The sequence below is a fragment of the Anomaloglossus baeobatrachus genome, chromosome 5, assembly GCF_048569485.1.
Source record: "Anomaloglossus baeobatrachus isolate aAnoBae1 chromosome 5, aAnoBae1.hap1, whole genome shotgun sequence".
NCBI classification, from domain to species: Eukaryota; Metazoa; Chordata; class Amphibia; order Anura; family Aromobatidae; genus Anomaloglossus; species Anomaloglossus baeobatrachus.
This window is the reverse complement of record NC_134357.1, coordinates 253,825,709-254,114,066: the sequence shown is the minus strand read 5'-3', so window position 1 is coordinate 254,114,066 and position 288,358 is coordinate 253,825,709. Positions and strand designations below refer to the sequence as shown.

At 48.0% G+C, this 288,358-nt stretch overlaps 2 protein-coding genes across 2 annotated transcripts; both read left to right on the top strand.

Annotated features, from left to right (window-relative positions):
* The first annotated feature begins 80,325 nt into the window (after positions 1-80,325).
* On the top strand, positions 80,326-103,271 carry LOC142309923 (glutathione S-transferase P 1-like). The gene is made up of 7 exons (XM_075347390.1): positions 80,326-80,404; positions 89,062-89,097; positions 92,079-92,191; positions 95,622-95,709; positions 95,810-95,913; positions 101,378-101,485; positions 103,025-103,271. Coding segments are annotated over exons 1-7 (636 nt in total). The 5' UTR covers positions 80,326-80,403; the 3' UTR covers positions 103,211-103,271.
* Positions 103,272-105,882: 2,611 nt separating this feature from the next.
* LOC142312723 (glutathione S-transferase P 1-like) lies at positions 105,883-222,250 on the top strand. Its single transcript, XM_075351712.1, has 6 exons — positions 105,883-106,081; positions 194,385-194,497; positions 201,903-201,990; positions 202,092-202,195; positions 210,429-210,536; positions 222,065-222,250. Exons 1-6 carry the CDS (start codon positions 105,883-105,885, stop codon positions 222,248-222,250), a joined length of 798 nt encoding a protein of 265 aa, XP_075207827.1.
* Positions 222,251-288,358: the final 66,108 nt, after the last annotated feature.

Genomic DNA, 288,358 nt, shown 5'->3' with positions numbered 1-288,358 from the left:
ATGCAGGACGTGGCAGATGGGAGAGCTTCCCCTTAGGCTTGTCCAGGCATGCACTGTGCAGGCAGACTAGTGCACAAGGCTTTTTGCTAGGCAGATTACATGGGAAGTTACAGGGTTCTTAGGGATCTGTAGCCGGGGTATTGAGCTCTTAAGCAGTCTTCTGACTGTTCTGTCCCCACGTAAAGGCGATGGAAAGTGCGTAGTTGTGAGAGGTTGTGAGAATCTTACCTTCGTTTTTCCTATAGGTGGGGCAGACAGGACCAGAGCGCTCCAGAGTGAAACATGCACATGCTGAGATGAAACAATGGTGGTTTATTTTCTCCAAAGGTTAGGACATGCAGAGTGCAGTAATCCAAGTACTTGGCATTGTAATTCTCCAGTGATGCTTGCCTCTGTAGCTACTACGTGGTCAGAAGACTTTGCTCCTAGTAGCTCCAATCCAATAAGGGATGTTGTTCTGACAAACTCTGGTTTGGAATGAACATGCCAGGATGTGATGCAAGAGGGTCATCAGACACTCCCATGGGCTGGACAAAAGAAACAGAGGAGCCGAAAGGTCTGACCAGTAGATGGCAGCAGAGACAAGCATGAAAAACATTAAATAACAGTGTTAACTAAAACAAATAGAAACAGCACAACGGTTGCATGGAGTCCCGGCAAATATAGTCTCTGATAGTCTCTCACCACGGAACACAGTTTGTTTCAAAATTGTGGAGGGCTTTTTGCAAAAAGATCAATATAGTTATCTTTTTCATCTCCCTATCACCCAGAGACCAATGGCAGACTGAACATTCTAATCAAACACTAGAACAATATCTCTGGTGTTAGTGTCCAACAATCAGTCTGACTAGGTGGAATATCTGCCACTAGCTGAGTTGACTATAAATTATTATAAATCCATTCAGACACCTTTTATCTGTAATTTTGGATTGCATCCACGTTTTGGTTCTTTATCTTCCACTGCGGTGGATGCTGCTGAGGCTGAAAGATCAGTAGACAAATTGAAAGCTACCTGGTTTGAGGTTAAAGAGAATTTGAAGAGTGCGCAGGGTGGTCAAGCCTCAGCTGCTAATAAGAGATGTTCCAAAGGGTCAAGCCTTGGAGTTGGGGATTGCCCACAAGGCATATCAAACTTAAGGTCTCTTCTGCCAAGCTGGTTCCCAGATTTATCGGACCTTATGAGAAAGTCGAGATCATTAACACCACAGCTTTCCACCTCAAACTTCCCCGATCCTTTAAGATTTCTAATGTGTTCCACAAGTCCCACCTCAAATTATATCGAGCCCCCATTCACCCAAACAGGGTACCTCCTCCTCCCGTTTTAGTTAAGGGTAACTTTGAGTATGAAGTGCAGAGAATCCTTTATTTTCGTATTGTTAGAGGGGCAGTACATTATCTTGTACATTTGGAGGGGTTAGGTCCCAGTGGAGAGATCATGGGTCCCAGCAAGTGATGTTCATGCTAAGGCCTTATCAAGCGATTTTTACCACCAATACCCTAACAAGCCAGGTCTTGAGGGTACTGTCACATGTCCACCAGAGTCCGCTTCTTCGAGTTCTGCTTCGATCACCAGACACCGCCGTATTCCTACCATGGGCAGTGCTGGTGATGGGGGAGGAGCCAGTAGTTTGGGTGGTCACAGGCTCTGCTCATCCATTAAGCTGGGTTTCACTAGGACCTGCAGTACCACTGGCTGACTGTGGTGGTGTGTGCCTTCCAGCTGAAGTCACCACCTTTCAGCCAAGGCCAATGGAAAGGCATCATACCCTTCATATTCCTCCTACAGGCTGCTGGTAGCTGCCAGATATAGTCTTGTAGTTTACTGTTGCTACCTGGTTCACATCCTGCTTTTGTACAATTTATTTGCATGTTTTGACCTCTGCCTGTTCTCTGACCACTCTCCTGCCTGCCATTTTTGTACTTCATTGCCATCTCCGTTTTGACCTCAGCCTGTTACCTGACCACTCTCTTGCTTGCCGATGTTGTTCCTTTTGTATTTCCTGGTTTTGATTCTGTCTGGCGACCACTCTCCTCTAGATTGCAGCCTTACATAGGCAGCGAACTCCTGGGCCCTTTAGTAATTACAGATCCCTGTACAGGGGATAAAGGGTTTTAGGGCTCTTGGCATCCTGCTGAGTGGGCGGGTAGCCTCTAGTCTGTCCATGACAGCCATCCTGAGTCAGTGTTCCCGGGTAGACATCTCATCTATTAATGCTTGATTTGCCCTGTGGTGGCGCTGTAATTACAGCTGATCTCCTGACAGTCCAGCAAAAAGACACTGTGAACAGTTTACTGTCATAGACTCTTTTAACGGAATGGGATTGTGAAGAGTGGAGAACGTGTTGTTCATATAATACTGCTCAACTAATGGTTATAAGTAGGAGTGAAAAGTTATCATTTTATTCTTTGTTTTTCTCCAGGAAGAGCTGAGTCTATCAGACTCTTGCTAGCTGATCAGGGGGCTTCATGGACTGATAATGAAGTACAGTTGGGAGACTGGTTCTCTGGAAAAAGTGATATAAAGGAGAAAGCGGTGAGATTCTTTCTATGACCTGTAAACTGCATCTTTTCTGTGTTGTAATTTAAATGTACTCTACCAGCACAGGATGACTGATCATACCAAATACAGGTGCTCCTGCATCATCTCGGGGTTAATCATTTAAATACTCCTTCCCACCTGCTTGTTTTCCCTAAATCTCCATCCCCCTTCTTTGACAGTTGTGGCTCCATAGCGCCAGAGAAGGGAGGAGATAGATGGAAAACAAGCAGGAGGGAAGGTGTGTACTGTGTGTGTGTGTGTGTGTGTAATTAATTAATATATATATATATATATATATATATATATATATATATAATTATTATATTGTTAGCCCTGCCATGATGCACCGAGCAATTACTATTTTTTTTTTTTAATTAAATTGAAATAAAATAAGCAAACAGATTAGACCTGGCTTTAGATATTTTGGGTTACAGGCACTTTTGGCCGCTATTTCTATTGCAGCTGTTGTTACTTAATTTGTTTTAGTTTATCTATAAATACAAATGTTCTATTCAGGTTTTTGGAAAACTACCTCAATTTCAACATGGAGACTTTGTTCTGTATCAAAGCAACGCCATCCTGAGATACCTGGGCCGCATATATGGTGAGAATTCAATGCCCGCTGCACATTGTATTCTAGAGTGTTATATCTGTTATATATATAGTTAGGTGCAAAAATATTTGGACAATGACACACATTTTGGCATTCTAACTGTTTACCAAAAGATATTAAAGATACTTTACATAATAAATCTGGGCTTAAAGTCCAGACTCTCGGGTTTTATTTGTGGGTATCCACATCCTCATTGGAGTAATGGTTTAGGAATTCCACCTCTTTAGCTCTGTAGCTGCCTCTTTTTCAAGAGAACAAAAGTAATCAGACAGTTATCTTAAAAGCTCTTTAATGGGCAGCATTGCCTATTCACTCATTAAGCCATAATAAATTAAGTAGGTAAAAGGTCTGGAGCTGATTCTAGATGTGCCATTTGCATTTGGAAGGTGTTGCTGTGAACCCACAACATTTTATCAAATAAGTCCTCAATCGAAGAGAAACAGACCAGCATTAAGGTACCGTCACACATAACGAGATCGCTAGCGAGATTGCAGCTTAGTCACGGTTTCTGTGACGCAGTAGCGATCCCGTTAGCGATCTTGTTGTGTGACACCTACCAGCGATCAGGCCCCTGCTGTGAGATCTTTAGTCGTTGCAAAATGGTCCAGGCCATTTTCTTCAAAGGCGATGTCCTGCTGGGCAGGACCCATCGCTGTGTTTGACACTGTGTGACAGGGTCACAGTGACTGCTGAGATCGTTATACAGGTCGCTACTGCGACCTGTATTGTTCCTGCATCGCTGGTAAGATCTGACTGTGTGACATCTCACCTGCGACTTCCCAGCGACTTACCTGCGATCCATATCAGGTCGCATCGTTTTCGGGATCGCTGGTAAGTCGTTGTGTGTGACTGGGCCTTTAGTCTAAAAAATAATAGCAAATTCATCAGAGAGCAGAAATGTTTGGATTGACCAAATCAATTACTTGGTACATTCTGCAAAAAAGAGCGCACTGGTGAGCTTGGAAATGCAAAAAAAGCCTGGATGTCCCCAGAAGACAACAGTTATGTATGATCGCAGAATCCTTTACATGCAAAAGGAAACCCCCTTCAACATCGCCTCAAGTTAAGAACACTCTCCAGGAAGTAGGTGGTTCAGTATCTACATCTACCATAAAGAGAAGACTTTATGAGAGCAAATACAGAGGGTTCACCACAAGATGCAAACCATTAATCAGCCCAAAATGGGAAAAACCAGATTAGACTTTGCAAAATGGCAATGGGTCACTAGTGTTTATTGATGATGTGACTGAAGACAGAAGCAGCTGAAGAAACTCTGAAGTGTACAGGGCTTTACTTTTTCCTCCTATTCTACCAAATGCAGCAAGGTTGGTTGGACGGCACTTCGTGGCACAGATGGACGAGGCCCCAAACCATATCACGAAAGGAACCCAGGAAGTTTTTTTAAGGCAAATAAGTGGAATACTCTGCAATGGCTGAGTCAATCACCAGACATCAACTCTTTCGAGCATGCATTTCACAGGCTTAAAACAAACCTTAATGGAAAAAGACCCAGAAAAAAGCAACTACAGTAAAGGCCTGGCAAAGCATCACAAAGGAGTATACCAAGTGTTTGGTGACGTCCATGGCTTCCAGAAGTCAGGCAGTCATTGCCTGCAAAGGTTTCTCTACAAAGTATTAAAAATGAACACTTTATTTATGGTAAAGTTAATTTGTCCAGTTACTTTTGAGCCCCTGAAATGAGGAGGCTTTGTAAAAAAATGGTTGCAATTCCTAAACGTTTCACATGATATGGTTGTTCAATCCTTTTAATTAAACCTGAAAGTCTCCACTTCAATCACACCTCAGTATTTTAAGTTTAAATATAAATAGTGGCGTGCAGAGGCCAAATCAGAAAGATTCGGTCACTGTCCACATATTTCTGAACCTAACTGTACCTGCATGTACATTATCTAACATGTTCTTATTATCCCCAAAGGTCTCAGCGGCAGCAGCAATCAGGAGACTGCGCTTATTGACATGGTGAATGATGGTGTGAAGGACTTGAGACGGAAATACTTCCGTCTGATATTCTTTAAATATGTGCGTGAAATATGGGATTTTTGTAAAATGAAATGCCTGTCCTAACAGTACTACCACTTCTAGCGATTGGAAAGTTTCAGCAGCCAGGTCTTTTCCCATCTGACATTGCTTATTACCCCAACAATATGTCATCAATGTCTATCCTGAGACAACATCTGAAAAAACTAGAGGGCTAAAAAAATTATCTCAGTGGCTACTAAAGCCTCCATAAGAGGCTGATACTTGTTTAGTTGGAGAATTTACACTCAGGATTATCATACTGATAAAAACACAAGGGAGATTACTTACACAGTGAATTCTGTATTCTTCTACCATTGTCATGTTCTGCTACTGCTCTTGGGGCTGTATCTATGGGACTCCCAATAGTTAAAACATAGCTTTAATAATGTTTTTTAAAACAAGATTAAAAGCGTATGTAGACAAAAGGACCCGTCTACAAGCAAACAGACTTGCTCTTAATCATGACTTAAGCTGGTGTCACACATAACGACGACGACAACGACGTCGCTGCTACGTCACCATTTTCTGTGACGTTGCAGCGACGTCCCGTCGCTGTCGCTGTGTGTGACATCCAGCAACGACCTGGCCCCTGCTGTGAGGTCGCCGGTCGTTGCTGAATGTCCAGCTTCATTTTTTGGTCGTCACTCTCCCGCTGTGACACACACATCGCTGTGTGTGACAGCGAGAGAGCGACGAAATGAAGCGATCAGGAGCCGGCACTGGCAGCTGCGGTAAGCTGTAACCAGCGTAAACATCGGGTAACCAAGGGAAGACCTTTCCCTGGTTACCCGATGTTTACGCTGGTTACCAGCCTCCGCTCTTGCTGCCAGCGCCGGCTCCTGCACTGTGACATGTGGCTGCAGTATGCATCGGGTAATTAACCCGATGCATACTGTAGCAAGGAGAGCAAGGAGCCAGCGCTAAGCAGTGAGCGCGGCTCCCTGCTCTCTGCACTGTGACATGTAGCTGCAGCACACATCGGGTTAATTAACCCGATGTGTGCTGCAGGAGAGCAAGGAGCCAGCGCTAAGCGCGGCTCCCTGCTCTCTGAACTGTGACATGTAGCTGCAGCACACATCGGGTTAATTAACCCGATGTGTGCTGCAGGAGAGCAAGGAGCCAGCGCTAAGCGCGGCTCCCTGCTCTCTGAACTGTGACATGTAGCTGCAGCACACATCGGGTTAATTAACCCGATGTGTGCTACAGGAGAGCAAGGAGCCAGCGCTAAGCGCGGCTCCCTGCTCTCTGAACATGTAGCACAGCGACCTTATGATCGCTGCTTCTGCTGTGTTTGACAGCTAAGCAGCGATCATAACAGCGACTTACAAGGTCGCTGTTACGTCACCGAAAATGGTGACGTAACAGCGACGTCGTTGTCGCTGTCGTTTAGTGTGACACCAGCTTAAGAGCAAGTCTGTATTTGCTTGAAATGCGTCGACAGGTCCTTTTGTCTACATATGCCTTCAATCTTGTTTTAATGGACATTATTAAAGCTATGTGTTAACTTTACTAAATATTGCGGTTGCTGGAATTTTTTTTTTTTGCTTCATTTCACCTGGTTACTAGTCTGGGATTTCCTTGCACCGCACCCTCAATCCATGCTGGACTGGTGAGCTGTTCATTCCTTTTTACTCCCGATTATATCCTGCAAAATACGTGTTTCATATGCACAAAAGCCACTGATCTTTATTTTACAGGAGACATGTAAGGAGAAATACATATGTGATCTGCCCAATCATCTGTCAGCATTCGAAAGGATACTTTCTGACAATTCCAATGGAACCAAATTTCTGGTTGGAGATAAGGTAAATATATTTAAAGGAGGCGATGAATTGGGATAGTCTCAACAAGCTGCTGTGTTTACTGGGGTGCAAGGATTTATTGAAGGGAAAAGGAAGTGGATAAGCAGTAAAATATTGTCGGTCACAAGGATAGCGATGCTGGACAGTCGGAAGAGGGATTTTTTAAGTAGCAATAGTAGGGTATTGGTGACATAATTAGCCACAGTGATTTTCAGTGTCTAGGGTCAGTCTGAAACAAGATTCCTCAAATTCCAATTGATTTGCTGAGTGCTAGAGTTGAGGGAACCTTTCAAAGTTCGGTTCGCGGAGCCTAACCGAACAAATGCTACGTTCGCCAAACCGAACTCCGTATCTTTTCGAATCTTTTCAAACCCCTTTTGATTCAATGGCAGGCCAAACGTAGGGCAGACAAAATACTTTTAGGGGGGGGGTCAAAAAGGTTCCAAATCAGCAAGAATACATTTTACAGTATAGCACCACTGATTCGGCATAGCCATTAGTTTCCTAGACTATCGACATAAGAAATATAGAAGTGAATGAGAGACAGGTGTAGGGCTGGTGCTCCCATTTCCCTGCCAGTACAGACAGAACACAACTCGGAGACCCACCTTTTGAGTTTTGATATTTAAAAACATCGCAGGCAAACAGCAGGACAGCAGCAACAATTCCACCCTCCTTCCCCATGGTGTGTTTTCACAACAGGGAAGTATAGTCCATGCAAAACACAGGATGTGGACTGGCATTTCCCTTTTTAAAAGTGAGCTCACAGCGACCATGTCTTCTACAGCAGCACAACCAGGCTGGAATTGGGCCCTAGAAATTTCTGTACAACCAGGTTGATACATCCAGTACGCATGTAATGTTGCCCAGGCATACTGCCACCACTAGGTTTGTACCGTTATTGCATACGGCCTTCCCTGGCCTCCGGTTCCCTGAAGACAGCCGTTGATCAAACTGGACCTGGATAGTGGTCCACAACTCTGCAGCTGTGTGACTGCGTTCTCCATTACATATTAATTTAAGCACTGCCTGACTGCGTTGATTTACACACAGGATGTGGTCTGGCATTCTCATTTTAAAAAATCTAGAGATGCATAAGTGACAAGATTAGGCCTCTTGCTTCAAGAACCCTAGCACTACAGACAACAGCAGAGTACAAGTGGAATAAGCTTACTTTAAGAGATAGCAGTCAAGTGTGGAAGGTATTTAAGAAGCTGGAGGTCTCAGCTTGTGTGAGAGGTATTGATTATAATTAATGTTATCACTCATTTTTATTACAGATCTCGTACACTGACTACCACCTGTTGGACACCCTTCACGTTCATCTTGACCTTGATCCAAAATGTTTAGCCTCATTCCCTCTGCTTTCTGCCTATGCAGAGCGTATTGCCTCCCAGCCAAAACTCAGCCAGTACTTGAAATATGAGAAGCGTAATAAGCGACCCATCACCCCGAAACATAAATAATCCTCACTTATTAAAACTGTAAAATACACATTCCTGTAGAAGATGGCTGTAAAGTCTTTGTATTGCTAAAACTAAATGTTTTATGTTTTCAAGTTGAAAAAAGTGTTTCCTATTCTTTCTTTATAATGAAATATTAACCAATCAGCTGAAGGTATTCTTTTCCTATTATGTAAAATGCAATACCATAATGAACTGGTAAAGAGCATTGATGAAGCAATGCATTAAGCTTTTTTGTATATTCATTAATTAAAGAACAGACATGATTGTAGAACAAGGGTAAAAGTGGGAAATCAGGAAAGACAGTGGCTACACGGACTCTGATTCCAGATCAATGTTCTAAATAGTAAAGGCTATAGTATGCTATTTATAGATTTAAACACAACCTGGACATCAGTAGATGGCCAATTAAAGGAGTGACAAGGATAATAGTAAAATACCAATCTTTATTTATTTTCATTAAAACACTAAAATATAGCATAAAGGTACCGACAGTAAATAGAGAGACACAGACAGTTAATATATTAAGTCCCAATAAATAATCAAAAGAATTTTTTTGTGAATCTGGGATATATATATCAAAGACACCAGGTGAATATATATTAACCCTGAGCCAAAAAAACATTCACTGAAGACAAGTGCGATTCCGTGGTTCCATCTGCGTTACTAATAATGCATCAGAAATAATTAATTTTTACTGATTAGTACCCCATCCAGGAAAAAAGGCATAAATGCCTAGTAAATGCATAAGAAGCGCAGAAGGAAAGCACAGAGAGGCACAAGTCATTAACCATTCACAGTATGGAAAAGGCAAACAGGACAGTATAATAGTCATTCAAATTACATCACCTGGGGACTGATGAACTGCTGCGACCCTCACACTCCGACACGTGTTTCGCAATAGCTTTTTCGAGGAGCAGGAGTCATTTAAGACCATGTATACAGGTATAGCAAATCAGATATTATAGTAAACTGCATCTAGATATAATTTTCTGTTTTCTTCAGTATATTAGGCTACCTTTGCTTGGTCTATTACCTTCTATGGAGTGGGTCATCTTTACATCTACGAGGATATCCATCTAGGACGTTTTTCGTGACGGCCATAAAGAAAAAAGAATTGTTGTTCTTACTGTGTTATTCTATTCATGATGCATTATATAATTTCCATGTACATTCTTAATGATAATGTAGGGTGTGCATGCAAATATACAAGTGGCAGATCAAAAAAGAATCTAAAATGGATGTTTCTAGATCTGCATCCAATCAATCCCTCAACTCTGTATCTGAAAGCATGGTGTCCACCAGTGGCTCGGAGGGTCCTAGAGATCCCTCATATAACGGATATAAAGGAAAGCGTAAAGGATATGATATTTTCAATTCCAGAGATAAACGCAGGGATGGGCCACAGGTAATAAATCTTTCGCAACACAAGCTTTCAGATATTCAGATTTGCTTATTGGAGAAGGGATTAACCTTTTCCCCTTCTAATCCTTTAGACGCGTTCACGGTGGTGAAGGATGTTCACCTTTTTTCAAGAAAAATACTTCTTTAAAAATTACATCATAAGACACAGGCTCCTGATATTTTCACCACAAGGGAGGAGCAGGAGGCACTTTCGATTTTACAGTCATTTGAGGAGGAGAGCTCAGTACATGAGGTTGGTAATTTCCCGTTGCAGCTTATGAACAAATCTAAAAAATTTCCAAGCCTGAATATCTGTCCGGCCTTGGAAGTCTTTACCAAACTTGTCTCAGAAGAGATTGAGGATTTAGCCGCCTTACCCTCACCTGCCCGTAATCTCAGCAGAGCTGAGTGGGCTGGTTTGAAGGAGTTACAATCTTGGCATGACATCTTAATCAAACCTGCTGATAAAGGCGGCAACCTCGTTATTTGGCCTTGTGACAAATATGAAGAACAGGCTAACAAATTATTGGGAGATGTGAAATGCTACCGGAAATTGCCATATAATCCTACCTCATCATTCTATACTTCCTTAATTTTGATCCTTGAACAAGCCTATGAAAAAGGTATTATACCGAAAAAAATTCTTGACACTGTTAAGAAACTCCACCCACGCCTCCTGGCATTATATCTGATTCCCAAAATTCACAAAGATCCGACTAACCCCCCTGGCAGGCCCATAATATCAGGAAATGGTAGCCTCATTGAACTGGTGTGTCAGGTTATTGATTATTATTTGAAACCGTTGGTACGGGAGTTGCCGTCATATATCCAGGATACCACGGCCGCTCTGAGACGTCTTGATTGGATCCATCTGGAGGATAACATGGTGATGGTGTCTGCTGACATCGAATCCCTGTATACCTCCATCAGACATCCGGATGGTCTGAGAGCGGTTTCGTGGTACCTGGAATCGAGCAACATTGCACGACCAACGGCTGATTTAATTTTAATCTTATTAGAGTATATCCTGACACACAATGTTTTTACATTCAATGGGAAGGTCTACTTACAAACCCAGGGTACTGCCATGGGGGCGTGTTGCGCACCTTCCTATGCCAATCTTTTTTTGGGGGCATAGGAACGGCAGATCTTTGTGAGTGATAACAACTTGTGCACACATCAGGTCTTAAATTGGATCAGGTATATAGATGATGTGTGGTTTATCTGGGAGGGTGAGGTTGGAGGTCTACAGGAATTCATGCAGTGCTTGAATTGTAATGATCTTAACATTAAGCTCACCTTCGAATATGGCCATAGAATCAACTTTTTGGATCTTAAAATTGTTGCATTACCGGATGGCCTCCTCTCTACACAAATTTTCCGTAAGCCTACGGCCACAAACTCTCTTCTTCTTGCCTCATCCGCACACCCCAAGAGTACTATCAAAGGGATTCCTGTGGGTCAGTTCCTCAGGGTCAGGAGAATTTGCTCTGATGATAACAGTTTTGTGGCTCACTCGGAGGATCTGGCCGACAGGTTTGAATCCAGGGGTTACAGTCGGCGAATAATAAAAAATGGCTTTAAAAGAGCGGCAAGGTCTACTAGGAATTCCCTCCTCTTCTCTAACACAATAAAACCAAAAAGTGATCAAGTGGTGCGCCTTATTACCACGTATAACAACAAGTGGGACAAAATGAGAGCAATTATCCAAAAACATTGGAACATCCTGTTGACGGATTCTGTTTTGAAGAAAATTCTTCCATCTCGGCCATATATGGTAGCTAAAGATGCCAAAAATTTAAAAGATGTACTGGTACACAGCCATTATGAACCGGCTCGGGCTGGCATTTCTAGCCAGGTGTTACCAGTTGGCTTTTTCCCTTGTGGCCTATGCAAGGCGTGCACCAATCTTGTTAATGCCAAGAAATTCCATAATTTTGATGGATCACGTGAGTTTAACATCAGACATCGTATCACATGCTCCTCAAAAGGGGTTATTTACAGGATTGAGTGCCCCTGTAAAAAAGTGTACATAGGTCTAACAACGAGGGAGTTAAAAATCAGAATCCGTGAACATTGTTTGGATATAGAAAAGGCGAAAAGTGTTACTGATGAGGGTTTGTTAAAAACTATTCGCAGACACTTTAAAAAGTATCATGGCTGCAATGCCACCCTTTTGAAGGGAAAGGGTATCGATTTGGTGTCTATGGGATCTAGAGGGGGTGATCTTGGTAGGCTTCTTGCCCAAGTCGAGAGCAAGTGGATATATAGGCTGGGCACTCTGACTCCTAATGGTCTTAATGAAAACATGGGGTTTTCAGCTTTTTTATGACATCATTGTTTTCTGTTCCGGCGGGGCCTGTTGTCCTGGATCCATATTGATATTGGTTTTTGATATATCTCTCTATATGCATCCCTACATTGACATGTCTGGTTTTAGTTTGGTGTTTGTGGTGGGTTGTGTTTTATATGTTTTTAATTTTCTGTTTTCTTCAGTATATTAGGCTACCTTTGCTTGGTCTATTACCATCTATGGAGTGGGTCATCTTTACATCTAGGAGGATATCCATCTAGGACGTTTTTCGTGACGGCCACAAAGAAAAAATAATTGTTTTTCTTACTGTGTTATTCTATTCATGATGCATTATGTAATTTCCATGTACATTTTTTAATGACAATGTAGGGTGTGCATGCAGTCTCTAATCATATTTAGGTGCAGTTTACTATAATATCTGATTTGCTATACCTGTATACATGGTCTTAAATCACTGATATAATGGTCCCAATACTTGTCCATTTGGAAATATTTGTGTCAGGCATGAAACAGTTAAAAATACTTTTGTTTATTGGCCGAAGGGAGAACCTAATATTTGAGACATCCGGTTTACTGTATTTTCATATTATGATTTACTGGTATCTCCCTAGACGTCACTATAGGACTGTGTGTAGCGTTATGTTATATAAAGTGCAGATTACGTTTACTATAATATCTGACTGTATTCATGTATATGTATGGCTTTAAGTAAACTGTCACAATGGCTGTAGTGCCCATGTATTTGGAATTATTTATACTAGGCATGTAACAGTTAAAGCAATTCTTTGTACTACTTATATCGCTGTTTTCTAAGTGCAGCCAAGAATCCAGTGCGCATGACTGCAATGCCAAGTGCTGGCTTCCTCTCGTCGCGTCAGGTGGCGTCCCGTGGTTGCCATGACTCACTAACATGTGGGTTGTGACATCACGGTCACGTGATCGCGGCGTTCTGGAGGCTCCTTTCATTCAGTGGTGGTGGTGATTGTTGCTATGCGCCGCTAATTAGATTAACGCCGCTTCCTGCTCCGATCGGAACATGTGATCGGGGTTTGTCCTCACATTGGTCACTCTGCCCTTTTTAAAAAAGCCCGCCCCTCACCTCTGACACGCTCCTCGAAAAAGCTATTGCGAAACACGTGTCGGAGTGTGAGGGTCACAGCAGTTCATCAGTCCCCAGGTGATGTAATTTGAATGACTATTATACTGTCCTGTTTGCCTTCTCCATACTGTGAATGGTTAATGACTTGTGCCTCTCTGTGCTTTCTTTCTGCCCTTCTTATGCATTTACTAGGCACTTATGCCTTTTTTCCTGGATGGGGTACTAATCAGTAAAAATTAATTATTTCTGATGCATTATTAGTAACGCAGATGGAACCACGGAATCGCACCTGTCTTCAGTGAATGGTTGGCTCAGGGTTAATATATATTCACCTGGTGTCTTTGATGTGTATATCCCAGATTCACAAAAAAAATCTTTTGATTATTTATTGGGACTTAATATATTAACAGTCTGTGTCTCTCTATTTACTGACGGTACCTTTATGCTATATTTTAGTGCTTTAATGAAAATAAATAAAGATTGATATTTTACTATTATCCTTGTCACTCCTTTAATTGGCCATCTACTGATGTCCAGGTTGTGTTTAAATTATGCTGGTTGGAGTGCTATGTGCTAATATATTTGGATATGTGGTTGCTAGCTATTTATAGATTGTCAGAATGTAGTGATATAAATGTAAAGATGACAATACCTGATATGTAAACAACATGATCAATATTACTGAATAGCAATGTGAGTGCACAAAGTCATAAACACCTCACCTGTGTTTCGCATATATGCTTTGTCTGAGGGTAGCTGCAAAGTGATACAAACTCCCTGTTATATTTTCAATACATTCCAATGAAGAGAAATTTAAAATGTTGCCTCCTAGTTCCATTATGCTACTGCACCAAGACAACTGCCTCTCATGGTGACCCAATAACGTTCTTTTCCCAAGTAATGCCAAAAACTAATTGTGGTGCTAAGTGAGGCATACATGAGTATAAGCTCTCCATTTATATTGATATCACAGCTTTGCCAGGAGGAACGTGAATGCACATAGTACGACCAAAAATACAAGGAAACTCACAATGAATGTGCGCATACGTATATTACACCTATTCATAGAAATGAAATTCTACACTAATTATATCTATTGCTTAATATCAAGTACAGTTCAGACCAAAAGTTTGGACACACCTTCTCATTCAAAGAGTTTTCTTTATTTTCATGACTCTAAAAATTGTATATTCCCATTGAAGGCATCAAAACTATGAATTAAAACATGTGGAATGAAATACTTAAAGTGTGAAACAACTGAAAATATGTCTTATATTCTATGTTCTCCAAAGTAGCCACCTTTTGCTTTGCTAACTGCTTTGCACACTCTTGGCATTCTCTTGATGAGCTTCAAGAGGTAGTCACTGGAAATGGTCTTCCAACAGTCTTGAAGGAGTTCCCAGAGACGCTTAGCACTTGTTGGCCCTTTTGCCTTCACTCTGCAGTCCAGCTCACCCCAAACCATCTTGATTCGGTTCAGGTTTGCTGACTGTGGAGGCCAGGTCATCTGGCGAAGCACCCCATCACTCTCCTTTGTCAAATAGCCCTTACACAGCCTGGAGGTGTGTTTGGGGCATTCTCCTGTTGAAAAATAAATGATGGTCCAACTAAACGCAAACCGGATGGAATAGCATGCCGCTGCAAGATGCTGTGGTAGGCATGCTGGTTCTGTATGCCTTTAATTTTGAATAAATCCCCAACAGTGTCACCAGCAAAGCACCCCCACACCATCACACCTCCTCCTCCATGGTTCACGGTGGGAACCAGGCATGTAGAGTCCATCCATTCACCTTTTCTACAAAGACACAGTGGTTGGATCCAAAGAGCTCAAATTTGGACTCATCAGACCAAAGCACAGATTTCCACTGCTCTAATGTCCATTCCTTGTGTTTTTTAGCCCAAACAAGTCTCTTCTGCTTGTTGCCTGTACTTAGCAGTGGTTTCCTAGCAGCTATTTTACCATGAAGGCCTGCTGCACAAAGTCTCCTCTTAACCCCTTCAGCCCCGGGGCACTTTCTGTTTTTGCATTTTTGTTTTTTGCTCCCCTTCTTCCGAGAGCCGTAACTTTTTTATTTTTCCGTCAATCTTGCCATATGAGGGCTTGTTTTTTGCGGGACAAGTTGTACTTTTAAATTAAACCATAAGTTTTACCATATGGTGTACTGGAAAACAGCAAAAAAATTCCAAGTGGGGAAAAACTGCAAAAAAAGTGTATTAGCACAATAGTTTTTGGGATGTTTTATTCACCGTGTTCACTATATGGTAAAACTGATGTGTGGGTATGATGCCTGAGGTCGGTGCGAGTTTGTAGACACCAAAAGACACCTAACATGTATAGGTTTACTTGTATCTAAGGGGTTAAAAAAAATTCAGAAGTTTGTCCAATAAAAGTGGCGCACGTTTTGCGCCATTTTCCGAAACACATAGCGTTCTCATTTTTTGGGATCTATCTCTCAGTGACAACTTATTTTTTGCGTCTCGAGCTGATGTTTCTAATGGTACTATTTTTGCGCAGATGCTACATTTTGATCGCCTGTTATTGCATTTTGTGTAAAACTTGCGGCGACTAAAAAACGTAATTTTGGCGTTTGGAATTTTTTTGCCACTACGCCGTTTACCAATCAGATTTATTGATTTTATATTTTGATAGATCGGGCATTTATGAACGCGGCGATACCAAATATGTGTATATTTATTTATTTTTAACCCTTTAATTTTCAATGGGGGGAAAGGGGGTGATTTGAACTTTTAGGTTTTGTTTTTTTGGGGTTTTTTTTTAAACTTTTTTTTTTTACTTTTTTTTTTTATTTTACTAGTCCCCCTAGGGGGCTATAGTGATCAGCAATCCGATCGCTATTATCTGTCTGCTGATCACAGCTATACAGCTGTAAACAGCAGATTCAGTCACTTTTGTTTTCACCCTGCTCCCGGCCGGGTGAAAACAAAAGTAAAACGTCATAGCTGCAGGCGTCATCATATGACCCTGTGCTACAATGGCAACACCCGAAAGTCACGTGATCACTCACGTGACTTCCGGTGGGGGCGGCGGTAAGTAAAAAACATGCCCGCGTGCATATACATCTCGCTGCCAGACTTTGGCAGCGAGATGTAAGGGGTTAATGTTCTGGGTGGAATGCGATTCCACTCAGAACATGTAGGCACACATGTCAGCTGCTGATAACAGCTGATATGTGCGCCGATCCCCGCCGCACGGGACACGCTCCATGACGGATATATCCGTCCATGGTCGTGAAGGGGTTAATAGTTGTTCTAGAGATGAGAAGGCGTGTCCAAACTTTTGGTCTGCACTGTATATTTTTTTATTGTAAGATTAACCCCTTTACCTTCCAGCCTGTTTTCACCTTAATGACCAGTCCATTTTTTCAATTCTGACCTGTGTAACTCTGGAATGCTTCAACGGATCACAGTGGTTTTGAGGAAGTTTTTTCATGAAATTTTTGTATTTAATGTTAGTTGTAAATTTAGGACAATATTTCTTGCCTTTATTTGTTACAAAATTTTCACCAAATTTCCAATATTTTAATTTTCCCAATTTTTTTTATGCTTTTAAACCAGAGTTATGTCATAGAAAATAGTTAATAAATAACATTTCCCACATGTCTACTTTACAAAAGCACCATTTTTTTTAACAAATATTGTTTTCATTAAAACTTTATCAGCAATTTCTCATTTTTACAAGATTTGCAAAACCATTTTTTTAAAGACCACATTACCTTTGAAGTGACTTTGAGCAGCCTATGTGACAGAAAATACCCAAAAGTGACACCATTCTAAAAACTGTAGCTGTCAAACAGCTAAAAACCACATCCAAGAAGTTTATTAACCCTTCAAGTGCTTCACATTAATTAAAGCAAAATGGAAGAAAAAAATGAACATTTTACTTACAAAAATGTTATTTTAGCCCCAAAGTTTGCATTTTTACAAGGGTAACAGGATAAAATGCACTACAGAATTGGTTGTGCATTTTCTCCTAATTACACTAATACCCCATACATGGTGGAAAACTACTGTTTGAGTGAATGGCAGGGCTTGGAAGGGAAGAAGCGCCATTTGACTTTTGGAATGCAAAATTGGCTGGAATCATTAATGGTTGCCATATTATATTTGGAGAGCCCCTGATGTGTCTAACAGTGGAGCTCCCCTATAAGTGACCCCATTTTGGAAACTAGCCCACTCAAGAAATTTATCTAGATGTGTGGTGAGCAGTTTGAGCCCCCAGGTGCTTCATAGAATGTTATAACAATGAGCCGTGAAAATAAAAAAAAAAAAAATCACATTTTCCCCACAAAAAGGCTCTTTAAGCTCCAATTTTTTTATTTTCTCAAGAGTAGCAGGAAAAATTGCACCATACGATTTGTTGTGCAATTTCTGCTGAGTACACTGATACCCCATATGTGGTAAAAAAGTACTCTTTGGGGCAGGGCAAGGCTCAAAAATGAATGAGTGCCATTTGACTTTTAGAAAGCAAAATTGGCTGTAATCATTAGTGGACACCATGTTGCATTTGGAAAGCCCCTGTTGTGCCTAAACAGTGTAAACCCCACACAAGTAACTCCATTTTGGAAACCAGAACCCCTCAAGGAATATAGGTGAGCCGTGAAAAAAAAAAAATCTAATTTTTCCCATAAAATATTTTTTAGCTCAATTTTTTATTTTACAAGGGTAACTGGAAAAATTGCTCTGCAAAAGAAATGTAGTGTTTGGGCACATGGAAGGGCTCAAAAGAGAAGAAGCTTCGTTTGACTTTAAAATGAGAACTTATTCACACAATAAACCAACTCAAAAGATATAAAATATCTAAGAATATTTTTTTATTATTATTATTATTATTATTATTATTAATAATAATATTTATTTTTATATAGCACTAACATATTCTGCAGCAATTTACCTACATCAGCAACACTGTCCCCACTAGGGCTGTGAGAAAATACAATCCGTTTTGTTCTTATAGAAACCACCTTGTCTTATAAATGAGTGATGTTATAGAGCTCACCTAACACTGATGAAGGGGAAGTTTCACATTTCTACACACACCCCTGCAGCTCGTATTGGTGCATAGTTCTGAGAAGTTATTTCTTTGTTTGGGATACTATATAACCTGGTCCCATGATGTACTAAAGCAGAAACCTTCTGTACACCAGAAAGCGTGTGTGCTGCAATGATTTCCCAAGCACTTGTAAAACAAATCTTATTAATTTGGAGTTTCAATTGCATAGAAGTAGTGTATTTCGCTCAGAAACATGGCATCACAAACAGGGACCCAGATCAACATTATACCATCCAGATCTAAAGTGAAAAAGCATGCTGTAGCAGAAAGGAAGCCCCTATAGTGCCACATTTCAGACATTAAATTTGATGAATTTCGTCTGACCAAATGGTCAGGCATGGAAAAAGACAGAACAAGCGTCATAGCTAAAGGTAAGAGTCCCCGAAGGTTATATTTCTCTAAATCTTTTTGGTGTATCTGTTGAAATAGACAGAAGATTGGTGATCTGTAGAGGGAGTTACAGATTGACTAGTGCTCGGTCTGCCGTTCAAAGAGTTGTAGATAAAATGTTGTATAAATGTTTTGATAAATGGACCAGTACGGTAGACGTGTGTAGTATGTATCATACAGAATCTTTGAAGGAGATTGTGAAGTGATCAAAACCTAAAAAGCTTTTATCATTGATTATAGCCACAGCAGAGAAAAACAGGCACCACTGCCCCCATATCTGTAGGGTGTGGGCTAAGCAGCTCCTGGGCAGTTGCAGAAGGAAAAAAAACCAAAAACCTGATTGAGTGTTAAATGCAGGGCTGTATTTTGCCTTCGTGCTGCCCTAGGCACTTTAAGTGGTCGCGCCCCTTAGTGACAACGTAAAACTGAGTTTTCGCACACGACATCTGTTTAAGGCAGATCTACTCTGTAAAACACTTTAAAAAGTATCAATGAGAAACGAAGGGCACTAACCCCCCCCCCCCCAATGGGGATCACCACAGGCACATCAAAACATAGCATGGGTATAAAATATTCCCACCACACCGTCCCCACTTATATACTGTGACTGTCACACTGCCCCTAATAAACTACACACTGCCCTCCCTTATAAATTATACCCACCACACAGTCCTCAATTATGAAATATGATCTGCACATTGATCTCACATCATGCTGCCCCCTCCTCACAATGTCCCATGCATGCTGCCCCCTCCTCACAATGTCCCATGCATGCTGCCCCCTCCTCACCATCTCCCATGCATGCTGCCCCCTCCTCACAATGTCCCATGCATGCTGCCCCTCCTCACAATGTCCCATGCATGCTGCCCCTTCCTCACAGTGTCCCATGCATGCTTCCCCCTCCTCAGTGTCCCATGCATGCTGCCCCCTCCTCACAGTGTCCCATGCATGCTGCCCCCTCCTCACAGTGTCCCATGCATGCTGCCCCCTCCTCACAATGTCCCATGCATGCTGCCCCCTCCTCACAATGTCCCATGCATGCTGCCCCCTCCTCACAATGTCCCATGCATGCTGCCCCCTCCTCACAATGTCCCATGCATGCTGCCCCCTCCTCACAATGTCCCATGCATACTGCCCCCTCCTCACAATGTCCCATGCATGCTGCCCCTCCTGACAGTGTCCCATGCATGCTGCCCCCTCCTCACAGTGTCCCATGCATGCTGCCCCCTCCTGACAGTGTCCCATGCATGCTGCCCCCTCCTGACAGTGTCCCATGCATGCTGCCCCCTCCTGACAGTGTCCCATGCATGCTGCCCCCTCCTGACAGTGTCCCATGCATGCTGCCCCCTCCTCACAATGTCCCATGCATGCTGCCCCCTCCTCACAATGTCCCATGCATGCTGCCCCTCTCCATGAGCTCCTAATGCTGCCTTCCTCTTTTCCATAATGACATCTCCATGCTGCCCCACTCATCATACTAAGACCACCACACTAGCGCTTATGCTGAGACACACACACACACACACACTACCCCACTCTTGATATTGACTCCCCTACATTGTTCCACTCCATACTGAGCCCACACATGCTGCCCCTTCTCCATAATGAGCTCCCAATGCTGCCCCCTCTTATTCTGAGTCCTTACACTCCCCCCCCATCGATATTGTCATTGCTCTATCCCTCAACCTTTGTCCTCTGTCTCTAGCATTGGCCCCTCTCTTCCATTCCCCCAGCAGCAGCCTCTCTCCCCCCGCCTCCAGCAGCAGCCTCTCCCCCAGCATCAGCCTCTCTCCCCCCAGCCTCCCCCAGCATCAGCCTCTCTCCCCCCAGCCTCCCTCAGCATCAGCCTCCCTGCTCCCAACTTACCCCAGCATCAGCCTCTCTCCTCCCATCCTCCCCAGCATGAGACTCCTCCAGCATCAGCCTCTCTCCTCCCAGCCTCCCCCCGCATGAGCCTCCTCCAGCATCAGCCTCTCTCCTCCCAGCCTCCCCCAGCATCAGCCTCCCTGCTCCCAGCTTCCCCCCAGCATCAGCCTCCCTCCTCCCAGCCTCCCCCAGCATCAGCCTCCCTCCTCCCAGCCTCCCCCAGCATCAGCCTCCCTCCTCCCAGCCTCCCCCAGCATCAGCCTCCCTCCTACCAGCCTCCCCCAGCATCAGCCTCCCTCCTCCCAGCCCCCCTCCTCCAAGCCTCCCCCAGCATCAGCCTCCCAGAGCATCAGCCTCCCTCCTCCCCCTCCCAGCCTCCCCCAGCATCAGCCTCTCTCCTCCCAGCCTCCCCCAGCATCAGCCTCCCTGCTCCCAGCTTCCCCCAGTATCAGCCTCCCTGCTCCCAGCTTCCCCCAGTATCAGCCTCCCTCCTCCCAGCCTCCCCCAGCATCAGCCTCCCTCTTCCCAGCCTCCCCCAGCATCAGCCTCCCTCTTCCCAGCCTCCCCCAGCATCAGCCACCCTCTTCCCAGCCTCCCCCAGCATCAGCTACCCTCCTCCTAGCCTCCCCCAGCATCAACCACCATCCTCCCAGCCTCCCCCAGCATCAGCCTCCCAGCCTCCCCCAGCATCAGCCTCTCTCCTCCCAGCCTCCCCCAGCATTAGCCTCTCTCCTCCCAGCCTCCCACAGCATCAGCCTCTCTCCTCCCAGCCTCCCACAGTATCAGCCTCCCTCCTCCCAGCCTCCCACAGCATCAGCCTCCCTCCTCCCAGGTTCCCTCAGCATCAGCCTCCCTCCTCCCAGCCTCCCCCAGCACCAGCCTCCCTTCTCCCAGCCTCCCTCCTCATCAGCCTCCCTCCTCATCAGTTTCCCTCCTCATCAGCCTCCCCCTCCCAGCCTCCCCCAGCATCAGCCTCTCTCCTCCCAGCCTCAGCCTCCCTCCTCCCAGCCTCCCCCAGCCTCAGCCTCCCTACTCCCAGCCTCCCTCCTCCCAGGCTCCCCCAGCATCAGCCTCCCTCCTCCCAGCCTCCCCCAGCATCAGCCTCCCTCAGCATCAGCTTCCCTCCTCCAAGCCTCATCTTCCCCCTCCCAGCCTCCCCAGCATCAGCCTCTCTCTTCCCAGCCTTCCCCAGCATCAGCTACCCTCCTCCTAGCCTCCCCCAGCATCAACCACCATCCTCCCAGCCTCCCCCAGCATCAGCCTCCAAGCCTCCCCCAGCATCAGCCTCCCCCAACATCAGCCTCTCTCCTCCCAGCCTCCCCCAGCATCAGCCTCTCTCCTCCCAGCCTCCCACAGCATCAGCCTCTCTCCTCCCAGCCTCCCACAGCATCAGCCTCCCTCCTCCCAGCCTCCCACAGCATCAGCCTCCCTCCTCCCAGCTTCCCCCAGCACCAGCCTCCCTTCTCCCAGCCTCCCTCCTCATCAGCCTCCCTCCTCATCAGTTTCCCTCCTCATCAGCCTCCCCCTCCCAGCCTCCCCCAGCATCAGCCTCTCTCCTCCCAGCCTCAGCCTCCCACCTCCCAGCCTCCCCCAGCCTCAGCCTCCCTACTCCCAGCCTCCCTCCTCCCAGGCTCCCCCAGCATCAGCCTCCCTCCTCCCAGCCTCCCCCAGCATCAGCCTCCCTCAGCATCAGCTTCCCTCCTCGAAGCCTCACCCTCCCAGCTTCCCCCAGCATCAGCTTCCCTCCTCCCATCCTCCCTCAGCATCAGCCTCCCTCTTCCAAGCCTCATCTTCCCCCTCCCAGCCTCCCCCAGCATCAGCCTCTCTCTTTCCAGCCTCCCCCAGCATCAGCCTCCCCCAGCCTCAGCCTCCCTACTCCCAGCCTCCCCCAGCCTCAGCCTTCCTCCTCCCAGCTTCCCCCAGCATCAGCCTCCCTCCTCTCAGGCTCCCCCAGCATCAGCCTCTCTCCTCCCAGCCTCCCCCAGCATCAGCCTCCCTCAGCATCAGCCTCCCTCAGCATCAGCCTCCCTCCTCCCAGCCTCCCCCAGCATCAGCCTCCCTCCTCCCAGCATCAGCCTCCCTCCTCCTAGCCTCCCCCAGCATCAGCCTCCCTCCTCCCAGCATCAGCATCCCTCCTTCCTCAGCCTCCCTCCTCCAAGTCTCCCTCAGCATCAGCTTCCCTCCTCCAAGCCTCACCCTCCCCCTCCCAGCCTCCCCCAGCATCAGCCTCCCTCAGTATCAGCCTCCCCCAGAATCAGCCTCCCTCCTCCCAGCCTCCCCCAGCATCAGCCTCCCTCCTCCCAGCATCAGCCTCCCTCCTCCTAGCCTCCCCCAGCATCATCCTCCCTCCTCCCAGCATCAGCCTCCCTCCTCCCAGCATTAGCCTCCCTTTTCCCAGCATCAGCCTCCCTCCTCCAAGTCTCCCTCAGCATCAACTTCCCTCCTCCAAGCCTCATCCTCCCCCTCCCAGCCTCCCCCAGCATCAGCCTCCCCCAGCATCAGCCTCCCTCAGCATCAGCCTCCCTCCTCCCAGGCTACCCCAGCATCAGCCTCCTTCCTCCCAGGCTCCTCCAGCATCAGCCTCCTTCCTCCCAGCCTCCCCCAGCATCAGCCTCCCTCAGCATCAGCCTCCCTCAGCATCAGCCTCCCTCCTCCAAGCCTCACCCTCCCAGCTTCCCCCAGCATCAGCCTCCCTCCTCCCAGCCTCCCTCAGCATCAGCCTCCCTCCTCCAAGCCTCACCTTCCCCCTCCCAGCCTCCCCCAGCATCAGCCTCTCTCCTCCCAGCCTCCCCCAGCATCAGCCTCCCCCAGCCTCAGCCTCCCTCCTCCCAGCCTCCCCCAGTCTCAGCCTCCCTCCTCCCAGCCTCCCCCAGCATCAGCCTCCCTCCTCCCAACCTCCCTCAGCATCAGCCTCCCTCCTCCCAACCTCCCTCAGCATCAGCCTCCCTCCTCCCAACCTCCCCCAGCATCAGCCTCCCTCCTCCCAGCCTCCCCCAGCATCAGCCTCCCTCCTCCCAGCCTCCCCCAGCATCAGCCTCCCTCCTCCTAGCCTCCCCCAGCATTAGCCTCCCTCCTCCCAGCCTCCCCCAGCATCAGCCTCCCTCCTCCCTCAGCCTCCCTCCTCCAAGTCTCCCTCAGCATCAGCTTCCCTCCTCCAACCCTCCCCCTCCCAGCCTCCACCAGCATCAGCCTCCCTCAGCATCAGCCTCTCTCCTCCCAGCCTCCCCCAGCATCTGCCTCTCTCCTCCCAGCCTCAGCCTCTCTCTCTCCCCCCCAGCCTCAGCCTCTCTCTCTCCCCAGCCTCCCCCCCCAGCCTCAGCCTCTCTCTCTCCCCCCAGCCTCCCCCAGCATTAGCCTCTCTCCTCTCAGCCTCTCTCTCCCCCCAGCCTCCCCCCCAGCTTCAGCCTCTCTCTTCTCCCAGCCTCAGCCTCTCTCCCCCCAGCCTCCCCCCCAGCTTCAGCCTCTCTCTCCTCCCAGCCTCAGCCTCTCTCCCCCCAGCCTCTCTCCCCCCAGCCTTAGCCTCTCTCTCCCCCCAGCCTCCCCCCCAGCCTCAGCCTCTCTCCCCCCAGCCTCAGCCTCTCTCTCCCCCCAGCCTCAGCGTCTCTTTCCCCCCAGCCTCCCTCTCCCCCAGCCTCAGCCTCTCTCCCCCAGCCTCAGCCTCTCTTCCCAGCCTCCCCCCAGCCTCAGCCTCTCTCTCTTCCCAGCCTCCCCCCAGCCTAAGCCTCTCTCTCTTCCCAGCCTCAGCCTCTCTCTCTCTTCCCAGCCTCCCCCCAGCCTCAGCCTCTTTCTCTTCCCAGCCTCTCTCTCTTCCCAGCCTCCCCCAGCCTCAGCCTCTCTCCCTCCAGCCTCCCCTTGCATGAATATAGTGGACAAAAAGAGGCATCGCCGCGATCATCAACTAACCTGTAAGGAACCCATACATTCTAGGCTCTGCCTCTGCCTTACCTGCTCCGGTGCCCGCCGCCCTGCTCTGGCTGGCTCCTCTTCTGGCTGGCTCCAGCTTCAGATGCGTCCTCCTCCGCGGCGTGTGTCGTCTGCAGCATTGGACGCTGCAGCACGGGGCAGTCAGCTGATTGTCGCGCCCGCGCGCCTCTGACCCCGGAAGTGCAGACGATGGAACTTCCGGGGTTAATCAGCTCACTATGCCTGGCGCCTGCCATGTATTTAATTTAAATAGACAGAAGTGCGCCTCTCCTCCCTCTCAAACCCCCCCCCCCCCCCGAACACAGCCGAGTGTAACGGAGGGAGGGACGGGGGGCGGGGATTGTAAAAAAAAAAAAAAAAAAAATTATATATATTTTTTTTTTTTTTGCTGCCAGAAAGTGCCGCCCCCCGCAACGTGCCGCCCTAGGCACGGGACCACGGGTGCCTAGTGGCAAATACGGCCCTGGTTAAGTGAACAAGTAACAATGCTGGGTTTACTATGTTAAAGCACTTTTTGATAACCAGAGATTTTTGGGATTCGTTCAGCTTGGTAAGACTATAGAAAGTTTATAAATGCAATATCACTTAGTGATTTTGAATCCCTGAAGGGTGGATTCTTTGTTGTATGTTACATACGAATAATGCATAAATGTAGGCATTCATAAAAAAGTAGCAAATAGCAAAACACATAACTACATAGTAATGCAGACACTCCCAATATACAGCCAGCTTAGCCAGGCCCCTCTCAATAGTTAATTTTTTCAAAGCTGAAATCCCACCCCCTATAAACTTTTTTTTGGCTTTTCCTTGCATTAACAACTGAAACATTTAAATAAAATATTCGCTTAATCAGACATCCAATAAATGCAAGTCAGATATAAATAGGTGAAAAACTTGAAGAATTGGTGAATACAAAATAGAAATACGTAATTGCCCATATAAAATAATCAGTATTTTAAAGTCCTGCAGCATTATATCTGACAGAATACAGGAGGTAAATATATATATCTTTGTACCATGTTAGCCAATCCAAAAATCGTAAAGGACTTACCCCAAAGAGATGATAGAAGGTATGTTATCAATTTGTAAAAGAATTACATAAATCCAACAGAGATGTGTTTTGAAGAGAAATGATAGAAAAATCCCTTTGGTATTTGGCAGAGGGGAGAAGCAGAAGCTGGATGAAACTTTTTACTCTGCTCAAAAAGGGAGGAGGGAAGAGGAGCAGTAGTTTTTTCAAACTTTAAATAAAGGAAGATTAGTTTTTTCTTCTACTTTCAGTTTGGAAAACATCCCCTCTAGAAGAGAATATTGGAATGCAACCTCTCCCAACTTGTAGAGCAAGGTCTTATTGTAACAAAGCTGATATTAGGAAGCAACATTTTCTTATTGGCTGAGGCCCCGCCCCTTTTGGTCACATGGGTATGACTTCACCACAGGTCCTGGAAGTGAAAAGTTACATTGATTGTATAATATTTATGCTAATTCTAACAGGGGGTGGGGATAACTACGAATCCCCCCAGATATTATCTGCTCCTCAGCTGCTGTCACTCAAGAAGATGTCGATTTTATAAACTTTACTTTTTTGGATTTTAAAACCTAAACATCCGAGGTGACCACTACAGGAATGTATAGAATCAGCCTGATAGTGCCAGTATAGCACTGGCTTTAAGTTACATACGAAAATCCTGGTGATTGGTTCCCTTTAAATAACTACAGGAACAAGCAATTCAACAGGGAATGGAGTGTGAGATGCAGGGAGCCCACCTGACTGAGGAAGGTCTGTGGATAAAGGGTGGTAAGCTTTCTCCACCATGAGTTCTCATCTCATTGATGGTCCAGGTAACCCATGGACTAACACATCTGTGAAAGGCAGAGTGTGCTTTGGTAGACAAGGTATATGTGTCATCAGGATTCAGTACCCAGGTGGCCAGAGATACCCAGTCTTGTAAGACATGTGTCTAAAACAATATAAGAAAAACTTTAACGAACCCACAGAGACACACCCCTCATTCGCTTTACCCATTCTAGAGACTGGATATCAGATTGATTATATACGTATATCATGAGTAGGTTTATGAAAGTTTGTGCTAGTTGTATAGATTTCTTTCCAGGTTTGATCTGAGGTATATCCAGGGCAGAAAATGATGTTACTGCTGAAAAGCACAAGATGGAGGTGGTATGTAAATATGGAGTTCCGAAATTGGTAAAAGTGCATATTTTATAGGAATGTGGTATAACGCTCGCCGCATCACGGCGAGCGTGGATATGTGAACCCACAAAAACGCAGCGGAGCTGCGCTAGCTGACCATAAGCAGGACACGGGAGAGCGTAGATGGTGAGAAACAGACAAGGTTTATTGATAATCCTTTAACAGGAAAGGAGTGCGAGAGTGACTGGGAGAGTCTCCACCGGACCATGCACCGGACTCCTCTGGAGGAGCAACCAGCCCAACCCCAGGAGGCCTAAATGCACGAACTCCAAGGCAGTGGTTACAACTCACCGCGTCACAGGGAATGAGCAACGTCTCTGGTTAGTGCACCCAGACAGTGGCACAGCACAACGTGAAGGTTCAGTGGAAGTGGAAGTGGCTCCTCCAGATACGGCACCGCTGTTACAGGAAGGCTCTGTGGACATGGAACCGCAAGTGGAGCTTGACACTAAGGCAGAGGCACAGCTTACGGGTCCTTTTGGCAACACAGAAGCAGCGGTTCCGGAAGCACAGCAAACACGAATAAATCTAAGGATCGGAAATGACACATTAGTAAGAGGCACCGGAAGAGGTAGGAAGAGCAACCCCTACACTGACAACATACCTAAGGAGAGGAAACGTTGCCCAAGCACTTCCCATAAGGGGAGGGTGCTTTATGTATACAGGGCTGCTCAGCAATAGGCTAGGAGGGAAATGCACTCAGAACAGCTCTGTATAACAGGACCTGCGATGATGTCAGAGGGAGGGGAGGAATCAGAGATCACATAATCCTTAGTGCATGCTGGATTCTGCGGTGTTACTATGAGTGCAGTAGAGCAGGGAGCACACGTGGGCTGCGTCAGTTCGCTGGAAACAGTAAGACCAGAGATGTACAAGTTTTATATACAGTGCCTACAAGTAGTATTCAACCCCCTGCAGATTTAGCAGGTTTGATAAGATGCAAATAAGTTAGAGCCTGCAAACTTCAAACAAGAGCAGGATTTATTAACAGATGCATAAATCTTACAAACCAACAAGTTATGTTGCTCAGTTAAATTTTAATACATTTTCAACATAAAAGTGTTTCTAGCCGGTGGCGGTGGCTATATATCCTCATGGTGTGAGCGGTTGCCTTCAATCGGGACTTGGTTATTAGGGAACCCCAGGGGTTCCTGTCACATTCGGATTTGACTATTGATGGCGGCTCCAAGCCTGGTCGGGGTCCGATGGCCCTGCCTGTGTGCTTAGCTTCACTCCGTTCCCGGGTCCGGTACCGGTGGGCCACCACGCAGCCCCGGTCCTTATGGCTCTGCGGAGTTCCACCAACTCCTGTAGACGGCCACCACCGTCTGCCAACCTTGCTCTCAGTGCCTGGGCTCCGACCCAGACACTTGCAGTTTCGTGACCTCTCACTTTCACCTCCTGAACTGATCTACTGCTTTTCCTGCCTCCAGGCCTGTGAACTCCTCGATGGGCAAGGCCAACTGCCTGACTCCACCCCACCTGGTGTGGACATCAGACCCTGGAGGGAGGCAACAAGGGTTTTTGTCTGACTAATGTAACTGTCTGGGGGGTGGGTGTGTCGCAGGCGGAGGAGGGGACGCTGCGCTCTCCAACTGCTCGGGTCCGGCTGCCGCTGCGGCTGCCGCGGCCTGCTGCTGCCGCTGCTCGGTGGCTCGAGCGATGGGCCGGATCCTGGGGACTCGAGCGGCGCTCCTCGCCCGTGAGTGAAAGGGGATTGGGATTTGGGATAGTTTATTGTCCGTGACGCCACCCACAGTTGTGGTGATTAAGTGGACACCACCGCTGCTCTGTATGGGGATCCCGGGAGTGATGGCATGGAGCAGCCAGTTGTTGATTTGCCCCTCCGTGGGTAGGGGTGTTGGTGCTCCCAGGGCCTAGTGATGGGGTTGGTATGGTGGACAGGCGGGTATGGGGCCTGTGGAGGTGCAGGGGCGCAGGGGCAGCGCTGTGCCGCACGGCACGGAGGTACTCACTCAGCCAGTAAACACGACACAGTTCTCGGTAAACAAACGGCTGGTTGGACGGGTCCCTCGGACGGTTCATGGTGCTGATGTTCCCTGCAGTTAGCGGTAACGGTCTCTTCCCTGCACCTATGAAAGTCTCTTTGGTAGCGATGGGTCCCCACCGGTTACCCACTGCTCGGCTTCAATCTGGGCCGAAGGAGCCCTACTTTGCCCGCAGGCGCTGGCCCTGGGAAACTGGTGCCCTGGCGGTGGCGGTGTCTCCCCTTCACGGTCGGGCTGTTGCCTTCAATCGGGACTTGGTTGTTAAGAGACAGACGTCCCTTTCACTGACGGATTTGGCAAATTATGGCGACTCCTAGCCTTGCCGGGATCCGAAAGGCCCCTGCCCTGGTGCTGACTGTTTTTCGTATACTGCTCCGGTACCGCCGGGTCACCACCCGTCCGCGGTCCTTCCAGCAACCTCCGAGCAGTCCCCCTGCATACTATCACCGCCGTCTGCTGACCTTGCTGTCTCAGTCCGGGGCACACACACGGACCAGCTTCAGGCTTGCTTAACTGTCACTTAGTTTTCCACTTTTACTCCTCTTACAAGCTCCTCTACTACTTCCTTCTACTTCACTCCCCTAGCTTGAACTGCCTGGTTCTCCCGCTTCCAGGGCTGTGAACTCCTTGGTGGGCGGAGCCAACCGCCTGGCCCACCCCCTGGTGTGGACATCAGCCCCTGGAGGAAGGCAACAAGGATTTTAGGTTAGCTTGGATGTACCTGCAGGGAATGTGGGGTGCATGTGATGTTGTGACCTGTGACCCCTGGCTTGCCCAGGGCGTCACATTCCCCCTTAGCAAAACGCAGACCGTCCTCGGGCTGCCCGTCCAACACCGGTTTTATTTTCCTTTTGTTTTTCTGAAAAATATAAAAAACGGTAACATATATACAGTTTATGGCATCATCCCACAGCGGGAGGTTCAGTTCTTAAACGGTTTCAAACAGTGTACGGTTACGGTTTCCGCTCTCTTCCACCCAAGCAACCTGGCCCTGATGCTGCCCCTAAAGCCCAGGCAGCACCCCTTGACCCCAGTCCAGCACAAGTTACCCGAGCGGGATCTGTCCTTCCCCTCCAGAGGGTAGCCACCGGTTCCTGTGGTGGCTGGGCCCCAGCCTGCTCTGCTGTGGGACCTCCCTCCAACCTGCCTCTCCGGAGGCGGCAAATGCGGAAACGGTAACGGTAACACAACTTATTTACAAGCCACTTAACATTTGTGGTTGCCCTGCAAGTTCACGGGCTTGTCCATGAGCAGTTCCTCATGCAAATTTTTCAAACGGTCCCCACGGGGACAACGGTGCCGGCAGCGGCCGGTTTCAAATCACAGAAGAATCAGGTGAACTTCACGGTTTCATTTTACTTATCATTATCAGCAGAACTTTCAAAACACACTGGTGGTCCCAACGGGGACGGTGCAACGGTGCTCCGCTGTTTTTACTGTGCACTTTCGTCCTCCTCACCCGGCTCTGGGTGGAAGAACACGGGCACCAGCCCCTCCAAAGCATAGCAAGCACGGTGAGGAAGGGCCGCCCGATACCCATTATTTCCACTCCGGGGAATATAGGTGGCTTCCGTGCCATGCAGAGCGACGACTCCTTCATCCTCTTCCGATACGGGCTCGGTGTCAGGCCCGGAATCACTATCGTTGGTCTCTGCACCAGACGGGTGGCTACCAGCTGCCGTAGCCTCTAGGCTGGCTACTCTCTCGGCCACGGTCACGGAGGGGTGTACGCCCGACGGGCCAGGCGCAGTACGGTGTACGGGTAAGGAGGACGGAGGTGGCGTGGGGGCGAGGGGCAGACCGGGTCCCTCAGCCGCAGCGGCCGGTCCCTCGGGGACACAGGGGCGTGGGTCACTCACCAGCTCCTCCATCATGGCCTCCATTCCATATACTCGTGCAACCGCAGCTACATTCTCCACCTCCGCGATCCACTGTTCCATCAGCCTGCAGATCTGGCTCCGGTAGTGTCGGCAGATCCCTGCCGTCCGGGCCCTCAGCCATGCCGCTGTCCCGGGCACCGGCTCAGTAGCCTCCGCGTAGCTGGGCGGAACAGACATTTCTTTGCAAGGCTCGGCAAATCACAGGGTCCCAGCGTCCTAGCTCGTACAGCCGCGCGCTACATACATCCAGTCGCCATTTCGTCCCCCTTAGCCTCTTTCCGGCCCCTCCTCTATCGGGGCGGGGTTTTGGCCTTCGCGCCTCTGCTACTCGAGAAGACGCTCGAGCGGGAACTTTTCGCGCCAAAGATGGCGACTTCTGAAATTTTCCGGCCGGATACCTCCGGCGGTCACAAGGCGCACCTCTACCTAACGGCAGAGCGGTAAGATCCTGTTCGTGACGCCAAGTTGTCGCGGGCGGAGGAGTGGACGCAGCGCTCTCCCACTGCTCGGGTCCGGCTGCCGCTGCGGCTGCCGCGGCCTGCTGCTGCCGCTGCTCGGTGGCTCGAGCGATGGGCCGGATCCCGGGGACTCGAGCGGCGCTCCTCGCCCGTGAGTGAAAGGGGATTGGGATTTGGGATAGTTTATTGTCCGTGACGCCACCCACGGTTGTGGTGATTAAGTATACACCACCGCTGCTCTGTATGGGGATCCCGGGAGTGATGGTACGGAGCAGCCAGTTGTTGATTTGCCCCTCCGTGGGTAGGGGTGTTGGTGCTCCCGGGGCCCAGTGATGGGGTTGGTATGGTGGACAGGCGGGTATGGGGCCTGTGGAGGTGCAGGGGCGCAGGGGCAGTGCTGTGCCGCACGGCACGGAGGTACTCACTCAGCCAGTAAACACGACACAGTTCTCGGTAAACAAACGGCTGGTTGGACGGGTCCCTCGGACGGTTCACGGTGCTGATGTTCCCTGCAGTTAGCGGTGACGGTCTCTTCCCTGCACCTATGAAAGTCTCTTTGGTAGCGATGGGTCCCCACCGGTTACCCACTCCTCGGCTTCAATCTGGGCCGAAGGAGCCCTACTTTGCCCGCAGGCGCTGGCCCTGGGAAACTGGTGCCCTGGTGGTGGCGGTGTCTCCCCTTCACGGTCGGGCTGTTGCCTTCAATCGGGACTTGGTTGTTAGGAGACAGACGTCCCCTTCACTGACGGATTTGGCAAATTATGGCGACTCCTAGCCTTGCCGGGATCCGAAAGGCCCCTGCCCTGGTGCTGACTGTTCTTCGTATACTGCTCCGGTACCGCCGGGTCACCACCCGTCCGTGGTCCTTCCAGCAACCTCCGAGCAGTCCCCCTGCAGACTATCACCGCCGTCTGCTGACCTTGCTGTCTCAGTCCGGGGCACACACCCGGACCAGCTTCAGGCTTGCTTAACTGTCACTTAGTTTTCCACTTTAACTCCTCTTACAAGCTCCTCTACTACTTCCTTCTACTTCACTCCCCTAGCTTGAACTGCCTGGTTCTCCCGCCTCCAGGGCTGTGAACTCCTCGGTGGGCGGAGCCAACCGCCTGGCCCACCCCCTGGTGTGGACATCAGCCCCTGGAGGAAGGCAACAAGGATTTTAGGTTAGCTTGGATGTACCTGCAGGGAATGTGGGGTGCATGTGATGTTGTGACATGTGACCCCTGGCTTGCCCAGGGCGTCACAGGTGTGTGTGTTTTGTCTGTGGCTACCTGGCTAGTCCAGGGCGCCACATTCCCCCTTGGTAAAATGCAGACCGTCCGTGGGCTGCCCGTCCATCACCCGTTTTATTTTTCAAACTGTAAAAAGATAAATAACATGGGAAAAACGGTAAAACATGAAAAATAAGCATACTTCAGGTCCTCTTAAACGTTACAACACATATACATTTTTAATAACGGACGGACGGATGTCTTCCGCTCTCCCACCCAAGCAACCTAGCCTTGATGCTGCCCCTAAGAAGTGGGCAGCACCCCTTTACCCCAGTCCAGGTTTAGGCTGCCCGAGCGGGAACGGGTACGGTAACTCGCACCCGACTGTCGCTTCAGGGGACCCCACATCCAAGGGGGAACCCCTGACCCCCAGAGGATCGCCACCGGTTATGGTTGTGGCGGGCCTGGGCCATCACTTTTTTCCAGGCCCATCCTCCAAATCAGCCTCTCCGGAGACGGCAACGGTATCCATCCCACAACATTATTTACAAGCCCACAAGTTCGTGGGTGGCCTGCAAGTTCTCGGCCATGTCCATGAGCAGTTCCTCATGTGGGTATGGGGAGTCAACTTAACAAAAGGGGCAACTCCAGTCCCAATGGGGACGGTTCTCTTCTCGGACGGTAATCTGGTGATTTTTCGGTTTGATTAGTTTTCATTCACTCACATCTGTACACAATCAACAGGTTGCACCCCTAAATGTCGGTTTCCCTATACCTAAGCGGGGGCCTACCTAGGTTGGAGCGTGTGGACCTTCGGAGCCCAATGTCAGTAGTAACAGGCGAGGGGACAGAGGAGACAACTGGTTCCTCTTCCCGTATATCGTGTGGGGCAGGCGGAGACCCAGGGGGACTAGGTACAGGTGCAGCCCTGGGCATTGGCTCACTGGCGGTTGCTTCCGTCTCCTTTTCCTCCACGAGTTGTGGGAACATTATTACCGGAATAAATCACCGTGCCGTTCTGCGTAGGCCAGTCCGCTGGGAAATCACCCATCACTGTGTGGATCACCTCTTTTTCTTTCTCCCCGGTTGGTCTGGGGGCCGGAACTTCAGCTGCCACCCTCAATGGAGGTGGGCACCTCTTCAGGTGGTCCCTGGAAACTGTGGCCGAAGTCTTCCCCTGGTCATGACTAATCTGGAAGGCCTTCTCATTCTCCCATTCAGTGGGTTGTACGACATATGGGTTTTCTCCCACTGGTCATCAAGCTTATGGGTTCTCCTTTTCCGTTTTAGCACTACATCCCCAGGCTTAAAGGGACCAGCTGGAGCTCGCCTGTTGAAGCACTGTTCTTGCTGTTCCCGGCTCCGACACAGGTTCCTTTCCATGTACTCCTGGACCTGTCGGTACTGCACTCTTCGCCGGGTATCCCAGTCAACAGTCGAAGGAAGGGCCTCTGGAGCTTCCAAGTCCATTTCCAGGTCCACCGGCAACAGGCCCGGTCGGGCTCTCATCAGATACGCTGGTGGGCATTTGGTAGAGCTACAGGGAATGTTATTGTACATGTCTACCAGGTCAGACAGCTTTTCTAGCCACAGGTTCTGCTCTTCCAACGGTAGCGTCTTAAGGAGATCCAGGACCAAATGGTTCATCTTTTCACACATGCCATTAGTCTGGGCATGGTATGGCGTGGTCCGAATCTTCTTGCAGTCGTATAACTGGCAGAATTCTTGAAACACCTCCGCTTTTAAAGCCGGGCCCTGATCGGTAAGCACCCTCTCCGGATACCCGTGTGGTCGGCAAAAGTAGGCCTGGAAGGCTCTAGCTGCGGTATGGCCGCTCAGATCTTTGACTGAGACAACAACCATGAATCTTGAATAGTGATCTACGATAGTCAGGGCGTACGTGTACCCACTTCGGCTAGGGTTGAGCTTGACGTTGTCCAGGGCGACCAACTCCAGCGGTTGATGGGGAATGATTGGTCGTAGAGGGGCCTTCTGGCTGGCTTTGTCCCTTCTTCTCAATGCACAGGGACCACACTCTCGGCACCAGGCCTCTACAGACTCCCGCATCCCACTCCAATAGAACCGCTCTCTCAACAGCATCTCTAGCTTCTTCCACCCAAAGTGCCCGGCACCGTCATGGTAAGCTTGTAGAATGGTGGGCACGTTAGCCTGGGGAACCACCAGCTGGCGAACCTTCACATGAGTCTTCGGGTTGATCAGTTCCCGATACAGTTTCCCCTGACACAGGTGCAGCCGGGCTCGTTCTTTCCACAGACGTTGGGCCTCGGGAGGAGCGGCAGGGTCCATTCCAGCAGAGCCTTGTTCAATCATGGTCTTGACCAATTGGACGGCAGGCGCTTGGTCTTGGGCTTCTCGCCATCCCTGACTGGGTAGCGGGTCCAAGCTCACCTGTTGCTGCTTGACATGCAATTTCTCGACTGGTGGCTGGTGGAACGCGGGCAACTCGATTTCTTCGAGGTCATCGTCTTTCGACTCCTCATCCGGCAGGTGGGGCATCTGGGATAATGCGTCCGCTTTGGTGTTCTTGCGGCCGGCTCTGTACTTAATAGTGAAGTCATAGTTAGACAGCCTGGCCACCCACCGCTGCTCCAACGCGCCTAGCTTGGCCGTGTCCAGATGGGTTAACGGATTATTGTCCGTATAGGCGGTGAACCTTGCTGCTGCGAGGTAATTGCGGAACCGCTCGGTAATGGCCCACACCAGCGCTAGGAACTCAAGCTTGAAGGAGCTGTAATTCTCAGGGTTCCTTTCCGTGGGCCAGAGCTTTTTGCTGGCATAGGCGATCACCTTCTCTCGCCCGTCCTGGACCTGGGACAGGACTGCTCCCAAGCCCACATTGCTGGCGTCAGTGTAGAGGACGAACGGGAGGCTGTAGTCGGGGTATGCCAGGATCTCTTCTCCCGTCAAGGCCGTCTTCAGCTGGTGAAAGGACTCCTCATGCTTCTTTTCCCACACAAACAGAGTTCCAGGGGACCTGCCACCCTTGGTCTGTCCCACGAGGAGGTCTTGCATGTGGGCGTCCATCTTCGTGTACCCCTTGATGAAGCGACGGTAGTAGCCCACCAGGCCCAGGAACTGTCTCAACTCTCTCACTGTGGTCGGTCTCGGCCAGTCCTGGATAGCAGTGATCTTTTTGGGATCTGGGGCGACACCCTCTGCACTCACCACGTGTCCGAGGTACTGTACCCTAGGCTTCAGTAGGTGGCACTTGGAGGGCTTCAGCTTCATCCCATACTTGGCTAGGGACGCGAACACTTCAGCCAGATGTTCCAGGTGGGCCTCGTACGTCTGGGAGTATACGATCACATCGTCCAGGTACAGTAGGACCGTTTCGAAACTGAGATGTCCCAGGCAACACTCCATAAGCCGTTGGAAGGTTCCAGGGGCATTGCACAGCCCGAACGGCATGCTGTTAAACTCGCAGAGTCCCATGGGAGTGGCGAATACAGTCTTCTCACGGTCCTCTGGTGCAACCGCTACCTGCCAGTACCCGCTAGTAAGGTCAAGGGTAGAGAAGAAGTTAGCAGTTCTCAGCGCAGCCAGTGACTCTTCGATACGGGGGAGATGATAGGCATCATTATGCGTGATCTGGTTGATCTTCCGGTAATCCACACACATTCTCATGGTGCCGTCCTTCTTCTTAACCAGCACCAGTGGAGCTGCCTAGGGACTACAACTATCCCGAATGACCCCTGCCTCCTTCATGTTCCTCAACATGTCTTTGGCGCATTGATAGTGTGCTGGCGGGATGGGCCTGTACCTTTCTTTGATGGGTGGATGTAGGTCTGTAGGGATATGATGTTGGACCCCTTTAATCCTTCCGAAATCTAATGGGTGCTTGCTGAAAACCTGTTCATACTCTTGCACTACCCTGTATACCCCTTCTTTATGATGCGTGGGTGTGGTTTCAGTGCCTACGTGTAGTTCCTGGCACCACTCTCCTAACTGTTCAGGGGGTGTATGGTTACTGGCAGGGGATGCTGAGGTAGAAGGGGCGGCTTCGTGAATGGTGTGAGGGTCTAGGGTAAGCAACTTGGCAAGGGTAGCATAACGGGGAAGCCTAACTTGTTCCTCTCCACAAGTCAGCACTCTTACAGGCACTCTCCCCTTTTTGTTGTCAACCACAATTCTGGCCACCATCACCGTGGGCCAGTGCTCGGAAGGCGTGGGTTCCACCATCGCCGGGTAGTCGCGCCCCTGGGGGCCTACTGCTGCCCTGCACGAGATCATCATCTCGCTTCGGGGTGGCACTACCAAGGGGGCCACATCCATCACCCTCACTCCACCAATCTCTCCACCAGTTGAATTCACTTGTTGCCGATATAGGAGGGCCCGGATCTCACGCTGCACAGCCCTCTGTCGGCCTCCTCCTGCTGTGGCAGCCAACTGCTGCAACAGACTCAGCACCTCACTCATACAATGCTCCATCACATTGGTCCCTAGGATTACATTTGGGTTATGGTCACTGGGTTCATTCATCACCACAATCATCCCTTGGTTCTTTAACTCCGCACGTCCCACGGTCAGGGTCACTTGTTTGTATCCCACTTGGGTTAAAGGGAGTCCATTGGCTGCAACAAGGGTCAGGCTATCATCAGAGAGGAAAAAAAAACCAAAAAACACCAAAAAACTGAGCTGTGACAAATGTTCAATAAACATGCAACATTACAAGCATGTGAATTGCAGCCTCAAGACTAGAAAAAAACCAAGGAGAAAATTGTAGAAAAAATACCCTGACTATAAATAAATAAATTGCAAGTGCTTAGTAAACAGGGTACTTAGTATATACATTTTTGCAAAAAGGTAAGAAGCTGTCTCACTTCGTCACGGTGTACCCATCTGAGACAGTCCCTAACCTACTAAAGTTAAAAACATATTCTGTACCTGACTTGTGTCATGTCAAAACTTCAATATGGATGGTAAAGTGGTTAGCTGGGTCCCAGATTAAATACACAGCAAAAAGTGAGAAGCAGGTAATTGTTCAGCCTCAGTATCAGGAGGGCTGCACTCCCAACTTGCATTAAAGCAAGATAACAGACAAAAAACACCAAAAAACTGAGCTGTGACAAATGTTCAATAAACATGCAACATTACAAGCATGTGAATTGTCTCAGATGGGTACACCGTGACGAGGTGAGACAGCTTCTTACCTTTTTGCAAAAATGTATATACTAAGTACCCTGTTTATTAAGCACTTGCAATTTATTTATTTATAGTCAGGGTATTTTTTCTACAATTTTCTCCTTGGTTTTTTTCTAGTCTTGAGGCTGCAATTCACATGCTTGTAATGTTGCATGTTTATTGAACATTTGTCACAGCTCAGTTTTTTGGTGTTTTTTGTCTGTTATCTTGCTTTAATGCAAGTTGGGGGTGCAGCCCTCCTGATACTGAGGCTGAACAATTACCTGCTTCTCACTTTTTGCTGTGTATTTAATCTGGGACCCAGCTAACCACTTTACCATCCATATTGAAGTTTTGACATGACACAAGTCAGGTACAGAATATGTTTTTAACTTTAGTAGGTTAGGGACTGTCTCAGATGGGTACACCGTGACGAGGTGAGACAGCTTCTTACCTTTTTGCAAAAATGTATATACTAAGTACCCTGTTTATTAAGCACTTGCAATTTATTTATTTATAGTCAGGGTATTTTTTCTACAATTTTCTCCTTGGTTTTTTTCTATCATTAGAGGGGGCAAGTTCGTCAGTACCCCAATACTGCTGGTACAGTGTATACGGTATAGTGGTTACCTGTGATCCTGTGTCCAAGAAGGCAATGAGCGGGATGCCGTCCACTGCCAGGCGGATGATGGGGCGAGCTCCGACGTACCGGTCTCGCCAATCGGGGGGGCCGTTGGTGTCTACTCGAGGATTGGCCCTTGGCCCCAGGGGTTGATCGTTTAACGGGCACCGCCTAGAGTAGTGGCCAGGCTTGCTGCACCTGTAACAAATAGGCCCATACCGTGAGTCATTGGTCCTTCTCCGCTGCATCCAGGGGACGTCCTCCGGGCTGTCAGCGAGCTGGATCCTCCCTGGGGGCTTGACTCTCGTCGGAAGCTGGAGTGCGGCGAGGGTCTTGGATAGGTCTCCATCCATGCGGCGGACCTGGGCAGCTAACTCCTCCATCATCCCGACGGGCACTGCAGGGGCCGGTAGAGCCAGGAGAGGAGGTGCAACCATGATGGGAGCGGTTTCAGCCGGCCATGGGGCCGCCTCAGGAGCGTCTGGCGTTGAGGCCTGCAGGGCCTTGATGGCCCGCTCCTTCAACACTGCAAAGTCCAGATTGGGGTGTTCTAGGGCCCACAGCCGTAGCTGCTTGCGGTCTTCCGTGGACCCCTTCCCTTGCAGGAATTGTTCCACTAGCATCTTATTGCTGTCCGCATCATTAATAGTGTCCACCAACTTCAGCGTACAGAGGGCTGTTTGCAGGCGCAGGGCATAGTCTCTTATATTATCCGCAGGCCGCTGTCAACACTGATAGAACTGCATCCGCAATTCCGATTCCGTGCGGGTCTCAAAAGCGATTTGGAGTTTCTCAAAAATGGTAGTCACTGAGGCCCGGTCCACGTCGGTCCAGGTCTCCGTCTCCTGCTCAGCCGCGCCGGTTAGCTGCCCTAGCACTACCGCTGCCCATTGCCTGTCAGTCAAGGGATATAAGTCGAGGACCGGACTAATCTTTTTCCGGAACACCTGCAAAGCATCAGGCTTCCCATCGTACTGCGGCAGCCAGGTAGCACCGGGCACATAGGGCAGGGAGAACGGCATTACCTGGGCGACCGCTGGGCCCGCGGCCTCCCCCGCTCGCACGGCTGGAGCACGGGCTACCCCGTTTCCATCTACGGGTGCTGCTGCGGCTGTGACCGCCACTCCTCCAACGGCTCCGTCGGGCGCAGACATCTTTTTCCCATCCCCCTTGGTTCTTTCTAGCACTTCCGCTTGTTGGGGGGTGGGGCTTCACCTTCACGCCTTCCCTGCTCGGGGGGAAGACGCCTGAGCGGGAAATCTTCACGCCAAAGATGGCGGCGCTTCAAATCTTTCGGCCAGACGCCGCCGGCGGGGACTGCAAGGCGCACTTCTACTGGTAAGTAGATCGATCCGATCCTGTTCGTGACGCCAAGTTGTCGCGGGCGGCGGGACACTGCGCTTGCTAACGCTCGGGTCCGGCGCTGCGGCTCCTGCTCGGTGGCTCTAGCGGTGGGCTGGATCAGGGGACTCGAGTGGCGCTCCTCGCCCGTGAGTGAAAAGGGGGTGGTTTGTTTGGGGATTTAGTCCGTGATGCCACCCATGGGTTGTGGTGAAGATGGGCACCACCGCTGCTGGTGACGGGGATCGCAGGAGCGATGGAAGGGAGCAGCTGGGATGTTGTTTTCCCCCTCTGTGGGTAGGGGTTGGTGGTCCCGGGGCCCGGTGGTGTGACGGGGGAGGCAGGGTTGGTGAGGTGCAGGGTGGCAGGGTGGCAGGGACAGCGCGGCGTGGTGCCGGATGGCACGGGTGTACTCACTCAGCAATAGATGCACAAAGTCTCCGGTAAACCAAACGGCTGGATGGACGGGTCCCACAGCCGGCTGCAGTGTCTCTCCCCGGACAGGTGATGGTGGCTGTCTTTCCCTGCACCTTTGTGTACTGTGTTGACTCCAATGGCTTCCCAACGGTAGTCCGCTCCCCAGTGTATAGATACCGGAGGAGCCCGTCCTGCCCGCAGGCGCTAGCCCTCGGATTTCTAGCCGGTGGCGGTGGCTATATATCCTCATGGTGTGAGCGGTTGCCTTCAATCGGGACTTGGTTGTTAGGGAACCCCGGGGGTTCCTGTCACATTCAGATTTGACTATTGACGGCGGCTCCAAGCCTGGTCCGGGTCCGATGGCCCTGCCTGTGTGCTTAGCTTCACTCCGTTCCCCAGTCCGGTACCGGTGGGCCACCGCCCAGCCCCAGTCTTTACGGCTCTGCGGAGTTCCACCAACTCCTGCAGACGGCCACCACCATCTGCCAACCTTGCTCTCAGTGCCTGGGCTCCGACCCAGACACTTGCAGTTTTGTGACCTCTCACTTTCACCTCCTGAACTGATCTACTGCTTTTCCCGCCTCCAGGCCTGTGAACTCCTTGGTGGGCGGGGCCAACCGCCTGGCTCCGCCCCACCTGGGGTGGACATCAGACCCTGGAGGGAGGCAACAAGGGTTTTTGTCTGACTAATGTAACTGTCTGGGGGGTGGGTGTGTGTGTGTGTGTTTTCTCTGTGACTACCTGGCTAGTCCAGGGTGCCACACTATCTCATATAGGACCTTATGAGATATCTTCAGATTGGGGCTGATATACAAGAAATAGCGAAAATAAGGGAACAATAGTTACAGGAACATGATGGAGAAACATTGTCTCTCCTGAACTAACCAATTAGTTTAAGAGTTTAAGTGGGCGAGATATCCTCCAGCGCCCGGCTATAAGCCTGCTCCTCTCCCGCTCCGAGGCTCCGAATCCGGCCGGCTGTGACGGTCGGGCCCAGCTGCGGACACCGGACACCCAGGCGCCCCCCTCCATTGCCCCCCCGCGTGGCTCAGCAGCCGCCATCGCTGCTGAGTGTGGAGTCACAGGGGGAGTAGGGGCCAGTGCTGAGGGGAAGACGTCAGATAAAGTCCCCCTACACTAGGACTCTGCCAGGTGGAAGGTGAACGGACTCGGTCCGGGGGCACCCCCTCTCAAGGTACCCAGGGACATTGGGAGCCGTGAGGGGTTGCTCTGTGCCCCTTCACATTATAGGGTGCTCTGTCAGCTCGGTTTTGGGGCCTCCACAGCCTAGCAACCTGGCCAGCGGCAGGAAAACTTCCTCAAGATACAGCTCCATACACTATTGCAAGCACCGAGGCTGCAAGAGAGGCCCAGAGACGGAGATGATAGAGAGAGGGGCCATACAGAAGTACCTCAAGCATAGAGACACTTTCTTCTTGCCTCCTTACCCCTCTTGGAGGGAGTGTAATGTACTAAGATCTGTGCTACCTGGAGGGAGCGGAGTGGCCTAACCCCTACCATCCACTCACTTAAGCATAAAACCACGTATGTCTGACTTCAACATGGTCAAAATCGGCAACGCACGTGCTAGTTCTCTGCCCAGACCAGTTAAGTCCACTACCCAGGCTGATGTGGATAAGTTTCTCAAAAAACACCTGCATGCAGTTGATGCTAAAACAGACAGCCCCCAAAGCATGTCCACTAATGATATGCAAGATATGGATGATGATGACAGTGACACTGAAGGTGTTGAAAATAGCAAGAGTCTCCCCATTTCAAGATCCTTTATAAAACGGATCCTCAAAAATGCGCTGGAACCGGTGGCAAGGGAGCTGTCAGATATCAAACAAGAAATCGGCCAAATTGGACACAGAGTGGAAACCCTGGAAGCGGCCCAAGCAACAATAACCTCCACTTCCAACACTGTCATCTCCTGCCTTCGTCAACAGGAGGACAATATCAATCAAATCCATGCCATTCTGGAAGATCACGAAAACAGAGAAAGGCGAAACAATCTCAGAATAAAGGGACTTCCAGAATCGGTAGCAAATGAAGCTTTGACACCGACCCTACAGGGCATTTTCTCTGACCTGGTGGACTCTGACCCTGCTCTGACAATGGAACTGATACGAGCTCACAGATCTTTGAGACCCGACCCAGACTAGGGGAACCACTAAGGGATGTCATATGCCGCTTCCTGGACTACAGAATTAAGGAACTTATTCTCAAAAGAGCCAGAGAAGCAGAGTCTATAAGCCATGAAGGCTCAAAAATTTTGATTTTCCAGGACCTTGCTTCCACCACTCTGACCAAACGGAGATTGCTACAACCCTTCACAACAGTGTTACGCCAACGCCAGTTTCCGTACCGCTGGTTATATCCATTTGGCATTGCTATATCTGCTAATGGAAAACACTACCAAGCCAAAACTTCTGCGGAGATAAGGCGGATTTGTGAAGACTTGGGGATCACGCTGGAGAAATACCCAGAGCTGGAAATCCATCGATCGGCTTCTACACTACAGATGCTTCCGGATCCGGCACCATGGCATAGTCTCACCCCAAAGACCCACAGATCCAGACGCAAAGCGACGAAGAAACTCCAAATGAACTTTGAGGGCGAGCCCCCCTGAAGGGGCCTTTGAATGGGTCTGTTGTTGCTCACAACTGATAATGCTAGTTATAACATGAAGTTATTACAGGGGTTTTGCACCTGTTGCTCCCTCTTGATGCACACTTTTACTTGTTTGAATTGCAAATAGTTGAAAATGTTGATACTAATACCCTGTCCTCTTTGGAATCTCTCTCTACCCCTTGCTCTTTCTATCTCTTCCTCTCTTCTTTTGGTCATAGGTCTGGTCCATTCATCCCGATGGAAAAAGAACAGATTGTCCTCCTGTCTGTACTACCATGGCATTACATCATAAGGTATTTACGGCGATAAGCCTCAATGCACATGGGTTAAATTCCCCCATACAGAGGTCACAGACTCTACATAGCCTAAAAAAAAAACACGCAGACATGATATTTTTCCAAGAAACGCATTTCCGCGAAGGCAAAATCCCAAGTTTTAACAAAGCATACTACAACACCTGGTTCCATGCCCCATCCCCACATAAAGGTTCTAGGGGGGTCTCCATAGCCCTGGCTAAAGATATACCCTTCCTAGCTCAAGATGTCGCTATCGACCCAGAGGGTCGGTTCATTTTCGTCAAGGGTATTCTAGCCGGTTCTATGGTAACCCTAGGGAATGTGTATGCCCCAAATGTCAAACAGATTCGTTGGTTGATGTCCACACTCAAAAAATTTCGCATTTTTTCAGAAGGTACTCCAATATTGTGCGGTGATTTTAATGTGGCTTTGGAACCTAAACTGGACTCCACTGCAAAAAAAAGTCACCTTTCTTTAAGGGACCTATCTCGGATTAAATGCTCTCTCCTTGCCCTTTCTTTGATAGATGTATGGCGTTATCAACACCCCACAACTAAAGATTTTACATTCTTCTCTAATCCTCATAAATCATACCACAGACTAGACTATATTTTTCTACCCCGGCATCTACTACCTAATGTCAAGGACTCAGAGATACAATCCTCCCCTTACTCCGATCATGCTTATGTCTCAGTCAGTTTCTCACTCCTGAGGCCGTACTGGCTTCATCGTACGTGGAGATTGAATGAATCAATTCTCTCCTCGGAAGAAAATAAGAAACGCATATCTGAATGTCTCCGTAACTATTTTGCAGAGAACAAGACTCAAGATATGGCGGCCCCAATGTTGTGGGAAGCACATAAGACGGTCATTAGGGGAGAGTTGATCTCCATTTCCTCATATCTCAACAAGAAGAGGAAATCGTTCTTGCAGAATCTGTACACTGAGATTGCCACGCTGGAGGCCCAGCATAAAAAGTCCCTTTCCCAACAGACGTTAGAACAACTGACTGCGAAACGTGTGGAACTTAGGGATATGCTCAATAAACAGTCGGCTAAATTTTATCTCGGTTGGAGGAATCGTATGTTCCTTCATGGGGATAAAGCCTCTAAACTTATGATGTCCCTGATAAAAAAAAGACAGGCCCGCACTTTTATACATGCCATTAAAACTCCACAGGGTCATCGTACGCAAGACTATTCCCAAATCTCAGACAAATTCCTTCGTTTTTATAAAAATTTATATCAAATTCGACCAGGGGAGTCGGCTACGGAAAGGGACAGGAGGAAATGTGGTATACAAAACTACCTGGCTAAGTTAAACCTCCCGAAACTTTCTAAAATGCAGCAGGCGTCCTTAGGAAAACCGTTTTCTCGAGCGGAGGTTCAGTCCATCCTATCCAGGAGCCCCGTGGGGAAGGCTCCAGGTCCAGATGGCCTTCCCATTATCTATTATAAAAAATGTTTTGACATTCTGGGGGAACATCTCTTAGCATCATGCAACGCTTTACTACACAGCGATCCCATACCCAAGCAAGCACTTGAGGCACATATCACATTAATACACAAAGACGGGAAAGATCCGGAGTGCTGTGGAAACTATAGGCCCATCTCACTCCTGAATGTGGACCTAAAGATATATGCTAGCTTAATTGCTAACCGAGTGGCGGATGTCCTTCCAGATCTCATTTCCCCTGAGCAAACGGGGTTTATTAGGGGTAGAGAGGGGAAGGACAACGCGCTAAGAGTAATAAACTTAATGCAACACGCCAGGACCCATAAGCTGCCTCTGGTGCTGCTGGGAACGGACGCTGAGAAAGCGTTTGATAGGGTGGACTGGACCTTTTTGCAGGGGACACTGGAGGCCTTCAATTTCCCTCCAGATCTCCTGCACGCAATCCTGCAGATGTACACATTTCCCACGGCCAGGATTAAGATAAATAATACTCTCACCGACCCCCTTGACATTAAAAATGGCACGAGACAGGGATGCCCCTTATCCCCCCTACTCTTTGTCATGGCCATGGAGCCACTGCTAACTTCCATCCAGCAGGATCGGGAGATTGAGGGGTTCAGCCTGCAGGGAGTTCACCACAAGTCTGCCGCCTTTGCCGACGACTTGTTGGTGGTAATGTCCAGGCCGGAAAGGGGCTTCCCTGCCTTCATGAAAGTATTGGAGGAATACGGCCACTGGTCTAACTTCAAAATTAACCTATCTAAATCAGAAGCATTAAGCATTAATATCGCCAGTAAAGTTATAAAGTCTCTTCAAAACACGTTTCCTTTTCGGTGGCCAACTAGCCACATAACATACCTAGGCATTAAATTAGGGAAAACCTTCAAGTCCTTGTTTGACCTCAACTACAAACCCCTTCTTCCTAATCTTACCGCACACTTAGCCTCGTGGAAGGCTCCCTTCCTTTCGTGGATGGGCCGGAAAAACTTAATTAAAAGCATTATACTCCCAAAGTTTATCTACCTCTTTCAAATGTTACCCATACCAATTCCCACAGCCTTTCTTTCTCAATGCAACTCTTTAATCTCCAATTACGTCTGGAATAAACATAAACCAAGAATCAATTTTCAAACATTGAATCTGCCAAAAGACAAAGGGGGCATGGGTTTACCTAATGTATCGTTATATTACCAAGCCGCAGTCCTCTCCAGAACGGTAGACTGGATCAGACGCCCACCGAGTAAATTGGGGATATCTATAGAAGAATACTTAGCCCCCGCCCCTCTACGAGCTATGTTACTCTCCCCTACTAATCAGAAAGATAAAAGAACCATTACAAATGAACTAACGAGAACCCTTATGCATAAATGGAGGGAAAATAGAGAGCTATTGGCCCCACCTCTTTCCCCTCTAACCCAAGTTTCAGACATACTAGACGCCGATGTCAATCAACCTGTGTCCACGAAGGCCACATTCCTGACCAATGTGAAGGTTCCGTTGGCTGATCTTTTGGTGAATGGCTCTTTGATATCTAAACAGGAGATGGGTATGAATCCTCTCCTCGCTAGGCTCACATTTCTCCATCACACGAAATTAAAACATGTGATACACCCACTATTACCCCACGCCCATCTCGACAGACCTTTAACCACGTTTGAATCTTTCTGCATGCAAACCCGGGCTCCCAGGAAAGTTCTTTCTAATCTGTACCATACCCTGCTTACAAAAAAACTGGTGGTGAAGAGAGCGTATATACTAAGATGGGAAAGGGACCTGAATACCACATTCACCGATCTTCAGACGAGCCAAATCTATAATGCTTCACACGGCCCGTCGTGTTGTGTGAGAGTTCAAGAGAATTCTTTCAAAGTGATTGCGAGATGGTACATTGTCCCTACCTCGTCTAGTACGTGGAGCTCTTCCACCTCGGACCAATGCTGGCGATGCGAGAGGGACAAGGGAACATATTTACATGTGTGGTGGGAGTGTCCAATTATCCAGACCTTCTGGCGGACAGCAGCACAGTTAATATTTGACCTCACAGGCAAAAAGGGGGTCTTGGACCCTAGATAAATGCTTCTGAACTTCCCAATGTGGCCTAAAGACAAAGATACTTCGAAACTAGCGTCATTTGTAGGCTCAGCTTGTAAACTTCTCATTGCCCAAATGTGGCGCACAACGAAAATTCCCACCCTTACGCAGCTCTTGCTGAAGTTAGATCAATTATATCATGTCGAAGAACTTTCAGCCCTTTCACGTCAGAATGCGCTCTCTTTCCACCAGATCTGGAAGGCTTGGCAGGCCTATAAGTCAAAGCCCCAATTTTCAGTAGTTACCTCGCAGACGGCAACATAGGGACATGTGAGTCTCCCTACCCCCCTCCAATGAGATGACGGACAGAAGTCAGACTATTCCAACCACGAGATGAGTGGACCCAAGACCAACATTCTCTCCTCTCTTCTTTCTTTCCTATTTCTTCCCCTCCTTTTCGTCTCTTGAACCTATTACCTCTAATCCCTTAATTGAATTCCATGCGATATAACTTCGCTCTTCTAGATCCTAGCTTCCCCCCTTATACCTTATACCTAATTCTTATGGTATTTACTGTTAAAAATTATTTCATGTTAACCCAGAAACCAGGCTCTCTCTCTCTCTCTCTCTCTCTCTCTCTCTCTCCTCTCTCTCCTCTCTCTCCTCTCTCTCCTCTCTCTCCTCTCTCTCCTCTCTCTCCTCTCTCTCCTCTCTCTCTTCCCCCCCCCCCCCCAGCCCGGTCCTATCTCCCCCGTGCAGCCAGCCCGGTCCTAGCAGCTGCAGACACTCGTAACCAACATAAATATCGGGTATCCAAGGCCGATGTTTACCTTGGTTACCAGCGTCTGCAGCTGTCACAAGCCTCCTCTCAGTCTACTGCCCCTCACTCCCGATCACATGACTACAATGCCCGCCCCTAAACATCCAGTGCAGGATCCTCCAAAATAACATATGCGTTTGCATACGTTATGTGCTGTAAAAGCAGGATCCGTACTTCCGCTAAAAAAACGTTTTCAGCGGATGTTAAAAAGACGTAGTGTGAAACCAGCCTAACTGGTATTGTCTTGTGTGTTGGTATATGTAGATGTAAAAATGCTACTCTGTGTTATACAAAAAGGTAATCAGGTCCACATGTAAGGGAAATCCTGTCAAAGATCTCCCAGTCGTGGAATACGCAAACAAGACAAGAAGAGATCCATTAGTGTTGTGATATACGTATGGTTATCCAGGTAGGGAACTGTGGTGAAGCAGATAGAAAAGTCCCGAGGATGCAGGTAACATGATATACTAAAGCAGAAACTTTCAGTACACCACAAAGCGTGTGTGCTACAATGATTTCCCAAGAACTTGCAAAACAAATCTTATTAACTTGGAGTACAATGGCAAAGAGGGAGTGTATTTCACTCACAGGGTTTACCATCTAAATTCTATATCTGAATGTCTTTGGAGTGTGGGTGAAAACTGGAGAACCCAGAGGAAACCCACGCAAACACTGGGAGAACATGCTAATTTCTTGCAGATGTTGTCCTTAGTGGGATTTGAGCCTAAGACCCCAGCAGTGCAGTGCTAACCACTTTATTATAATCATTATAAATAAGGATGAAGGACTCAGAATGCACACTAGATGGCACACACCCACAGGAAGAGATGAAACAGATCACATAGGTAAGTATATTATAACATTCACTGTTAGGCCTAAGCCACACGGCAAGAAAAACAGTGCGAGTGGAGTGCGATAAAATATCGCATTCCCCTCGGACCAATTCTAGCCTGTGTGTCAGCACACATGAGCGATTATTTTCGCAGCCCTAATCGGACCGAGAAAACAATCGCAGCATGCTGCGACTGTAATGCGAGACTCTTTCTCTCGCACCCATTCAAGTGAATGGGGCGAGAGAAAAATCGCACTGCACTCGCAGTACACCGGTGTACTTCTAGTGCAGTGCGAGAATGGCAATAGCCGGCTACGGAGGAGAGAGGGAGAGAAATCCCTCCCTCCCCTCCTGAGTGCCGGCCCGCCCCCCCCACAGCTGAGGTCCGCTCGCACGAACGGAGCTCAGTTGCAAGGACACACGCATGACACTCGGCTCTGCTGTACTGCCAGCACGAGCCGAGTGTCATGCTAGGGGATTGCAGTAGTCCCCCTGTGGCCCCAGCTTTATACTATATAACTATAAAGTGTCCAGATATAAATACAATTATTTGCACTCTGCCTATAACAATCTGAACACCACTTATAAGATGTACAGTCATATGAAAAAGTTTGGGCACCCCTATTAATGTTAACCTTTTTTCTTTACAACAATTTGGGTTTTTGCAACAGCTATTTCAGTTTCATATATCTAATAACTGATGGACTGAATAATATTTCTGGATTGAAATGAGGTTTATTGTACTAACAGAAAATGTGCAATCCGCATTAAAACAAAATTTGACCGGTGCAAAAGTATGGGCACCCTTATCAGTTTCTTGATTTTAACACTCCTAACTACTTTTTACTAACTTACTAAAGCACTAAATTGGTTTTGTAACCTCATTGAGCTTTGAACTTCATAGGCAGGTGTATCCAATCATGAGAAAAGGTGTTTAAGGTGGCCACTTGCAAGTTGTTCTCCTATTTGAATCTCCTATGAAGAGTGGCATCATGGGCTCCTCAAAACAACTCTCAAATGATCTGAAAACAAAGATTATTCAACATAGTTGTTCAGGGGAAGGATACAAAAAGTTGTCTCAGAGATTTAAACTGTCAGTTTCCACTGTGAGGAACATAGTAAGGAAATGGAAGAACAGGTACAGTTCTTGTTAAGCCCAGAAGTGGCAGGCCAAGAAAAATATCAGAAAGGCAGAGAAGAAGAATGGTGAGAACAGTCAAGGACAATCCACAGACCACCTCCAAAGACCTGCAGCATCATCTTTTTGCAGATGGTGTCAATGTGCATCGGTCAATATTACAATGCACGTTGCACAAGGAGAAGCTGTATGGAAGAGTGATGCGACAGAAGCCGTTTCTGCAAGCACGCCACAAACAGAGTCGCCTGAGGTATGCAAAAGCACATTTGGACAAGCCAGTTACATTTTGGAAGAAGGTCCTGTGGACTGATGAAACAAAGATTGAGTTGTTTGGTCATACAAAAAGGCGTTATGCATGGAGGCAAAAAAACACGGCATTCCAAGAAAAGCACTTGCTACCCACAGTAAAATTTGGTGGAGTTCCATCATGCTTTGGGGCTGTGTGGCCAATGCCGACACCAGGAATCTTGTTAAAGTTGAGGGTCGCATGGATTCAACTCAGTATCAGCAGATTCTTAACAATAATGTGCAAGAATCAGTGATGAAGTTGAAGTTACGCAGGGGATGGATATTTCAGCAAGACAATGATCCAAAACACCGCTCCAAATCTACACAGCCATTCATGCAGAGGAACAATTACAATGTTCTGGAATGGCCATCCCAGTCCCCAGACCTGAATATCATTAAACATCTGTGGGATGATTTGAAGCGGGCTGTCCATGCTCGGCGACCATCAAACTTAACTGAACTGGAATTGTTTTGTAAACAGGAATGGTCAAATATACCTTCATCCAGGATCCAGGAGCTCATTAAAAGCTACAGGAAGCGACTAGAGGCTGTGATTCTTGCAAAAGGAGGATCTACAAAATATTAATGTCACTTTTATGTTGAGGTGCCCATACTTTTGAACCGGTCAAATTGTGTTTAAATGCGGATTGCACATTTTCTGTTAGTACAAAAAACCTCATTTCAATCTAGAAATATTACTCAGTCCATCAGTTATTAGATATATGAAACTGAAATAGCTGTTGCAAAAACCCAAATTGTTATAAAGAAAAAAGGTTAACATTAATAGGGGTGCCCAAACGTTTTCATATGACTGTATATAACATATAATAACAGTGCAGATAAAAGTGAAATGATGACTAGGGATCCAACTGTGGGGATTTGCTCCTGCTGGGATGGCGCCAGGTCCCGACGCACATTTCAGCTCTTAGCCTTTGTAAGGAGGTGTGGCATTATACCAGCAGAAGGTGTCCTTCAGTATCGCAAAAGCCAATTAAAGTTTGGGGGCATCATAGCCTGGTGACATCTGGCGCATGCGTTGATCAGTGCTGCCAGGAGCACAGGATCAATACGGCGTGTCATCCCGCCGGCGGAAGCTGCGCACACCCCCGGAGTGAGTCATAGGGCCACATGACAAAACATCATATGATGCTGTGACGTAGTCAGGGAGAGCGCCCGGCAAGCGCCAGAGGGATAGAGATGCGCTTCTCAATACCGCTGCCGCATAGAAACAGCGCATGCGCATCAGCTAGGCTGCCAAACTTAGAAAAGTAACAGGCTGATGTCCAGATACAATCCAAAAAAGAGACCCCATATAAAATTAAAAAAACAATTTCCTTTATTAGGCCTCTTTCACACGTACATGTTTGGCAGTTTTCTCACGTACCGGAGACACGTACACATGTGGACCTATGTATTCCTAATGTTTTGGACACAAGTAAGTATTTTCGAACGGAACGTGTGTCCGTTCCGTACTTCCGTGTGTCCATGTGTTTCTCACGCCGACATGTCCGTTTTTCTACGACATCACGGGTGTCACATGGAACGCAAACGTGTCACACGTAATGCATACGGACCACATGGATGTGTAGCGTGTGACATGCACCGGAGAAAAGCCACGTGTCTGTGAGAAAAAAGCAAACCTTTACTCGCCTTCTCCTGCCCTGCAGACTCTGCCGCTGCTGTCACTTGCTGCCGACCGCCGCTCATTATGCTCATTGAATATTCACTTCACTGCGGCCGGAAGCAGCAGCAGCGGGGAGTCGGCAGCACCGGAGACCGAAGATCAGCACCACGGACAGCGACGCCAGGGACAGATGAGTAGAAAGTTCCCGAACACACATGTGCCATGCACACAGCACACCGAAGGCAATACGCACCTTTGACACGTCTGTGAAACATGTGCGTGATTTTCTCGGACGTGTAAAAGAGGCCTTAAACAACATATAAACAAATTAACAACAATAAAATTACACGGAGAAAAGGATGAAGATACACAATAGCCAGGCAGACCGTAAAGTTATCCACAGGCTGTTATGAATAATATGGCATTGGCATAAATATAAGGCAATACATGTGGTACGTATTCCTACATGGGATTTCTACATCAATTTAATAATCATTACTATGCATAGCATGATCAAATTCTGATAGAAAATATTTCTCTTAATGTTGGGTTCAATTCAACAATATTCCTGTATATGTAAAGAATCTATACAAAATACACAAATCAGTATTAATCCATTAAAGTACAAATTACTCTACATACCTATTATAAAAGCAAATCAGGGTTATTTATGCAATTTCAAAAAAGAAATTCATTTAAACCACATAAAATTGAAGAGAAGTGCGCCTTTGTTTGCTCCTAAATTCCCAAATTTCAAAAATTCAGTTCACTTTAAAATTATAAAGCAATCCTAGATAAAAATGGGATTGCTACAAAAATCTGCAAAATAATGTACTTAAATGTAAAGTACACTCCGCATTGATGACCTAAGGTGCTCACGCTGACTGAAACAAGATAGTATGCCCATTCTGAATGCCAGCTGTGTAGTCACAGTTAAAAAATATATACCCCCTGTTCTCATGGCCAATTATACTGTATTTATAACCAAACTACTGTAGTAGTGAGGACAAAGTAATCATAGGCAAGTATTGTATACCCTGTTACATCATGCTGCTGCTATGAGAGACCAGGCAAAATTTAAAGGCCAAACATATACATGTTACCATACTTTGCCACAGGACCCCCGATTCAAATCACCCCTTTTTTCCCAAATGAAAATAAACAATAAAAAACCACATATTTAGTATTGCTGCATTCAGAAATGTCCGATCTATCAAAATATTAAATATATTAATCAGATCGGTAAAGAGCATAACGGAAATAACATTAAAAATGACAGAATGATGGTTTTTTTTGCAGCCGCAACATTGTAATAAAAGGCAATAATATCTACCCAACAATGATATCAGTAAAACCGTCAGCTTAGGGTGCAAAAACGAATCCATCACACAGCTCCAGATACCAAACATGAAAACGTTCATGTCTATGAAAAAAGCGCCAAAAGCAAGAAAACAAAATGAAAACGTTTGCATTTTTTTCACTAATTAAAAAACAACTACACATTTTTGGTATCTACGATTTCATACTGACCTGGAGAATTATATTGCCAGGTCAGTTTCACCATAGTGTGAACATGATTAAAAAAAAACAACAATTATGGAGTTGCTCTTCTTTTGCAATTTCTCTTCATTAGATTTTTTTTCCCCCGATTTTCTAATACACTACACTGGAGATCAAAATTAGAAAACAATGTAGGATCACTTGCTTTTTTCAGAAATAATGTAATCTACATTGATCAGCATTTGAAGGTTTTCTGTAAGGGGTGCACCATGCCACTAAAACAGGGTTTCACAAAAGATCAAAGTTTATCAACATAAAACCTTTATTTTGCTCAAAACGTGATGATCATAATTAGAGAACAACAATGACTATGAATGATGAATGCAAGTAAGGAACCACGTGTTGTTGAAGAAGGTTCTGATACCCACTTACATTCCCTCTGCCATGTAGCTGCATGAGAGGTCCAACTCCTGCTGCAGAAAACATTCCCCCAACCATGACACTTCCTCCATCACCTTTCACTGACTTCTTAACACACTTTGGGTTTAGTCTTTCCCCTGTTTGTTGACAAACATAATGTTCCACATCAGATCCAAATAAATTAACCTTGCTTTAATCACTAAAATGAACTGTGGACCACTTCTCCTCTCTCCACACAACATGCTCCTCACCAAAGGTAAGTCTAGCCTCTTGATTCTTTCTGCTAATAAGAGGTTTGGTCACGGCAGAGTGGGCTTTCAGTCCAAATGCTCTTAAACATTGTGACACTATATGACGAGGCAGACCCTACCTACCCTGTTCAGTGCTGAACTGGTGAGCAATTTCAGCTGCAGTGTTGAAACGATTATCCATGGAAATTCTCCGCATTATCCTGTCCTCTCTTGCTGTCTTTTGAGGGTGATCAGCCTTCTTGGGGGACTTGAAAGAGACCAACTCTCTTACTATGGCTGATAGGGTCACCCCTTTAGCATTCATCTGGACAACCTGCTGCCAGAGGTTTTCAGTCACTTTGGAATAGCACACCATTTTTGCTAAGTCAGTGGAAACTGGAAAGTTAGGCTGCTAGTTTGACTTTGTCAGATAATTAAGGGAATTAGCACCTGGTGCCAGATTAACACCAATAACTTGCAGGCATCTGAAAGTGTTCTCTAATATTGATCAGTGATCTTTTTCATTTATCTCATTTACATTTTTATTATGTGTGTTTCAAAAAACTAAATTTATGAAATAAGCTTAACCCCTTCAGCCCCAAGCCTATTTTGACCCTAAAGACCAGGACATTTTTTGCAATTTTGACCAGTGTCACTTTATGAGGTTATAACTCTGGAACGCTTCAACGGATCCCGGTGATTTTGAGATTGTTTTTTCGTGATATATTGGGCTTCATGTTAGTGGTAAATTTAGGCCGATATTTTTTGCGTCTCTTTGTGAGAAAAACGGAAATTTCGCGAAAATTTTGAAAATGTTGTAATTTTTAAACTTTTAATTTTTATGCTCTAAAACCAACGAGACATATGACACAAAATAATTAATAAATAACATTTCCCACATGTCTACTTTACATCAGAATAATTTTGCGAAAAAAAAATAAAAATTTAAGGAAGTTATAGGGGTTCAAAGTTTATGAGCATTTCTCATTTTTACAACAAAATTTACAAAGCCACTTTTTTTAGGGACCACATCACATTTGAAGCGATTTTGAAAGATCTACATGACACAAAACACCCAAAAGTGACACCATTCCAAAAACGGCACCCCTCAGGCTACTCAAAACCACATTCAAGAAGGTTATTAACCCTTCTGGTGCTTCACAGTAACTAAAGCAATGTGGAAGGAAAAAATGAACATTTTACTTTTTGCAACAAAAATGTTAATTTAGCCTCAAATATTGCATATTCACAAGGGTAGCAGGATTAAATGAACCCCCAAAATTTGTTGGGCAATTTCTTCTGAGCATGCAAATACCTCATATGTGGCAAAAAAACACTGTTTGGGCGCACGGCAGGACTCGGAAGGGAAGGAGCGCCATTTGACTTTTTGAACAGAAAATTAGCTGGACTCGTTAGCCACACCATGTTGCGTTTGGAGTGCCCCTGAGGTGCTGAAACAGTGCGGCTCCCCCACATGTGACCCCATTTTGGAAACTAGACCCCTCATGGAATTTATCTAGATGTTTATTGAGCACTTTGAACCTCTGGGGGCTTCACAAAAGTTAATAGAGTTGAGCCGTGAAAATAAAAAAAAAATTTTTTACCACAAAATTGTTACTTCAACCAGGTAGCATTTTTTTTTCACAAGGGTATCAGGAAAAATTGCACCATAAAATGTATGGTGCAATTTCTCCTGAGTACACAGATACCTCATATGTGGTGGAAATCAAATGTTTGGGCGCACAGCAGGGCTCGGAATGCAAGGAGCGTCATTTGACTTTTCAAACGCAAAATTGTCTGGGATAATTAGCGTATTCCATGCTGTGTTTGGAGACCCCCTGAGGTGCCAAAACAGTGGAGCTCCCCCACATGTGACCCCATTTTGGAAACTAGACCCCTCATGGAATTTATCTAGATGTTTATTGAGCACTTTGAACCTTTGGGGGCTTCACAAACGTTAATAAAGTTGAGCCGTGAAAATAAAAACATTTTTTTTACCACGAAATTGTTACTTCAACCAGGTAGCTTTTTTTTTCACAAGGGTATCAGGAAAAATTGCACCATAAAATGTATTGTGCAATTTCTCCTGAGTACACAGATACCTCATATGTGGCGGAAATCAAATGTTTGGGCGCACAGCAGGGCTCAGAATGCAAGGAGCGTCATTTGACTTTTCAAACGCAAAATTGTCTGGGATAATTATTCCATGCTGTGTTTGGAGACCCCCTGAGGTGCCGAAACAGTGGAGCTTCCCCACATGTGACCCCATTTTGGAAACTAGACCCCCATGGCATGGAAAGAAAAACAGGGCACACGCACGAATGTTCTGCAAAAAAGGGGGGGAGACTAGGTGGGATGGAAAAAAGAAGTCCTGTCCAAAGTCGAGTACGACTGCAGGACGATTGCTGATCAGGTACCTAATTGTTCAAGTTTTGTTTTGTTTTTTTTTATTTGGGGTGCACAAAAAAAGCAAAAACTAGAGCAACTACGTACCTGATTAGCCAATCACGTAGCTGATCAGCACTTGGCGGCAAGCAGGTGGGGGAGGAGGGAGTGGGAGATCGATTGGGGATAGTTAGAAAAGAGCCACGAACAATACTTTCAGGATGGATCAGAACAGCGGCTGATGGGAGGCGGAAGATGGGGGGCAGCGGCATAAAAAGGGAGCATCTGTGAATGTGAGACGGCGGCGGCTGGGATAGGGTGGGGGTGGATGGGAGAGGGCGCAGTGGATGCAGGAGCGGCAGAGGATGGAGGAAGGGGGATGGGGGTGGAAGGGGGAATGAGGGGGATGGGAGGGAAGGGGAGTCGGAAGTGACATTGGGGATAGTTACCTTACAGGATGGATCTAGGCAGCAGGATCACAGGAGATGAAGAAGGCAGCAGATCGGGGAGGGTGAGAGGTGGGAGAAGGAGTGCAGCGCAGATCACGGGGGAGACAGGTGAGCAGAGCACACATCACGGGGGTGAGAGGTGAGGGAGCGCAGATCACGGGGGAGACAGGTGAGTAGAGCACAGATCACGGGGGTGAGAGTTGGCGGGAGAGCGAACAGCAGATCACGGGGGTGACAGGTGAAGGAGCACAGATCACGGGGGTTACAGGTGAGGGAGTACAGATCACGGGGGTTACAGGGGAGAGAGCACACATCACGGGGGTGACAGGGGAGGGAGCACACATCACGGGGGTGACAGGGGAGGGAGCACACATCACGGGGGTGACAGGGGAGGGAGCACACATCACGGGGGTGACAGGGGAGGGGGCGGGTAGTCGATCACGGGGGTGAGAGGTGGGGGGGAACAGGCAGCACATAACGGAGGGGAGGGGGCGAGCAGCACATAACGGAGGGGAGGGGGCGCACAGCACATAACGGAGGGGAGGGGGCGCACAGCACATAACGGAGGAGAGGGGCGCACAGCACATAACGGAGGAGAGGGGACGCGCAGCACATAACGGAGGAGAGGGGGCGCGCAGCACATAACGGAGGAGAGGGGGCGGGCTGTACATAACGGAGGAGAAGGGGCGCGCTGCACATAACGGAGGAGAGGGGGCGGACAGCACATAACGGAGGAGAGGGGGCGGACAGCACATAACGGAGGAGAGGGGGCGGGCAGCCAATCACGAGGGGGAGGGGCTGGGCAGCACATAGTGGAGGAGAGGGGGCGCGCAGCACATAACGGAGGAGAGGGGGAGGGCAGACGATCACAAGGGGGAGGGGCCGGGCAGCACATAACGGAGGAGAGGGGGCGCACAGCACATAACGGAGGAGAGGGGGCGGGCAGCCGATCACGAGGAGGAGGGGCCGGGCAGCACATAACGGAGGAGAGGGGGCGTGCAGCACATAACGAAGGAGAGGGGGCGGGCAGCACATAAGGGAGGAGAGGGGGCGGGCAGCCAATCACGAGGGGGAGGGGCCGGGCAGCACATAACGGAGGAGAGGGGGCGCGCAGCCAATCACGAGGGGGGAGGGGCCGGGCAGCAGATCGGGGAGAGCAGTTGCACTGTGGCAGATGGTGGAGGGCAGCGGTGGCGAATAGGTAGCCTTTTCGCCGGTTTCATACAGTGCAATGGCAGCACGGCAACTTCCGGGTCCCATGCTCCCATCACATAACAGCATGGGACTGGAGCTTGTCGCCCTGCCATTGCACTGTATACACTCACTGTGTGTGCTGGCGTGCTCAGGACCGACAAGTGAAGGTGACGGGGGCGGTCACCGGCAACAGGTCCATAGTGATTGGAGAGATCGGTTACAAGGCCGATCGCTCCAATCAGAGCTGCTGGAACTGGGGGAGGGTGATCAAGTGAGGTCACCCAGTTCCAGCCAATGGCCAGTGCTACAGCTGCACTGGTCAGGGCTGGATTTTAATGTTTCAGTCACTTTAAATGGCTGGAACATTACAGTGGCTGTGATTGATTGAGCGGCATTTGACAGCCAATCACAGCCTCCGTAGGTCCGGGAAGGAAGCACCACCCCTCCTGAGGTCAGGTACAGGTCCCCTCCTTCCCGAATCTGCGGTTTGTATTAACCGATCGCAGTCACCGGGGGCTCCGGTGCCGCGATTCCGCCATGACGGAAAGATCCGTCCTTGGTCTTTAAGGCCCAGGGCACCATGACGGATCTTTCCGCCCATGGTCGTGAAGGGGTTAAAATACTGCTAGATTACTCCTGTTAAGATATAATCACATAGGACTACACAATGACCTTAACATTTAGGAAATTATGTGTTGTTCTCTAATTTTGGTCTCCAGTAAACATGCACACACACACATATGCATGTATTCAAACATACACACAAAAACACACACATACACACTTATGACGCCCTGGCCTTTTTAAGAAAAAAAGAAAAGAAACCTCTGGTGTCCTGTAGCTCGGGGACGACCTACGTTTAACCAAGGGGGAATGTGACGCCCTGGCCTATCAGGTCGTCACAGGATATTGTGCAATCTGCCCTTCTGCATGATATCCATCTCCTCCTTGGTTACGGGTCCCTGGCCTTTGGCTATTGCTAAGAACAAGCTAATTAAAATCCTAGAAACACTCTGCACCACACCCACCAGACACACCAATGGGTAGCCTGAAGGGAATAGGGCCGCTCACTTGGGGGGTTGGTTGGGAGGGTCAGGAGTGTCAGGAGTAGGTCAGTCATGTGGTGACTCTCAAGTGGAGAGGTCAGGAGCTGGGCTCCCTGTTAATACTAGGTGGCAGACGTTGGTCTGGGCCTGGTAGGAGCTGGAACCTCGGTCACAGGGGATCGTGTCAAGGGGCACGGAACTGCCGAGGAGGGCAGCCGGCGGCCTTGAGCCATCTCCGGGCAGGAGCCAGGGCACGACGGGGTACGTTGACCCTAGACCAGGAAGTAGCTTCAAGCGTCATGGTAATTTACCCGATGAGGGTGAAGTCTTCAAGATTCGTTCTCCACCCGCTCCAAAATCGGGGTACTAGCGCAACGAGGGGGATAGGACTTTCCCAATACATAGTCCAAAAAATCCCAAGCATGAACCCTGAGAGCAAGCTCACTCCGTTAGCCATACGGGTCAGCGGGACCCGATTAGTTCTATACTACAGGGGCCAACCAGTAAAGAAGGTGCCCAGGGAAAGGTCACAGGCTAACAAGCAACACCATCGGGCATGGGATCCAGGCGTGCTCCCTCCTTGCTGCAGCGGTGCTCAGAATTTCGGTTTACAAGTTGTCGGTGTCTGCGTTATTGGACTGAGTGAGTACGCAGTGACCCTTTCCTCTCCAACGGCATCCCGCTCGCACCATCTCTGAGCCCCAGGGCATTATCCCCCTACCCGAGGAGGGGTTAAACACCTAGCTGCCTTTCCACCGCCACCGGGCGCTCCAAACAGCAGCGGTGGTATTCCACCTTACCACGCACCGTGAGTGGCATCACGAACTCTAAACACAAAAATCCCCTGTAAATACCCCCTTTTATTTCGAGTGGCCGCACAACCCCTCCCGGGTCCGGAGACCCCTCAAGCCACCGCGGATCCGGATCTGAGCAGTCTTAGCTGCTGACGCTGGAGCGGTACACACTCATACACTAATCTTCTAAATATTATTCAGTGGTTTTATCCTGCAGATCCTATACGTAGCTCCATCCCCCATCCCAGGCTAAACATAGAGGAGGTCGGCCACATAGTTCAGAGATCAGCTGAAAAAAATCTGCAGAAACCATTGTGGGGGAGGGTGACACAGCACAGACAAGAGGCATAAAAGGTTACTGGTCCTGCCATACTGTGAGCTCTCCTTCGCCATCCTCTACTTTTTGACGTGATGCTACTAAGATTCATAAGGGGGCTTTACACGCTAGCGATATCGGTACCGATATCTCTACCGTGCGTACCCGCCCCCATCATTTGTGCGACACGGGCATATCGCTGCCCGTCGTGCACAAAATCGCGCTCCCCGTCACACGGCTTACCTGCCCTGCGACGTCGCTCTGGCCGGCGATCTGCCTCCTTTCTAAGGGGGCTAGTCATTCGGCATCACTGCGATGTCACATGGCAGGCGTCCAATAGAAGCGGAGGAGCGGAGATGAGCGGGACGTAACATCCTGCCCACTTCCTTCCTTCCGCATTGGCGGTGGAGGCAGGTAAAGAGATGATGTTCGTCGCTCCTGCGGTGTCACACACAGCGATGTGTCCTGCCGCAGGAATGAGGAACAACATCGCTAATGAGAGGTAAAGTTTTTTTGTTTTAGGACGACCTCTGTGCGGCAAACAATTTTGGCCGCTTTTGCGATCGTTTTAGGTCGCACATAAGTGTCACACGCTGGGATATCGTTAATGACGCCGGATGTGCGTCACTAACGACGTAACCCCGACAATAAAACATTAACGATATCGTAGCGTGTAAAGCCCCCTTTAGAGTTGGAAGGAAACAGTGCAGGAAGCAGAGGACACGTACAGTCAGGGCCAGAAATATTTGGACAGTGACACAAGTTTTGTTATTTTAGCTGTTTACAAAAACATGTTCAGAAATACAATTATATATATAATATGGGCTGAAAGTGCACACTCCCAGCTGCAATATGAGAGTTTTCACATCCAAATTGGAGAAAGGGTTTAGGAATCATAGCTCTGTAATGCATAGCCTCCTCTTTTTCAAGCGACCAAAAGTAATTGGACAAGGGACTCTAAGGGCTGCAATTAACTCTGAAGGCGTCTCCCTCATTAACCTGTAATCAATGAAGTAGTTAAAAGGTCTGGGGTTGATTACAGGTGTGTGGTTTTGCATTTGGAAGCTGTTGCTGTGACCAGACAACATGCGGTCTAAGGAACTCTCAATTGAGGTGAAGCAGAACATCCTGAGGCTGAAAAAAAAGAAAAAATCCATCAGAGAGATAGCAGACATGCTTGGAGTAGCAAAATCAACAGTCGGGTACATTCTGAGAAAAAAGGAATTGACTGGTGAGCTTGGGAACTCAAAAAGGCCTGGGCGTCCACGGATGACAACAGTGGTGGATGATCGCCGCATACTTTCTTTGTTGAAGAAGAACCCGTTCACAACATCAACTGAAGTCCAGAACACTCTCAGTGAAGTAGGTGTATCTGTCTCTAAGTCAACAGTAAAGAGAAGACTCCATGAAAGTAAATACAAAGGGTTCACATCTAGATGCAAACCATTCATCAATTCCAAAAATAGACAGGCCAGAGTTAAATTTGCTGAAAAACACCTCATGAAGCCAGCTCAGTTCTGGAAAAGTATTCTATGGACAGATGAGACAAAGATCAACCTGTACCAGAATGATGGGAAGAAAAAAGTTTGGAGAAGAAAGGGAACGGCACATGATCCAAGGCACACCACATCCTCTGTAAAACATGGTGGAGGCAACGTGATGGCATGGGCATGCATGGCTTTCAATGGCACTGGGTCACTTGTGTTTATTGATGACATAACAGCAGACAAGAGTAGCCGGATGAATTCTGAAGTGTACCGGGATATACTTTCAGCCCAGATTCAGCCAAATGCCGCAAAGTTGATCGGACGGCGCTTCATAGTACAGATGGACAATGACCTCAAGCATACAGCCAAAGCTACCCAGGAGTTAATGAGTGCAAAAAAGTGGAACATTCTGCAATGGCCAAGTCAATCACCAGATCTTAACCCAATTGAGCATGCATTTCACTTGCTCAAATCCAGACTTAAGACGGAAAGACCCACAAACAAGCAAGACCTGAAGGCTGCGGCTGTAAAGGCCTGGCAAAGCATTAAGAAGGAGGAAACCCAGCGTTTGGTGATGTCCATGGGTTCCAGACTTAAGGCAGTGATTGCCTCCAAAGGATTCGCAACAAAATATTGAAAATAAAAATATTTTGTTTGGGTTTGGTTTATTTGTCCAATTACTTTTGACCTCCTAAAATGTGGAGTGTTTGTAAAGAAATGTGTACAATTCCTACAATTTCTATCAGATATTTTTGTTCAAACCTTCAAATTAAACGTTACAATCTGCACTTGAATTCTGTTGTAGAGGTTTCATTTCAAATCCAATGTGGTCGCATGCAGAGCCCAACTCGCGAAAATTGTCTCACTGTCCAAATATTTCTGGACCTAACTGTAAGTCAATCTGTGCTTCCTCCACTATTGTCCCTTGTGTGCCCTGCTGTTGAGCCCCTCAATATTACAGATGAACACTCACCATTGGGGCACGCCGTACAGGAGAACATAAATCTCATTCAATTTTCTGGTGCAGTAAAACGCAACATTTTTGCCACAGTAGAAAAGTTTTCAAGTAGAAAATGCAATATGTCAAAAAACCCTAGGAATGTTTGTCCAGAATGGATAGGAAACTATTGGACTAATAATAGGAGTGTGTCCCATTCACTGCTGATGGCTGCTGAACTGGTTACACTGGATATTAACGCTCCATCATTCCCCCTCAGACCTTTACTCTCGAGCTTAGCATCTGCTGAACTCATCATGATTTAGCTAAAATCACAAGAATGAGTTAAACGCCAGATTATGTTTTCCTAGGAGAAAAAAAAAATAGTGAGGGGTGTAGAATCCTTTTCTAGAAATACAGGACTAGCAACTGTAAAGAGTCATAGTCAGAAACTCGATCTGCTAAGGCAAATCATTTCTGTACGTCCAATTGTATAGCTTTAGTCAACAAATGGCTAGTAATAAACATTGTAAACCTCAACATGTTACCCACAATGACCTATACGAGTACATTACATTACTTTTTTTCGATGGGCACATTGTACTGTAGGGAAGTGAACACCGGCCATCAAATTAATTTAGAAATAAATAAGAGAAATAAAAGATTCTGTACAAAAAAATGCTGCAAAGTAAGAATGCATTCAACATATAGAAGTGTTTATTGAATAAAATGCAAAGTCAATAAACAAAATGAAATTCAAAATCAAATCAATATATGATGTGACTCCCTCTCATATGGAGTTCAGGGGAGGTCATATCCGGGCTCCACCACTGCTCTCAGTGAAAGTACTACTGAGCAGAGCTAAGGATCATCATGGGACTTTGTATGGCTTATGTAGGATCTACAAGAGTGTTTTGGGAGTTAATAAAGAGGTGGAAGAGGATGTGTTTATTTTATTTCCGATAAAGGATTGTTTCGGTGTTTTTGTTTTATTTCTTTTCACTTACAGTATTAGTAATGGGGAGGTCTCATAGATGCCTCCCATTACTAATCTAGGACTTGATGGCAGCTGTCATTTGTTGACAAATCACAGCTGTCATTAACCCCTTATATTACCCTGATTGCCACCGCACCAGGGCAATCATGATGAGTCGGGTATACCACTAAGATTGGCATATCTACTGTGATGTACCAATTCTGAGCAACTGCAAGCTGGTATTTTTAGGCTGGGGGTGCCAATATGGCTCCTCCAATTCTTATAATATCAGCCCCCACCTCTCTGCTTTATCGTGGCTGGATATCAAAAATGGGGGGGGGGATCCTACATCTTTTGTTTTTCTCTTTATTTTGATAGCCAGCTACCTTAAAGATCACAGGTGGTGACTGCAGCCTGCAGCTGTTGTTTTACCCCCACTGGCTTTCAAAATATCAAGGGGGTCTAGTTAATTTCTTTAAAGTGATTTATTTATTACTTTTTTCACTACTATACAGCAAACTGACTGCAACCAATCACAGACACAGGCACAGAGTGGGGGCCGTGTATAGTAGTCTGTAACCAATGAAAAACAACGGCACAGAAGATGTGTTGGGGAATCAGTGAGTATTGATGAACCTTAACTAGCTTGGCCTTGGAGACTTCTGCATGATCCTCCGTCAAATACGGTATTTATAACTACCTCCACTCAAAAATATTATGTATTGCAAAGTGTGCACAGTACCAACATTCCAAGCTGTATTATTGAAAAAATGAGATTTTTGGCAAAAAATTGCAATTTTTCGAGCCACCCCGCCAACGTCACGGCAAATCTCCTGGGGCAGTCCTAACACTAAAATATTTTTATTTAAAGTGTGCCATGTGGCCTCACATATGCAAAATTAGGACTGCACAGCACGTACCTTGTGCTTTTCAGTCACCGTCTCCATGACTGATTCATGGTTGTGGGCGGGACAGGCCCGAGCACATGCTGCTTAGAATAAATAGCCAGTGGACGGGGTATTTATAACTATCCTGCTCTTACTACTATTGAACTTCCATTTGTAGACCACATTTTTTTTTTCACAGTGATTTCCCTGGCCAATCATAGCCATGCCAATACTTGGCATGGCTGCGATGACTCCATAAGTGCCCAGAGCCTAAGAGCTTGCTGATTGTCTGCGCTGCAACCTTTTATCCATCTTTATTCTGGTGTTCAGTACAAGGTGTTTGGTATGGAGCCCAAACTTTATAGTTTGGGTTCTCTCATCCCTAGTCCTCTCTTTCCTGTAGTGAGGCACAGTGTGTGGGAATTGTGGTCTCACTCCTGAGTGGGGAGTCATAGGCATGGGCTTTATCCTTGCCCCCTGAGTCACCTGTGTTTTTGTTGGTGGACAGGTTTATCTCTGCACTTGGGATAAGTCTAAAATCTATTCCGTACATCAGGGGACTCAGTCGGGAGAGGATTATTGTGCCAAATTCCAGTTCTGCTCCATGAGCAGTCAGTGGAACGACCCTGTGCTCAAAATCCAGTTTTTTTAGGGTGTATTCAAGAGGGCAAAAGAGGCATTGTTAATGTATGAAACTCCTACTTCTCTTGAGTGTGTCATGTCTCTTGTAATTCGTATTAATCGGCATTTCCGACAAAGGTCTCATAATACCAAGACTCTCTCGGAGAGGATTACTTTACAGACATTACCTCTGCGCTTATCACTGCCAAGTATTGCGGGTGCTCAGTTGTGTCGTTGGGGATACATGGAACAGAAAGTACAGGTTTGCATCACTGAATGATGCGAGCAGGCACACCAGTGGGTGCCACTTGTAGTCTCTGAATGGCTCTCACTAGGGATAAAAACAACATTTTCACATGTAGCATGTACAAAAACAACCGCGGCCCTCCCTCCCCTGGATATGGTCTGGTTTTGGCTGGCTGTAGAAAACTGAACTTGCCAAACATTGACTTCTATACTACTCGTTACTTGAATTGAGCCTGTCCGAACATCTGACCTACTTGACTCAAGTAAACCGCACTCGAGCATTGTAGTGTTCACTCATCCTTTTGACTACCAAGCACTGAGCATTGTACTGCTCACCTATCACTAATCAGCACAATCTTTGAAACATCATTTTTTTTGTTCAACAATTTCTCATTTTGCCAACAAAATTTACAAAACCATTATTTTTAAGAGCCACATCCCATTTGAAGTGACTTTCAGGGGCTAATGTGAAAGAAAATTCCCCAAAGTGTCATAATTCTAAAATATGAACCTCTCAAACTGCAGAAAACCCCAGAAGACCCCACCAACCAAAGCAATGAAGAAGGAAAAAAATGAAAATTTTACTTTTTCCCCACAAAAATGTTACTTTATCCCCAAATTTTGCCTTTTCACAAGGGTAAAAAGAGAAAATGCACCATACAATTTGTTGCGCAATTTTTTCTGAGTATGCCAATATCTCATTTGTGGTGGAAAACTACTGTTTGGGAGCACAGCATGGCTCAGAAGGTAAGACTTACCATTCAACCTTTGGAATGCAAACTTGGTTGGAATAGATAGTTGACTGCATGTCGCATGTAGAGAGCCTTTTAAGTGCCTAAAGAGTGGAAACCTCCCATAAGTGATCACATTTTGAAAATTTGACCCCTCATGAAATGTATCTAGATTTGTGGTGAGCACCTTGAACCCTCAGGTGCTTCTTAGAATTTGATAATGCTGAGCTGGAAAAATAAAAACATACAATTTTTCCCACAAAAAGGCTGTTGTAGCTCCAAATTTAGGGTAACAGGAAAAAAAAAATCAAATAATTTGTTGTGTAATTTCTCCTGAGTATGCCAAAACCCCATATGTGGTGGAAAATGTTTCTTTGGGTGCATGGCAAGGCTCAGAAGGGAAGGAGCACTATTCGACTTTTGGATTTCAAAATTGGTTGGAATCATTATCTGACGCCATGTCGCGCTTGGAGGGCCTCTGATATGCCTAAACAGTGTAAACTCCTCAGCGTTTCCTAGAATTGTTTGTGGACTCCATATACAGAGCCCCGAGGTGCCAGAAGAGCAGAAACCTCCTTCACGTGACCCTAATTTAGAAATTACACCCCTCTGGGAATTCATCTACTGGTGTAGTGATTTTGACTCCAAGGATGTTTTACAGATGCAAGCTGCAATGAATGTTGCAGAGTGAAAATGGAATTCTGTCATTGTAGAGCCCACTACATTGCAGTGACCGTAAATTGTGGTCAGCTTGAGCTTCAGGAAACCTGCTCCCCAAAAATTTAGCGGGCTGTTCTCACTGTAGAAATGCCAATCATGTGAACACCAACTTTAGTTTAGATACACTATAGGGCTCAGAAGGGAGGGGGCATTTGAATTTAGAAGCACAGATTTTGCTGGATTTCTTTAGGAGGAGCCATAGCACTTTCACAGAGCCTTTGTGCTACCAGTAATGTGGAAGCTTCCCATATTTCTATTAACAGATGATGATCCTGAGTTATTTTTTGTGAGTTGAGTAAGGCTTTTATTGGTAGCATTTTGGGGTAGAGAACATTTTGGATCAAATTTTTTCTGTGCTCTAAGCTGAGCGCTTACATCTGGGTTTCCATCCAAATCTATAAAATACATGATTCAGATAAAACCCTAGGCAGATCCATTCATAATGAGGCAACAGAGTTACTCTGGACACTCTGTGTCTTCTGTTCGTCAGTGTTCGACTTTTAAGATATGCACAAAAGAGGTGGTCAACCGCACTTTTATGCATGCCTAAAAAGACGGGCACCTCCAGGTCATAGAACAGAGAGAGTCAATGTGACTCTATCTGCCTCATTATAGGGAATGTTCTGTCAGGGATTCTATCTGAAACACATATTTCAGAGATTTAAACGAAAACCCTGATGTAAGCGCTCAGGGTAGAGCACAGAATAAATGTGAGCTGAGCCTTATTGTGATCTTTGAGACAAAGAATGAACAAATCAACAGCAGGTCAGGAATTTCTTTTATTTATTTTTTGTAATGTTTACAATAGTGATAAGGTGGCTTTAGGGTACCGTCACACTTTAGTGACGCTCCAACGATCCCACCAGCGATCTGACCTGGTCAGGATCGCTGCTGCGTCGCTACATGGTCGCTGGTGAGCTGTTAATCAGGCAGATCTCACCAGCGACCAGTGACCAGCCCCCAGCCAGCAGCGATGCGTGGAAGCGATGCTGCACTTGGTAACTAAGGTAAATATCGGGTAACCAAGGGCTTGGTTACCCGATATTTACCTTTGTTACCAGCGCACACCGCTTAGCGCTGGCTCCAGGGCCGTATTTGCCACTAGGCACCCGTGGTCCCGTGCCTAGGGCGGCACGTTGCGGGGGGCGGCACTTTCTGGCAGCAAAAAAAAAAAAAAAAAAAAATTATATAAAATTTTTTTTTTTTTTTTTTTTACATCCCCGCCCCCCGTCCCTCCCTCCGTTACACTCGGCTGTGTTCAGGGGGGGGGTTTAGAGGGAGGAGAGGCGCACTTCTGTCTATTTAAATAGGCATAGTGATTAACCCCGGAAGTTCCATCGCCTGCTCTTCCGGGGTCAGAGGCGCGCGGGCGCGACAATCAGCTGACTGCCCCGTGCTGCAGCGTCCAATGCTGCAGACGACACACGCCGCGGAGGAGGACGCGTCTGAAGCTGGAGCCAGACAGAGCAGGGCGGCGGGCACCGGAGCAGGTAAGGCAGAGCCTAGAATGTATGGGCTCCTTACAGGTTAGTTGATGATCGTTGCGATCAGGGCCGGATTATAGGCGGGGCAGGCGGGGCTTCAGCCCCGGGGCCCCCACCATCAGAGCTTCCAAGGGGGGCCCCCACCACCAGGGCCATACTTGCCACCCGTCAGCAATATTTTTTTTTTTTCTTCACACCCTCTCCCCCTCCGTAAAGACAGTCTAATAAATCAGCTGTGTTTTCGGGGGGGAGAGGTGCGCGCACCTACATTTATTTGTATCTGCGTCTCTAAGACGCAAAAACAAACTGCGGGCGCAGGACGCTGATTGACCCCGGAAGTAGTTTGTACTTCCGGGATCAGAGGTATGCCTGCTCCCTGCTCTGCTGTGGGGTCCAATGCCGCGGCCGTCACAGCAGGACGCCGCCGCAGCCGTCACAGCAGGACGCCGCCGCGGCCGTCACAGCAGGACGCCGCCGCGGCCGTCACAGCAGGACGCCGCCGCGGCCGTCACAGCAGGACGCCGCCGCGGCCGCACATGAGAAGACCGGCGCCGCGGCCGCATATGAGAAGACCGGCGCCGCGGCCGCATATGAGAAGACCGGCGCCGCGCCCGCATGAGAAGACCGGCGCCGCGCCCGCATATGAGAAGACCGGCGCCGCGCCCGCATATGAGAAGACCGGCGCCGCGCCCGCATATGAGAAGACCGGCGCCGTGGCCAGGAGAGGAGACTCACCGGAGCAGGAGGATGGCCGCGGCACCGGAACAGCAGCAGGAGGACGGCGGCCTATACCGGAGCAGCAGGAGGATGGCATCAGAGCAGGTAAGGGCAGAGCTGAAGAAAGATGTGTGGTGTGTGAAGCAGAGCTGTGTGTGAAGCAGAGCTGTGTGTGAAGCAGAGCTGTGTGTGTGTGAAGCAGAGCTGTGTGTGTGTGTGAAGCAGAGCTGTGTGTGTGTGTGAAGCAGAGCTGTGTGTGTGTGAAGCAGAGCTGTGTGTGTGTGTGAAGCAGAGCTGTGTGTGTGTGAAGCAGAGCTGTGTGTGAAGCAGCTGTGTATTTGTGTGTGAAGCAGCTGTGTATTTGTGTGTGTGTGTGAAGCAGCTGTGTATTTGTGTGTGTGAAGCAAAGCTGTGTGTGTGTGTGAAGCAAAGCTGTGTGTGTGTGTGAAGCAGAGCTGTGTGTGTGTGTGTGTGAAGCAGAGCTGTGTGTGTGAAGCAGAGCTGTGTGTGTGAAGCAGAGCTGTGTGTGTGTGAAGCAGAGCTGTGTGTGTGTGTGAAGCAGAGCTGTGTGTGTGAAGCAGAGCTGTGTGAAACAGCTGTGTATTTGTGTGTGTGTGAAGCAGCTGTGTATTTGTGTGTGTGTGAAGCAGAGCTGTGTGTGTGAAGCAGAGCTGTGTGTGTGAAGCAGAGCTGTGTGTGTGTGTGAAGCAGAGCTGTGTGTGTGTGTGAAGCAGTGCTGTGTGTGTGTGTGAAGCAGAGCTGTGTGTGTGTGTGTGAAGCAGAGCTGTGTGTGTGTGTGTGAAGCAGAGCTGTGTGTGTGTGTGAAGCAGAGCTGTGTGTGTGTGTGAAGCAGAGCTGTGTGTGTGTGTGAAGCAGAGCTGTGTGTGTGTGTGTGAAGCAGAGCTGTGTGTGTGTGTGAAGCAGAGCTGTGTGTGTGTGTGAAGCAGAGCTGTGTGTGTGTGTGAAGCAGAGCTGTGTGTGTGTGTGAAGCAGAGCTGTGTGTGTGTGAAGCAGAGCTGTGTGTGTGTGAAGCAGAGCTGTGTGTGTGAAGCAGAGCTGTGTGTGTGTGTGAAGCAGAGCTGTGTGTGAAGCAGCTGTGTATTTGTGTGTGTGTGAAGCAGAGCTGTGTGTGTGTGTGAAGCAGAGCTGTGTGTGTGAAGCAGAGCTGTGTGTGAAGCAGCTGTGTATTTGTGTGTGTGTGTGAAGCAGAGCTGTGTGTGTGAAGCAACTGTGTGAGTGAAGCAGCTGTGTGTGTGTGTGTGTGTAGCAGAGCTGTGTGTGTGTGTGTGTGAAGCAGAGCTGTGTGTGTGTATATATGAATCAGAGCAGTCTGTGCGGCACCCCAGAGCGCTAAGCCACCCATCCCAGTAATGTGTACGCTACCAGAGCTGTTTGCCACTCCAGCAACATCTATGCCCCCTGCCCCTCCTGTAATGTATATATTGTAGGCCCTAGCCCCTCCTGTGATGTATATACAGAAGTGCTGTGTCAGTGTGCATGGTGTGCAGTCATGTCTGTTAGTGATGGCCATCATGCAACACAGCCACATCTGTATCTGTATTGTACTGTGTATAAGTGACGGCTGTGAGTGATCCTGGACTGTATCTGTATTGTAGTCCTGTAAATCTGAATGTGGCAGAACAGGAGAAGATAAATGTTCATTAAATTTATATCTAAATGCTACAGTTCGCGCTCTACTGTTATGGCTAAAATGTTAACGTTTATGGGGCCCCCACCAGATTTTCTGCCCAGGGGCCCCCACCAACCTTAATCCGGCCCTGGTTGCGATGCCTCTTTTTGTCCACTATAATCATGCAAGGGGAGGTTGGGGAGAGAGAGAGGCTGAGGCTGGGGAGAGAGAGAGGCTGAGGCTGGGGAGAGAGAGAGAGGCTGAGGCTGGGGGAGAGAGAGGCTGGGGGGGAGGCTGGGGAGAGAGAGAGAGGCTGGGGGGGAGGCTGGGGAGAGAGAGAGAGAGGCTGGGGGGGAGGCTGGGGAGAAAGAGAGAGAGGCTGGGGGGGAGGCTGGGGAGAGAGAGAGGCTGGGGAGAGAGAGAGAGGCTGGGGGGGAGGCTGGGGAGAGAGAGAGAGGCTGGGGGGGAGGCTGGGGAGAGAGAGAGGCTGGGGGGGAGGCTGGGGAGAGAGAGAGGCTGGGGGGGAGGCTGGGGAGAGAGAGAGGCTGGGGGGAGGCTGGGGAGAGAGAGAGAGAGGCTGGGGGGGAGGCTGGGGAGAGAGAGAGAGAGGCTGGGGGGGAGGCTGGGGAGAGAGAGAGAGGCTGGGGGGTAGGCTGGGGAGAGAGAGAGGCTGAGAGGCTGGGGGGGAGGCTGGGGAGAGAGAGAGAGGCTGAGAGGCTGGGGGGGAGGCTGGGGAGAGAGAGAGAGAGGCTGGGGGGGAGGCTGGGGAGAGAGGGAGGCTGGGGAGAGAGAGAGAGAGGCTGAGAGGCTGGGGGGGAGGCTGGGGAGAGAGAGAGAGGCTGAGAGGCTGGGGGGGAGGCTGGGGAGAGAGAGAGAGAGGCTGGGGGGAGGCTGGGGAGAGAGAGAGAGGCTGGGGGGGAGGCTGGGGAGAGAGAGAGAGAGGCTGGGGAGAGAGAGAGAGGCTGAGAGGCTGGGGGGGAGGCTGGGGAGAGGCTGAGAGGCTGGGGGGGAGGCTGGGGAGAGAGAGAGAGAGGCTGGGGGGGAGGCTGGGGAGAGAGAGAGAGGCTGGGGGGAGGCTGGGGAGAGAGAGAGAGGCTGAGAGGCTGGGGGGGAGGCTGGGGAGAGAGAGAGAGAGAGAGAGGCTGAGAGGCTGGGGGGGAGGCTGGGGAGAGAGAGAGAGAGGCTGAGGGGGAGGCTGGGGAGAGAGTGAGAGGCTGGGGGGGAGGCTGGGGAGAGAGAGAGAGGCTGAGAGGCTGGGGGGGAGGCTGGGGAGAGAGAGAGAGGCTGAGAGGCTGGGGGGGAGGCTGGGGAGAGAGAGAGAGGCTGAGGCTGGGAGGAGAGAGGCTGATGCTGAGGGAGGCTGATGCTGGGGGAGGCTGGGAGGGGGGGGAGGGGGAGGGAAGATGATGCTGAGGGAGACTTGGAGGAGGGAGGCTGAGGGAGGAGGGAGGCTGATGCTGGGAGGAGGGAGGCTGATGCTGGGGGAGGCTAGGAGGAGGGAGGCTGATGCTGAGGGAGGCTGATGCTGGGGGAGGCTGATGCTGGGGGAGGCTGATGCTGGGGGAGGCTGATGCTGAGAGAGGCTGATGCTGGGGGAGGCTGGGAGGGGGAGGGGGACGCTTGGAGGAGGGAAGCTGAGGGAGACTTGGAGGAGGGAGGCTGAGGGAGGAGGGAGGCTGATGCTGGGAGGAGGGAGGCTGATGCTGGGGGAGGCTAGGAGGGAGGCTGATGCTGGGAGGAGGGAGGCTGATGCTGAGGGAGGCTGATGCTGGGGGAGCCTGGGAGGAGGGAGGCTGATGCTGGGGGAGCCTGGGAGGAGGGAGGCTGATGCTGGGGGAGCCTGGGAGGAGGGAGGCTGATGCTGGGGGAGGCTGGGAGGAGGGAGGCTGATGCTGGGGGAGGCTGGGAGGAGAGAGGCTGATGCTGGAGGAGGCTCATGCTGGGGGAGGATGGGAGGAGAGAGGCTGATGCTGGGGTAAGCTGGGAGCAGGGAGGCTGATGCTGAGGGAGGCTGGGGGGAGAGAGGCTGATGCTGGGGGAGAGGCTGCTGCTGGAGGCGGGGGGAGAGAGGCTGCTGCTGGGGGAATGGAAGAGAGGGGCCAATGCTAGAGACAGAGGACAAGGGTTGAGGGATAGAGCAATGACAATATCGATGGGGGGCAGTGTAAGAATAAGAGGGGGGCAGCATTGGGAGCTCATTATGGAGAAGGGGCAGCATGTGTGGGCTCAGTATGGAGTGGAGCAATGTAGGGGAGTCAATATCAAGAGTGGGGTAGTGTGTGTGTGTGTGTGTGTGTGTGTGTGTCTCTCAGCATAAGTGCTAGTGTGGTGGTCTTAGTATGATGAGTGGGGCAGCATGGAGATGTCATTATGGAAAAGCGGAAGGCAGCATTAGGAGCTCATGGAGAGGGGCAGCATGCACGGGACACTGTGAGGAGGGGGCAGCATGCATGGGACACTGTGAGGAGGGGGCAGCATGCATGGGACACTGTGAGGAGGGGGCAGCATGCATGGGACACTGTGAGGAGGGGGAAGCAAGCATGAGACATTGTGAGGAGGGGGCAGCATGCATGGGACACTGTGAGGAGGGGGCAGCATGCATGGGACACTGTGAGGAGGGGACAGCATGCATGGGACATTGTGAGGAGGGGGCAGCATGCATGGGACACTGTGAGGAGGGGACAGCATGCATGGGACATTGTGAGGAGGGGGCAGCATGCATGGGACATTGTGAGGAGGGGGCAGCATGCATGGGACATTGTGAGGAGGGGGCAGCATGCATGGGACACTGTGAGGAGGGGGCAGCATGCATGGGACACTGTGAGGAGGGGGAAGCATGCATGGGACACTGTGAGGAGGGGGCAGCATGCATGGGACATTGTGAGGAGGGGGCAGCATGCATGGGACACTGTGAGGAGGGGGAAGCATGCATGGGACACTGTGAGGAGGGGGAAGCATGCATGGGACATTGTGAGGAGGGGGCAGCATGCATGGGACATTGTGAGGAGGGGGCAGCATGCATGGGACATTGTGAGGAGGGGGCAGCATGCATGGGACACTGTGAGGAGGGGGAAGCATGCATGGGACATTGTGAGGAGGGGGCAGCATGCATGGGACATTGTGAGGAGGGGGCAGCATGCATGGGACACTGTGAGGAGGGGGCAGCATGCATGGGACACTGTGAGGAGGGGGCAGCATGTATGGGACATTGTGAGGAGGGGGCAGCATGCATGGGACACTGTGAGGAGGGGGCAGCATGCATGGGACACTGTGAGGAGGGGGCAGCATGCATGGGACATTGTGAGGAGGGGGCAGCATGCATGGGACATTGTGAGGAGGGGGCAGCATGCATGGGACACTGTGAGGAGGGGGAAGCATGCATGGGACATTGTGAGGAGGGGGCAGCATGCATGGGACATTGTGAGGAGGGGGCAGCATGATGTGAGGACAATGTGCAGATCATATTTCATAATTGAGGAAGGTGTGGTGGGTATAATTTATAAGGGAGGGCAGTGTGTAGTTTATTAGGGGCAGTGTGACAGTCACAGTATATAAGGGGGGACGGTGTGGTGGGAATATTTTATACTCATGCTATGTTTTGATGTGCCTGTGGTGATCCCCATTGGGAGGGGTTAGTGCCCTTCGTTTCTCATTGATACTTTTTCAAGTGTTTTACAAAGTAGATCTGCCTTAAACAGATGTCGTGTGCGAAAACTCAGTGTTACGTTGTCACTAAGGGGCGCGACCACTTAAAGTGCCTAGGGCAGCATGAAGGCAAAATACAGCCCTGGCTGGCTCCTTGCACTCCTAGCCACAGTACACATCGGGTTAATAAGCAAACCGCTGTGCTTATTTACCCGATCTGTACTCCAGCTACATGTGCAGGGAGCAGGGAACAGGCACTGACAGCGTGAGAGCGGCGGTGCTAGTAACTAATGTAAATATCGCGTAACCAAGGAAAGGGCTTCCCTTGGTTACCCGATATTTACCTTAGTTACAGCTTACCGCAGGCTGCCAGAAGCCGTCTCCGTGCTCCCTGCACATTCAGATCGTTGCTCTCTCGCTGTCACACACAGCGATGTGCGCTTCACAGCAGGAGAGCAATGTAAAAAAAATGAACCAGCACTGTGTGTAACGAGCAGCGATCTCACAGCAGGGGCCAGGTTGCTGCTCAGTGCGACACACAGCGAGATCACTAATGAGGTCACTGCTGCGTCACAAAAACCGTGACTCAGCAGCGATCTTGCTAGCGATCTATGTGTGAAGCACCCCTTATTCTTCGGGTCGGCGAGATTGCAGCAATACTAGATTTATATCTTTTTTTATGTCTCCCTACTATCAAATACTAAAAAACAACTTTTATTTTTTACAAAAAAAAGTTTTTAAATCACCATATTTTGAGAGCTATCATTTTTCCATATTTCTGCAGACAGTATCATGTGAATGCTTATTTTTGGTGGGAGGAGTTGACATTTTTATTGGTAAAATATTTGGGCACATAATGTTTTTTGAACACTTTTTATTCCAATTTTTGTATTGCAGAATGAACAAAAAACAGCAATTCAGAAATGGTTAATTTGGAGGTTTTTTTCACCATGTGGTAAAAATAATAAGACACTTTTATTCTTCAGGTAAGGATGGTTAATTGCATTTTTACACAATAAAAACAATTTTATAGGAAAAAGTATTGTTTTTGCATTACTACATTCTTACAGCTGTAGTTTTTTTTATTTTCCCACTGATGGAGCTATGTGGTGGCTTTTTTTTGAGGGACAGGCTGTAGTTTCCAGCAATGCCAGTTTTATTTACATTTGTCTTTTTGATCGCGTTTTATTCCACTTTTATTTTGGCGTTATGATGAAAAGCATTGTTTCTTGCTACATTGTTTTTTTTTTTTTTACGGTTTTAACTGTAGGGGTTTAACAGTGAGAGTTGTTCTGGACGCGGCCATACCAAGTACTGTATGTGCCACTTTTATGATTCTGATCACTTGTGTCTTGTATTGCAGTAGACATGTATTGCAATGCATGAGACCTGTCAGATTACACTGACAGAACAACCATTGACCCTGGCTGTTACTGCAGACGTTTGGCTGTCAGATGATCCCAGCTCAGGTGGTAATCGTGCAGAGAGTTGCTGATATTTAGCTCTTCTCTGCACGATCATGCTGTGATTGGTTGGTCAGATTGACTGACTGATCACAGCGATGACTGCGGGGACCACCAACATGGGTCCCAACACCTCTTCCCGTGACAGTCAGCTGTGACAGCTTTCAGTACAGAACTGTCACTGTGTGTTTACATACAGTGACAGTTCAAAGCCAAGACGGACATAGCATGTCATGGTGTGGGAACTGAAGCTGTGGAGAGATAAGGCGCAATTAGGGTCTTACCCGGTATAACACGTTTATGGTGAATGTCAGCAGAAACACTCACCTGGTAGGGTTGTGCCAGTCACAACACCTTTGAAGGCATGTAGGTAGTGTGGGAGGCAGCGGTCCCGCAGCAAGGAGATAATTCAGAAGGCAGGAGAAAAGCAGGTTTCAATATAGCGCCAAACCACATGAGTCCAGATGATGTTAGTAAATCCCTTTTCTTTGTTTTCACAGGTCTATGCATTTCAGGGACATATCTGTCTCCTTCCTCAGGAAAATGTACAGAGAATACTATAGCTATATTATTCTCTGTACATTGTCCTGAGGAAGGGGACGGATATGTCCCTGAAACGCGTTATCCTGTGAAAATAAAGAAAAGGGATTTACTAACATCATCTGGACTCCTGTGGTTTGGCGCTATATTGAAACCTGCTTTTCTCCTGCCTTCTGAATTATGGTGCGGGAACTGACACCCGCTCATGACACGATATGTACGTCATTGAATGTTAAGGGGTTAAAGATATCTGTCAGTGTAATCAACTTTCCCAAGCCCTCTTTATAGGCATGTAGGTCATAGAAAGTTGAGTAAATTGATACCTTGATATCTTGGATTCGATCTTGTATTCCAGAGAAATCCACGTTTTTTCTATGTACATAAGCTATTAAAGGGAACCTGTCAACAGAAATTTTGCAATAAACCTAAAAGATTCCCCCTCTGCAGCTCCTGAGCTGCATTCTAGCAAGATTCCTGTTGTTATTGTGACCCCTTTGAAAGGAAAATAAATACTTTATAAAGTCTTACCTTTTCCTATGCAAATCTTTTTTTATGGACACGGGGGCGGGCTCTCTTGCGTCCATTGATCGCCCTCCTGCCGCTTTTGCCATCCCCCATTGTTCATTTCCATAACTGAGGACGCCTCCCAGTGCTCCCAAGGTCTTGCGCATGCGCCGTGCCACTCTCGCGGGACTAAGCACTGTACACAGTGTGACCGCTGATGACATGATTGCGCAGGCGTGAGATTATGGGCGGCGCTGGGATTGTCATCAGCAAGTACCCGCCCATAATCTCGTGCCCGCGCTTTTCCCTCTGCCTCCACCATTCTGTGCAAGCGCTGGCCAGATGAACCCACGTCACCTCTTATCCATCTTTCCCTGGAGCAGGAAATAGATGGGAGGAGCGGAGCAGCATAACGGTGGAGGCAGAGGGAAAAGCGCGGGCACAAGATTATGGGCGGGTACTTGCTGATGACAATCACAGCGCCGCCCATAATCTCACACCTGCGCAATCACGTCACCTGCGGTCACACTGTGCACAGTGCTCACTCCCGCGAGAGTGGCACTGGGCATACGCGAGACCTCGGGAGCACTGGGCGGCGTCCTCAGTTATGGAAATGAGCGATGGGGGAGGGCGTAAAGTGGCAGGAGGGCGACTAACGGACGCAAGAGAGCCCGCCCCGTGTCCATAAAAAAAGATTTGCATAGGAAAAGGTAAGATTTTATAAAGTATTTATTTCGGTCTCAAAGGGGGCACAATAACAACAGGAAACTTGATAGAATGCAGCCCAGGAGCTGCAGAGGGGGAATCTCTTAGGTTTATTGCAAAATTTCTGCTGACAGGTTCCCTTTAAGATCAATGGGCCGCACATTGATCTCCCTGAGAATCTGCCTCCAGAGATTATTGTAAATGAATGAGTGAGTTACCAGTGTGAGACATGTAATGACTAAAGGTACCGTCACACTAAGGCTACTTTCACACATCCGGTTTGAGCCCTGCGGCTCAATCCGGCTGTGAAAACTATGCAACGGATGCGGTGAAAACACCGCATCCTTTGCATAAGTTTTTACATGCGGCCGGTCCGGTTTTTTCCGGTTGCGGCATGCTACTGAGCATGCGCAGTGGAAAATACCGCATGCGGCGACCGGATGCGTTTTTTTCCGCATCGCGCCGCATCCGCCCTCCATAGGGATGCATTGAAAAATGCGCCGCAGCGGCCGGATGCGGCGCGATGCGGTGTTTTTTGCCGGAGCAAAAAACGTTGCAGGGAACGTTCGATCCGGCCGCCGCATCGGCTACATCTGCCGCATGCGGCAAAAACCGGACCGAACGCAAGCCCCTGCGGCACAATGTGGCACTAATGTAAGTCAATGCAAAAAAAAAACGCAATCGCCGTTACAAAAGCCGGTTGCGGTTTTTCTGCAGAACGCCGTATTGTGCCGCAGAGCAAAAATCCGGATGTGTGAAAGTACCCTAAGCGACGCTCCAGCGATCCCACAAGCAACTTGACCTGGCAGGGATCGCTGGAGCGTCGCTACACGGGTTGCTGGTGAGCTGTCACACAGGCAGATATCACCAGCAACCAGTGACCAGCCCCCAGCCAGCAGCGACGCGTGGAAGCAATGCTGCGCTTGGTAACTAAGGTAAATATCGGGTAACCAACCCGATATTTACCTTGGTTACCTGTGCACACCGCTTAGCGCTGGCTCCCTGCACACCTAGCCACAGTACACATCGGGTTAATTACCCGATGTGTACTCTGCTACGTGTGCAGGCAGCAGGGAGCCGGCTTCTGCGGACGCTGGTAACCACGGTAAACATCGAGTAACCAAGAAGCCCTTCCCTTGGTTACCCGATATTTACATTCGTTACCAGCGTCCGTCGCTCTCACACTGCCAGTGCCGGCTCCCTGTTCCCTGCACTCCTAGCCACAGTACACATCGGGTTAATTACCCGATGTGTACTCCAGCTACGTGTGCAGAGAGCAGGGAGCCGGCACTGGCAGCGTGAGAGCGGCGGACGCTGGTAACGAAGGTAAATATCGGGTAACCAAGGGAAGGGCTTCTTGGTTACCCGATGTTTACCGTGGTTACCAGCATTCACAGAAGCCGGCTCCTGCTCACTGCACATTCAGATCGTTGCTCTCTCGCTGTCACACACAGTGATGTGTGCTTCACAGCGGGACAGCAACAACTAAAAAATGGTCCAGGACATTCAGCAACAACCAGCGACCTCACAGCAGGGGCCAGGTTGTTGCTGGATGTCACACACAGCGACATTACTAGCAACATCGCTGCTACGTCACAAAAGTCATGCCTCAGCAGCGATGTTGCTAGCGATGTTGCTTAGTGTGACGTGGCCTTTAAAGTCTACTCTCCTGATCTACATATCTCACACTGCTCTCTCTTTCATTTACATTAAGCTCTGGAAGAAGATTCTCAGGGAGATCTGTGTCTGTCCCATAGATCTTAATACCTCATATATATATATTAACCCTTTTGCCACCTTGGACATACTGGTATGTCCAAGGTGGGGTCCCTACTTTTGATGCGGACTCGCACGCCAAGCCAGCCTTTTTCTCTGCACATGTTGGTTGATCTGATCAGCCGAGATGTCCCTCTAACAGGCGCGGGTGAACTGGAGGTCCGCCCACAGCTATTAACCAGTTAAATCCCACTGTCAATCTCTGACAGTAGAATTTAACACGCGTCGGCAATAGAGCACCATTTCACAATTCCATTGGCAGCCCTGTGATCGTGGGTCACCGATGGGTTGTCATGACAGCCAGGGGTCAGTTGATGACTCCTGTGTCTGAAATGACAAACGTCTTGTGAATGCCAGCTGTGAGCCAGCAGTCATAGGAGATGATGATTTCTGCTGTACAGAGCAGTGCAATCCAAAAATAAGTGAAAAAAAGGTATTAAAAATATGAAAAAAATAAAAAAAACATAAAAGTTCAAATCACCCCCTTTTTTTGACCAATTTAAAATAAACAATAAAAAATACACATATTTAGTATTGCTGCATTCAGAAATGTCCGCTCTATCAAAATATTAAATAAATTAATCAGATTGGTATACAGCGCAATGGTAAAAAAACCCAAAACAACAGCATTATGTTTTTTTGGCCTCTGCAACATTACAATAAAATGCAATAAGAGGCGATCAAAACATCACATGTACCCAAGAATAATTTCAGTAAAACCATCAGCTTAAGGCTAAAAAAATAAGTAATCACAGAACCCAAGATGCCAAAAAATGTTAACGCTACGGGTCTCAGAAAATGGCACCAAAAAGAAAACATTAAAAAAACCTTCAGAATTTTTTTCCCACTAATTAAAAGAAAAATTACACAATTTTGGTTTCTACAATTTCGTACTGACCTAGAGAATTATGTTGCCAGGTCAGTTTCCCCATACAGTGGAACCTTGGTTTAAGAGTAACTTGGTTTGAGAGCATTTTGCAAGACAAGCAAAGCTTTTTACAAATTTGTAACTTGGTTTGAGAGCAATGCTTTGCAATAAGAGCAAATGCTCACAGTATACACCTCCGGTTCTGTCCTTTCACCACGCCATGACCCACTCTGGAGGTAAATGTCTGTACATATGTACTGTATACTGTACACAGTATACCATTGTACAGTACAGTGTATACTATATAGCATGTCTATCAATTTGGATTTATGGATACAGCATCGTACTTTCTTTCTGCTAATTAGTACAGCACCTTGCTTATACTGGACCTCCCGCACCCCAACAATTGTAATATAAAGTGCAGTTTAATCTGTTTTATATGTGTTTTTTACTGTACAGTATTTTGTATTAGTGTACTGTAATAATTTTATATGAATACAGCACATTATTTTGTATTACTGTAATAAGTTTGTATAAATACAGTAAATATTTTTGGGTGGTGGAACGAATTGTCCGTGTTTCAATTATTTCCTATGGGAAAATTTGCTTTGATATAAGAGTAACTTGGTTTAAGAGCACAATCCTGGAGCGAATTATGCTCGTAATCCAAGGTTCCATTGTATAGTGAACAAGATAAACAAAATACAAAAAACAAATAGGGAATGTTTCTTTTTTTTGCAATTTCCCTTCATTTTAATTTTTTTTTCACATTTTCTAGTACACTATATAGTAAAAAGTATGGTTTCATTGAAAAGAAGAACTCGTCCCACAAATAAAAAGCCCTCATATGGCTATGTTGACGAAAAATACAAAAGTTGTAACACTTCTAATTAATTAATTACTGTCTGAATGTATCCATAAAAAAATATTGTCTGTGATTTTTTGAGATGTCGCAGATAAAGTAAAAACCTCATTTCTTTCTAGACACATGATCTATATGGACTATAACAAATGGTTATATAGGACAATAGGACCTGTATACATAGAGCAGGAATGCCCCCTCCCTAAATGCTGTGTTACTATCATGGTGACTCAGCACACATCCCTTCCTATATAAATAAGTGTCTCAGAGGCACAAAGCAGTCACTTCAGTGATTCAAGAAAGATCTGTGAGAAGAAGATACCTTCACCATAACAAGTAAGAGAAGAAATGGTCTTTATGTTGTCAATTACTTTTTGATTTCTAGCATTACTAAGGGCAGGTTCAGAAGAATGGCAACGTTCAGGATCTGAAAAAGGGCTGAATTTTCCCCGGAACAGTGCCACTTACCTTTAATGGCTGTGTCTGGAATCACACTTCAGTCCTATTTACTGTAGCTGCAATGCAATTTACAATGCATAGACAAGAGTGGCACTGTTTTTGGAAAAACTAATATCTGTTGCTGTGCTCATTATCAAGATAGCTTCTATCATATGGTTCCCATTTTTTAATATCTTCTTCCACGCCCAGTTTGCCACTGGCATCCTAGTCAATGAATCGGTGCTAATACTACTATAAATTGAATGAAGCTAGGAAGTTGACTCAGTTATAGTTCACACAGAGACCAAGAAGCTCTTCCATTGCTATTTGTTGTTTTTTTGTATTTGTATGTTGTTGTTTTTTGTTTAGTGATGAGTGAGCATGCTCAGCACTGCTCGTTACTCAATCGAGCATTGGGGTGCTAATGTTCTCGTGGAGCTCAGACGAGTATCACGGTGCTCAGATGTTTCGTCCGTGAAACCACAACCACAAAGCACAGGCTTGCTTCACTCCATGATGTGTGCAGATCCCCCAAAAAGAGCCATTCGCAGTCTGTGTATGGTTCTCCTGGGGGTTAAAGTGCACCAATCACCAGGATTTTCGTATGTAACCTAAAGCCAGTGCTATACTGGCACTATCAGGCTGATTCTATACATATTTTTAGTGGTCAGCTCGGATGTTTTAGGTTTTGAAATACAAGAAAGTAAAGTTTATAAAATCATCAGCTTCTTGAGTGACAGCAGCTGAGGATCAGATAATATCTGGGGGGGTATTCATACTTATCCCCTCTACCTGTTAGAATTAGCAGAAGTATTATACAATCAATGTAACTTTTCTCTTCCAGGACCTGTGGTGAGGTCATACCCATGTGATCAGAAGGGGCGGGGCCTCAGCCAACAAAGCAGATATTAGGAAGCAACACTTTCCCCTTCTGGTCACAGGGGTATGACCTCACCACAAGTCCTGGAAGAGAAAAGTTACATCAATTGTATAGTACTTATGCTAATTCTAACAGGGGAAGGGGATAACTCTGAAGACCCCCCAGATATTATTTGATCCTCAGCTGCTGTCACTCAAGCAGCTGCCAATTTTATAAACTTTACTTTATTGGCTTTCAAAATCTAAACATCCGAGCTGACAACTACAGGTATGTATAGAATCAGCCTGATAGTACCAGTATAGCACTGGATTTAAGTTATATACAAAAATCCTGGTGATTGGTTCCCTTTAACACAATGCTCTTGGATGTAGTGTGACAAAAATAAAAATACAAAATAATACCCCTGTACTGCCTTCAGTTGAAAATGCTTTGTTTATAGCTGGGTGTGGGTGAAGACCAGAGCAGGCCAAACATTGACTTTCCATAATGCATGTTACTATAACAGGGAGATACAGAGGGATAGGATGGTACAGGGCTCCAAGTCTGACCCTACAACCAGGGACCCTGAGCTGTCCCTTAGCCTAACAATAGACTTAGTGGTAGTCAGGGTCAAGCCTCCAAAGTGACCCTGTCTTCTTTCCATGCCCTAACAACTGTGTCCCCACCACCCAGGGATAGACCCGGACGGAGTCCAAATAACCACCAACACAGTACAACAGACGGGGGTAACAAATAACCTCATATACAATAAAAACTTATACTAGGAACAATCAAGGAAATATGGGTGAGAAATAATAAGGGAAAGGAGGTAGAACAAAAACACTCAACTTTCACAAACTACAGCAGAACAGAAACCATCACACCTTCTGCTTCCTGGGTATTGTGCTGGTTATTCTATCCAGTTAGGATCTAGCCTGGGAGCAGAGACGACATGGTGGTTGCTGCTGTGCTGTCTGCTGCGGTTTGTGCAAGTTAAAGGGAACCAATCACCAGGATTTTCGTATATAAGCTAAAGCCAGTGCTATACTGGCACTGTCAGGCTGATTCTATACATACCATTAGTGGTCAGCTCGGGTGTTTAGGTTTTCAAATCCAAGAAAGTGAAGTTTATAAAATCAGCAGCTTCTTGAGTGACAGCAGCTGATGATCAGATAATAACTGGGTGGGTATTCATATGGATTCCTGCCCCTCTGCCTGGTGTTCCTCCCGCTCTCTGTTCTCTATGGTAAGTATTATACAAACTATTCACTTTTTGAAGGACCTGTGTGAGGTCATACCCATGTGACCTGGTATCTAGCTTTGTTGGCTGAGGCCAGCTCCTTCTGGTCACATGGGTATGACCTCACCTCAGGTCCTTCAAAAAAGGGAATCGTTTGTATAATACTTACCATAGAGAACAGTGAGAGGGATGAACAACAGGCAGAGGGGCGGGAATCCATATGAATACCCACCCAGTTATTATCTGATCATCAGCTGCTGTCACTCAAGAAGCTGCTGAATTTATAAACTTCACTTTCTTGGATTTGAAAACCTAAACACCCGAGCTGACCACTAATGGTATGTATAGAATCAGCCTGATAGTGCCAGCATAGCACTGGCTTTAGCTTATATACGAAAATCCTGGTGATTGGTTCCAGGGTCTGACTGGGGTGACTGGGGCCCACCAGGGGAAATAACTCTAGGGGCCCACCCTACAGCTACATGCAAATATCAAATATATATTAGCTGCTATGCCTGTTATAGTGGAGCGCTGACTGTAAAGCACAGGCGGCCCCTGCACATCTCCTGTGCACACACAATAACTAATGTACAATTACAGTAGTAAGGGGGGATCTTTGGTGATAAGTGATCACCGATCCACAGGTTCGGTAGGTGATAACTTATTGATCGGTGGAACCAGACCAGTGGAATCCACGCCGATCAAAGAATGAGGAACTTTTATCCCTGACAGGACACTTATATGCCCTTTATACAATGCAGCGGCAGGTGGGATGTGTGACCGCAGCTCCATTCATCCTCTGTGGGGTGGGGTGTGGTGTGTGACCGCAGCTCCATTCATCCTCTGTGGGGTGGGGTGTGGTGTGTGACCGCAGCTCCATTCATCCTCTGTGGGGTGGGGTGTGGTGTGTGACCGCAGCTCCATTCATCCTCTGTGGGGTGGGGTGTGTGACCGCAGCTCCTTTCATCCTCTTTGTGGCGGTCAGATAAAACCAAGCCCAGCGCTCACAGACACTGAGGGAATGAATGGATCAGGGGTCGAGTCGGACACGAGCTCCAGTGTAATGGGGATAAAAGTTGCACAATTTGCAGATCAGTTCGGGTCCCAGCAATCAGACCCCACTAATGAATAAGTTATCACATGCTTAGGCCATGTTCACACTGTCAGTATTTTGTCAGTATCTTACATCAGTATTTGTAGCCAAAATCAGTAGTGGGTGAAAAATGCTGAAGCGGTGTCCATCTTTCTATTATACTTTTCCTCTGATTTTACTGCTCCTGGTTTTGGCTTTAAATACTGAGGTAAAAAACTCCCCAAATACTGTGTGCATGTGGCCTTAGTAAAGGAGATTACTTGTTTTCACTGGAGAACCTCTGTAAGTGCATATTTGCTGCAGTGCAATAGTCACAGGACAGCGAGGGGTTAAACGTTTAAATATTTAAACTATTGGACATAAAGAATCTTCCCCATAATGATATCAGAGCGAAAAATTGACCTCCATACACAACACAATCCACTATACCAAGACCAATAATATCACATACAAGGGGGAAATACCGCCACACCGTGACCAGACAACATATTACCTCCACATACTGTAGTGACCGAATACAATCACATACAAGAGAGAAATACCTCCACACCATGAACAGATAACATATTACCAATACATAGTGATCAAACACAACCACATACAAGGGATAAATACCGTAACACCGTGACCAGACAACATATTACCACCACACAGTGACCGAATACAATCACATACAAGAGAGAAATACCACCACACCGTGACTAGACCACATATTACCACCAAACAGTGACCAAATACAACCACATACAAGAGAGAAATACCGCCACACCATGAGCAGATAACCTATTACCAATACATAGTGATCAAACACAACCACATACAAGGGATAAATACCGTCACACCGTGACCAGACAATATATTACCATCACATAGTGACCGAATACAATCACATACAAGAGAGAAATACCACCACACCATGACCAGATAACATATTAACCATACATAGTGATCAAACACAACCACATACAAGAGAGTAATACTGCCACACCACAATTGGACCACATAGTAAACAAATATTACCACATACATGGGAGAAATACCACAACACTATGACCAGACTACCAAATAATACTACATACAAGAGACAAATACCATCAAACCATGACAAGACCACATATTACTAGTACACAGTGACAAATACTGCAATAAATGATCATGAATAAAAACCACAATACTAATAACATTAATATTACCATCAGTGCCATTATACACAGGAGCTCTGTATATAGTGTCAGAGTACAGGTAATACAGTGATCACCGGTGACTTTATATACAGGAGATCTATATATAGGTAATGAAGTGATCACCAGTGACATTATACACAGGAGCTCAGTATACAGTGTATATTGTGTGTACATGTAACACACTGACTTATCAGTGATGTCTCTAGCTGAGGTTATTCATCTTCGCTTTTCCTCTTCATCCGGTGCTGACCGCCATCACTTCTTCCTGCCCTGACACAACTCTGCAGAAAATAACATGGTCACTGTGACGACATGGACTCTCATTGGTTAAAGTTTCTTAACATTCAGCCAGACGTATTGTTCTTTTGTGTATTACCTCATGTTTGCTTAGCTATTGTTTCTCCAGACCCTTCCAGTAATCATTGTAATGTAGTTGTGTATTGCTAATGTGATTACCTTAGTAGCCATTTTCTGTCGGTGACTTGCAGATTCCATGTAGATATCCTCAGTCTTCCTACCCACATCATTTAAATGAACATTGTCCATGCAGCTTGAAATTCCTCCAATGGGAAAAGCAATCTTGTCCAACCAATCCGATGAGGACGCAGTGTATCCAAGTGGAAGGCTGTGGCTATAAAAGGGATTTCTTTAAGTCACCAGGTTGTTGATGGATGTGCATGATCCAGTCTAAGCTCCTAGGAGCTGGCTAGAGGATCAGGATACCTTGTGGCTTGAATCTAGGGACTTCGGTTCCGATTGGAGACCATATCCATAGTCTAGGGATTTCGACTCTGGCTGCCAGGATTATATCATCATACCAGAGACTACTTAAGGAGGAAACCCAGGTTGGCACAAATCGGTCACCTGGTACAGACTTTGCAGACCTCAGCTAGCTTCCGAAATCTGGCGTTATTCCAGTCATGGTGGGTGCCTGCTGAAAGCGGGGTGCTGCTGGATTGGAGTAATTAGCCCTGAAACATCTGAGGCATGGACATTCTAAATCCCTGGTGAGCCAGCTGAAGGGTGAGACTCTGTTGCCTGTTACATTTGTGTGTTTTGCTGGTTATGTGTTATGTGCCGTTAATATTTTGGGGACCCAATAAAGTCTAATTATTGTGGTTCCCTCACCCTGTGTTGTCTGAGTAGTGTTCCGCCCATGGTTAAGGAGGTCGTGCGTTCATTTGGGATGAGCCCTGAGCCACGCTGTCTTTCTAAAGGCGGCGGAGTCAGCGGATGAGAGCACCCACTGAGCCCCGTGTCTCCACAGTCACCTATAGCTGATCACTGTCTCACAGGGCACATTCAACACATTTTCCCCGATTTCTACACTACATCAGACTTTTGTTCCCCCCATGGAAGACAATATCCTCAAAATTAACATATTACAGCACTAATAATCTCCCCTAATTTGCCCCTACTGTAATTATGCCCCACGTGCCACCATAAACTAATAATGTATGTCCCTCATCCTGGCCCCTTTTATTTAATAATATCTGGGGGAACAAGTGGAATCAGAAGGGTTGTTAATTGCTTCCTGCACAAAATATCCCCCCACACTGCTCCTCTCCAAAATAGGGCCACAGAGTGCCCTTTCCATAATGTACCCCCAAAACTTGCCCTTTCTATAATATCTCTCTGCATAAATTCCCCCACTCCTTATTATACTATGCTGCCTGTCACAATCACCTTTTTAATTGCCTCATATTGATCCTCATTTCCCCATAAAGTCCCCACTGCCCCATAATGTCACTTGTAAAGTAATACCGCTCCTCCCCCACCAAGGCCCCCTCATCTCAAATTACCATATATACTCGAGTATAAGCCGACCCGAGTATAAACCAAGGCCTCTAATATAACCACAAAAAACTGAAACTTATTGGCTCAAGTATAAGCCTAGGGTGGGAAATGCAGCAGCTACTGGTAAATTTCAGAAATAAAAATAGACCCTAATAAAATGTAATGTGCTCCCTTGTAGTAATGTGCCCATCCTTGTGCAGTGTATAAATGGGCCCCCCCATCCTTATGCAGTGTAGCAATGGTCCCCCCATCCTTGTCCCGTGTAGCAATGCTCCCCCCATCCTTGTGCCGTGTAGGAACGGGTCCCTCATCCTTGTGCCGTATAGGAACGGATCCCCCATCCTTGTGCCGTGTAGGAACGGGTCCCCCATCCTTGTGCCGTGTAGGAACGGGTCCTCATCTTTGTGCCATGTAGGAACGGGTCCCCCATCCTTGTGCAGTGTAGCAATGGTCCCCCCCATCCTTGTGCCGTGTATGAATGGGCACCTGTCCTTGTGCACTGTATTAATGGGCCCCCATCCTTGTGCACTGTATGAATGAGCCCTCCATCCTTGTGCACTGTATGAATGGGCCCCCCATCCTTGTGCACTGTATGAATGGGCCCCCCATCCTTGTGCACTGTATGAATGGGCCTCCCATGCTTGTGCACTGTAGCAATGTGCCCCCCATCCTTGTGCAGTGTATGAATGGGCCCCGCTATCCTTGTGCCGTGTATGAATGGGCCCCCCTCATCCTTGTGCACTGTATAAATGGGCCCCCCATCCTTGTGCCGTGTACGAATGGGCCCCCCATCCTTGTGCAGTGTATGAATGAGCCCCCATCCTTGTGCAGTGTATGAATGGGCCCCCTTATCCTTGTGCAGTGTATGAATGGGCCCCCTATCCTTGTGCCGTGTATGAATGGGCTCCCATCCTTGTGCAGTGTATGAATGGGCCCCCCTATCCTTTGGTAATGTCCTCCCTCATTCCAGTCCCCTTCCTGTCCCCTATTATGCCGTTGTACACACACACACACACACACACACACGTTATTCTCACCTGTCCTGCGTTCCTGCGGTGTCCTTACTTTATCAGTCCACAGGCTCATAGACCCCTCCATGATCTCGTCCGATGCATGGAACCACTGCCGCAGGAAGCCATCATGGCTTTACTGCAGTTAAATGCTTTGCGGCACCGTAAAGTATTTAACTGCCGTAAAGCCATGAAGTCACCTGCAGTGGTGGCTCCGTGCATCGGACAGGATCACCGAGGGGGTCTGTGTTTTGTGGTCTGGAAAAAGCAGCTGGAGGCACCGCGGGGAACGAGGAGGAGAGGTGAGAATATATAAAAAAAAATTTCTTCGGCTCCTCCTGAGCGCTTACCTGCAGCCCTGTGCATCCTCTTCTCTGCTGCATCGGTGGCAATGTGATGACGGCCGCTGTGTTGGTGCGGGGCTGAGCAGCTTCTCCGCCTCAGTCCTGACACCGGCCGCACTGTTCAGATGTACGCGCGTCTGAAAGATGCACGTACATTTGAATAGCGGCGCGGTCTCCAGGACAGGTCTGGGACTTCCGCAGTGCAGGACCTACGGTGATATCACATGACTGTTATGTCACCACAGGTCCTTCTGCAGCCGCGGAAACTGCAGCGATAGTACGGAACTTGTGCTATCACTGCAGTTTGTGATTGAAAGGCTGTTGGGACCTCAGAGCGTGGGAGGAGGCCCATCAGAGTGTGGGGGCCCTGCCCAGTCTGCCGCACATAATGCCGGCCCCGAGAAACTGGTGGTCCCGAGGTGCTATACACTGCCCCACACTATATAAGGCACACGGGCCCACTGAGGGCCAGACCGACCCTGATTGGTTCCCTTTAAGTGTTTTTGTTCTACCTCCTGTCCCTTATTATTCCTCACCTGTATTTCCTTGATTGTCCCTAGTGTAGGTTTGTAGTGTGTATGAGGTTTTTTGTTACCCCCGTCTGTTATTCTGTGTTGGTGGTTTGTTGGGCTCCATCCGGGTCAATCGACTGGGTGGTGGGGACACAGTGTTTAGGGCCTGAACAGTAGACAGGGTCATATTGGTGGCTCGACCCTAACTACCACTAAGTCTACCATCGGGATAAGGGACAGCTCAGCCTATTAGCTATCCCCCCCGTATTCCATTGTTACAGTTACTCATGTTGAGCTCAGCGTCTGACCAGCTCAAATCAAGTAACAAGCATTTGAGCATTTTACTGCTCACTCATCATCATGTAAGATTAATCTCTATAGTTTGGTCATCTAAGATATGAAGGAATCTGCACATGGGCAGTGTTTGGTATTTGCCTCTTCACAAATCCTGCGTAATACCGGTCATGCTATGATAACAAAATCATTTCTTTTCTTTTTTCCTTCTCTTCTCTGTAGTGGCTGGATACACACTGACCTATTTCCCCGTTAGAGGTGAGGAATAATTTATATGATTTAAAAAAACAAAAGAGAAAGTTTCTCACGGCAACGATCTATGGGGATCAATGCCGTTCTATGATCCGCAGATGAATGCTGTAGATGCAGGGAATACGGTCACACCAGCAGAGTTCTGAATATGACCAGATTCCTCGTTTCTTACAGGAAGTTATTGCATTTTATACAGTCATCATTTCGGGTGTAGCAAAGAGATAATATAAAAATTTGAGCATCTTATTGGTTGTATTAGCATTTTACTACTGGTTGTATTTCAATCTTCTATATACTTGGATATTAATTTCAGCTAACATGCTTCTAGGTCACATCTCATACCTTGATTACCATAGTGTGGGCATACTGCTATGGAGGGGTGTATATGTATATGTATTTTATCTATGAAAAATGAGCATTGTATTCCTTCTCAGTGGAAACTTAGACAGAGTATTTGCTCGAAGGTCAAGGCGTGGAGAAAAAGTCTTCTTAGATATTTGAATGTACACCCATTCATTGTATTCAAAATATCAACAGAAACCCATTGTGTTTAAAAGCACCATGCCCAAGACAAGATTAATGCCGGTGTTGTGTTATATTCAAAAATGAATGCCACATCACAAGTTTTATAAACTTCTAATAGGAAAATTTTCCTTCATATTACATTCTATTTAGGTTTTCCACAGGGGCTTTTTCTATCATAGAAAGTAATGCGGGCGTCACACGACACGATAAATCGTGCGATATTTCGGCGGGGTCACGTCGTAAGTGACGCACATCCGGCATCGCTTGATATATCGTGACATCTATGAACGAGCAGAAATACTCACCTTCTTGTTCATCACTGACACGTCGTTCGTTTTCTAAAAACCGCACGTCTTGTTGTTCATCGTTCCCGGGGCAGCACACTTCGCTCCGTGTGACACCCCGGGAACGATGAACTGCAGCTTACCTGCGTCCCGCCGGCAATGCTGAAGGAAGGAGGTGGGCGGGATGTTTATAATACCGCTCCACTAATGGTTGTAATAAGCAGGAGCAGGGCCGCCACTAGGAATTTCAAGGCCTCATACTGGCAAAAGTTTCGGGCCCTTTGGAGACTCCACCAAGACTCCACCTCAGCATCACCTCCACCTCTCAAACCTTCCATAATCTCACCGCCACTCTTGGAAAAACACACACAGTCAAGCTATAGAAAATTAATAATACACCCCAGGGGCGTACATAGAAATCATGGGGCATGGCAGAATTTCTAATTCCCCCCCCCCCCAAAAAAAAAAAAATAAATAAAAATAAATAATAATATTCGGCTGGGTTACAGTAGAGCATACTTCACAACTTTACAGCCCTTACCAAGTAATTTTCCTCCTACTGAAGCACCTAGATTCCCCTTTCATTGCAGCAATAAAGTGTGATGGCAACAAAAGTGCCCCACAAATACTGTATGATACCCCTCAGTAAATTCTACCACAGTACCCTCCACACATACAGTATGATGACCCTACTATAATCCCCTTCAAGTACCCCAACAATGAATGGTGACTCCAACACAGTAAGATCCCCAACTGTGACACCCACACAGCCATCCATGCAGTATAATGGGCCTTCATATAGTATAATGGCCCCTAGTATCCCTCCAAATAGCATAATGGCCCCCACACAACCCTCCGCACAGTATGACGGACAACACAAACCTTCACACTTTATAATTGTTTGCACACAGTATAATGGCCCTCATATAACTCTAGATAAAGTATAAAGGCTCCCTCATAGCCCTACAAATGTTATGATGGCCTCACAAAGCCTTCCATATAGTATAAAAAGCCTCACATTGTCATCCATATAGTAATGGGCCTCACATAGTCTTCCATATAGTAAAATGCTTCCCGATAGTCCTCCATACAAAATGGGCCCCTCATAATCCTCCATATCATCTAATGCACCCCATAGTCCTCCATATACTATAATACACTCCTCATATTCCTCCATATAGTATTATACTGCCCTGTCTAGTATTATGCAGCCATCACATAGCATTATGCAGCACCACATAGCATTATGCAACCCCACATAGCATTATACAGCCCCACATAGTATTATACACAACCACATAGTACTATGTGACCCACATAGCATTATACACTCCCACATAGTATTATACACCCCCATATAGAATTATACACTCCCACATAGTATTATGCACCCCCACATAGTATTTTGCACCCCCACATAGTATTATACACCCCCACATAGTATTATGCACCCACCACATAGTATTATGCACCCACCACATAGTAGTATGCACCCCCCACATAGCATTATGCGCCCTCACATAGCATTATGCAATCCCAAATAGTATTATACACCCCCCACATAGTATTATACACTCCCCACATAGTATTATATACCCCGACATAGCATTATGCGTTCCCTTTGCGTACTGAATAAATACATATACATACTCGCCTCTCCTTGTTCCCTCGCCGCTGATCCTCATTCGCTCGCTGTGTCTGTGCTCTGCACATCTCAACATATGGTGCGCAGTGGTGACGTCACCGATGTGCTGAGTCGTCAGAGCACAAACACAGTGGGACAATGATGAGAGGGAACGCTGCGCTCTGTCTCATCATTGCTTTCAACTGTGATGCCGATATATTTGAAAGTGTGATCCTGGGCAGTGTGTCCAATGCCGGTGCTGACACCACGGGCAGCCGCCGCCGGGCCCCCCCCAGCTCACGGTCGCTATAGCCGTAGCTGAAGCGACACTGCCGGGGCCCTCTGCTGTGGCTGTGATTGGGGCCTGGTGAAGAGGGAAGCCTGGCCAAGGCTAGGGGCTTAACAAAGCTTAGTAATTACCCTGGACCTGGCCGGGCCCCCCTCTTCACCGGGCACCATACACCGGTCACCATACACCGGTCATGGTTGTAATGCCCTGATGGTGGCCCTGAGTAGGAGTGAAAAGTTATCATTTTATACTTTGCTTTTTTCAGGAAGAGCTGAGTCTATCAGACTCTTGCTAGCTGATCAGGGGGCTTCATGGACTGATAATGAAGTACAGATGGGAGACTGGTTCTCTGGGAAAAGTGACATAAAGAAGCAAGCGGTGAGATTCTTTCTATGACCTGTAAACTGCATCTTTCCTGTGTTAAAATTTAAAAGGACAGTGCAGAATAAATGTTCAAACCAAGTACAGGTGCTCCTGCATCATCTCGGGGCTAATCATTTAAATACTCCTTCCCACCTGCTTGTTTCCCCTAATCTCAACACCCCCTTCTTTGTCAGTTTTGGCTTCATAGCAGCAGAGAAGGGCGGAGATAGATGGAAAACAAGCAGGAGGGAAGGTTTATGTATATTATTAGCTTCGCCATGATCCACCGAGTGCTTTTACTTGTTTGAACACTCATCCTGTGCTGACAGTCCCTTTATTTCTTGGGACTGAATTAAAATTTTCATTTGTTTATAAGAGTTAAAATTTGAAATACACAAAACACATGCATATATGTGACGCCCTGGACTAGCCAGGTAGTCACAGGTAGACCCCCGCACTACATCTGTCCCCTAAAAAGGAGTCATCAGCCAACCACAAAAACCCTAGTCACCTCCCTCAGTGCTTCATGGACACATCAGGGGGGCGGAGCCAGGCAGTTGGCACGCCCACCAAGGAGTTCAGAGGGTCTGAGGAAGGAAACACAGCAGTTCGGTTGTCAGTTCAGTTCTGAGAGGAGTTTGAGTGTTGAGGAGTGGAGGAAGTCAGGCCTGTGGGACAAGTCTGCAACTAACTGACAGGTGTGAGGGTCGTAGCCCAAACACCTTGGCTAGGAGGCAAGCAGTGGCCTCAGCCTGCAGGAGCCAGGAAGACGGCTCGGTGGAACCGTGGTGGACCGGGACAGGGTAGTGGCCCGCTGGTACCGACCCAGGAAACCAACTCGGAAACCGGAGCCCACAGGGGGGTACTCAGACCCTGAAACTGAGTTAATTCACTGATTGCGGTCTGGACTATAGGTCTTTTCTCACCCAAGTCCCGACTGAAGATAACAGCCCACTGAGGGGGATAGAAAGCCACCGCACAGGCAGAGAGATCCCACGGGCCAGCGTCTGCGGGCAAACGGGCTCTCCCGAAATATACACAGCCGGGGAGCGGACTCCTGTCGCTGAAGTGCAGTCAGTCTACATCTACACAACACGGTGCAGGAGAAAGTCAGAGACCACCATCCGGGTGGGGGACCCGACCACAGCCGGCTGCGGGCACCGACCACCATCAACTTGGTTTACCAGTGACTTGTGTGTGTCAATAACAGTGAGTACAACAGTGCCCTCTGGCCGCACACATTGCCCTGCACCGCCCAGCTATCCCCAATGGGTCCCGGGGCCACCACCCCTGCCCACGGAGGGGTTAACACCTTGCTGCATCACCATCTGCCCCGGGTGCCCAGTAACCGCAGCGGTGGTGCCCACCTTCACCACAACCCGTGGATGGCGTCACGAACTCAAACACGGCTCCGGCCGTACACCTACCTACCACCCCCCTAAGTAGTGGCAGCACCCTTTCAGAGCGAAGTGACCCCGGGTCCGGAGATGTTTGAACCACTGCCCTCACCCACCCACGGCAGTGACCGTGATACACAGTCATATACACTGACACACAGACACATTAAAGGTATTTGTAACATAGAGAAGCTGGCAGCAAGCCTCGCTCACCTCTCTACAGCAGGCATGTGGCTGTGCAGGGCACCCTTCGTGACAGCCATCACTTTAGTAGACATAGCCGAGCAGAGTGCACTGTGGGTCCATGTCTGCTAGTAGAGATGGCACTGCACCTTTAGTTTTACTTGTGTGCCAGCCCAGTCGCGCCACTGCTAGCAGACATGGCCGCACAGTGCATTATGCACAGCCATGTCTACTAAATTGATGGCCATCAAGTGTGCCGCTCCAGCAGCGAATCAAACCGCTCGAATCTGTGGGCAATGTCCGTTTGTGGCTCGAAGGTCTCCGGACCCGGGGGCTTGGGGCCACACTCTAAAGTAAAAGGGCATATTTACAAGGAGATGATAGTTCGTGACGCCACCCGTGGAGTGCGGTAATTGGGAGTACCGCCGCTGCCGTTATTGGGGTACCCGGTGTGAGGGAATGGGGCAGCAAGGGGTCATTACCCTCCACGGGTAGGTGTATGCCCCAGGGCTCTGGAAGGTGATACTGGGTGCCGTGACAGGGAGATCACTCATGTACTCACTCATCCAATAAGCAGACGCTGACAACCAGGTAAACCAAGTCTCTAGGTGCCGCTGCCTCTCAAGGGGAGCTTGTCCATGTCCCGTCCCCTGCAGTGTTGCCTGGTGATCCGTGACCTGCCTCCTGGCACAAAGTTTAAATTCACTGTAGTGGCCCGGTAGTCTGGAACTTGCCGGGCCCCGCTCCCCACTGTGGCTAAGTGTGGGAGCCTGCTCTCAGGGCTGACGCTTGGGATTTCAGTGGGCTGCGTATGTGGAAGGCCCTATCCCCCTCGTTGCGCTGGTGCCCCAATTCTGGAGCTAGTGGGAACAGTCCATAAAGGCTCCGCTCTCCGCAGGTTAATTGCCGGGTTGCCTGAAGCTTCTCCCCAACCTAGGGTCCGTGTACCCCGCCGTGCCTTCGGTCCCAGACTGGTGATAGGACCAGGCTGCTGACCATTCACTCAACAGGTCCAGGCACCTTGCCTCAATCCCCTGCAACCGGGGGTCCGACTCCTCTAGATCCAGACCACCACCTGCAACTTAGACATCTACTCTGGGGAGCCACTGCTCCCTGCTTCCTCCACTTCACTTCTCTTTACTTCAATTCACTCTCCTGACCCTCCCTTCCTGACCCCTAGGTGGGCAACCCTATTCCTCTTACGCCGCCCACTGGTGTGTCTGGTGGGTGTGGTGCAGGGTGTTCCTATAATTTGATTTGCTGTTGGAGGCAGCACTGCAAGATTGGGACCCAGAACCATGAGGGATTTGAATACTGCACTAAGGGAAAAGAGCATGCAGTACCCTGTGACGACTTGATAGTCCAAGGTTGTCACACAAGCAGCGCACAGAAGAAGAAACAAGTGGTCCTGTACTGTTGCTGGGGAAGCGGCCGGGGGGGGCATTTGCCCCTCTGCCGTTAGGCCCCGCACACGCCTGGTGTTCACTACCAAAAGTATAACACTTTTCTACAGATCCTGCTGATCATAGTAAATTTATGTTCCGTGAACTCATAAGCTCCCCCTATTGGACACTGTAGGGAAATAGACCTTTATCATTTCAATCCATTGCTCTGTGAAGGGAGGCAGACGATTTTCTCTATCAGAAAACATAGCTCTGACCCTATTGACAATGTTATATAAAATGCATCATCACACAATTAAAATTATTTTTTTTTTAATTATTGAATGGAAATAAAATAAACAAACAGATTAGACCTGGCTTTGGATATTTTGGGTTACGGGCACGTCAGGTGGCTATTTCTTTTGCCGCTGTTGTTACTTACCCTGTTTAGTTTCATTTATAAATACTTAATGTTCTGTTCAGGTTTTTGGACAACTACCTCAACTTCAGCATGGAGACTTTGTTCTGTATCAGAGCAACGCCATCCTGAGATACCTGGGCCGCATATATGGTGAGAATTCAGTGTCCACTGCACATTGTATTCTAGAGCTTGATATCTGTTATATATACCTGCATGTACATTATCTATCATGTTCTTATTATTCACAAAGGTCTCAGCGGCAGCAGCAATCAGGAGACTGCGCTTATCGACATGGTGAATGATGGCGTGGAGGACTTGAGACTGAAATATGGTCGTCTGATATTCACTGAATATGTAAGTGTAACACAGGTTTTCAGTAGCCAGGTCTTCACCCATCTGACATTGCTTATTATCAGGGACGTAATGATAGCAATCATAGAGATCGTAGCCGGCTCCTCCCTGTCACAGAGGAGCTGTGCTGTTCAGTGGCAGACTACGAGGCCGCTATGGGACCCATGAGTCAGAGGGGCTCGCTGCCAGCGGAGGCACTGGGCCCCCTCGTCCGCAGGACATCGCCTGTCATCACACAAAGTTAATGATGAAGGATGGAGCGGAGCGCTCTGCTCCATCCTTCATCATTATACCCCTGTGCCTGCGCTCGACGTCTCAGTGCAGCAGAGCGTGGTGACGTCATTACTGCATACCTGCTGTGCTCATACTTCAGAGCACGGGACACTGAACAGAGCAGCAGGGGAACGAGGAGAGGTGAGGAATTGTTTACTTTTTTTTAAATAAGTGAGTACATGGTGGCCAGAAGCCTATGGGAGTGCATTAAATGGTATGGGAGCTGCATAATACAATATGAAGGACACCTTATACATGAACTATGGGGGTGCATTATAATACGTGGAGGTCTGTGGGGTGCATTAAATGGTATGAGGGGTGCATAATATAATATGGAGTACTATGGGACTACATTACAAAACATGGAGGACTATGGGGCTGCATTAAATGATATGGGGGCACAATAATATAATATGGAGGGCTATGGGGCTGCATGATAAAACATGGAGGACTATGGGGCTGCATTAAATGGTAAGGGGACTGGATAATATAATATGGAGGACTATGGGGCTGCATTAAATGGTATGGGGTTGGCATAATATAATATGGAGGATTATGGTGCTGCATTAAATGGTATGGGGCTGCATTATAATATATGGAGGACTAGGGGGTGCATTATAACATATGGAAAGCTATGGGGTGAATTATAATACATGGACTATGGGAGGTGCATTATAATAATTGGAGGACTATGGGGGTGCATTATTCTACATGGAGGACTATGGGGGTGCATACTAATATATGAAGGCTTATGTGGGACCCATTATACTACATGTAAGGGCGCCATTATAGTATTTGGAAACCTATATACAAGGGGTATAAAGATAAAAGCATGGCATGTGAAAGTTTTGTGCTGGGAGAAAAAGGCTCTTTCCCTCAGTACCCAGCTTTCCCATGCTCTTCTATACATCTTTCCCTTAGCGCCCAGCTTTCCCATGCTCTGATATCAGAGAGAAAGATGTATATCAGAGCCTGGGAAAGCTGCATGCTGAGGGAAAGATGTATAGAAGAGCATGGGGAAGGTGCATGCTGAGGACAAGATGGATATCAGAACATAGGAAAGCTAAGTGGTGATAGAAAGAGGGATTTCAGATCATGGGAAACATGAGTTCTGAGGGAAAGAGCCAAGTGTCAGTGACACTATCCCATGCCCTAAGTGTCAGCGTAATTATCCCATACCCTGAGTGTCAGTGTATGATTGGGGGGAGGTCCAGGTTCAAACTCTGCATCGGGGCCCATCAAACTCTAGTTTCGCCACTGCTTATCACTAGTGATAGACAAGTGTGCTCTGCACTGCTAGGTACTCTATGGACTTTTACTGTGCTCGAGATGCTCGATACTTGGTCGAGTATTCTGCTGTTCAGATGCCATGTTTGAGTCTCCACCCTGCCTTTTTCCAAGCTTATTATCAGCCTGTAAACATGCAGGGGTTGCCTGCCAATCATGGTACTGCCATATGTATTCACAGGCCCTCTTCTACATCTCTTGCTGCATGTACAATCTCTCCTTGGAATTCTAGATAGTCCTTGCAATAAGTGTATAGGCTGTACCTGGGTAGGATGTTGAATCTTTTTACAGTTGAAAAAAAATGTATTCACAGGCCCTCCTCTGCGTCTCTTGCTGACTATATACTAGTCCCTTCTACTTTTTGGCAACCCTTGCACTTAAGCCCGCTTTACACGGTACAATATATCTTACGATGTATCGGCGGGGTCACGTCGTAAGTGACGCACATCCGGCATCGTAAGGTACATTGTACTGTGTGACAGGTACGTGCGATTGCGATTGAATGTTAAAACGTTCATCGCATGCACATCGTTCATTTCTCTAGAATTGAACGTCAGATTGTTCATCGTACCCGGGGTAGCACACATAGCAGTGTGTGACACCCCGGGAATGATGAACAGATCTTACCTGCCTCCTGCGGCTCCCGGCCAGCTATGCGGAAGGAGGAGGTGGGCGGGATGTTTACGTCCTGCTCAGCTCCGCCCCTCCGCTTCGATTGGCCGGCTGCTGCGTGACGTCGATGTGACTCCGAACGTCCCTCCCACTCCAGGAAGTGGACGTTCGCCGCCCACAGCGAGGTCGTATGGAAGGTAAGTATGTGTGACGGGGGTTAATCGTTTGTGCGGCACGTTCAACAAATTGAACGTGCCGCACATACGATGGGGGCAGTTACGATCGCATACAACATCGTATGCGAAATTGCAACGTGTAAAGCAGGCTTTAGTGCATATGCTTTACCAGTCTAGAAGTCCCACTCCTTAAAAATGGGAAAAAATAATGTCGGAGGCCCTCTTCTATGTGTGTTCCAGGGGTATTGCAGTTCCTCCTTCTAATTTTTGGCAGCCCTTGCACTTAGTGCATAGCCTTTAGGAGTGTAGCAGTCCCAATAGTGTAGCAGTCCCTCCTTTATGTCTAATACAGGGTGTACCAGAGTCCCTCTTCCTTCTAATTTTGACAGTTCTTGCATTGTCCGCCCATGCTTTGTGAGCCTCAAATCCCTCCTTCATTAATTAAACAGGATGTGTCCGACCATGTTACACACAATGCATGGCCAGATAAGATAGTCAAATGTTAAAATTACATTTACCAGTGACTAACGGCAGGTGTAGTTTTATTTCCTCCTATACAACATATGTCACACTCTGGCCTGTGGGTGAAATGTGGCCCGCAGGCTGATTTTATTTGGTGCATGATGCTATTCTCTATGGATGACTATCTGGAGGCCCATTATTCTGTGTGGAGGCACTTTTTTTTTTTTTTGTGTGTATTTGAGTTTGACATCCCTGCCCTATACTATGTCATCTACTGTAGTCAAAGGCGAAGTGGAAATACAGTCAGTGATGTCTCGGCTATTAAGGCTACATGGTTGCATTTTTGCAGCTTTTACGGCAAGATTTTGATGAATTTGTTGCAAATTCAAATCTGATTTTACAGTCCCAGAAAAAGCGATGAAATTTCATAAAGCTAAGGAACACAATTGTTTGTTTTGCCTGACTGAAATGGGAAACTGTTGCATTTTTGAAAGAGCGCTAAGTGTAAATATAGCCAAAGGGGTGGAGAAGGCAGTTTTTTTCTCTAGTTAAATTTGTCTGAGAAACATGGCATTATACAGGAAAAAATGTTTCCTAATATTTTGTTGGATAAAATCTATTTCATTGTTGGTTTTGTATGTTTCATTGCCAGTTCGTTAAAGTGAAGTAATGCTAACATGGGTGTCAGAGATGCGTCCTGGCATCATCATCCCCATGCTTTTCCAACTCAATTGCATCCATTTCAGTGATTTCCAGGCCCTCATCAGACCTACTGGGGGTCTGCCTGAAAAATGCTTGAGTTTCCATTATGCTCATTACTCAAGAGGAGCACCTGAGCATTACACATTGTGTGTTCGCCCATCACTACTTATTACCATATCAATATGTCATCTACTGTATGTCTATCCTGAGACAACATCTGAAAAAACTAGAGGGCTAAAAAAATCTCAAGAGCCTCCATAACAGGATACCTCCCAACCATTCCAGATTCAGCGGGACTGTCCTGATTTGAGGGCTCTCTCCCACAGTCCCGCTGTTCACAACTCTTGTCCCGACTCCTCCTCTCAGTGCAGTGAATAAATTAACTTAAGATTATCAGTGCATAAATTAAATTCTCATCTGCCCTGGTTTACCAGAGGTTGGCTAGAGTTCATAAACTTGTGAGCACTTTATCCATAGGCAGCAGCTCTACCATTGAGACACTTCCTGCACTGAGAGGGATAGGAGGATTTGGTAATATTGACCTGTATTGCAGGCACAGAATCCAGAAGCAAATTATTCAGCTACAGGGAGATATTGATAGATATACACTACATCTCCATGTAGCTGAAGGAAGAAGTCAGATTCTTTTGTTCCCATAAAACTACTATAAAGAAATAAGAAAAAAATGGCAAAAATATGAATTTATTTTATGCCACCCCCTTGGAATCAAAGCAGCAACTATCAAACACAAAACAGCAGCTTTAGCTGTTGAGCCACCTGGTTTGATGTTGTCAGAGGAAGGATTTTACAAAGATGAACCTGCAATGCAGCCTCTGATTACACAGGACATAGAGTTGTACAGAGCAGCATCTCTGTGTCCTGTATTATAGCAGGGGAGGGAAAAAATCAGTTTCTTTTAATAAAATTGCTAAAAATAATTAAAAAAAATTAGAATAATATAATTTTTATTGCACTATTTTATAAAATATTAAACATCACAAATCAGCAAATAACATGAACATATTTGGTGTTCCTGTAAACGTAATGCCCTGAACAAAACAGCAATCAGACTATTTAAAGGGTTCGGTAAATGGTGAAAAAAATGGCACAATTGATTATTTTTCTCTGTTAAAACCCATAAAAAATGTAATAAAAATATCACTGAGGCCGAGTTCACACGTAGCGTAAATACTGCATTTTTTTCTGCAGGTATTAGCACCACACAACGCAATAACGATCCTCTCTGATTATTGTGTGTTTGCTGCTTTTATTATGCACTTTCCCCGATATTTAATTCATGTTTGGTGCAGATGTGGATCTAGGTTTTTAATGATTTTTTTTAATACTACAGAAAAGCTTTGAATCTGCATTTAAAAATAAAACGGCCCTTTTTTTGCTTGCGTTTTTGTCAGGTTCCACAAAGAAACCTATAGAGAAAAAAAACACCAAAACTGCACAGTTCTGAGGAGTCTTTAGACGCACCAACAGCGGAGATTTCATAACATCACATCCACTTTTCTTGGACATTTAGTCCGTGTTCACATGTAGTGTAAATGCCGGGTTTTCTGTTGCTTTTTTGCACATAAATTCTGCTGCGTGTAATTGTCCAAGCAAAGTGGATGTGATTTCATGGCTAGGGGCATGACCAACATTTGCCGCATGCCTATTCCCTCTTTCTGTTCTTCAAACGTTGGGAGGTATGATAGTAGACTGATACTTGTTTAGTCGTAGGAGACTTTATATTCAGGATTTCCACACTGACAAAAACACCAGGGAGATTGCTTACACACTCAGTTCTGTATTCTTCTACCGTTGTCATGTTCTGCTACTTCTCCTGGGACTGTATCTATGGGACTCCCAATAGTGCATGTTCTACAGCTGCTATACTGTAAAGTACATGTATCCTGCGGAATACATGTTTCATATGCACAAAAACACTGATCTTTATTTTGCAGGAGACGGGTAAGGAGAAATACATAAAGGATCTGCCCAATCATCTGTCAGCATTCGAAAGGATACTTTCTAACAATTCCAATGGAACCAAGTTTCTGGTTGGAGATAAGGTAAATATATTTAAAGGAGGTGATGAACTGGGCTATTCCCAATAAGTTGCTGTGTTTATTGTCGGTCACAAGGATAGCAATGCTGGACAGTCGGAGGAGGGATTTTTAAGGAGCAATAGTGAGTACTGGAGACATAATTAGGCTCAGTGATTTCCAGTGTCAAGAGTCTTTGTGTAACTAAATTCTTACCTAACCATTTATTGATTGCTATGTTTATAAGACAAGATCACTTTACATGCACAAAGACAGCGGTAATGGAGACAGGGGGGAGCAGCAGGGTCGACTAAGCTTACCTGAAGGCCCCTTTCACACATCCGTGTCTCCGGTACGTGTGACGTCTGTTTTCACAGTACCAGGGACACGGGCACACGTAGACCCTTTAAAATGAATGGATTTGTGCACATCTGTGTGTTTTCCTATGGACTCTGTGTCCTTGTGGGGCATATGTGTGTCCATGTGCTCCACACATAGACATGTCCATTTTTCTCCAGCAGCACAGGTGTTACAGGGACCGCACGGACTGCGCACTGATGTGATCCGTGTGACATCAGTGTGACACATACCGGAGAAAACCACATGTCTGTGAAGTAAATTGAATATCTATACTCACTTTCTCCAGCCCTAGTGTCTCTGCCGCTGCTGTCGCTTGCATCCAACCCCCATTCATTATATTCTGCTCATTGCATATTCACTGCACCTCGGACCGGAAGCAGCAGCAGTGGGGAGCCAGCAGGGCCGGAGACCGCAGAGCAGAAGACATCAGCACCACGGACAGCAGCGCCAGGTACCGGTGAGCATAAAGTTCCTGTTCCCCATGTGTTATCATGGATAGTACACGGGGAACACTCATGTTCCAAAATCACGACACGCGGAGGGCTATACGCACCTTTTACACGTCCGTGCAAAACGTGTGTGGTTTTTCACATATGTGTGAAAGAGGCCTAAGAGATAGCAATCAAGGCGGGAAGGCAATGGAGACAAGGGGGGCAGTAGGGTACAGGAGGAATAAGCTTACCTTAAAGAGATTGGCCACTACTTTTACATCGATGGCCTATCCTTATGGTATGTCATCAATGTCTGATTTGCCTGGGTCCTGCACCCCGATACCCCCGCAGGTCAGCTGTTCTCGTTCCTGGAAGCCGCAACAGGCAGGTAGAAATGCTCCATTCTGGAGATGCTAGTCAACTGATAGCGGCCGGGTAATGCACCGCCGCCTCCCATTCAAATCAGTAGGAGTTAGATATGCAGTACCCAACCGTGACCACTAACAGAAAATGCGGCAGCTCTGGAACAGAGCATTTCTGGCTGCCTGCTGCTACCGTCGGGACCAAAAACAGCAGCGAGGGTGCAGGACCTCGGACTCTGGCCAATCAGACATTGATGAGCTATTCTAATGATAGACCATCAATTTTAAAGTAGTGGACAACCTCTTTAAGAGATAACAGTAAAGGTGGGAAGGTAATTGTATTTAAGAAGCTGGAGGTCTCAGCTTGTGTGAGGTGTATTGATAATTAATGTTATCTCTCATTTTTATTACAGATCTTGTTCGCTGACTACAACCTGTTGGACACCCTTCATGTTCATCTTGACCTAGATCCAAAATGTTTAGCCTCATTCCCTCTGCTTTCTGCCTATGCAGAGCGTATTGCCTCCCGGCCAAAACTCAGCCAGTACTTGAAATCTGAGAAGCGTAATAAGAGACCCATCACCCCGAAACACAAATAATCCTCACATTAAAACTGTAAAATACACATTCCTGTAGAAGATGGCTGTAAAGTCTTTGTATTGCTAAATCTAAATTAAAATGTTTTATGCTTTCAAGTTGAAACAAGTGTTTACTATTCTTTCTTTATAATTCTTTTCCTATTATGTAAAACCATAGTAAACTGGTGCACGACAAAGAGTATTGATGAAACATTGCATCAATTTAATTGTTAGTGTAGAACCCCATGGGGCAGGTGTTTCAACCTACTCGTTGCCGGGCCGGGGGTGCAGGTCCTCTGCGTTATTACTAGGTGGCTTGGCCCGGTTCCATTGCCCTGATGCATACAGGGTGGAAGATAGGAGGGTGGCAGGGAGGATGGAGATAGTAGTTGGAGGTTTAGGAAAGTCTTTTAAAGTGATCGTGATGCCACCTGTGGTACGCGGACACGGATGGGGCCGCTGCTGCAGGGTCTCTCTACAGGGCAGATGTTAAGTGCAGCAGGATGGTGTCGCTCCCCACAGGCGGAGCGAGATTACCCCAGGGAGGATGGCGGAGGACGAGGGTGGTGGTAGTCCTCGCTGGCCCTGCAGTGCTGGGCGTCGGCGCCGGTTAAAGGAGGGGTGTACCGCCCCCTTGCGATCAGCCGAGCTGCTTCAGCTCAAATCCGGATCCGTGGTGGCTCGAGGGGTCTCCGGACCCAGGGGTCGCGTGGCCACTGAATTACAAGAAGGGGGGAGATATGTACAGGGTGTTTTTGGAAAGTTCGTGACGCCACCCACGGTGCGTGGTAATGTGAGGGACCACCGCTGCCGTTGGGGAGCCCAGTGACGATGGTGTGGCAACCTGATGTTTAACTCCTCCGTGGGTAGGGGGTTTGTGTCCCGGGGCCCGTTGATGGTTGGGATGGTATTTGGGTGCCGTGGGGGATAGGAACAGGGGCCTTCAATGTACTCACTCAGTCCTGGAATAACTACACCGACAGCTTGTAAACCAGAATTCTGGGCACCACTGCAGCCTGCGGGGAGCATGCTTGGATCCATGCCCTTGGTGTTGCTGTTAGCCTGTGGCCCTGTCCTTGGCACCTTCATCTCTGTTGGACCCGTGGGTAAAAAAGTCTTCGGGTCCCGCTCACCCGTATGGCTAACGAAGTGAGCTTGCTCTCAGGGCTCACAAGTAGGATTTCTTTGGACTGTAGTGGGAAAGTCCTATCCCATCGATGCGCTAGTACCCCGATTTTGGAGCGGGTTGAAGTCTTCACTCCGGTCGGATAAATTACCGGAACGCATGAAGCTAGTTTCCAGCCTGGGGTCCACGTACCCCATCATGCCCTGGCCCCAGCCCGGTGATAGCTCAAGGCCGCCGGCTGCCCTCCTCAGCAGTCCTTGCCCCTTGACACTGTCCCCTGTGACCGGGGTCCAGCTCCTACCAGGCCCAGACCAACAATCTGCCACCTAGTACTCAGGAGCCCTGCTCTGAGACCTCTCCCTCCCAGAAAGTCACTTCACCTCCTTCACTCTCCACTGTCTGAACTCAACTGCTCAACTGTCACTTTCCTCACTCTCCCCTCACCAACCCCCCATGTGGGCGGCCCTATTCCCTTCAGGCCCCCCAATGGTGTGTCTGGTAGGTTAAAGTGGTAAGTGTTCCTAGGATTTTGATTGGCTAAGCTGTTAGCAACACCAAAGGACCAGGATCCGTAACCAAGGAGGGTGGATACTGTGCAGAAGGGCAGATTGCACAATACTCTGTGACGACCTGATAGGCCAGGGCGTCACAGAGGCAGGGTCTGTGGTTCCAAGTGTTTTTACTCACAGGTTGTTTAAGCACTGCCCAGAAGTGCCGTTCTCTGCCACGATGGGCTCCAGCCAAACCCGGATCCGTTGGCGGTCACCGCCGATGCCCATGAAAGTCTGAAAGTCGCTATCCAGAACCTGGGCCGATCCTCCTGCTCCAAGCCACAGGCCCACGAAGAGAGAGAAACACTAACTCCAGTTGTCAGTGCTAATTGTTCTCCCAAGCTGTGCCCAGAAAGGTTCTGTCTAAAGTTTTATGGTTGCACCTACTTCTACCCCATTTGGTGCCCGCCCTCGATGGTTGTCCTAGCGACTTCGTGATGGCTGGCTCCTCTGTCTTCCCTAGCCCAACCCCCTGTGAGTAAGCACCTGCTGTTGTTTGTATGTATGTTTTGTGAAGGCACCGGCAGGTTAACCCCCTCCTGACCCGGAATAGATATTACGCCATAAAAGTGGTGTAATACCCTGTGGCGCCTTAAGCTTAAGGGTGCCACATTAGCATGCTCGAGGCAGCAGTCGTGGGCGCTGGGCTTGGAATCTTCAACTCGGCATGCTACAGACAAGGGGGTTTGAGTGTGTATGTAAGTTTTACCTTGTCACACCGGTACTTCTTGACCACAGGCTGGCTTCTCATCGCCTGGTGCACACTGTGCAGTACCGAGATCAAAGTTATTAAGGATGAGTCCATAATGGTTAAAAAGTGCATGCACTTTAATTGCAACACATTTCAAAGACCGTTCCACTTTGCTTGCAACAGGTTTCAAACTTGGTTTCTCAAAAGGTATTAATATTTTAGTACAGACCAGCTCTGTCCAATTAGCCATTTTCCCTTCTTGGTATCATGGGACTCATTTTGTTTTATCGCTAACACACTCTTATACTGGCCACTGGAGTTCAACATGGCTCCACATGGCAAAGCATTCTGTGAGGATCTGAAAAAAAAATTGTTTCTTAGCTCTGCATACATTGATGCTCAGCCTTTCAGTGCTCCGACAATATGCTACACATTGCATCAAATTGGTCTACATGGCTGTCATCTCAGTAAGAAGCCTCTTCTGAGGATGATGCCCAAAAAAGTCCACAAACAGTTTGCTAAAGGCAAGTAGACTAAAGGCCCCGTCACACTAAACGACATCGCTAACAACATCGCTGATGAGTCACACTTTTCGTGACGTAACAGCGATCCCCTTAGCGACGTTGCTGTGTGTGACATCTAGCAACAACCTGGCCCCTGCTGTGAAGTTGTTGGTTGTTGCTGAATGACCTGGGCCATTTTTTGGTTGTTGGTGTCCCGCTGGGAACATGTCTGACACCGTATCAACAACCAGCAACTAGTTGGCGATTCAGAATTAGACGACGCAGGCGTGGTTTAGGCCTCCTCCCTCTTCAACTCCGATTGGTGGTCGCAACTAAGGACATGGATTACTGTAATCATGTCCTATTGTCTGATGCAACCAAGATAAACGTATTTGGTTCAGATGGTGTCAAGAGTGTGTGGCGGCAACCAGGTGTACAAAGACAAGTGTGTATTGCCTACAGTCAAGTATGGTGATGGGAGTGTCATGATTTGGGGCTGCATGATTGCTGCTGGCTGTGGGGACTAAAGTTCTTTGAGGTAACTATGAATGTCAACATGTACTGTGACATACTGAAGCAGAGCATGATCCTCTCCCTTCGAAAACTGGGTTACAGTTCAGTATTCCAACATGATAACGACCCCAAACACATCTTCAAGACAAAAGAAACTGAGGGTAAAGGTGCTGGACTGGCCAAGCATGTTTCCAGACCAATAACCTATTTAAAATCTGGGGGGGCATCCTCAAATGGAAGGTGGAGGAGCACAAGGTCTCTAATATCCACCAACTCTGTGATGTCCTTATGAAGCGGAAGAGGATACCAGTGGCTCCTGTAAAACTCTAATGAACTCGATGCCCAAACGAGTTAAAGCAGTGCTTAAAAATAATGGTGGCCACACAAAATATTGACACTTTGGGTACAATTTGCCAATTTTCACTTAGGGATGTACTCACTTTTGTTACCAGCAGTTTTGACATTATTAGCTGTGTTGAGATATTTAGAGGGCACACCAAATTTACATTGTTATACAAGGTTTATACTCACTTTTGTGATATGCTATACATAAATTAAAAAACAGACATGATTGTAGAACAAGGGTAAAAATGGGAAATCAGGAAAGACAGTGGCTACATTGTCTCTGATTTAACTTCAATGTTCTAAATAGTAAAGGCTATAGTATGCTATTTATAGAATGTCAGAATGTAGTGATATAAATGTAAAGATGACAATACCTGAAATGTAAACAACAATATCAATATTACTGATAGCAATGTGAGTGCAGGAAGTCACCAACACCTGATCTGTGTTTCACATATATGCTTCGTCTGAGGGTAGCTGCAAAGTGATACAAACTCCCTTTTATATTTTTAATAACAAATGAAGAGAAATTGATCATGTTTGTGAGGACTCAGCATCTGGCCACTTTTGTAGGCAGTTAACTTTTCTTAATTAGGCCAGACATATGGTTCCTTTGTTTGTTAAGGATTTTCATATATAAAGTATAGCCAGTGCTATACTGGCTCTAGGATGCTGAATGTAAGCACACCTTTTGTTCTGAGATTGGAGGTTTATTTCAGAAATATGTGCAAGTAAAGTTCCAACAATGCACTGCTATTTGATTGATAACAACTACAGAATATCTAATAGGTGGGTCGGGTTTTGCTATCTATTGCTGCCCTGTCAGCCTTCCTGGCCTTGGTAGATGCTAGACTGTATGGGCTCCTTCCAGGTATGCGTCATTTCTCTCATGTGATAAGGTCGTGTTCGAAATGCAGCCCATACAGTCTAATATATACAGAGGCCAGACATGCAGACAGGGCGAGAATAGATAGCAAAATCCGACCCACCTATTAGATATTCTGTAGTTGTTATCAATAAAATAGCAAAAAAAATACCAAAAGGTATGCTTAGATTCAGCATCCTAATGCCAGTATTGCACTGGCTTTACTTTATATATGAAAATCTTGCTGATTGTTTCTCTTTAAATCGAGAGAAGTCAGCCATTGTCTCATGTCAGACTGATCAGAGCCCTATTATCTATTAAATGCGGATAGTCTGTTATAAGTGTATTGCTTTAGCTTCTTTGAGTACATTATTCAGAGAAAAATATGCACTATTGAACTAATGACCAATGAGAGAGCAGTCAACTCCAAGCAATCCTGTAAGACCCAATACCCTGAATTGAGAACTGAGTAGTATAAAAGGGCCTTGCTTCTGTCACCAAGGGGATATTGTACATGACCTCTGCTAAGGAGCCTTGGTTCCAGAAGGGGAATCACAGAACTGCTTCACTTTTGATATTCTACATGGCTGCATCTTAGGAGGTACAGTTCCAGCTGGAGAATCACAGAGCTACTTCATTTCTCAACGCTTTGAGAACACAAGTTGGGACTGGCTACATATCTTGCTGTACTTCCTAAGCTTTTTGTTATCTTCTCACAGTGTGTGCCAGTCAAGAGCATGGTGCTGCTGGCTGGGATAGCTGGCCCTGGATGCCCCAAAGTCAATAAAATTCTAATCTTTGGTGGGCCAGCAGAAGGGTGAGACTATGTAGCTTGTATCATCTTGTGTTCTTGCTGGGTATATACGATATCTTTTTACCTGTTGGTGAACAGATAAACTCTTACCAATGTGTGGTTCCCTCATTCAATGTTGTCTGAGTAGTGTTCTGCACACAGGAAAGGAGTGCGGGCATTCAGTGGGATGAGCCTAAGTCCATCTGGTCTTTCTGAAGACAGCCAGGCCAGTGGACGAGAGCCCCCATTGACCCTCATGTCTACACATTGTTGCTCTTCATAGTTCCGTTATGTTATCACACCAAGACAACTGCCTCCAGTGGTGTAGATGTGACCCAATAACGTTCTTTTCCCAAGTAATGCTACAAACTAATTCTTGTGCAAACTCAGGCAAACATGAGTATGGGCACTCCATTTGTACGTTGTTCATAGTGCAATTGAAATCACAGCTTGGCCACCAGGAATGCGTATGCACATAGTACAAACAAAAATCCAAGGAAACTCACAATGAATGTGCGCATACGTATTATACACCTATTCATAGAAATGAAATTATACACTAATTATATATAATTATATCTATTGCCTAATATCAAATATCTTTTTTAATGTTATGTCAAATTAACAGATTAATTGAATAAATATAGATAATTTAAGACAAAATGCATATATATATTAGTTTGTGATAAAATATACAAACAAACATAAGGCTATGTGCCCACGCTGCGGAAAATGCGCGGATTTTGCTGCGGATTTCTCGCGTAAAAGCCGCGGATTTTCCAGAAATATGCAGCACAGCTACTCCCCAGCCATTTCTATGGCATTTGGGAAATGCTGTGCCTACGCTGCGGATTTTTCCGCAGCGGAAATCGTGCGGATTTCCGTGCGGAAAAATCTGCAGCATGTCAATTATTGTTGCGGATTTCTCCGCAGGGTCCCATATACTTACTTGCCTCACCGGAGTCACTTTCTCCGTCCGGTGTACAGGAGCGAGGTGAATCCAGGTACAGGAAGGAAGAGGTGGGCGGAGCCTGCACGAGCTCCGGTCATGTGACAGCCGGAGCTAGTTCAGGCCCGCCCACCTTCTCCTGCAGACGCTGAGAGAGTGACCCGGCTGCCGGAAAGCGAGGTGCTGCATGATGGAGGTAAGTATTAACTCCCCCGATCACTGCAGCACTTGTTCTACATTGAGGATGCAGTGCCGAAGCCATGGTACTGTATCCTCAATGTAGAATAACCGCAGCATATCCGCAGCAAATCCGCAGCATGAAAACAGACAAAGTTGTGCTGCAGATTTCTGGGAGCTCCTGCGGAATGTCCTGCAGATATATCCACAGGACACTGTCCCCGTGGGCACATAGCCTTAGAAATTCAGATATGGTAGTAAAAAAATGAATGAAGGAAAGTAGAATATATGTGACACACATGTTTATTATTCTATTTATTTTAATTGCTTATGTGACGCCCTGGCCTATCAGGTCGTCACAGGGTATTGTGCAACCTGCTCTTCTGCACAGTATCCACCCTCCTTGGTTAACGGATCCCAGTCCTCTGGTGTTGTTGACGGCTAGACCAATAAAAATCCTAGGAACACTTCCCACTTGAACCTACCAGACGCACCATTGGGGGGCCTGAAGGGAATAGGGCCGCCCACATGGGAGGTTGGTAAGGAGAAAGTGAGGACAGTGACAGTTGAGAGTTGAGGGTTGATAATGAAGGAGAGAGGAGGTGAAGTGACTCTCGTGAGGAGAGGCCATGTAGGAGAGCTCCTGTGTACTAGGTGGCAGACGTTGGTCTGGGCCTGGTAGGAGCTGGAACCCCGGTCGCAGGGGACAGTGTCAAGGGGCACGGACAGCCGAGGAGGGCAGCCGGCGGCCTTGAGCTATCACCGGGCAGGGGCCAGGGCACGACTGGGTACGTGGACCCTAGGCAGGAAAGTAGCTTCACGTGTTCCGGTAATTTACCCGATGGGGGTGAAGACTTCAAGTGTTATCCCCAACCCGCTCCAAAATCGGGGTGCTAGCGCACCGATGGGATATGACTTTCCCACTACAGTCCAAAGAAATCCTACACGTGAACCCTGAGATCAAGCTCACTCCGTTAGCCATACGGGCGAGCGGGACCCAAAGAGTTCTATACTGACTGGTCCAATTGAAAGTAAGGTGCCAGGAATTGGGCCACAGACCAACAAGAACACCGAGGGCACGGATCCAGGCGTGCTCCCCGCAGACTACGATGGTGCTCGGAACTTTGGTTTACAAGTTGTCGTGTGGTTATTCTGGGACTGAGTGAGTACGTTGAAAATCCCCTGCACCTATCCCTCAACGGCACCTGAACATCTCCAATCACCAACGGGCCCCCGGGACACAAACCCCCTACCCAGGAGGGGTTGAACATCAGGCTGCCACACCATCATCACCGGGCTCCCCATCGGCAGCGGTGGTCCCTCACATTACCACGCACGTGGGTGGCGTCACGAACTTTCTAAAAATCCCCCTGTACATAGCCCCCCGCTTTTTAACTCGAGTATCCGCGCGGACCCCCCGGGATCCGGAGACCCCTCGAGCCACCACGGCTCTGGACCCGAGCGGCTCGGCCGCTGACGTGGGGGCAGTACACTTATATAACACTATTATATTCCACAGCACTTTACAGACATTATTTGTATCACTCCCCATTGAGGCTCACAATCTAAATTCCCTATCAGTATGTCTTTGTGGGATGATACCAGGGCTGGACTGGTCAACGGTCAAATCTGGCTGGCCTAGTCGTGTGACACATTGAATGTTACACTGTTTTGGTGTTTCCCTTGTCTGTTTTTTTTCTGTGGTTTCAACATACTCCTGTCCCATCCCTCCCTGGGGGAGTGGGAGGGTCCATGCTCCTGAACTGGTCAGGAGCATGGCTAGCAAACTTAGGACTCTCCACCATTAGGAGTATCCCTGAGAATAGGGATAGCATAGCACCCTCTTGCTTGAGAGACAGCTTAGGAACCCGGGTTCTAAGCTATCCCAAAGTTATCATGACATTATAGCTGGCACGACTTTATATTCTAGCATGGACCCAGGCAAATGTAGACTTTGGCTCTCCAGGTGGTGTACCACCCCACTCTCAGCAGCCGACGCTGCTCGGATCCGGACCTTCTGTGGGTGGCTCGAGGGTCTCCGGACCCGGGGGTCTCGCGGTCACTTCAATTGAAAAGGGGGTTATGGTGTATGGGATTTTGGAAAATTTGTACGTGACGCTACCCACGGTATGTGGTAAATGGTGTACCACCGCTGCCGTTGAGGGGACTCCCGGGGGCGTTGGGCTGGGAGCTGGATATTATTAACCCTCCGTGGGTAGGGATGGATGCCCCGGGGCCCAGTGGGAGTTGTGGTGGTGGCAGGGATTACAGGGAGCAGGAAACTCACAGTTCGGTTGTCCTGGTGTTGGATGAGGCTGCTTTCATGTGTAGGGTCAGGAAACACAGAGTCCAGTACTTAACCAGAAATTGCCGGTGTCCGTAGGCCTTTGGTACGGGGGTGTTCGGATTCCACACCCGGTACAAGAAGCAGGTCCCTCTCTCTTTCCTGCACTCCAGCTAAGAGTCACCTTCTCTGTTTCGGACGGGGGAAGTCCTCTCTTTGCACAAGTCCAGGGTCCCTTGCACACTACTGGCGGGCCACTACCCTGTCCCGGTCCACTACAGGTTCCCTTTGAGCCTACTCTCCACTTCAGCTCCAAGACTTCTGCTTTCTCTTGGCTTCACTTCCCCTGCAGCACAGGAGCCACAACCCTGTCTGCACTCCTCTCCCTCCTTCCACTGACTGACTCAACTCCTCCCCTCCTGCTCCTTTTGTTACACTGGGGGGGTGGGGAGGGTGCGGCTGCTTCACTCTATCAGTGTGGGATCAGGTGGTACCAAGGAGGTTTAACTCTTTCTGTGACTACCTGGTTTTGCCACCAGGGCGTCCCAGTAGCCTAATTAATAGGGGCAGTACAGCAACAAGTGCAGTCCACCACACTGGCGCAATCTGTTCTAGTCGCTGGATCATCGGAACCCAAATTTTCCTTCCTGGAAAGATTTTCAGGGGAACACAGTCGGTTTGTTGCTTTTAAAGAAGCATGTAAGTTGTACTTTCGTTTACATCCCCACTTCTCTGGTAGTGAGGAACAGCGGGTGGGCACCCACAAGCATGGGCGTTTTCTTTGTCCCCTGAGTCACCGGTTCTTTTGTAGGTGTATGGGTTTTTCTGTGCACTCGGGCTCATATATAATTGTCGCAGGCGGCGGGGCGCTGCGCTCGCTAACGCTCGGGTCCGGCGCTGCTGCTGCTGCTCGGTGGCTCGAGCGGTGGGCCGGATCCGGGGACTCGAGCGGCGCTCCTTGCCCGTGAGTGAAAGGGGGTGGTTTGGTTTGGGGATTTTGTCCGTGACGCCACCCACAGTTGTGGTGAAGTTGGGACACCACCGCTGCTCTGGACGGGGATCCCGGGAGCGATGACAGAGAGCAGCCGAGATGTTTCTCTCCCCTCCGTGGGTAGGAGGTTTTGGGGGTCCCGGGGCCCGGTGAAGATGACTGTAAGGTGGATGGCGGGGTTTTGTGAGGTGCAGGGTCACGGGGGCAGCGCAGTGCCAGGCGGCACGGTAGTACTCACTCAGCCAATGACGCAGACGGAGTCTCTGATAAAACAAACGGCTGGATGGACGGGTCCCGCAGCCGGCTGCGATGGTCACTCCCGGTAGGTTGGCGGTGACTGTCTCTCCCTGCACCTGTAATGTGTCTTCGGCTCTGATGGCTTCCCACCGATAACCCGCTCCCCAGCGGTGTATATGCCAGAGGAGCCCCTTTTTGCCCGCAGGCTCTGGCCCTGGGAACTCTAGCTGTGGCGGTAGCTGTATTTCCCTTCACAGTTGAGCGGTTGCCTTCAGTCGGGTCTTTGCTGCTGGGAAACCCCGGACGTTCCCGTCGCTGACGGATTTGACCGGTTTAACGGCGACTCCAAGCCTGGTCGGGGTCCATAGGCCCTGCCGAATGGTGCTGGCTTCTCTTCGCTCCCCGGTCCGGTACCGGCGGGCCACCGCCCGTCCCTGGTCCTTACGGTTGTGCGTCAGTTGGCCTCGCCTGCAGACGGTCACCACCGTCTGCCAACCTTGCTCTTAGGTGCCCGGGCCACATACCCGGACACGGTCAGTCTGCTCCACTACCACTTCACTCCTCTCCTCTCACTTTCCCTCACCGTTCTCCACTGCCTTCTTCCTGCCTCCAGGACTGTGAACTCCTCAGTGGGGGGGCCAACCGCCTGGCTCCACCCCACCTGGTGTGGACATGAGCCCCTGGAGGGAGGCAACAAGGATTTGTGTGTGACTGATGTGCCTAACCGGGGTGTGGGGTGTGTTGTTGCAGTACCTGTGACGTCCTGGATTGTCCAGGGCACCACATGATGACCCAGACAAATTATCTTTAGCTAAGTCTAAAATCTGTTGACTGCAACAGGGGAAATGTCCTGCAGAGGACTATTGCACCAAGTTCCGTCCTTGTCCATGGACACTCAGGGGAACGACCCTGAGCTCAAAAGTCCCTTTTTTCCAGGGTATGTCCGACAGGATTATGGAGGCATTGGTAATGTATAAAACTCCTCTTTCTATTGATTTTGCCATGTCTTTAGTAATACGTATTGATAGCTGTTTTCGGCAGAGGTCTCTTAATACTAAGGTGTCGCACCTGTTTCTTTTTGTTCCTTTTTACTTTTTTCTTCTATCCTGGGTCTAGTGGTTCTAAATCCATTCTTTTGTTTATCTCTTTAGTCATCCATACCAATCTATATTAAATGGATTCTCTTTCCTGATCATGTACCACTCCATACTCTGCATGATACTGCTATTCTATACTGCTATTGATAATAATGATGTAATTTTTCAGTCCAGTATTTAGAACTTTGGTTCATTTGTTTCGTTCACTTACTGGTTTATGTACCTATTTCCAGCTGCACCTTTTGTACAATGTTTTTCATATCTTATACATAATACTAAAATTCAGGAATCCGACACAGCATCTTCATAAAAAACTAATTTTATTATTCCACTAAAACCCAATTAAATGGACAAGACACGTTTCGGGGACTCCCTTGTTCACAAGGGATTATGAACAAGGGTGTCTTCGAAATGCGTCTTGTCCATTTTATTGGATTTTAATGGAATAATAAAATTAGTTTTTTAAGAAGATGCTGTGCCGGATTCCTAAATTTTTGTGCTAACCTCTTGGCTGGAGATTTTCCATGCACCGTCTATAGGACTTCCAAGCGCATATGGAGAGCTGGATTTAGGAGGATTCCTCCACCTGCTTTTGTGTGTCAACTTATACAAAATACTGAATAGTTAATCAATATTTATTAAAGGCAAAATCATTAAAGTGCACAGTGCAATACATAATGACATATAATATTAAACATATCAAAAGAGGATGGGGGACATGATGTATACAAAACAAATGCCAGGTACAGACGAAGGAAAAATGCTCACAAAATGGGGGCTCACATGTAGCCTGACACTGGGAGTAAAAGGAATAACCAAGTAAGAATCAGGAAATCCGTAAACGGGTTATGTGTGCCTGTTTAACAGGGGTAAACCCTGTAGGAGAATGAACCATACACCAGGAATCAATCGGGAAAAACCAAAATCAGTTTGTATATGCCTGTTAACATAGGTCCTAGGTAAATGTCTCTTTTACGGGCATTTTGCCACGTTCCTGCCAGACATCTCACCTAACCCCAGATGTTTATACCCTATCCCTTGGATTACTCTTTCACAGGTTTACCCCTGTTAACAGACATTTTTAATCTGCCTAGGGATTTCCTGATCCCCCACAGGGTATTGTTTACTTCCCAACAGGGTTCACCCCTGGTAACAGGCACATATTATCTGCTTAGGGACTCCTTGATCTACACCTGTTGTATTCTTACTGTCCTACAGGGCTTACCCCTGTTAACGGCTACATTATAACTGTTTTGGTATATCCTGATTTTTACCTGTTGTAGTCAAATTTTCCCATAAGGTTTACCCTTGTTAAGATACCTGATACATGGTTTATTTTTCTACAGGTTTTACTCCTGTTAACAGGCATATACAAACTGATTTGGGTTTTTCCCGATTGATTCCTGGTGTATGGTTCATTCTCCTACAGGATTCTTACCTGGTTATTCATTTTACTCCCAGTGTCAGCCTCCTATTTTGTGAGCATTTTTATTTTTCCTTCGTCTGTAGCCGGCATTTATTTTGTATACATCATGTCCCCCATCCTCTTTTCATATGTTTAATATTATGTGTCATTATGTATTGCACTGTATAATACTGTATGACATATTGTTATGATTCCTGTATTTTTCTTTTTCCTTTGTATTTTATTTTGTAGTTTGATAAAGGTCTGATGTAAGACCGAAATGTCACCATTTTTATGCAAATAAAATTCTGTAGTTATCCTTTCTCAAGGAGTGCCGGATTTCTGTTTACTTGTTCTTTGTATTCATTATAGCTTCTTTCTTGTGCTCACAGAGATCCCCAGTAGGTGGTGTCCTCTCTCCTTGTGAACTGAACCCTCTATCAGACACAATGTGGAGAGGAAGGCCATGTAGCCGAAAAATATGGTGTATGAACTGCTCAGTGAGAACCGGGGCGAAAGGGAAAATGGTGAGCAGTGTAAAATGGGCCATTTTAGAAAACCTGTCCACCACAACCCAGATGACGGTACAGCCAGAGGACTTCGGCAGGTCTGTGATAAAGTCTATGCCAATGTGTTGTCATGGAGCAGATGGCACTGGTAAAGGAAGCAGAGGACCAGCAGGAAGCATCTTTGGAGTCTAATTTATAGCACAAGAGGGAAAGATGAGACAAATTTCAGAACGTCCTGTCATAATTTAGGCCACCAGTAATGCAGAGAGATAAGCTGCAGAGACTTCCTCTGACCGATGTGGCCCGCTAGTCTTGAGGAGTGCCTCCGCTGAAGGACACATTCTCTATCAGCCTCCGCGGCAAACGTTTTAACTGGGGGAACTTGATGCACGTCAACTGGGACCACCATCAGCTTGGAAAGCTCTATAATGTGCTGGGGCTCCTCCTACTGGTCCACCGTCAGGAACGACTGAGACAGCGCATTGACCTTGACGTTCTTCTCGGCAGGACCGAAGTGCATTAGAAAATCAAAGCGGACGAAGAACAACGACCATCGGGCCTGTCGTGGGTTCAACTTCTGAGCCGACTGAAGATGAGACAGGTTTTTGTGGTCAGTGTAGATGACGACTGGATGCACCTGTGACGCCCCTGAACTAGTCAGGGTGTCACAGGGTACTGCACCCCCTTTCACTTCTGGTGCAGGACTCAACCCCTCATGGTTCTGGGATCCTAACCTTTGGTATTTCTTCATCAGCATGCAAATCCTAGTCACACCTCACACCACACCCTGTCAGGCACACCAGTGGGTGGTCTAGCTGGAACAGGGACACTCGCCTAGGGGTCAGGCAGAATGGTGGGAGGGAGCACAGCAAGCATGTGTACAGGACTGTCGCGATGGGATCACTCTACCCAAGTAGATTAGATGTGTAGACAATACATAATGAAGAACTAGGTGCCATGGTAGATTGTAAAGGTAAGCTATAGATCATACATAATATGGTACCCTCCACCTAACAAAGAATATGATAATGTTAATCAAAAAGATATGCAAATCAATACATACATGCACCATCACAGATGATATAAAGAAGTACATAATAGATTACAGTAATTATAAATATGCATACATTTAATTGAAAAAATGCAATACCAATATTCACAATAATCCATCATTCATAGTTTGCCAGAAGATGATGTAAAAATCCACCGGGCACCAATAGTGTGTAATGTAGATGATACAGCAAAAAACAAGGGGAACACCCATGACGGTCAAATTCAGATTCCAATACATTACTATATGGAAAAAAAGCAAAAGAAACAAATAAGTAGAAAACATAAAAATGAGAAAAACCACCACCAAAGGACACACAATTTAAAAAAATCCCAAAAGTTGATCCGTAATAACAGAAAGGAAGCGAAGCTGATGTTTTCATTGATACCAGATGAATGTACAGTATTGAGTGTGTATATCCATCTGGTCTCCAGTTGGGCTCGGCATTGGCTAATCCCCTCGACCCGAATGTCGACCTCTAACAAGTCAATCCCTTTGACCTTTAGGAGGGTTCTATTAGTATTATGATATAACTTAAAATGCTTTTAATGTGGAGATGTCTGTAATCGTCAGATGCAGCCGACGTGCCCAATACGTGCTCCCTCATGCACACTTTCAATTGTCAAGTAGTCAATCCTACGTAGATTTTTGGGCACGGGCAAGGGGCATAATATACCACAGTTTTAGAGTTACATGTAAGGCTACTTTTACATTTCCGTCTTTTTCCCTCAGTCACAATCCGTTTTGCGATAGTGTATATGGCTGTATGCAGGTGTGTGTATGTTTATACAGCTGTACGCAGGTGTGTGTATGTGTGTACGGCTGTACGCAGATGTCTGTATGTGTATACGGCTGTATGCAGATGTCTGTATGTGTATATGGCTGTACGCAGGTGTGTGTATGTGTGTACGGCTGTACGCAGGTGTCTGTATGTGTATATGGCTGTATGCAGGTGTGTGTATGTGTGTACGGCTGTACGCAGGTGTCTGTATGTGTATATGGCTGTATGCAGGTGTCTGTATGTTTATACAGCTGTACGCAGGTGTCTGTATGTGTATACGGCTGTATGCAGGTGTGTGTTTGTGTACAGCTGTACGCAGATGTCTGTATGTGTATACGGCTGTACGCAGGTGCGTCCATGTGTATATGGCTGTACGCAGGTGTGTCCATGTGTATACGGCTGTACGCAGGTGTGTGTATGTGTATACGGCTGTACGCAGGTGTGTGTATGTGTGTACGGCTGTACGCAGGTGTCTGTATGTGTATATGGCTGTATGCAGGTGTGTGTATGTGTGTACGGCTGTACGCAGGTGTCTGTATGTGTATATGGCTGTATGCAGGTGTCTGTATGTTTATACAGCTGTACGCAGGTGTCTGTATGTGTATACGGCTGTATGCAGGTGTGTGTTTGTGTACAGCTGTACGCAGATGTCTGTATGTGTATACGGCTGTACGCAGGTGCGTCCATGTGTATATGGCTGTACGCAGGTGTGTCCATGTGTATACGGCTGTACGCAGGTGTGTGTATGTGTATACGGCTGTACGCGGGTGTCTGTATGTGTATACGGCTGTATGCAGGTGTGTGTGTACAGCTGTACGCAGATGTCTGTATGTGTATACGGCTGTACGCAGGTGTGTCCATGTGTATACGGCTGTACGCAGGTGTGTCCATGTGTATACGGCTGTACGCAGGTGTGTGTATGTGTATACGGCTGTACGTGGGTGTCTGTAAGGAGCTGTAGGCCCATCATACTGTGTATAGGGGAGGTGTAGAGGTATATTATGTATAGGGAAGGGGTAGAGGCATCTTACTGTGTATAGGGGAGCCATGGGAACATCATACTGTGTATATGTCGCGGGCGGGGAGGAGGGTGTCAGCACACTACGCTCACCCCTTCTGCTCGGGTCCGGCGGCCGCTGCTCAGTGGTGGCTCGAGCTGTAGGCCGGATCCCGGGGGTTTCTCGAGCGGCACTCCTCGCCCGTGAGTGAAAGGGGTTGGTTGGGTGTGGGGATTGTTTATAGTCCGTGACGCCACCCACGGTTGTGGTGATTTCACCACCGCTGCTCAGTACGGGGATCCCGGGGATGGTGATGCGGAGCAGCCAGGTGTTGTGTTGCCCCTCCGTGGGTAGGGGTTGGTGATCCCGGGGCCCGGTGATGGTTTGGGAGTTGCAGGGCCTGGTGGGCGCAGGGACGCGGGGGCAGCGCTGTGCCTTGCGGCACTGTGGTACTCACTCAGCCTGAGACGTTGACACAGTTTTTACGGTGAACCAGACGGCTGGTAAGACGGTCCCACGGACGGCTGCACTTGCTCTCCCGGTAGGTGACGGTGATGTCCCTTTTCCTAGCACCTTGGTGTACTTGTTGGTTGCGATGGGTCCCCACCGGTAACCCGCTCCCCGGCTTCAAGCTGGACCGGGGGAGCTCTACTCTTTGCCCGCAGGCGCTGGCCCTAAGAAACTTGTGCCTTGGCGGTGGCGGTGTCTCTCTTACACTGGCTGGACTGTTGCCTTCAATCGGGACTTGGTTGTTGGGGGATCTACGTCCCCTTCACTGACGGATTCGGCAAATTGTGGCGACTCCAAGCCTTGCCGGGGTCCGAGAGGCCCCTGCCCTGGTGCTGACTGTCCTTCGGAACACTGCTCCAGACCACCGGGCACACAGCCTACGGGGTCCTTCCAGGAACTTCCAAACGGTCCCCCTTCAGACAGTCACCGCCGTTGCTGACCTTGCTGACCTGCCCTGCACTTAGCTGGACTCTTCAGGCTTTTGCACACTCCTTCTGTTCTGTCACCACTCTTGCTTTCCTCCTTTACTACTTTTCTTTCCTTCTCTTTCACTTAGCTTATCTGCTCCTCACTCAAGCCCTGCCTGGGCTAATCTGCTGTTTACTCTTTCATGTCCCTCACTGGACTGCCTGGTTTCTCCCGCCTCCAGAGCTGTGTCCTCCTCGGTGGGCGGAGCCAACCGCCTGGCCCACCCCCTGGTGTGAATCATCAGTCTCTGGAGGAAGGCAACAAGGATTTTTGGTTAGCTTAGATGTTCCTACCTGGGATGTAGGGTGTGGTGGTGTGTGACCTGTGTCCCCTGGCTTGCCCAGGGCGACACATTCCCCCTTAGCAAAATGCAGACCGTCCGCGGGCTGCCGTCCAACACCGGATTTATTTTTCTGCAAAAGATAACATAATAATAATATAACATATTTACATTTTTAATAACTCTTCCCAAAACGGGAGGCACATTTCTTTAACGTTGCATAACGGTTTACGGTTACGGTTTCCGCTCTCTCCCACCCAAGCAACCTGGCCCTGATGCTGCCCCTAAAGCCCAGGCAGCACCCCTTGACCCACAGTCCAGCACACGGTACCCGAGCGGGATCTGTCCTTCCCTCCAGAGGGTAGCCACCGGTTCCTTTGGTGGCTGGGCCCCAGCCTGCTCTGCTGAGGGCCCTCCCTCCAACCTGCCTCTCCGGAGGCGGCAACTGCGGAAAACGGTAACTGCAAACAACATATTTACATGCCACTTAACGTTTGTGGGTGCCCTGCAAGTTCACGGGCTTGTCCATGGATAGTTCCCATGCAAAATAACTTTTTAAACGGTCCCCACGGGGACAACGGTGCCGGCTCCGGCCGGTTCAATCAAACAGAAAATCAAGTAACTTCTTCGGTAATTTTACTTATCATCTTTCAACTTTTCAAACAAACAAACACTGTGGTGGTCCCAACGGGGACGGTGCAACGGGCATCCGCTGCCCTACTCCGAACATTCAGGCTCCAGTGCTCCTTCCAAGGGAGGGGGCGCGGCGCTTGCTCGGGCCTCTGGGCTGCCCCTCAATTTAGCGTCCAGCGCAAACCACCCCCGCTCCCCAAAGAACCGAGTGTATTGCACAATGTCACCCGGCATCAGATTGCGGCCGGGATGTTCCTCAGGCAGGTGGGCATTCACATCCCGCCGGGCTACAAAAACTTCGGCCTCCAGGCCCGGCTCGTAGATGAACCCGTAGCCCCGGCGGACATCAAACCGCCTCACCTGCCCCACGTACAACGGTCCTCGGACACGGGAGGTTGCTTGCCGGAGGTTCTCTTTCTCCCGGATCGCTCTGGCCACCAGTTCGGCCTTCTTTCGCTCCCTCTCGGTGATCTCCAGGCCCAGCGGTACCGGCTCCCTATCCCAATACGGCGCTGCTGCCAGCGCCGGCGCACGGGTCGGGCCCCGCGGGACATCCTGGACGTTGCCCACTGTCAGGAGTATGGGCGACAGGTCCCGCGGTGTCTTGGCCTTGGGCGCTGCCTTGCAACAACAACCCGGCGCTACCTCAGCCGAGGTGTGGGGGATGGGCATAGGGGCTTTCCACTGCTGGGCCTTCGGCTCGGAGCGGGTCATCGGCTCCGGCTCGGGGGGTTTTTCAGGGGATGCCTCCGGTTCCTCCTTCGGCGTCTTCCACGGTAACACCTCCGGTGTGCCGCGGGCTCCGGCTACAGGTCGGCCCGCTTGGGCGGGGACGCTGGGTACTGCTACCGGTTGCGGTGGTAGCAGGCCTAGTGGCGGGGTCACGGCCTCCGGAACGGGTGGCGAGGGAGGCAACGGGGGGAGAGGGCTTGGACCGGGCCCCACAGCCGCGATGACCGGCCCTCCAAGGGCATCGGGACGTGGGTCACTCACCCTCCCTTTCTCCGCTTCCTCCTCGCGTCTCCGCACGGTGGCTATGACGTCCGCCATTTCGGTCTCCCACTCCTCCATGAGGAGCTGCATCCTGACCTGCAGCCTTTGGTAGAGCTGCGCAGTTTGGATTTCCACCCACGCCGCGGTTCCAGGCGCGGGGGCTACGGTGTCGCGGGACGGCATCCACATGATGGCTTCTTTTTCCAGAAACGGTATGTCTGCAGAGTCCTGGCGTCCCTGCTTTTATAGCCGCAGCTACATGCGTCCAGCCGCCATCGCGTCCCCCTTAGCTCTTTCCGGCCCCTCCTCTCTCGGGGCGGGGTTTTGGCCTTCGCGCCTCTGCTACTCGAGAAGACGCTCGAGCGGGAACTTTTCGCGCCAAAGATGGCGGCTTCTGAAATTTTTCTGCCGGATATCTCCGGCGGTAACAAGGCGCACCTCTACCAAACGGCAGAGCGGTAAGATCCTGTTCGTGACGCCAAGTTGTCGCGGGCGGGGAGGAGGGTGTCAGCACACTACGCTCACCCCTTCTGCTCGGGTCCGGCGGCCGCTGCTCAGTGGTGGCTCGAGCTGTAGGCCGGATCCCGGGGGTTTCTCGAGCGGCACTCCTCGCCCGTGAGTGAAAGGGGTTGGTTGGGTGTGGGGATTGTTTATAGTCCGTGACGCCACCCACGGTTGTGGTGATTTCACCACCGCTGCTCAATACGGGGATCCCGGGGATGGTGATGCGGAGCAGCCAGGTGTTGTGTTGCCCCTCCGTGGGTAGGGGTTGGTGATCCCGGGGCCCGGTGATGGTTTGGGAGTTGCAGGGCCTGGTGGGCGCAGGGACGCGGGGGCAGCGCTGTGCCTTACGGCACTGTGGTACTCACTCAGCCTGAGACGTTGACACAGTTTTTACGGTGAACCAGACGGCTGGTAAGACGGTCCCACGGACGGCTGCACTTGCTCTCCCGGTAGGTGACGGTGATGTCCCTTTTCCTAGCACCTTGGTGTACTTGTTGGTTGCGATGGGTCCCCACCGGTAACCCGCTCCCCGGCTTCAAGCTGGACCGGGGGAGCTCTACTCTTTGCCCGCAGGCGCTGGCCCTAAGAAACTTGTGCCTTGGCGGTGGCGGTGTCTCTCTTACACTGGCTGGACTGTTGCCTTCAATCGGGACTTGGTTGTTGGGGGATCTACGTCCCCTTCACTGACGGATTCGGCAAATTGTGGCGACTCCAAGCCTTGCCGGGGTCCGAGAGGCCCCTGCCCTGGTGCTGACTGTCCTTCGGAACACTGCTCCAGACCACCGGGCACACAGCCTACGGGGTCCTTCCAGGAACTTCCAAACGGTCCCCCTTCAGACAGTCACCGCCGTTGCTGACCTTGCTGACCTGCCCTGCACTTAGCTGGACTCTTCAGGCTTTTGCACACTCCTTCTGTTCTGTCACCACTCTTGCTTTCCTCCTTTACTACTTTTCTTTCCTTCTCTTTCACTTAGCTTATCTGCTCCTCACTCAAGCCCTGCCTGGGCTAATCTGCTGTTTACTCTTTCATGTCCCTCACTGGACTGCCTGGTTTCTCCCGCCTCCAGAGCTGTGTCCTCCTCGGTGGGCGGAGCCAACCGCCTGGCCCACCCCCTGGTGTGAATCATCAGTCTCTGGAGGAAGGCAACAAGGATTTTTGGTTAGCTTAGATGTTCCTACCTGGGATGTAGGGTGTGGTGGTGTGTGACCTGTGTCCCCTGGCTTGCCCAGGGCGACACATTCCCCCTTAGCAAAATGCAGACCGTCCGCGGGCTGCCGTCCAACACCGGATTTATTTTTCTGCAAAAGATAACATAATAATAATATAACATATTTACATTTTTAATAACTCTTCCCAAAACGGGAGGCACATTTCTTTAACATTGCATAACGGTTTACGGTTACGGTTTCCGCTCTCTCCCACCCAAGCAACCTGGCCCTGATGCTGCCCCTAAAGCCCAGGCAGCACCCCTTGACCCACAGTCCAGCACACGGTACCCGAGCGGGATCTGTCCTTCCCTCCAGAGGGTAGCCACCGGTTCCTTTGGTGGCTGGGCCCCAGCCTGCTCTGCTGAGGGCCCTCCCTCCAACCTGCCTCTCCGGAGGCGGCAACTGCGGAAAACGGTAACTGCAAACAACATATTTACATGCCACTTAACGTTTGTGGGTGCCCTGCAAGTTCACGGGCTTGTCCATGGATAGTTCCCATGCAAAATAACTTTTTAAACGGTCCCCACGGGGACAACGGTGCCGGCTCCGGCCGGTTCAATCAAACAGAAAATCAGGTAACTTCTTCGGTAATTTTACTTATCATCTTTCAACTTTTCAAACAAACAAACACTGTGGTGGTCCCAACGGGGACGGTGCAACGGGCATCCGCTGCCCTACTCCGAACATTCAGGCTCCAGTGCTCCTTCCAAGGGAGGGGGCGCGGCGCTTGCTCGGGCCTCTGGGCTGCCCCTCAATTTAGCGTCCAGCGCAAACCACCCCCGCTCCCCAAAGAACCGAGTGTATTGCACAATGTCACCCGGCATCAGATTGCGGCCGGGATGTTCCTCAGGCAGGTGGGCATTCACATCCCGCCGGGCTACAAAAACTTCGGCCTCCAGGCCCGGCTCGTAGATGAACCCGTAGCCCCGGCGGACATCAAACCGCCTCACCTGCCCCACGTACAACGGTCCTCGGACACGGGAGGTTGCTTGCCGGAGGTTCTCTTTCTCCCGGATCGCTCTGGCCACCAGTTCGGCCTTCTTTCGCTCCCTCTCGGTGATCTCCAGGCCCAGCGGTACCGGCTCCCTATCCCAATACGGCGCTGCTGCCAGCGCCGGCGCACGGGTCGGGCCCCGCGGGACATCCTGGACGTTGCCCACTGTCAGGAGTATGGGCGACAGGTCCCGCGGTGTCTTGGCCTTGGGCGCTGCCTTGCAACAACAACCCGGCGCTACCTCAGCCGAGGTGTGGGGGATGGGCATAGGGGCTTTCCACTGCTGGGCCTTCGGCTCGGAGCGGGTCATCGGCTCCGGCTCGGGGGGTTTTTCAGGGGATGCCTCCGGTTCCTCCTTCGGCGTCTTCCACGGTAACACCTCCGGTGTGCCGCGGGCTCCGGCTACAGGTCGGCCCGCTTGGGCGGGGACGCTGGGTACTGCTACCGGTTGCGGTGGTAGCAGGCCTAGTGGCGGGGTCACGGCCTCCGGAACGGGTGGCGAGGGAGGCAACGGGGGGAGAGGGCTTGGACCGGGCCCCACAGCCGCGATGACCGGCCCTCCAAGGGCATCGGGACGTGGGTCACTCACCCTCCCTTTCTCCGCTTCCTCCTCGCGTCTCCGCACGGTGGCTATGACGTCCGCCATTTCGGTCTCCCACTCCTCCATGAGGAGCTGCATCCTGACCTGCAGCCTTTGGTAGAGCTGCGCAGTTTGGATTTCCACCCACGCCGCGGTTCCAGGCGCGGGGGCTACGGTGTCGCGGGACGGCATCCACATGATGGCTTCTTTTTCCAGAAACGGTATGTCTGCAGAGTCCTGGCGTCCCTGCTTTTATAGCCGCAGCTACATGCGTCCAGCCGCCATCGCGTCCCCCTTAGCTCTTTCCGGCCCCTCCTCTCTCGGGGCGGGGTTTTGGCCTTCGCGCCTCTGCTACTCGAGAAGACGCTCGAGCGGGAACTTTTCGCGCCAAAGATGGCGGCTTCTGAAATTTTTCTGCCGGATATCTCCGGCGGTAACAAGGCGCACCTCTACCAAACGGCAGAGCGGTAAGATCCTGTTCGTGACGCCAAGTTGTCGCGGGCGGGGAGGAGGGTGTCAGCACACTACGCTCACCCCTTCTGCTCGGGTCCGGCGGCCGCTGCTCAGTGGTGGCTCGAGCTGTAGGCCGGATCCCGGGGGTTTCTCGAGCGGCACTCCTCGCCCGTGAGTGAAAGGGGTTGGTTGGGTGTGGGGATTGTTTATAGTCCGTGACGCCACCCACGGTTGTGGTGATTTCACCACCGCTGCTCAATACGGGGATCCCGGGGATGGTGATGCGGAGCAGCCAGGTGTTGTGTTGCCCCTCCGTGGGTAGGGGTTGGTGATCCCGGGGCCCGGTGATGGTTTGGGAGTTGCAGGGCCTGGTGGGCGCAGGGACGCGGGGGCAGCGCTGTGCCTTACGGCACTGTGGTACTCACTCAGCCTGAGACGTTGACACAGTTTTTACGGTGAACCAGACGGCTGGTAAGACGGTCCCACGGACGGCTGCACTTGCTCTCCCGGTAGGTGACGGTGATGTCCCTTTTCCTAGCACCTTGGTGTACTTGTTGGTTGCGATGGGTCCCCACCGGTAACCCGCTCCCCGGCTTCAAGCTGGACCGGGGGAGCTCTACTCTTTGCCCGCAGGCGCTGGCCCTAAGAAACTTGTGCCTTGGCGGTGGCGGTGTCTCTCTTACACTGGCTGGACTGTTGCCTTCAATCGGGACTTGGTTGTTGGGGGATCTACGTCCCCTTCACTGACGGATTCGGCAAATTGTGGCGACTCCAAGCCTTGCCGGGGTCCGAGAGGCCCCTGCCCTGGTGCTGACTGTCCTTCGGAACACTGCTCCAGACCACCGGGCACACAGCCTACGGGGTCCTTCCAGGAACTTCCAAACGGTCCCCCTTCAGACAGTCACCGCCGTTGCTGACCTTGCTGACCTGCCCTGCACTTAGCTGGACTCTTCAGGCTTTTGCACACTCCTTCTGTTCTGTCACCACTCTTGCTTTCCTCCTTTACTACTTTTCTTTCCTTCTCTTTCACTTAGCTTATCTGCTCCTCACTCAAGCCCTGCCTGGGCTAATCTGCTGTTTACTCTTTCATGTCCCTCACTGGACTGCCTGGTTTCTCCCGCCTCCAGAGCTGTGTCCTCCTCGGTGGGCGGAGCCAACCGCCTGGCCCACCCCCTGGTGTGAATCATCAGTCTCTGGAGGAAGGCAACAAGGATTTTTGGTTAGCTTAGATGTTCCTACCTGGGATGTAGGGTGTGGTGGTGTGTGACCTGTGTCCCCTGGCTTGCCCAGGGCGACACATTCCCCCTTAGCAAAATGCAGACCGTCCGCGGGCTGCCGTCCAACACCGGATTTATTTTTCTGCAAAAGATAACATAATAATAATATAACATATTTACATTTTTAATAACTCTTCCCAAAACGGGAGGCACATTTCTTTAACGTTGCATAACGGTTTACGGTTACGGTTTCCGCTCTCTCCCACCCAAGCAACCTGGCCCTGATGCTGCCCCTAAAGCCCAGGCAGCACCCCTTGACCCACAGTCCAGCACACGGTACCCGAGCGGGATCTGTCCTTCCCTCCAGAGGGTAGCCACCGGTTCCTTTGGTGGCTGGGCCCCAGCCTGCTCTGCTGAGGGCCCTCCCTCCAACCTGCCTCTCCGGAGGCGGCAACTGCGGAAAACGGTAACTGCAAACAACATATTTACATGCCACTTAACGTTTGTGGGTGCCCTGCAAGTTCACGGGCTTGTCCATGGATAGTTCCCATGCAAAATAACTTTTTAAACGGTCCCCACGGGGACAACGGTGCCGGCTCCGGCCGGTTCAATCAAACAGAAAATCAGGTAACTTCTTCGGTAATTTTACTTATCATCTTTCAACTTTTCAAACAAACAAACACTGTGGTGGTCCCAACGGGGACGGTGCAACGGGCATCCGCTGCCCTACTCCGAACATTCAGGCTCCAGTGCTCCTTCCAAGGGAGGGGGCGCGGCGCTTGCTCGGGCCTCTGGGCTGCCCCTCAATTTAGCGTCCAGCGCAAACCACCCCCGCTCCCCAAAGAACCGAGTGTATTGCACAATGTCACCCGGCATCAGATTGCGGCCGGGATGTTCCTCAGGCAGGTGGGCATTCACATCCCGCCGGGCTACAAAAACTTCGGCCTCCAGGCCCGGCTCGTAGATGAACCCGTAGCCCCGGCGGACATCAAACCGCCTCACCTGCCCCACGTACAACGGTCCTCGGACACGGGAGGTTGCTTGCCGGAGGTTCTCTTTCTCCCGGATCGCTCTGGCCACCAGTTCGGCCTTCTTTCGCTCCCTCTCGGTGATCTCCAGGCCCAGCGGTACCGGCTCCCTATCCCAATACGGCGCTGCTGCCAGCGCCGGCGCACGGGTCGGGCCCCGCGGGACATCCTGGACGTTGCCCACTGTCAGGAGTATGGGCGACAGGTCCCGCGGTGTCTTGGCCTTGGGCGCTGCCTTGCAACAACAACCCGGCGCTACCTCAGCCGAGGTGTGGGGGATGGGCATAGGGGCTTTCCACTGCTGGGCCTTCGGCTCGGAGCGGGTCATCGGCTCCGGCTCGGGGGGTTTTTCAGGGGATGCCTCCGGTTCCTCCTTCGGCGTCTTCCACGGTAACACCTCCGGTGTGCCGCGGGCTCCGGCTACAGGTCGGCCCGCTTGGGCGGGGACGCTGGGTACTGCTACCGGTTGCGGTGGTAGCAGGCCTAGTGGCGGGGTCACGGCCTCCGGAACGGGTGGCGAGGGAGGCAACGGGGGGAGAGGGCTTGGACCGGGCCCCACAGCCGCGATGACCGGCCCTCCAAGGGCATCGGGACGTGGGTCACTCACCCTCCCTTTCTCCGCTTCCTCCTCGCGTCTCCGCACGGTGGCTATGACGTCCGCCATTTCGGTCTCCCACTCCTCCATGAGGAGCTGCATCCTGACCTGCAGCCTTTGGTAGAGCTGCGCAGTTTGGATTTCCACCCACGCCACGGTTCCAGGCGCGGGGGCTACGGTGTCGCGGGACGGCATCCACATGATGGCTTCTTTTTCCAGAAACGGTATGTCTGCAGAGTCCTGGCGTCCCTGCTTTTATAGCCGCAGCTACATGCGTCCAGCCGCCATCGCGTCCCCCTTAGCTCTTTCCGGCCCCTCCTCTCTCGGGGCGGGGTTTTGGCCTTCGCGCCTCTGCTACTCGAGAAGACGCTCGAGCGGGAACTTTTCGCGCCAAAGATGGCGGCTTCTGAAATTTTTCTGCCGGATATCTCCGGCGGTAACAAGGCGCACCTCTACCAAACGGCAGAGCGGTAAGATCCTGTTCGTGACGCCAAGTTGTCGCGGGCGGGGAGGAGGGTGTCAGCACACTACGCTCACCCCTTCTGCTCGGGTCCGGCGGCCGCTGCTCAGTGGTGGCTCGAGCTGTAGGCCGGATCCCGGGGGTTTCTCGAGCGGCACTCCTCGCCCGTGAGTGAAAGGGGTTGGTTGGGTGTGGGGATTGTTTATAGTCCGTGACGCCACCCACGGTTGTGGTGATTTCACCACCGCTGCTCAATACGGGGATCCCGGGGATGGTGATGCGGAGCAGCCAGGTGTTGTGTTGCCCCTCCGTGGGTAGGGGTTGGTGATCCCGGGGCCCGGTGATGGTTTGGGAGTTGCAGGGCCTGGTGGGCGCAGGGACGCGGGGGCAGCGCTGTGCCTTACGGCACTGTGGTACTCACTCAGCCTGAGACGTTGACACAGTTTTTACGGTGAACCAGACGGCTGGTAAGACGGTCCCACGGACGGCTGCACTTGCTCTCCCGGTAGGTGACGGTGATGTCCCTTTTCCTAGCACCTTGGTGTACTTGTTGGTTGCGATGGGTCCCCACCGGTAACCCGCTCCCCGGCTTCAAGCTGGACCGGGGGAGCTCTACTCTTTGCCCGCAGGCGCTGGCCCTAAGAAACTTGTGCCTTGGCGGTGGCGGTGTCTCTCTTACACTGGCTGGACTGTTGCCTTCAATCGGGACTTGGTTGTTGGGGGATCTACGTCCCCTTCACTGACGGATTCGGCAAATTGTGGCGACTCCAAGCCTTGCCGGGGTCCGAGAGGCCCCTGCCCTGGTGCTGACTGTCCTTCGGAACACTGCTCCAGACCACCGGGCACACAGCCTACGGGGTCCTTCCAGGAACTTCCAAACGGTCCCCCTTCAGACAGTCACCGCCGTTGCTGACCTTGCTGACCTGCCCTGCACTTAGCTGGACTCTTCAGGCTTTTGCACACTCCTTCTGTTCTGTCACCACTCTTGCTTTCCTCCTTTACTACTTTTCTTTCCTTCTCTTTCACTTAGCTTATCTGCTCCTCACTCAAGCCCTGCCTGGGCTAATCTGCTGTTTACTCTTTCATGTCCCTCACTGGACTGCCTGGTTTCTCCCGCCTCCAGAGCTGTGTCCTCCTCGGTGGGCGGAGCCAACCGCCTGGCCCACCCCCTGGTGTGAATCATCAGTCTCTGGAGGAAGGCAACAAGGATTTTTGGTTAGCTTAGATGTTCCTACCTGGGATGTAGGGTGTGGTGGTGTGTGACCTGTGTCCCCTGGCTTGCCCAGGGCGACACATATAGGGGAGGTATAAGGGCTTCATACTGTGTATAGGGGAGCTGTACATGGAAGGGACATTATTAAATGTTAAGTGGACACTTAGGAACCATTATTGTTATAGGGGCAGTCAGGGTATTGTGACCGTGAAAGGTACACTGGGGGCTCTATTACTTTCTAGGAACAATATGTTGGCACCTTTCTAGGGCACTTACACAGGTCATTAATATTTTCTAGGGGGAAATGTTACCATTTAGAGGGCACAAATGAGGCATTTTGCCATGTACAGAGCACAGTGGTGGCATTAATATGTGGGGGGCACAGTGGTGGAATTAATATGTGGGGGGCACAGTGGTGGCATTACTATGTGGAGGCACAGTGGTGGCATTATTATATGGAGGCACGGTGGTGCCATTATTATTTGGGGGCACGGTGGTGGCATTATTATGTGGAGGCACGGTGGTGACATTATTATTTGGGGGCACAGTGGTGGAATTAATATGTAGGGGGCACAGTGGTGGCATTACTATGTGGAGGCACAGTGGTGGCATTACTATGTGGAGGCACAGTGGTGGCATTATTATGTGGAGGCACGGTGGTGGCATTATTATTTGGGGGCACATTGGTGGCATTATGTGGAGGCACGGTGGTGGCATTATTATTTGGGGGCACAGTGGTGACATTATTATGTGGGGGCACAGTGGTGGCATTACTATGGGGGGGCACAGTGGTGGCATTACTATGGGGGGCCACAGTGGTGGCATTATTATGTGGAGGCACAGTGGTGGCATTATTATGTGGGGGACACAGTGGTTGCATTATGTGGAGGCACAGTGGTGGCATTATTAAGTGGGAGGCACAGTGGTGGTATTACTATGTGGGGGGCACAGTGGTGGCATTAATATGTTCGGAGCACAGTGGTGGCATTATTATGTGGAGGCACAGTGGTGGCATTATTATGTGGGGGCACAGTGGTGGCATTACTATGTGGGGGCACAGTGGTGGCATTATTATGTGGGGGGCACAGTGGTGGCATTACTATGGGGGGGCACAGTGGTGGCATTATTAAGTGGGAGGCACAGTGGTGACATTATGTGAGGGCACAGTGGTGGTATTACTATGTGGGGGGCACAGTGGTGGCATTACTATGGGGGGCACAGTGGTGGCATTATTATGTGGGGGCACAGTGGTGGCATTATTATGTGGGGGGCACAGTGGTGGCATTACTATGGGGGGGGCACAGTGGTTGCATTATTATGTGGGGGCACAGTGGTGGCATTACTATGGGAAGGCACAGTGGTGGCATTATTATGTGGGGGCACAGTGGTGGCATTATTAAGTGCGAGGCACAGTGGTGACATTATTATGTGGGCGCACAGTGGTGGCATTATTATGTGGGGGCACAGTGGTGGCATTATTATGTGGAGGCACAGTGGTGGCATTATTATGTGGGGGCACAGTGGTGGCATTATTATGTGGAGGCACAGTGGTGGCATTATTACGTGAGGGCACAGTGGTGGCATTACTATGTGGGGGGCACAGTGGTGGCATTAATATGTGGGGGGCACAGTGGTGGCATTATTATGTGGAGGCACAGTGGTGGCATTATTATGTGGGGGCACAGTGGTGGCATTATTAAGTGCGAGGCACAGTGGTGACATTATTATGTGGGGGCACAGTGGTGGCATTATTATGTGGGGGCATAGTGGTGGCATTATTATGTGGAGGCACAGTGGTGGCATTATTATGTGGGGGTACAGTGGTGGCATTATTATGTGGAGGCACAGTGGTGGCATTATTACGTGAGGGCACAGTGGTGGCATTACTATGTGGGGGGCACAGTGGTGGCATTAATATGTGGGGGGCACAGTGGTGGCATTATTATGTGTGGCAGTAAGAGGAGCATGGTTTTTGTGCACACAGCAGGTGCAGTAATAGGGACACACACAGCAGCAGTGGCTCAGTATTGGGGTGATGGGAGGATGAGGAGTTTGTGCAGGTTGGGATTAGATGGTGTTCGGGGGCCGGAAGTGTGAGGAGTCAAATATGTCTTTGTTGTAATTTCTGTAGATGAGTTGTGGCTGGAAGAAGTCGTCATGTCGGTCTGGGCCAGATGGAAAAGACGGAAAAGGTGAACAACTCCATCCGAAAGAGCGTCAGCTGTAAGTCACCATCTATAACTGCTCTGTGATCTCTTGTATGTGCTGCAGCACCGATATCTACCACTATATAGTCACCATATAGCGGTAACATCAGTGTCATCTGCCGAGGTCCACTATACCCACGATTAGTCTGCGCCACCGTAGTTATCATGGTTACCTGGTAAGGGGCCCACTCAGATGTTTTGCCCCCCCTGAGCTGAAACCCTAGCTACGCCACTGCGTCCAGTGATTCTGGAGGATGCCCCTTATCTTACCCCATTGATCATTGTAGGTGGTAATCAGTCTGATTCATTGGTCCTTCTTTCTGGGATTTGTGTAATATGGTTTTAAGTGCTTTTATCATTGGCATATAATAAAGGTCATATTTTATTTCTTTACTATTGGGAGTGCTTTCTGGATTCATCTGCAGTCTCCTTTTCTCCTTGTTGCAACATTGCTCAAAAGACACATTGGAAAACCACAATAAATCATTATGATTATAAGTTATACATGGGTATAGCTAGGGGCGTAACGGCTGAGGTTGCTGATCGTGACTGGGCCCAGCAGGGTTAGGGGCCCAGCATCTGTCCTGCAGAGAAGCAGCTGGCTCCTCTCAGTGAGAGAGGAGCTGCAATGAAACAGCAGACCTCACGGTCGCTATGGGGCACATGATTCAGAGGGCCCCAGTGTCAGCCATCGCACACGTCCTTCATCATTCTCCCCCTGTGCCTGCACTTGATGTCTCAGCGCAGCGGTGCGCGGTGACGTCACTACTGCGCGTCTGCTGTGCTGAGACAGTTGAGCCTAGAATATATGGGCTCCTTCCAAGTTAGAGGGCGTGACTGGCTTGTTAAGTGGGTGCTAAGACATAGAGAGCACAAGACAGGGGGACGCCCCTATTGGAGCAGCGGGGGAACAAGGAGAGGAGAGGTGAGTACTTGTTTTTTTTTTAAATCAGTTAAGTACACGGTGGCCAGAGGACTATGGGGGTGGATTATACATGGAGGACTATGGGGCTGCATAATACAATATGAAGGACTATGGGGCTGCATTATAATACATGCCGTACTATGGGGTGAATAATACATTATGAAGGACTATGGGGGCTGCATTATAATACATGCCGTACTATGGGGTGAATAATACAATATGAAGGACTATGGGGGCTGCATTATAAGACATGCAGGACTATGGGGGTTGCATTATATTATATGGAGGACTAATGGGGTTACGTTATACATGGACTATGGGGGTGCACTATATTATATGGAGGACTATGGGGTGCAGTATAATATATGGAGGACTATGGGGTGAATTATAATACATGGAAGACTATGGGAGGTGCATTATAATAATTGGAGGGCTATGAAAGTGTAATGATAGTACTGGGAGTGGACCCACTGGACCATGCACCAGACTCCCCTGTGACGCCGCCTCAAGCGAACCCCTATACAGGGACTGTTGGGCGTAACCCCAGAGGGCCTGGATGCACGGAAGCCGGGATCAGCAGGATTCACAGGATAAAGTTTTATAGATACAGGATCCGATCTGAACTAGGTACAGGTTCATGGGATCAGGCAAAAGTCCAGAACCGAACACTGGTGCAGGTCACAGGGATTAGGCTGAAGTCCAGAAGTGGAGACTGGTGCAGGTTAACGGGATCAGGCAGAAGTCCAGAACCGAAGACTGGTGCAGGTCACAGGGATTAGGCTGAAGTCCAAAAGCGGAGACTGGTGCAGGTTACAGGGATCAGGCTGGAGTGTGTGCTCAGGAATGTACTCAGGATCTGCAAGCAGAGACAGAGTTACACCAAGCACAGGCATAGGGGGACCTGAACAACTGATACAAGAGACAAGCTATAGGGACGCGTTGAACAAGCACTGGCCATGGGGAATAGGAAGTGTGAAATACCCAAGGTTAATTAGAAGTCATATCCCGGACAGCTGTGCTAGGTGAGTGCACGCGCGTACCCTCTAGTGTGAATGGGTGAGGCCCGCAACGGGAAGTCAGAGCTGAGATCACAGGAGGAGAGGCAGGACGCTGGTACGCAGGTGGCTGCAGTGAGTGTGTGGCACGGAGCCGGTACTGACGGGAAAATGGTATGGACGAGGTAGCAGGAGAGTGGGCTCGGCGGGGAGCCGGGACCCCAGGAGCTGGAGGAACGGGTGGTGGGCGGTATGACAGAGGGCTACCTTAAAAAAGGAGGACTATGAGAAATGCATTGTAATACATGGAAGACTATGAAGGTGCATTCTAATATATGAATGGCTATGTGGGGCCCATTATACTATATGCAAGGCTATTTAGAGGCCATTATAGTATTTGGAGAACTATATACAAGGAAGGACAAAGATCTGAGCATGGGATGGGAAAGTTTTGTGCTGAGGGAAAGAGGCTTCCTTCACAGACACCTTCAATTGTTTTTACTGACAGGGCAAAAAAGTGCCCTCTTTTTACGGAGTGTTCTGTAATTTCTGGACAGTTCGCAACTAATGCTCCAGAGACATATGAAATTCACATTGTGAACACCAATGGGTATTATGATAATAGTGCTTGTAAAGACCTGTGGTAGGTGATAGTAGTAAGCAAATATATGTTGTTTTTTTTTTCTCCTGTAACAATTCATTTTTATGAATTTAGCTAACTCATCATGAGCTCAGGAAATACTGAGCTAGAGAGCAAAGGTGTGAGGAGGAATGACAGCGCATTGCTATCCAGTGTAACCAGTTCAGGTTATTGTGGTGTCAGCAGCCATCAGCAGTAAACTGCTATTAAAGTCTATGAGAAACTCCAGTTAATAGTCCAATTACAATGATTTTGGTGCCAACGATGCCTGAACAGTTTTATATTACGTTTATGGTGCTGACTAAAAATATGAATTTGGTTCTGCCAGATTGGCGCTAGTTTCTGAGATATTTAATAGGTAATTAACACATGATTGAAAAGCATTCAAAATTGCAAGAATATTATTATTTTTGTTACTATAAATAAAAATATTAATTATTTTTGATTAATTAATACAATACTAATTAGTTATTAATTGTTCTTAATGTCAATGGTTCAAAAAACATTGTTTATGTTATTATTATTATTATTATTTATTTATAGAGCACCATTAATTCCATGGTGCTGTACATGAGAAGGGGGTTACATACAAAATACATATACAAGTTACAGTAGACAGACTAGTACAGAGGGAAGAGGGCCCTACCCTTGCGGGCTTACATTCTATAGGATTATGGGGAGGAGACAGTAGGTGGGGTGTAGATTGGGCGGCAGCTCCGCACGGTGGTCGGGCAGCAGCTCCGCACGGTGGTCGGGCGGCAGTGAGTTCATTGTAGATTGTAGGCATTTCTAAACAGGTGGGTTTTCAGGTTCCGTTTGAAGTTTGCAAGGGTAGGGGATAGTCTGACGTGTTGAGGCAGCGAGTTCCAGGAGACTGGGGATGCTCGGGAGAAGTCTTGGAGTCGGTTGCGTGAGGAGCGAATGAGAGAGGAGGAGAGAAGGAGATCTTGGGAGGACCGGAGGTGACGTGTTGGAGTGTAGTGGGAGATTAGTTCGGAGATATACGGAAGAGAGAGAATATGCACAGCTTTGTAGGTCAGTGTTAGTAGTTTGAATTGGATACGGTGGAAGATTGGGAGCCAGTGGAGGGACATGCAGAGGGGAGAAGCGGGGTGGTATTGAGGAGAGAGGTGGATCAGTCGGGCAGCAGAGTTAAGGATGGACTGGAGAGGGGCGAGCGTGTTGGCAGGGAGGCCACAGAGGAGGATGTTGCAGTAGTCGAGGCAGGAGATTATGAGGGCATGCACTACCATTTTAGTAGATTGCGAATTGAGGAAAGGGCAGATTCTGGAAATATTTTTGAGTTCAAAACGGCAGGAGGTGGTGAGGGATTGGATGTGTGGTATGAAGGATAAGGCAGAGTCAAAGGTCACTCCGAGGCAGCGAACTTTGGGTACTGGCGAGATTTATGTGATTTCCTTTTATTTGTGCCATCAGGACAATCATGTTGGAGACTCCAACTGTAGTCTGCCATCATGTGTATGTCCCGTCTGCCATCATGTGTATGTCCCGTCTGCCATCATGTGTTCATCCCGTCTGCCATCATGGGTACATCCCCTCTGCCATCATGTGTATGTCTTCTCTGCCATCATGTGTACGTCCCTTCTACCATCATGGGTACATCCCGTCTGCCATCATGGGTACGTCCCCTCTACCATCATGTGTACGTCCCGTTTGCCATCATGGGTATGTCCCATCTGCCATCATGTGTACGTTCTGTCTGCCATCATGTGTACGTCCCGTTTGCCATCATTTGTACGTCCCGTCGCCATCATGTGTATGTCCCATCTGCCATCATGTGTATGTCCCGTCTGCCATCATATGTTTGTCCCATCTGCCTTGATATATCTTCTCCATCACCTTCATATCCTGGTGGAACCTCTTGCCTTGTTCCTCACTGAAGTTTCCAAGGTTATCTGGAAATCTGCATGAATGTCTATGGAGATAGTGTATCTCTTTGCACATATTAGCTCCCACATTTATGAAGTTAGCTAACATGTCTTGCACTAAATCTTTATAATTGTCTGCTCTGTGATTTACTAAGTAGTTCTTCACCACAGACATAACTCTTCCAGGCCGAAGCCTCAGTGTGATTTATGCATGTGGTAAAATTGTTCATGAATTTGTGAATATGAGGACCATCAAAGATTCCAGCTTTTAATTTTTCCATGCTCAGTCCACGGAATGATCTACAAATGTACTTGAAGCAATTACCAGATTTGTTCAAAGCCATAACAAATTTCTTCATTAATCTGTCAAATATGAAGAGAATGATTTTCTACTTGTCGACTAGCATCTTGTTGATGATATTTGCAGCGCCATCTATCATTTCTTCCCTTGTAGGCCATGACACGTTTGTCTAATGATCTTTCTTGGCCCTGCAGTCGTAGAGGCACATGAAGCATGGGTATTGTGTATATCCCGATTGCTGACCAAGCAAAAAGTTCTCCCCCATCTTCAGATTAACACAAATCCACCACTAATGTTCTTGATCACAGATTTTCTGCAATACGATTTTTTCATTTTCATATTCTTCTTTAAGTTTTGTTGAGTGAGCAATGGGAAGATACACATAATGGTTACCTTCTGCCTATATAAGATTTTGTTCATTAAGTCTGGAGACTAAAAGTTCAGATGTTTTCTTAGACAAAATTTAAGTATACGCGCTTCGAGCATTTCAGAATTTCTACCTACAGATACAAGGTTGTCTTATGGGTGCTGGTTTTACCCATCTTGCCAATTTGTATATGGCATGGTGGTAGGAAACCACCCATCTAACCCATTCTACCGTAACATATTATGGTAATGCCGATATATTGATGACCTTCTGTTTATTTGTTCTGGCAATATGGCTGACAATTTCACAAAACAATTTTCTGTTTGTTTTTTTAAAATAACACTATTACCTTATGTTTCCTTTCTAATGTATACACGTCTGTTCAACTCCATACTTACATGTTTTATTAACATGTGATCCATTTTCAAAGAAGGTGTGTACCAGGATGTATAAAAAACTGGTAAGTGGAAATTCTACCTTATATGCAACGAGATGCCACCTAACACGTCACAAATAACTTCCCAAATTGGGGAATTTTCCAAGCTCGGAGGCTGTATTCAGACAATCAAACTTTTGAAGAGGAGTGTCATGTCATTAAAAGCAAACTAATCACAGGAGGTTACTCTAGGAATAGCCTGTCTAGAGCTCATAGAATAGCCAAAGCTAGATCACAACATTCACTATTACATGACAAGCCTATGGTTGGGGGAGTAATAATAAAATCAATTTTGTGACCACTTTTAGTGACAATTACATTTCAATCTGTAACCTTTTTTTATAAGACTTTACCTGCACTATATCAGGATCATTCCCTCTTTAAAATTCTTTTGGGTGGCATTAGATTCTCAGACAGACATGCAGCTACACTGGGTATGGAAAGTTCCTACAAAAAATTCCTACTTTATGTGAATTTGTAATAGTATGCCTATTTGTGATGCCCCAATTGATATCATGTGTCCTGACTGTGGCTAATTGTGAGTCTAGATTTTCCTATAAAAGAGTTTGTGTATTGTTAACATTTCTACACCTGAGGAAGGAGGCAGATCGCCCCTGAAATGTATAGTGTGATTTTATGTAATTTTACCTTTTAATTTTGATTTGATTTTACTCCTGATTAGGCAGCACTACAAAGCCCTCTTTTTATCTATCTGTTTTCGTATTTTCATCAATCGGGTATAGTGCATGTGTTCCGCCCCTGCTGGGGGGTGCAACACTTACTTGCATGTTCGATGGCTCTTCTGCCACCCTGTCGCCGGTCACTGTCATAGACATCGTGCTTTGGCAACACATCACAGAAACAGTTTTTCTATTGAGTCAAACTTTAGCTTCTTTATTCAGCATTCGTCCTTCTTAAGAGACATTTTCACAATATACTTTTGTGACGCCCTGGCAAAACCAGGTAGTCACAAATAGGCCCCCGCATAACACCTTCCCTCACTAGGAAACACACAGCAAACCTAGAAACCCTAGTCACTCCCCCCTTAGGGAAAGATAGACACACCAGTGGGCATGACCAGGCGGTTGGACACGCCCACCCAGGGGCCCAGACAGCCCGCGGCGGGAAAACAGTAGTTAGATCAGTTTGGAGTTCAGTTTAGAGAGGAGTGTGGGCTGGAGCTAAGTGTAGCTCCAGCAGGTGAAGTTCAAGTTGAACAGTACCAGGGTAGGAGCCCTGGTGCCTTGGCTAGGAGGCAGAACCGAGGTGGACCAGGACAGGGTTGTAGCCCACCGGTGTCAACACGGGAGCACAAAGGGGGGTACTCGGACCCTGAAGCCAGAACCAGAAACAAGCGGACTGGTTAATTCACCGATTGAGGCCAGGACTAGAGGTTCTTTCCCACCTAAAGTCCCTCATAGAAGACAACAGCCCACCGATAGGGATAAGAGGTCACCGCCAGGGCCCATAGATCCCACGGGCCAGCATCTGCTGGCACAGCTCCTAAGGTCACATCCAGCCGGGAGCGGACTCCTGAGTTTCAGACTAGGAAAGTCCACCTTACACAAAACAGTGCAGAGGAAAAGGATAGAGACCACCAGCCGAGTGGGGAGCCCGAATGCAACCGGCCGCGGCACCGGCCACCAGCATCTTGGTTTACCAGAGACTTGTGTGGTTTATTAACTGTGAGTAAACAAACACTCCCTTCGGTCGCTATACCCTGCACCAAAGTCACTGGGTCCCGGGGCAACCATCCCTACCCACGGAGGGGTTAACATCCAGCTGCCATTACATCTCCCCCCGGGTGCCCCATCACAGCAGCGGTGGTGTCTCAACTCACCATACACCTTGGGTGGCGTCACGAACTTAACACAGCCTAGCCCGTACATCTACGTCCCCACATTTATTCGGCGTGTCCGTGAGACCCCCGGGTCCAGAGACCCTCGAGCCACTACCCTAGCAGGTCCAGATCCGAGCAGCGCCGGCTGCTGGCACGGGGGCGGCACACTTTCTCCTCAATCTTCATAAGTTACACTTTCACAATAACCTTTCTAGGACAGACATGACACTTTCTCCTGTGTTTCCGTTCTGCTGCTCAATGGAGTAACTTCTGTCCAGCCTTTGCCCTTGGTACTATTCTTCCAGCAGCCGAGTCTGACATCTATATCTCTTGCAGCCGTGCCCGTAGGACACAATGGAGGATACCTCCTGAGGCCTGGGCAAACCCTGATACAGAGCTCATGATCCCAGGACCTCTTGTTCAGAACACTTCTTCATGCATCTTCACTAAACTAAAGTTAAAGGGAAGGTGTCGCGGATTTTTATAATCCAAACAATGATTACTTGTAAGATAACATGAAGTTATAATGTTATCTTGCAATAAATAAAGATGTCTTTCAGTTTTTATAATCTTTGAAAGCTGGCAATGGGGGCTGCCATGTCACATTCCAAGTTCTAGCACGACAGTGCAGCCTCAATTTACAGCACCTCATGGACATAGGGGATAGTAGTCGGATCCTGACCCCTTTAGTTCTGTTACTACTCAAATGGTAACGCCTATGTGGGCTGCCCAATTCCCAGCCGTGGGTGGGTTCAGCCGCCATTTTTCCATAGCCCACGATTTTGGCTGGGCTGTATTTTTTCCCCCTACCGCCAGGATCTGAAGGAACAAGCAGCACCAGCTTCTGTCCTAACAGCTCCGCCTCCTAGAACAGAACCAGCCTTACCGACAGCTGAAGATCAGCGTTGATCCGTTGAGGGGCGGCGTGCAGCGGTGGAGGACCGGAGCTGACCTGTGGAGCAGCGTGCAGCGGTGGAGGAGCAGCATTCATCTGTGGAGGAGCAGCGCTGATCGGTGGAGGAACGGCGGCGTGCAGCGGTGGAGGACCGGAGCTGACCTGTGGAGCAGCGTGCAGCGGTGGAGGAGCAGCGTTCATCTGTGGAGGAGCAGCGCTGATCGGTGGAGAAACGGCGCTGATCGGTGGAGGAGCGGCGCTAATCGGTGGATCGGTGGCGTGCATCTGAAGATAATAAACCACAGGAGAGTGACGGTGACAGATAACACACATATACATACTGTTACACATGTACACAGACAGATCAGAGCCCCCACATATATACAGACTGGGGTTAGAGCCTGCTAAGTCTGTATATATGTGGGGGCTCTGATCTGTCTGTGTACATGTGTAACAGTATGTATATGTGTGTTATCTGTCACCGTCACTCTCCTGTGGTTTATTATCTTCAGGTGCATGCCACCGCTCCACCGATCAGCGCCGCTCCTATACCGCTGGACGCCGCCGCTCCACCGATCAGCGCCGCCGCTCCACCGATTAGCGCCGCTCCTTCACCGCCGCTCCTCCACCGATCAGTGTGTGTGTATGTATGTATGTATGTATGTATATGTGTGTATGTGTGTATATATATATATATATATATATATATATATATATATATATATATAAATAATTGCCTTATTCTGTCTGTCTGTCATGCTCCAAAATTGTGTCACCGTGACAGTGTCACCGTGACATGTCCTTACGGTGACACAAAGCTGATTGGCCGCTGGGCTCGCCATGGCCCCGCCCCCCACACCGATTGGCCGCTCGCCCAGGCTGCGCCCCCACACGGATTGGCCAGCCGCTCGCCCAGCCTCCGCCCCCCCCACAGATTGGCCTCTCGCCCCGGCACCCTGCAGGCATTGGCAATTCGGCCACGCCACGCCCCGCCCCCTCACGCAACGCACGTTAGCTCTGGCCCCGCCCACCTCCCCCTGCGCATTCCCCGAACTGACAGGGCTGTCACGGAGGTGAGTACTGTACTCCCCCCCCCCCCGCGCATTCCCCGAACTGACACGGCTGTTAAGGGGGGTGAGTACTGTACTCCCCCCATCCCCCGCTCGCACGGGAGTGGTGTGGGCTCCCGTGCGAGCGGGGGACGGGATACGTTGGCATGGTTACAAGCGCATCGAGGTCCTGTAGCGGCGGAAGATCCACACGCACACACACACACACACATCAGCTCACACTCACTCTCACACTCACTCTCACACACACCTCACACACACATCACATCGCATCCACACACTCACAGCATCCGGCGATATCCCTTGCTTCTCGGCCTCGATACTGTGCTGTTGTGACCTTCCAGGACCTGATGGAGGTTCACATGGCCAGAAGCATGTGGTATCTCCGGATGTTGTGACTGTGAGCGCGTATGTGCGATATCGTCAGTGTCTGTGTGTGTGAGTGTATGCGATCGGGTGTGTGTGTGTCGGGATCGGGTGTGTGTGAGTGGATGCGATCGTGTGTGTGAGTGGATGCGATCGTGTGTGTGAGTGGATGCGATCGTGTGTGTGAGTGGATGCGATCATGTGTGTGAGTGGATGCGATCGTGTGTGTGAGTGGATGCGATCGTGTGTGTGAGTGTCGGGATCGGGTGTGTGTGAGTGTATGCGATCGTGTGTGTGAGTGGATGCGATCGTGTGTGTGAGTGTCGCCAGAGGAGGGGACAGAGAGGGGCTGAGGCTGGGGACAGAGAGGGGCTGAGGCTGGGGACAGAGAGGGGCTGAGGCTGGGGACAGAGAGGGGCTGAGGCTGGGGACAGAGAGGGGATGATGCTGGGGACAGAAGGCTGATGCTGCGGGTAGAGAGGCTGATGCTGGTGCAGCATGGGGGATGGATTACAATGGGGGGTGCGCAGAATGGGGGATGGAGCACGTTTGGGAGTGCGCAGCATGGAGGATGCAGCACGATGGGGAGTGCGGAGTATGGCGGATGGACCACGTTTGGGAGTGCGCAGCATGGCGGATGGACCACGTTTGGGAGTGCGCAGCATGGCGGATGGAGCACGTTTGGGAGTGCGCAGCATGGGAGATGGAGCACGATGGGGAGTGCGCAGCATGGCGGATGGAGCACGTTTGGGAGTGCGCAGCATGGCGGATGGAGCACGTTTGGGAGTGCGCAGCATGGGGGATGGAGCACGTTTGGGAGTGCGCAGCATGGCGGATGGAGCACGTTTGGGAGTGCGCAGCATGGCGGATGGAGCACGTTTGGGAGTGCGCAGCATGGCGAATGGAGCACGTTTGGGAGTGCGCAGGATGGGAGATGGAGCACGATGGGGGGTGCGCAGCATAGGGGATGGAGCACGTTTGGGAGTGCGCAGCATGGCGGATGGAGCACGTTTGGGAATGCGCAGCATGGGGGATGGAGCACGTTTGGGAGTGCGCAGCATGGCGGATGGAGCACGATGGGAAGTGCACACCTCCCCCCCAACACACACACACACACACACACACACACACACACATACGCGCGCGCACTGCACAACACACCACACCACACACACACACTGGGAACCACAAACAACTGCCCTACACAGACACCCACACACACAGACAACGCTGCACACACAAATATACGCACATACCGCACAACACGCACATTGCACAAAACATACCTCCCCCCAAAACACACCACACACACACACACAAACTGCGCAACACACACACAACGCTACAGACACACAGCGCTCCACAAACAACGCAACACACAAACAACACCGCTCTCACCCCCCATCACACCCAGACAACATCCAGAACATGTACAGCGCCCTACACAAACACTTGGTAACTACACACAACAACATCTATATATATATATATATATATATATATATATATATATGAAAAATCATACATGAACTACACAATACGTAAATTCTAGAATACCCGATGCGTAGAATCGGGCCACCTTCTAGTATATATATATATGTGACTGTGGTTAGAGCCCCTTCCCCCTATATATATATGACTATGCTTAGAGCCCCCCCATATGTATATACACTGTTCACAGAGCCACAACACATATACACCTAGACTGTAAGATCAGCGCTCTCCTCTCCTGACTTCCTCTGTGCTGCTGTGGACCTGCTCCTTCCTCTGTGTCTCCGTGAGCTCCTGTAAGATCAGCGCTCATCTCTCCTGACATCCTCTGTGCTGCTGTGGACCTGCTCCTTTCTCTGTGTCTCCGTGAGCTCCTGTAAGATCAGCGCTCATCTCTCCTGACATCCTCTGTGCTGCTGTGGACCTGCTCCTTCCTCTGTGTCTGTCTGTGAGCTCCTGTCAGATCAGCGCTCACCTCCCCTGACATCCTCTGTGCTGCTGTGGACCTGCTCCTTCCTCTGTGTCTGTCTGTGAGCTCCTGTCAGATCAGCGCTCATCTCCCCTGACATCCTCTGTGCTGCTGTGGACCTGCTCCTTCCTCTATGTCTGTCTGTGAGCTCCTGTCAGATCAGCGCTCACCTCCCCTGACATCCTCTGTGCTGCTGTGGACCTGCTCCTTCCTCTGTGTCTGTCTGTGAGCTCCTGTCAGATCAGCGCTCACCTCCCCTGACATCCTCTGTGCTGCTGTGGACCTGCTCCTTCCTCTGTGTCTGTCTGTGAGCTCCTGTCAGATCAGCGCTCACCTCCCCTGACATCCTCTGTGCTGCTGTGGACCTGCTCCTTCCTCTGTGTCTGTCTGTGAGCTCCTGTCAGATCAGCGCTCACCTCCCCTGACATCCTCTGTGCTGCTGTGGACCTGCTCCTTCCTCTGTGTCTGTCTGTGAGCTCCTGTCAGATCAGCGCTCACCTCCCCTGACATTCTCTGTGCTCCTGCTCAAGAACACATTTCTCGTTTTGGCAAAAAATAAAAATGTTTTCTTTTCTGTGTACAACAGTTGTAAATAAAAAAGAAATTGTTTTACAATCGGATTGATGCCTTTTTATTCTTCAACCAACAAAACGTTTGTTTGCTACGACTGTATTTATTTTAATATATACAAGAAAAATAAGTCCGGCACTCAAAACGGGACAACAAGAAAAAGTAGAATCCAGATGTTTTTTGCTCTGTATTATTTTTTATTCTTTTGATTATTGCTACAATTTTTTCTTTTTATGTCCATCAGTAATAATGGCATCAACGTTTCGACAGAATCTGTCTTTTTTCCAAGACTGTCAGTAGGGACAAGTGAAAAGCAGAGAAAAAGCTGTCTGCTGAGCCGTGTATCTAATCCTATCCTGTCTGCTGAGCCGTGTATCTAATCCTATCCTGTGTGATACTGTCTGCTGAGCTGTGTATCTAATCCTCTCCTGTGGGATTCTGTCTGGTGAGCTGTGTATCTAATCCTATCCTGTGGGATACTGTCTGCTGAGCTGTGTATCTAATCCTCTCCTGTGTGATACTGTCTGCTGAGCTGTGTATCTAATCCTATCCTGTGTGATACTGTCTGCTGAGCTGTGTATCTAATCCTATCCTGTGGGATACTGTCTGCTGAGCCGTGTATCTAATCCTCTCCTGTGTGATACTGTCTGCTGAGCTGTGTATCTAATCCTATCCTGTGGGATACTGTCTGCTGAGCTGTGTATCTAATCCTATCCTGTGGGATCCTGTCTGCTGAGCTGTGTATCTAATTCTATCCTGTGGGATACTGTCTGCTGAGCTGTGTATCTAATCCTATCCTGTGTGATACTGTCTGCTGAGCTGTGTATCTAATCCTATCCTGTGGGATTCTGTCTGCTGAGCTGTGTATCTAATTCTATCCTGTGGGATACTGTCTGCTGAGCTGTGTATCTAATCCTATCCTGTGGGATACTGTCTGCTGAGCTGTGTATCTAATCCTCTCCTGTGTGATACTGTCTGCAGAGCCGTGTATCTAATCCTATCCTGTGTGATACTGTCTGCTGAGCTGTGTATCTAATCCTATCCTGTGTGATACTGTCTGCAGAGCCGTGTATCTAATCCTCTCCTGTGGGATACTGTCTGCTGAGCTGTGTATCTAATCCTATCCTGTGGGATACTGTCTCCTGAGCTGTGTATCTAATCCTATCCTGTGTGATACTGTCTGCTGAGCTGTGTATCTAATCCTATCCTGTGTGATACTGTCTGCTGAGCTGTGTATCTAATCCTATCCTGTGTGATACTGTCTGCTGAGCTGTGTATCTAATCCTATCCTGTGGGATCCTGTCTGCTGAGCTGTGTATCTAATTCTATCCTGTGGGATACTGTCTGCTGAGCTGTGTATCTAATTCTATCCTGTGGGATACTGTCTGCTGAGCTGTGTATCTAATCCTATCCTGTGTGATACTGTCTGCTGAGCTGTGTATCTAATCCTCTCCTGTGTGATACTGTCTGCAGAGCCGTGTATCTAATCCTATCCTGTGGGATACTGTCTGCTGAGCTGTGTATCTAATCCTATCCTGTGTGATACTGTCTGCTGAGCTGTGTATCTAATCCTATCCTGTGTGATACTGTCTGCTGAGCTGTGTATCTAATCCTATCCTGTGGGATCCTGTCTGCTGAGCTGTGTATCTAATTCTATCCTGTGGGATACTGTCTGCTGAGCTGTGTATCTAATCCTCTCCTGTGTGATACTGTCTGCTGAGCTGTGTATCTAATCCTATCCTGTGGGATACTGTCTGCTGAGCCGTGTATCTAATCCTCTCCTGTGTGATACTGTCTGCTGAGCTGTGTATCTAATCCTATCCTGTGGGATCCTGTCTGCTGAGCTGTGTATCTAATTCTATCCTGTGGGATACTGTCTGCTGAGCTGTGTATCTAATCCTATCCTGTGGGATACTGTCTGCTGAGCCGTGTATCTAATCCTCTCCTGTGTGATACTGTCTGCTGAGCTGTGTATCTAATCCTATCCTGTGGGATCCTGTCTGCTGAGCTGTGTATCTAATCCTCTCCTGTGTGATACTGTCTGCAGGGCTGTGTATCTAATCCTATCGTGTGATACTGTCTGCTGAGCTGTGTATCTAATCCTATCCTGTGTGATACTCCTGCTGTCCTTGGTGACACTTTAGACATTTCTGGTCACCAGGAAAATGGCTGTGCTCTGTGTCCTTACATGTCATTCTCTGTTATCTGTTGTATACACTCAGATTAGGAGAGGGAGGCGTGCCATCACACACAGGAGAGCAGACTCCGCCCACTTTACGGCAGGCTGTAATCTGAGCTTTTTATACAGTCTGATTTCTGTAGGATTTCAGCAGCTGCTCCCCCTAGTGTTTAACAGTGGAAAATATCAAACTTTCTAATTTTTTTTTTTTAGATTTTGCTCAATTAAAAACAAATAATAATATTTAAACAAAACATTAAAACATTATTACTTTACATTTTTTCAGTTATTGGAATTTTTTTTTTTTTGACGATACCTTCCCTTTAACTGACTTCCTTTCCTTGCTCTGTCTGCCTTTTCCAACCCATTCTATACTCCACCATTCTGCTCGGTCTCCTAGGATGCCACTGTAGCAAGATGTAGCCTGCTGAAACCTGCACTTAGTACTTCCTAATCCTATTGCTAAAACTCTATAACACATTATCTACCACTTAACCCTCTCCTGCACACTTGTCCCTACGTTGCACTAATCTTATCTAAAACATTCTTATTATTATTCTTATACTTTACATACTGCACATTTTAATATTTCCTGTAATAAAAGACCTTATATAAACCATGTTACACTCTATACATTATGCTTGCTATAACTCCCTGAACTATGCCTACTGCCTGACACAACTCATTGAGTGCACACACATTATGCATCTTATATCATACATTATACATTACTCTAAAATGCACATTAGCAATAAACTTAGTATTCAATAAAACACTATAACCTATTGGTCGCTTGATGGAGCCGGTTGCTGCGCTGCTTCGGCTCTGCTATATCGCCAGCAGCCACATTAATATACATTCAGCATTAAATATTTTTACCTCACAGCACTCTATAGTAGGAGTGGGAGCGAATCGACCCCCTCCTACACAGATTTGGGTATGGCATAGTGCATTGTATTCCCCAATAGAGAACACAAGTCTTGGGAGCCCAGTCCCCATTATTAAACAGCAGGACCTGGTTAAGCACTACACAGTAATGCCTTGGGGTCAATTTCAAAGGGATATGTACTCTGTTTTCCATAAAAGGGACTTCATATAACATAATTTCTTTATCTCTGGCTCTGTGCACTATAACACTTGATTGCATAGGCTATGCAATCAAGTGTTATAGTGCACAGAGCCTATGATAGGACACAAATAAACTTGTACCACCCCGTGCTTGGCTGCAGCCGAGCCGCTCGGATCCGGGCTCATTGGTGGGTGGCTCGAGCACCTCCGGACCCGGGGTCACTTCGCTCTGAAAGGATGCTGGCGCTACGTAGGGGGGTGGTAGGTAGGTGTACGGCCGGAGCCGTGTTTGAGTTCGTGACGCCACCCACGGGATGTGGTGAAGGTTTAGACACCACCGCTGCAGTTACGGGGCACTCGGGGGAGATGGTTATGCAGCAAGATGTTAACCCCTCCATGGGCAGGGATGATGGCCATTGGGGAGAAGTAGCTGGGCGGTGCGGGGCGATGCGCGGCCGGAGGGCACTGTGGTACTCACTGTTATTGACACACAGAAGTCTCTGGTAAACAAAGTTGATGGTGGTCGGTGCCCGCAGCCGGCTGCGTCTGGTCCCCCCCCCGGTTCGGTGGTCTTTGCCTTTCTCCTGCACCGTGTAGTGTATGTGTAGACTGCCTGCGCCTCAGTGACGGGAGTCCGCTCCCCAGGTATGTATGTCGGGAAAGCCCGTGTGCACGCAGACGCTGGCCCGTGGGATCTCTCTGCCTGTGTGGTAGCTTTCCTATCCCCCTCGGGGGGCTGTTGTCTTCAGTCGGGACTTGGGTGGGAAAGGACCTATAGTCCAGACCTCAATCAGTGAATTAACTCAGTCCAGTGAATTCTGGACCTCGTTTCAGGGTCTGAGTACCCCCCTGTGTGCTCCGGTTTCCAGTTGGTTCCCTGGGTCGGTAACGACGGGCCACTACCCTGTCCCGGTTCACCACGGTTCCACCGAGCCGTCTTCCCGGCTCCTGCAGGCTAGGCCACCGTCTGCCTCCTAGCCAGGGTACCAGGGCTATGACCCTAGCACATGTCAGTTTCCGCTGCAGACCTGTCACCACAGGCCTGCTGCACTTGACTACTCAACTCGACTCACTCCACTGACACTCTACTTGACTGACTTGTGTTTCCTGCCTCAGGCCCTCTGAACTACTCGGTGAGCGTGCCAACCGCTGGCTCTGCCCCCCTGGTGTGTCCATCAAGCACTGAGGGAGGTGACTAGGGTTTATGTGTTTGGCTGGTGTTACCTAATGTGGGACTGGTGTTGTGTTGTGCAGAGCGCTATCTGTGACTACCTGGCTAGTCCAGGGCGTCACAAACTACGTGCAGTTTTTTACTGTTGTGGACTTGTCTTTTAAAATCCTGAACGTGGAACCGCACAGTGTGAAAGAGACAGTGAAAAGCTGACTTGTTACCAAGCAGAACCACTGCGACCAGGTAACATCTCCATACCCACTCAAACCCCTGTGTCTGTTGCACACCGCGAGCGAAGCAGTGAATCCCTCGCCCATGACTACCGCCACAGTCCCTGTTGCATATTAGCAGCTGCTGACACGTTGTCCTGAGATGAGTTACGTATATTTCTAAGGCTATGTGTCCACAGTAGAATGTACCTGCGGATTTTTCTGCCTGAAAATCCGTGACTTTCGCGGCAAATCCGCACCCGCGGATTTGCCGCGGATTTGCCGCGGATTTTGATGCGGATTTTTTTTTTTTTTTTTCCCCATTCAAAACCAAAAATCCGCACCAAATCTGCACCAAACAATTGACATGCTGCAGATTTTCCCGGATCAAAATCCGCGGCAAATCCGCAGCGGAAAAATCCGCAGCATGGACACAGCATTTCCAAAATGCCATTGAAATGGCTTGGAAGTGCTGCTGCTGCAGATTTTCGGGAAATCCGCGGCAAATCCGCGGCAAAATCCGCGGTAAATCCGCAGCGTGGGCACATAGCCTAATTGACATTTCAATGGTCATAGACATAGCGCCTCTTTCCGTGGGTATACTACTGCAGTAAATGTAATGAAGCGCCTCTTTCCATAGGAAACCTACTGCAGTAAATGTAATGCAGCCACAGAAGTATTCATACCTGTATGGCATTGGGCAGTTGTGCTCTCACTTGCCCATTGCCCCCCATATGCAGTGACAATGACTTGGTAGGTTTTGTCGCAGTTCAGACCATCGATGTTGCATGTTGTGCCTACTGTGGTGCAGGAGTGTGCAGCGCCATCATCCCCTCTGACTGTCGCAGAATAGTTCAAGGCTCCTGGCGCCACATCACACGTCACTTTTGTTATATTTACAGCACACATAATTGTTGACTTCACATTTTGTGGAACACAAGGTTCTAGAAAAGAATACAATGAAGCAAGAATGATCACAAAATTAGTATAACGTTGTACTCTATTGACGTCAAGGACTGATAGTTGTACGTTGAGCTCCTCACATTTTACATGACAGATCGGAGTATATGCCATATTATTTTACTAACCATGTCCGTCAGCTGAAGCTGCTATGCCGTCCGTCCTCTACCTCTCCAAAAAACAGTCAATAAATACAATATTTTTATCATTTTTACAGAATGCAGTCTTCACATGTAGTATTGGGGGAAGAATGGGGTGTAAGTACTTTTTGGGGCGTACTTTAGTACTTTACAGTTGATCTAATAGTATGGATGTGACCACTAGGCTATCAGCCAGGACTGTACTCCCTAATGCTCAGTGAGCCAGTGGATATTTATCACAATTTTACACCTATTCTTATATTGAGGATCCTTTTCATCTTTCTGGAACTTATAACCTAAACTAGAAAAGGAGTTGTTTCATCAGCTCCTCAATTCCACAGGTAGTGTGACAGTGGTGTTGGGTGCGGTCAGGCCGGCTCATGCGCAAGCATATGGAAACCAGTATGTAGAAAGTGACCCAGCGTCTGCACATTCAGGTAGTAACAACGTCATATTTATTAAAAAAATACTTGACAAAAGAGTGAATTTAAAAACATCAAATATGTACGAGACACCGGGTTCTCACGTTTTGAACCAATATCTTCTTTACTGTCATGAATAAGGGCGCTGTATGGGGTGTACATATTTGATGTTTTTAAATTCATTCTCTTTCTAAGTATACTAAATGTGAAATTTTTAGTACCTGAATCTACAGATGCTGGATTATGTTTTACATATTGGTTACATTTATATAATGCCATAGAGTCATTTCTGTTTTCATACATATTTTGCAGATTTAGCAATTAACAAAGACCCCTATACAGATGGATAAACTTGTATATGCCTTGATTCAGCAACACTGGGGTTTTTTACGCAGTCTTTATTAGGAGACGTGCTGGAGTCAGATGTTCCTGACCTGAGTAATTAAGAAATGTACACCTTGGAGACCGAAGTATAGCTTATGGCATAAGGAATGTCCCGTCTTAAGCCCACTTTATCAAGGAGGTCTAGTATAGAAGCAATATACGAATCAGACTGGAAGTGCAGTGCGGTGTGTAAATGCAGGTGGTATGCTTCTAGAAAAGTGCTCCGATGCACTTCAAGCCTGACATGGCCCCGGTGTGTAGCACCCAGGGATATGGCGTACTCTGTTCTGGGCAGTGTCTCTCTTGGGAATGTCACGGTGGTGGCCGTTACACTTTTTTGTTAAGTATTTCATTCCACATGTGTTAATTCATAGTTTTTATGCCTTCAATGTGAATCTACAATTTTCAGAGTCATGAAAATAAAGAAAACTCTTTGAATGAGGTGTGTCCAAACTTTTGGTCTGTACTGTATATTGTGTTAGCAGCAGCCGTTATGGGGACTTCTGAAATGCAACCTTTTTACATATATATAAAAAAAAGGTTGCAGCATTACAGCGCTGGCCAAAAGTATTGGCACCCCTGCAATTCTGTCAGAGAATACTCAGTTTATTCCTGAAAATGATTGCAATCACAAATTCTTTGGTATTATTAACTTCATTTAATTTGTCTTTAATGAAAAAAAAATTAAAAAATTGTCATAAAGCCAAATTGGATATAATTCCACACCAAACATAAAAAAGGGGGTGGACAAAAGTATTGGCACTGTTTGAAAAATCATGTGATGCTTCTCTAATTTGTGTAATTAACAGCCCCTGTAACTTACCTGTGGCACCTAACAGGTGTTGGCAATAACTAAATCACACTTGCAGACAGTTGACATGGATTAAAGATGACTCAACCTCTGTCCTGTGTCCTTGTGTGTACCACATTGAGCATGGAGAAAAGAAAGAAGACCAAAGAACTGTCTGATGACTTGAGAATCCAAATTGTGAGGAAGCATGAGCAATCTTAAGGCCACAAGTCCATCTCCAAAGACCTGAAAGTTCCTGTGTCTACGGTGCGCAGTGTCATCAAGAAGTTTAAAGCCCATGGCACTGTGGCTAACCTCCCTAGATGTGAAAGGAAAAGAAAAATTGACGAGAGATTTCAACGCAAGATTGTGCAGATGGTGGATAAAGAACCTCGACTAACATCCAAACAAGTTCAAGCTGCACTGCAGTACGAGGGTACAACAGTGTCATCTTGTACTATCCGTCGGCGTCTGAATGAAAAGGGACTGTATGGTAGGATACCCAGGAAGACCCCACTTCTTACCCCGAGACATAAAAAAGCCAGGCTGGAGTTTGCCAAAACTTACCTGAGAAAGCCTAAAACGTTTTGGAAGAATGTTCTCTGGTCAGATGAGACAAAAGCAGAGCTTTTTGGGAAAAGCCATCAACATAGGGTTTACAGGGGAAAAAAAGAGGCATTCAAAGAAAAGAACACGGTCCCTACAGTCAAACATGGTGGAGGTTCCCTGATGTTTTGGGGTTGCTTTGCTGCCTCTGGCACTGGACTGCTTGACCGTGTGCATGGCATTATGAAGTATGAAGACTACCAACAAATTTTGCAGCATAATCTAGGGCCAAGTGTGAAAAAGCTGGGTCTTCCTCAGAGGTCATGGGTCCTCCAGCAGGACAATGACCCAAAACACACTTCATAAAGCACTAGAAAATGGTTTGAGAGAAAGTACTGGAGACTACAAAGTGGCCAGCAATGAGTCCAGACCTGAATCCCATAGAACACCTGTGGAGAGATCTCAAAATGGCAGTTTGGAGAAGGCACCCTTCAAATCTCAGGGACCTGGAGAAGTTTGCCAGAGAAGAATGGTCTAAAATTCCAGCAGAGCATTGTAAGAAACTCATTGATGGTTACCGGAAGCGGTTGTTCAGTTATTTTGGCTAAAGGTTGTGCAACCAAATATTAGGCTAAGGCGGGCTTTGCACACTACGACATCGCAGGTGCGATGTCGGTGGGGTCAAATTGAAAATGACGCACATCCGGCATCGCATGCGACATCGTAGTGTGTAAAGGCTCGATGATACGATTAACGAGCGCAAAAGCGTCGTAATCGTATCATCGGTGCAGCGTCGGCGTAATCCATGATTACGCTGACGCGACAGTCCGATGTTGTTCCTCGCTCCTGCGGCAGCACACATCGCTGTGTGTGAAGCCGCAGGAGCGAGGAACATTTCCTACCGGCGTCACTGCGGCTTCCGTAGGATATGCGGAAGGAAGGAGATGGGCGGGATGTTTACATCCCACTCATCTCCGCCCCTCCGCTCTGATTGGCCGCCTGGCATGTGACGTCGCTATGATGCCGCACGACCCGCCCCCTTAACAAGGAGGCGGGTCGCCGGCCAGAGCGACGGTCGCAGGACAGGTGAGTCCATGTGAAGCTGCCGTAGCGATAATGTTCGCTACGGCAGCTATCACAAGGAAATCGCTGCTGCGGCGGGGGCGGGTACTATCGCGCTCGGCATCGCAGCATCGGCCTGCGATGTCGCAGCGTGCAAAGTACCCCTTAGGGTGCCAATACTTTTGTCTGGCCCATTTTTGCAGTTTTGTGTGAAATGATCAATTATTTGATTTTTGTTTCATTCTCTTTTGTGTTTTTTCATTGCAAGCAAAATAAATGAAGTTAATAAGACCTCCTTTTGATAAAGCAACGCGGCGAAACAGCTGTCAAGGAGGCTCTCCTTGCCTCTACAACCAGCCCTGCCACATATTCTCAGGTACTGTAATCTGCCTTGCCATTCACAGGTTGGCTCTCTCTGCTTGCTGAGCCCCCCAGGCTGGGATGAACCAACGTGCATATGTGGCGCCCTGGACAAGCCAGGACGTCACAGGTACTGCAACAACACACCCCACACCCCGGTTAGGCACATCAGCCGCACACACAAAATCCTTGTTGCCTCCCTCCAGTGGCTGATGTCCACACCAGGTGGGGTGGAGCCAGGCGGTTAGCTCCTCCCACCGAGGAGTTCACAACCCTGGAGGCGGGAAAAGGGAAGTTAGTTAGAGTTCCGTGAGGGAAATTAGAAGGAGTAGTAGAGGAGCTGACTGACCGTGTCCGGGTACGTGGCCCGGGCACCTACGAGCAAGGTTGGCAGATGGTGGTGACCATCTGCAGGCGAGGCTGATTGACGCACAACCGTAAGGACCGGGGACGGGCGGTGGCCCGCCGGTACCGGACCGGGGAGCGAAGAGAGGCCAGCACCATTCAGCAGGGCCTACGGACCCCGACCAGGCTTGGAGTCACCGTTAAACCGGTCAAATCCGTCAGCGACGGGAACCTCCGGTGTTTCCCAGCAGCAAAGACCCGACTAAAGGCAACTGCTCAACCGTGAAGGGAAATACAGCTACCGCCACAGCTAGAGTTCCCAGGGCCAGCGCCTGCGGGCAAAAGGGGCTCCTCCGGCAAATATACCGGTGGGGAGCGGGTTACCGGTGGGAAGCCATCGGGGCCGAGAACACAACACCGGTGCAGGGAGAGACAGTTACCGCCAACCTACCGGGAGTGACCGCCGCAGCCGTCTGTGGGACTCGTCCATCCAGCCGTTTGTTTTACCAGAGACTCCGTGTACGTTACTGGCTGAGTAAGTACCACCGTGCCGTCTGGCACTGCGCTGCCTCCGCGACCCTGCACCTGGCCAAGCCCCTCAATCCACCTTATAGTCAACAACTCCGGGCCTACCAAAATCCCCCTACCCATGGAGGGGAGAGAAACATCCCAGCTGCTCCCTGTCATCGCTCCCGGGATCCCCGTACAGAGCAGCGGTGGTGACCCAACCTCACCACACACCGTGGGTGGCGTCACAAACCGACATCCCAAACCCCAACAGACCACCCCTTTCACTCACGGGCGAGGAGCGCCGCTCGAGGTCCCGGGATCCGGCCCACCGCTCGACCCACCGAGCAGCAGCAGCCGGACCCGAGCCGCAAGCGCGGTCGAGCAGCGCACCCCCCGCCCGCGACACATACTCATGCTGTGACATTAAATAGGTTGTCCTCATTCTAGCCGGGGAGTCTTTGCAGCGCCTGAGTTAACCCTTATTGTTGCAGCGGTGTGCCCCAATGGGGAAATATACTTTGACACTTCGTCTCTAAAAATTAGTTTATATAATTTTTCACAGTGTATGTTCTTCCCATCTCCCCATCTGGGTCATCACCCCGCTGCAATTCCATTACACCACACTGCTATGGTATGTGGTGGCATCATAGATTCCTACTCCTGTCTTAACAAAATTGGCTGGTTGGGAGGCAATTTGTTCGCCCATACATAAACTACCTCTCAATTCCCACACAAATGCTAGACCTGTCCTAAATTATGTGTTTTTGTATTATATAATATTATGTGATTTTATTCAATAAAATGTATTTTTCTAAACGCAAATATTGCCTTATCTCCTCCTTCCTCCGGTTTTGTATGCACTTTGGAGTAGGCTCTTGCCCTAGGAGGTACCATTAAGTGGTCCTCCTTGGTGATATACTTATTATGGCTAAATTGTTGTATTTAAAGCATTACTTTACCTGTGGAAAAATCCCAGGTAGTAGGTATGCCATTGCAATGTGAATTTGATGCTATGAGGGTGGCACAGTACACTTGCCACACTGGAGGCCACTGATGTCACAAGTTGTGTTTTCCAAGCTTTACAATTTGCTAAAGCCATTTATTTGTTCTGGTTACAAGCACAGAATTTGTTGTCGCTCCTCGTGCAGTTGTGGCGCCCCTGACCTAGTCAGGCACCACTGAGTACTGCACCCATGCTGGGTCAGTACAACACAGGTAATCCAGAAGGCTGACCAGGGTGTGGTTACACAGGCGCATAGTAACGAGGTCTCCCACATTGACCTTTGAAGGGACCCCTGGGGAATTCAGGAGGGGGCATGGCCTCCATCTCCACTCAAGGGGTGTGGTAGAGAATCTGGTTGCTAAGTTGCGGAGTCAGGCACAGAGGGGAGGGAGAAGTGAGCCAGTCAGTCAGTGAAGCTCAGGCAGAGCAGTCGCAAGGAGGAGACCTGGAGGCTGTCTCTAGTCAGACACCGCAAGTGCAGTGGTTACTGACGGGGGAGAACGGTCAACTGGTAGTGCCGCCCGAAATCCACCCAAGGCTGGAGTGCAAAGGGGTGGCTGAATACGGGGAGTGCCAGGCGAGGACCAGGCTTGCACGGGGTTACAGGTCCCCAGAGCAGGGGCCCATTCAGTTGGCCTGCTCAACCTGCAGGTGGGGGTACTTCATACCCTCTACCAGAACACCACAGAGTCCGGAGCCACGTAGCAACGAGAGGGCCCATAGCTCACAAGAGGCAAGCAGCTGTAGTGACCTGGTCTAGGCTACAAGCAGACGGGCCGAAAAAGGGGAGAATAGGAGGAAGCAACTACCCTGGGTGTCCCCAGCAGGACTTCAGGTCGGGGTCACCACAAAAACACAAGGGCTAGTGTGGCGCCCTGGACAAGCCAGGATGTCACAGGCACCACACCAACACACCCCACACTCCCGGTCAGGCACACCGAAGTCAGACACAAACCCTTGTTGCCTTCCTCCAGGGGCTGATGTTCACACCAGGGGGGTGGGCCAGGCGGTTGGCCCTGCCCACTGAGGAGTTCACAGTCCTGGAGGCGGGAAAAGTAAGGCAGATCAGATCAGTTTTGAGTAGAGGTGAGAGAGGAGTAAAGTGGCAGTTAAGCAGCCTGAAGTTGGTCCGGGTGTGTGGCCCGGACGGATTAGCAAGGTTGGCAGACGGTGGTGACCGTCTGCAGGAGTGGCCTATTGGAGCTAACCGTAAGGACCGTGGACGGGCGGTGGCCCGGCGGTACCGGACCGGTACGCAAAGAGAAGCCAGCACCATCCGGCAGGGGCTTACGGACCCCGGCAAGGCTAGGAGTTGCCGTGAATTTGCCAAATCCGTTACCGAAGGGAACCTCCTGGGTTTCCCAGCAGCCAAGTCCCGTCAGAAGGCAACAGTCCAACCGAGAGAGGGAAACACGGTCACCGCCAAGGCTAAAGTACCCAGGGCCAGAGCCTGCGGGCAAAAGGGGCTCCTTCAGCACCCATCCAAGCTGGGGAGCGGGTTACCAGTGGGAACCCATTGGAACCGTACACGTTACACAGGTGCAGGGAAAGGCAGTCACCATCAACCTGCCGGGAGGAGAAACACCGCAGCCGTCTGTGGGACCCGTCCATCCAGCCGTGTGTTTTACCGAGAACTGTGTCTTCATCATTGGCTGAGTGAGTACCACCGTGCCGTGCAGCACAGAGCTGCCCCTGCGACCCTGCTCCTCGCCAGGCCCCGTAACCCGCCTGCCATCCATCCCTACCCCATCACCGGGCCCCGGGACAACCAACCCCCTACCCACGGAGGGGAGAACTAACATCCAGGCTGCTCCCAGTCATCGCTCCCGGGATCCCCGTCCAGAGCAGCGGTGGTGTCACCAATATCACCACAACCGTGGGTGGCGTCACGGACAATAACCAAATCCCCACAATCAAATCCCCTTTTCACTCACGGGCGAGGAACGCCGCTCGAGTCCCCGGGATCCGGCCCACTGCTCGAGCCACCACCGAGCAGCAGCGGCAGCAGCAGCCGGACCCGAGCAGTGGGAGAGTGCAGCGTCCCCTCCTCCGCCCGCGACACTAGGAAGGCGAGTCAGTAGCCACCCTCACAAGTCAGCCTGAAGGAGCCTGGTTCCCCTCTTGGAGAATCACAGCATTGCCTGGGTTACTCACCCCTGCCATCTGACGTGAGTAAAAACTCTGAAAGATATTCTTGCTGTGCGTGTGAGTCATTCTGCGACCTGTGGTTCCACACACACAAACCGGGCCACATCTAACTGCACCTACCATCTGCCCCAGGCGTCCCCTAATCTGCAGTGGCGGTCACCCTGACTGCACTACCGAGAGTGGCGTCACGAATCCAATAGCAATCAGCTTACCTGTGACCAGAAGGACCCAGGACGCGCCGTCCCTGAAGACCTGGAGACAACCTAAAGGTAACGGGGCGACACACAGGATCCCACAGTAAAGTGGCAGAACTTTTCCACAATGTAATTCTACCCTTAGGTTAGCAGGAAGGCATGGAGAAAAGTGAGTATCTATGGAATGAACATATTCAAAATTATGTATAATAATGCTTCAAGAGAAACCGTTGTTTTCATTGTCATTCTATAGCTCAATAGTACATATGAAAATTAATAACATTGTAATTTATCTTATCAGAGAAATCTGCTTCTTTCTCTGCCAGAATTGATCAGTCATTATCAAAATTCTCAATTCTGAGGTAAAATTTGTATTCAGTGAAGACTTTCCCATTACTGAGATACAAGAAAGTCCAAACACTACACAGACGCTGGAGCCACCGTCTGCTGGGATGTGTCACTGCTACATGTCGATATTACATCTGACGTACTGGTCGTGTGCTGTGTCACATCGAGAGCCAAAATGGGCACAACACAAAGCGGCCACAAAGCCACTGTGGAAATAGGGTGATGTCGTTGGTAAAAAGTGAAAAGACAATGACAATTTTTTCTGAAACTCTTCTTTAGCTGGTTGATCCAGCATAATTTAGCTGCCACAGAAGAGGCAGTTTTATCGGGTCCATACATTGCATTTAGCGTCCCAGTATAGCGGCAGACAGAAGACTAAACCAAACTTGACAATTCTCCGTAAACTCCAGTAGGCCCCTGGTAAAAGGGACAACTCCCAGAATAAATGGCAAATCTCCTGGGGGGTGCCAAAATCTCTGGTACTTCCAGAAGATTTAGGCTATGTGCCCACGGGACTCTATACCTGCGGATTTTGCCGCGGAAACCCTGCGGATTTATCTGGATTTTCTAGATAAATCCGCAGGTGTTAGCAAGTACAGCCACTCCCCATGTTATCCTATGGTACATGGGCAGTGCTGTGTCCATGCTGCGGAATGTCCGGCTGCGGAACATGCTGCGGATGTCCCGCAGCCGCATGTAATTGCATGTCAATTATTTATGTGGAAATACCTGCTGAATTCCCGGCCCTCCACTATGGAGATATATGACGCCCTGGCCTATCAGGTCGTCACAGGGTATTGTGCAATCTGCCCTTCTGCACAGTATCCATTCCTCCTTGGTTACAGGTACTGGTCCTTTGGTGTTGCTAACAGCTTAGCCAATCAAAATTCTAGGAACACGGGGGGGGGGGCGATGTAGACGACCAGAGAGGATGAATGGGAAGAGAGCTCCTATAATCCTGAGCTTATCCTGGCCGTTTACACCTGGTTACCTGACCCATTTGCTCACCGACCAGCTGCTGTGACAGGAGACACCATCTGGAGGCTGGCGATTCCCACTGGAGCTGTTCCCTGACTCCTGCACGACGTCGCTGGATCTCCTGAGGCTGGAGAGTGTGAAGCGGCAGCCATCTTCCCTACAGCCTGCATTTTCACAGTGAGCGGCAGCGCGTGACTCCGGAGAGCAGTGAGGAGTGACAGATAGATATATGCCAGAGGTGAAGAACCGGGAGTGGTGAGCACAGGGAGTCAATTCTCCCTTAGGCTACTTTCACACATCAGTTTTTTTCCATCAGGTACAATCCGGAAAAAAACGGGTTAAACAGATCCGGTACCGCATCCGTTTTATCCCCATAGATTTGCATTGTTACCGGATTGTACCTGATGGCTTTGCGTTGCATCTGTTTTTTTCCGGATGCGGCAAAATTAATTAAAGCGGCGGCCGGAGGCAACGTGTCTTGCAACGTTTTTTTGTCTGGCAAAAAAACTGCATCGTGCTGGATCCGGCGCGATACGGCGTGTTTTACAATGAAAGCCTATGGACGCCAGATCCGGTGCAATGCAGTAAAAAATGGATGCGGCTGCCGGATCCGTTTTTGTAAACTGCGCATGCACCAAATTAAAAAAACTGATCCATCAAAAAAACGGACAAAGCAGATGCAAAAACGGATGCAAAACGGATCAAACGGATCCGGTTTTTTACGCATCCGGCATAACGGATCCGTTAAAAACCGGATGCGGTGGATACGGTTTTACATTTTTTTCCCGGATCCTTTGGATCAGGAAAAAAAAGGATTGTGCCTGAATGCAGAAAACTGATGTGTGAAAGTACCCTTAGCTGTGTAACTGGCAGTCAGTGAGCAACACATTAAGGGGCCGGCGGCAGTGCAGGAGACTTTAACCCATAGAGTGCTAGAGGGTCTGGAGTGTGTGCCTTGAAAAACAGGCCCTGCAGATTCTTCCTGACACATGAAAACAAATAAGTGGAACATATTGAAGTCCCCACGCTGCGCAGGCCTGCATCCTGATAAATACACCCTGAGTGCTGTGCTGCCCTGGGACTCCCTTCATTCTTATTATCCATATAAGTGGCTGTTTTCCGGCTCTCTGGACGTGGTGAGGAAGTGGAGACGGACATATTACTAAATATACATTATAAAGACACAGATTCAGACGCACGGGGGCATGATAACAGAGGGGTGCAGAATCAGCAAATCCCCAGTTTTTCAATATGAGTCCCCCTAAACAAAGTGGAGCTATCGACAAACTTAAGGAGTTCGCAAGGGGTGGTTAGGCAGATGCCCCTAAAGCCAAGGTACATGCCACCTCAAATTGTCAGGCACTATTGGATGACGGGTCAGAGGATCAAGATGATTTAACCCTGAGGCAGGTGAATGAACAGCTTCTACAAGCAATTTCTACAAGCAACTGCTCCCTCACAGGGAAGATTGAGGAGGTATATTCAGAGGTGGGCCTCCTGCGTCAGGACATGCAATCCCTGAGGGCCCGAACAGCGGAAGTTGAGACACGAGTGTCTGAACTGGAGGATCAAATTGTAACATTCTAAACAAAAATGACCACAATAGCCAGATCGGCAAATGCATGGCACCAGAAAAGAGACGATCTGGAGAACCGCATGCGTCGAAACAATATACGGATCATAGGACTGCCAGAGCACTCGGAAGGTCAGCATCCGGAACAATTACTGGAGGAGTGGCTGAAATCTAATCTCAGAGATGAGTTCTCCTCGACATTTGCAGTGGAGGGGGCGCCCAGAGTTCCAACGACGCCTCCTATTCCAGGCACGCCACCACGTCCCTTTTCAGCAAGGATTCTCAAGTGCAGAGATAGAGACACAGCACTCCATCTACTCTATGCTGTACCCTGCCCGGCTCCGCATAGTGCATGAAGGGTCGTCTCTGTTTTTTACTACACCTGCTGAGGCTGAGGACTGGCTACAGGTACACCCGAAACCTAAGGGGCAGAAGAAATGAGGTTACTTTCCTAGGTGACATTTTCTGTGCCCCCTGGCGACCCTCTTCTCCCACGGTTACTTGAAGCCCCCTTTGGAGACAGATGGAACTTCCCCGTGCCTCGAGTGATGGAGGAATTGGCCAGGAATTGATTCTTGTGAAATGGGAGCCCTATCTTGTGCACCCTTATACCACCTATACCAGGACACTGTATTCAGTGGTGGTATCCCCATTGATGTTTGAAATGTTTTACAGGACTTATCGGAAAGGTCCTGAAGTTCGATATTGGTTCTTTATGTTTACAGCTGCAATTGCATTAATTTTATTTCTTTGCAGGGACAGGCTTATTACTGTTGGAGGGTTAACCAAACTTAATTGCAAGGCAGAAAGCATCTTATACCTGGGATCCTGGTTCTATAAAAAGATCTATGTGATATGGGGTCAGAGCTAATATTTATGATCTGGAATGTCAGAGGCCTTAAATCGCCCAAAAAACGTATTAAGGTATTCTCCCAAATTAAGCAAGTCAAGGCCCAACTGGTGGTACTGGTAGAGACTCACCTCACACGAGACACGGCCAGACTTGTAAACAAACCGTGGATACAATGGTCGGCACTTGCATTCCACACCAGCTACTCCAGGGGTGTCTCTCTATTGGTCCATAGACATATCCATTGGGAGTGAAGGTGGTGAGGCGTGACCCGGAGGGGCGATTTGTGTTTAAACCCCCCGCCAACTCGCATCTCTATTCTTAAACAAGCACTGAGCTTAGCCCTCAATTATCCAGATGCGTATGTGTTATGTATGGGGGATTTTAATCTTGTGATGAATGAGGAGCAGGACAGGTTTCAGATGGATGGAGGGGGACAACATTCGGCCACAAACTTGACTGATTTGCAGCAATGCGCGGACGGAGGTGGGTGGATTGACCTTTGGCGACTCCGGCATCCTAATACCCGAGAATATACATATCATTCTTCTACTAGACGCACGCTGTCCCGACTGGATTATATTTTTGGGTCGAGCAATATCGCAACCTGGGTGGATGACGTGGTACACGGGGTCAGGGGCATATCAGATCACAGCCCAGTGATTCTTACTACGAAGACTAACCAAGGTGTTGATAAACCCTTTTGGAGGTTAAACCCCTTTTGGCTGAAACTAATAGATCAAAGTGATAGAACTCTGACCCAAATAGAGTATTTCCTGGAAGCGCACCCTAAACCCTAGAATATTAATTTGGTGTGGGACACTCTTAAAGCCTACCTTCGAGGGTGTTTGTCTTCAACCATAACATATCTTAAAAGAATGACTAAAACTGAGGATGATATAGTAGAGGGGAGACTTAGGGACTCAGAGGCAGTATATATATCGGCCCCAACCAATGGAAATATGGCGGCCTGGATGCAATCATATAGGTTATATATGCAGCACTCTGAGACCAAGTCCAAACGCAAATTGTTCTTTACCCGACAATCATATTTTGAGCTTGGAAATCAATCCAGAAATTTATTGGCATATATGGTTAGGCAACACAACACTTCAAATACAATATTGGGTATACGGAGGATGGATGGCTCAATAGCTACATCCCCTGAAGATATTTTAGAGTGCTTTTGTGAATACTATAAAACCCTATACACTTCTAGAAATCCTCATGGAGTTCAAAGTTGCGCAACATATTTGTCGGATTTGGAGTTTCCCACGTTGAGTAGATCACAACGGGAGTCTCTGGAGGCGGACATCACACTGGATGAAGTGATTACTGCCATCTCGGATATGGCTAAGGGGAAATCTCCGGGTCCAGATGGCCTTCCCATAGAATTCTATAGTAAATATTGTGACGTATTGGCCCCGATTCTTTTAGAGATCTTCTCACATTTTTAAGCCGGTGACTCTCTACCTGCCTCCTTATACGAAGCACATATAGTCGTGCTGGGGAAGGAGGGTAAAGACCCACTAGACTGCGGTTCATACCGTCCTATATCCCTAGTTAACGTGGATTACAAGATTTATTTCCAAAATACTGGCGTCCAGGCTTAATTCAGTCATATATTCAGTCAATGTAGCACACTGGTCCAGGAGAACGAGTGGGCCTTGGCCTCGCTGGACGCGGCCAAGGCATTTGACTCGGTAGAATGGCCATTTTTATTTGCTTGCCTCCAGACATTCGCCTTTGGGACTAAATTCAGTAATTGGATTCATATGTTGTATGGGTCCCTGACAGCCAGGATACTAGTCAATGGTGCTATGTCTACACCCTTCTCATTGAATCGGGGCACAAGACAGGGATGCCCTCTGTCTCCAGCATTGTTTGCACTAGTTATTGAAGCTTTGGCAATTAGAATCCGCTCTCATCCTCAGATCACTGGAATCACTATAGCTAACCGCACAGATCAAATAGGATTGTATGCGGATGACATGGTTATCTTCTTAGATCGAGTGCAAGAGATTCTACCGGTGGTTATAGATAAATTTGGGGAGTTTTCGGGACTACGCATCAACTAGGATAAGTCGGCTTTGATGCCATTAATGCATGGGTCTGGATTTCAATGGAGGGTAGGTCACCTTTGCAAGTGGTAACTAGCTTTAAATACCTGGGAATACACATACAGAAAGATCATACACTAGACCTGCAGACGAGTATAACACCACTTCTGGAGCATGTTAAACTTAAATATAATTTGTGGAGCAAGCTACCCCTGTCAGTGGTTGGCAGAATAAATTTAATCAAAATGATATTACTTCCAAAGCTTAGCTACACACTACAACATAGTGCCGTATCAGTACCCAAATCCTTCTTCTCAATGTTGAACTCGCTTACTACCTCTTTCATATGAGGGAAATCCAGACCCAAACTTCGGTTATCCATTTTACAGAGATCCAAAAGACTGGGAGGGATGGTTTTACCAGAGTTCTTCCTCTACTACCTAACGGGACAGCTTAGGGCACTAGAGACTTGGATGCCTGGATGTCAGCTGCCAAACTCTGAGAGTCACTTAGCACACGCTGCTTGGACTGATTGTTTAGTGGGTTTTCTGGAATCAGATGGACTGAGAACACCATGGCAATTACTCTTCCTCAGGTTGGCAAGATTAGTCTGGCGACAAGCCAAGAGGGTGGTACACTTCAAAGGGGTGGTGGCGGAACTCCCATTATGGGGGAATAGCCTCTTCCATACTCTGAGAGATCACCCCTCGGCGCAATTCTGGGACACTGACAGCGTCAATGCATTAGGTGATCTTTTTGTCCCGGGAACCACAACCTTCAAGTCCTTTGAACAAGTCCAGATTGAATATAATGTTCCAAGATCACAGTTTTTTAGATACCTGCAGATTCGCACAGCGATTCAATCCCACATACAGAAAATTGGAGTGAGGAAATTGATATCATCACTTCCTATGATAGGTATTCTAAAATCACAGGGACCTCGAGGCCTCATCTCAGCTATATATACTTACCTGTTGTCAGTGAGGGTGGAGTCAGGCCCCTTGCTAGCCCAGGATAGATGGAAATCTCTAATTCCCTCTCTACAGGGAGAGGAATGGGAAGAGATATTGGAATCTCCGACTGTTAATAATAAGTTGATTCAATGCTACATTGTCCACCAGGCATACCTTACTCCAACTCGATTATTTAGTATGGGCCATTCTCGTACATCGGAGTGCCCGAGGTGTCATCTCTCAGGGGCAAATTTAATACATATGATTTGGAGCTGTCGCAATATATCTTCGTACTCGCGGGGAGTGACATCTCTGCTGACATCGATTGTGTCAATTCCTGTTTTGCATGACCCTTTGATATGCCTATTTGGGGTGGTGAAGGAAGAATCCTGGGATCATTACATGACAATATTCCTCAGAAAGGCATTGTTTCTTTGTCGTTTCATTGTTCCAGAGTGATCGCCTCTTTTCCCTGATGAAGCCCTAACCACATGGGTATTTATTTCTGGCGAAACGTACGTAGGATGGGCTGGGGACATCTTCATGGGGGGATCCCCTGATTTGGGGACAAATTTCTTTTGCACTTAGCACTTTACCATATGTGTCTTGACATATACCCTTTTGGACAGTGTGATTCACATGCCTATTTGCTACTGTGTGCACTTTTTTTGGACATTTTATGATTAATATGTGTTTAGGTTGTATACTGTCCTCTCCAGTCTGGGGCAATTGTATAAACTTTGTTTCTTTCACTTAATAGTTACATTGTGCTATATCAATATTCCATCTTTGGCATATGGGTGCCTGTACATTTTGATACCATCTTGGTCCCCACACTCAGGGGTCACTCTCCCTTTCCATGCTGTTTTTAATGTCATTTTTAATCATGGCCAATTTTTCCTTGTGTGTTTTTTGTAACTTGCATTGCTTAATAAATATTTGTCAGATTTTGCACTATATAGTACTCGTGTTCTCCTGTTTTCTAAAGATAAAAGATGCATAGTAAATCAGCTGAGAGTATAATGTATATATCAGGTCCTTCTCCCATACAGTGCCTGTGCTCTTCCAGAAGGTACCTGTGATCAGGTCCAGCCCCGGGCTGCTTTCACCCTGACACCGGTCATTGTATGCTGTGACACTGATAGTATATGTGACACCACAGATCAGGCCGGTGACATTACAGTCAGTAGATGTGGTATCACAGGTGTGCACCTCGCCATCGGATGTGGTCATCAAGGCAGTATAATTAATAGATCCAGGAGGGCTGCCCTATGATACAGAGGCGACGTTTGTCTGGCAGTCAGTGATGGCAGAAACATTCGGAGGCAGACAGGGTCCTGGAGGCAAAAAGAAGAATATTTACTGGACTTTATAACCTATCACCAATATGTCAGCATTATCCACAGAGCAATACATCACATATACATGTGCTTCTCAGTAAATAAGAATTTCATCAAAAAGTTAATTTATTTCAGTAATTCATTACAAAAAGGGAAACACATATATTATATAGAGTCATTACACACAGAGTGATCTATTCCTATATATTATTTAGAGTCATTACACACAGAGTGATCTATTCCTATATATTATATAGTCATTACACACAGAGGGATCGATTCCTATATATTATATAGAATCATTACACACAGAGTGATCTATTCCCATATATTATATAGTCATTACACACAGAGAGATCTATTCCCATATATTATATAGAGTCATTACACACAGAGAGATCTATTCCTATATATTATTTAGAGTCATTACACACAGAGCGATCTATTCCTATATATTATATAGAGTCATTACACACAGAGGGATCGATTCCTATATATTATATAGAATCATTACACACAGAGTGATCTATTCCCATATATTATATAGAGTCATTACACACAGAGAGATCTATTTCAAATTTTTATTTCTGTTAATGTTGATGATTATGGCCTAATTAAGCACCATACTTGGATCTGGTCCGCCTTTATCAATGGTTGCTGTCTGGCACTGGGAGGGTCAGTTCTGATATAGTCCTGGTATGTGTAGAGCTTGCTCCACATGCTGGGACCTGGGCTGGCCTCTATCCACAATTGCCTCTTTTGCAACATAGAAGCGGTTATATATACAGGTTACAGGTATGTGTGCTCTATTATGTTCTGCTTTTAACTTTATCTAGGAGGCCGCATGGCACATGAAATACAGAATATAGAGTAGGACCCCCCTATTGAGATTTGCCGTAACGTTGGCAGGGGTGGCTCAAAGAATTGATCAATTATTTGCTGAAAATCTCATTTATATTACAGTATAGTTGGAATAAATCTGTGAATTTGCACTTTTTATATGATGCATGCCATTTTCAGATCGTGCTGGCTCCCCTCTCCCCCCATGATACAGAGGCGACGTTTGTCTGGCAGTCAGTGATGGCAGAAACATTCTGAGGCAGACAGGGTCCTGGAGGCAAAAAGAAGAATATTTAATGGACTTTATAACCTATCACCAATATGTCAGCATTATCCACAGAGCAATACATCACATATACATGTGCTTCTCAGTAAATAAGAATGTCATCAAAAAGTTAATTTATTTCAGTAATTCATTACATAAAGGGCTGCGCTGACTTTAGTCTTGATAAAACACAGGGGACCTATACCAGCAGATGACATGACTCCCCAAACCATCACTGATTGTGGAAACTTCACACTAGACCTCAAGCAGCTTGGATTGTGGCCTCTCCACTCTTCCTCCAGATTCTGGGACCGCGATTTCCAAATGAAATACAAAATTTACTTTCATCTGAAAACAACACCTTGGACCACTGAGCAACAATCCAGTTCTTTTTCACATTGGCCCAGGTAAGACGCTTCTGGTGTTGTTAATTGGTCATGAGTGACTTGACACAAGGAATGCGACGGATGTAGCCCATGTCCTGGATATGTCTGTGTGTGGTGCCTCTTGAAGCACTGATTCCAGCAGCAGTCCACTCCTTGTAAATCTCCCCCAAATTTTCGAATGGCCTTTTCTTAACAATCCATTCAAGGCTGAGCTTATCTTGGTTGCTTGTGCATCTTTTTCTACCACACTTTTTCCTTTCACTCAACTTTCCATTAATATGCTTGGACACAGCACTCTGAACAGCCAGCTTCTTTAGCAATGACCTTTTGTGGATTACCCTCCTTGTGGCATGTGTCAATGACTGCCTTCTGCACATCTGTCAAGTCAGGAGTCTTCAACATGATTGTGTGGCCTACTGAACCAGACTAAGGGACAATTTTAAAAGCTCAGGAAGCCTTTGCAGAGTTTTTATGTTAATTATCCTAATTTTCTGAGATAATGACTTTTGGGTATTCATTGACTGTAAGCCATAATCATCAACATTAGCTGAAATAAACACTTGAAATAGATCCCTCTGTGTGTAATGACTCTATATAATATATGCATTTCCCTACTGGTATTGAATTATTGAAATAAATTAACCTTTTCATGATATTCTAATTTATTGAGAAGCACTTGCACAATGTGTACAATACTTATGCTGCTAAGTGACTAAGACTACATTCCCACACGAGAGTCTTTGGTGAGTTTTTGATGTTGCAGGTTGTTTTATTTTGATTTCCCATGTTTTAAATAAAGCTGCTTTGTTTTTTTTAGAATTCCTGGTATTTGTCTTTCAGAAAACTTTATTGATATAGTTATGTGTGGATTACATGCATCTTTTACACTGTGATAATAAAAAGCCCAGTGTGCAGGAGAGTTCTATAAATCCTGTCCACTTTCCTGGAATTGTAAGGCACTACATTTTTTGCACATGAAAATACAGTCAAAAATTCACCAAAAACGTATCATGGGAAAGTAACCTTAACGGTTTTATGCCTTTATCCCTTTTCTCATTCTCCTGTACTCTACATGTATTCCATGTTCATTCCCCACCTATGTAACACAGGGAATAATATATTCACATGTTTCTATGGGATATATGTTTATTCCCCTGTAATCTACATGTATTCCATGTTCATTCCCCACCTATCTAACACAGGGAATAAAATATACACCTGTTTATATGCGATAGGTGTACATTTCCCTATTATCTAAAATATTCCATGTTCATTCCCCACCTATCTAACACAGGGAATAAAATATACACCTGTTTATATGGGATATGTGTATATTTCTCTATTATCTACATATATTCCATGTTCATTCCCCACCTATCTAACACAGGGGATAAAATATACACCTGTTTATATGGGATATGTGTACATTTCCCTATTATCTACATATATTCCATGTTCATTCCCCACCTATCTAACACAGGGAATAAAATATACACCTGTTTATATGGGATATGTGTATATTTCTCTATTATCTACATATATTCCATGTTCATTCCCCACCTATCTAACACAGGGGATAAAATATACACCTGTTTATATGGGATATGTGTACATTTCCCTATTATCTACATATATTCCATGTTCATTCCCCACCTATCTAACACAGGGAATAAAATTTACACCTGTTTATATGGGATATGTGTATATTTCTCTATTATCTACATATATTCCATGTTCATTCCCCACCTATCTAACACAGGGGATAAAATATACACCTGTTTATATGGGATATGTGTATATTTCTCTATTATCTACATATATTCCATGTTCATTCCCCACCTATCTAACACAGGGAATAAAATTTACACCTGTTTATATGGGATATGTGTATATTTCTCTATTATCTACATATATTCCATGTTCATTCCCCACCTATCTAACACAGGGGATAAAATATACACCTGTTTATATGGGATATGTGTATATTTCTCTATTATCTACATATATTCCATGTTCATTCCCCACCTATCTAACACAGGGAATAAAATTTACACCTGTTTATATGGGATATGTGTATATTTCTCTATTATCTACATATATTCCATGTTCATTCCCCACTTATCTAACACAGGGAATAAAATTTACACCTGTTTATATGGGATATGTGTATATTTCTCTATTATCTACATATATTCCATGTTCATTCCCCACCTATCTAACACAGGGGATAAAATATACACCTGTTTATATGGGATATGTGTACATTTCCCTAGTATCTACATATATTCCATGTTCATTCCCCACCTATCTAACACAGGGAATAAAATTTACACCTGTTTATATGGGATATGTGTATATTTCTCTATTATCTACATATATTCCATGTTCATTCCCCACTTATCAAACACAGGGAATAAAATATACACCTGTTTATATGGGATATGTGTATATTTCTCTATTATCTACATATAGTCCATGTTCATTCCCCACCTATCTAACACAGGGAATGAAATATACACCTGTTTATATGGGATATCTGTATATTTCTCTATTATCTACATATATTCCATGTTCATTCCCCACTTATCTAACACAGGGAATAAAATATACACCTGTTTATATGGGATATGTGTATATTTCTCTATTATCTACATATAGTCCATGTTCATTCCCCACCTATCTAACACAGGGAATAAAATTTACACCTGTTTATATGGGATATGTGTATATTTCTCTATTATCTACACACATATTCCATGTTCATTCCCCACCTATCTAACACAGGGAATAAAATATACACCTGTTTATATGGGATATGTGTATATTTCTCTATTATCTACATATATTCCATGTTCATTCCCCACTTATCTAACACAGGGAATAAAATATACACCTGTTTATATGGGATATGTGTATATTTCTCTATTATCTACATATAGTCCATGTTCATTCCCCACCTATCTAACACAGGGAATAAAATATACACCTGTTTATATGGGATATGTGTATATTTATCTATTATCTACATATATTCCATGTTCATTCCCCACTTATCTAACACAGGGAATAAAATATACACCTGTTTATATGGGATATGTGTATATTTCTCTATTATCTACATATAGTCCATGTTCATTCCCCACCTATCTAACACAGGGAATAAAATATACACCTGTTTATATGGGATATGTGTATATTTATCTATTATCTACATATATTCCATGTTCATTCCCCACTTATCTAACACAGGGAATAAAATATACACCTGTTTATATGGGATATGTGTATATTTCTCTATTATTTACATATAGTCCATGTTCATTCCCCACCTATATAACACAGGGAATAAAATGTATACCTGTTTATATGGGATATGTGTATATTTCCCTATTATCTACACACATATTCCATGTTCATTCCATGTCTCTGATGTTTAAGAGACCTATTATTCATTTCTATAATTTTTAACCAAGAAGTTATGTTCATCCTTGTTATTTATTCCTTTTCTTCATTCTTTTTAGTATTTCCCGACAATATGACCCTTTAGTTGTCTGGCACACCTATTGCTGGAATGTCCTTTCCCCCTTTATGCTATGCTACTATCAGTGACTTGTCAAAAGTCCATTTCTATATAAACCAGGAGCTCACAGGCAGAGAACAGATGAATTCAGGTGATATAGGAAAGCTTCGTGAGAAGAAGATACTCCGTAACAAGTAAGAGCAGAAATCCTTTATTCACATGCAGTAGTTGCTACTTTTGCCCATTTTAATGGTCTTCATGTTGTCAATGACTTTTTGTTTTCCAGCATTTCAGATGGGAATCCAGGATCTGTAAAGAGGGTTTGATTTTTTCTAGAAACAGTGTCACTTAAGTCTAAAAACTCAGTCTCATTCACTTTAATAATGGCTACACGCCATGGACAAAAGTGGCTCTACTTTGTGAAGATAAAGCAGCTTAGCCAATTTGTTGCGTACTTGTAGGATACCTCACTAACCTCTAGGGTTGGGCTCATTGTCTACATTGCTTCTATCATCTGGTTGCCATTGCAGACAGTTCAGAATATTTTTGCCCACCTCTTAATTGCAACTGGTATTCTCTTCAGGCAAAGGGGGAGAGAAATCTACTCTCAGGCAATTAGAGAATGACATCAAAAGAGTCAGCTGTGGACATTTGTGTGTCGCTGACTGTAGCTGGGGTCAACAAACTGGTGCCATTACAAATTAAGCGGTGACCCCAAAAGTCGACACTTATGCTGCAGACGTAGTAATAGTGACCCAGCGCTGCTCTCTACTTTATTATGTTTTTTGTAGGTTCAAAGGCAATTAATCTTTATAGACCTAAGCCAGCATTTTTTATTGCACCGCTGGAGTGCTTTAAATCTAAGTCCCTTGACCCCTGTTTCATACTCACCTACCGCCATCGTCATCTGTTAGCACTGCAGCTCCTGTTCAGCTTCAGCAGTTTGTGACCTGTGTGCAATAGTGTTTCATGGAGGACATTGGAGCTCACAACTCATTGCATCTCTATGAGAGCCTTCACTGGCCTTATTCTGGCTCTCATAGAGGTGCATCGAGGGCATGTGACGTAACTTCTTACTTCTAGACAGTCAAAAGTTCCAGTCACAAGATGGCACCGAAAAAGTATGATTACGCAGGAAGATGAGTATAATATTGGGGGCATTAGCTTAGATTTAAGGTGCCACTCCAGGACTGAAAAACAAAACGCTGGAGTGGTACTTTAAAGTCAGATATCCAGAATAAACAATCTCACCTTGGGCAGTGTTTGGAATTTCTGATTATGCTTGGTTAAAAATGAATCACAATTATTTAAGAGACTATCCACTTCTCAGACAACCCCTTCTCAATGCCTATGTTTCCCCCCAGGTAAATAACATCTATACTCACCTCCGATGCTAGCAGTGTCAGGACTAGTTACCCTAGGACTACAGCTCTCATTTCCTCTGGATTTTAATTATGTCCATAGGGAAGGAGAGTGAAGCCAACGCTGACTGGCTATAGAGATTGTGTTACATTGTTGTTATTAACAATTTCCAGTAGACTCGGGAGAGCCAATACAGATACCACTGGAGCGGCGCTGGCATCGGAGGTGAAAATAGGTGTTGTTATTTTACTGGAGGGAAGCATAGAGATTTTGAAGTGTTTGTTCAAGAAGTGGACAACCCCTTTAAGGGGCCAATATATCTGTCATAAAATAGCTTGAAGTGTTACAAATTTTTTGTGCAACTCCAAGTTGAGCAAATATTTAGCGACTTTTGGCGTTTATATGGCAGTCCTAGCCAATACGACTAATGTTTTGAAAAATGGGCAGAGCTTGGGCAAGATAGGTCGTGGCCAACCACCCCCAACAAATTCATCATAATTTGCAGCACAAAAGTGTAAATGACATAAAAAATGTACACTAACTGACATACATTTCTAGCAGTTGAGCACAGCAGTTGAAAGATGCACCAAATTCATTAAAGGGGTGGTTCACTACTTAGCTTTACTAGCCACATCAATATAACGTTCAGAAACCAGGCTTCTATCAAGTACCTTGTGTTGGCAATAGCCCAGTCACTCACAGAGACTGGGGCCGGCCTCGGTGACATCAGGTCAACTGGAAGTTGACATGACAGCACCAAATCTCAGAGGTCACGGAATCCGGGGGTCACACGATGCCGTTGAGCAGATCTCAATAGCGCCGCTCAGAGGCACTATTGCTAATACAATGTATTTGAGAAAAGCCTTGTTTATGAATGTTATATCAATGTGACCAGTGATGCTAAGTAGTGAACCACCTCTTTAAGAGGCACATTACTGTTATGTTCTGATAACAATCCAATTTCTTGCTTCCCATTTCTAGTGTCTGAATTCACACTGACCTACTTCCCAGTTAGAGGTGAGTACCCTTATATGATCATTTAAAAAGTTCCATTGAATTTACAGACTTCTAAGGGTATGTGCACGTCATCTACACTGTGTGCAGAATTATTAGGCAAATTAGTATTTTGATCACATGATACTTCTTATACATGTTGTCCTACTCCAAGCTGTGGCTTGAGAGCCAACTACCAATTAAATAAATCAGGTGATGTGCATCTCTATAATGAAGAGGGGTGTGGTGTAATGACATCAACACCCTATATAAGGCGTGCTTAATTATTAAGCAACTTCCTTTCCTTTGGCAAAATGGGTCAGAAGAGAGATTTGACGGGCTCTGAAAAGTCCAAGATTGTGAGGTGTCTTGCAGAGGGATGCAGCAATCTTGAAATTGCCAAACTTTTGAAGTGTGATCACCGAACAATCAAGTGTTTCATGGCAAATAGCCAACAGGGTCGCAAGAAGCGTGTTGGGCAAAAAAGGCACAAAATAACCGCCCATGAATTGAGGAAAATCAAGCGTGAAGCTGCCAAGATGCCATTTGCCACCAGTTTGCCCATATTTCAGAGCTGTAACGTTATTGCAGTATCAAAAAGCACAAGGCATGCCATACTCATGGACATGGCCAAGGTAAGGAAGGCTGAAAAATGACCACCTTTGAACAAGAAAAATAAGATAAAACGTCAAGACTGGGCCAAGAAATATCTCAAGACTGATTTTTCAAAGGTTTTATAGACCGATGAAATGAGAGTGACTCTTGATGGGCCAGAGGCTGGATCAGTAAAGGGCAGAGAGCTCCACTCCGACTCAGACGCCAGCGAGGTGGAGGTGGGGTACTGTTATGGGCTGGTATCATCAAAGATGAACTTGTGGAACCTTTTCGAGTTGAGGATGAAGTGAAGCTCAGCTCCCAGACCTACTGCCAGTTTCTGGAAGACAACTTCTTCAAGCAGAGGTACAGGAAGAAGTCGTTATCGTTTAAGAAAAACATGATTTTCATGCAGGACAATGCTCCATCATATGCATCCAACTACTCCACAGCGTGGCTGGCCAGAAAAGGTCTAAAACATGAAAAAATAATGACATGACCCCCTTGTTCACCTGATCTGAACCCCATAGAGAACCTGTGGTCCCTCATAAAATGTGAGATCTACAAGGAGGGAAAACAGTACACCTCTTGGAACCGTGTCTGGAGGCTGTGGTGGCTGCTGCACATAATGTTGATCGTAAACAGATCAAGCAACTGACAGAATCTATGGTTGGTAGGCTGTTGAGTGTCATTATAAAGAAAGGTGGCTATATTGGTCACTAATTTTTTTGGATTTTGTTTTTGCATGTCAGAAATGTTTATTTCTAAATTTTGTGCAGTTATATTGGTTTACCTGGTGAAAATAAACAAGTATAAACAAGTGAGATGGGAATATATTTGGTTTTTATTAAGTTGCCTAATAATTCTGCACAGTAATAGTTACCTGCACAAACAGATATCCTCCTAAGATAGCTAAATCTAAAAAAAAAAACCACAACAACTTCCAAAAATATTAAGCTTTGATATTTATGAGTCTTTTGGGTTGATTCAGAACATAGTTGCTGATAAATAATAAAAAAAAAATCCTCTAAAATACAACTTGCCTAATAATTCTGCACACGGTGTATAACTGTATGTGCTCGCACTGAGTTTTTCAAGCAGGAGACACTTCTGGACATGTGTTTTATTTTCCCCTGAAGTGCCTTTTGTATCCTCTTTTTGTTTGCATTTTGAGAAGTCTTTGCTGTCAGCTCTTTTTTTGTTACTTTTATGCTATGTGCGCACGTTGCATACAGTTCACTGCAGAAATTTTTGCAGCGATCTGAAGAGCACATGTGCGCTTTAAATCGCTGCAGAAATGTCCGTAGTGAAGCCGATTCCATGCGCTCTGCCTGCAGCTCCTGCCATAGACAGAGCAGGAGCTGCTGGCAAAGCGCACGGAAGAAGACATGTCACTTCTTAGAACGCAGCGCTTCGGCAATAGCCGAAGTGCTGCGCTCTAAAACGCCACGTGCGCACGTCCCCTGCACAATCTCCATAGACTGTGCAGGGGACGCAGGACGCATGCAGTTACGCTGCGCTACAAAGCGCAGCGTAACTGCATGTATTTACGCAACGTGCGCACATAGCCTTACGTACAAATTATTGAGATTGGTCAGTCATTTGTTTTAACTATCTTTAGAAACCTGAACCGTTAACAAAAGCTCAGAAAATTGAACATACAAGTGCAGGTTGCTATTACATTGCAATAAATATGTTCATTTTTTTGAGCATTTATTTAGTGGACCCGCCTGAAAAAGACATCATATGAACATACACTTAGGGATGTGCTCATACTCAGTTTTTAGGAGTTTGGGAGGCAGAAACTCTCCAAATTATTCTAAAAATTCTCCTTAAAAAACTCTTGGAAAACACAACTAATAATTCCTAGATCAAAATTACAATTTTTGAGGAAAATTTTGAAAAGTTTCTGTTTTAAAAATGTCTCCATTAAAACGCAATGTGAAAGTGCCCCTAAGTGAAATCCACCTGAAAAAGTGTCACTAGACGACCACCATAAAAATGAAAAATGCACAGCAATGTAAAAATGACATTGCTGTTTACATGTTCAGTCTTTTGTTACTTCTGTTAATCACTTCAGGGTTTGGTAACCATGAACTGTTTATCCCCTTTCTGAGATTGGACGCACTGGTAAGGTGCATTCACCTTGGGCCTGTTTCACACGTCAGTGATTCTGGTTTGTGCTTTTTTTTAAACGTACCAGAATCACTGACATACGCAGACCCATTATAATGAATGGGTCTGCTCACACATCAGTGATTTGTCACTGCACGTGTCTCCGTGCGGCGTACCCGCGTGTCCGTGATTGCCGCACGGAGATATGTGCATATTTTTTTGGCATCACTGATGTCCCACGGACCACGCAGTGGTGTGGTCCGTGAAACACGTGCCAGAAAAAAACGTGCATATAAAATAATCATTTTTACTCACCCGGCTTCAGCGGCGCTCTCTGCAGCCTGTTCTGCCTGCTGCTTCTGAGCCGCTCATTACTGTCGTGCATATTCATGAATGCACGACACAGCCAACCCGGAAGCAGCTGCTGCGGGGGTCAGCGCCGGCCGGATGCTGCACCGCGAGAGCGTTCAGCACCATGGAGAGCGGGAGCGGGCGCAGGTGAGTTAATCTCTATGTGCAATCACGGACCACAGAGCCCGGATTGCACTTAGACAACCCACGTGTGCTGTGAATCATGGCACACGGAGGGACATGTGCGTGTTTTACACGTCAGTGAAGAACGTCTGTGTTTTTCACTGACGTGGGAAACGGGCCTAACTGTGATCTTTATCCTGCACTCTATGCTGAATGCTTACACCGGTGTATACGTGTTAATCTCAGAAAATCGTGATTTAGTCAAATTTCCAAGAGAAATTCCCTGTAATGAGGCAGAGGGAGTCTAGCCTGTGATCCGGTGGTGTCAATTTTTTAAATACTCTTTTAAAACATGCACAAAAGTGCAGTCAACAACAGTTTTCTGCATCTATGAAAAGGACACCACAGAACTGAGGCCAAACGTAGTCCAGAGCAAGGGCTCAGGTGCACGTTGCTTATTTTTTTGCATTTCTGCAGCGTTTTGAACAGCAGCGTCACATTGTCAAAGTGCATGCGTTCTGGTTCCCCAGCAAAGTCTATGAGAATCATGCAAAATCTGTGCGCACAATGCTTTTTTAAATGCAGCGTTTTGATTGTCAAAAATGTGACAAAATCTCTGAGTTTAGAAAAGTAGCATGTCCCTTCTTTTGAGCGTTTTGGCAGCGTTCTACACCTATTGAAATCAATGAGTTGTAGAAAAACGCTACCAAAATGCTAAGCAGTGCGTTTGCACTACATTTTTGTTACAATTCGCATGTTTTTTTAACATAATAAACGCAGGTCTTTCGTCTTTCTCTCTCTGTCTATGTCGGTCTCTCCCCCTCTCTCATACTCACCGATCCACAATCACCAGCATGGCGCTGCACGGCATTCACACTGTGGCGACGTCTCCTCTTTTGAAAATGCCGGACGCTCATTAATCCTTCTCGTATTCCCTGCTTCCCCCACCCACCGACACCTATGATTGGTTGCAGTCAGACACGCCCCCACGCTGAGTGACAGCTGTCTCACTGCAACCAATCACAGCAGCCGGTGGCCTTGTCTATATCGAGTAGTAAAAAATAAATAAATAATTTAAAAAAAAACGACGTGCAGTTCCCCCCCCCAATTTGGATACCAGCCAGGGTAAAGCGATACGGCTGAAGGCTGGTATTCTCAGGATGGGGAGCTCCACGTTATGGGCAGCCCCCCAGCCTAACAATATCAGCCAGCAGCCACCCGGAATTGTCGCATCCATTGGATGCGACAGTCCCGGGACTCTACCAGGCTCATCTTGAATTGCCCTGGTGCGGTGGCAAACGGGATAATAGGGAGTTAATGGCAGCAGCCCATAGCTGCCACTAAGTCCTAGGTTAATCATGGCAGGCGTCTCCCTGAGATACCTTCCATGATTAACCTGTAAGATAAAGAAAATAAACACACACATCCAAAAAATCCTTTATTTGTTATGAAAGACAAAAAACACCACTTTATTAACCCCTCAAAAACACCTCCAGGTCTGACGTAATCCACGCAAGGTCCCACAACGTTTTCAGCTCTGCTACATCGGAAGCTGACAGGAGCGGCAGAACACCGCCGCTCCTGTGAGCTCCATGAAGCAAATGAAGTGAGTCACGCGATCAGCTGTGCTGTCACTGAGGTTACTCGCGGCCACCGCTCTCAGGTGGAGGACTGCAGCTATGGCTGCGAGTAACCTGAGTGAAAGCACAGCTGATCGCGTGGCTCACTGCAGTTACTCAGGGGATTTTCGATCACAGGTGAGTCCTTCACGTGTGACTTGCTGCGACACAGAGAGAGAAAGCCGCGCGATGTCAGTGAAATCGGGTGAAGCTCTGACGTCACTGTTGCGGACTCCTGTGAGTCAAAGCCGCGGGATGACAATGAAGTCGGGTGCAGTTCATCCGAGTTCATTCTCATTGCCCGGCTCTGTCTGTGTCTGCTGTCAGTGGACATGTTGCAGAGCTGGGGTACCGCACTGACAAAAATGCATCCAAAACACATGTAAAATGCATGCAAAATGCATCCAAAAAACATGCGTTTTGGATGCATTCTTTTTGTCAACACACAGCGTCACATCTGCCAGAGGGTTCATTTATTTCTGCACTGGCCAGGACGCAACGTGTGCATGAGCCCTAACTCTGTTGCCTCATTAGTGAGTGGATCCATCAGGGTTTTTACCTGAATCACGAATTTCAGAGATGTAGATGGAAACCTTACTGTAAGTGCTCAGCAAAGAGCACAGGATAAATGTGAACTGATCCAAAATGTTCTACACCTTAAATTGCCACCAAATAGCATTCAATCTAACCAGCAAAAACAAAAGTCCCCATAAAGGTCTGTCATCTGTTAATGGAAATAGAGATGGCTTTCACGTTATTGGTAGCATAAAGGTCCTAGAACAACACTATGACACCCCTCTAAAATTAGTCCAACAAAATCTACACTGCCAAATGCAAATGCCCCCTCCTTTCTGAGCACCACAATGTGTCTCAACCACAGTTAATGCCCACATTTGGCATTGCTGTAGTGAGTATAGCCCGCTTAATTTATCGGATGTGTATCTCCAGAAGCATGAGCTGGGCACAATGTACAAGCACTACAATGTACTGTGCACTACAAGGGCTTATTTGCAATTGTTAATTCTGCAACATTCACTGCGTTTGACTCCACGGGTGTTTTCCAGAGACTAAAGTGTCACTATTTCCATAGATGAATTCCCAGAGAGGTGTAATTTACAAAAAATGGTCACTTGAAGGTGTGTCTGCTGTTCTGGCACTTGGGCGCTCTGCAAATGGAGTCTGTAAGCTATTTTATGAAAACATGAGCTGCAAAGTCAAGTGGCACTCCTCTTCTGAGCCCTGTCTTGTGGCTAAACAGTATGGTACAGACTTATATGAGGTATTGTCATGTTCAGGAGAAATTGTGTAACACATTATGGCGACTTTTTTTATGTATTTCCCTTGTGAAAATTGGAAATCTGGGGCTGGAACAACCGTTTAGGGCTGCTTCTCACTTGCGAGTTTCTCGCAGTAGAGCAATGCGAGCAAATCTCGCATTGGAATCGGACACATGTTAGTGAATGATTCAGGTCTCATCTGCGATTTTTTTATCAGTCCGAATCGGACTGAGAAAAAAAATCGCAGCATGGTGCTTTTTTGCGAGTTTCTACTGCGAGTTTCTCCAATGCAAGTCTATGGGAGCATGTAAAAAATCGGATGTCACGGGACGGCACTCACACCATCCTAGAGACATCTGATTTTCTAAATACATTTCTCGCATGTTTCCTAAAACACTGGAAACGAGTGATGTCTCCCAATGTCTGTCAATCACTATTCTCTGTCAGTCGGTCTCTCCCTCTCGGTCTCTATTCTCTCTCTGTCGGTCCGTCACTATCTCTGTCCCTCTCTCACAGTCTGTCGGTCATTTTCCCCTCCTCTCTCATACTCACCGTTCCCCGATCTCCAGCGCGGCGCTGCACGGCTTTCTCACTGCTGCGGTGGCTTTTACTATTTTGAAAAAGCCGGCCACTCATTAAACAATCTCGTATTCCCTGCTTTCCCCGCCCACAGGTGCCTATGATTGGTTGCAGTGAGACACGCCCCCACGTTGAGTGACAGGTGTCTCACTGCACCCAATCACAGCAGCCGGTGGGCGGGTCTACGCCCTTCTAACTTCCCAACGAAAAAAAAAATGTTTAAAAAATGATGCTGATGTAAAGTAGACATGTGGGAAATTTTCTTGATTACCGTATTTTTCGCTTTATAAGACGCACTTTTGTTCCCCCAAATTTTGGGGGAAAGTAGGGGGTGCGTCTTATAAACCGAATATAAGGATTATATACTGCAGGGTCCAGTGGAGGTGGGGGCCGTTCTGGAGTGGTGCTTGGGGCTGCTGGGGGGGGCTGGTGGAGGCTGGTGAAGCTGCGGGAGGGAGCCTTTGATCTCCTGCTCCCGCTCATATAATATGCACAGCCGCTGTCCATCACTGTGATGCTGAAACCGCACCGCGGCCATGGGCTGGGGGAGCTGCGCATATTATATCTGTCTGTGCTCCCTTTAATCACACATATACCCCTGTGTTAGATATGGCCCCCATGCTGCTGCCCATAGTAAAATAAACAAACTCTTTACTTACCCCCTCCAGCGTGTCTCCCCGGTCTCCCTCCTGGTGCTGTGATCATGCACGCAGAGATTTCACTCTGCTGTGCCGATCACATGACCGGGACCATGAACCAGGAAATGCAGGCAGGAGGCCGGAGCTCCACCCCAAGGAGGGGGACACGAGGGAGCACAGTGCTGGAGAAGGTAAGGAAAGAGTTTATTTTACTAAAAGCAGCAGCATGGGGGTGATATCTAACACAGGGTGATGTGTGCCAGCCACAGGGGGCCGTGTGTGCCAGCCAGAGGGGGCCATCTGTGCCAGCCACAGGGGGCAGTGTGTGCCAGCCACAGGGGGCAGTGTGTGCCAGCCACAGGGGGCAGTAAGTGCCAGCCACAGGGGGCCATGTGCCAGCCACAGGGGGCCGTGTGCCAGCCGCAGGGGGCCGTGTGCCAGCCATAGAGGACCGTGTGCCAGCAATAGGGGAAATGTTGCATTACTGGGGGACATGTGCCAGCAAAAGGGGGCTATATTCAATATAAAGTGGCCATATCCAGATTAAGGGGGCTAATTTTAGGATGGGGGGCTATGAGGGACATATATTCTATATGATTTGTTAGACGGACACTGGCATTATAAGACGGACCCTAGTTATTAAAAAAAAATTCTCTATTCCTTCACCAAATTTGGGGGTGCGTCTAATAATCCGGTGCGTCTTATAAAGCGAAAAATACGAGAGACATATGTCTATGGGCATAAAAATTAAAAGTTTCAAAATTGCGAAATTTTGTAAATTTTCTCCAAAATTTCGATATTTTCACAAATAAACGTAAGAAAAATTCTACTTAAATTTGCCCCTAAAATGAAGTACAATATGTAACGAAAGAAAATCTCAGAATCATCGGGATCCATTTAAGTGTTCCAGAGTTATAACCTCATAAAGTGAAAAAATTGCCCCGATCATGAAGGTGAAAAAATTCGGTGGTAAGGTGGTAAGCTTTGGTGGTAAGGGGTTAAAGTCATGACATGCTTCATTTTCGGATAGAAGAATGACCACTGTTTATAGTTTAAAACAGAGAAAAAGACCCCGATGAAACTGCCAGTGAAGTTGCATTAGGAAAGATCTCTTACTACTTACACATAACCTATACCAGACAGCAGGATACATGAGAAATAAAGTCACTTGGAATGTTTTATATACTGTAATTGCTAGGCAACATGGCATACAATATACCGTCTCACAGCTCATTAGCTTTTATAAAACATGCAGATGACAGTCAGTTCATATTTTCCTATTGATTATACTGGCTTACTTTCTTAAAAAGAAATCAAAGGGAATCTCGCTCTGTCAAACTGAGGTCAGCATAAAAATGGGGTCAGAGACCCTGATTCCAGCAATGTGTTACTTACTGAGCTACTTGCTGTAGTATTGATAAAATCACTCTTTATCTTCTAGGCTACTCAGCGATAAACTGTCACGTAGGGGATGCTCAAAGATTGCGTTTTTGCACGGTTTTTTTTTCTGTACTAAGTGGTAGCAGGAAAAACACTGAGTATAATACGTATTTTTGTTGTGTTTTTACTTGCGTATTTCACCATTAATTTAAATGAGTAAATAGTGCTGAAAACACGCTAAACAAATTTGACATGCTGCTTCCTGGCAAAAACAATGCGCTGGTACTGTAAAACGCTGCATATCGTACGTACCAAATAGGCTGCATAAAAAAGTGCGAAAGAACACCAGGTATTAGTAGTCCCCTAGGGCTAGCTCAAACTTCAATTTTTCATGCAGGAATTCTATCCATATTTGTCATGGATACAAGTACTCATTATATTACCATTCACGTTTTTCTGCAGTGTGTAAAACAAAAAAACCCCCGAGATATGCCCATTTTTTTTTTATCCTGCCCACACTATTAATTCACAGTTTTCTGTCTAAAACGTACATAGGCAGAGAAGAAAGGTCATAAATATGAAGAACTACAGTGGAGATCAAAATTAGAGAACAACACACCATTTCCTAAATGTTAAGGTCATCATGTTGTCCTACGTGATTATATCCTAACATGAGTAAACTAGCCGTATTTTAAGCTTATTTCATAAATTGAATTTATTGTAAAGCACATAATAAAAATATAAATGAGATAAATGAAAAAGAGCATGAATCAAAATTAGAGAACACTTTCAGATACCTGCAAGTTTTTGGTGTTAATCTGGCACCTGGTGCTAATTTCCTTATCTGACAAATCCTATTTAACTGGCAGCCTATCTTTCCAGTTTTCACTGACTTGGCAAAAATGGTGTGCCATTCCAAAGTGACTGAAACCCTCCGGCAGCAGGTTGTCCAGATAATGGCCAAAGGGGTGACCCTATCAGCCATAGCAAGAGAAGTTGCTAGTTACAACATCACAAACTCTTTCACGTTCCCCAAGAAGGCTAGTTGCCTTTGAAAGACAAATGCAAGAGAGGACAGTATAATGCGGAGTATCTCCATGGGTAATCCTTTCAACACTGCAGCTGGAATTGCTGGCAAGTTCAGCACTGAACAGGGTAAGGATATGTCTTGTCATACAGTGTCACGACCTTGAAGAGCATTAAAACCCACTCTGCAGTGACCAAACCTCTCTTTACAAGAATGACTCAAAAGGCTAGACTCACCTTTGATGAGGAGCATGTTGTGTGAACTGGGGAAAAGTGGTCCACAGTTCATTTTACTGATGAAAGCTAGTAAAATAAAGTTTAATTTATTTGGGTCTGATGGGAAACATTATCTTTGTTGGCAAACTGAGTAAAGACTGAACCCAATGTGTGTTAAGAAGTCAGTGAAAGGTGGTGGAGGAAGTGTCATGGTTCGGGGAATGTTTTCTGCAGAGTTGAACCTCTCATACAGCTACATGGCAGAGTGAATGCTAGTGTGCGTCAGATCCTTCAACAACACGTGGTTCCTTACTTGTGTTCATCACTCAATCATCCAGCAATTTTCATGCAGGGCAATGCCCCCTGTCACACAGCACAACGGGTAAAGCAGTTCCTTGAAACAGAAAACATTGAAACAATGAAATGACTGGCCCAGAGTCCTGATCTAAACCCAATAGAAAACCTCTGGAAAATTCTTGGTGACAAAGTTATGGCCAAGAAACACTAAACAGTCATAGAACTGTGGAAAGACTGGAAGAAGAGTGGACCAAAATCACACCAGAGCAGTGTGAGAGACTAGTGATGTCCTGTGGCAGCAGATGTGCTGAAGTCATTCAAAGCAAAGGCCTGCACATTTCCTACTGATTGGTGACTGTTGTTACCTTCAGAACATTTAGATATAATCTTTCTCTGTGCTACAGTTATTGTTGTTGTCTAATTATGATCATCACATTTTGGTCAAAATAAAGGTTTTCTGCTGATAAACTTTGGATCTTTTGTAAAACACTGTTCTAGTGGCATGATGCACCCCTTACAGAAAACCTTCAAAGGTTGATCAATGTAGATTACAATATTTCTGAAAAAAGTAAGTGCTCATACAATGTTCTCTAGTTTTGATCAAGAGGTATAGTTATAGGTATAGTAGACATATCTCCCAACCGTCCCGGATTCTGCGGGACTGCCACGATTTTTCAGGTCTGTCCCGCACTCCCGCGGCTCACAGCTGATGTCCTGACTCCTTCCCTCAGTGCAGTGAATAAATTAAATTAAATTATTATTTTCGTCTCTGGCCGGGACTCAAACCCATGAAGCATATACACATGACAGATAATACATACATGATAGATAAATAGACATATGGATAGATACATGATAGATATATAATAGATAGATAGATACATGGATAGACAGATAGATAGATAGGTAGACGGACAGATTCATGGATAGATAGATACATGGATAGACAGATAGATAGATAGATAGATAGATACTGCATCTATTTGTAGGTGAATGAAAGAGTCAGATTCATTTGTACCCATAAAACTACTATGAAGAAATGTGGAAAAAATACAAAATTACAAAATACAATTTTTATTTTCACCAACTTGGATTTAAACCAGCAACTTTCAAACATGTCTCCAGCAGCCTCCTAGCTTTCCTAGCTGCTCTAAGCTGTTGAGCCACTAGGAATTGATGACATCAGACAGAGGATTTTATATGAGTAAACCTACAATGCAGCCTCTTACACAGCACACAGCTCCATTGTACACAGCAGTGTCTCTATCTCCTGGATTCTAGAGAGAGAGGAAAAGAGATTTTTTTTTCTTCTAATAAAATTACTAAAAGTAACAAAAAAAATAGAATAATGTAATTTTATTACACTTTTATGTAAAGTAATAAACATCACAAATCAGCAAATAACATGGACATACAGTTAGGTCCAGAAATATTTGGACAGTGACACAATTTTCGCGAGTTGGGCTCTGCATGCCACCACATTGGATTTGAAATGAAACCTCTACAACAGAATTCAAGTGCAGCTTGTAACGTTTAATTTGATGGTTTGAACAAAAATATCTGATAGAAATTGTAGGAATTGTACACATTTCTTTACAAACACTCCACATTTTAGGAGGTCAAAAGTAATTGGACAAATAAACCAAACCCAAACAAAATATTTTTATTTTCAATATTTTGTTGCAAATCCTTTGGAGGCAATCACTGCCTTAAGTCTGGAACCCATGGACATCACCAAACACTGGGTTTCCTCCTTCTTAATGCTTTGCCAGGCCTTTACAGCCGCAGCCTTCAGGTCTTGCTTGTTTGTGGGTCTTTCCGTCTTAAGTCTGGATTTGAGCAAGTGAAATGCATGCTCAATTGGGTTAAGATCTGGTGATTGACTTGGCCATTGCAGAATGTTCCACTTTTTTGCACTCATGAACTCCTGGGTAACTTTGGCTGTATGCTTGGGGTCATTATCCATCTGTACTATGAAGCGCCGTCCGATCAACTTTGCGGCATTTGGCTGAATCTGGGCTGAAAGCATATCCCGGTACACTTCAGAATTCATCCGGCTACTCTTGTCTGCTGTTATGTCATCAATAACCAAAAGTGACCCAGTGCCATTGAAATCCATGCATGCCCATGCCATCACGTTGCCTCCACCATGTTTTACAGAGGATGTGGTGTGCCTTGGATCATGTGCCGTTCCCTTTCTTCTCCAAACTTTTTTCTTCCCATCATTCTGGTACAGGTTGATCTTTGTCTCATCTGTCCATAGAATACTTTTCCAGAACTGAGCTGGCTTCATGAGGTGTTTTTCAGCAAATTTAACTCTGGCCTGTCTATTTTTGGAATTGATGAATGGTTTGCATCTAGATGTGAACCCTTTGTATTTTCTTTCATGGAGTCTTCTCTTTACTGTTGACTTAGAGACAGATACACCTACTTCACTGAGAGTGTTCTGGACTTCAGTTGATGTTGTGAACGGGTTCTTCACCAAAGAAAGTATGCGGCGATCATCCACCACTGTTGTCATCCGTGGACGCCCAGGCCTTTTTGAATTCCCAAGCTCACCAGTCAATTCCTTTTTTCTCAGAATGTACCCGACTGTTGATTTTGCTACTCCAAGCATGTCTGCTATCTCTCTGATGGATTTTTTCTTTTTTTCAGCCTCAGGATGTTCTGCTTCACCTCAATTGAGAGTTCCTTAGACCGCATGTTGTCTGGTCACAGCAACAGCTTCCAAATGCAAAACCACACACCTGTAATCAACCCCAGACCTTTTAACTACTTCATTGATTACAGGTTAACGAGGGAGACGCCTTCAGAGTTAATTGCAGCCCTTAGAGTCCCTTGTCCAATTACTTTTGGTCCCTTGAAAAAGAGGAGGCTATGCATTACAGAGCTATGATTCCTAAACCCTTTCTCCGATTTGGATGTGAAAACTCTCATATTGCAGCTGGGAGTGTGCACTTTCAGCCCATATTATATATATAATTGTATTTCTGAACATGTTTTTGTAAACAGCTAAAATAACAAAACTTGTGTCACTGTCCAAATATTTCTGGACCTAACTGTATTTGGTGTCCCTGTAATCGTAATGACCCGAACAAGACAGTGATCAGATTATTTATGGGGATCGGTAAATGGTGGGAAAAAAATGGCGCAATTTATTATTTTTCTTTATTAAAACCCATAAAAAATGTAATAAAAATGTATCACTGAGGCCATGTTCACACGTATCAGAAATGCTGCATTTTTTTTCTGCTGTTTTTTTGCACATTTATTCTGCTGTGTTTAATTATCCAAGTAAAGTGGATGTGATTCCACAAGACGACGTCACTGAACTCTGCAGTTTTTTTTTTTCTCTGGCGGTTTCTACGTGGAGCTTCAAAAAAATGCAGGAAAAAGCTTCTCAGTACAATAAAAACATTTAAAAGTGCACATTCACATCTGAACCAAAAACGCATTAAATAATGGGGAAAAGGCAGAAAATGGAACAATCAGAGGAAATAGTTATTGTGTAGTTTGGTGCAGACAGCGGCAAAAACAAAAAGAAACAGAATTTATACAACATGTGAACACGGCCTTATAGGCACAAATAAGCAATGTCATATAGTGACACATAGAAATTTAAGAAAATTCTGGCTGCTATGACTATGAATGAACAGTCTGGGGCATCTGCTGAATGACCCTTACTGACGAATGGGTGTGGCTAGGGGTGTGGCTAGGGGTGTGGTCAATTTTTTCCGCGGCGCGCTACGCGCGCATCTTCCTTTGTTCCTCTTTCCTTTCTTCAAAAGTTGGGAGGTGTGTAGTAGATGCTTACAATTGGGAGGACTAACAGAGCTGCAGCAGCTAAAACAGTGTTTTATCAAAACTACAGATTTGTTTTTGTCAGGAGACCTTTCCCACCATATAAAGTTTGAGGCAAACGAAAGAACAGTATGAACTCTGTGTCTACCTCATTACAGTTCACTATAACCTGGATCTTGTATGAATCTATAAACAGTCATGTGAATAAGGCCTTAAGGCCGCTTTACACGCTGCGATCTCACTAGCGAGATCGCTAGCGAGGGTACCCGCCTCCGTCGGGTACGCACACTACTTACCTGCCTAGCGACGTCGCTGTGACCGGCGAACCGCCTCCTTTCTAAGGGAGCGGTTAGTTCGGCGTCACAGCAACGTCACTAAGCGGCCACCCAATCAAAGTGGCGGAGATGAGCGGGACGAAACATCCCACCCACCTCCTTCCTGGATGCAGGTAAGGTGAGGTTGCTCGTTCCTGCGGTTTCACACATAGCGATGTGTGCTGCTGCAGGAACGACGAATAACATCGTACCTGCAGCAGTAACGATAATTGGGAATAGGGGGGCATGTCACTGATGAGCGATTTTGCATGTTTTTGCGACGATTCAAAATCTCTCATAGGTGTCACATGCAACGACATCGCTAATGCGGCCGGATGTGCGTCACAAATTCCGTGACCCCAACGACATCGCTTTAGCGACGTCGTAGCATGTAAAAATGCCTTAAGTCTGGTTAAAGTTCTTTTGACCTTTAGGCCACATTCACACATACATGTGAGTATTACCATCAGATAGAAATAGACATTTTTCTCCGGCATTGTCCTAGTTGCTTACATTTTGTTGCCTTCCATTTTTTCCACTTAGGAGATGTGTTTTCTTCTTAGTCAATAGAAATATCCCTGGAAGAAGAAATGGTTTTATTTTCAAATTTATGACCAAGCAACAGATTTGTGAGAAACAGACACAAATCAGAAGGATTCATATGATTTGCCCACTTGTTTCATGGATCACCATTGACTTGTATGACCGAATCTGAATGACAAACACGGATCAGAATTATGTTATGTGCTCAGTCTCACGAATATCACAGTTGGATTTTCCCAAATGTGTGAAAACATTCAACTCTATGGGTCTGTGGGCTGTACAATTTAAAATGAGACATCACAGACATTTCACACGAATATTTGAATGCAGCCTTGGACTGATGGCAAGACACACTGAGGGGATGGTAGTCTGGTTTCTTAGACAATTAAGCAACATTGTAAACCTCTATGTAAAGTTTAGGATTTTATAAATATATGCATGGCTTTGAGTAATTGCAAGAATCTCAATAAAAATGAATACCTACTTGCATTACTCCGTTATGTCACTCCAGAGCAGTGTGTAATTATAAATTTTCATCATGAGTAGAGATGAGCGTGATTACTAACAACTCTTCAGCTTTCATGTCCCAGCAGTCAGTGTAGGAGGATGGAGAATTACATCAGGGCTGACAGCACCGAGAGAGTGTGGCGCCCCTGACCTGGTCAGGCACCACTGAGTACTGCACCCATGCTGGGGACAGTACAAAACAGGTAATCCAGAAGGCTGACCGAGGTGTGTGACTACACAGGCGCATAGTGATCAGGTCTCACACATTTACCTTTGAGAGGACCCCTGGGGATCCCAGGAGGGGGCGAAGCCTCCATCTCCACTCGAGGGGTGTGGTAGAGAGCCTGGTTGCTAGGTGACGTAGGCAAGAACAGGAGAGGAGGGAAGAGTGAGCCGAAGACAGTTGAGTGGTGAAGTTCAGGGAGGGCAGAAGCAGACCCTGTAGCTCTACACAATTCTGACAACGTACGCGCAGTGACTACCGACGGGGGAGAACGGTCACCTGGGAGTGCTGCCCGAAATCCACCCACGACTAAAGAGAGAGCAACGGAGTGGAGAGTAAGGAGACTGTCAGGGAGATACCAGGCCCAAACGGGTAACAGGTCCCAGTGCAGGGATAGATCCACTTGTCCTTTGCCAAACCTGCATGAGGGGGCACTTTACACCCCCAAGACTACACCACAGAGTCCGCAGCCACGTAGCCAAAGTGAGGGCCCATAGCTCACAGGAGGCAAGCAGCCGGAGTGACCTGGTCCAGGCTACAAGCAAACGGGCCAAAAAGAAGGGGAGAGAGGCACCAGCAACTTCCCTGGGTGACCCCAGCAGGGCTTCAAGCAGGGGTTACCCCAAAACACAACGGGCTAAGGAAGGCGAGTTGGTAGCCACCCTCACCAGTCAGCCTGAAGGACACCTGGTTCCAGCCTGGTTCATCCCAGCTACGCCCGGGTTACTCACCCTGCCACGATCAGTGAGTAAAACCCCTGAAAGACATCCTGCTTGTGCGTGTGAGTCATTCTGCGACTTGTAGTTCCACACACCTACACGGGACCCTGGGGCATGCCTCACTCTCAGGAGGCTATTACAACTGACTGCACCTACTATCAGCCCCAGGCACCCCTAACCTGCAGTGGCGGTCTCCACTGACCGCAATTCTGAGAGTGGCGTCACGACAATCAAAATAGAGGATTTCCTACCTGTGACAAGATCCAGCCGCGTGGAGTCCCTGAAGGTAATGCACCGCTGCACCGACACCGAACCTCGGGGCCCCACACATCTGGCGTCACGAACAGGATAAGGACTAGACCTGTTCAGACAGGTGACCATGTGCCTGGGCGGTCCGCTTGGAAAATTGGAAGCGCCGCCATATTGCCACCATGAAAAGCGCGCTGAAAAACAACAGCAGCCCGCGCTGGGAGAAGTTACCGCCCACGAAGAGGTGTGGCTACCCAGAGATCCCCTGAAGGGTCCTGGCCTCGCAAGTGATGAGAGCGGAGGCGTTCAGAGACGTCGGGAAAGAAAGGGAGCCAGAAGCCTGCTACTAGAAGAAGGAGACGCAGAGGAAATGGCGTCTGAACGCAGAGACCCAGAACCAGGCTCCGCTGCCTGGTGGTATCGGGAACTTGCCCAGTTTTGCGACCAACTGGAGGCCAGGGTCGTATGGCAGATCAGCGAGGGACGCACGGAGCTTCTGGAGATGGCTGCAGCGGTTCAGGCCTATGAGAGGGGAACCGCACGACGAGTGCCAGACCGAGCGGCGACGACTCAGACCCCGATGATGTTACCGATGGGTGAGTCCTGTGTTGCCCCTGTCAGCGCAAGTGCCCCGACCCCTGCGGCCATGCCCGCGGTCCCTGGGGAGATGCCCGGCGCGGCGACGCTGAATCAGGCCGCAGCCACGCCAGGTGCGGCCCGCCGAGCCCAGGCCGCCGCAACGATGCCCAGCCCGGCCCGCACAGATCCCATCGCAGCTACGACGCCAATCCAGGCCGCCGCAGCGATGCCCTGCTCGGCCCGCCAAGACCAGGCCGCTGCCACGCCAGGCTCGACCCGCCAAGACCAGGCCGCTGCCACGCCAGGCTCGGCCCGCCAAGACAAGACTGTACAATTATTTACCCCGGCCTGCCAGGTCAGAGCAGACACCGCTCCCCAGCCCAAGGAAGTCCCTGCTAGGAAGTCCCTGCTGGGGGAGGACCCCGAATACTGGAAGCTGAAGGCTGATCTAGAGGCCCACTTCCCAAAAGAGATGGTGGACCGGTATCTGCTCCCTCCGCATACTGACAGGAAGACTCCTGCAACATTCATGCCAAAGGGTCCCCCGCCCTGGCCTGCTGATGAAAATCCATCCCTAGCGCTGCCACAAGAGGAGTGCCCAGAAGAACTAAGGGGGAGGGGAGGCCAGGAAGTTGAGAAGCTGACCCCAGAGCCATCAGCAGTGGATGCAGCACCAGTCCAAGAGCCAGAGATGCTGCCGTACTCCCGCTGGGATGAAGAGGGCCCGACATCCTCCGCTGAGGAAGATTTGTCCAGATACCTCACCTGGGAGCCTGCAAGCGGTGAGATGGCAGTCAGGCAGGACCTAGCCCGCAGGACACGGCGCCGCAGCAGTATAAGGGATCCACCTGCACAGCAGTCTCCCGAGGAGAAGGACGAGGTCACGGCCAGAGACTTAGAGGAAAAGCGGTCCTTGAGAAGAGCCAAATCGCAGGTCAGAGGTCCACTTTGTCGAGGAGTTGTAGAAGACTTCAGTCTAAGGTCTGGATATGGCTTTATAGTAGCACCTGGTGTAAAAGAGGGCATCTTTGTGAACAGAAGGGATGTGAGAGCACATTTACCTAGAGGACATCCAGGAAGAAACCTACAGATAGGAGACTCAGTAGAATTCACCAAACACCAAGGAGAACGCGGATGGTACGCACTAGATGTCACACCCTGCCCCAGAAATCCCTACAGTAAACCTGCTATCTCAACAACAGAAGATGAAGATACAGAAAAAGAAACAGACGACAGAAACATAGAAAATGTCAGGTGCCAAAGCCCAATAGGCAAAAGCCCTGGTGGAACGGAGTAGAGAAAAGTAAAGAAAACTACAGCAGTTTGAAGTTTGCAACGTTCAAGTTTAAGCACGTGCCCACATGAACTTGTGTGAGAAACCCTTTTGCACTTTAACCCATGAACCTTAAGGCTATGAACTGGCTATAGCCACAAACTTTCGCAGTGTTTATAGTTACCCCAGAGGTACAACCACTACCAGGGAGCACGCCTGTTTATGGGGCCTGGCTCTCCACCACAAAGAGGGTACCTGGTCAGCACCAACTGTGGAGGCCGCCTCTACATCCTGCCAGAAGAGGCTGAAGGCGCGGCTCCGCCAGGCCAGGTATACCCTGAAACCACCAGACCATGAAAGCCGCCTCTACATCCTGCCAGAAGTGGCTGAAGGCGCAGCCAACGGGAGAGGCAGATGGGAAGAAAGGTCTGGGGAAGCTGATGGCCCAGACCTGGTTACCAAAAGAAACCGGTGACCTGCCGCCTGAGAGGGTTTAGGGTGGGTTAACGGACTTGTGGGTGGAGGGTGGTGATGTATGGTACCTGATGGTTTTAAAACGTTTTACCATGTTTTACTGTTTTATGCATTTTAAAATGTTGTCTTGCAGCCCGAGGACGTGCTGGTGATAACTAAGGGGGAATGTGGCGCCCCTGACCTGGTCAGGCACCACTGAGTACTGCACCCATGCTGGGGACAGTACAAAACAGGTAATCCAGAAGGCTGACCGAGGTGTGTGACTACACAGGCGCATAGTGATCAGGTCTCACACATTTACCTTTGAGAGGACCCCTGGGGATCCCAGGAGGGGGCGAAGCCTCCATCTCCACTCGAGGGGTGTGGTAGAGAGCCTGGTTGCTAGGTGACGTAGGCAAGAACAGGAGAGGAGGGAAGAGTGAGCCGAAGACAGTTGAGTGGTGAAGTTCAGGGAGGGCAGAAGCAGACCCTGTAGCTCTACACAATTCTGACAACGTACGCGCAGTGACTACCGACGGGGGAGAACGGTCACCTGGGAGTGCTGCCCGAAATCCACCCACGACTAAAGAGAGAGCAACGGAGTGGAGAGTAAGGAGACTGTCAGGGAGATACCAGGCCCAAACGGGTAACAGGTCCCAGTGCAGGGATAGATCCACTTGTCCTTTGCCAAACCTGCATGAGGGGGCACTTTACACCCCCAAGACTACACCACAGAGTCCGCAGCCACGTAGCCAAAGTGAGGGCCCATAGCTCACAGGAGGCAAGCAGCCGGAGTGACAAAAAGAAGGGGAGAGAGGCACCAGCAACTTCCCTGGGCGACCCCAGCAGGTCTTCAAGCAGGGGTTACCCCAAAACACAACGGGCTAAGGAAGGCGAGTTGGTAGCCACCCTCACCAGTCAGCCTGAAGGACACCTGGTTCCAGCCTGGTTCATCCCAGCTACGCCCGGGTTACTCACCCTGCCACGATCAGTGAGTAAAACCCCTGAAAGACATCCTGCTTGTGCGTGTGAGTCATTCTGCGACTTGTAGTTCCACACACCTACACGGGACCCTGGGGCATGCCTCACTCTCAGGAGGCTATTACAACTGACTGCACCTACTATCAGCCCCAGGCACCCCTAACCTGCAGTGGCGGTCTCCACTGACCGCAATTCTGAGAGTGGCGTCACGACAATCAAAATAGAGGATTTCCTACCTGTGACAAGATCCAGCCGCGTGGAGTCCCTGAAGGTAATGCACCGCTGCACCGACACCGAACCTCGGGGCCCCACAAGAGGAGAGCTACAGCTGCAGATATGTTTGTAATGAGACAAAGCTCGGCTCTGCTGTCCTATTCCTCCCTCACAGTGACTGCTGTGAGATGAAAGCTGACAGTGTATGTACTCCCATTCAGCTCTGCTCCAGCCATTTTGTAATCACACTCAGCTTTGCAGTGAGATCAGTGAGGTGACTGTCATTATGTGTCTCACACACAGAAAGTCTGTTCTAAGCTACGGTGACGGCATGTTCTTTTTTTTTTTTTTTACCTCTGGATGTCGCTGCTTGCCTAAGATTGGTTAACAACATACAGGAGAAGTACATTCACCAGAGACAAATCTTTGGTAGTGACCTGTTGGGCTAATCATAAATTATAAGCAAACCTTTACAAGCTAATATGCCCAGTACAGGCAGATGAAATTAAAAAAATGAAAGAATTTTAAAACTAAAAAAAAAATAGTCAGCCCTGCAGCCACTATTCCAATATGAGGCCAGTTTAACATGAAAGGTCCTGTTTAAGGAGTTTAGAAAAGGTCCTTGTTTGTATAATACTTCTCCACTAATGGCTGTAATAAGTAAAACTGAAGAGTTATTTCAATGATTGACTTTTTCTCCAGGAAGGGCTGAGGGTATCAGACTCTTGCAAGCTGATCAGTGGGTTTCATGGGCTGATGATGAAATGCAGATTGCAAACTGGATTTCTGGAAAAAGTGACATAAAGAAGAAAGCGGTGAGATTATGACTATGATGACTGTTAAATTGCGTGACTATACAACTGCTAATTAAAAATAAATGGAATGCTTCTGCTTCTCATAATAGGCTTTTGGAGAGTTCTCAAGACCTGAACCCCCCCACCAAGTATAGTAGTAGTAGGGGCTGCAAAATATCAAAAATTTTGTCATAGATGAGTTAAAGATGACCTTTCACCAAATCTTTCATGCTGAATAGTTTCTGCCAAAGGGAATAGCATTTTTTTTTCTTTTTTTATGGGGGTGTGTTACACGTCGTGGCTCTCTTGTTGCAAGGAATGAGGTGGTCCCCCATTCCTTGTCGGCCACAAGCCCTACTGCTCAGCAGCACCAAAGGTCTGGGAGACTGTGCAGTCTGCAGGAGTTGCCTACTCAGAGACACAGTAGAAGGGTAACACCTAGTGGTTCTCCCCTTGCAGGGAATGGAGCGGTCTCCCATCCCTTGCCTGCCACAAGCTCTCCTGCTCAGCATCATGGAGGCTCTGGGAAGTTGCGCAGTGTGCAAAGAATAGATGCTCAGGGAAGCAGCAAGACTTCCCATGTCTCTGCACATTGTGAAACCGGGGATCCCGCCTTTATGACCCAGAGGCAGGAGGATGAGCATGTGCTCCACGTGACGTCTTCTGATTCGCTCACTGATATCACACGGCCCCATGACGAGGCTGGTGATGTGCTGAATCCTGACTGGCTGGGCCAGGACGTCACGAACCCTGATTGAGTCACGCCCGTCTCGCGCCCGCCCTTGGGTGGAGCTACACCTCCTTAAAAGCTCCCCCTGCCATCATGGCGGTGCGCGACCGTCCTTCTATGTTTGGATGTCTGGCAGCGTGCTGCCACGCCACTGTACAGACGTCATTGTCTTTCGTGGGCTTTGCCCTTGCTGCTCAGGCAGCACCTGGTTTGCAGGCCGTGTTCCTGCCTTGCTGCTCCGGCAGTATCTCCTTCAACAGGCCGTGTTCCTGTCCCAGGTGAGCTCCTCGAGTCTCAACCGGACTCACCTGGTTATTGAAAGCACACGTGCGTGGGCACCTCTGTGCTACCCTTGTGCCATATCCTGTGACTCCCGCTGGCACACGTGCGTAGGCACCTCTGTGCGTCCCCGTGCAACAGGTACACCGTACGAGAAGCCCCGAGCCATACAACCCTCACGGGTTAGGGCGGACCGGTGTACATAGATCGTCTGTGACGTTCCAGACGATCACTAGTAGCAACCCGCTCACTCTTTCCTGACCATAGCAGCGGTCCCTTACACCGCACAGTGGACCTTGACCGGTGGAAGCTGTCCATTTCCCATCTTGGCACGCTTCCCCGGGTCCCCCTCGTAACATTACGGTCGCGCCAAAGGTCTGGCTATGGCGGAAGAGCAGCAGCAGTTGCTGCGTTATGTGCAGCAGTTGGAGTCACGATTGGCAGCAGTGGAGCGGTCTTCCCTCGATAAGGCTGCTCTAGCAACAGTCGCCACCCAAGCGGCTACTCAGGCTGTGGAATTGAGCGGAAAGTCGCCTCGCCTTGCGCTCCCAGAGCGCTTCAACGGGGACAGCTCCGAGTGCCGTGGTTTCATAAACCAGGTTACCACCTACTTGGAGATGTCCGCCACTCTTTATGCTACTGAGAAGGCGAAAGTAGCATTCGTCCAGTCCCTGCTCACAGGGAGAGCGCTAAAATGGTCCACGCCGTTGTGGGAGCGCGGAGATCGGGTGGTGAATCACCTTCCAGTTTATCTTGAGGCCATGAGAAAGGTGTTCCTCGGGCCTCAAGTCACCCACGACTCCGCGCTGCGACTCCTACGCCTTCGGCAAAAGTCCACTTCAGTCGGGGACTTTGCGGTGCAGTACAGGACACTCACCGCAGAGCTGGACTGGCCAGATAAAGTCCTTGTCCCTGTGTTCTGGGAGGGTCTGGCAGGGTTCGTCAAAGACGCACTGGCCACGCGTGATGTGCCGACCACCTTAGAGGCCTTGATATGGCTTGCTTCTCGCATAGACATCCGCCACGCGGAGCGGAGGCTCGAGGTCTCTTCAGCACCCACGTCTACCTGGCCTACAGAGCCTCTGACTCTCCTTCCCCACCAGACCAGTCTCCCAGCCAGTTCTGTTGATGACTCTGTGGAGCCCATGGAAGTCTCCAAGGTGGTCTCCTCTACCACAGGCTCTCGGCCGCCGGTCGTTTGCTTTGCCTGTGGGCAGAGGGGACATGTAGCTACCCGATGTTCAAAACCATCGGAAAAGATACAAAGTCTGGTTTCCATCAGAGGAGGAACCCTAGACGCTGCCTCTCCTTCTAAATTAACCCTCAGCGCCCAGTTGCAGTTCGGCACCACTGTCTTCCCTGCCCTGGCTTGTTTAGACACTGGCGCTGACGGCAATTTCATTTCAGCCTCCCTGGCAACTAGGTACTCTGTTCCCCTGGTCCTGTTGCCTAAACCAATCAGTGTCCAGGTAGTCAACGGGTCCCTACTTGCCAAACCCATTACCCAGATCACCGTCCCTCTCAGGATGGATGTATCACCAGGCCACCATGAGCAGGTGTCCTTTCTGGTGCTTCCAGAAGGGACGGATGAGATCCTACTAGGACTCCCCTGGTTGAAACGGCATGCTCCGATACTCAACTGGACAACAGGGGAGATCTCGTCCTGGGCAGGGTCATGTAAAGAACACCTCGGGACCACCGGGTCACCCACTCCCCTAGACCTGGTGCCACCTGGCCAGACCCTCGTTCCCCCTAGGTTACGGAATGATGTACTTTCCTGGGACCATACCTCCAAGGTCGTGGGCCTCTTCAGGTCCAAAAGGACCAGAGTTCTAGAGGCCAGGCATGATTAGTGGCCGACGGCCGACTCCTCGTCCGACAACCCTGAAGTAGCGAGGTTGGTTAAAACAAAAATCGTTCAGGGCAAGAGGTACTTCCTCGTGGAGTGGGTCGGAGCATAGGTCCTGGGAATTGGAGGAGCATGTCCACGCCCCAGGTTTGGTGGCGGCCTTCAGGCGCAGGCGAGGGGGGGGGCCCTAGACGGGGGGGTAATGTTACACGTCGTGGCTCTCTTGTTGCAAGGAATGAGGTGGTCCCCCATTCCTTGTCGGCCACGAGCCCTACTGCTCAGCAGCACCAAAGGTCTGGGAGACTGTGCAGTCTGCAGGAGTTGCCTTCTCAGAGACACAGCAGAAGGGTGACACCTAGTGGTTCTCCCCTTGCAGGGAATGGAGCGGTCTCCCATCCCTTGCCTGCCACGAGCTCTCCTGCTCAGCATCATGGAGGCTCTGGGAAGTTGCGCAGTGTGCAAAGAATAGATGCTCAGGGAAGCAGCAAGACTTCCCATGTCTCTGCACATTGTGAAACCGGGGATCCCGCCTTTATGACCCAGAGGCAGGAGGATGAGCATGTGCTCCACGTGACGTCTTCTGATTCGCTCACTGATATCACACGGCCCCATGACGAGGCTGGTGATGTGCTGAATCCTGACTGGCTGGGCCAGGACGTCACGAACCCTGATTGAGTCACGCCCGTCTCGCGCCCGCCCTTGGGTGGAGCTACACCTCCTTAAAAGCTCCCCCTGCCATCATGGCGGTGCGCGACCGTCCTTCTATGTTTGGATGTCTGGCAGCGTGCTGCCACGCCACTGTACAGACGTCATTGTCTTTCGTGGGCTTTGCCCTTGCTGCTCAGGCAGCACCTGGTTTGCAGGCCGTGTTCCTGCCTTGCTGCTCCGGCAGTATCTCCTTCAACAGGCCGTGTTCCTGTCCCAAGTGAGCTCCTCGAGTCTCCACCGGACTCACTTGGTTATTGAAAGCACACGTGCGTGGGCACCTCTGTGCTACCCTCGTGCCATATCCTGTGACTCCCGCTGGCACACGTGCATAGGCACCTCTGTGCGTCCCCGTGCAACAGGTACACCGTACGAGAAGCCCCGAGCCATACAACCCTCACGGGTTAGGCGGACCGGTGTACATAGATCGTCTGTGACGTTCCAGACGATCACTAGTAGCAACCCGCTCACTCTTTCCTGACCATAGCAGCGGTCCCTTACACCGCACAGTGGACCTTGACCGGTGGAAGCTGTCCATTTCCCATCTTGGCACGCTTCCCCGGGTCCCCCTCGTAACAGGGTGTGTACTTCTTTCCCTTTTATGATGATGACCAATCATAAAAGAGAGCAACGTTCACAGGAAAGATAAACACATCCCCACCATAGATCAGGGCAAGTTTCTCAATGTGTGAGATACAGCCATGATTTCCTGGTCTAACCTCCTTGATGATTAGAAATCACAGATGACAAACACCTTTCAGAGAATGTCTCTGAGGAGGGGAGAGGCAGAGCAGCTGAGTTTAGCGGTGTCAGATTACAAACACTTCTATCAGCTCTCCCCCTCTCCCAACAGTGTCTCCTCTTCTGTACTACCTCTTCCCCACATTGCCCATCTGGCGATGAGAGCACAAAGTGTCAGTATCACACTTCTATCTGTTGTGCTCAATTTGTAATAGCTGTGCAGTAAGAGAAGAGAAGGCTGGCATTACATCTTAAATTGGAGTATTCTAGAACAGGTAGGTTACTCCTGTGTGTGATATAATGACATATTTGATCTCCCTGCAGATAGAGTACAAGTTGCTTGAGCGCAGCAGATATACAGTCGTATGGAAAAGTTTGGGCACCCCTATTAATGTTAAGCTTTTTTTCTTTATAACAATTTGGGTTTTTGCAACAGCTATTTCAGTTTCATATATCTAATAACTGCTGGACTGAGTAATATTTCTGTATTGAAATGAGGTTTATTGTACTAACAGAAAATATGCAATCCGTATTTAAACAAAATTTGACCGGTGCAAAAGTATGGGCACCCTTATCAATTTCTTGATTTGAACACTCCTAACTACTTTTTACTGACTTACTAAAGCACTAAATTGGTTTTGTAACCTCATTGAGCTTTGAACTTCATAGGCAGATGTATCCAATCATGAGAAAAGGTATTTAAGGTGGCCACTTGCCAGTTGTTCTCCTATTTGAATCTCCTATGAAGAATGGCATCATGGGCTCCTCAAAACAACTCTCAAATGATCTGAAAACAAAGATTATTCAACATAGTTGTTCAGGGGAAGGATACAAAAAGTTGTGTCAGAGATTTAAACTGTCAGTTTCCACTGTGAGGAACATAGTAAGGAAATGGAAGAACACAGGTACAGTTCTTGTTAAGCCCAGAAGTGGCAGGCCAAGAAAAATATCAGAAAGGCAGAGAAGAAGAATGGTAAGAACAGTCAAGGACAATCCACAGACCACCTCCAAAGACCTGCAGCTTCATCTTGCTGCAGATGGTGTCAATGTGCATCGGTCAACAATACAGCGCACTTTGCACAAGGAGAAGCTGTATGGGAGAGTGATGCGAAAGAAGCCGTTTCTGCAAGCACGCCACAAACAGAGTTGCCTGAGGTATGCAAAAGCACATTTGGACAAGCCAGTTACATTTTGGAAGATGGTCCTGTGGACTGATGAAGCAAAGATTAAGTTGTTTGGTCATACAAAAAGGCGTTATGCATGGAGGCAAATAAACACGGCATTCCAAGAAAAGCACTTGCTACCCACAGTAAAATTTGGTGGAGGTTCCATCGTGCTTTGGGGCTGTGTGGCCAATGTCGGCATCGGGAATCTTGTTAAAGTTGAAGGTCGCATGGATTCGACTCAGTATCAGCAGATTCTTGACAATAGTGTGCAAGAATCAGCGACGAAGTTGAAGTTACGCAGGGGATGGATATTTCAGCAAGACAATGATCCAAAACACCGTTCCAAATCTACTCGGGCATTCATGCAGAGGAACAATTACAATGTTCTGGAATGGCCATCCCAGTCCCCAGACCTGAATATCATTGAACATCTGTGGGATGATTTGAAGCATGCTGTCCATGTCGGCGACCATCAAACTTAACTGAGCTGGAATTGTTTTGTAAACAGGAATGGTCAAATATACCTTCAACCAGGATCCAGGAACTCCTTAAAAGCTACAGGAAGCGACTAGAGGCTGTTATTTTTGCAAAAGGAGGATTTACAAAATATTAATGTCACTTTTATGTTGAGGTGCCTATACTTTTGCACCGGTCAAATTTTGTTTAAATGTGGATTACACATTTTCTGTTAGTACAATAAATCCATCAGTTATTAGATACATGAAACTGAAATAACTGTTGCAAAAACCCAATTATAAAGAATAAAGGTGAACATTAATAGGGGTGCCCAAACTTTTTCATATGACTGTAAGTGTGATTACTGACACACTCAGTACTCAGGAGAGCCAATAGAAAGGTTTGTAAAGTGACAAGCTAAACTCACCTGCACTGCCTCTCCCCTCACACTGACTTATGCAGGAGGTTGGACCAGGAGAACAGTGCTGTCTGTCTTTATGCATCTCACATACTGGGAAATCATCTCTAAGCTATGGTAGGGGTATGTTCTTCTTTCTTTTGAGTGTTGCTGCCTGCTTATCATTGGGATATGTCATATAGGGAAAAGCAGTTCACAGCTGTATGATAACACCCCCTTGGACTTATAAAGAAATTAACTTATGTGTCAAATAGCTTGATTGCTATTATCTCTGAAATGGAGAAACAAAATTAAAAGAAAAAAAAATGTAAAAAATGTTTTATTCCGCTCTGGAGCTATTACATCAATGTTATTAGCCTGAAGATATGTTGTTAATCTAATGGTTAGTAGCAATCTAAACCTGTGCATCTACTGCATTTAAAGCCAGGTTACTGGAAGGAAATGAGCTTTATTCCTTCCCGCAATCAAAGCAGCGCCATTCACCACTGAGCACATAAAAAGTGGCTTCTGTAAGCACACCCCAGAACTGATTGACAGCAGGCTCTGCAGTGCATCAGTGCTAAGCCAGCTGTCAGTCAGTACAGGGGTGTGGTTTCAGCTGTCTTTCTCTGTGTACTGAGCAGTTACTGAAAACACGCTGTCTTCGCCCATATGACTGAAATCCGGAGGCTGCCAGGAGGAATAAAGTTAATTTCCTCCTGACACCTGGGCTTGCAGTGCGGCGGCCACATAATTTTAAACCACTATTGACCTTCAAATTAACCCTATATTGTCAGATTAATAGTGTTTTGGGATTTGACATGTTGCCTTTAATAATTGAATCCATTGCTCTGTGGAGGGAGGCAGAAGATGTTCTGTATTAGAAATCATAGCTCTGACAATGTAATATGAAATACATCATCACACAATTAAAGCTAATATTTTATTTTTTAATTATTACATTTTAATAAAAATAGAATAAACAGATAAGACCTGGTTTTAGATATTTATGGTTGTGGTCACTTTAGGTTGTTAAATCTATTGTAGCTGTGGTTACTTAATCTGTTTTTTTTCATCTGAAAAATACTTAATTTGCCATTCAGGTTTTTGGACAACTACCTCGACTTAAGCATGGAGACTTTGTTCTGTATCAGAGCAACGCCATCCTGAGATACCTGGGCCGCATATATGGTGAGAATTCAGTGTCCACTGCACATTGTATTCTAGAGTGTTATATCTGTTATATGTTACTTCATGTTCCACTGCTTAACGTGTTATTAATATTCACAAAGGGCTCAGCGGCAACAACAGTGAGGAGAGTGCACTTATCGACATGGTGAATGATGGCGTAGAGGACTTGAGACAGAAATTTGGATATCTGATCTTCTTTGAATATGTATGTGCAATATGGAATTTACATAAAATGAAATGCCTGTCATAGCAATCAGCAGGGTTACCAAGAGCCAAGCCTTTTCCAATCTAACATTGCTGCACATCCTAGCAAAATGTCACCAATCAATGCCTAACCCGGATATTAAAGACTCTACAAAAGGCTAATACTTGTTTTGCCAGAACCTAGATCTTCAGGATTGTAATACGGACAACAGTACAAAGGAGATTGTATGCTCACTTCTGTTTTACGGTTTTATATGGAAACAATGCTCTGTACTACCATTGTCATGTTCTGAATACTTTCTTGGTGCTGTATATGTGACATCCAGTATAGTCAGAATGCCGGGCATGGGTGGGATCCGCTAGATGTTTCACGGGTGGTGGTGGCCATGACTGGTGGCGCTCTGTTGACAGTGAAGGGCACATAGCTGGGGATATGCAGGGGTTAACACAGACATGTTACTGTCCCTTCTTTGTAGTGATGTTCTGGCATTTCCTATGGTGTTAATGTGGTGGATGGAGAAAATAGAGCCAGGAGACACTTTAACAGTAAAGAAAAATGAACTTTACTTGATTATCAGCCAAAAAGGGTACACAGCCATACAGTAGATGGAATAACATATTCGGGTTACACAGCTCCACTGACAAGCAGATAGGAACAGATATAGAGAAACAGTCACATGTTAAGTGTGATGACAGCTAGTAAAGTCAGAGCCTATCCTGATGACCAACACAATAGAGTTGCTTCCTCTATCCCATGGCTTTCTCCACCAGACTCTAAAGTTCCAGTTCCCTTTAACCTTCATTATGTACCCATGTTCGTTATGGGGATCCCTCTCCAGGCCCACACTTCTCCTGCGTCCACAGCTTTAAATGTCTGGTATGCTAGGGCACTCTGCTGACCAGGGCATTCTATCTACAAGTCCTCAAAAATCCTACATGTGGCTTCAGGTCACTCCATCCCCATGCAGCCACTAGAGTGGTTAGAAAGCCACGGACCCACTTGGGGGGAGGGGCGACATGACCAAGGGGGAGGTAGGGAGTGATGGGTTAATAGGGACAGTGGTATATGCCTAATATGGCTTTGGGGGATGGTTTTAGCCGGGGAGGAAGAGGAGGAGCAGGGAAAGGGTTAGCTGGGAGAGGAAGGAGTTACCTCCTCTTCTGTTTCCGGACGCCGAACGATCTGCACGTGCACCTCCATGGCAGATCTTCAGGAGCTCCAGCGTCTGATTCAGGCAGCGGTCGCAGCGCACGGGCCCCTGGCAGTGCAGACCCACATCAGGGCTGCCGGGGTTAACCCGTCGGCGCTTGCCCCTCGTCCCCCCAGCAGCGGCGGGCGCCAGTCGCGGCCCCCCCCGCAGGTATTCCCCGGGCGCGGGGGGGGGCGAGGAGGAGATGTAAGAGCCCCTCCAGGGACCCTCCGCAGAGTGCAGCGCAGCAGCAGCGTCTGGCTGCTGCAGAGGCCGGCGGGAGGAATCTTCGTTCCAGCCGCGGCGGTCGGGAGGTGGGAGTGGCCAGCACGGGGCCTGCTTCCGGTCCCGGCCTCCGGGCTGGAGTTACTGAGACTGCAGCGGCTCCAGGCCGGGAGCGCGCTCGGCGCAGGAGAGAGGCCAGCAGATCCCCCTGCAGTCGGCGGGGGGACCGCGGGGCTGCACGTGGCGGTAGGTCCGGCGCCGGGGGGGGGTCTGCGGTGCCTGACCCCGGTGCGGCTGAGAGAAGGAGTGACGGCGGGAGCCCTGCGGCAACCGCCGGGTCACTCAGTACCGCTGTGCAGCCCCCGGATGTGGCAGTCTCCCGTGGGAGCGGGAGGACTCGGCGGATGGAGGCCTGCAATAGCCCAGGAGGGCCAGAGGCGACGACGGCTGAGATCCGGAGCCGGGCGTCTGGTCGTCCGCGCCCAGAGGCCCCTTGCAGTCGGCAGGGGGGCGGGCGCAAGAGGTCGAGGCCCGGGGTGCCGGCGCGGGGGACAGGACGGTCTCCTGGGTTGTCACCCCGGGGCAAGAGATGGAGCGGGGATGACTCTGCCCACGCGGCGGCCCTGTCTGGCGGCCGTGGTGGGGGGGGTGCTGCGGCGGCGCCCCCCGGATGTCGGATGGAAGATGAGGCCAGCGGCGAGGAGGGGGAAGAGGCTTTCGGTTCGGAGGAGTCGGATGGACGACAGACGGAGGACAGCGAGGCGGCGGTCTCGGGAGACGCCGAGCGGCGGTCGGGTGAGACGGCCGCGGAGGCGGCAGGGGCTGCGCTGGCGGGGGGCTTCGGGGGGGGGGGCGGCTGCGGCTACGGCAGCGCCCGCTGGTTTCGCAGTGTGGAGTCAATTGTTGGGGCTGTTGCGGGGGCTGGCGGCGGCTTCGGGAGCGGGGGGGGGAGGGGGCCCAGGCGCCGGTGGCGGCGTGGGTGGGTGCAGCCGGTTTAGGGGCCCCGGCGGCGACGGGGGGTGACGGAGCGGGTGCGAGTAGAGGGGGGGGCGAAGGGGGGAGTGAGACGGGGGGGGGGACAGGAGAAGGAAAAGGAGAAGGAAAAGGAGAAGGAAAAGGAGAAGGAGGATGAGGTGGTGCGCTTAGATGATAGGGCTAAAAGCGAAGTTTATGTTTGTTTTGAGGGCCCGCTGGGGGCCCATTTAAAGAAGGAGGTGCGGGAAAAAATTTGGAAAGGGGAATATGTGGAGATATTTTCTCTGCTTCCCCTGGAGAAATTTAATTTGGATAGGGTTAAGCCGAGTGATTCCAAAAAGGAGAAGGACGAGGAGGAAAAGCGCCGTTATAGGCTTATTCCTCGGACTTTTGCCAACTGGCTACAGGCATTTGCGATTTTGGCGAGCGTGGTCGGGGAGAAGGAGCCGGAGCATTGTTCGGCTTTGTTCGGCTACATGGATGCGATAGGGGAGGCTTATCGAGTTTATGGCGGACTGGCGTGGCTGCGCTACGACGAGCAATTTAGGCAGCGGAAGGCATTGCGGCCAGATATGCGTTGGGACCATAAGGATATTTCCTTATGGATGCGATTGATGTCGGCACCGGCTCAGCCCTTTCGGGGGGGCGCCGGGGGTTCGGGGGGGGCCGGGTCCCCGGCAAGTTTCAAGAAAGGTTTGTGTTGGCAGTACAATGAAGGGCAGTGCAGGTTTGGAGCGGCGTGCCGTTTTAAGCATGAATGCTCCGGATGTGGGGGGGGACATAGCTTGTCCAAATGTTTTAAAAAAGGAAAAGGAAAGGCTGGTGATGGGGCTGGTAAGAGGGACGACGCCGGTGAAGGTAGAAGTGATGGTTCCGTTTTTAAATAGGTATCCGGACAAGGAGGCGGCGGCGTTGTTAAGTTCTGGTTTTTCGGATGGTTTTCATATTCCGTCGGTTGTTAATGCATCGGTTCCGCCGTATCGTAATTTGCGTTCCGCTCGGGATCACCCGGAAGTGGTGGATGAGAAGCTGGAAAGGGAGGTGGCTTTGGGCAGGATGGGCGGCCCTTATGTCGCCCCGCCGTGCGGGAATTTGGTGGTGTCACCGTTGGGGGTGGTACCAAAGAAGGAGCGGAATAAATTTCGGCTGATTCATCATTTGTCTTACCCGGAAGGGTTATCGGTGAATGATGGCATTGCGCCGGAGTTGTCGGCGGTATATTATGTGTCGTTCGATAAGGCGTTGGACATGGTTAGGGCGGCGGGGCGGGGTGCATTGATGGCAAAGGCGGATGTGGAAGCAGCGTTTCGGTTGTTACCGGTTCATCCAGATAGTCAGCATTTGTTGGGTTGCTGGTGGGATGGCAGTTATTATGTTGATCGTTGTTTGCCAATGGGCTGTTCCATTTCGTGTTCGTACTTTGAGGCATTTAGTTCGTTTGTTGAGTGGGTGGTTCGGGACGTGTCCGGGCTTACGTCCATCATTCATTACTTGGATGATTTCCTGTGTGTCGGGCCGGCGGGTTCGATGGTTTGTGCGGGTTTGTTATTTGCGTTGCAAAAAGTTGCGGCCAGTTTCGGGATTCCTTTGGCGCCGGATAAGACGGAAGGCCCGGCGCCGGTGATGTGTTTTCTGGGAATTGAAATTGACACCATTGCTATGGAATGCAGGTTGCCGGCGGAGAAGGTCCGTGATTTGAGGTCCGCAGTGTCAGGGGTAAAAGCGGCGAAGAAGGTGCGGCTTAAGGCGGTGCAGTCTTTGCTTGGAAAATTGAATTTTGCTTGCAGAATTGTGCCAATGGGGAGAGTGTTTGCGAGGCGTTTGGCGACGGCGACGGCCGGGGTACGGTTGCCGGCGCATTTTGTGCGGATCACAAAGGCGATCAGGGACGATTTGGAAGTATGGGATCAATTTTTGCAGCATTTCAACGGCCGGACGCTGGTGATGGAGAGGGTGGCGTCTAACGGGGCGTTGCAGCTGTTTACGGATGCGGCGGGGTCGGCCGGGTTTGGGGCTGTCTTCAGAGGTCATTGGTGTGTCGGGCAGTGGCCACAGGCGTGGCGGGAGAGCGGCTTGGTTAGGAATTTGGCTCTGTTAGAGCTATTCCCCATTGTAGTGGCAGTGGAGCTATGGGGGTCGCACTTTGCCGGAAGGAAAGTGTGTTTTCATTGTGATAACCAGGCGGTGGTGCACGCGATTAACAACTTGTCTGCTAAGTCGGAGCCGGTGGTGGTGTATTTGCGGCATTTAGTGTTGAGATGTCTGCAGTTGAATGTGCAGGTAGTGGCAAGGCACGTTCCGGGTGTTGACAACGAGGTGGCTGATGCTTTGTCTCGTTTTCAGTTCAGCAGGTTTCGGGCGCTGTTGCCGTGGGCGGACGAAGTTGGAGTGGAGTGCCCCGAGGATTTGTGGCATCTGGTGAGGCGGTGATCTCAGACTTGATTCGGAACTCGGTGACCGAGGTGACTTGGTGCCGGTATGCTAAGGTGTGGGCTGAATGGGAGGAGTTGTTGCGTCTGATGTTTGGTGGGGAAAGCGTGGATTACTTGGTGGCTTTGTTGTCATTGGTGAGTACGGATTTTTCAGCCGGGCGATCGGCATCGGCTGTGGCACATCGGGTGTCGGCAGTGGCATTTTGGTTAAAAATGAGAGGGGAGCGTGATGTTTCACAGGATTTTCGGGTTCGTCAGGCTTTGCGGGGTTTTCGCCGTGGCGTACGGGAGAGGGACAAGAGGCGCCCTGTATCGTTTGGTTTGTTAAGACGGATGGTGGGTGGCCTGAGCGGCATTTGTGAGTCTGTGTACGAGACGGTTCTATTTACAACGGCTTTCGGTCTCGCTTTTTATGGGGCGTTCCGGATAGGCGAGCTGGTGAGCCCGTCCAGGGTGACGGGTGGTGGTTTGATGTTTGAGGACGTGCAAGTGAGCAGTAGTCAGGTGGAGTGCCGGATTCGCCGGTCAAAAATGGATCAGCTGGGCCGTGGTAGATTGGTGGTGTTATATGCGGTTCCAGGAGAGGAATTGTGCCCTGTGCGTTTAGTCGAGAGATTTATGGCCGTGAGGGGAGGCTTACCTGGCCCGTTGTTGCGGCATTTGAATGGGTCGTTTTTGTCGAGGTTTCAGTTTGTGGCGGTGCTGCGGCTAAGTCTACGTAACGCGGGGGAGCGCCCGGAGGAATTCGGGTCGCATTCATTCCGAATTGGTGCAGCAACGGAGGCAGCCCGTTGGGGGCTTGGAGATGAGGTGGTAAAGCGTATTGGTAGATGGGAATCTTCTTGTTTTCGGCGGTATGTGAGACCGCAGTTGTTGTAGCATCATGGGACTTTGGTTACGTGCGGAAGGTTTGAGGAAAGGGGTGTTTTTTGATGTGTTGGTGGTTGTGCTGTTATTGGTTTTGATATTTTCGTTTTGTTTTATTTGTTATAGGGAAGTGCCTGATCTGGATCTTGGGGCACTCCTTCGTATTTTGGGGTGCCCGTCGGGCGGAGGTCCGCCCGAATGGTCGACAGCTGGGTTTGGATCGTGTGCAGGCGACTGTTCGATGGATCGGAGTTCGGGGCATGGAGTGGGGCAGGGTGGTCCCGGAATTTCGTTTCCATTGTAAAGTTGAGCGGCCCCCGGATGTGCTGGTATTGCATGTGGGGGGTAATGATCTTGGTGCCAGGGCGTCGCGGGATTTGATCCGAGACATAAAGATTGATTTACTGCAGTTGTGGAAGCGGTATCCTGGTTTGCTGGTCGTATGGTCTGACATAGTGACCAGGTTGGCATGGAGAGGGGCTCGGTCGGTGGAGAAGGTTAATAAGGCCAGGGCCCAGGTGAATAGGGTAGTGGCTAGGTTTGTGACCAGGAATGGTGGGATTGTGGTACGGCACAGGGATTTGGAGCCGGCTGATTGGCGATTTCGGAGGGGTGATGGTGTGCACCTCAACGAGGTCGGTCTGGATTTATGGGCGTTGGGTCTGCAGGATGGTGTGGAGCGTGCTTTTGGTGTGTGGCGGGTCCAGGCCACGTAAGGTGTCACGTGGTCTGTCCTGTGGCGGTGGGGGTAGGTCTGGTCCAGAGGTTTGGAAGTGATTGGTGGCTGGACCGGGAGTCATTGTCTTGGTATGGTGGCTCTCGGTTTCCGGGATGTGGCAGGCACGGGGTTCTGCCAAAGTGTGGGGGTCAATCCGTGGGTGATTGGCACCTCGTCTCTGGGTCGGTGTGTTGCGGCCGGGGACAGGGGGAGTAGTAGTAGTGGACTGGGCCTACCCCGGGGGGTATTGTAAATGTTATTGTCTATTGTTACCGTTATGTGGTTGTTTTGGGTCGCCCGTTGGACGGCGTCCCTAAGGTACTAGTCTGTAAAACAATAGGCAATAAAAAGGCTGCTGTGGCCATTTGAACCAAGTCGCATGCAGTCCGTGTGTTTAATTTTAGAGGATAAGGGGGTTTGGTTACACAGACATCATGACCGGAGAATCCTCCCTCAGCTGGTCAAGAAAGCCACGGACCCACTTGGGGGGAGGGGCGACATGACCAAGGGGGAGGTAGGGAGTGATGGGTTAATAGGGACAGTGGTATATGCCTAATATGGCTTTGGGGGATGGTTTTAGCCGGGGAGGAAGAGGAGGAGCAGGGAAAGGGTTAGCTGGGAGAGGAAGGAGTTACCTCCTCTTCTGTTTCCGGACGCCGAACGATCCCCGCCCACCCTCCCTTTGTGTTGTCATGTGGGAGATGTTTTTGGGTAGTTGGGATACCTTTTGTCACAGTAGCGGTGGGGGTAGGTCTGGTCCAGAGGTTTGGAAGTGATTGGTGGCTGGACCGGGAGTCATTGTCTTGGTATGGTGGCTCTCGGTTTCCGGGATGTGGCAGGCACGGGGTTCTGCCAAAGTGTGGGGGTCAATCCGTGGGTGATTGGCACCTCGTCTCTGGGTCGGTGTGTTGCGGCCGGGGACAGGGGGAGTAGTAGTAGTGGACTGGGCCTACCCCGGGGGGTATTGTAAATGTTATTGTCTATTGTTACCGTTATGTGGTTGTTTTGGGTCGCCCGTTGGACGGCGTCCCTAAGGTACTAGTCTGTAAAACAATAGGCAATAAAAAGGCTGCTGTGGCCATTTGAACCAAGTCGCATGCAGTCCGTGTGTTTAATTTTAGAGGATAAGGGGGTTTGGTTACACAGACATCATGACCGGAGAATCCTCCCTCAGCTGGTCAAGAGTACCCCTACATGTTCTTGGTGATGTGTACTGGCTGAGCTCTAACTGTTCTCTGAAGAAACAATTCTGGATGCAGCCTCTTTTACAAAAAGCTCCACACACCAAGCTTGTTCCCAAGCTGCCAGCTCAGTGGGGAGTGCTAACCTTTTAGTGTCTGTGTGCTGCATCTCTTGTATAAAACAGTGCAAACTTAAAGTACCGAAATCATGTATATAGACATAAAATTCACAATAATGTAATCTCCAACTTTGGTGCATTAAATATTTGACTATGAGACTCCCAACAGTGCATGTACTGCAGCTGCTATATAGTACACATACCATAGCTATAAAGATAGACCTGAAAATCCAAACGTCCAAATATCATGCATTGATCTAATACTGTATAAAATATAGAACAATTAATATGACGTTCTTATTTTAACATTCTGATCGGACAGTTTAAAGCCCATTGCCATGTCATCGCAAAACGTCCCTAACCTAAAAGGTGCAATACCATCTGTCAAACACTGAGGAAGCAGCCACACACCAGCAGGAGGAGCGACCCGGTGCCCTACAGCACTCATGCTGCAAGGCAAAGCCAGCATGTTTCCACCCCACCCCACAGGCTCAGCACCACATTAACAATTGATCTTTATTTTACAGGAGACGGGTAAGGAGAAATACATACAGGATCTGCCCAATCATCTGTCAGCATTCGAAAGGATACTTTCTAACAATTCCAATGGAACCAAATTTCTGGTTGGAGATAAGGTAAATATATTAAAAATAGTAATTAAAGGGGTCGTCCAAGTAGTGGTCTCAATCAGCATGTTACAACAGTGATATAACACTTATACTTACAGTATATATATACAGTCATATATAAAAGTTTGGGCACCCCTATTAATGTTAACCTTTTTTCCTTTATAACAATTTGGGTTTTTGCAACAGCTATTTCAGTTTCATATATCTAATAACTGATGGACTCAGTAATATTTCTGGATTGAAATGAGGTTTATTGTACTAACAGAAAATGTGTAATCCGCATTTAAACAAAATTTGACCGGTGCAAAAGTATGGGCACCTCAACATAAAAGGGACATTAATATTTTGTAGATCCTCTATTTGCAAAAAATAGCCTCTAGTCTCTTACTGTAGCTTTTAATGAGTTCCTGGATGAAGGCATATTTGACCATTCCTGTTTACAAAAAAATTCCAGCTCAGTTAAGTTTGATGGTCGCCGAGCATGACCAGCACGCTACAAATCATCCCACAGATGTTCAATGATATTCAGGTCTGGGGACTGGGATGGTCATTCCGGAACATTGTAATTGTTCCTCTGCATGAATGCCTGAGTAGATTTGGAGCGGTGTTTTGGATCATTGTCTTGCTGAAATATCCATCCCCTGCGTAACTTCAACTTCGTCACTGATTCTTGCACATTATTGTCAAGAATCTGCTGATACTGAGTTGAATCCATGCGACCCTCAACTTTAACAAGATTCCCGGTGCCGACATTGGCCACACAGCCCCAAAGAATGATGGAACCTCCACCAAATTTTACTGTGGGTAGCAAGTGCTTTTCTTGGAATGCCGTGTTTTTTTGCCTCCATGCATAACGCCTTTTTGTATGACCAAACAACTCAATCTTTGTTTCATCAGTCCACAGGTCATTCTTCCAAAATGTAACTGGCTTGTCCAAATGTGCTTTTGCATACCTCAGGCAACTCTGTTTGTGGCGTGCTTGCAGAAACGGCTTCTTTTGCATCACTCTCCCATACAGCTTCTCCTTGTGCAACGTGCGTTGTATTGTTGACCGATGCACATTGACACCATCTGCAGCAAGATGATGCTGCAGGTCTTTGGAGGTGGTCTGTGGATTGTCCTTGTTCTCACCATTCTTCTTCTCTGCCTTTCTGATATTTTTCTTGGCCTGCCACTTCTGGGCTTAACAAGAACTGTACCTGTGTTCTTCCATTTCCTTACTTTTTCCTCACAGTGGAAACTGACAGTTTAAATATCTGAGACAACTTTTTGTATCCTTCCCCTGAACAACTATGTTGAATAATCTTTGTTTTCAGATCATTTGAGAGTTGTTTTGAGGAGCCCATGATGCCACTCTTCATAGGAGATTCAAATAGGAGAACAACTTGCAAAAGGCCACCTTAAATACCTTTTCTCATGATTGGATACACCTGCCTATGAAGTTCAAAGCTCAATGAGGTTACAAAACCAATTTAGTGCTTTAGTAAGTCAGTAAAAAGTAGTTAGGAGTGTTCAAATCAAGAAATTGATAAGGGTGCCCATACTTTTGCACCGGTCAAATTTTGATTAAATGCGGACTGCACATTTTCTGTTAGTACAATAAACCTCATTTCAATCCAGAACTATTACTGAGTCCATCATTTATTAGATATATGAAACTGAAATAGCTGTTGCAAAAACCCAAATTGTTATAAAGAAAAAAGGTTAACATTGATAGGGGTGCCCAAACTTTTCCATATGACTGTATATATATATATATATATATATATATATATATATATATATATCCAATCCTCCTTGGTTACGGATCCTTGTCCTTTGGTGTTGCTAAGAGCTGAGCCAGTCAAAATCCTAGGAACACTTTACACCATACCCACCAGACACACCATTAGGGGGCCTGAAGGGAATAGGGCCGCCCGCTTGGGAGGTTGCTAGGGGAAAGTGAAAAAGTGAGAGGAGTGTTGTGTTATATTGGAGGTGAAAGAGAGAGGAGGTTAGGAGCAGGGCTCCTTGAGTCTACTAGGTGGCAGACGTTGGTCTGGGCCTGGTAGGAGCTGGAACCCCGGTTGCAGGGGATCGTGTCAAAGGGCATGGACTGCCAAGGAGGGCAGCCGGTGGCCTTAAGCCATCTCCAGGCAGGGGCCAGTGAACGACGGGGTACGTGGACCCTAGACCGGGAAGTAGCTTCAAGCGTCCTGTTAATTTACCCGACGGGGGTGAAGTCTTCAAGATTCATCCCACACCCGCTCCAAAATCGGAGTACTAGTGCAACGAGGGGATAGGACTTTTCCCAAACACAGTCCACCAAATCCCAAGCGTTAATCCTGAGAGCAAACTCACTCCGTTGGCCATATGGGTGAGCGGGACCCGATTAGTTTCAGACTATAGGGTCCAACCGTGAGAAGGTGCCAAGGAAAAGGTCACAGGCTAACAAGCAACACCAAGGGCACGGATCCAAGCGTGCTCTTGCCTGGCTGCAGTGGTGCTCAGAATTCTGGTTTACAAGTTGTGAGTACGCTGAAACCCTTCCTTTTCCCAATGGCACCCCTGCACTATCACCACCGGGCCCCGGGGCACAACCCCCTACCCACGGAGGGGTTAAACACCTTACTGCCATACTACCGCCACCTGGCTCCCCCTCAACAGCAGTGGTGGTACTCCACCTTACCACGCACCGTGGGTGGCGTCACAAACTTCTAACTCCCCTGTACATACTCCCTTTTTTCAAACTAGAGTGTCCGCACGAACCCCTGGGTTCGGAGACCCCTCGAGCCACCGCGGTTCCAGATCCGAGCGGCTCGGCCGCTGACACAGGGGCGGTACATATACCTCATGAATGTCTACACATGTATAGTAGGAGTTCATCATTAAGAGGGCTATTGGAGCTAAAGAAAATGTTACAGCGTTTTAGCAAAATTTCAAGAGGCACAGTAAGTAACCCTGCTGTCCCTATGCTATGCTGCACTCAGACAGGTCACTGCAAACCTGGTGAAAGACTCTGCCTATAAAGGGTTGTAAAGTGGATCACATTGCAAAATGCTTCTAAAAACTTGTTTTCAAGTATGGAAGAATTTACCTGCCACCTCTACAATCTATCAGAGGTGGCTGATATCCTAGGCAAGGAGCGAAAACTTTCAAGCTATTTTCTGTACAGATGGATCTGGCTAGCTTCAGTGCTCCTGCCCCCCTCCAATGCTACTGAGGTAAAAGTCCCCCTGCCTGTGTGCCGCCCTGGCAAAACCAGGGTGTCACAGAGGTCTGCATCAATCTGTTTGGTGCAGATCTCACTCTGCCTTGGGGAGTTTCCCACAGAGATACACACCAGCCAATCAGGCCCTACTCACCCCCTCCCCAGGAAAAAGGGAGGGGGCGAGAGGAGCTTAGAAAGGGCAGAGTAGAGTTTGAGCTATAGTCAGTCTGCAGGAGGAGGGAAGTCTGGAAGCAGCTCCTGTGTGGAGCTAGGAAAAGATGCAGTAAGGGCTTCAGGAATAGGCCAGCCGCTTGTGGGACCCGAAGTGGACCGGGAGAGGGTAGTGGCCCCCCGGTGCCGACTGTCGGGACCCAGTCTGGACATGTGTACGAAGCAGACACAGACCTCAGGCAGGAGAAGAGCACCTGAATTACACACACGGGTGTGGGACCCGTCCTCACAGCATCCGTGGGCACCAGTTACCAGCAACTTAGTTAATTCCTGGACTCATGTCAGTTATTGCTTTATACTGTGAGTACTCCTGCATCACCTGGTCCAAGCCGTGGACTGCACCTGTCACTCCCCAATCCATTACACCGGGGTCCTGGGACATCAATACCCTACCCGTGGAAGGAAAATCACCACCTTGCTGCCCATCACCATCCCTGGGATCCTCTGACCGGCAGCGGCGGTGTTCCATTACCTCACCGCACACCACGGGTGGCGTCATGGATCATAGACTTACAAATTTCCCTTACATAATCCCCTTTTTGTTGTGGAGTCTGGGATCACAGACCGGGTCACGCCACCGTGATACCTACAGAAGTGACCCCTTGGCCTGGATCTGAGTACCCCCTATCCCTGGGCGACACACCTGCAGCATTCGAGAGCGCACAGTTCAGGCCATGCTGATTGTCTGCAATATTAATCTTCAGGAGTATTCGACCCTGATGGCAAATAGGAAAGCAGGAGGCCAAAAAAACATGCGCTGCTATAGAAATCTAGCCCCTTTAAAGAGCAAGAGTAAGGGTATTGTGGGAAAAATATATTCAGTGATTGGAGGATCTCAGTAGGATTTGTGTTCAGGGTCGGTTTGGGACTTTTTTGATAAAAGACAAAACAATTACCTTCCCACTAATTTGTTGTTTGTAAAGCTGGTGTCACACTAAACGACAGCGACAACGACGTCGCTGTTACGTCACCATTTTCGGTGACGTAACAGCGACCTTGTAAGTCGCTGTTATGATCGCTGCTTAGCTGTCAAACACAGCAGAAGCAGCGATCATAAGGTCGCTGTGCTACATGTTCAGAGAGCAGGGAGCCGCGCTTAGCGCTGGCTCCTTGCTCTCCTGCAGCACACATCGGGTTAATTAACCCGATGTGTGCTGCAGCTACATGTCACAGTTCAGAGAGCAGGGAGCCGCGCTTAGCGCTGGCTCCTTGCTCTCCTGCAGCACACATCGGGTTAATTAACCCGATGTGTGCTGCAGCTACATGTCACAGTGCAGAGAGCAGGGAGCCGCGCGCACTGCTTAGCGCTGGCTCCTTGCTCTCCTTGCTACAGTATGCATCGGGTTAATTACCCGATGCATACTGCAGCCACATGTCACAGTGCAGGAGCCGGCACTGGCAGCAAGAGCGGAGGCTGGTAACCAGCGTAAACATCGGGTAACCAGGGAAAGGGCTTCCCTTGGTTACCCGATGTTTACGCTGGTTACAGCTTACCGCAGCTGCCAGTGCCGGCTCCTGATCGCTTCATTTCGTCGCTCTCTCGCTGTCACACACAGCGATGTGTGTGTCACAGCGGGAGAGTGACGACCAAAAAATGAAGCTGGACATTCAGCAACGACCGGCGACCTCACAGCAGGGGCCAGGTCGTTGCTGGATGTCACACACAGCGACAGCGACGGGACGTCGCTGCAACGTCACAGAAAATGGTGACGTAGCAGCGACGTCGTTGTCGTCGTCGTTATGTGTGACACCAGCTTAAGGCATGCACAATTACAGCAGTAATGCAGATAAGAGGGGCAGGAGGGTACAGGTGGACTAAGCTTACCTTGAGAGATTAGCAGTAAGGGTGGGAAGGTAATGCTAGTGTAGCGCCCCTGACCCATTCAGGGCACTACAGGGAACTGCATCATCTTGGGGATGCAGGACCTATCCCCTGGGACCTGGAGTACCAGTGCCGATACCACCAAAGCACAACCAAAATCCTAGTTCTCCACTCTACACAGGGCATAGAGGTGTAACCATGTAAGGGGATGGTACCATGGAAAGGAACGAGTCCCTGGGATTAGCCAGCCTAGTGGGAGGGGTCAGCAGTCAGTAGAGAGTCTAGAGAGTGTGGCACAAAGGAGAGCTGTGCGGACGTGCCTGAGCTGGGTCCGTGCAGAGGTGACCCGGGGGCACAGGAGAGTGGTCTCCAGGTCAGGTATGGGAGATACCGCTGGGATCGGAGCATGCACGGGGTGCAGGGCCCTAGATCAGGTGCCAGTTCTTCACGGCTTGATAAATACCTGCCCGGTGAGGACACCTTCACGGACTTCACCGAACCAAATAATCCGAGGGCATCAGCAGTAAACTATTATCGGGGTCCGGACGCTTACCTCCCCACAGGATCCGCACTGCCTGCCGTACGGAAAAGCAGGCTGTACCCCAAAAGGGACAGTCAGGCCCCAAACGCTCCTCGCTACAGGGACCCAACCAACAGAGAGTTCCTGGGACAAAGCAACCTGGGTCACTACATTGGCACTGATACTCCAAGGGACCTGAACCAGCAACCCGGGGGTCCAAGTGAGTAGATGTGAAGCCCCACAGGTGTTGTGTCGGTGCATTACCTTCAGGGACTCCACTCGGCTGGATCTTGTCACAGGTAGGGAATCTTCTATTTGTCGTGACGCCACTCTCAGTATTGCGGTCAGTGGGGACCGCCACTGCAGGTTGAGGGACGCCTGGGGCTGATGGTGAGTGCAGTTAGTTGGAATAGCCTCCTGAGAGTGAGGCAAGCCCCAGGGCCCTGTGTAGGTGCGTAGTACCACAAGGCGCAGAATAACTCCACACACGCAGGATGTCTTTCAGGGATTTTACTCACTTCAGATGGCAGGGTGAGTAACCCGGGCGTAGCTGGGATGAACCAGGCGGGAACCAGGTATCCTTCAGGCTGACTTCTGATGGTGACTACCAACTCGCCTTCCTTAGCCCTTGGTGGTTTGGGGTAACCCCGACTTTTAGTCCCTATGGGGGTCACCCAGGGAAGTTGCTGAAGCCTCTCTCCCCTTCGTTTGCCGTTTGCTTGTTGCCTGGGCCAGATCACTCCAGCTGCTTGCCTCCTGTGAACTGTGGGCCCTAACTGTGGCTACGTGGCTGCGGCTTTTAGGTGTTGTGGTGTGGGCTTTGAGGGCCCCACAACGGCAGGTTTAGCAGGGAAAGGTGGATCTATCCCCGCTCCGGGATCTGCCGCCCGTTTGGGCCTGGTACTCCCTAGCAGTCTCCTTACTTTCCACTCGATGCTCTCTCTTTAGCTGGAGATGGGTTTCGGGTAGCCCTCCTAGGTGACCGTTCTCCCCCGTCGGTAGCCACTGCGCGGACGCTGTCAGACTACAGCAGCCCAGGGGAAGGGGTCAGCTCCTCTCGGAGCTCCCTGGACTCTGCTCTGAACCGGCTCACATCTGGGACCTTCACTGCTGCTCCTGTCAGAGCTTCACTTTCCTGCTCCTCACTCCTCCACACTCTGCTGCAGACTGTTTACTCCTCCTTCTCTTTTCCCTTTTGTGCCTGCCTACGCCACCTAGCAACCAGATTCTCTTACCACACCCCTTGAGAGGAGATGGAGGCTTTTGGCCCCCTCCACTATTCCAGTGGAGGTGAAGGCTTTTCCCCCTCCTGGGATCCCCAGGGGTCCTCTCAAAGGTACATGTGTGAGACCTGATCACTATGCGCCTGTGTAGTCACACCTCGGTCAGCCTTCTGGATTACCTGTATTGTACTGTCCCCAGCATGGGTGCAGTACTCAGTGGTGCCTGACCAGGTCAGGGGCGCCACATTCCCCCTTAGTTATCACCAGCACGTCCTCGGGCTGCAAGACAACATTTTAAAATGCATAAAACATTAAAACATGTAAAACATTTTTTAAAAGCACCAGGTACCATACATCACCACCCTCCACCCACAAGTCCGTTAACCCACCCAAAACCCTCTCACGTTGGCCGCGCCTTCAGCCACTTCTGGCAGGATGTAGAGGCGGCTTTCATGGGCTGGTGGTTTCAGGGTATACCTGGCCTGGTGGATCCGCGCCTTCAGCCTCTTCTGGCAGGATGTAGAGGCGGCCTCCACAGTTGGTGCTGACCAGGTACCCTCTTTGTGGTGGAGAGCCAGGCCCCATAAACAGGCATGCTTTCTGGTTGCAGGTAAGCCAAGGCCCTATATACGGACGTGCCCCCTGGTTGCAGACGAGCCAAGCCCCTAAACAGGCTGACTCCGGTGGTGGTGGTGCCCTCTGGTGTAACTATTTACACTGCGAGAGTTTGTGGCTATAGCCAGTTCATAGCCTTAAGGTTTATTTCTCACATCAGTTTATGTGGGCACATTCTTAAACTTGTAAAACGTTGCAAAACAAACTTTTCAAACTGGTAACTTGCTTTACTTTACATGAACTTATGCAGACTCCTCTTCACCAGGGCTTGGGCCTGTAGGGCTGCGGCACCTGCTGCTTCCTTGACCTTTTTCTTCATCTGTGGTAGTCTCATCAGTAGGTCCTTTGTCTTTTCTTTCTTTATCGCTGTCTTTCCTTTCTTCTTCTTTAGGACATGGTGCTACATCTAGCGCATACCACCCTCTTTCTCCTTGATGCATGGTAAATTGTACGGAGTCTCCCATCTTTAAGTTTCTTCCAGGATGTCCTCTGGGCAAATGAGCTCTAACGTCTCTTCTATTGACTAAGATACCTTCCTTTATACCAGGTGCAACGATGAATCCGTATCCTGACTTCAGGCTAAAGTCTTCCACAATTCCTCTACAAAGGGGACCTCTGACCTGTGCTTTGGCTCTTCTCAGGAACCGTTTTTCTTCTAGGTCTCTGGCCGTTATGTCATCTCTTTGCTCTGGGGATGGCGGTGCAGGGAAAGACTGGGTTCTGCTACGGCGCCGTGTCTTGCGGACTGGATTCTGCGAGGTACAGCTTACCAGCTCCCAGGTGAGGCTTTTGGGTAAATCTTCTTCCGCAGACGGTGTCAGGTCTTCTTCATCCCAGCGGGAATAGGGCAACATCTCCGGCTCTGGGCATGGATCCACTGTTGGTATCTCCTGAGTCAGCTCCTCAGCTTCCTGGCCTCCCCTCCCCCTTAGTGCTTCTGAGCACTCCTTTGGTGGCAGTGCTGGGGATGGACTTTCTTCAGCAGGCCCAGGCGGGGGACTCTTTGGCGTAGTTGCTGCAGGGGTTGCCGGAATCCTCTTGGGGGTGTGCGGAGGGAGCATGTACTGATCCACCATCTCCTGTGGGAACTTGGCCTCCATGTCAGCCTTCAGCTGCCAGTATGCAGGGTCCTCCCCCAGCGTGGGCTTCCTAGCAGGGACCTCCTTGGACTGGGGAGCAGTGTCTGCTCTGGCCTTGCAGGCCGGGGAAAATGGTGATGCAATCTTATCTTGGCGGGCCGCGCCCGGCATGGCGGCGGCCTGGTCTTGGCGGGCCGCGCCTGGCATGGCGGCGGCCTGGTCTTGGCGGGCCGCGCCTGGCATGGCGGCGGCCTGGATGGGCGTTTCTGGCGCAGCTTGGATCGGCGTCGCAGCTGCGATGGGGTCTTTGCAGGCTGGGCTGGGCGTCGTTGCCTCGATCGGAGCTTGGCGGGCCGCACCTGACGGGGCTGCGGCCTGGTTCAGCACCTCACTTGCGGCGCGGACGAGCGTTGCTGCTGCGGTGGGGTCTCGGCGGGCCGGGCCTAACAAGGCGGCGGCCTGGGTCAGCGTCACACCTGCGGCGTGGATGAGGGTCGCGGTGGCTGCCGGTTCTCTGCGGGCCGGACTGGGCGTTGCTGCAGGGACCGGGTCTTGGTGGGCCGAGCAGGGCATCGCTGCGGCGGCCGGGGCTTGGCGGGCCGCACCTGGCGTGGTTGCGGCCTGGCTCAGCGTCGCCGCGCCGGGCGCCTCTTCAGGGACTGCGGGCGTGGTAGCAGGGGTCGGGGCACTCGCGCCGGCAGGAGCATCATTGGACTCACCCATCGGTGGCAGCATCGGGGTCTGAGTCGTCACCGCCCGGTCTGGCACTCGGCGCGCGGCTCTCCCCTCATAGGCCTGAACCGCCGCGGTCATCCACAGAAACTCCGTCCGTCCCTCTCTAATCAGCCTTCCGACCCTGGCCTCCAGTTGATCGCAGAACTCGGCGAGCTCCCGGCACCACCAGGCAGCGGAGCCTGGCTCTGGGTCTCTGCATTCAGACGCCATTTTCTCTAACAAACTGCTGGCTTCTTTTCCGTTCCGCCGTCTCTGGACGCTTCCGCTCTCTTCACAAGCGAGGTCAGAACTCTGCAGGGGATCTCTGGGTAGCCACACCTCTTCGTGGGCGGTAACTTCTCCCAGCGCGGGCTGCTGTTGTTTTTCAGCGCGCTTTTCATGGTGGCAATATGGCGGCGCTTCCAATTTTTCAAGCGGACCGCCCAGGCACATGGTCACCTGTCTGAACAGGTCTAGTCCTTATCCTGTTCGTGACGCCAGATGTGAAGCCCCACAGGTGTTGTGTCGGTGCATTACCTTCAGGGACTCCACTCGGCTGGATCTTGTCACAGGTAGGGAATCTTCTATTTGTCGTGACGCCACTCTCAGTATTGCGGTCAGTGGGGACCGCCACTGCAGGTTGAGGGACGCCTGGGGCTGATGGTGAGTGCAGTTAGTTGGAATAGCCTCCTGAGAGTGAGGCAAGCCCCAGGGCCCTGTGTAGGTGCGTAGTACCACAAGGCGCAGAATAACTCCACACACGCAGGATGTCTTTCAGGGATTTTACTCACTTCAGATGGCAGGGTGAGTAACCCGGGCGTAGCTGGGATGAACCAGGCGGGAACCAGGTATCCTTCAGGCTGACTTCTGATGGTGACTACCAACTCGCCTTCCTTAGCCCTTGGTGGTTTGGGGTAACCCCGACTTTTAGTCCCTATGGGGGTCACCCAGGGAAGTTGCTGAAGCCTCTCTCCCCTTCGTTTGCCGTTTGCTTGTTGCCTGGGCCAGATCACTCCAGCTGCTTGCCTCCTGTGAACTGTGGGCCCTAACTGTGGCTACGTGGCTGCGGCTTTTAGGTGTTGTGGTGTGGGCTTTGAGGGCCCCACACCGGCAGGTTTAGCAGGGAAAGGTGGATCTATCCCCGCTCCGGGATCTGCCGCCCGTTTGGGCCTGGTACTCCCTAGCAGTCTCCTTACTTCCCACTCGATGCTCTCTCTTTAGCTGGAGATGGGTTTCGGGTAGCCCTCCTAGGTGACCGTTCTCCCCCGTCGGTAGCCACTGCGCGGACGCTGTCAGACTACAGCAGCCCAGGGGAAGGGGTCAGCTCCTCTCGGAGCTCCCTGGACTCTGCTCTGAACCGGCTCACATCTGGGACCTTCACTGCTGCTCCTGTCAGAGCTTCACTTTCCTGCTCCTCACTCCTCCACACTCTGCTGCAGACTGTTTACTCCTCCTTCTCTTTTCCCTTTTGTGCCTGCCTACGCCACCTAGCAACCAGATTCTCTTACCACACCCCTTGAGAGGAGATGGAGGCTTTTGGCCCCCTCCACTATTCCAGTGGAGGTGAAGGCTTTTCCCCCTCCTGGGATCCCCAGGGGTCCTCTCAAAGGTACATGTGTGAGACCTGATCACTATGCGCCTGTGTAGTCACACCTCGGTCAGCCTTCTGGATTACCTGTATTGTACTGTCCCCAGCATGGGTGCAGTACTCAGTGGTGCCTGACCAGGTCAGGGGCGCCACATAGACACTGTTAAAGACAACCTGGTGTGGTCTCCGTTATTATCCCTCATCATCTACCAGGCATGGCTCTACCTGCGGAGGGCCTAACATCATTGCTGCAATCACCACCAGCTCTGGAAGTACCCACATTTAGCAGCGGCGGTTCTCTATCCGTAACCGCAACCTGCAGGTGGCGTCACAGAACATTAACTCTTATCTCCCCTGTAAATACCCCCTTTTTACAAAAAGAAGCCCCGCGGCACGGGACCGGGCAATGACCACCAGAGTGACATTCCCATCTGTTACCACCCGGGACCGAGTACCCCATTCCCTGGGCGCGACACTAGTTAAGAAGCGCAATGTCTTTTTGTGATTGGGATATGGAATCAGAATTAATGTTATCTCTCATTTTTATTACAGATCTCATTCGCTGACTACAACCTGTTGGACACCCTTCATTGTCATCTTGACCTAGATCCAAAATGTTTAGCCTCATTCCCTCTGCTCTCTGACTATGAAGAACGTATTGCCTCCCGGCCAAAACTCAGCCAGTACTTGAAATCTGAGAAGCGTAATAAGAGACCCATCACCCCGAAACATAAATAAGCCTCGTTTATTATAACTGTAAATACACATTCATGTAGAAGATGGCTGTAAAGTCTTTGTATTAAAGGCAATCTGTCACCAGGATTTCACCCGTAAAACTATTTACCTGTGCATGTAGCTTTTTCACAGACAAATCTAGCTCTATCTTTACTTGGTGAGTCAGTTTCTCCATTACTGAGATGTCAATGTTTGAATTGATATGGAAATGAGAGTGTGGATCTGAAACCTCTGTCACTCCAGCTCTATTTCCTGCCAAGCAATCTCACCTCCTGCTTGACTGTTAAGGGGGCTTTACACGGCAGCAATATCGCTAGCAATTTCTAGCGATAGCGAGCGTGTAAGTACCCGCCCCCATTGCGCATGCGATTGTTTGTGATCGCTGTCGTAGCGAACATTATCGCTACGCAGCATCACACATACTTACCTGGTCGGCATCGTCGCTGTGACTGCCGAACAATCCCTCCTTCAAAGGGTGGGGCGTTCGGCATCACAGCGACGTCACCGCAACGTCACTAAGCGGCCGGCCAATGAAAGCGGAGGGGCGGAGCTGAGCGTGATGTAAACATCCCGCCCACCTCCTTCCTTCTGCATTGCGGCCGGCGGCAGGTAAGGAGACAGTCCTCGCTCATGCGGTGTCACACATAGCGATGTGTGCTGCCGCATGAGCGATGAACCACAACGCTAAACAACCCTTACCGATTTTTGAGTTTGGGACGACCTCTCCATGGTGAACGATTTTCACCATTTTTGAGGTCGCCTAAGGTCGCTGGTAAGTATCACACGCTGCGATATCGTTAATGACGCCGGATGTGCGTCACTTACAATGTGACCCCGACGACAAAACATTAACGATATCGTAGCGTGTAAAGCCCCCTTTAGCTTCTTTGCTGTGTGACTTCAATCAAACAATCTGTTATGCATGAGGAGGCTGCAGAGGGCAAGTGATAGAGCTGGAGTGACAGAGACTTGTGAATAGCTTCCAGTTGTGAAATGCACTTCAGCCTCATTTGTATATACATTAAAATGCTGATATCTGAGTAAGGGAGGAAAACTGTTCAGGTAAATGAAATGGAATTGTCTTTGATAGAGCTATATATGGATATAGTTTGGGGTGAGGGGGGATGAAATGACAGATTTCCTTTAATAAAACGGAATTAAAATATTTTATGTCTTTAAATTGAAAAAAAAGTGTTGTCCCTTATTTATAATGTAGTAACCGATTTGCGTTAAAGGGTTTTTTCTAAAATTAAAACTTATCACCCACACACATCAACAGTTGGGGTTCCAACCACTGGGACCTCTGCACCTACTCCAAAAAGTAGGGTCATGTATTCCCCATTTGAGTGGAGTGGCAAGCATGTTGTATCTCTGTTCATGTCATAGACTTTAAATGATGCAGAAGTGCTCAGTTCACTGCTCTATTTAAGGCCCGTTTCACACGTCAGTGAAAAACACTGACGTTTTTCACTGGCGTGTAAAACAAACACATGTCCCTCCGTGTGCCGTGATTCACGGCACACGTGGGTTGTCTAAGTGCAATCCGGGCTCCGTTCTCCATGGCCCGTGATTGCACTTAGAGATTAACTCACCTGTGCCCGCTCCCGCTCTCCATGGTGCTGATCGCTCCCGCGGTGCAGCATCCGGCCGGCGCTGACCCCCGCAGCAGGTGCTTCCGGGTCGGCTGTGTCGTGCATCATGAATATGCGCAACAGTAATGAGCCGGCTCAGAAGCAGCAGGGAGAACGGGCTGCAGAGGACATCGCTGGAGCCGGGTGAGTAAAAATGATTTTTATTTTAAAAGCACGTTTTTTTCTGGCACGTGTTTCACGGACCACACCACTGCGTGGTCCGTGGGACATCAGTGATGCCAGAAAAAAATGGACATGTCTCCGTGCGGCAATCACGCACACGCGGGTACGCCGCACGGAGACACGTGCAGTGAAAAATCACTGATGTGTGAGCAGACCCATTCATTATAATGAGTCTGCGTATGTCAGTGATTCTGGTACGTTTAAAAAAAAGCACAAACGTACCAGAATCACTGACGTGTGAAACAGGCCTAATGGGAGTACACAGAACTTCTGCTTTTATTTCCTATGGGCATCCCTGGGCTTGAGCAAGAGTCTTATGTCTCCTGTGATCAGACAGTTATCACCTATCTTGGAGACAGGTGATGTCTTGATTCTAAGGAAACACTTTTAAAGGGGTTATCCAGCTTATTTTGCCTTTTGCTTGTCATTACACTATTGGGCTACATTGGGGCAGGTAAGTAGATAGTAACTACCAACCAGCCCTGCTGTCAGACCCTCTCCCCCGATACAAAGCGGTCATGTGACCATTCCTGTCGTGATTTTGCAGCTTCCTGTGATGTCACAACAACTGGGCATGCGCTTATGCTGCCTTGTCGACGGGCATTACAGTCGACATTATGTAGCCGCTCTGCTGGGCAGGTGCATGGCGCTGGATTTCCCCACCCCCACTCTGCACCCTTCCCACATTCCATAGTGCAGGGGTCTCGCTGCCTGTACGCTGCACGCAGCCCCTGATGCTGCTGGTGGCGCGCAGGTATTGGCCCCCTTGCTGAATGCTGCCTGTACTGGGGCTTTGCAGTCAGCACTGTATATCAGATGACTGATTCCCGAGCGCTCTGCAGAAGGGAGCGCTGTATACAGCTATGATCAGCCGCCGGCCAATTAGAGGCCAGCAGTGGATTATTGCAGTAGCGTATACAAAGTTTGGCTCTGCAGAGCACCCGTGAATCTGCATCTGATATAAAGTGCTGTCAGCTGCGGCCCCTGATGCTGCTTGTGGGAAGCAAGCCCCTTGCTGATCGTGGGCTCTGCAGAGGGCTGTGCAGTCAGCACTTTATAAGAGATGACAGATTCCCGGGCGCTCTGCAGAGCCGAGCTCTGTATACAGCTATAATCAGCCGCCGGCCAATCAGAAACGAGCAGCAGATTACTGGAGAAGCTGCATAGAGAGCGCGTCCTGCACAGCGCCTGGAAATCAGTCCTCTGATATAAATCGCTGACTGCAAAGCCCCTGCACCAGCAGCAATCAGCAAGGAGGAGGCAGCGGCCACAAGAGGCAGGAAGCTGGGCACCGAGGGAACGAGGACAGGTGAGAAGGATTTGTGTTTTGGTTTTTTTGTGTGTGAAGAATGTACTACCAATGATTGGAAATACAGAGCAGTGATATTGTAGCGCCCCTGAAGCCATCAGGGTGCTACAAGGTTCTGCATCCCCACAAGGATGCAGGGCCTACCCCCTAGGTCCCCGTGAGACCAGTGCTGGTAACACCAAAAATTCAGGTAATCCCAGTTTTTCCCCAACAATCCCCCATACAATGGAACTTAGCTAGGGTCGGACCAATGGATGGACGCCTAGAGGTGGAGCCAAGCCAGTCCACTAGTTGACCAGGTGGGAGGAGCAGACTGTGGAGAGTAGTCAGAATGAGTTCACAGAGTAGAGGAGTGAAGGTGGATGTGAAGCAAAGGCCTGACTCAGGCTAACGGTAACCTGGTACCCAGGAGAGTAGTTGCCGATGGAGTACGGTGGAGTACTCCCAGAACTACGCACCGACGGGGTACAGGATCCTAGGACAGGAAAGAACTTCAAGCCGACCTGTTAACACCTGCACAGCGAGGGGACCATCAAGGACCTCGCTTACCCTAAAAATCTGAAGACTCAGTAGCAAAGGGAGAACTGGGGACAGGACCAGAGACTCCATCCCCACAGGGTTCACGCTACCGTCAGGCGGACAGAAGTGGACAAACCACCGGACGGGGACCCCCAGTTGCTCTACGCCACGAGGACCCATTTACCAGAGACAGATGCAGGGGAAGAAGGTACCACGGTACTGAAATGGCACTGGGACGAAGGTGACCTGGAGGTGAAACCAGCTGGCCTCGGGTAACCAGTTACCACCTACCAGCAGTGAGTAAAAAGCGGTTGCACTATACCTCTGTGTGGACTACCTTCTTCCGACGACCGTCACAACACCCATCCTTTGGGGCTGGGCCCTGCTTGTGGATGGCCTACTATCCAATTACCACCATCCCCAGTAGTGACATTCTGCAGCGGCTGCTCCAAAAATATATAGCCGCAACACCGCAAGTGGCATCACGTATGAACACTAACCGAAATCCCCTGTAAATACACCCCATTACAAAAAGGGCCCAGGATATGGAACCGGGCAACGGTCACCACCATGACATTCCCAAGAGAGACACTGCCCGGGACCGAGTACCTCTTATCCCTGGGCACGACAATATCTTATCTGTGACCGCACAATCACCTCACATCCATATAATGTAGTAATGTGCCCATCTTTGCTGGAGCAATGAGAGGTCAGTGGTGGGGCAGAATACTGACAGCCAATGAGTGTGCAGGGGCCGGGGCTGGACAGTGAGGCCGGGCGGTGCCAGCTGTGACTATGAGGTTTGGCACAGGAAGATATCATGTTAGGTTGAGCTGCATGTAAACAAAGATCTGCAGAGAATAAAGGGATAATTCAAGAGGAACAAAAGTTAGAAAACAAAAAAATAATGAAAGGGTGTTTTATATGACAATAGAACACAGATTAGCTTAAAACATTTTTTGGAGTTTATGTCGGACGACTCCTTTAACCCCTTAACAACCTTTGACGTACTGAGTACGTCATGGTGACATGGTGCTAAACGACCCATGCCGTACTCAGTACGTCATGGCGAAATCGCTGTCCCGGAGCACCGGGGAGTGAAATTTGTTTACTTAAACGGTAGATTCGGGAAGGAGGGGACCTCTGCCTGACCTCAGGAGGGGTGGTGCCTCCTCCCCGAACCTACAGAGGCTGTGATTGGCTGACGAACGCCGCTCAGCCAATTACAGCCACTGTAATGTTCCAGCCATTGAAAATGGCTGGAACATTGAAATCCAGCCCTGATCAGTGCTGCTGTAGCACTGGCCATTGGCTGGAGCTGGGTGATCGATGCTTCACCCGCCCCCAGCTCTGATTGGAGAGACCGGTCTTGTGACCGCTCTCTCCAATCAATGTGGATCTGCGGCCTGTGACCGTCCCTGGAAGCCGAGGAGAGCGGTAAGTTGCTGTCCCCGCCGCCCGCCCCTGTCCCCGATCGCCCCGCCGCTGCTCCCGCCCCACCGCTGTCCCCGCCGCTGTCTCCGATCGCCCCGCCGCTGCTCCCGCTCCACCGCTGTCCCCGCCGCTGCTCCCGATGCACCGCTGTCCCCGCCGCTGTCTCCGATCGCCCCGCCGCTGCTCCCGCTCCACCGCTGTCCTCGCCGCTGTCTCCGATCGCCCCGGCGCCATGCTCCCGCTCCACCGCTGTCCCCGCCGCTGTCTCCGATCGCCCCGGCGCCATGCTCCCGCTCCACCGCTGTCCCCGCCGCTGTCTCCGATCGCCCCGGCGCCATGCTCCCGCTCCACCGCTGTCCCCGCCGCTGTCTCCGATCGCCCCGGCGCCATGCTCCCGCTCCACCGCTGTCCCCGCCGCTCCGATCGCCCCGGCGCCATGCTCCCGCTCCACCGCTGTCCCCACCGCTGTCTCCGATCGCCCCGGCGCCATGCTCCCGCTCCACCGCTGTCCCCGCCGCTGTCTCCGATCGCCCCGGCGCCATGCTCCCGCTCCACCGCTGTCCCCGCCGCTGTCTCCGATCGCCCCGGCGCCATGCTCCCGCTCCACCGCTGTCCCCGCCGCTCCGATCGCCCCGGCGCCATGCTCCCGCTCCACCGCTGTCCCCACCGCTGTCTCCGATCGCCCCGGAGCCATGCTCCCGCTCCACCGCTGTCCCCGCCGCTGTCTCCGATCGCCCCGGCGCCATGCTCCCGCTCCACCGCTGTCCCCGCCGCTGTCTCCGATCGCCCCGCCGCTGCTCCCGCTCCACCGCTGTCCCCGCCGCCGCTCCCGATCCACCGCTGTCCCCGGCGCCATGCTCCCGCTCTACCGCTGTCCCCGCCGCCGCTCCCGATCCACCGCTGTCCCCGCCACCATGCTCGCCACTGTCCCCGCCGCCGTCGCACCCACCTTTTTCAGCCGCTGCTGCCCCCGAATCGGCCCCCACTGTTCCCGATCGGCGGCCGCCGCCGCCTCCTTCATCAGCTGCCCCTTCTCCATCGCCACACCTCCTATCCCTCCATGTGCTGCAAGCCACCCTCCCCCCACGTGGGGGGAGGGTGGCTTGCAGCACATGTGGGGGGAGGGTGGCTGGCTTGCAGCACATGTAGGGGGAGGGTGGCTGGCTTGCAGCACATGTGGGGGGAGGGTGGCTGGCTTGCAGCACATGTGGTGGAGGGTGGCTGGCTTGCAGCACATGTGGGGGGAGGGTGGCTGGCTTGCAGCACATGTGGGGGGAGGGTGGCTGGCTTGCAGCACATGTGCTGCAAGCCACCCTCCCCCCACATGTGCTGCAAGCCACCCTCCCCCCACATGTGCTGCAAGCCACCCTCCCCCTACATGTGCTGCAAGCCACCCTCCCCCTACATGTGCTGCAAGCCACCCTCCCCCCGGGGCCCCCCCTCCTCCATGTGCCATCTCTCTCTCCCATCAGACTCTGCCCCCCTCCTCGATCTGCTGCCTGCTCTCTCCCATTTTCCATCTACTGCCCCCTCTCACCCTCCTCAATCTGTTGCCTCCTTCATCTGCTGCCTCTTCTGTCTGCTGTGATCCTGCTGCCTAGATCCATCCTGTAAGGTAGGTATCCCCATCTCACCTCCCCCCCATCCTCTGCCGCTCCTCCATCCGCTGCGCCATTTCCCATCCATCCGCTGCGCCATTTCCCATCATCCATCCTCTGCGCCCTTTCCCATCCTCTGCCGCTTCTCCACCCGCTGCGCCCTTTCCCATCTTCCATCCGCTGCGCCCTTTCTCATCTGCCGCCCCGCCCTCTCGCATCGCATTATCCAGCGCAGTTGCTCGCTTCCAGACTGCAGTGGATGATGCGATGCGAGACTCGTGCATTGCTCTTACGTTTGGCACTGGTCTTAGTGGCAGGCGCTCATTTTTTTTTTTTTTTTTTTTACTGATGTCTGTATTTTTTATTTCGCCAAACTAATTTTTTTTGTATGGGGGGGGTCTAGTTTCCAAAATGGGATCACATGTGGGGGAGCTCCATTGTTTAGGCACCTCAGGGGGTCTCCAAATGAAACATGGCGTCTGCTAATAATTCCAATCAATTTTACTGTGAAATGGCGCTCCTTCTCTTCTGAGCCCCGTCGTACGCCCAAACAATTGATTTCCACCACATATGAGGTATCTGCGTACTCAGGAGAAATTGCACAATACATTTTATGGTGCATTTTTTCCTGATACCCTTGTGGGAAAAAAAGCTACCTGTTTGAAAAAACAATTTTGTGGTAAAAAAAAGAATAAAATATTTTCACGGCTGAACATTACAAACGTTTGTGAAGCCTCCAGGGGTTCAAAGTGCTCACTAAACAGCTAGATAAATTCCATGAGGGGTCTAGTTTCCAAAATGGGGTCAATTGTGGAGGAGCTCCATTGTTTAGGCACTTCAGGGGGGTCTCCAAACGCAACATGGCGTCCGCTAATAATTCCATCCAATTTTGCTGTGAAATGGCCCTCCTTGCCTTCCGAGTCCTGCCGTGCGCCCAAACATTTGATTACCACCACATATGGGGTATCTGCGTACTCAGGAGAAAATGCACAATACATTTTATGGTGCATTTTTTCCTGATACCCTTGTGATAAAAAAAGCTACCTGGTTGAAGCAACAGTTTTGTGGTAAAAAATTTTTTTTTTCTTTTCACGGCTCAACGTTATAAACTTCTGTGAAGCCCCCAGGGGTTCAAAGTGCACATCAAACATCTAGAAAAAATATTTGAGGGCTCTAGTTTCCAAAATGGGGTCGTTTGTGGGGGAGCTCCATTGTTTAGGCACCTCAGGGAGTCTTCAAACCCGACATGGTGTCCGCTAATGAGTGCAGCTAATTTTGCACTCAAAAATTCAAATGGCGCTCCTTGCCTTCCGAGTCCTGCTGTGTGCCCAAACATTTGATTACCACCACATATGGGGTATCTGCGTACTCAGGAGAAAATGCACAATACATTTTATGGTGCATTTTTTCCTGATACCCTTGTGATAAAAAAAGCTACCTGGTTGAAGCAACAGTTTTGTTGTAAAAAAAATTTTTTTCTTTTCACGGCTCAACGTTATAAACGTCTGTGAAGCCCCCAGGGGTTCAAAGTGCACATCAAACATCTAGAAAAAATATTTGAGGGCTCTAGTTTCCAAAATGGGGTCATTTGTGGGGGAGCTCCATTGTTTAGGCACCTCAGGGAGTCTTCAAACCCAACATGGTGTCCGCTAATGAGTGCAGCTAATTTTGCACTCAAAAATTCAAATGGCGCTCCTTGCCTTCCGAGTCCTGCTGTGTGCCCAAACATTTGATTACCACCACATATGGGGTATCTGCGTACTCAGGAGAAAATGCACGATACATTTTATGATGCATTTTTCCTGATACCCTTGTGAAAATACTAATTTTTATGGCTAAAGTAACATTTTTGTGTTAAAAAAGTAAAATTTTCATTTTTTCGTCTACATTGCTTTGGTTGCTGTGAAGCTCCTAAAGGGTTAATAAACTTCTTGGATGTGGTTTTGAGCAGAGTGAGGGGTGCAGATTTTAGAATTGGATCACTTTTGGGTATTTTCTGTCGCCTAGGTTTCTCAAATCACTCCAAATGTGATGTGGTACGTAAAAAATTTTTTTTTGTAAATTTTGTTGGAAAAATGAGAAATTGGTGATGAACTTTGAACCCTTCTCACTTCGTAACGGAAATTTTTTTTTTTTCAAAAATTGCGCTGGTGTAAAGTAGACATGTGGGAAATGTTATTTAGTAACTTTTTTGTGTGACATATCTCTCAGATTTATGGGCATAAAATTTCAAATTTTGAAAATTGCAAAATTTTCAAAATTTTCGCCAAATTTCCGAAATTTTCACAAATAAACGCAAAACATATCGGCCTAAATTTACCACTGACATGAAGTACAATATGTCACGAAAAAACAATCTCAGAATCGCCAGGATCCGTTGAAGTGTTCCAGAGATATAACCTGTCAAAGTGACACTGGTCAAAATTGCAAAAAATGGCCGGGTCTTTAAGGTGAAAACAGGCTGGGGGCTGAAGGGGTTAAAAGTGTTTTCTCATAGTTTCATAGATGTACGGTTGAAGGTAGACTTAAGTCCATCGAGTTCAACCTATAGCCTAAAATGTTGTCAGGAGAAAGGCACAAAACCCCATGGGGCAGAAACTAATAGCTTCATATTAGGGGGAAATTCCTTCCTGACTTCACATGTGGAAATCAGACTAATTCCCTGGATCAACGCCCCATCCCAAAATCCAGTACCTATCATTTGTAATGTTATATTTTTCAAGAAAGGTATCTAAGCCCTCCTCAAATTTTAGTGGTGAATCAACTATTGCATCGTGTGACACAGATTTCCATAGACTCACTGTTCTTACAGTAAGGAATCTGCATCTGTGATTAGCATTAAACCTTCTGTCCTCTTGACATAGAAGATGACATCTTGTCCATATCGCACAACTAAGTTAGAAAAGATAATTAGAAAGATCTCTGTACTGGTCCCTCATATATTTGTATATTGTAATAGGCTCGACCTTAAGCCTTCATTTTCCCAAGCTGAATAACACCAAATTTAATAGCTTGTTGTGTTATTGCAGTGCCCACATTTCCTTAACCTTGGTTGCTCTTTTCTGCACCCGCTTTAATTTAGGTATGTTTCGCTTACACACTGAAGACCAAAATTGTACACAGTATTTTGTGCGGTCGCACTAGTGACTTGTATAAGGGTAATAGTATATTCTTCCCATGAGCATTTATGCCTCTTTTAATGCATCCCATTATTTTATTACCTTGGTAGCAGGTGCCTGACACTGGTAACTAATGTTGAGTTTCCCATCCACCCATACACCCAAGTCTTTTTCAATAACAGTTTTACCAAGTTTTTTATACTTTAGTTATACATTTTATATCTTCTGCCCAAGTGCATGACCTTACATTTATCTATTAGCCCAAGCCTCCAGCCCACCCAAATCATTGTGTAATATTAAATTATCCTCCTATGTTTTAATTATCTTGCATAGTTTAGTATCATCCGCAAATATTGAAATTCTACTCTCAATGCCTTCTACAAGGTCATTAATAAAAAATGTCAAAAAGAAGAGGGCCCAAAACTGATCCCTTGCATTACCCCACTGTTAACTGTGACCCAGTCTGAGTATGTTCCATGAATAACCGCCTCTTGTTTTTTTATCAATGAGCTAGATGTTAACCCAGTTACAAATCTTTTCCCCTTTTCCCATTAATTTCATTTTTGTGTACCAAACTTTTGTGTGGCACTGTATCAAATACATTTGAAAAATCCATATAGACAACATCCATGACATTACTCTGGTGCTGTTACGGGGGCTGTCTGATTATAAAAACCAAAGGGATATCAGACAGTCAGGGTCCACCGTGCAAAGTCTCTGCTGCAGACTATGGCAGAGGATAAGGGGTATCTTGTACTACGGAAGCAGTACTGACACTGATACGTCTCAGTGACACTAGAGCTAATCACGGCGTGTACTGTTAAAGTCACAGCGACTACCGTATGTAGCATTAACATAAAAGGGATAGGTTACTGAGTGAGGAAGAGTATATAAGTGTGCCGCTGTAAATAGTAGTAGCACAAGTGCAGAGTGCAATACCTCTGTTAAACTCACAGAGGCATATAGTTAGGAAATAAAGCAATTCCTCCCTTACTCGGAGGGTGTGTGGAATGGTCTCTGTTAATGATCACAGAGACAAAAGCAGTGAATGTGAAATGGCACCTACCTAGGTCCGTTCCTCTAGTGGTGCCAGGAGACGGACAGCAGCGTAAGCCGAACAAAGCTACTACCTGCGTTCGCTTCACTAGTGTGCGAGGACACGAACCACAAGATATGGCACCTGCCTAGGTAAGCTCCACTAGTGGTGCAAAAGAGACGGACAGCATCACAAGCCGCACAAAGCTCCTACCTATGTTCGCTCCCCTAGTGTGCGAGGATACGAACAACTGCCAGACGCAGTATAAGGAACGTTACCCTAGCGGCAACGTCCACCTACGATTAGAATCACAAGGCCCAGCCGAACCATGTGCCTCAGGCACCTGCCTATGTCCGCTCCACTAAGATGTAAGGATACGGACCGCAGCCGAAGCTGTAAGATACAAGAACGCAACCCTGCCGGTAGCGCTCACCTAACATAGACAGAGAGATGCCTAGAGGGACGTGCACAGAGCGTGTACTCTCATGCATGAACCAAGAGGACTGAGCGCCGGGCGGCGTGCGTCAGGGTCTTATATAGACTCTGTGCCTCATCCAAGATGGAGGACACCAGAGCCAATCCGCTGCCAGAACGACAGCAATGACGTCACGTTGGCCTATCACGAGCAAAGAGTCACAAGCACATGACCATTGACCAATCGGCATAGAAGGTGTCAGAGACATGTGACCACGTGTCACAAGCACATGACCAGTAGCCAATCAGCTTAAAAGGTGTCAGAGACATGTGACCTCGTGTCAGCGATGATGTCACCCGCACATGTGCAATGGCTGCAAGATAGGACTTAGTCTCCAGTGCTCGCACATGTGCAGTAGCAAGAAATCCGAACATAGTCTCCAGTGCCACAGCAACCGTAACAGTACCTCCCCCTCAAGGGCCCCCCTCCCGGCGACGCAGGTAATCGGCAACTAAGTTGGGAGCATGGACAGCCTCCTCAGGCTCCCAAGAGCGATGTTCCGGGCCGTAGCCCTCCCAATCTATCAAGAAGAACCCCGCCCTCGAACCATCTTAGAACCAACTATGGCTCGTACCTCATAGCTAGAGCGAGAGGAATCAGAGGCAGGAGAGTGCACTTCACGAGCGTGAGTTAAAATAGCCAGCTTTAACAGTGAGACATGGAATTTGTCATGGATCCTAAGATGGATGGGTAACTTCAATTGGTAGACTACAGGATTTACCTGTCGAAGAACCTCATAAGGACCCAGGAAGTGAGGAGCAAATTTGACAGAGCTCACTCTAAGTTTTACGTGTTTTGCAGAGAGCCACACAAAGTCCCCCGGAGAAAAGACAGGAGCCGGGCGACGAAACCGATCGGACACCGTCTTCATACGGTCCTTAGCTGCTTGGATAGTCTCTTGAGTCCGATCCCAAACCTCTCTGGCATTCGTTGCCCAGTCGGCCACAAGAGGAGGAGGTGCAGCAGCGGGAAACGGTACCGGTACCCTAGGGTGTTGCCCATTATTGAGTACGAACGGTGTCTACCCAGTGGCCTCAGCCAGCGAATTGTTAAGGGCAAATTCTGCCCAGGGTAGGAGGGAGGACCAGTTATCGTGGTTCTCAGCAACAAAGTGTCGAAGGTATATAATCATGGATTGATTGGTACGCTCAACCAAACCATTGGTCTCCAGATGGTATGCCGAAGAGAGATTCAACTCAATTTGCAGAAGGCTACAAAGATCTCACCAGAAACGGGAAGCAAATTGAGGGCCTCTATCACAAATGATACGATCTGGCATCCCGTGAAGCCTAAAGACATGCTTGAGGAATAGTTTGGCTAGTACCCTGGAAGATGGGATTCTCAATAACGGTACGAGATGAACCATCCGGGAGAAATGGTCCGTAATGACCCACACAAATCTATGTCCCTGTGAACACGGAAGATCCCCCACAAAGTCCATGCCTACCACCTCCCATGGTCTATCTAGCACTGGTAAAGGATGCAAGAGCCCAGCCGGTCTCTGCTGTAATGGACGGTTGCGAGCACACGAGTAGCAGGAACCGACATATCTCTTGACGTGGCTGGTTAAGTGTGGCCACCAATACCACCTCTCGAGTAACTCTCTTGTCCGTCTAATACCAAAATGCCCACCCACCTTTGAGGTGTGGGCCCACGACAGTATATCATTCTGTCGATCAGGCAGAACAAAGGTCTTGCCTGGTGGGATTTGGTCTAACGTCACAGGGGAGAGCGTATGAAAAACCCTGGGGGGAAGGATAAGACGAGGTTCGTCAATCTCTTCCTGGGTAGAAACCATAGAGCGAGACAGGGCGTCTACCTTGTTATTCTTACTCCCAGACAGATAGTTGATGGAGAAGTGAAAGCGGGAGAAAAACAAGGACTTGGCGAGGATTCAGACGCTGAGTGGTTTGTAAGTACGTCAGATTCTTATGGTCTGTATAGACCTGGAAAGGATGTTTCGCTCCTTCTAGCAAGTGACACCACTCCTCCAAGGCTAATCTCAGGGCGAGCAGTTCCCTATCCCCAATGGTCTAGTTTCTCTCTGCTGGTGAAAAGGTTTTAGCAAAGAAGAAACACGGCCTTTTTCTACCTACACCGTTCTTTTGATACAAGACCGCACCAGCACCTACTGAAGAGGCATCAACCTCCAAGAGGAAGGGCTTATTCTCATCGGGTCTTTGAAGAACGGGAGCAGTTGAAAAGTGTCTTTTTACTGCCTCAAAAGCCTGAGATGTCTCAGTACACCAGACTTTTGGATTAGCACCTTTCTTAGTCAAGGCCACCAAAGGGGCCACCAAAGTGGAGAAATGGGGTATGAACTGCAGGTAATAATTTATGAATCCTAATAAGCGTTGCACCGCCTTCAAGGAATGAGGTTCGGACCATTCCAGGACAGCAGAGAGCTTCGCAGGATCCATAGCCAGACACTCTTGTGAGATAATGTAAACTAAAAAAGGCAAGGATGACTGCTCAAATACACACTTTTTGAGTTTAGCAAACAATGAGTGCTCCCTTAAACGGGAAAGGACACGAACGACATCCTGACGATGAGTCTCCAGATCAGGAGAAAAAATCAGGATGTCGTCCAGATACACCACGACGGAGGATAACAGTAAATCCTTGAACACATCGTTTACGAAGTCCTGAAATACTGCGGGTGCATTACATACACCAAAAGGCATGACGAGGTATTCATAGTGACCGTCTCGGGTGTTAAAAGCGGTCTTCCATTCATCACCCTCTCGAATTCGTACCAAGTTATACGCACCCCGCAGATCCAACTTTGTATAAACCTGAGCTCCCCTCAGTCTGTCAAAGAGCTCCGAAATTAAAGGTAACGGGTATTTGTTCTTTATTGTGATTGCGTTGAGACCCCTGTAATCTATGCAAGGACGCAAATCACCCTCTTTCTTCCGTACAAAGAAAAACCCAGCTCCCGCGGGAGAGACAGACTTATGAATGAACCCCTTCTCTAAACTCTCTCTTATATAGGTCGACATGGCCTCAGACTCAGGTATTGACAGGGGGTAAACCCTGCCCTTAGGTGGAACCGAACCTGGGATAAGGTCTATGGCGCAGTCATACGGCCTATGGGGTGGAAGAACCTCAGCACCCTGTTTGGAGAACACGTCAGCGAAATCCAAATTAGTCTCCAGTGCTCGCACATGTGCAGTAGCAAGAAATCCGAACATAGTCTCCAGTGCCACAGCAACCGTAACAGGTGCAGCCTGGAACTTACCTCCTCATTGAAGCTGATCAAATTTGTCTGACAGGACTGATCCGTGTCAAACCCATGTTGATACTGGGTCATGAGGTTATTCACCTTGAGACACTCCAAGATAAGCATCACATAGAAAGCCCTCAAGGATTTTACCCACAGTAGAGGTTAAACTTACCGGCCTATAATTACCAGACTAATATTTTGTCCCCTTTTTGAATATTGGCACCACTTTTCCTATGCACTACTCTGTGGTACAGGGCCTTTTTTTAAAAAAAATCTATCTATATTAACCCCTTAGTGACAGAGCCAATATTGACCGTCCTGACAAGGTTAATGCTTAATAAAATCACGTTTAGCCATTACTGCTGACCATCTTCTTATGACAGAGGGGGAGTCCACTTCTATTTGAATTTTCGTAACACATTGTATTTTTTGACAGTGGTAAATTTAGGTCGATATTTTTGTATTTGTGAAAATATCAGCATTTTGACAAACATTTTGAAAAAGATTAGAGATTAGCTGACCTATGGTTTGGTTCGTCGGGTTCAGCCGGACTTTGTATAAAGCGAGCGTACCCGAACATAGTGATGCTCGCGAGAGTGGTTTGCATATGTAAAGTACTCGAACTCTGAACCCGAACTCTGTTTTTGGGAAAAGTCTGTGTTCAGTACAAACACTGAAATGCAGGTTCACGCATCTCTAAAAATGTTGCAATTTTCAAACTTTTTATTTTTGTATCCATATCTTGCTGTACAAAATAAATTGGATATATAGCATAGCTCAGAAGGGTAAGAGCACCATTTCAATTTTGGAACACAAATTTGGCTGAAATTGCGTGCACCATGTTGCATTTGCAGGGCCCCTTAAACAGCAGAAACCCCAGGCAAGTGACTCCATTTTGGAAACTAGTCCCCTCAAGGATTTTATCTAGGGGTATAATGAGCATTTTAAACTCACAGTTACTTCCCAGAATTTGATAAAATTAGGTTGTCATATTGAAAATTTTCTTTTATTTCACAGAAATGTTGCTTTCATCCCATTTTTTTTTACTTTTGTAAAAGGTAAATCAAATAAATAGCCACTGGGTATAAATACAATTTATCAATGATATGTAGCAAATTTTCAGTTACTCCGGAAAAAATATTTAAAATTTAACTTTTAATAATTCCACTAAAATGTGATAAATTATCACAAGCAACAGACAATTGACATAAAAGAATATGGCCCTCCTGTCACTTCAAAGGATCTATGTAAGCCAAAGAAATTGCTTGGACCTTCACCCCAATGTAATCGGACTTCAATAACCATAATTATAGGTGCCAATTAACATTAGCGTCCACTAATAATTGGATAAGTCTTACCTCACTCCACAATAGAAAATGAATTGGTCTCACCAAATTTATTTGGATGCCATCTAATACAATTACTGGGGTCAAGAAATGCCCTTTATTGATCAGTCCTGCCTCCCGACGCGTTTCATTCAGGTATAGAACTCTTCAGGGGAGTCTCAAAAATATCACATCCTTTCAGGGTCCCATAGAAAATGAACCCACCATCCGCATGACATGCTGAAACCAAATATATAAGATTACAATAGAGATCAGCATGCAAGCCCACCAAACATATCCAGAAATAAAATATGAACATAAAGAAACTCACCAATTAGTATGGACTCATCACATAACCAATCTGTGACGCATCCAATTTCAGTCCTAACAATTATGGACCCATAGCCTATAAACCATGCTAGGAGAGAATGTGCAACAGAATAGAATAAATGTCAGCACATCAAATGCTGCTGTACACACAAACAGTTAGGGGACTCACCATATGGCTGGAGCGGCCGAGCTTATCGCTCTATCAAAAGAGCTACTGCACACCGTCCTGGTTTAAATATTACCACCGAACTACTACGTTGCTACTTATCATTACTAAATTGTATTTATACCCAGTGGCTATTTATTTGATTTTGTTCAAGAACATGGCAGGTTTTCTGAGTACTGGTATTGACACTGGCTCTTGGGCCAATGAGGCAAAAGATGTATTCTCAGAAAAAACATTTGTACAAAAGAAATATACCCCTACTTTGAATGGTGCCTTTCGAGAATTGACTAAAATTTATAAGAGTAGGACGGTGTTACGGTTGCTGCGAGCACTGGAGACTATGTCCAGATTTCTTGCTACTGCACATGTGCGAGCGCTGGAGACTAAGTCCAGATTTCTTGCTACTGCACATGTGCGAGCGCTGGAGACTAAGTCCAGATTTCTTGCTACTGCACATGTGCGAGCGCCGGAGACTAAGTCCAATCTTGGAGCCATTGCACATGTGCGGGTGACATCATCGCTGACACGAGGTCACATGTCTCTGACACCTTCTATGCCGATTGGTCGCTGGTCATGTGCTTGTGACGTCTTGCTCGGTGATAGGCCAGCATGACGTCACTCTTGTCGTTCTGGAAGCGGATTGGCTCTGGTGTCCTCCATCTTGGATGAGGCACAGAGTCTATATAAGACCCTGACACACGCCGCATGGTGCTCAGTCCTCTTGGTTCATGCATATGAGTAGACGCTCTGTGCGCGTTCCTCTAGGCATTCCTCTGTCTATGCTAGGTGAGCGCTACCGGCAGGGTAGCGTTCTTATACCTTACAGCTTCGGCTGCTGTCCGTATCCTTACCTCTTAGGGGAGCGGACATAGGCAGGTGCCTGAGGCACATGGTCTGGCTGGGCCTTGTGATTGTACTCGTAGGTGGACGTTGCCGCTAGGGTAACGTTCCTTATACTGCGTCTGGCAGTTGTTCGTATCCTCGCACACTAGGGGAGCGAACAGAGGTAGGAGCTTTGTGCGGCTTACGCTGCTGTTCGTCTCTTTTGCACCACTAGAAGAGCGGACCTAGGCAGGTGCCATATCTAGTGGTTCGTGTCCTCGCACACTAGTGGAGCGAACGCAGGTAGGAGCTTTGTGTGGCTTACGCTGCTGTTCGTCTCTTTTGCACCACTAGAAGAGCGGACCTAGGTAGGTGCCATTTCGCACACATTGCCTTTGTCTCTGTGATTATTAACAGAGATCATTCCACACACCCTCCAAGTAAGGGAGGAATTGCTTTACTTTCTTATTATATCCTTCTGTGAGTTAACAGAGGTATTGCACTCTGCCATAGTCTGCAGCAAAGTCTTTGCACGGTGGACCCTGACTGTCTGATACGCCTTTCGGTTATTATCAGACAGCCCCCCGTAACATTAGGACTGAGCCAAGGGTCTGGCAGTTATGGCAGAATATCAGCAGTTACACCGTTACATACAAGTACTTGAGTCACGGCTCAAGAGTATAGAGGATAAACCTCAGACCATGGTGACATCTGCACATGATCCTCGACTTGCTCTACCAAACAGATATTCTGGCGATGCCAGATCATGTCGTGGTTTCATTAGTCAGTGTCAGATACACCTAGAGGTTAACTCTTCTCGCTTCTTTACGGAGAGGTCCAGAGTAGGCTTTATCATCTCCTTACTTCAGGACAAAGCCTTAGAATGGGCGACTCCCCTATGGGAGCGCTCTGATGTGGTTACTCTGAGACATCAAGACTTTCTTGATGCTCTTAAGGCGGTATTCATGGGTCCGCAGGTTACCCATGATGCGGCCCTGAGACTGTTAGATCTATCTCAGGGTTCGTTATCCACTAGTTCTTATGCCATTGCTTTTAGAACTCTGGTGGCAGAACTAGATTGGCCAGAGAAGGTGTTGATTCCTATCTTCTGGAGAGGGTTGGCTGGCTATGTCAAGGATGCCCTTGCTACTCGTGAAGTCCCTGCTTCTCTGGAGGACTTGATCACAGTAGCAACGAGGATCGATGTACGCCATAAGGAACGTAGACTCGAGGTCTCTTCCTCACGCCCTAAGCATCGGGCTATTCCAGTTGTTGAGGGTCCACTACCATCTTCCTCAGCATCTGAAACATCTCCCACTCCTATGGAGTTAGGTCATACGTTCTCCAGACTACGCAAGTCTGGTCCTCCTATATGTTACGTATGTCGTCAGGCTGGGCACTATGCCAACAAGTGTCCTAGTCGTCAGGGAAACTCCCTGGCCTAGTAACCATTAGAGGGGGGTTACTAGAGACGTCTTCTGCACCCTCTAAGTGTTGTATCCCAGGTCAGCTCTCGTTATCTGAGAATACATGGCCTATTATGGCTTTTGTGGATTCCGGAGCTGACGGGATTTTTGTGTCCTCAGGATTTGTAAAGGGACACAATATTCCCTCTATCATGTTAGAGGCGCCTATTCCTGTCTGTGTTGTTAATGGAACTATGTTGTCTGACTCCATTACATTGAGGACAGTTCCCTTGCGCCTTTCCCTGTCTCAGGGTCACATAGAGGAGATTTCTTTTCTTGTTTTGCCTGAGGGTATAGACGACGTCCTTCTGGGTCTTCCATGGCTTCGGACTCATGCTCCTCACATTGACTGGGAGTCTGACAGCATTATTAGTTGGGGTTCGAAATGTCAGTCCCGATGTCTTCCCTTACCACCTAAGGTCGTTGCAGTTGCATCAACTGATCTCTCTCCCATACCTACACCCTATTTGGATTTCGCTGACGTGTTCTCCAAACAGGGTGCTGAGGTTCTTCCACCCCATAGGCCGTATGACTGTGCCATAGACCTTATCCCAGGTTCGGTTCCACCTAAAGGCAGGGTTTACCCCCTGTCGATACCTGAGTCGGAGGCCATGTCGACCTATATAAGAGAGAGCTTAGAGAAGGGGTTCATTCGTAAGTCTGTCTCTCCCGCGGGAGCTGGGTTTTTCTTTGTTCGGAAGAAAGAGGGTGATTTGCGTCCCTGCATAGATTACAGGGGTCTCAACGCAATCACAATAAAGAACAAATACCCATTACCTTTAATTTCGGAGCTCTTTGACAGACTGAGAGGAGCTCAAGTTTTTACGAAGTTGGATCTGCGGGCTGCGTATAACTTGGTACGAATTCGAAAGGGTGACGAATGGAAGACCGCTTTTAACACCCGAGACGGTCACTATGAATACCTCGTCATGCCTTTTGGGTTATGTAATGCACCCGCAGTATTTCAGGACTTCGTAAATGATGTGTTCAGGGATTTACTGTTATCCTCAGTAGTGGTGTATCTGGACGACATCCTGATTTTTTCTCCTGATCTGGAGACTCATCGTCAGGATGTCGTTCGTGTCCTTTCCAGTTTAAGGGAGCACTCATTGTTTGCTAAACTCAAGAAATGTGTATTCGAGCAGTCCTCATTGCCTTTTTTGGGTTACATTATCTCACAAGAGGGTCTGGCTATGGATCCTGCGAAGCTCTCTGCTGTCCTGCAATGGTCCGAACCTCATTCCTTGAAGGCGGTGCAACGCTTCTTAGGATTTATAAATTATTACAGGCAGTTCATACCCCATTTTTCTACTTTGGTGGCCCCTTTGGTGGCCTTGACTAAGAAAGGTGCTAATCCCAAAGCCTGGTCTACTGAGACATCTCAGGCTTTTGAGGCAGTAAAAAGACACTTTTCAACTGCTCCCGTTCTTCAAAGACCCGATGAGAGTAAGCCCTTCCTCTTAGAGGTTGATGCCTCTTCAGTGGGTGCTGGTGCGGTCTTGTATCAAAAGAACGGTGCAGGTAGAAAAAGGCCGTGTTTCTTCTTTGCTAAAACCTTTTCACCGGCAGAGAGAAACTATACCATTGGGGATAGGGAACTGCTCGCCTTGAGATTAGCCTTGGAGGAGTGGCGTCACTTGCTGGAAGGAGCGAAACATCCTTTCCAGGTCTATACAGACCATAAGAATCTGACGTACTTACAAACCGCTCAGCGTCTGAATCCTCGCCAAGCCCGCTGGTCCTTGTTTTTCTCCCGCTTTCACTTCTCCATCAACTATTTGTCTGGGAGTAAGAATAACAAGGCAGACGCCCTGTCTCGCTCTATGCTTTCTACCCAGGAAGAGATTGACGAACCTCGTCTTATCCTTCCCTCCAGGGTTTTTCATACGCTCTCCCCTGTGACGTTAGACCAAATCCCACCGGGCAAGACATTTGTTCCGCCTGATCGACAGAATGATATACTGTCATGGGCCCACACCTCAAAGGTGGGTGGGCATTTTGGTATTAGGCGGACACGAGAGTTACTGGAGAGGTGGTATTGGTGGCCACACTTAGCCAGCCACGTCAAGAGATATGTCGGTTCCTGCTACTCGTGTGCTCGCAACCGTCCATTACGGCAGAGACCGGCTGGGCTCTTGCATCCTTTACCAGTGCCAGATAGACCATGGGAGGTGGTAGGCATGGACTTTGTGGGTGATCTTCCATGTTCACAGGGACATAGATTTGTGTGGGTCATTACGGACCATTTCTCCCGGATGGTTCATCTCGTACCGTTATCGAGAATCCCATCTTCCAGGGTACTAGCCAAACTATTCCTCAAGCATGTCTTTAGGCTTCATGGGATGCCAGATCGTATCATTTGTGATAGAGGCCCGCAATTTACTTCCCGTTTCTGGTGAGATCTTTGTAGCCTTCTGCAAATTGAGTTGAATCTCTCTTCGGCATACCATCCGGAGACTAATGGTTTGGTTGAACGTACCAATCAATCTATGATTATATACCTTCGACACTTTGTTGCTGAGAACCACGATAACTGGTCCTCCCTCCTACCCTGGGCAGAATTTGCCCTTAACAATTCGCTGGCTGAGGCCACTGGGCAGACACCGTTCGTACTCAATAATGGGCAACACCCTAGGGTACCGGTACCGTTTCCCGCTGCTGCACCTCCTCCTCTTGTGGCCGACTGGGCAACTAATGCCAGAGAGGTTTGGGATCGGACTCAAGAGTCGATCCAAGCAGCTAAGGACCGTATGAAGACGGTGTCCGATCGGTTTCGTCGCCCGGCTCCTGTCTTTTCTCCAGGGGACTTTGTGTGGCTCTCTGCAAAACACGTGAGACTTAGAGTGAGCTCTGTCAAATTTGCTCCTCGCTTCCTGGGTCCTTATGAGGTTCTTCGACAGGTAAATCCTGTAGTCTATCAATTGAAGTTACCTGTCCATCTTAGGATTCATGACAAATTCCATGTCTCACTGCTAAAGCCGGCTATTTTACCTCACGCTCGTGAAGTGCACTCTCCTGCCTCTGATTCCTCTCGCTCTAGCTATGAGGTACGAGCCATAGTTGGTTCTAAGATGGTTAGAGGGCGCAGGTTCTTCTTGATAGATTGGGAGGGCTATGGCCCGGAACATCGCTCTTGGGAGCCTGAGGAGGCTGTCCATGCTCCCGACTTAGTTGCCGATTATCTGCGTCGCCGGGAGGGGGGCCCTTGAGGGGGAGGTACTGTTACGGTTGCTGCGAGCACTGGAGACTATGTCCAGATTTCTTGCTACTGCACATGTGCGAGCGCTGGAGACTAAGTCCAGATTTCTTGCTACTGCACATGTGCGAGCGCTGGAGACTAAGTCCAGATTTCTTGCTACTGCACATGTGCGAGCGCCGGAGACTAAGTCCAATCTTGGAGCCATTGCACATGTGCGGGTGACATCATCGCTGACACGAGGTCACATGTCTCTGACACCTTCTATGCCGATTGGTCGCTGGTCATGTGCTTGTGACGTCTTGCTCGGTGATAGGCCAGCATGACGTCACTCTTGTCGTTCTGGAAGCGGATTGGCTCTGGTGTCCTCCATCTTGGATGAGGCACAGAGTCTATATAAGACCCTGACACACGCCGCATGGTGCTCAGTCCTCTTGGTTCATGCATATGAGTAGACGCTCTGTGCGCGTTCCTCTAGGCATTCCTCTGTCTATGCTAGGTGAGCGCTACCGGCAGGGTAGCGTTCTTATACCTTACAGCTTCGGCTGCTGTCCGTATCCTTACCTCTTAGGGGAGCGGACATAGGCAGGTGCCTGAGGCACATGGTCTGGCTGGGCCTTGTGATTGTACTCGTAGGTGGACGTTGCCGCTAGGGTAACGTTCCTTATACTGCGTCTGGCAGTTGTTCGTATCCTCGCACACTAGGGGAGCGAACAGAGGTAGGAGCTTTGTGCGGCTTACGCTGCTGTTCGTCTCTTTTGCACCACTAGAAGAGCGGACCTAGGCAGGTGCCATATCTAGTGGTTCGTGTCCTCGCACACTAGTGGAGCGAACGCAGGTAGGAGCTTTGTGTGGCTTACGCTGCTGTTCGTCTCTTTTGCACCACTAGAAGAGCGGACCTAGGTAGGTGCCATTTCGCACACATTGCCTTTGTCTCTGTGATTATTAACAGAGATCATTCCACACACCCTCCAAGTAAGGGAGGAATTGCTTTACTTTCTTATTATATCCTTCTGTGAGTTAACAGAGGTATTGCACTCTGCCATAGTCTGCAGCAAAGTCTTTGCACGGTGGACCCTGACTGTCTGATACGCCTTTCGGTTATTATCAGACAGCCCCCCGTAACAGACGGCATCTTGGTGGGAGGTTCAATCTTTAGAGGTATATTTACGTGATAAGATTGTTCCAAGGCACCTAAGAATCTCCCTACAGCCTGGTTACCGATATAGGAGCCAGGATTTAGCTACTAAATGGGAGAAAGAAGCCACAGAGAGCTCCCTAAGACTCATGGCTTTACTTCTGGAGGAAGAAAAGAAAAATCTTGCAGATCTAGAAACAGCGCTTAAAGAACAAATAGAAATGACTAATACTTTTTCAAAAGAATCAGAGTTTTTGGTAAAAGAAAAGACTCTGCAAAATACGATTGAAAAATATCAGTATCATTTAAAGGATAAAAAACATAAATTTTACAATAGGGATCTGCAAGATGTTAGAGAAAATAAAATCTATAATTTTGCTCAACCACGTTTTGCTAAGCCGAGTGAAACTGACTGCTCAACAACAGATACCGATGTGTCTGATTCTGAGAGCAGGAATATGGGAGCAAGAGGTAGGAAAAAAAAGAACTTTGGGAATGGTAGAGGGAGATTTCACCAACCGTACCAAAATAGCCATTTTTTAGAGCCAAGGGAGTACTTTCTCAGGAACCGCACAAACCGAGGGGGTTATCAAAATCAGACCCCAATGGATCTCAACAAGTAGTTAATCTTTCAAGTAGGGTGTTGAATACAACAGAGTTAAGTGTACTGAGTAAGGGCCTTTCATTCGTGCCTACAACGGACTATAATGATTTTGAGAGTGTCAAGGATCTTAGTCTCTTCATTAGTAGACTGAAGTGGAAAAAATATTTCATCAGAGATAATAAGAAAACATGCACTGATTTGGGGATTCCAGATGACATCCTTGAGGATGTCAGACTCCTATATGGTCTGGATGAAATGGGACCAGAACTGACAGGTCGAGGTCCCTTTACAGAGTGCAAATTAAAAAGCACTAAGATGCCTCCAGTCCAGAGTGACCTTAGTGCAATTGATGTTTTCTACAATCTGGTATCTCATGAATTGGAAAGATTATAACCCAATCATAAGGTTAAATTCAATCTGACTAGGGGGGAGATGGAGAGCCTTGACACTTTGGGTAGGGCAAGGGATATCATTATCAAACAATCCGACAAGGGGGGGAATACTGTTGTGATGGACCGAACTAAATATCTGGAGATGTGTTATAGCATCCTTGAGGATAGGGATAGTTACGTTAAGTTAAAAACTAATCAATCACATCAGTATTCCAAGGAATTGAGGACGATCCTTTTGGCTGCCCTGGATAGAAACCTAATTAGTAAGTCCGAATTTGATTTCCTTCTTCCTAAGCATCCGGTTATGGCTACTTTTTATAGCCTGCCCAAATTGCATAAGGGTATCGATCCTTTGAAGGGTAGACCTATAATATCTGGTGTTGATAATTTAACGCAAAACCTGGGGGTCTACCTGGATGACATCTTGAGACCGTTCGTAGTAGGCTTAGGCTCTTACTTGTCAGACACAACCGACCTGCTAAAAAAATTAGAAGGACTTTCCTTTGAGGAAGAGACATTTCTGGTGGGAATAGATGTCGAGTCGTTATATTCATCGATACGCCATGACCTAGGGTTGACGGCAGCCAAATATTTTCTCAAGTCCAGGGGGGTCCAGTGTGAGGAGCACACTGGGTTCGTCCTGGACATTCTTGAATTTTGCCTGACACATAATGTCTTCTCCTTCGATGGCCACACCTTCCACCAGCTCAGGGGCACAGCGATGGGGAGTCCATGTGCCCCATCCTATGCCAATTTGCTCCTGGGCTGGTGGGAGGAAACGGTGGTCTTCAGGGAGGAATGTGAATCTGTGAATAGTAACATCGGAATCTGGTACAGATTCATTGATGATATTTTTATGGTGTGGAAGGGCAGTGAAAATGAATTGAGAAGGTTCATGAAAGATCTGAACAATAATAACTTAGGCCTTTTTTTCACATTTGAAATGGATAGATCGAGGCTATCCTTTCTGGATTTCTTAATCGAGAAGGATCCTAATGGTAATCTGGTGACAAGTACTTTTCGAAAGCCCACCTCGACTAATTCTTTATTGAGGTGGGAAAGTAATCATCCACTAAGCCTAAAGAAAGGTATTCCAAAAGGACAGTTCGCCAGAATCCGTAGGATCTGCTCTGAGGAAACACACTTTAGGAACCAGTCAAAGGATTTAGAGAGGAGGTTTCGAGAAAGAGGCTACCCGAGGTGGGTGGTAAAAAAGGCGGCTGCCGACATTGATAAGGTCAAAAGAACCGAGTTGTTATATCCCCCCAAAAAAGTGGCAAAAGAGGATGGGAGGAATGTGATAAGATTTATAACCACCTTTAATAATGGAGCTGAGGATGTTAAGAAAATCTTAGAGAAATACTGGCCCATATTAAAAATGGATGGTGATGTGGGGGGTCTGCTTACAGACAGACCGTCCATCACATATAAAAAAGCGAGATCGCTAAAGGACGGGTTGGTCCATAGCTTTCTTCCTCCAAAAAATCCTTTTTGCGCTATACCTACTTTGAGAGGCTGCTACAAATGTAGTGGCTGTATTGCCTGCAATTTCATCACTGTTGGCAAAAAATTTGTGAGCCAGGTCACCAAGAGGGAATATGACATTCGGTCTTTCATAAATTGTAGAACGAAGGGCGTGCTATACAAAGCAACCTGTATATGTGAATTAGAATATGTGGGGAAAACTCGTAGAGAACTAAGACGACGGATTGGAGAGCATCTAAGGGACATCAGGCTAAACAATGATACGCCACTAGCCAGACATGTCAATAGTAGGCACGATGGAGATTCTTCTGTGGTTATGTTTCAGGGCATTGATCACATTAAACCTTTGCCTAGAGGAGGAAACTGGGACAGGAGGTTACTACAGCAAGAATCGAAATGGATTTACTGGTTGAAGACCCTTTCCCCTAATGGTCTGACTGAAGAACTTTCATTTGCACCCTTTATTTAGTGGTGATGTAGGGAATTGTTAGTTAGGAGGGTCAGACGTCGGCCGAGTGGGGGCGCCCACACACCGTTCTATCTTATTGCGTCAACCCCCACGTGATAGGTAGGGCCAGAAATAAACAGTTCGACCCTTAGGGAAATGGTAGTTCCTCTCACTGTGGTTTATGGTGTCTTTATCTTTTGTATCTTTATCTTTTCCCAGGGGGCGAGGGCTTTCCATCGGATTTGTTTTGTGATCAATGCCCTTTTGAAACTAAAATTGGAACTAAAATTGAAATCGTTAGTAGGAACTTATATTTCATCAATTTTCTGAGATATTTTTTTGAGATTTTTTTGATATCTTTTGCTTAATTTGGCTATTATGAGCTTTATGAAAATAATGGTACTATAAGTGAAACCTCCATGTATCTGGGTGATACACCATATTCATATGGAGCTATTGTCTCTCCAGGTGTGTATCAGAATGATTATTTGGTGATTTAGCTGGGACCTGTATATATGCAGTATGCAATCACCTTGTATTTTCTTGTGATGTATATGGGTAGCACCGACTCTAATGAGCGGGGGCAGCTTCTCAATCACAAGAAAAATTCTTTTATTGTCTTTTTTGGTATAAAGTTTTGACATACCCTCTTTTGTTCTCAAATTTTTTGTTGGGTAGGAGAGGTTGGAATGATGTTGCTGTTCTTTGCACACACTGTTTTTTGTACCTTATTTACTGACATGTGCATAAGGCGGCCATGGATCATGTGATATCATGGCAATCGACTATGAGAGGATGGTGTGTGCTGATATAAGTGTCGTTTTGCGCTATCGTAACCATATTAAACATCGTGATGTGGGTTAGCCTGATTGCGGTTCTGTAATCCGGGGGGCAGTTGCATTACCTGGTGATATAACCCGACGCTATTGGTAACCGGATGTGACTTACCCGGTTAACAATGTTTGATCCGAAGGGTGGCGTTAGTACCATCTAGCGTCGCTAGGTATCAGGGTAACCGCATAAACTTCATGTCATGGTGTAGCCTGACTGCGGTCATGTGATCCGGGGGCGGGCACTATGCCGGGCGGTGAAACCCGGCGCTATGGTAGCCGCATAAATAGCATGACATGGTGGAATTCAGCTGCGGTCATGTGATTTAGAGGGCGGTAATAGGGCTGGACGGCACGTCCTGGCGCCATGGTAACCGCGTAAACATTTTGATCGGATTGGAGTCACATGACCGGGTGGCTGAAACCTGGCGCTATGGTAGCCGTATAAACAACATGACGTGGTGGAATTCAGCTGCGGTCATGTGACTTGGAGGGCGGTAACAGTGCTGGACGGTATGTCCTGGCGCTATGGTAACCGCGTAAACATTTTGATCTGATCGGAGTCACATGACCGGGTGGGCGGAAGTTGCATCACACGCTATGAGTTGGTGGGAATATTTAAACCAGGACGGTGTGCAGTAGCTCTTTTGATAGAGCGATAAGCACGGCCGCTCCAGCCATATGGTGAGTCCCCTAACTGTTTGTGTGTACAGCAGCATTTGATGTGCTGACATTTATTCTATTCTGTTGCACATTCTCTCCTAGCATGGTTTATAGGCTATGGGTCCATAATTGTTAGGACTGAAATTGGATGCGTCACAGATTGGTTATGTGATGAGTCCATACTAATTGGTGAGTTTCTTTATGTTCATATTTTATTATTTTATTTATGGATATGTTTGGTGGGCTGACATGCTGATATATATTGTAATCTTATATATTTGGTTTCAGCATGTCATGCGGATGGTGGGTTCATTTTCTATGGGACCCTGAAAGGATGTGATATTTTTGAGACTCCCCTGAAGAGTTCTATACCTGAATGAAACGCGTCGGGAGGCAGGACTGATCAATAAAGGGCATTTCTTGACCCCAGTAATTGTATTAGATGGCATCCAAATAAATTTGGTGAGACCAATTCATTTTCTATTGTGGAGTGAGGTAAGACTTATCCAATTATTAGTGGACGCTAATGTTAATTGGCACCTATAATTATGGTTATTGAAGTCCGATTACATTGGGGGTGAAGGTCCAAGCAATTTCTTTGGCTTACATAGATCCTTTGAAGTGACAGGAGGGCCATATTCTTTTATGTCAATTGTCTGTTGCTTGTGATAATTTATCACATTTTAGTGGAATTATTAAAAGTTAAATTTTAAATATTTTTTCCGGAGTAAGTGAAAATTTGCTACTTATTTTTGTAAGAGGTAACACGAAAAAGTAGACCACACAGTTTGTTACCCACTTTCTTCCGAGTGCTGCAATGCCTCATATGTAGTCAAAAATTTCTATTTAAACAATCGGCAGGGCTCAGAACAAAATGAGCACTCTTTGAATTTTTTAACACAAATTTGGCTGAAATAGATTGAGGGCACCATATCACATTGGTGGGACCCCTGAGATACTGACACATCAGGAATCCAATAGAAACCTTATTACCAATTTGTCAAAATATATATCAAAGCACTGGTAAATAAAATGTAACCTTTATTCTTATCAATTAAAATATTATAAGGAACCCAAACAAGTGATACCACAAGGTATTCAGCACAAAATTCAAATTGGATGTACACGAGATAGAATCCAGGAGAGTTATTTAAACTTTCTTCTCAATACTCTCAATGTACTTTTTGTGCATCCAAATGGGTTTAAAGTGACATAGTGCAAAACCGCTTATCTCCCATAATTGCACTTTTGCCCAGAGACTATCGCTCTTGTAAAGTGGCTATGTGCAAATAAATAGATGATTGGCCATGTGACAGGATCACTATGGACACTGATATACAGTCAGAGAGAAATAAATACGGTTTAAGTGATGATTGTGCTCAAAGTGCAACAAATAGTGCAATCAATGGTAGCAGTGGGATGCCTGCTCACCGTCTATCCCACCGCATACCAAAGAGAATGATGTTACCTTACAGTTTTTAGGGGGGGCGACTTTCAAACCCCACACAATACCCCAGGTAACACCAATATTACTCAACGTCCTCCTTCCCGACGCGTTTCCTCAGTAGCGATTCATCAGGGGAGTTGGAGGCTATACTGGCAGAGGCATGTTGAGCTGATGATTAAAGATCAAGTGGCAGCTTGGAAGGTGTGAGACTTATATAAACTATTGTACCACCCACCTCATTAATTAGTCCACACCAGTTAATAAAGCTAAGTGCAGGATCACTAGTTCGTGTAACGGTGTGATGGCCATGTTACATGTCACACACAATGGGCGGGACTCAGTCATACACAATGTTTACTTCCACATTACGTGCGGGTGGGGGCGTTACAGCCGTACATGTTACTTACCACGTAATGATGTGTGACACAGCGGAGTCTGTAATGCTGGGCGTATAGCAGTGTAACACGTAAGGGGCGTTGAATTCACATTACGTGCGGGTGGGGGCGACACAACCGGTCATGTGACTTACCATGTGACGCCCCGTCATTGTCACGTGACCCGACGCGCCGCTCACCACGTCACAGCAGAGTCCATACCGCTGGGCGTTGCCAGCGTTCGTGTGGCCGGTCACGTGGTAATACACCAAAGCCACGTGACCCCACACTCCGTTCTGTCATTGCTCACAATGTTGTTTTGCTAGGCAACAAAGGATTAGGTTCGTGAATCAACAAACCTATCTACACCTATTAGTATAGTCACATCTGTAGTCAGTGAAAGTGACAATCTAATATGTGGTAGCTGCACAATAAAGGGGGGGTTATTAGGTCTCACATCCTAATCGGGGATTAACTAAAATGACGGAGTTCACCGTCTAGCCAGCTTTTCCGGTAAGGGAACAGGATATTTTTGGTATTTTTGGCAGAATCCAACAAGGATTGGCGCTCCAGAAGAGAGCTGAATGCAAGGGACCGTATTCCTGAGGGTAAATATAGGATTAAATATAGGATAAGGACTAAATGGTTTATCAATCATAATGGCAATGAGTTCGGGATCTCGTGGTCTCATGGGGGAGGAGGGAGAAGTTGGAGGTAATGGGGGGGTGATTTTGGGTGCCTAAATATCCCTCTCTCCACACTAAAGGCTTACCCTTCCTAGCCGCGGAGGTTGGCACCCTACCGTCACGTCATGGCGCCCCCACTCACCGTCGTCTCTCCCTAGGAGATCCCTATATTGCCCTATTATAGAAAGCACCCAAAAGTAAGGGTTTTATTCAGACCCAGAGGGGCCTGAGTTTTGAGGGTATAACTCCAATAGGCCTCCCTTTGCAGGAGGTACTTATCCCAGTTACCACCTCTAATGGGTGGTGTAATGGACTCAATACCCATAAATGTAAGGCCCTTTGTGCTTCTTTCATGTACAGAATTGACATGTTTCGAGAGGGGGGGGTGTTCCTTTTATTTATGATGTCACGTAGGTGTTCCCCTACTCTACGTCTCAGTTCTCGTTTTGTTTTCCCTACATACTCAATTGAACAGGAACAAGTAGCTTTATAGACAACTCCGATAGTGCGGCAATTAATTAATGATCTGATTGAAAAAGACTAGTACATAGTCATTTTGATTTTCAAATTCAATTTGATATATTCCAGGGGTCAATTTTATCTCAAAAATCTATATATATAATTGCCTTATTCTGTCTGTCTGTCTGTCTGTCTGTCATGCTCCAAAATTGTGTCCTTACGGTGACACAAAGCTGATTGGCCGCTGGGCTCGCCATGGCCCCGCCCCCCCCACGGATTGGCCTCTCGCCCCGGCTCTCTGCAGGACCCGCCCCCCTCACGCAATGCACGCTCGCTCTGGCCCAACTGACACGGAGCTCCGACTCCCAGGTGAGTACACACACACACATCAGATCTCACTCACTCTCACACACACCTCACACATCACATCCACACACTCACAACATCCTGGGATATCGCTTGCTTCTACACCGGCTCCGTCACGATCCCAGCAGCGCCAGACATAACCTTGCGATGCTGGGATCTTGACGGAGCCCGTGAACGCTGGTGACCATTATACACATCGGGTAACTAAGGTCCCTTGGTTACCCGATGTGTATCATAGTTACCAGTGTACACCGGCTCCGTCACGATCCCAGCAGCGCCAGACATAACATTGCGATGCTGGGATCTTGACGGAGCCCGTGAACGCTGGTAACCATTATACACATCGGGTAACTAAGGTCCCTTAGTTACCCGATGTGTATCATAGTTACCAGTGTACACCGGCTCCCGGTACACATATGCAGGGAGCCGGCATTATACTCCTCTCCCCCTAGGACTACTCCTCCTATTACAGTCCTCCTATTATACTCCTCTCTGAGTATAATAGGAGAACTATTATAGCATGGGGGATGTAGCACGATGGGGGGTGCGCAGCATGGGGGATGTAGCACGATGGGGTGCGCAGCATGGGGGATGTAGCACGATGGGGAGTGCGCAGCATGGGGGATGTAGCACGATGGGGAGTGCGCAGCATGGGGGATGTAGCACGATGGGGGGTGCGCAGCATGGGGGATGGAGCACGATGGGGGGTGCGCAGCATGGGGGATGTAGCACGATGGGGAGTGCGCAGCATGGGGATGTAGCACGATGGGGAGTGCGCAGCATGGGGGATATAGCACGATGGGGAGTGCGCAGCATGGGGGATGTAGCACGATGGGGAGTGCGCAGCATGGGGGATGTAGCACGATGGGCAGTGCGCAGCATGGGGGATGTAGCACGATGGGGAGTGCGCAGCATGGGGGATGTAGCACGATGGGGAGGTGCGCAGCATGGGGGATGTAGCACGATGGGGAGTGTGCAGCATGGGGTATGTAGCACGATGGGGAATGCGCAGCATGGCGGATGGAGCACGATGGCGGGTGCGCAGCATGGGGGATGTAGCACGATGGGGGTGAACAGCCCCCTGAGGAAGCTATAACTGTGAAATGTACATAGGGGTATAGGACGAATTGCCCTTGAATGACTCCTTCTCAATCTGGTAATTCATATCACTATTTACCATGCAATTATGGGTTTCCATGTTTCTAGCACAACCATATGACTTTAATTGATTATTTTGAACCACTGCTATAGCCATTCACTGGCATGAGTGCAGTGTCTCTAAATTGTAACTAATAGCCTGCAGAGGCAGTAATGGTAGTGATCACAGTGTGCTGATCGCATGGCTATGAGGTTATAGCAGACTGACTTCCCTGCTACTCGCAGAATGGAGATGATTTCCATTGCATGACATATTGTATTGATGTAAATGCGGTGGTAGCTTTGGAGGTCACAATCTGTGGTGACTGGAACTCACCTCTAACCATTTTTTTTGCAATCCACGGAGTTTGGCTGTTCAAAGCTACAATCGCTGTTATCAGCCAATTAGCTATTTCTATAGGGAAAATACATGCTATTTAAAACACTATGAGTACACTGTGTCTCTAAAATAGCCTGCAGTGGCAGTAATAGTAGTGGAGGAGTGTGCTGATCACATGGTTATGAGATTATAGCAGATTGACTTCCCCGCTACTCGCAGAATGGAGATGATTTTTATTGCATGACATATTGTATCAATGTAAATGTGGTGGTAGCTTTGGAGGTCATAATCTGTGGCGATCCATACTCACCTCTAATCATTTTGCAAACCACAGAGTTTGGCTGTTCAAAGCTACAATCGCTGTTATCAGCCAATTAGCTATCTCTATAGGGAAAATACATGCTATTTAAAAACACTATCTACAAAGTGCGACAAATGCAAATTTATACATAATTAAATGACTGATTATTCTGAGTCACTGTCATTTGGTGCAAGGCGTTAAGATTGTGGTAGAGGTAAAAAGAAAAATCTCTGGTCGTTTGCAGAACGGTGATGTTTTTTTGCATGATACTCTGCACTGATCAAACTGCGGCTGTAGCTGTGGAGGTTACAATTTATGTTGATTGAAAAACTTCTATTCAACCATTTAGTAATCCACATAACGTGGCCATTCAGGCTGCAATCGCAGTTTTTCAGCTAGTTGGTTATCCCTATATAAAATAGCATACGCTATTTAAGCATTACCCACACATTGTGGTAAATGTACATCCATGTATCAATCTTAAGCGGGCTTTACACGCTACGACATCGCTAATGCGGAGTCGTTGGGGTCACGGAATTCGTGACGCACATCCGGCCGCATTAGCGATGCCGTTGCATGTGACATCGATTAGCGATTTTGCATCGTTGCAAAACAGTGAAAAATCGCTAATCGGCGACACGGGGGTCCATTCCCAATTATCGTTACTTCAGCAGTAACGAGGTTGTTCCTCGTTCCTGCGGCATCACACATCGCTGCGTGTGACGCCGCAGGAGCGAGGAAGCTCTCCCTACCTGCCTCCCGGCCGCTATGCGGAAGGAAGGAGGTGGGCGGGATGTTACGTCCCGCTCATCTCCGCCCCTCCGCTGCGATTGGGCGGCGGTTCAGTGACGTCGCTGTGACGCCGCACGGACCGCCCCCTTAGAAAGGAGGCGGTTCGCCGGTCACAGCGACGTCGCCGGACAGGTAAGTATGTGTGACGGCTCTGGGCGATGTTGTGCGCCACGGGCAGCGATATGCCCTTGTCGCGCAACAGATGGGGGCGGGTACGCACACTAGCGATATCGGGACCGATATCGCAGTGTGTAAAGTAGCCTTAAGGCTGTTAACAGGATACCCATTCACAATCTAGCATAGTACAAACGATATGTATATTCATGGCTAAAATTTCTACCTTTTGTATTTGAAGGAGTCTTATGAAATTATAATATATATTATTCATTATTGAAAATTATCCAATACTTCTAATCAAGCGCTATCGTCCTACACATCTTTGTGTGTCAACATCTTGTAACACTGCATTTTTTAACGTGTTCTGTATATGTTTGGTAAAAAAACTTTTTCACCTTTTTTGTACTTAATCATAATAATAAAAAAATAAATAAAAAAAATTTTAAATGTGAAATTACTCCTAGTCTCTTGTTTAAATATGAATTGTATGGAGTTAGCATAATAATGCATAAGAATATAAAAATCTGGATTTTTTTGTTGGTACGATGGGGAGTGCGCAGCATGGGGGATGGAGCACGATGGGGGGTGCGCAGCATGGGGGATGGAGCACGATGGGGAATGCACAGCATAGGGGATGGGGCATGATGGGGGATGCGCAGCATGGGGGATGGAGCACGATGGGAGGTGCACACCTCCCCCCAACACACACACACACACACACACACACACAGGGAACCACAAACACCGCCATACACAGACACCCACACACACAGACAACGCTGCACACACACAACACCCAACACACAAACACCGCGGCATACATAAATATACGCACATACCGCACAACACACACATTGCACAAAACATACCTCCCCCAAAACACACCACACCCACACAAACAGCGCAACACACACACACACAACGCGACAGACACACAGCGCTCCGCAAACAACGCAACACACATACAACACCGCTCTCACCCCCCGCCACACCCAGACAACACCCAGAACATGTACAGCGCCTACACAAACACTTGGTAACTACACATAACAACATCTATATATATATATATATATATATATATATCTATAACAAAAATCATACATGAACTACACAATACGTAAATTCTAGAATACCCGATGCGTAGAATCGGGCCACCTTCTAGTATATTATAAACCCCAACTTTTTAAAAAATTCCTTTGTTATACCAAAAGCTAAACAGACTCATAGACATAAATACATACAATGTCTCAGCTGGATTCAACCAATAAGGGGGTAGATACATTGCAATATATAATTCATCCTTCTTTCACGATTCGATACCTATTTCCCCTCATCAAAAAATTCCTCAGAGGGAAAAATTGCAATTTTTCAAAGGTTTATATATACTTCATACCATTATTCACATTATATATACATTTTTCATAAGGGATTACATATCAACATTAATCCCTCCCCAAGAGCAAGCAGTAAGGAGCTGTTGAAGGCCTGGCAGGCAGAGTCGATAGCCTCTTCCTTGAGATTTATGGGATTGCTCTTGGAGGAAGAGAGGAAGTTGTTCAGGGAGGCAGAGAGGACCTTGAATACCTTGATTGAAAAAACACTAGGCTTTAAATCGAACCCTGAGTTTAATAAAAAGGAGAGTATTTTGCAGGGTGATATTGAAAGGTATCAAAATCAACTAAAATCCAGAAAACATACACAATTTCAGAGAGATCATAGCGAGTTCCAGACTGAAAAGGCCTATAATTTTTCTACAATAACGAAAAATATCCTTGAAGTGTCATCATCTGAGACTGATATATCAGACTCGGAGGGAGTAAATAGGAATTATAGAGCAGGCAACAGGGGAAGGGGTGGACGGAATAGAAAAGGGGGTTGGAGAGACCAGAGAGAGAGATGGGGACCAGCTGTGAGGACCAGGAGCAATACAAGGAACAACATACAGACACAGGGGGGAGGAGCGGTTGGAGGTGTAATAGCCTCATCCTTTGCCTCACCCTCCTCTGCACCATTGCCTTTTTTAGGACAGCAGGTACCCAACAATTTACTCAACAAGGGTCGAGTACAATAGGTATAGTAAACTCAGGACAAGTTGTTAACCTGAGTCAACAGCACCTTTCAAATGAGGAAATTCAACTACTATCGAAGGGCTTATCATTTGTACCCACCACGCCTTTTAACCTGTTTACCTGGGTAAAAGACCTAAATCTGTTTTGTCGTAAATTGAAATGGAAAACTTTTTTTAAATCTAATAATAAGGAACAGTGTCTTGCTCTGGGAGTAGAGGAGGAGGATATAGAGGTCTTTGGAGATTTGATGGATCTTGTTAATGATGAATTGCCAGAATTAGGAAAGGGCCCCTTTACCGATTTAAAAAGAAAAAGTACTAAGATGCCTCCCTCTGGGGACTATGGTAAAATCGACTTATTCCTGCAGCTAGTTGAAAAGGATCTTGGAAGACTGAAACCTCATAATGGTAATGTGCCATCTAATCTTAGTCAGATGGAATGGGAAGCATTGATGAGTTTTGAGAAAAATAGACATGTTGTCCTCAAGTCCTCTGACAAGGGGGGCAACATTGTTGTTTTAGATCATGAAGAATATAACTCCATGTGTATGAGAATCCTGAAGGATAATGATACGTATGGAATTCTCAAGACTGATCCCACTGAACGGTTTCTTAGGGATTCGGTTGTGTTAATAGATGAAGCCTTGGATACTGGTTTAATCTCGGCCCAGGAGCACAAGTTCCTTGTCCCTACTCATCCGGTGGTGCCTACCTTTTATGCACTTCCAAAATTGCATAAGGGGGTGGAACCTTTGAGGGGAAGGTCCATTGTGGCCGGAATAGGTTCGATTGGTCAGAACGTCGGAATCTATGTTGATAAAATATTGCGGCCTTTTGTTGTATCACTGTCCACATACTTAAGAGATACATCGGACCTTCTATTGAAATTGGAGGGGATGACAGTAGATCAGGGAACGTTCTTGGCGTCGGTCGACGTGGAGGCGCTCTATAGTAGTATCGTGCATGAGAAGGGTTTACAAGCAGTCCGATACTATCTATCTCGGAGGGCCGTCCACTTCGGCCGGCACAATGATTTTGTCCTCGATCTACTGTCATTTGTCTTGCACCATAACTATTTTTTATACGGCGGTAAGTACTTCCATCAACTCAGGGGGACTGCGATGGGCTGCTCATGTGCGCCCAGCTATGCAAATCTCCTCCTGGGTTGGTGGGAGGAAACCGTCGTATTTTCTGGGGAATATAAATGGTGGCAAGATAAGATAAGTGCGTGGTACAGATATATAGACGACATTTTGATCATCTGGACTGGGACTAGGGATGAATTTGTGCAAATGGTGGAGGAACTAGGTGTGAATAGTTTTAATCTAAGGTTCACATACGAGATAGACCAGCAGAAAATATCGTTCCTTGATCTTCTTATCTCATTGGATGAGAAAGGCTCTATTCACACAACCATATTTAGGAAACCTACATCAACTAATAATTTATTGCGATGGGAGAGTCATCACCCCCTGCCCCTTCGGAAGGGTATTGCAAAGGGACAATACCTTAGAGCAAGGCGCAACTGTTCTGAGATTAACTCTTTCAAATTGGAGGCTTCCAATTTGAGGGAAAGATTTAGAAACAGAGGGTATCCTGAGATGGCCCTGAATGGAGCTTTTCAACATGCTCTCCATAAACAGAGGAGTTCCTTGCTAGTCCCAAATACACAGAGAATTAACCCGGATGAAATCAGGGTTATTGGTACTTATAATGTGCAGGCGGAACGAATTTTTGGAATTTTGAGGAGACACTGGGGCATTTTGAAGGCGGATGAATCTATAGGAGATAATATCTCGGAGGTCCCCAGGATAACTTTCAGGAGAGGTAGGTCATTAGCAGACCGATTGGTGCATAGCCACTATAAGAAACCACTATCGGAGGGGACGTGGCTGAACCGTCGGATTTGCGGCACTTTTAGATGTGGTAGATGCCACTTCTGTGGTTGGATTAATGTTTCTAAGTATTCGGTCAGTGTAGCTACAGGAAATAAGTATTTTCTGAGGGACTTTGCAAATTGCCTGACAAAAGGGGTAGTATATGTGGCAACATGTACATGCCCAAAGAACTATGTTGGGAAAACGCGACGTGAATTTCGAAGGCGTATAGGGGATCATTTGGGAAATATCCGGCACAAACGGGATACCCCCATATCCCGTCATATTTGGGAAAATCATGGAGGCGACTCAGGCGTACTTAAATTTGAGGTCCTAGAAGTAATCATACAAAGTGAAAGAGGAGGGAATTGGGACAATAAGATTCTTAGGAAAGAAACGGAATGGATTTTTCGTTTGGGGTCTGTACAACCAATGGGTCTTAATGAAAACCTAACATATGGGTGTTTTCTGGATTGTTGTATATTGGGATGTGATATATCTGGGGATGATTTGAGATGGTTCCACTGGGGGGGGAGGGTGTTTTCTTCCTTTACTGGCTTTAGTGTAGGTCCGGTGATATTGGAAAGACTAGAGGAGGTTAGATTGAATGACAACCTTCTTAATATAAACCCCCATTATTGGGTTTGGTTTTTATCAATAATAATAGTAAGCTAAAGGTCAATAATTGGTAAAGAGAGGGGTGGAAAGTGTAGGTTTAATAATGTTGGTTGGGGTAGGAATGCTCCCGTTTCTTTGGAATTGGCCCTTTATTAATTATAATTACTACATCAATATATGTATGCAGTAAGGCCCCTTGAATTTAAGCATTTTCTCTTCTATATCCTTAAATTTTAGTCAGTTAGTAAGCATTAACCCTCTATATGTGACCCTTTTGCTATGTGGAATTTTGTTTCATGGTGAATTCAGCCTGTGTATATCTTATGCCTCGGGCGCATGCGCGGCGCTGCGCTATGGGAACCTTCGTGGTGTTGCTTGGAGAATATGAGCGGCTGCGTGGTTGGCGCAGGTTTGCGCAAGTGCGGTGGCTTTGATGAGGTATACGCTTCGGGCGCATGCACGGCGCTGCGCTATGGGAACCTTCGTTATGCCGCTTTGAGAATATGGGCAGCTGCGTGGTTGGCGCAGGTTTGTGCAAGCGCGGTGGCTTTGATGAGATACACGGGAAGTGACATCAGGTTTGTGTATGAAGCAGGGTGAATGACGTTACTGCGCGTGTGCGCAGTTGCAATGAATGATGGGAGGCGGCTGGGACCGGAAATGTAATGGCTCCCGCACTCATTTAAAAGGTTGCCGCATGGTTGCTGGTTGGCGTGCTGGTGTCCTCATTTGGGGATTTTCTGGGACGGAGGCTATCATGGCATTTTGCCAGTTTCTACTGTCTCATCTTACTTGGACCCCTAAACGATTGCTGCAGTGGTCCGGTTTGGCATACCATACTTTATCTGAGGTGATTTTGGGGTAAGTGACATTGTCTATATCTATTGTATTTTTTTAAAATCAGCTGACTGACTTGGTCTATATGATTGTTCTTGGGGTTACTGATTTAGATATATGCATACATATTTGTGCTCTCCTTTCCATTTGTAAGGAGTAGACCTGTTTTGATGTAGGGAATATGTATACGGAATGGGCAATTGGTATCTAATGGGATCATTTATAGCCTCATTTTGAGTAAGATCTTGACGGTGTAGTCTTCTTATGTGTATGTTGGGAAGCGTTTCTTATCTATACTGAGAGATTGTATATATTTCTCTCTTCCTCTTTTAGATCCATATTGAATATTGATATTAAACTCATGGATCTATAAAACCTCCTGATGAACCCTTTGGCTCTATCATACAAGGGGGGAAACGCGTCGAGGTGTAAGGTGTAAATTGTATCCCAGGATTGTGAAGCTATCAAGCACAGAGTGTCTAACCATTACCAAAAGGAACCTGTGACATTTCACATGTCTGAAATCAACTACCTCTATGAAGAAGGATATTATTTTATATGATAATCTCAAGTGGATATGTGATAAATATTTCATCTATCAAGAATCCTATTAAGGAACAAATTATGGTTACTGGACTTTTTATTCTGTATTATCTTTGGCATATATGTGTTTGTTGCTTTGCTGAAAAAATCTTTTTTCTAACAGTCCAGATGATGGCCTTGGGCTGATATTAAGTCTCTGTTCTGTAGAGAATGACCTTTGGCATTCTATAGGGTGCATGGTATCTAAAATAACAGTTCGGTAGATGAGTTTGCACTACATATTGGGTGTTGGTTCTGTTAGGAATAACCTAGGGTATTCCAGGATGTGCTTTTTTTAAAAAAAGTTATCCCTGTTTTTTCCTCTGTTCAATTGACCAGTTGAGGATGTGATTTGGATGTCGAGTAGCGGTCAAAAAAACATCAAAAAGAGTGACCAGGGATGACATTATCATAAGTGTGTTTATATGGTCTCTAAAACTGGATAGGGGTTGGAACTAGATATAGAGACGAAATATCTTTTTGTCTCTGTATTCAGCTCCTAAACCACTGTGTGACGGTGAGTTTAATAGGTATTTATATAAAAAATGTATATATAATGTGAATAATGGTATGAAGTATATATAAACCTTTGAAAAATTGCAATTTTTCCCTCTGAGGAATTTTTTGATGAGGGGAAATAGGTATCGAATCGTGAAAGAAGGATGAATTATATATTGCAATGTATCTACCCCCTTATTGGTTGAATCCAGCTGAGACACTGTATGTATTTATGTCTATGAGTCTGTTTAGCTTTTGGTATAATAAAGGAATTTTTTAAATAGTTGGGGTTTATAATATATTTTTGAGGTACATAGTCATTTTGATCCACCAAAAAACATCACCTGGCTCATCTCAAAAACGATGGGGTCCTTTAGATGCAGTGGGTGTGTGGCCTGCCCTGTTATTCTCACTGGCAGGAGTTTTGTGAGTACTAACAAAGGACAAACTATCCTGTAAGGATTTATTCCGACGGTAAGTACAATGGGGATAGTCACCCACCAGATCACCGACATCAGAGTCCATCCGAAGGACAGGCCAATATTTTTTAAGGATTTTGAATAGAGCATGAGACTCATTACTGAAAGTGGTAATAAACCAAAATTCCTTTTCATCGGTCCATGAAGGGGAAGGGATCAACAAGCTCGTCCTGTCCCTTTTACTTGCCTCCTGATAAGCCTTTCTCAAAATGTTGTCAGGGTACCTCTCTCTGAAGCATCTCCGCAAGTCAGCTGATTGTTCCCTAAAATCTCTGTCACTAGAACAATTGCACCTCAGTCTTAAATACTGGCCCTTAGGAATACCACGTTTTAAGGGCACAGGGTGATTACTCTCCCAACGTAAGAGTGAATTCATCGCGGTGGGCTTTCTATAGGTTTTTGTTGTGATGATGCCAGTTTCGTCCTTGGAGATCAATACATCAAGAAATGGGAGTTGGGTGGCATTATTTTCACTGGTGAACGACAGGCCAATGGAATTGTTATTGAGGCATGTCACAAACTCACCAAAACTTTGTGCATCACCCTTCCATATCACAAAAATATCGTCAATAAATCTTGACCAAAATGCTATGTTCTCACAACCTGGCGGACCATTCTCACTAAATACACACGTCTCCTCCCACCAACCCATTAGCAGGTTTACGTATGTGGGGGCACAAGGGCTCCCGATTGCGGTGCCCCTGAGTTGGTGGTAGACATGTCCGTCAAAAAGAATTTTTTTTTTGGTAAGACAGAATCTGCACTAGAAATTCATTGTGTTGCTGAAACTGGCATCCACGTGTCCTCAGAAAGTAACCAACAGCTTGGAGTCCCATTGAATGTATAATCAATGAACGTAGGGATTCCACATCAATGCTACATAGAATGGTGTCTTGGTCAAGAGTAATTCCCTCTAGTTTGCGAAGTAAATCCGTGGTATCCCGTGTGAAAGAGTTTAAAGAACTTACAAAGGGGCTGAAGACTTGATCAAGATAAATGCCAATATTTTGACAGAGGCTACCCACTCCCGACACAATTGGCCTCCCCTTTAGAGGGTTAAGACCCTTATGGATTTTAGGTGAACAATAAAAAGTGGCTGTGACGGGGTGGGTAGGTAACATAAATTCATACTCAGTCTTGCTGATGAGATTGCTGCTCAGTCCATCTAGGAGGAGGGTCTTCAGTTGTCCTAAAAAGAGTTTTGTGCGGTTTGAATCCAATTTAGTATACCCTGTTTTGTCTCTCAATAGAGAGCTACACATGTCCCTGTATTGGGTCCAATCAGTGACCACGACATTGCCTCCCTTATCCGAGGGTTTTATGACAATGTCATGGCCATGTTCCAGCCATGTTCCAGCTCAACAAGGGCCTCTATTTCTTCATGTGAGATGTTAAAATCAACGTGTTGTTTTTTGGAGAAATGTTGTTCTATCGCCTCTGAGACTAGTTGCGTAAACACGTCTATTGCCGACACATCGCTCTGAATGGGAGGTAACCGTGTGCTCTTAGGTCTGAGTTCGGTAAAAGGACCCTCACCTTTTGAGCCCGGATTGTCATCACCAATCCCATCAGTAAACTGATGTCGGGGAGTAAATCCTCTGAGATTCCCAATCAGAGCCGGCATCAGCATGCGGCAAACCCGGGCAAATGCCGGGGCCCTGGACAGCTGCGGGGGCCCACTCGTGAGTGCCGGGAACCGCAGTCCTCCGCAGGAAACTGAGGCTGCTGTCCTTTTAAGGTGATGCATCCCCCAGCACAGCACTGCCCACCGGCGCTGTGTGGGCCCCCTCTCCACCAGTAATTTTGAGCGGTATGTTTTACACCCCTCCGCCCCACCCGATCTGTATGTGCCCTGAGTCCCCGCCCCCCACCTTATGGACCCCAGTGAGTTGTATGGGTTTCCCCCCCTCTTAGAGGTATGTCCTGGCCCCCAGAGCTGTGTGGCGGTGTGTTCGGTCCCCCCATAGCCGCGTGTGTGGGGGCCCCAGAGCTGTGTGGCTGTGTGTTTGGGCCCCCCATAGCCGTGTGTGTGGGGGCCCCAGAGCTGTGTGGCTGTGTGTGTGTTTGCATCTGTACATATGCAGCAGAGATGTGTGCAACAGTGATATCAGGGTGTGTGTGTGTGTGTGTGTGTGTGTGTGTGTGTGTGTGTGTGTGTGTATCTGTGTAGCAGAGCTGTGTGAGTGTGTATGTATGGAGCAGAGCTGTGACTGTGGCACCCCATAGCCATCTGTGCGCCCCCCCCCCGAGCCGTATGTGCAGCCCCCGAGAGCACTATGCAACCCACCCCAGTAATGTGTATACCCCCAGAGCTGTTTGCTACTCCAATAACATCTATGCCCTCCAGTAATGTCTATGCACCCCTGCCTCTCCTGTGATGTATATATTGTAGCCCCCAGCCCCACTTGTGATGTATATACAGCAGTGTCAGTGTGCACTGTAGGCGGCCATGTCTAATAGTGACGACCATCATGCAGCACAACCATATGCCCAGGAGGAGCTGGATGGAGACTAGTGGGAATGTGTCTGTATGTATGTATGATGTTTATCTATGTATGTCACTGGATATGACTCTGTATAGATTTGTCTGTTTATAAGTATTTTTATGAGTTTGTCTTCAAATATATATATGTACATATGCACGTGTCTGTGTGTGGATGGGGCCCACTGAGACTCTTCCGCCCGGGGCCCACAAAAACCTGGAGCCGGCCCTGTTCCCAATTCACAACAAAACAAGAAAGCCTGCGGAGACACCATCACATGTTTCTCAACGCTGGCAGAAAACTAGCCAGGTCTTTCACCGGGAAGGAACAACCACGGGAAGGGCAGTCTCCAGTCAAGGAGACCACCTATGCCAAACATGGTATCCATCCACAGACAGCTGTTTCGGGGTATTTGCCCCTCATCAGTGTGGAGTAGGAACATGTGATGGTGTCTCCGCAGGCTTTCTTGTTTTGAATATTTCCCAGGGGGCATTGCTCTAGAATCACTGCGTTGAGAAACACGTGATGGTGTCTCCGCGGTGTTGGATGTTGATCTCCCTAAGGTCAACCATCCTTGATTATATAGTCTTCTACTAGGCAATGCTCCCACTAGCCAGTTTCCTACTCCACACTGATGAGGGGAAAATACCCCGAAACAGCTGTCTGTGGATGGATACCATGTTTGGCATAGGTGGTCTTCTTGACTGGAGACTGCCCCTTCCGTGGTTGTTCCTTCCCGGTGAAAGACCTGGCTAGTTTTCTGCCAGCGTTGAGAAACATGTGATGGTGTCTCAGCAGGCTTTCTGGTTTTGAATATTTCCCAGGGGGCATTGCTCTAGAATCACTGCGTTGAGAAACACGTGATGGTGTCTCCGCGGTGTTGGATGTTGATCTTCCTAAGGTCAACCATCCTTGCTTATGCTGTTCCCAATTCACGACACTGGAGTCTATCATTGCATATAAAATGTTTACGCCACCTTAACTTGCGAATGAATAAATGCAGATCTTTCACAGTGTCAAAGATATTGATCCCTGAGGTGGGTACAAAGGACAAACCCCTGCTGAGGACACACATAGCTGCTGTACTCAGTACCTTTGAAGACAAATTTATTACCTGAGTGGCTCCCCCAAATTCGTGTTGTGGGTTTGTTGTCTGCTCCGTAAAAACTGTGGGTGATCTAAAAAATGTGGTGTATAAGGTCTACCACCTCGGCCTCGATTAAAATTTTTATTTTTATTTTTCCCTTTTTTTGGGCGTGTGTCACTCTCTGAGACATCGGTGTCTGGAAATGACAAATCTGTCTCTGGTGGTGGGATAGTGGCCCTATTTGCAGGGAAAAGATATGCTTTCTTGTCCTTAAACACTTGGTGATCTCTGAGGAAGTAGCGATGCTTTCGCTCTTTAAGATGGTATTGAAATCTTTCTAAAGTATTCTGAAGAGTGGTTTCCTTAGATTTAAAGTCTACCTCGCCAGATAATCTTTTTGTGACCTCTATTTGTTCTGTTAGTTTTTGAGAAAGGCCTGCTAATTTAACCTTCTCTTACTCCAGCAAGATCTGCATTAAACATAACGAGCTTGCAGTATTCTCCTTCTCACACTTATCTGACAACACCTGGTTCCTATAGCGTATACCAGGAGTGAGAGTAAAGGCCCAGTCACACTAAACAACTTACCAGCGATCCCAACAACGATACAACCTGATAGGGATCGATGGTAAGTTGCTAGGATCTCGCTGGTAAGTTGCTAGGAGGTCGCTGGTGAGATGTCACACTAAGCGACGCTCCAGCGATCCCACCAGCAACCTGACCTGGCAGGGATCGCTGGAGCGTCGCTACACGTGGAAGCATGCTGCGCTTGGTAACTAAGGTAAATATCGGGTAACCAACCCGATATATACCTTGGATACCAGCGCACACCGCTTAGCGCTGGCTCCCTGCACACCTAGCCACAGTACACATCGGGTTAATTACCCGATGTGTACTCTGCTACGTGTGCAGGCAGCAGGAGCCGGCTTCTGTGGACGCTGGTGTGACGCCCTGGCAAAGCCAGGTTGTCACAGAAAGAGTTAATCCTCCTTGGTAACCTGAACCCACACCGATGCAGCAGGACAAACCACATCCCCCAGGGTAAGAGAAAAGCAGAGCAGAGGGGAGGGGCTGAGCAGAGTGTTTGGAGAGACAGACAGAAGAGGAGTCTGGAGTTGTAGCTCCCAGGCTGATAGTGAAGCGTGCTCCGAAAGGGCCGGGACAGGCTGCAGTGAGGAAGGGGCCAGAGGTAGCCGGAGCAGGGTAGTGGCCCGACGGTACCTAGGGTGACCCGGATCATTGCAGGGGAGTGGATTCCCCGTTCCCGGCTGAGGAGAAAAAGGAAGAGAGTGGAGAGAGAGGCACCTGGCTGCAGGGAAAGAACAACAGGAGCTGCTGCACCGTGTGTGGGACACTAACACCCCCGTACCGAAGGCTGCGGACACCGGCAATTCCTAGTTACCAGTGACTCTGTGTGAAATACTTGTGAGTACGCCCGTGCCCTCAGGCACCGCACCGCAGCACTGCGCCCTGCTCCCTGCTTATCCCCGAATGGGCCCCGGGACCAACTGCCCCTACCCACGGAGGGGTTAACATCCTAAGCTGCATCCCAACACCGTTCCCGGGAGTCCCGCACCTTCATCGCAGCGGTGGTGTCCACAATCACCACAACCGTGGGTGGCGTCACGGACCATCTCCCTTACCAAACCCCCTTTTACTGTGGAGCCTGGGATCACAGACCGGGTCACGCCACCGTGATACCCACAGAAGTGACCCCGTGGCCCGGATCTGAGTACCCCCTGGTCCCCGGGCGTCACATTGGTAACCACGGTAAACATCGGGTAACCAAGAAGCCCTTACCTTGGTTACCCGATATTTACCTTCGTTAACAGCGTCCGACGCTCTCACACTGCAAGTGTCGGCTCCTGCTCCCTGCACACAGCCACAGTACACATCGGGTTAATTACCCGATGTGTAGTCTGGCTATGCGTGCAGAGAGCAGGAGCCGGCACTGACAGCTGAGAGCGGCGGACGCTGGTAACGAAGGTAAATATCGGGTAACCAAGGTAAGGGCTTCTTGGTTACCCGATATTTACATTGGTTACCAGCGTCCGCAGAAGCCGGCTCCCTGCTCACTGCACATTCAGTTGTTGTTCTGTCGCTGTCACACACAGCGATGTGTGCTTCACAGCGGGAGAGCAACAACTAAAAAATGGACCAGGACATTCAGCAACAACCAACCACCTTACAGCAGGGGCCAGGTTGTTGCTGGATGTCACACTAGGCAACATCGCTAGCAAGTTGTGCATCAGCAGCGATGTTGCTAGCGATGTTGCTTAGTGTGACGGTACCTTAATACGTAAATGGCGTGGTACAATAGAGGCCTTGATGTAGCTCTCTGAGCTCTGCACCTCCCACCATGAACAGATCTGGTCCTTGTACACCTTGGTCAATTCCTTAAAAACTGAGCTGTCGGCCGGAATGTATCCTGGTTGGATAAACTCACGGTCTGAAAAAACGTCCCTTGCCTCAGATATCCAACTGTTGACATCCAATCCCGTTGTTAGGAAACTTGCCATACCAGTTTTTGAGCGTAATAGAAACTTTATTACCAATTTGTCAAAATATATATCAAAGCACTGGTAATTAGAATTTAACCTTTATTGTTATCAATTAAATATTATAAGGAACCCAAACAAGTGATACCACAAGGTATTTTAGCACAAAATTCAAATTGGATGTACAAGAGATAGAATCCAGGAGAGTTATTTAAACTTTCTTCTCAATACTCTCAATGTACTTTTTGTGCATCCAAATGGGTTTAAAGTGACATAGTGCAAAACCGCTTATCTCCCATAATTGCACTTTTCCCCAGAGACTATCGCTCTTGTAAAGTGGCTATGTGCAAATAAATAGATGATTGGCCATGTGACAGGATCACTATAGACACTGATATACAGTCAGAGAGAAATAAATACGGTTTAAGTGATGATTGTGGTCAAAGTGCAACAAATAGTGCAATCAATGGTAGCAGTGGGATGCCTGCTCACCGTCTATCCCACCGCATACCAAAGAGAATGATGTTACCTTACAGTTTTTAGGGTGGGGCGACTTTCAAACCCCACACAATACCCCAGGTAACACCAATATTACTCAACGTCCTCCTTCCCGACGCGTTTCCTCAGTAGCGATTCATCAGGGGAGTTGGAGGCTATACTGGCAGAGGCATGTTGAGCTGATAATTAAAGATCAAGTGGCAGCTTGGAAGGTGTGAGACTTATATAAACTATTGTACCACCCACCTCATTAATTAGTCCACACCAGTTAATAAAGCTAAGTGCAGGATCACTAGTTCGTGTAACGGTGTGATGGCCATGTTACATGTCACACACAATGGGCGTGACTCAGTCATACACAATGTTTACTTCCACATTACGTGCGGGTGGGGGCGTTACAGCCGTACATGTGACTTACCACGTAATGACGTGTGACACAGCTGAGTCTTACGTGTTACACTGCTATACACCCAGCATTACAGACTCCGCTGTGTCACACGTCATTATATAGTTTAACTTTTTCATTTATACCTATTTTTTTTTACTTTTTGATCACATTTTATTCAATCTTTGTGTGACAGTGTGATAAAAAAAGACATTTTTTGCATTTTTTTTAATCTTTTTTATGGTGTTCACTGTACTGAATAAATCACATGACAGTTTTATAGATCGCGCTGTTCAAGACTCATCAATACCATGGCAATGATCGCCACGCACGATTAAGAACGTGGGGGGCCGATCCTGTCAAAGGAAGTCTTTCAAGGATGCCCTAAGGTGTCGGCTGTCACATACAGCTGTCACCCCAGGGAATTTCACCCTCTGGTGGGGGTGCTATACACTTATTCCTCAGTGGCATTAAAAAAGTGGCACTGAAGAATAAGACCCCTGAATTAAAAGGATTATCAGCAGTGGTGAAGGAGTTAAAAACAACAAGCCATATATCACAGTACTTAACTCCTGCAGTTCTCAGGGTTGTATGCCATCCAAGATTTGCCTACTTTTAGCAATTTTGAGGCAGTGCCATACTCACTGCTGGGTTAAGCAGGTGAAATTTAAGTCACCTGGGTTATGAAGTTGAAATTGATGTCCTTTATGATAGGCTAAAAACACTTGATTTGTGTCTGGTCCTGGGTAGCATTGAAAATAAGAAGAATTAAGAGGCTGGGTCTAAGCTGCTCATACAGACAAGTGTTGTGAATGTCATCCGACGGGGTGATGGTTTGGAGCTCCCTCTGATGGTTAGGACTGGGGATGAAGCTGACTGTGCCTCAACAGGTGTGAGAGTTAATTGGGAGTTTGGGAAGCCCAATTGCAGATCAGCCTGGGTTATATAGTAGAGCAGTGTCTGTTGGCTGGGGCTGGTTATAGATTTTGTTCCTCTGTTTCTGAATTGGCTTGGAGTTTGTCCCTCCATTTATCCTGTGCCTGTCCCATTCCAGATAAGTTGCAAGTTATTTGCTTTTTTGCCTGATCCACACTTAAGGGTGTTTGTTTTTCTTTTTGTTTGGCTTAAAGTCTGTTTTCTTGCAGGAGAGGAATTGTCTTTCTGTTTTGATGAGCATGGGGGTTCCCACTTTGCAAGTCCCACTGTAGGAAAAGGGAGATTCTCCCTGTTCTATTTGATTATTTTCACTTTTGAATTTCTTGTGGGTTTTTTTCAGTATTTTGTTTCTCCCATTATTTACAAGAGTACCTAATATAGTGGGGAAGAGACCATGTGGTCTCAGGGGTTTTTTTTATATCAGGAGATTGGTATTTTTCCGCAGGGTTTTGCACTGACCGCAATCAGTTTTCTATCCTGTTCTGTTCTAGGAAGTCAGGCCTCGCCTTGGCTAAATTATATTTCCTATCTGTGTATTGTGTTTTCTTACATCACCGTTGGCTTTATATGTTGAGGGCTTGCTATTCCTATTGGGAACTACTCTGAGGCAAGATAGGTTTCCTCATTTCTATCTAAGTTTCTCCAGCAGTGACGTGGCGTCTAGGTGTGTTTAGGGACGCTCCACAGCTACTTTTAGTGTGGTCTGACAGATAGGGGATTGCGGTCAGCTCAGGTTCCAACTACTCTTGTCTTTTTTTCTGCTGATGGGATTTTTGTGATCATCCACGGTGACCAGATGATAACAGACAAGTCACTCTACTTGTGTAAACAAGGAAGGGAATGTGTTCACTACTTTCACCATTACTCCATTACTTATTACTGGGTTGCTTTTCAAAAGACTTAAATCAATATTTTTCACCTAAGCAAGCTGTGAAAAGCTTTTTCTAGAATGTTGATAAATGTGTGATCCATTGTGGTCCATCACTTTTGGTTTGTGCTGCACTCTCACCTACATTTTAGAGCAGAGTGGCCAACCTCGGGAATCACATGTGGTTCGTAGGCCCGTGATATGGGGCTCACAGCTGTCTGCCAGTTTATTGAATTAGCACCAGGTCTATCAAACAGCTATGAAGAGCAGATTTTTAGATGGTGACTTTTGTTAGTACCCTAAAACAGAAGAGCAGATCCGAATGGAGGTGGGTTTTAATCCCTGGATTTTAGAAGCTTTGGCTGTCATTATACCGGTAATCGGGACTCTATATGTCACTACTGATAAGAGGTGGGAGCTGGATGTGACTCACAACCCTCTTTAGACCCTGAATGTGGCTCTCAAGGTGAGAAAGGTTGAGGAACCACTGGCTTAGAGAATCTTCCTCATCATGTAAGCACTTAAAAGGAACCTGACAGTTGATACATGCTGCCCAATCTACGGCATATATGACTGAAATCACACAGCTATGGTCTGATACATGCTGCCTGTAGATCAGGCTCCTTTTAACACTAATATTAGTTAATGAATTGATTAACTAATTACTCAAGAGAAAAATAACCTGTAGTAAATATACTGTACATAAATGGAATCCTCTGGCATAAGGTTTGTCATTTGACACAAGAAAGTGCAGAAAAAGAGTGGCATGACACACAAAAAGGCAAGGAAGTAGTAATCTGGTGCACAAATGATCTGAAAGGTTTTGGCCTGTCACACAGAAGGGCTAATAATGGTGTTACATAGTCACATGATTACATAATTATTAAGGTTGAAAAAAGAGACATGTGTCACACTAGGTATGGGAAACTACCAAGAAAATCGCGAAAAGGGAGGGAAGAGAAGGGGGAAAACCCGTGTCTGTGGAAGGGGGAGATGGTTACTCCTAATCCAACCTTTTGCTGGCTCCCCTGACCACCCTAGATAGGTTTTCCATATATGCACCGAGCAGAATACCTGGCCAACCCTGAACTTGGCCCTAGGTAAGCACCGGATAGGATGAATGCTTAGTCAACCCCACCAAGCTCTAAAGAAAACACATGGAGCACAAACAGGATGAAGTGAACAAGCAACTTATCTCCAGGATGACTCTGAGAGAGGTACAGCAACAAACAACAATCATTATTCAGATTAATACAAGCTGACTACTTACATTCAAGGCCTGTTTAGAAATATAACTCCTTCGCCAGCAAACACCAAAGGGAAATGTGGGTATTTAAGAACACAAGGAAAAGTGATGATGATTAACAGCTAAAAGTGAGAAAAAAACAAATGGGGTCCGTCTTCTAATCCAGAGGGATTTTACTGGGGATAGGGACGGCAGTGTTGGTGGAGCAGGGTTCACAGGAGGCTGGGGCAGTCATGGAGCAGGGCGATGTTGTGGACAGAGCAGCTGGTGTTCCAGATGCTTGGTGACGCTGTGTGGCAGAGAAAACATCCATGAACTGTCAACGGTGAGGTCTTCAAAGAAATGGCGCCTGGAGTCGGTATGTGCGCAGATTGAGTTATTGGCTCAATGACAAGCCAAGATCTCATCTCTGCACGTGTGACGCCCTGGACTAGTCAGGTCGTCCCGGGTAGTCCCATGCACACCCCCTCCCTAAAAAGGTGACAGCAGCCAAACTTCAAAACCTTGTCACCACCGTCCAGGTTTGATGTCCACACCAGTGGGAGGCACCGAGGAGTTCACAGGCCTGGAGGCGGGAAAAAGACACAAGTTCAGTGTGTAGTAGTCTAGTCTTGACAGTGAAGGAGAGAGGTCGAGTTCAAGGGCAGACCTGTGACCAGGCCTGCCAATAGTCTACTCAGGTGTCTGGGTTGGAGCCCAGTCACCTCTGGCAAGGAGGCAGAAGATGGTGGCCGCCTTCAGGAGCTGGGATTACAGCCGGTGGAACCGTAGGGATCGGGGTCAGGCGGTGGCCCGCCGGTACCGAACCGGGGAACCGATTGGAAACAGGAGCACCAGGAGGGGTACGAAGCCCCGAACCGACAGGGCCGAGTCAAATCAACTGATTGAGGACTGGACTTAAGGACCTTCCCCACACAAGACCCGTTAGAAGACAACAGCCCAACCATACAGGATAAAGCCCCCGCCAAGGCATAGAGACCCAAGGGGCCAGCGCTGCAGGCAAACAGGGCTCTTCCGACACCCAGCAAGCCGGGGAGCGGACTACCGTTGCTTAGGCATAGGAGTCAAACATTCACACAAAGAGGTGCAGGACAAAGGCGGAAACCACCAACCTGTTAAGGGAGAAGCTGCAGCCGGCTGCGGGCCCCGTTCATCATCCCAGTTGGTTTACCAGAGACTCCAGTGTATTGTGTCATAGTGAGTACACCAGTGCCTTCGGGCCGCGCACCGCACCGCACCAGCATCCAGCACGCACCTGTCCCCACTCCTCAGCACCTCCCTTGGGCCCCTGGGACCATCACTCCCCTACCCACGGAGGGGTCAACACCAAGCTGCGCAACATCATCCCCAGGAGGCCTAGTTAACGGCAGTGGTGGTGTCCATCCATTCACCACAACTCGTGGGTGACGTCACGAACTTACATCCCTTCCAAACCACTGCGGCCCCGGCCGTGGAACTCCCCACCGAAGTCCCTGCATGTAGAGCCAACCCCCTTGCAGAGCAACATGACCCCCAGGTCCGTGAGAAGCTCGAGCTACCCACCGTACAAGCACGGATCCGAGTGGCTCGGCGGTCGCAGCCGAGCCCGCGGGGTGGTACACACGCACCACCTTTGAGCGCCATTTAAGTCTGCAATGAGGGTGGAGGCGGGGGGGGGTGGGGTGCACAGATGAGATCTTGAGCCGAGAGCTCCATTTGCATACTCGTCAATTCCAGGGTGCTAATATTTGAAACACACACCGCCGATGTCTTCAGGATGGCTCCTACCTCACCACCCACCGCACAGAGCAGCGCTGCCCGCCGCACAGCCCCAGGAGCACAGAGCCCACAGTATCGCCCCTGCCTCCTGTCACTATTCTTCACCACCCTCCGGTAAGCTACATTCGGATTATAAGATGCACCCCTCATTTTGATCCCAAATTTTTGGGAGGAAAAGTGCATCTTTTAATCTGAAAACTACGGTATTCATACCTCTACTACACTATAATAGATAACTTATAACCATACCTCCCAACCGTCCCGGATTCTGCAGGACTGCCCTGATTTTTAGAAGTCTGTCCCGCGGCTCACAGCTGATGTCCCGGCTCCTCCCCTCAGTGCAGTGAATAAATTAAATTCTCATTGGCTCTGGTTTATCAGGGAAGCCAGGACTCAAACCTGTCAACTGTGAGCTCATTGTCTATAGGCAGCAGCTCTACCACTGAGCCACTGCCTGTATTGAAAAGCATAGGAAGATTATTCAGCTGTAAAGAGGGATGGAGGGATGGATATATGATAGATAATAGATAGATACATACTTGATATATAGGTAGATAGGTAGATAGATAGATACTGTATCTCTTTGTATGTGAAGGAAAGAGCCAGATTCATTTGTTCCCATAAAACTACTATAAAGAAATGAGAAAACACACGACCAATATCCAAAGTGCAAAGGTGAAATCTTTATTGACATAGGGGTAGGTGCGGGGCGGCACAGAACAAGTGAGGGCACGGACCATCTATCAATGACCAGAATATACAGACAATTGTCAAAAATAGTAAATCCATAATATAATGCAATCATATGACATCAATCATTTTTTATATATGAATATCAAGATGATAGTATGTGATGGATATATAGACACAAATGTCAGCAGGCAAAGATATATCACTATGGGAGGGAACAATTTCCCACCCGTCCCATCCATCTGGGTCCCCAATTAAGTTAAAGAATATCAAATCTAGAATAATTAAGTTAGGGTAACATATTAGGCAATAGAAAAACCTCCAGAACTATGTATCAGTAAATAGATCTGGTGATACACTTTACCTGCATTATCACGAATTTGTGAGCTGACATTTCAGTCCATCTATGATATAATGTAATCATATAACAACGATCATATTTTGCAGATAACAGGATGATGGATATGTGATGGATATATGGGCACAAAGGTCTACCAGGCAAAGCTATATCATTATATAGTGGGAGGGGAAATTTTTCCTCACATCCCATACATGTGGGTCCCTGATCAGATAAGAAATATCGTAGCCAATATAGCCATGGTGACCCATTAAAAAAAGGAGAAAGAACTCCAAAACTATATAGTTAAATAGTCTGGTGATACACTATACCTGGGAAAGATGGTGGTCAGAGAGCAATGTCCGTGTCCTTCCCGACGGCCGTTTCGGCTGGAAGCCTTCGTCAGGGGGCGTGGACAAGTGAGGAGAGGTGTGAGTTAAAAAAGAAGTGTCAACCAATCACCGCCGGTTGATATGATCGTGACGCAGGTAGTAACCGAGGCAATGTGAAACGCTCCGCGACAGCCAGGCCGCTTCCCGTCTGACAGTTCCGGTCACATGACCGCCACGTGTGCGCATCACGTGGCCGCCATGCGAGCAGACGTCACACAGGGAAAGGGCGGCGCGGCAGCGCGATGACGTCCACTGCTCCCGGGACGCATGCGTACCACAACACGACCAAGCGTTATAGACCATATGATTGCCACTACAATGTGGGGGAAGGAATATCATAAAGGGGGAAGAATTCTTTTATATATTAAGATAGCTAATGTCTATCACATTACCATATACATAGATGCATCATATATGAAGTCAAAACACACTAAATCAATCATATATATGGAATATAGAGCAGCGTGGTACTTTACAGATAGCCAGATAGATAGCAATAAAATATATAGATAAAAGGGGAGGCACAAGTAATAATATTACACCAAGGGATTGATAGCCTATAAAGTGTCTCAAACCCAATATCCAGCATGCCAGCTGACATATATGTCAGCAAAAGGGGGGGGGGGGGTGGTAGCTGCTGTGGCTGCAGCACACAAGGGAAAGGGGAAGGGGGAGGGTAAGGGGGGAAAAAACAATACTATCATGGATAATTGAAATATCAATGCTCTTCAAGCATGATGTAGTCAGATTTCTTCATATGGGTATAGAGACTTCACAATGATGCAAAATTTTCAACTTCCATCCTCAATGACACATCCTGAAGATTAAAAGGAAGACGCCTAAGATAAATGAAAATTAAAAATGAGTAACATATTAAATTAAAAACAATACAACACAGCAACCCCCCTCATGTATATAAAAAGGGGACCACGGCTGTCACAAAAAAGGGGCATAAGAAATATTCTCGTTCAGTCCCAGAGGGTGAAGAGTTTTCAATTCCCAGATCCATCTTGTCTCCATCCTGGCCAGTCGTTGACTGATCTTTCCCCCACGGATGTTAGAGTCAAGGTGGTCAATGCCCCTGACCCGTAAAAGTGTCGGATCTGATTGATGGTATTGTTTAAAGTGACGTGGGATAGTTTTTAATGATGGAATATCGGAGCAATTTACCGCTGCAGCTATCCCATTAACATGCTCCCGAATACGCACTTGAAATTGCCTAGTTGTCAGGCCGACATATATTTTGGGGCAGGGGAAGGTGGCATAATAAATGACCGCCGACGTCGTACATGTAATGAATTTTTTGATGGAGAAGGTATGTGCCCCCATAGAGTCCATAAACGTGTCCGTCCTGTCCACATTCGGACAGGCGACACAACGACCGCATGGTACACAGCCAATGCGAGGGGCCACAGGGCCAAATGGAGACGGTTGAATGCCCTCATCATAATGACTTGCAACAAGGTGGTCACGGAGATTTTTAGATCTCCGAATACTCAGCATTGGTCTATCAGGGATCATCTGAGCCAAAATAGGATCGGCCTGCAGAACTGGCCAAAATTTCTGCAGGCAAGATTTCATGGCCGAAAATTGGCCGTGATAATCAGTAACAAATCTCAGAGTCTCCCGCGATTGAGGTCTCTTGGGGGCATACAAGAGGGAGTGACGAGTAGAGTGTCTCGCCCTGTTGTAGGCTCTCTTCACACATCGCTTACTGTAACCTCTTGCATAAAATCTGAGCTTGAGGTCCAGAGCTCTTTCTTCAAAATCCAGATCAGTGGAACAGATCCTGCGGAGACGCAGGAACTGGCCCACTGGAATGGATCGGATCATATGACCAGGATGAGATGAGGACGCATGCAACAACATGTTTCCCGCAGTCTTCTTACGGAAAATGTCAGTTTGGATGATATTTTGGGGGTCTCTTTTGACGATAACGTCAAGAAAGTCGACGGACTGGGCATGGTGAGTATAGGTAATGTGAATGTTTAGATCATTGGAATTCAGGACCTTCATGAAGTCATGGAGCTCCGTCTCCGTACCCTGCCAGATCAAGATGATGTCATCGATGTACCGTGTCCAAAGGGGGACACGGTCCATCGATGGCAGCTGATCCGACAGGAAGAGGTCCCTCTCCAACAGCCCCAGGAACAAGTTGGCATAGGAGGGGGCAAAAGAGGCCCCCATCGCTGTTCCCTGGATCTGCAGGTAGAAGGACCCCTTGAAGACAAAGAAATTATGAGTTAAAGTAAACTCCAATAACTCCATGATAAGGGCCACCATGTCAGATGATAAATTCGACATCTCTAAAAAGAATCGGGTGGCCCGAAGTCCGTCACAGTGTTTTATGCTGGTGTAGAGGGATTCTACATCCCCCGTCACCAGCACAGAATCATCACCAATACTCAGTCCATCAACTTTCCTGAGGAAATCGCCAGTATCTTTAATAAAAGATGGTAATCCCTCCACAAGCGGCTGGAGTTTAGTGTCAATCCAGCGGTTTACATGTTCCAGGAAGTTCCCTCTACCGGAAACAATCGGTCTCCCTGGAGGGGGGCTTACATCCTTATGAATCTTAGGCAGGAGGTACAGTGTAGGGATTACTGGCTCAGATACCTGAAGGGCGGGTGGGAAATTGTTCCCTCCCCATAGTGATATATCTTTGCCTGCTGACATTTGTGTCTATATATCCATCACATACTATCATTTTGATATTCATATATAAAAAATGATTGATGTCATATGATTGCATTATATTATGGATTCACTATTTTTGACAATTTTCTGTATATTCTGGTCATTGATAGATGGTCCGTGCCCTCACTTGTTCTGTGCCGCCCCGCACCTACCCCTATGTCAATAAAGATTTCACCTTTGCACTTTGGGTATTGGTCGTGTGTTTTCTCCTTGTTCTGTAATAATTTTACGACTTATCCTCAGTCCCCATCCAGTTCCTTATACATAATATGATTTTTAATTGTTCATATATGTGTCTGGTAAATCATGGTGTGGCTGTGGCTCTTTTTGTATATAAAGAAATGAGGGCAAAATACAATTTTTTTTATCACCTTGGATTCAAACGATTAACTTTCAAACATGTCCAGCAGCCTCCTAGCTTTTCTAAGCTATTGAGCCACTAGGAATGACAATGTCAGAGGGAGGATTTTATATGAATAAACCTACAATGCAGCCTCTGATTACACACAGATTATACAGGACATAGAGCTCCATTGTACAGAGCAGCATCTCTGTGTTCTGTATTCTAGAGAGGGAGGAAAAGAGGTTTTTTTTCTTCAAATAAAATTACTAAAAATAATAAAAAATATACAATACTGTAATTTTATTTCCCTTTTTAATAAAATAATAAACATCATAAATCAACAAACAACGTGGACATATTTGGTGTCCCTGTAATCATAACGACACGAACAACACAGCGATCAGATTATTGATGGGATCGGTAAATGGCGTAAAAAAAATGGCGCAATTTATTATTTTTCTTTATTAAAACCAATAACAAAATGTAATAAAAATGTATTGCTGAGGCCGTGTTCACACGTAGCGTAAATGCTGCATTTTTTCTGCAGGTGTCCGCACCACGAGCGCAATAACAATCTTCTCTGATTATTGCGTGTCTGCGGTATTTTTATACATTGTCCTTTTATTTGATACATGTTTGGTGCAGATGTGAATCCTGAAGCTTATAAAGAGAAAAAACATCAAAACCGCACAGTTCAACAGCGTCTTTCCACGCACCAGGGGCGGAGATCTCATGACGTCTCATCCACTTTGCTTGGACAATTAGTCCGTGTTCACATGTAGCATAAATGCTGCATTTTTTTTCTGCTGATTTTTTGCACATTTATTCTTCTTTGTTTAATTGTCCAAGCAAAGTGGATGTGATTCCATGAGAAGACGCCGCCGAACTCTGCGGTTTGGGGTTTTTTTTTTCTCTGGAGGTTTCTACGTGGAGCTTAAAAAAACGCAGGAAAAATCTTCTCTGTACAATAAAAATACCTAAAAACAGATTCTCATCTGAACCAAAAACGCATTAAATAATGGAGAGAAGGCATAAAAAATGCAGTAAAAATGAAAAAATCAGAGAAGATTGTTATTGTGTAGTTTGGTACAGACAGCGGCAAAAACAAAAAGACAGAATTTATGCAATGTGTGAACACGGCCTTATAGGCACAAATAAGCAACATGTCATATAGTGTCACATATAAATAAGAAAATTCTGACTGCAGTGACTATGAATGAACAGTCCGGGGGGGTCTGCTGAATGACCCTTAAGCGGGCTTTACACGCTACGATATCGTTAATGAATTATCGTCGGGGTCACGGTGTTTGTGACGCACATCCGGCGTCATTAATGATATTGCAGCATGTAACAATTATGTGCGACCTTAAACAATCGCAAAAGTGGCCAAAATCGTTTGCCGCGGAGAGGTCGTCCTAAAACAAAAAATCGTTTTCCTCTCATTAGCGATGTTGTTCCTCATTCCTGCGGCAGCACACATCGCTATGTGTGACACCACAGGAGCGACAAACATCTCCTTACCTGCCTCCATCGGCAATGCTAAATGAAGGAGGTGGGCGGGATGGTCACGTCCTGTTCATCTCCGCCCCTCCGCTTCTATTGGCCACTGGCCAGAGCGACGTCGCAGGACAGGTAAGTGCGTGTGACGGGTGTAAGCGAGTTTGTGCGCGACGGGCAGCGATTTGCCCGTGTCGCACAACCGACGGGGGCGGTTACTATAGCTTGCGATCTCGCTAGCAAGATCGTAGCGTGTAAAGCCCGCTTTACTGCCAAATGGGTGTGGCTATGGGTGTGGCTAGGGGCATTGGCAAAATTTGCCACGGCGCGCTGAAGGCGCCGCAGACTTTATCCCTCTTTCCCTTCTTCAAAAGTTGTGAGGTATGCATAACACATTGACTTAGTGGAATCATCTTTTTTGGGCCACGGCCTTTATTTACAATTATTACATATAAATATTCACAATAAAACTCGTAAAACATAGCCATATATTGGTATGTGACCAAACGCAGCTTACCAAAAGGCTCAAGCCCATTAACCAAAACTTCAATTACATGATCATTTAGTTTCCTGAACAACAAACCCCACAAGGCCATCTTGCCAGCTTAACCAAGAAATCATGGCTCCTTCCCATCAAAGGCTATTTCCACCATTGCTGTAGGTTCAAATGAAAAATATTGTCATCAATGTCCAAAAAATGAACAAGGTGTTACTGAAAAAGACCAGGCAGAATACCTTCCAAGTCAATGTGCCTGAAAGAAAAACCTCCAATCCATGGCATATATTTACAAATAGCCCTATTTAGCCATTTCCTTATCTTATCACAACATTTTAAATCCTAACTCAAAACAACCTGTATATAATTTCAGAGAATATTAATTTTATTCCTGGAAAGTACCTCCTAATTTCTATCACACTCTTCCTCATTCGGAAAAGTAAGTCCACAGTCCCCATATTTCTGATGTCATTACCCCAAATATATAATAAGGATATCAGGAGCTGGAAATCTATCACTCTTCATAAAAACTTGGTCGATCAGGGCATCCCACTTCTGTCCTCTGATTCCTAACGAACATATTCTAACCTGATCTAGTAGTAATGAGAGATGTGGCCCATAGCAACGATGGCGCGGTCTATTCTCCACCCAATGGATGAAAGAGTGGCCTAAAATCAAGACCTGTAAAAACTATAAAGAAGATTAGCACCACACTCAGTCATGTACGGTATATACAGCTAGTGACAATTACATCCCCATCTCCCCAACTTCGTAATTATGGTACCCATTTGCTCAAACCCAGCCTGGCGGCCTCATTTGCAGCACCAATACGAAAGGAATGCGTTGCAAATTACTTCCCGCCTAAGCTTATGTTTAACAAACATCCTTAAAATGTCCCTAAACTGAAACGGCATCAGAGGCTCACCCACCAACAAATGTCCCCACATCGCGCACTCATATTTAAATTATTCTTTACCAAACAGAATGGACATATAATTGTCTCTGGGAAACACATTAACCTGAACGTGCTGCCTTCACCAGTTTGATCAGTTTTTGATCTGACTAAGTGGATTACAACAGAATCTGACAGGATTGCAATCTGCTGAAAACCTAGACTTTCTTTAATCTGTTTGGTTTTTAGCAGCAGTTCCCCCATTCGCAGAGCTCCAAAGAACAATAGCAAAGCTGCAATAGAAAAAAGCAATCCCTCAAATTAATTAAAATAATAGGAATGCGACCCCAAATGTCGCGCCCAGGAATATGGGGTACTCGGTCTCAGGCAGTGTCTTTTTTTGGGAATGTCACGGTGGTGGCCGTTGCGCGGTTCCGTGCCCTGGGCCCTTTTTATAATGGGGTGTATTTACAGGGGATTTAGGTTAGTGTTTATACGTGACGCCACCTGTGGTGAGCGGCCAGGTGTGGGGGCCGCCACTACAGGGTTCTTCTCACCGTGGGTGGATGTTGATTGAAGCCAAGATGGAGTCACTCCCCACAGGCGGAGTGGTTGCCCAGGCAGGGTGGCCGACTTGCTGACAGTGGGCCGTAGGTGCCGGAGCGCGGGACGGCGTCGCCGGTAAATAAGGCAGATAAGGCAAGAGCTCTGGTTCAGGTCTTTTACTCACTGATTAGGAGATTGCCCGAGAGTGTCCTGGTTCAGTGCTGATATCCTACTTAAAATTTTTATACTTTGCATTACACTGTTAACACATAAATGGCACATAACGGGTTACACCACAAATTACCATATGCATAGTTATTACAGTACAATACACTTACAATTGACTTTACCAGGCCACAGCGCTAGGCGGCTCCAGCTGCTACACAGTCTCTACTCTGCTACAAATCGAACTACCCCCCTTTCACTCACGGGCGAGGAGCGCTGCTCGAGTCCCTGGATCCGGCCCACCGCTCGAGCCACCGAGCAGCAGCAGCAGCGACGGACCCGAGCGTGGTGAGCGCAGCGCCCCACCGCCCGCGAAAAGAGTATCACGGGTAGCCGTGGAGAGAAGAACAGTGGGGAAGTGGAGGCATAGGCCTTGGACGTTAGAGGACTAGGCCTCAGTCAGCAGGATAGGCCAGACAGTGTACCCTGGGAAACAGAGAAAGCAGAATCGCATAAGTATGACTGTCTGTCGTGAAGGTGGAAGAAGTAATAAACCGTTTACAGTTATTTTACCCATTGTTCCCAGTGTCCTGTGTCTATCTACTACATCTAGTAGGGCGACTGGCTGCAGGGTACTGGACGCTGCCCTGAAGAGTACAATAAGTGTCACCAGGGCCGGACTGGGACTACAATTCAGCCCTGGCATTTGGGGGTGCACAGGCCCACTGCATGGTGAATATGTAATATCTTTGTGCACTTGTAGATTGTGTAACATGACCATATAACATGTAGTCACAGTTGCATCCAGTATTACAGCTCAGGCCTATTTATTGCTCTTAGCAGTAGACCTGGTGAAGCCGCTATTTTCTCTACAGAGCGGGGTCTCGCAGATAATGAAGATGACCCTGCTCTCCATATAATGTTGCGGTCACATAGCTGATGGGCAGGGATACAAAATCAGATCCCCCTGAACTAATATTGATGACCTATTCTACTGATAGGTGATCAGGGAAGCTGTTGTTGTCACTGGTGATAATTTTGGGTGCATACCACTTAGTGAATGTGCAATGACATTTTTGGGGGCAGATCCCACCATGGAAACTACTATGAAAAATACTCGAATGACCATCTGCATCTACTCGCTGTGCACAGGTTCAGCATTTTGAGCATCTTTTACCAACTTCGGGTTCCTAAAACCACCAAGTGATTAAAAGAAGTGACCGCTCCATTCTTCTGGTGTTTTCCACTCGGAAAATATTCTGTATTTTACAATGCAGATCAATGGGACGGCTCGGAAGATGCCCGGAATCTACAACTCCCAGCTTGTCCTTAACAATGGTAAGGAGATGCTGGGAGTTGTTGTTATCAAACTGCGGACCATACAGGAACCACAATACTGATAAGACGCAGGCAATATCACAAATAATCATTTACATCCAGGTACCTTTATAGGTGACATAGTCTGAGTCGTTCCCATCCTTTTTGTCTCCATGCGGTACAGACGCCATGATGAGGTTTCGTGCCCACTGCTCGTCTCTGAAGACCTCCATCTTTATTCTTCAGCAGCACTTCCCCACACAGCACCTTTACAAATAAAAGTATCATTCTACTGCCCCATAAATATAAATATCTCCCATGTTGTGCCCCTGAATAAATAATTGCTGTGCTTCCTTCACAAAATATCCCCCCACACTGCCCTTATCCAAAATTCCTCTGCCTCTCTCCTTAATATACCCCCACTCTGCCTCTCTTCATAATGTCCCCATACACAGCTTCTCTCCATAATGTCCCCTCCACACTGCTCTCTTTATAATATACCCCCACACTGCTCTCTTTATAATATACCTCCACACTGCCTCTCTCCATAATATCCCCCATACTATTATTTATTTATATATTCCCAAAAACTGCTGTTTTGGAATACACACACACACACAATACAATGCACCCTCCATTACCCCTCCCCCACACACAATACAATGCACCCCCATTACCCCTACACACGCACACACAAAATACAATGCACCCTGCAACCCTGCATTACCCCTCCCCCCCCACACACAATGCAATGCATCCCCATTACCCCTACACACACATACACACACACACACACACACACACACAATACAATGCACCCTCCATTACCCCTCCCCCCACACACAATACAATGCACCACTATTACCCCTACACACACACACACACACAATACAATGCACCCTCCACTACCCCTCCCCCACACACAATACAATGCACCCCCATTACCCTTATGCACACACACACACACCCACCCGCACACACACACACACACTACAATGCACCCCCATTACCCCCACACACACACACACACACAATACAATGCACCCTCCATTACCCCTCCCACCCACACACAATACAATGAAACCCCATTACCCCTACACACACACACACACACAATACAATGCACACCCCATTACCCCTCTCCCCACACACAATACAATGCACCCTCCATTACCCCCTCCCCAGACATAATACAGTGCACCCCCCATCATACCCTACACACACAAATTACACTACCCCATCACTACACACTCCTGCCTCCCCCCTCCCTTGGAATACAGTAATCACTCCTGCTGTTACGGGGGGCTGTCTGATAATAACCGAAAGGAGTATCAGACAGTCAGGGTCCACCGTGCAAAGACTTTGCTGCAGACTATGGCAGAGTGCAATACCTCTGTTAACTCACAGAAGGATATAATAAGGAAGTAAATATAATAAGTAAGTAAAGCAATTCCTCCCTTACTTGGAGGGTGTGTGGAATGATCTCTGTTAATAATCACAGAGACAAAGGCAATGTGTGCGAAATGGCACCTACCTAGGTCCGCTCTTCTAGTGGTGCAAAAGAGACGAACAGCAGCATAAGCCGCACAAAGCTCCTACCTGCGTTCGCTCCACTAGTGTGCGAGGACACGAACCACTAGATATGGCACCTGCCTAGGTCCGCTCTTCTAGTGGTGCAAAAGAGACGAACAGCAGCGTAAGCCGCACAAAGCTCCTACCTCTGTTCGCTCCCCTAGTGTGCGAGGATACGAACAACTGCCAGACGCAGTATAAGGAACGTTACCCTAGCGGCAACGTCCACCTACGAGTAGAATCACAAGGCCCAGCCAGACCATGTGCCTCAGGCACCTGCCTATGTCCGCTCCCCTAAGAGGTAAGGATACGGACAGCAGCCAAAGCTGTAAGGTATAAGAACGCTACCCTGCCGGTAGCGCTCACCTAGCATAGACAGAGGAATGCCTAGAGGAACGCGCACAGAGCGTCTACTCATATGCATGAACCAAGAGGACTGAGCACCATGCGGCGTGTGTCAGGGTCTTATATAGACTCTGTGCCTCATCCAAGATGGAGGACACCAGAGCCAATCCGCTGCCAGAACGACAGGAGTGACGTCATGCTGGCCTATCACCGAGCAAGACGTCACAAGCACATGACCAGCGACCAATCGGCATAGAAGGTGTCAGAGACATGTGACCTCGTGTCAGCGATGATGTCACCCGCACATGTGCAATGGCTCCAAGATTGGACTTAGTCTCCGGCGCTCGCACATGTGCAGTAGCAAGAAATCTGGACTTAGTCTCCAGCGCTCGCACATGTGCAGTAGCAAGAAATCTGGACTTAGTCTCCAGCGCTCGCACATGTGCAGTAGCAAGAAATCTGGACTTAGTCTCCAGCGCTCGCACATGTGCAGTAGCAAGAAATCTGGACATAGTCTCCAGTGCTCGCAGCAACCGTAACAGTACCTCCCCCTCAAGGGCCCCCCTCCCGGCGACGCAGGTAATCGGCAACTAAGTCGGGAGCATGGACAGCCTCCTCAGGCTCCCAAGAGCGATGTTCCGGGCCATAGCCCTCCCAATCTATCAAGAAGAACCTGCGCCCTCTAACCATCTTAGAACCAACTATGGCTCGGACCTCATAGCTAGAGCGAGAGGAATCAGAGGCAGGAGAGTGCACTTCACGAGCGTGAGGTAAAATAACCGGCTTTAGCAGTGAGACATGGAATTTGTCATGAATCCTAAGATGGACAGGTAACTTCAATTGATAGACTACAGGATTTACCTGTCGAAGAACCTCATAAGGACCCAGGAAGCGAGGAGCAAATTTGACAGAGCTCACTCTAAGTCTCACGTGTTTTGCAGAGAGCCACACAAAGTCCCCTGGAGAAAAGACAGGAGCCGGGCGACGAAACCGATTGGACACCGTCTTCATACGGTCCTTAGCTGCTTGGATCGACTCTTGAGTCCGATCCCAAACCTCTCTGGCATTAGTTGCCCAGTCGGCCACAAGAGGAGGAGGTGCAGCAGCGGGAAACGGTACCGGTACCCTAGGGTGTTGCCCATTATTGAGTACGAACGGTGTCTGCCCAGTGGCCTCAGCCAGCGAATTGTTAAGGGCAAATTCTGCCCAGGGTAGGAGGGAGGACCAGTTATCGTGGTTCTCAGCAACAAAGTGTCGAAGGTATATAATCATAGATTGATTGGTACGTTCAACCAAACCATTAGTCTCCGGATGGTATGCCGAAGAGAGATTCAACTCAATTTGCAGAAGGCTACAAAGATCTCGCCAGAAACGGGAAGTAAATTGCGGGCCTCTATCACAAATGATACGATCTGGCATCCCGTGAAGCCTAAAGACATGCTTGAGGAATAGTTTGGCTAGTACCCTGGAAGATGGGATTCTCGATAACGGTACGAGATGAACCATCCGGGAGAAATGGTCCGTAATGACCCACACAAATCTATGTCCCTGTGAACATGGAAGATCACCCACAAAGTCCATGCCTACCACCTCCCATGGTCTATCTGGCACTGGTAAAGGATGCAAGAGCCCAGCCGGTCTCTGCCGTAATGGACGGTTGCGAGCACACGAGTAGCAGGAACCGACATATCTCTTGACTTGGCTGGCTAAGTGTGGCCACCAATACCACCTCTCCAGTAACTCTCGTGTCCGCCTAATACCAAAATGCCCACCCACCTTTGAGGTGTGAGCCCATGACAGTATATCATTCTGTCGATCAGGCGGAACAAAGGTCTTGCCCGGTGGGATTTGGTCTAACGTCACAGGGGAGAGCGTATGAAAAACCCTGGAGGGAAGGATAAGACGAGGTTCGTCAATCTCTTCCTGGGTAGAAAGCATAGAGCGAGACAGGGCGTCTGCCTTGTTATTCTTACTCCCAGACAGATAGTTGATGGAGAAGTGAAAGCGGGAGAAAAACAAGGACCAGCGGGCTTGGCGAGGATTCAGACGCTGAGCGGTTTGTAAGTACGTCAGATTCTTATGGTCTGTATAGACCTGGAAAGGATGTTTCGCTCCTTCCAGCAAGTGACGCCACTCCTCCAAGGCTAATCTCAAGGCGAGCAGTTCCCTATCCCCAATGGTATAGTTTCTCTCTGCCGGTGAAAAGGTTTTAGCAAAGAAGAAACACGGCCTTTTTCTACCTGCACCGTTCTTTTGATACAAGACCGCACCAGCACCCACTGAAGAGGCATCAACCTCTAAGAGGAAGGGCTTATTCTCATCGGGTCTTTGAAGAACGGGAGCAGTTGAAAAGTGTCTTTTTACTGCCTCAAAAGCCTGAGATGTCTCAGTAGACCAGGCTTTGGGATTAGCACCTTTCTTAGTCAAGGCCACCAAAGGGGCCACCAAAGTAGAAAAATGGGGTATGAACTGCCTGTAATAATTTATGAATCCTAAGAAGCGTTGCACCGCCTTCAAGGAATGAGGTTCGGACCATTGCAGGACAGCAGAGAGCTTCGCAGGATCCATAGCCAGACCCTCTTGTGAGATAATGTAACCCAAAAAAGGCAATGAGGACTGCTCGAATACACATTTCTCGAGTTTAGCAAACAATGAGTGCTCCCTTAAACGGGAAAGGACACGAACGA

Bases quoted from the DNA above. Each gene is read 5' to 3' on its own strand.
- LOC142309923 (XM_075347390.1), top strand. The intron at 89,098-92,078 runs GTGAGGAATAAT...TGCTTTTTTCAG, and splicing joins GACCTATTTCCCCGTTAGAG to GAAGAGCTGAGTCTATCAGA. The intron at 92,192-95,621 runs GTGAGATTCTTT...TGTTCTGTTCAG, and splicing joins GTGACATAAAGAAGCAAGCG to GTTTTTGGACAACTACCTCA.
- LOC142312723 (XM_075351712.1), top strand. From the start codon at position 105,883: ATGGCTCCACATGGCAAAGCATTCTGTGAGGATCTGAAAAAAAAATTG. The intron at 201,991-202,091 runs GTGAGAATTCAG...ATATTCACAAAG, and splicing joins ATACCTGGGCCGCATATATG to GGCTCAGCGGCAACAACAGT. The intron at 202,196-210,428 runs GTATGTGCAATA...TTTATTTTACAG, and splicing joins ATCTGATCTTCTTTGAATAT to GAGACGGGTAAGGAGAAATA.